Below are 284161 nucleotides of genomic sequence, written 5' to 3'. Positions count from 1 at the left end.
GAGCCCGAGCCCCGGCAGCGGCGCAGGGCTGGAAAAACTCCCCGCAGGTGAGGCGGGCGGCGGCGGCGGCCGCGCGCGGGCGGAGCGGCCTCGGGCGCAGCTGTTGGGGGCGTTTTGCCGGCGGGGCGCGGGGCCCGGAGGGTTTTTCCGGGCTCCCGAAGTTTGGATGCGGGAAAAAGGCGGCGAGGGAGGAGGAGGAGGAGGAGAAGAAGGAGAAGGAGAAGGGGGGGGGGAAGAGGCAGGCGGAGCGCGGCGGGGAGGCGGCGGCGGCGGCGCGGGGGGAGCGCGCCTTAGCCCGCGCCGAGGAGCGATGCGCGGGGCTGACCGGCCGCCGCCGCGCAACTGCCCGCGCGCAACTCTGCGCGCGCCCGCTAGGGGCCCGCGGCGCCCCGGCCCGCGGCGTCCCGCGGCGCGCTCGGGCCGAAGTTGCGCTCCCGGCCGGCCCCGCGCCCGCCGGGGGACGCGCCCGACCCGGCCCGCGCCGCCCGCCCGGCCCCCGCGGGAACTTTGTGCGCGCCGCGCCCCCGCCCCGGCACGGCCGGTCCTTGCCCACGCCCGCGGGGGGCCGAGCCCACCGAGCGCCTCTCGCTCGCCCCCCTCCCCCTCAAAATGGCGGTGGAAGGGGACCTTTAAACCCCGCTCCGCTCCGCACCCCCGCCGGGCGCGGCCGGGCTCCGCTCGGCGCGGCGCGCGTCCCGCCCGGGGCAGCGGCTGGCGTCGCTCCCCGTCAAGTGGCCCGTCAGCGGGCGGCTCTTCGCCTCCCGTTCTGGGTGGGTGGGTGTTGGGGGGGGGATGAGGGGCGGGCGCCGCCTCCGCGGCCGCGCCGCCGGCTCTCCCGCAGCGCCGCCACCCGCGCTGCGGGGCCTGCGCTGCCGCGGGGCCGGGCATTGTGTGCGCGCCGCGCCCGCCGCCGCCGCTCCGCACCCCCGGCGTCTCCGCGCCCGGCGGCGCTCCGGCGAGCGAGAGCCTTTGTCTCTCGGGTAGTCGGTCTGCGCTGCCCGCCGCTTCTGCACCTGAAGTCGTAAATCCGCCGCGGGTGACACTGCCGGGGCGGCCGCCGAGGTGTCGGGGATGCCCCGGGACACCAACTTCGGGCTGGGGATGAATCGGCGCCGGGGCAGCGGCTGCGGGCGGGCTCCCGCCCGGGCAGCGCCGGCTGGAAACGGGAGGGCGGAATGCCCGCATGGGGAGGACTCTGCAAGTTTTCCGCCTGTGGCTTTTGAAAACTTGTTACCAGGGCTCCCCCCCCCCCCGCCCCCCTCCACAGTGGAAATAATAAAAGGAAAAGAAAAACAGCGCGGGCACTTAATTGTGAATTTTTAACTACATTCGCCGCTGCCGTTCCACAAGGCCCTTATTTATTCAGAAATGGGCCAGTGGTGCCCGTTTCACAGTCACATGTGTGCTTTAGCAGAACAATTATATCTACTCTGGAGAAACTTGTTGCCGTTATAAAATGGTTTTGCATGGTAACCTTTATGTCTGACAGTTTTACCCACTCTGACATCAGAATTCTGGTGGGAAAGGTTTTACAGGAAAAGAAAAGGCCTACCTTGCTGTTTCTTTGATGCTCCTTCAAGGGAGCCGGCTGCTGTCAGTAGCCCGGGAGGTTACCATAGCGAACATTTCCATAAGGCAGAATATAAGGTGCACCGTGCAAAAGTCGTGCTGGAGAAAGTGATAACCCATCTTGCAACTTCAGAAATGCCACGGGTTTGCAACTTACCTGAGGTTTCCAATGTACGTGACCTGGACAGAAACATCTGATTTGTAAGAGAAAAAGTTGTTAATGAGAAATAGTAACTTGTAGCATCTAGAGTACCCGGCAGGATGGATTCCTGATCTGGCTGAGGTCTGTCATTGCTGTTTCCAAATAGCCAGCTTTCTGGGCAAAGTAAATCAATGTCAAGATGAAAATACGGGCTTCCTGCCTTCAATTCATCCATTTCCTCTTTTACTTTTGGTTTGTGAATTGTCGCTGTGATTGAAGGATGAGAATGAAACCTACTTCTTCCCAGACCCTGTGTTAGTGGAAGAAAGGGAAGATGCTTCTGGACAAGACATACAGCAAAATAAATCTGATAGATCTCACTGTACCTTTTTGGTTTTTACAACTCATGCCTAAGACTTAGCATGCAAGTGTTGAGAGAATGGCTTTGCTCATGTTTGGTGTATATCTCTGCCAGGCAGTTACACTGGAAGACTCAAGTACCCTGTTATGTTAAAGCTGGCACACACATTCTCCACAGGAGACAGCAGTGCAAGATAGATAGCTGAGAAACAGTGGCAGATCTCTACGGTTTTTCCAGTCCATCCCCTGTCTGTCTGTCCCTCTGTCTGTCCCCGTCCTCCCCTCCCGCTATTAATTTGCTGGTATTGAATTATCTTACCTGATTCTTAAACCTGGCAAATGTTCTAAGCAATTGCTGTGTGGAAAGGAAAGGTGGGTTAAGTGTAAGATGACATGTTAGTGACTGATCGAGTTTGCATGGTGTAATCTTTGTATTCTGGGAAGCCCTTCACTGTCTCATGGGGAAGATGGTAACGATTATTGCAAAAATATGCCTGTCATAGTATGTTTTGGTAACATGTTACAGGGGTTTTTTGTTGTCGTTTCATGGCAGACCAGTGACAGCTGTAGACCTTAGTTTTTCTGTCAGGCACGTTTTTGAATCCACTCTTTTTGTTGGAAATCGCTTTACCATCATTCCTGTGCTTCCATTTGAAGTTTGGCCATGCCATGATCATCATGTAGGGATGCAGGTATCAATACAGTCACTTTGTGCTGGCTTGACTTAAGTAATTGTCCTACAAGTGATGCACTTTAGACACATGGTAACTTAATTACATGAACACCTTGACAGTGAAATGGCTCATGTTAAATTCACTAAAGTGTCCTTTAAAGTGCAGGAGAAATTGAAACCTGGAAGGTATTTTGTAAGGGGAATTTTGGGGAGAGAGCTTTCCATACCTAAAAACACAGGGCTTGCATTACATCCATTGTTCCTGTATTAACATGGCAGTCTTAGTGTTACAAAATAGTCTTTGGATTTGGTTTCTTCACCTTTTAAGTGTGCGTTTCTATATCTTGACTTAAAACTGTGTAGCCTCTGTAAATTGCAAATGTTTTCTGGAACTACACTGTCTTTCTTTCATGCTGGCCATCTGACTCATCTTGCTTGATGATTAGCAGATTTTATGTGCCGTCTTTGTTTTGGTAGCTTTGAGCATCAGTGCTGCTGCTGGTAGTGCACTTGACTCTCTGCCCATTTCCTTCTGCCTTTGGGAAATGGCTATCAGTTTTTAGGTTATAGGTTTAAACTTGAGGTGGGCGTTTAAAGCTTTTAGGATTGTTTTTTATTTCCCTCTCCAGATTACTTTCTTACTTGAAAAGCCAGGGGATAAAGTAAGGGGGTTGGAGTTGATTTGTTTTCTTCTGTTTTGATTCAAAAGCTTGCTGAAATTGTCCTGAAGGCACATGTTGTGTTAGTATGCAAGATCCTGAAAAGGAGATTTAGCAGTTTATATTCTCCACGTTTAGTAACAGTTGAAAATTAGAGTAAATTTTTATATTAATTATATGTTAATTCCTTATTATTCTAAAAGCCATGTCATGAGAGTAATGGTGGGTTTTATGTAGTTATATAGTTTCTCTAACTTTAATCCATAATTCTTTCTACTGCTCAACTTTCTTTGTATTGATAAAGCCTGTGAAGGAAGCATTGAGATGTTGCTTATTGCTCATTTAATTTTAAAATTATTTTGGTTCTAAGGGTACAGAATATATTTTTTTAAAAAGGTAAAACTTGGTGTATCTAAGATACGTAAATGTTTTGTGTTCGCTGTTTATCCATGTTGACTTTTCTTCCCTTTTCCTGGACTTTGCTGACAGCCTTTGTGGATTGGAGGTGATCATGGCAGGAGAATTGTTACTATTGTTGTTATTATCATCATCATCATAATCATGCTTTTGTCTTATGGGTGAGATTGTATTTTTTTTTAAGTGTTCTTGGCAAAGGCTAGTCTGTAGAATTGGAGTATTACAACATGAATTCTACTCTGCATTCTTAATAGGGCATCTCTTAGGGGAGTCACGTGTTTGAATATTTTTAATGTTCCCCTATGAGAAAGGAAGGTGTGAGCTTAGGCTGGAACAAGATATTCTGCATATTAGTTGGGTGTCTCCAGGTAACCCTCTACATCTCTGGGAAATAAGTGTATTTTAACTAATGCAAAGCTGCATGGTAGTTACAGAGTTCTAGATGAATGCGTTAAAACCACTTTGAAGATGGAAAGTGCTAAGTCTTAGGTAGCTCTCTGCTTTGTTTATTTTAGTTGTACTGGATTGTCACCCACAGACACCACTGAGGAGCATTTCCCTAGGCACTGTGCAAATAAACAAGGCTTGGGAGCCACAGTACTAAGGAAGCCCTGGTCCCAAGATCGCTTTCTTCCTCCGTCTCCACCTCCTCTCTTTCCTTTCTTGCCTCTTCTGGATTCTCTGTGATATCTGCGTTAGTCTTTCTTTCAATGGAGACAGTGATATTTCGATTTATTTTCCTTGTGAAAATAAGCATCCTAGTACAACATTTGTAGGATCTTAGTATCATTGAGACCCCTGCCCCTCTCTCACATTTTGTTAACTGGGTTTGATGAAGAGTCATGAGAGGATAGACAGAAAAGTCTACATGCAGACATTTCAAATTGATCAAGTGAGCCTTGCCTCCTAAGAAAACCAGGTAAGCAATAATGTTAAGGCCTGAAGTGAGAGGACTTCATCAATGTTTGTAGTAGAATAGCCATCTCTTCTGTAGGTGCCTGACTAATACTAGGATTCTTCTCTTTCAAGATGTCTTTTCTTAATAACACTAGCTTCTTGCTGCACAGATTACTTCCTGTAAATAGTGCTCAAATAGATTTTTTTCCTTCATGTACAGTAGGCGGGAGCCATGCGTGTTTTGTTTTGGGTTTTTTCACCCATTCGAATTTGGTAGGTGGACTGATGGCAGATACTTAACTAGAGTTCACGTTTGTTGCTGGACACAGAAGTAATCTTAATTTGTTAAGATTATGTGGACATTTAAAATGTGATTATTGTCCCTAGAGTCACCCTGAGCAGCAGCTTGCTGGTTTTCAAGGTCATTGTTTATATTGCTGTGGCACTTCATTTACACTGGTTTATTTGCTGTTACACTTGAGGACACTCTTGTTCACTACAGAAATGATCTCTTTCTTCAAACAGATGAATTGGGAAGGAGACTAGTGGAATTTGATGTTATCTAAAAATGATGCAGCTATTAAACCAGCCTTGAGATTCTCTGAGAGTACTGATGAGGGGGAGAAGAGATGCATCTTGGATTTTTTTTTTCTCTAGGAGTAAACTATGCAGGGCTGAGTGACCTCCTCTCCCATTTTGGCTGATTGGAGTCGAGGGCTCTCAGCATATCTCAAGAGGTGCTCTGTCTTGCAGGATTGGGTCATTGGTTGAAAGTAATGGTGGTGAAGGGGAACCCTGCAAGGTTTTGCTGTTTGTCACTTAATCTTTTTCAAGGATGTAAGGGACTGGAGCAGTGATACTGAAGTAGATATCAAGTGGATTGGAGAAGATGAACTCCATCTTGATGTATTTAGAGGCTGTAGTCTCTATTTCTTCTGGGGATGGGTGAGAGAAAGCCATAAATAGCACCTTCAGATTTGTCATTGTTTCCAGAAGAAAGCGATCAAGTCAGGAAGTAAAGGCACTTCCCCTCTGATGCTGGGTGCACATTTATTACAAATGGCTCTGTAAGCTCTGTGGGTGTCTTGCCTCTCCATACTGGAATAAGTGACACCTTAACATTTTTTATCTCTTTCTTGGTCTCTTGACCTGTGAAAATACATATAAACTTAAGTTTTTCTTTTTGCTTTGGGATATTTTTTTTCTTGTCATAATCTTGATGGAAGTAAATACATTTAGGAATACCTTACTCCTCAGGAACTCTAGTAGTGTGCATGTTTGCAGCTCAAGCATGCTCTTTGCTCTGTTCATGGTGAGCCATGGCCTCTGGTTGAAAAAAAGTTACTGGTCTTGAAATCAGAAAACATAAAAATATTTTAAATCTAAGGACTGTGGAACTCCATGATACTGTACAGCCTTGTCTGAAACAAGTGTGAGGTTTTTTGTAAGTATCTTTCCCTCTTGTCAAAGCATCTTCTCTTGAAAGGAGACCACCATTGGCCTCAGTGCACATCAGCTTTGCTCTGAGAACGAGGATGTGGTGCTGAAAAAGCTGTGGTGTTTCTAAGCAGTACTGAGAACTGCTATCAAAGCCTGACAGGTGTCTGTGTTATATACACAGGCTTTCTCTCTCGTGTGTATATTAGTATTTGTATTATTATTAGTATTTGTATTATTATTTATTTTTTCCTACTGTCGAGTTCTGAATATGCCCCCATTCATGTGTTTTAATATAAATGACAAAACTCCTTGAAAGAAATGTCCGGGTAGGAAATGCCTAGCAGACAGGCCGCGTGAAAACACAGGATGCTTTCTTGCTGTTGGGCCAGCAGAGCTCACATAATATGCATCCTAAAAGAGAAATTATTGAAGAAGGCAGTGGTTCCTTCCAGGATTACTCTGCTCATTGCTCTTTAAAGTGTTACCATGAGGGTTAAACTAATGGCCCTAAGAAATAATGAAAGTGCAGGATCAGTCAGAAGTGTTACATATGTAGCATTAATTGACCAACTGAAAGGAATTAATCAACTCCTTTTAAAGGAATGTGACCATGGGCACAGACATAGGAAAATCTTTCCCTCTTTCAGGGAAGTTTTTTCTCCTTTATTTGCAAACCAGACTTGCAAATCAAGTTAGCAAGCGAGGCTTTTTAGTTCAGAGACGAGCAAAATTATGCTTTTTAAGGTGATTATTTTAAGTCTTGGGTTATTTCTTAATTTTTTTTTAGTAGATTTGGGGAAGGAACTGAATTTTGAATTCCCATTGCTGTTGTAGACAAATCTTACATTTTGAACTTACTCTCTAGCAAATTTAAGCATGTATTTTGTCACTCTCGTAATGAAAACAAGTGTATTTAGGGAAGTGGCTCAGCTAAGTACATGAATCCAGAGTTTATTGTGATGATAAGCCAGTTAAAGATAATTCTAGCCTTGCTGCAAGAGTAGGGGCAGTGTGTCCAACAGTCGATTTGTTTGGTTTTGATTTTCCAACCAGTTCAGCTTATGTAAGTAAGAGATAATGACTGGAAACTGAAAAATCAGGGAAGATTGCCTCTTTTTCCAATCTTGATACAGAAATAAGACAGGAGCATAACAGGTGGAAGGACAAAGTGACAAGAAAAAAAACCACTTTCTTAATTGCAGTTTCTTGGTTTAACTCTATGTACTTACTAAATTGAAAACCAAAATATTACTTTCTTTGTTTCTGCTTTCCCTGTATATGCTTTTAAGGTAAGAATATTACTTAGCTAAGGAAAATGAAAGTACAGTTTTTACTTCTAATTGGAGTCCAATTTCCCTTTAAAAGGAACTTGACAGAAATTATAATCCTTATGATTATCTAGTAAGAAATACAGAAATTATCTTTTTGTAGTAAAGCTAAGTTTTTTATTTAAATATTCAGGTTTAATCTTTTTCATTTATACTTTGTTTCCAAACAGTGGTTGAATGTTACTGGGAACTATTGTTATGTTATTAAGAAATTGCAGTATTATGTAGCTTAATATGCTTTTATTTGAAGCAAGTTATATAAATGCCTTCCTTTTGTGCTGTTACGTAGATAATGACATCAAAATATGCTTTGTCAGTCTTGATCATTCTTAAATGCAAATGTGAGTGATAGATGATATCAACAACTGCCTATCAACTAGTGGAGGCACCTTTATGGAAAAATAGCAGCATCGATGTTTCTGAAGAGTTATCTTTTCAGAAAGCTGGGTTATGGTGGTTGCAGTGGTCGGACTGGAAGAGTCTCTGAAACAAGCGGTGTATTTTGGATTTCAAAGACTGGTAGTATGTGATTTCTTTATTGTCTGCCCAAAAGGGAGAAGTCTGTCTTACCGCAATGCAAAAACTTCATTTCTGACAAACAATATGGCAAAATTCACTTCAGTATATAAAATTAACCCTTCTGAGATTATACTTTGGCGGTGAGATTGTAAAGAAAAATACCAGCGTGATAGTTGTTAGAGGTGGCTGAGAAGTTTCTCTGCATTGCTGGAAGAGCGACTTCAAGTTTAGCTTAATTTGTGATGAGCGTAAAAATTGCCATAATGTGCCAGATCAGTAGGACATCTAGTCCTGTGTCTCACCTCAAAAACCTTTGAAATGAGGATAAGAAACAGTGAAGTAGAGCACAGTCTTCTCACAGTCGGTGATGCAGCTGTGTAGGCTGCATAGGAACCAGTGATTTGACCTGTTCTCTGTCAGTTTGTCTAATCCTTTCAGAATCCACAACTTCCTGTGGTTATGAGTCTGCAGTTTAATTATGTGCAACGTGAAAAGGTGCTTCAGTTTGTGTTTTCTGGTTCTTGTGGTAGGAAAAATAGTGAATAACCTTTCCTTATTCTTCTTTTTCACACTAGTTTTGATTTTACACATCTCTATTGTACTCTTCCACAGTTGCACTGTTCAGGTAGAAAAAGGAACCAGTTTTATTGTGCAAAGGATGCTGGAAGCCTGTCCACAGCTTGTGTGTGTGTGCAGTGCTGGACTGGGCAGGACTGTTCTTGGCTACGGTCATTTCTTAACTTTACTGTAAAACTTAATTATACATTTGTCTCTGTCAGTATAGAAGAATTTCAAGCCTCTGATCTTCTTTGATACCATCTTTGTGCATCTTTTTAGTCTCGACATGGCAGTTTGACACCAGTACTACATGCTGTCTCAAGGTACTCTGGATTTCTAGAATTGTAGCACAGTGTTTTCTGTTTTCTTTTCCATTCCTTGGGGCTCTTAATGAGTATGGAATTGATGCTTCAAGAGAATTAGTCATAACAATCAAAATACTGAGTTGCAGTAGCTAATTTAGATCTCATTGCATAGGTGAGGTTATTTCTTTCCTCTATGTCTTATTATCCTGCCTTTAATTTCATCTTCTATTATCCTTCTGCAGTTCTTAGCAAACAACATTTATTTTTCGTCTCTTAAATAGTTCTGTATTGTCTTAAAACTTTGCACATTTCATGTTTGTGTGCTTCTCTTGAAAAGCAGGACTCAGTACAGACTCAGTATGCCTCCTCATATTGTGAAAAACTACGTTTTATTTCTATCATTACTTCTTGTCTTTATAATCAGCCTTTAAAGTATGAGATGATCTTCTGGAAAATACTCCAAAATTATTCAAGTCTCTGTGGACTGGAAGGTCCTGGAAGGATGGTACCGTGTCTGTGGACACTTAAGCTTACAAGATGTTTGCTTTCCTTAACTTGTGTTGAAGACACTGGAGGGAAATTAATGGTGCTTGGAGGTTCCCACAGTTGAAACCTGAACAGTGTGCAACTGTCTGATGGATTTTCTGTTTTAAGTAGGTATTTCTGTACTCAACTCACAGGCATTGGGCATGGGAAGCAGTATGCCTGGAGCTCAGGGAAAATGTGCATAAGGTGCTGGCCTTTGGGTTTATGTGGCCGCAGCTTCTGCCACTGCTTGCCTTTGGACATTCCTGCAGGTATTTTGCAGGGAAAAGGGAGAAGGAATTACATTGCATAAAACTAAATTGCATCCTTATAGCAACATCAATACTGAAATAATATTTCCATATGCAAGAGAGTCTTAAACTGGCACTTCTTAGCACTTACAATGCGTACTTCTTTTTTAATGTAAGGGAGTTTTCATTATGGTGGTGGAGGATGTATAAATCAAAAATGCTGATACTGCTTCTTATGTTTTCCTGTTAGTTTTTGACCACCCTTTCACCTGAGGTGACCACTAAATTTCGTTTTGGCCTTAATGCCCAGGTTGTGTCATATACTCAGTAAAACTCTTCTTGAATAAGTTACTTGATGAATTAACTTCACTAAATGATGAAACTTTATTAAACAAAATTATCTTTGACTGGATATGCTATGCAGCATGTGATATGGAATTTAACACTGGTATTTTCAACATTAAAAAAATCTTATTCTGAACAAACCAGGTTGTGAAGTTTTTCAAATGCTGTTAATTCAGATACGTATTCCAGGCTTCCACACAGCCACCAAGCCTACATGCTATGGTGTGACTGGATCACTGGTTACTTCAGTTGGGGAAAATGGCAAAACGAACACCCCCAGTCTAGATGAAAGAGATCAGATCAGTCCCCTTGTAGGGTGCCCTGTGGAGTTCCCTGGGTCTGACACCTGCGTGATGTGCACAGGAGAACATGGGTTTTGCATTTAATCCATATTATATGGGAATATACCACAATCCAACGGATTTATGTTCCACATGAATTACTTTGGTATAAAGTGGTAAGTACATTGGAGATTGTTGAATTGAGAAGCCAGAAAAGTGATTTCATTTTGCTGTTAATGAGTGTTTTTCTGTCAGCCCTTTTGAAAAATCCATTCATTATTTCTCTGTACCTCAGCGGTTTTCTGTTCATTTTGTGGACATTCACTTCTGGGTGTGCCCAGCCCTGGCACAGGAGAACAAGCTTTTAATCTTGTGTGTTTAGAAGACTGTTTTTGTAACCGTAAGGGCTAACAAAGTACCTTACAAGAATTAAAGTTAAGATACTGCAGAGGTGTTGACCTTAGCTTTGGAAAGCTTTTAGGGAGTATTTTTTTCTAGGCCAGTTCTTCACTCAATTTATGTGCTTGCTTTGCACAGAGATCTGATAATTCATTTTTTTACATTCCTGTTACTCCTGAAAGTGATCATGGCAATGCTTGTCTGTGCAATTTCCGGTTGCAGCTGAGGGCAGCACTTAAGTGTGAGATGGTATAATTTACATCCAACGCTGCACTTTCCGCTTAATGTTTTGCTAGCAACTCCATATCTATACGAGCAAATCAAAACAGACTTGGGCTGTCAGCAGAGATGTTTCTTAAACACAACCAGGCAAATGGTTTTCTTTTCCATTTAATCAAGAGTATATTTAAAATTGAATCTCACAGCGAAAGCACATGATTATAATACATACAGGTATTTCTAGTGGTTTTAGCTCTTAAGAACTTCCATGGGCCAACAGCTAGATGCAGGATATTGACATGGGGGAAGAAAATCTAGGAGACTTCATAAAAGAACTTTTTAAGGTAGTGTTTTCAGGACAAGGGTATCCTTTGATTTTTCTGAGGCACTGTTTTTATTACATCCTGCTCTAAAATTAAAATTCTGATTTAATAATCACAATTATTGATTCAAAGGTTGAAGTAGACATTGATTAGAAGAGTATTACCTCTCTTTTGCATTTGTATGTTAACAACAGAAATAAGGTTGCAAGTGCCAGCAGAGTGATGCCTCAAAAAATATGCGCTGAATTTTGCAGGCACAGGGCTGCAAAAATAATTTTAAGAAAAAAAGGTATGAATTTGAAAACACTTTCTATAACAGCATAAATGTTCCAGTGTTGTAAGGATCAAGCTTTGAAATTTTGCTCCTAAAAATAGAGGAATCTTTTTCAGTTGCACTCTGTCTTTTGAGCCCTTAGGCTCAAGTCTTGTTTTTCTCTCTGTATGAACAGAAGTGAAAAAAAATCTTAAAATGAGAACAGATTTTCATGTAATTTTACCATTCCCTGATGCTGGGGTAATAAGAACATCATCACTTACTGTGAGCTCTTCACTAAAACCCTGTGCTGTCACTATTCTTAGGCCTGTAGGCCTGTTAATGTTCTTTTGATTTGAAATTTGTATCGTTGAAAGCTGTTGTCTTTTTTTTTTTTTCAATTTTTTTTTCTCTTTTTTTAAGCTTTTGGTACTTTTTAAGGGGAGGAATGGGAAGGAAGCATGTCAGTTAATGAGCAATTACAAAAGGCAAGGCCATATATTTGTAGCATTGCCTGGAGAGAGAGAATTCTGTGATACAGCACAGCTCATAATACTGTAATTCCATTTAGGAGGAAAAGATACAGCGGAAGACTGTGTTTTGCCATCACAGTTTGTACATGCAGAGTGGTAGAGTCTTAGTAGTGACTTGGATCTTTAGCAAGTTACAGCAGCATTTCACTGGATAACACAGAAACAGTTCGTGAGCTACAGTGAAAATCGGTGGCTGTTTGGCTCCCTGTCAGAAGGTTTGAAGACCATGGTTGGTTGAAGATGTCCCAAGATCAAATGTGGGGACTTGTGAAGATTATTTGATACCTGAAATCTCTCAGTCTACTAAGACCTATACTGGCTTTAAAGCCAGCCCAGTGTGTATGTTTTTCTCAGGTCTCTAGAATTAAAATGCCACATTTAAAGCCTTGTTGCTCTGAAATGTTTTCTCAGCCTGTTAGGAAATTTAGGCACTTCACAGGAAAGGCTTGGGTGCTGCTTTAACACCTGAAGTGTATTAAGTAATCCAGTCTGTAAGGTGAGAAGTAACCATATTTCTGTGCTTTTAGCCTCTTATTATTGCTACTTGGACATAATGTTAAGAGATGTACTGGCAGTGGAACTGAAATGGTGGCCAAGTTCTGCACTGTAAGTAATGATAGCAGGAAAAGGGTTTTCTTTTCACAGTTAAGTGTCAGGGCATCAGAAGTGTATTAGTGACACAATGGCAGTGTATTGAAGCCAGCTTGTCTTTGTGAGATTTGTTGGCTCTTACAGGTAGAAAGAAGAACATGTTAGGGTACCCAAATCTGTAATTTCAAATAGACTGTACGTAAGCGTGTCCTGTAAATATCTACTGGTTGAATAGAATTTTTCTAAGCCCTTGTGATGCTGCTTGAGACATTGATATTTCCAGGATCCCTTCAGATACAAAAGGAATTTTTTTTTTCTTGGTTATCATTATAATGTCCCTCCTTTAGATATGCACTTATTTCCATTAAAAACATATTTGCTAATCTGAGCTGGAACCCTTTTAAAACAAAATGCGAATGAAATCTTGGAAAGCCAGTAGGAGACCTCAGGACTCTGCAGTGAAAGGATTGAACTCTGCCATCCACAGCCTCTTACGAATAAAGTTGGCCTTCTAAAGATAAAAGAAAATTCAATTACAAAGCAAGGAGAAGGGTGAAGGGGTGTAATTAAAACACATAATCCTAAAAACAACATGAACAGTGCTTTTTCATGTTATACTTAAAGCAGTCTGCTTTGTGTGTGCAGTTGCTATTGCTTAAGATTATTGATTTAGTTTCCTAGGGGAAACATTTTTTGAGAGGATGCATAAAGGACGACGTCTGCTGGTGTAACTGGCAGTGTGATTTCATGCAAGCATTGTACTTATGGGCAGCTCGGTGGAGAGTTTTTCTTTACAGCTTGGTAATCTTTCTGTTTTTTAAAAAACAGAAAATGAAGTGTTGCTTCTGCTTTTTTCTCATGCTAGTAGCATCTGTCCTATCAGACAGCAGTACAAACCAAACGCAGCATGGGGACAGCTCGTTCTCTCCTGTTAGATCTATACAAGTGGTTGCTTCCCAAAGTTTAGTAGTTTGTACCATGATTCTCAGAGTGTTTGGAGGCCAACTCCCATTGAAGTGATCAACATCAGTGCCTCAAACCTTTGATAGGATATATGGCCTGAGGTCCACGTTAATCTGGGAACTTGAAAAATCTCTTTAGAATTTAGCGATTAATGCTAATGCTGTGTTGTAGTGAATACACATCTGCTCTGCTAATTAGATGCTTAGTCTTATGCTAATGGCAGGAGTTGGGTTAGAGCACCTATCTTCTTGGTAGTGAAACATTCCATGGCTGGAGCTAGAAGCATTTCATTATCAGGGCTGGCTTTTATGGTAAAAATATTCTGATTCCATCTAGAGGTGTGAAGTTGTATGTACGTACTCACGCTGACCTGCTGACCACAGCTCTCTGTCAGAAACGAGTACCTGTAGGCATATGTGAGTAATTGAAGTTGATGGGCCGTCCCTCTTTTGGACCTCATTTCTTCAGCAACTGCAGCTGTTTTGATTTCACAAACATGGATGATGTCTAATTTGATGGAGATGGAGAAATGTGGGGAGGGAAAGGTGGGAGAGAGCTGCCAAAGAAAAATGAAGATGAGTATACAAATCAGGATTGAACATGGACTTCACAGACAAGAGGTTTCGGAATGGCTTTTGAATGCTTTTCTCTTATGCTCTTAATACCTTTCAAACCCCCATCTCTTTCCCAGTACTCTGGAATTGAGTATTACAATTGCCTTGGGTTATTTAATATTTTAGACTGATAGCTTGATAAAATATTAGTACCATTATTTCATGACTTATTTTGCCCCAAAAATTTCTCTGTGAAGGAAATATTTTGAATTATTGGAAAGAGTGCCAATTTCTTCTAGTAGTTAATGTGCATATTTTGTCCTTTGCTCAAATATTGAGTATAAGTTTATAGAAAAATTGCTGCTTATATTGAGTGAACTTAGTGAAAAAAAAAAAAAGTGGCAGTGCAAGCATTGTAAAGGGTTTTCTTAGTCAAAAAAGATTCATTTCTTGTTTAATCTTTTACCTGGTATACCTGATGCCCTGTTTGTCTGCTTTTGTAAAAATAGCTTGTGCTGCCAGTTTAGTTCCTTTGATTAATAATAAAAAATACGCAATTAGAAACTAAAAGCAGCTATGCTTTTCAGTAGGAGAAAGCAAGTGTGTAATCACACTGCTTGGATGAACAGGTTCCTGGAATCAGGTTGCAACCAGTGCATTTGCATTTTGAATCTATAAAAAAGGCACACTCCGTTCATAAAAAGTCACTGAAAAACCTGTTTCTGCAAGAGATGAGCATGCTTGTATTCTCCTGATCTGGTACGAAATACAAATGGAGGAACCTAGAGATGCTAATAGTATTTTTCATGATTTGAAATACTTGTGTGTGACTCCCTGAGGACATGTTTCCTGGCTGCTTGTGTGGGACAGAGAAGTCCTGGGCTTCAGTTTGAAACTGGCATTTCCCAAATATATGTCTTGCATTGAAAGTTTCATAGTAGATTTTAAATGACTTTAAGTGACTGTAGTCTTTTGAGGAACTTCATCTATGATGGGTTTGATAATTAGCTGTTGGCAGTGTGATGGTGTTGCTGGGAAATGGAGCTGGAGTTGGGGGAAGAAGGTCTTTGTGGTGGCTAAACCAACTTTTAGGATTGATTGAATTAATGATGGAACTGCAGTGCAAATATTTGGGTCTGGAAAACTTAAGAGTGACTTTCATGTATTTCATTAATTATCTTGGAGAAATTTGAGTAATAGAACAACAGCAAGGGGGGAAGGTAGAAACTTCTAAAGATAAAAATACAGAGCAAACCTGCCCTGAGTTTTTAGCAAGTCTCACGTGTGATCTAAATGTTGAAAATCTTCGTGGATCATCATAATAGCTTGGGACATTGCTATAGTCTACTATTGTTAGATGTTTCTGGTGCTTCCTCATACAAAAAATTACAGGGCTCAACAGTTTTCACATGGTGTAGGTGCCAAAGAAGTGTAGAGAACGACCTACAGAACAGATTAAATGCAAGACCGTTGTATATGCTTACAGTTCTCCCACAACAGAAATTTGCCTTTTTTACTATTGCTACTTTTATAAGAGTTGGTATTTTTATAAAAATACCTAAGACACCAACAATCTGTCTTACCTTTCATGCATGTTTGTATCTTTGCGCTTTTGACAGTGAGTTGTTAGCTCTGAAGCTTAATTATTGTTGCCACTGCAATTCTGGGGATGTACTTCTGCCAACAGTTTCGTTTTCTTAATCATTAGGGTTGTTCTGTAATGAGGCATGTATGTATGTGTTTGCAGGCTGTAGATGTACGTTTGAGATGGCTCCCTTAATTGACTTGGTCATAAGATATCTTCTCTGCCAACAGGCTGAATTATTTCATATACTACTAATATGAAATTACACATGGTCCCCAAATGTGCATGATATTTCTATTTGTTTATTGTCTAAAGTTTGCATTAGAGAAGCAAGTGGAAGTTATTTAATGGAAAGTGAGCCTAGTTTTAGTTCATTCACCAGAAAAACTTGACAAGGGATGAACTGTGATTTGGAATTTTTTTAAAAAAAATTCTAAACTGCAAAGGTATTGCCTTAACTCTGTTGCAGATGTGCTAATACAGAGTTGATACTTAGGACTTGTTATCCTGTTCTCTTAATAACAAGTCAACTGTAAACCAAAATCTTTTAGCAAGATTATTTTAACTTGAACTTTATTTAAACTTCTCTGTATTGTTATTCGCTCGCATCAGTCAGTAAGGCTTTATGTGTGATTGTTATTTAACCTGATTTTATCGAAATAATCCAGTTATATACCTTGTTTTAAGCCTAAAAAGATAGTTTTGACAGTCTTCTATAGGAAGCTGCAGTGTTAATTAACCTTATCTGATAATTTTTCCCTATATATTTGTTAACTTTTATTTAAAAAGCGGAGTGAGCTTAGGCTGAAACTCTTCCCATGGGCATAGACACTATAATCTTGCTAGACAGATAAAATTTAACACTGGAAAACCAAGCCTTTGCTGGGTTACCTTGTTATCCCCTCACCACCTTCTCTACTGCAAAATGACAAAGTCTTTGCAGACTTTATATCAATAAAAAAAAAGACTGAAACCATTTGTCCTGTCATGAAAAATAACACAGTTTGCAGTAACATTAGTTCAGAGTTGCAGCAGATAAGAGGTGTAATGTGCCTTCTGGGTTTTTGTGGGTTGCCTATCAGGCTTTAAAAACTGAAATGGAATATTGTGTTAGAATAGAAACAAGATTGTATCTACTTGAATACAAGAACCCCTTAAAAATTGTACAGAGTGACATAAGGAAAATTAGAGAGTCCATGTTTGCTCGTTCATGCTACCAGTATGCTTTTGAGCGAAAGATGAAGAGTGTTACAGTGAATGCAGTGGCTAGAAGAAAGATTTTGAATCTTGGTTAGAGGAAGGGAAGGTACTAGTGCATGGAAGGACCCTGGCTGTATCTCTGCTTGTCAGGGTTGTGTTGGGGACTCTTGTGTCCCAGAAATAACAGTATGCCAGAGTGAGAAGTCCTGAATGGAGTGGCCATGGTTTAATGTACATGTAAGACACAAAATGTAATGATCTATTTTTGTTACCTGCCAGCTCTTTGTTGCTTGAAGACCTTCCATAACAATCTTTTCCTTGTGAGGTCAGAAAAAGCGTTGAGAAGAATTATTATTTTCAGCTGTTGCAGCTTTTCAGTCTGTAATTGCAGTGAACATACTTGCCTCTTCTAGTTAAAGCAGAAAGGAAGCCTATCTAATTTTTATTCATGCCAGTTTAAACCTGATTTCTGGCCAATATGAAGAATGTATGGAGCATATGCATGCTGTTGTTAGTGCCTCATGGTACCTGCCTTACTTCATATTAGGCTGTTTTATAGATGTCATATCAACAGGTTTTGACCTTCCAGATGTAGCTGCTGTCACGCTGGCTGCCTGGAACTTCTTCACGTGCAATGATTTCTTTCTCTATCAAAGCAGGTTTAGTAACAGGTTTCCTCTTACACCTTATCTCTGCTCACCCTTGCTTACAGTGCAGTTCAGCCATAACAGCAGGGGATATTCTTAACCTGCATTAAGAGTACACGCAATATAACTTCAGCTGATCAAACTGTGGTCCAGTTACTAGGTGAGCTTTAGTGTCTTGCAAATCCCTCGAGCCATCCAGCTTTCTCAACATAAGCATGTCAGGTGGTCTTTTCAGCTACTTGACCATGACTGATTATTAGTGTGTGGGAACTTCTATGCTGTGCAAAATTTCTGTCTTCTCTTGATTACAGTTTCTCCCTAACCATAAGGTTTCCTATTCTGATGTGTCTCATTCTTCTCCAAAATTCATATAATCTATTTCTCTGATGTTGTTATTATATATATATATATATATATATATATATATATATATATATATATAAAAAACCCTGAAAGATATTACACTGAGCAGGTGAAAAGCTACATATTGGGTCATCTTTAATCTGGTATCTAAGGCAAAGCTGTTGATAAATATGTTTTAATAATTTAATAAACATTTTAAGGTTTATCACTTAATACATTCTAATAACTGAGATGGCAATTAGAACTTGCTGTTGGAGTAAGTGCTCCCTGGAGGTCATGTAGAAGAATTGGGTAGAAATTTTGAATAAGGAAGGTGTGATATGAATTACTGTAGTGGGATTTCTAAGAAGTGCTGACATGTGCCACATGCCTTAAGCTGCGCTGAAATCTGATTGTTTTGATCAACCCAAGATCTTCAGTCCCTCCAATTTCTGATTAAATTTTGATTTCCTGCATGACCTTACATCATCATGATGTCATGCTGCTGGGCTTCTCATTCACTCTGTGGTAGAAGTGGCCTGTATGGATTAGCTTTGGTCATGGGAGTCTGCACTGTAGATGGAGATGCTTTTAAAATGAATTTAATCTCTTTAAGCTTTCCCTTTTATAAAATGACCCTTATTATTGTCTCTTTGCAGGAATACCCTTTTTTAGTAAAAGGTTGGTACTGCACATTACAATACTGTGATATAGCATCACTTCAGGTATTATCACAGAAGTCCCACATGACCTTGCACACTGGAGCTGAATTCCCCATTTTCTCTCTGTGTTAGGAGAAGGCTGTTGCGAAGTACAAGTGCAATACAAACCAGGGGTAGGCACCTGTCCTCTCTTGGGACATCTGATACAGTTGTTCAACAATTTACAATAATAGTCTGAGTCTCTAGTAAGTAGAAATTGGATGTGAAAACTCTGATTGTACCTGGGGCATTACGCAGCTCCGCCACGAGCTGATTTGACTTCTTTCGCAGTTTGCCAGTGTGTGGTGTAAAGAGTCACTTCAAATGGGATGCTCGGAAAGCTGCCAGATGTTGTTTTGCTGTCTGCAGACAACACTCCCATATTAAGTCTTTAGCTTGGTGCATCAGAGGAAAAAAAGTACATGCTGTTAAAGTAGGAGGTTATTTTCAGCTTTACTGTTTAAAACAGAAGATCTGGAGTGGGAGCCTGGAATCCCATATTGCTAAAACAGTGAAGCTGCAGTGAAGAGTAAACCCAATTTCTCATTTCCTCTTAACAACTCCCCAAGAGCATTTGATTTCAGTACTTTTTCTTTAGATACTGATAGTGGATTAATTTAGTTATATTATAAATTAATAAGCTCTCATGGCATTTAACTTAACTCCTACTTTATTTATTCTATTGCATTTATTGTCTTTAACGTCAGTGCTGCTATAAATTGTGGAAACTAATTTTGTGTGTCCTCTGCCCACAATCTCTTGATAGCAAAGGACTACAGGCTGTGCTGTAGTGATGACTAAAAATCACTCTAACAGAATTGTTGTTTTTTTTTTTGGTAGGCATCTATTTAAGATCAAGAGGATTTTTCTAAAAGACACTGTCATTTATGTGCCTTTTGGGTAGTTATGAATTCTTGGTAATAGATGTTTATGTGATCTCTGTCTTAACTGACTGTAAATGCATCAGCTATGAAAAAATTAACTGGGGGTTTTGCATTATGAGAAAATGTACTGAGAGCAGAGGCAGTCAGCCAGTGTGTGGTTTACTCAAACTGGGAGCATGCCCAATATTGTGCAGTACTGCTAAGCTAATCTAAATTGTCTGTGTTCAGTGACAACTCAAACCAGAACTCATTACACTTTTAGTAGTTTGGATTAAAAGAATGAGAAGATTTTATGTCCGCTGAGCAGTTTTGTGGCAGTGCTGGTTGTAACCACCCAACTGCTCTTCATCATACTCTGTCTTGTGGATCAGTTAAATGAAAGCTGGTCATAGACACGCTGCTCAGGTGTCGATGGCATTAGACATGTGGCATTGCCACTGCTTGCTTAGTTTTATTTGTGTTTGTGGGAATGAACATGACGCTGGAGCAGGGAGGTCAGGCAACTTAAGAATTTTAACTTAAAGTCCTAAGTAGCATTTCCCTCTAACTTCTTTAATCCCCAGCTGCCTCCTAGAAATGTAGTGGCCTTTTGGGAAGGCTTTTCTGATCAGCCTTACCTACATATCCACAGGCAGTGGAACTACCTGGAAACAGCCAGCTTGAGAAAAAAAGCCAGCAGTAAATTGCAGATTTCCTCATTTTTTCTCACCATGTTGTCCCCCACTTGGAAGGGAGGACTGCATCCTGCTCTCTGTATTTAGATGCAGCACTTTCTGTTGCACCTTTCTAATTTGTATTATTCTTGTCTTTTCTCCTGGGTAAGAAGGAAGCCGAGACAAAATAGACAAACTGGCTGATACACTGTGTGGTTTCATTTCCTTGCTTTTAGAGGAGAATAGTGCTAGGAAAGCAGCACACTTCAGGGAAGATGGACTATTGCACTCCCATCTCTAGAGTTTGGCCGCAGCTAGCAGGCAGCCATCATCTTGCTGCTCTCCAGAGACAGCAGTCTGTCGTGATATGCTGGGCAATAGGAGACCTCTTAACTCATAATTTACTGCTCTTTAGGTCTGTTCTACCTGTATTACTCTTAAGATCAGGATAAGTTGTCTGTGTTTGTCACTCCAAACCAGATCTAGCACTGTAAACCAAAGGCAAACAGAGTAAGCCTCAATTAAAATAAAAGAGCAGTTGCCCAAGAAGAAAATTAAGTAAAGCCCACAAAACAACTTTATCTTGTATCCTGAGCAATGAGTGAAATGGCCAGGCAGAAGAATGGTCGACTTTCTCAGGTTGAACAACTGGTGCTGTTTGTGCCAGGAGCTGGGAGGCAGCCTGGCAGCAGATGCTGCATGGCTTCACAAATTCAGAGCACTGATTGCTGTGTCTGTGCCAGTGCTGTGGTTTACCAAATGGTTTTTGTGCTTAGCCAGAGCAGAAGGCTCACAGATGATGCTTAAAGGCTGATGGCATTCCCCACTTGGGGGCGTACTGCTGTGGTGGACCTGTCGTGATGGATCTGGCATCTTCAACATAACGTATACCATGGTTTTCAGGTAAAAGCAAGTGCATTTTTCCCTTTCTGAGTGATCAGTTCCACAGATGTGGTCCATCTGACTTCATCATGCAGAAAAGATGTCTGAGTCTTTTGATAGTTCTAGATAAAGCGTTATTTCCCATTCTGTTCAGTGAGTGCTAAGGAGGAGAAAGAAGATACCCACCAAGCCTAAATCAATACACAAGTAACACAGAATTATCTTGACAAGGGACATTTTTTTTTCATCTGAAGAAAACTTTAGAGGACAGGCACATTCTTCTTGACAGTGACTGATGCATGCAGCTCAGTCTAAACTGTAAATTGGCTCTCATATTGATTTAAATGTATTTGTGTACCTTGCTGGGGGAAGAGGAAGAAGTTTTATCTGGTGAGCACAGATGAATTTTCATATGACACTACTGTACGAATGAAACAACTGTTTTCAATATATTTTGGTTTCAGTTTGTATTTCTGGTCCATGGTAAATGAAGTTGTGGTACCTTTAAAAGCAGCTGAAGTAAAGATTTTCATTTAACACAAGAAGCTGAAGTATGTTTCTCCTCTTAACAGATTTTTTTTTTTTTTTTTTTTTTTTTTTCCCTTGGAACCAGCATAGTTACTGTCGGATATAAGTTCACTTGAGTTTCGGAGGTACCAGACTGTGCTATAGTGTAAACACAGCTGCTCTCGAGTAAAATAGCTTCAGTCTTCTCTAAAGTATACAAGTTCAGTGTTAGTGCAATAATAGATGCTTATTTTATTAACTGTTAGTCTGCCTGTTGGCTTTCTTGGCAAACTAAAATGATGAAGTACACCATATGCCTGGCCTTCCATTAACTGATAAAGGATGCACGTGGAGAGTACTGCTGTAGCTTAATTGAGAAAACCTACATCTTCTGGTCACCCAAAGGAAAGAATAGAGGGTTTCCTTCCTGAAATTGTAGTATGGAAAGAGTACATGTGATGTGCAAGCCACATTATTTATGCTGGTTAGGTTAGTTCGTATAATGTGCCTGAATGTTGGGTACAGTTGCATGTAATTTAAATTCCACCATAGATAAGGTCATCTTGTGTTCAACATGGAATGGGAAACTGGTCAGGAGCAATTAATCAAGTACTAGCGAATGCTGATAGACATAATGCCTCAAGTGCTTGTCAGTACTGCTGTTGTCAGGGAAGCAGAGGTAACCATCACCTATATAGAATTTCTAATTATTTTTTTTGTCACTGTATGAACGCTTGTATTTCCCATGGGTCTTTTCCTAATTGATATATTTTCTTTATTTTTATTCTTAAGCTTATCAAGGACAATTTACCTAATATAAAAGTTAAACTGCATAATGATACATTTTAGCTGATAAATGCAAACCCCTGCATGGCTGTGCTTATTTCACATAATCTGGACATTATGGTTCTCTCATCAGAACCAGCTTTTATGGAAACTCCTTCCATAAATAGATGTCTCTCAGTTCCACAAGTTCTTGAGTTAAAAAAGTGAAAGTGCACAGTGGCATTTTATCCTTATAATAAATATAATTTAACTAAAACAGCTTAACTTTGTGCATATGACCATACAACAATCAAATATGTAGAGCTTGTGAAATACCAATATCAATATTGAACATATTTAACAATACTAACTTCCCTTGTGCTGGTTGTGAATTGTTTTTTTTTGATTTTGAAGACTGTAGTGTCTAAATCTCCTAGAGCTGCCTGTAAGGGCACTGGTGTACTCTTCAGTCCACAGCATATAACATGCACACATAGAGCTAGTGGGTGGAAAGGAAGAGGGTGAAGATGGCTGCTAGGTGGTGGTGAGAAGTTGTTCAGTGTGCGCTGTGGCAGGTGGGAAGCACTGCCACTGAGAGCAAACAATTAGAAGGTGGGAAAAAGGGTTTCAGGGCTTCCTGAACATTCATTGTGACTGGTGCTTAAAGAAAATGGTTATTGATAAAAGTGCAGTTCGCCTGAAAGTATGATTTTGTTTTGCAGAATTTTCATGCTACTGTTTTGCACTTCAAAACTTAGTAAAAGCAGCTGTGTAGCTCATAAGTCAGATTGCGTTGATTGGCAAAGTCATCATCTGACAAAGCATATGCTGTCTTCCCGTGGCCTCTCTTGCCATGGTGCAGGGGGAGATTTACAAAATGTGGGTGCTACAGACACTTCTGTCAGTCTGCTGTAATGCTCAGCGGCAATCACCTGCCACTGTTCAGTGGCTGCAGGGCAAGCTGTGTTTAAGCCTCTGCGGCACATCCCTTCTTAGTGAAAACGGGGTCACTGAGCTACATGCCATGCTGCTTCAGGTGCTGGTGTTGGAAGTTAATTCCTGCCTGAGAAGCTTGGGGGGCTCATGTAAATGAGGAAAGTAAACATGTTTTACTCCGAGCTCTATAGTTTCTGGTCTGTGCTTAAACATTCCTTATGAGCATCAGAATGGAGCCTTTGCTCCATTGTACTGTACCATGCAAAACGGTTATTGCCCTAACAGATTGCAGAATCAATGCATGTTGTATGATAGCCAGGATGATGTGACACTAACAAATTTATAAATAACTGAAATTATGAAATCTCATTCATTTTTATGCTAGAATTGAGTGCTGTAACTGACTGGGAAGATGAAGGGGCAGTAGTTTCTTATAAATCTTATAAATAGGTGGAGTTTTAGCCTGGACACAGTCTCCTATTTGGTTTTGCTGTGTGAGTTTGCTCCAGTGGAAAGTTTAGTGTGGAGTAGGGATGAATGAGTGGGTGTGGAGCTGCCATTTTGGGACTAGTGCAGCCTCATTCTGGTTTAGTTATGTGTGGAAATATGGCCAAGTTGTAAAGAATGCTCACAAGTCTTTTAAAAACAGGTAAGGGGTACAGTCTAGAAGCAAACATCCTTGTTCCATGTGGAGGCTGAGCCCTGAGGAGCTGTCATTCTCAAGGAAAGCCTGAACCTTTCTTTTAGGTTCCTTCTCTTTCTGTAACATCAAAGGTTCTTAAAGCACATGTTGAGGCAAGAATTTATTTGGATATTAACTGTTAGCACTTTGATTTTTGCTTTCTTCATTGTTGCTCACTTGTTTGTGGAGGCATGGTGCAGGTGGAAGGTTTTTCGTAGTACAGACCCAGGGTCAGCATGATATTCACTGTTTCTTCGCTGAATTCAGGTGTGGAGGTGAACAAAGCAATTACACAAGTCTCCCTGTTTGTGTTGGGGCAGTCTGAATCGGAAGCATGAGACAGCTCTGTGTTTTCACTTCCCTTCGCACACTGAAAATCTAAACTCCCTGTTTCATCTTGGTCTGAAAGTGAGTGCTAGACTGAAATAAAATTTAGGAGGGGAAAAGGACAGTTCTGAAAAATTTACATTTATTCCAGTTTACTCCCTTATGCTGATTTCTAAGAGGCAAACTCCCTCTCGTGTTCTTTTCCCCTTTTCGACTCTTCAGAAGCTGTCCTTTTCGAGTTCTGGTGCTTGAGAGCTGAAAGCATGAATCACACTGAGCGTGTCCCCAGCCTCATGGATTGCCCTTAGCCAGCATAAAGCCACAATGCGTACAACCAATTTGGGTCAGAAACAGCCAGTATATTTTTTTTCTTCTTCTTCTTGGTAATTGAATTTTATCACAGTAACTGACATACTAGTGAACCAACTTGTAATTAACATCAATGAAAATTTAACTCAGTTGTTATTTAAATAATGTGATAACGTTGGTAACAGCACGTGTGGAGATTTGTACCATCATGTAGTGAATGTAGAGTGTGGAAATTTATAAGAGTAAAACTCATTGAAAGCTGACAATTTAGGAGGCTGTGAGAAATACAGTGTTTATTGTAGTAGTGAATGTTGTAGAGATCATGGATGCAGGAAATTAAAAAGCTCTTTGGGCTGTTGGTCTCGGAGCCTTTTCTCACATCACAGAGGTACAGTGCGATGGATTTGTTTGGCTGAAGTGAAGAAAAGCTGCTAGTCTTGAAAGAAACTGGGTATGTGGACCTGGGCTGGCTGTTGTGTGGGGAAGAGCAAGAGGGTTTTTTGCTCTTTGTTTTTGCAGGGATTGACAGAATAAGACCTGTACAGGCAACCTGATTTGATTTGATTTTTTCCCTACATTCTTTAGATCTAGGAAGTGCTCACTTTCACCCTGAAGTGCCAATAAGTGGGCCTTGTCAGGCAGGAATTTTAAATTTAGAAGAAATTTGCTACAACAGTGTGGTGTAGGTCAGTAAAAGAAATTAGCAAGTCTTTTGCTAAAGCATTTGATTTGCTTGGTCCCCAACTCCTTCTGGACCAACTAGTTAACATCTGTAAGAGAAAATTTTGTTTCTGAAGCAACTGAATATTTTTTAGGTACCTATTCTTTCACCTTTTATTTCTCTGATCATTAGGACAACATTGCAGTAATTGCTTTTACTGGCCCGGTTTTCCCTCTTCCTTATCTGGCTCCCCCTCAATTTTTTGTATACCAGGACAAAGAGCCTAACACCTTTCTTGAGGCTTTTCTTATCAAATTTAAGCTTTTAAGGCATGATACTTCTTTAAATATATATGATATAATGCTTCTGTGGTCAGGGAATTGAGTGGTGCTAAAAATTATCTTGTTGTCTGAGGAATATTCTGATGTTCCCGCTTTTGAATCCAAGCAGCTCTAAGGATGAAACAGTGCTATTGCCAAAGCAATCTCTACAATCAAAAATGTTGAAAAAGTAACTAGTACCATTAAATGAGCACATATAGAAGATAGCATTTAAAATCCCATGGTCTGGAAAGAAAAACTGCTCAGAATCTGCCTTGTTCAAGATTTCAGAGTAAAGTTTGAAGAAGAGCTCCTGATCTGCCTTACCCACTGTATTTGCAGCATATGAAGTCCAAACCCATGTTTTCGTATGTTCTGTCCTTCAGCACTGCATTGCTCTGAAAGGCTGCAAGAGCATTGCTTGTTTGTTTTTAACGAAAGTGCTTTCTTAGTAATACCAGGCCCAGAACTACCACAGGGACAGGCTCACAGGTGTTAATTTAGCCTTCTAGTTTGTGAATACATTTTTTTGACCTGCTTAGTACAAGCCTGTTCTTTGTGGGGTCCTCCACAAGTTGGTCCTCTATCTCCTTTGGAAATCCTTTCTCCAGTAAAGGCTGTTTTGCTGTGATGTCTGATCTCCCTTACCCTTGCAGCACTGTTTTCCTCTCCTTCCCGTTTTGATAGCTTGTATTTTAGAGATCTACAAGTTACAATCTAGTTTTGCTTGGGAGGTGAGGAGCCTTGATGCAGTTCACTGCCACCATAACCTTAGTGTGGCTCATCAGTGTGTTCACCTTTGCCTTCTTGCCTTGAGCACTTTTGCCTTGAAAAAAAACCCCCTGTCCTTCTATGGCAAAGCCTTCTTTACCTTCACTCCAAGAATTAAAATTATAATGACTCTGGGAATTGGTGAACACTTCTTAAAGTGCAAGATGCCATTTTTCTGTGGAAAAGAAATAGCTTGCACAGATCATCTACAGCACAAAGCTATGAAATAAGTTCTGCAAAATTAAAATTCAGGTGGGGGTTATGCAGATTGCCTTATTTGAATATTTAAATCTTCTGTAGCTTTTTGATGACTGCTTTATCATTGTTTTCCATATATATGCAATGATGCTCATTTACAGCCTTCCCCAATCAGTTATATAGCAAATACCACTGCTATAAATAAAATGTCATTTGCAGGAGACAGAGTTTTGTAAGTTAAATGAGGAAGAAATGTTCCCTTTGAAGAAATGTTAGCCGTGATCAGTTGGTCAGGATTTTCTCTACAGGATTATTAAAAGGAGTGGTTGAAATGTGCATTTTCTATTCCCCTTCTTCCCTGATACTGGCCAAGGAGTACTTTGGGGTTTGGGTAGTGTTTCAGAAAGATTGTCCAAAAGAGGAAAAAAGTCTCTAGATGTTGCCTCATGTTGCAGCTCAGTCACCACAGTGGTTGGCTCTCAAAAAGCAGCAGTGCTGCTTGTCACCCTCCTTGGCCGTGCAGTCACACCCTCCTCTCTGCCATGGCTGCTGTCTTAATCCTGCACTCAGCTGTTTCTTCTCTTCAACAGAAAACTAATAGCTGTTGTTTTGTTGTTGGTTTGGGTTTTTTTTACTTGTTCTTTTCTTGGTCAGATCATGTTTTGGCTTGTTTGGTGCTTCTGCACTGTCTACTAAATAATTCAGATATTTCTGTCTAGTTACTCAGTATCACTGGCTTTGCTGTTAGCATTTGAGCAGTGTCAGTAAACTCCTATTTGTCACCACTGGGGAAAATACACTTATATTTGCTGTTACAATCTGAAGCCCCAGTACTATCTGACAGATACACCACTTTAGCAGCTCAAGCAGCCACATATTGGACTGTTGAGCTGTTTCTGATCCTGGTTCCACCATGGGTTTTCCTGCACCCGCAGGGAAATCACATAACTTCATCTGCAGTTTTATCATTTCTCGTGTGGGAGTGATAGACTCTGCACTGGGCTGGTAGATCTTGTTGAATCAGTTTTAAAGTAGCTTAGATTAGATTAGTTCAAGGTGATACACTCAAGACTTCCTACTTCTGCAGGGTCTGTGACATTTCATCAGCGACACAATCTTTGGAATATATGGAGCAGCTCAGGTCAGAATTTGTCTCATGGTAACAGCACTGTAGTTTTTTAAGAGGAAACCTATGAAACAGGTTGGGATCAAAGTAAAAATCTGACTGCCAAACTCAAACTGCAGAGGGCTGTTTTTGAACAGTTGGTGGAAGTTAAGATGTAGGATAACCTGCCCTCAACACTCTTTTTGTTAAGGGATCTTTAAATATGCATTGTAGGAAGTTGAATTTTGCCTCATCTAGGATTTCTGACTTGAGGTGGCAATTTTTACTCAAACAGTTAAGATGGAAAGCGAATATATTTAATAAAAATGGAATTAGAAGTTCTTACATTCACATTTGGAAACTTGAGCAAAGGGATATAGCCTTTGCGATACATTCCCTGTTGGCTCTCATGCATGCTAGAAGTGTGGTTTTGTTTTTTTCTTCTCCTCTGTTTTGACAGTAATTGAGTCATGTTTTTGCTTTTAAATTAGGGAATGCTTGTGAGTAGGAAATCAGTGCAGTCCCGTCAAGGTCTAATGTTTGGATGGTATACAGGTAGCATGCTTTGAATTGATGCTTGAGCTGGTCTTCCAGGGGGAAGGAGAAGAGAACATGTCCTTAACCAGAGACGTGACACCTGCTACTGTTTATTTTTCTGTGCTACGGGTGTTCCTGTCTTTGTGAAGACTGGGTCAGTCACAGGTTGCAGGAGCTGCAAGGAGGAGGAAGGGGGGGGTGTCCTCACTGCTCCTTGGCCCCAAGCTGACGTAGTGCAGTGCACGGAGAGCTCTCTGTGTGGTGAACTGTTAGCAGGGGAAGATAATACCTGTGTGTTGAACTGCTTCAAATGTCTGTTCCACTCTGTGATGCTGACCCTCTCGCTCCTTGTGTAGTACCATCATGAAATTGGTGATGCTGCAGTGAGGCGGCGCATGTTTGCTGGGCCGCAGGGAGGAAGAGCAGCGGCTGGTGGGAGGAGTGGAGGGGCAGCCCCCGCTGGGAGCCTGTCCTGGGGAGCAGGAGGGGTACAGGCTCACTGCTGGCTCTGAGGAGTGGGCAGGGAGAGGGGAGAGCGGAACGAGGCTGTTGCAAATGCTGCGATAGTGCCAGCACCTGCCGTCTGCAGTGCTATTTGGTAGCGTTCCAGTACTTCTGTGGTAATGAGACATTGCCTTTCACAGTAATGAAACAGTGAGATTAAGCTATGAAAATAAAAACCGGAAGCATAGAAATCCTGAAGTGATGCTGTACTATGAAATGTGGTTTTGTGAAGAAAATGACCCAACAGGCCTGGGAGACTCTTGAAAGTTTGTAGTCCCGTTTACTCTTGGGTTTCATTGGAAATGGAGAACTGCTTGTTAGCATTTCTGAGAGCAACGCCTGAGCATTGATGGTCTTGATAATTCGGTGATTTTGTAGAGTGTGTTGAATGAGAGTTGGGTGTGGTTGTCACTTTTTAAAATTCTCTTTCCATTTATCACTTCCCAAGTGCATTAGCTCTAGCACTTGAATTCACTTGGTAGGTTCAGTCTTACTTCTTGATAGCGGGTAGCACAGAGTCCTTGCTAGAGAAAATGATACTTGGTTTCACTTGCCAAAACCAGCTGCTGCAGCCACAGGCTTTCCCTGTTTTATTTCCCTGGTCTGTGACCTGCTCTGGCTACCCAGGAGTAAGTTAATTTCTTCATAGGGAAAATTATGATTTCCATGGGTGTTTTGATCTAGCTCAGTGTGTTGAGATGAGTGCTTTTGATAAACCTGTGTCCTATTTGCTTCTGCAGCTTTTATTTGCAATCATGGTGGGGTTTTTTCAGTGCTGCTGTTTGTTAAAATAGGTTTTCTGTCTGTTGGACAGCAGTGTGATTCATGGTTGCATCTGTCTATATAAACTATATCTTCAAATATCATTAGCATAAAACCAAATACAGATTCTTTAAGGTTTTTTTTTAAATGGAAATTATTTAAACTTGAATTATTTAAATTTAAATTATATGGTACCAAAACTACAAACTTTGAAACCAGGTATTTTTAATCTTCATTTTCACTCTAGCCTGCCATTGAGAATTTGACTAACAGGGTTTACTTGTTTGCTCAGGGAATAAAGCCTCACACTCTGTGTCTGTAAAGAAGTATGAATGAGATGCCACTCCTTTTGTTGTCCCCTAATATCAGTGCCAATATTTTAAAAATAGGAACCTAAGCTATCTAGGAGATTGGCTATAATTTCACAAGTGATGTGCACTGAAGAGCACCAGTTGAACTGGAGAGGCGTTGGAGTTCCTCTAGGAAACTGGGATCTATAACTAGATGTCAATGTGTTGATAAATAGGTTTAACTCCTAACCTTTAAACTTCTGTATTGGTGAAGAGTGTCTGTTCGGAATAAATGTCGTTGGTGTTAAGCAGGGCTTTATTGTGGATCTCAGGTGTCTGGAGGTGGTGTGAGCCCTCACTGGCTGATGGGGTCTGAGTTTGTCCTGTGGTTGTGTTGGCATTTGAGGGACAGTTGCCCTTTCTATGTGTAGCTTGTGGTTTAGGAGCTCTTCTGAGGAATGGGTGTAATGTATTTTACTGTATCATGTACTAGTTCAGTGACATGGCAAAGGAAGAAGACAAGTAGAAGTATGCTTTTACATATTAAAAGCATTTTACATGATTGACTTTTTTTTAAATATCATCTTTCCAAAGTACCTTTCTTCCCCTTCCACATCTTCTCCTTTAATTGTTGTACTGTCTGCAGTGGTGACATCTATTAGGTGGTTCTCTGGAATAGGAGTTCCATTTCGAAAAAAAGATTTGGAAGATAGTGCAGGGTTTTTTCCCTTTACATGACTTGAGCGCCTGAGCCAAGTTGAGTGTCCCACTCAGATTTTTTTCAAAGACTTACCTACAATGTATGCACGGAATATGAGTCTGCAAAGATGACTTGTTTGAATAAATCCAGCCTCATAACAGTATTATGGAGCTATTTATTGTAACTTCATTAAGACTGAATTGACCTTCATACTTTATCTGCAGGACTGACATCCTTCATGCATTGAAATTAGTTTTCAAATCTGCTGTTCTAATGGATGAATTTTTGCAGTTTTCTCCAGTAATTTTCATGTTTCAGGCACTTAGAGATGAATTTGCATCTTTGTTACTTGCCTAAAATACATGCGCAACGAATGTACTTTTTGTTTTAAAACACTTTTCTCTCACGTAGTGAATAGCAGAGTATTGTATCCTTACTATGTTCATTCATTGGTGCTTTATCTTCTACCACTTAGTAATGGAAGTGCTCTTCCCTGAGACCATGGAAAGGGCGTGATTTCCTTTTTTTCTTTTGGAGCTAATAGTTGTTAAGTGCATATGTGGTCTGGTTTGCCACCTGTAGCTCTCCACAGGTTGCTCTCTAGGGCTCTGTACTGCAGATCTCAAATCTTCACGTTGGCTCAGAGTTGTCTCTTGAACAACATCCAAGCAAGTTCTGTGTATTTTTATTTCAAGCCAGAAGAGCGTGTCTGGTGGTGATTCTGACAAAAAGTTTAGTCATTTCACTTAAAAAGTCGAAACCAGGATACTGTACCCATTTATGTAATGTAGTTACTGTGGGTAAGCTGAGAAACCAGGTATTTCGTCGTGCTGTTTGTGGTGGTGTACATTTCACTTAAAGGCTGCTCAAACTAAGTTTTAACGGTCTCTTAATCTGATGGCTATTATATTGCTGCTGGCAGTTTAACTCTTGCGTATCACTTTCTGTGGGGCAGCCATCTGTATCACGTCATTATGTTGTGTGGGATTCAATACTTAAATGCACTAGCCTTCAGAAGTAGAGCTAGGAGTAATTTTCTTTCCATTTGAGCACTCTATTTTATCTCACCATGAATTATACTACATGTTACTGGCAGAGTATTTACTTGTTTGTGCTGCTTGTCTTTATAGAGAAGGTAAGAAGTTGATGAGCTGTTGTCTGGAATTTGGGAGCAACAGGAACTTCACATTCCTCATCTTCTTATCCAACTTGTAACTTTAGGCAATTGTATTTGTGCTATAGGATATGTAATAAGAATTTGACAGTGAAAACAGAGCAGTCTGTTCTGTCTGGTTTCTTTATTTGGTCAATAACTCCCAATATTCTTGTTGTTTGTATGCTCTAGAAAGTAGATGGAGAAAGCAGAATACACTGGAGATTCAGCATTTAAAAAACAAAACCAAATCTGAATGACTTGGCAAAAAAACACACTATCTTAAATGTTGAAGAATCAAACTAAGCAATTCATAATAGCTTCTATTTGCAACCAGTTATAAATACAAAGGAACGTTTTGGGTCACCCTATTGTGTGTTGTTCCCCTGTCAAGTGAATGCTCCAGCTCTCCAGTGGCATCTGAATTAGCTGGGAACAGAGCTGGGACTTCTACATTCTCACCTGGACTTAACGTGTAGTCTCATGGAAGTTGCTTTACCCAGCTGGGTAGCACAGCACAGGTTGTAAAGACAGCTCACGTAGTGTGTTGTGCTGGGCCTGAGTATTTCAATATTTATTAACAGGCTTTCCAGTTTCAGGTGTGTTATGTGTATAGTCAGGCATATCCAGCCGGTATGTGAAATTCTGGAAGCAACTGGACTTCAGACAGGTGTTGGGATTGGAAAACTGGCATAAATTGACATAACCTAAATGAAAGAAGATAAACATCACATATTGTGTCAGCAGAATTGTGTTAAAGAGATTATTGTTTCTTCATTTTTCTATGATGTACAAGTGGCTCTAATAAAAAGTTGAGTTAAGGTACGAGCATTGGTCCAGTTCTGTGACAAAACGGATTCTCCTTTTCTCTGTTAAATATTTTTATGCTAATAAAAATGCACATTCACAGACAACATTTTCACATATTCAAGGCAGAAAGTATTGCCAGGCTCTAACCTTTCAATCTGCTGTGAGGTTTTTGTTTATTTGTCTGTGTGATGCCAGCAACTTGCTGTGTTTAACCTGACGTGAGAGGCTCTGACATTAGTTTGCTAGTGAAGCAAGCAGTGTCTGCGCGGGCAGTGTGCTGGGCAGGGAGTGACGGGACCCTGCGCCCCTCCTGCCACTGGCTGTGTTGACCCAACCGCCTCTGCCCGTGGTGCAGGCTGGGGTGCTGCTGCTGCGTTTGCTTTGCTGTGGGCAGGGTAAGGGCTCTGCTGGAGGGACAAGCTGTGCAGCTGGGGTGCTGCCATGTACGTACGGATACCTGTCTGAGTCCTGAAGGTGTCTGTGCATGAAGATGCAATGAGTTAAAAGTCTGTAAATAACTTTGGTGTTTGCTGGTTCAGTGTGAACAGAGCAATGTGTGTTGGTATTCTGCCCGCTTTGTTTGTGGGCACTGGGTAGACCCCAGAAAACTGTCATAAGCAGAGGCTTTCTTTTAATAAACCCTTGCAATACAAACCCCATGGACTGCAGCGGTGCAGCTGGCTAACCTCCCCTGCAGAGGTGCTTGTCAACCTGTACTTACTTTCATTTTGAGGGTGTGACACAATGCTCCTGAGCCGTGCATCTTACGATAAGCCTGGGATGCTATTGATGGTTACCTTCTGGATTCTCCACAGCAGATCCTTTGGCCTTTTTATATTTTCTGAGAATTTATTTGGAAATGTAAGAACATAAGGGGTATTCTTTAAATGCAGTTCCCTTGAGGAGTCTCCGTGTTGCTCTTGCAATGGGAGGGATGAACAACTTGGGAGTTCTCTTCTGCTAAAATAGATTTAATGGAAGTAGCAAGGAAATGGAAGGTTGGAACTGTTATGAGTACTGTTCTGTGAGCAGAGATTGCGGTGCAGGTGTGATAGAGAAGTATAGTAAGTTTTAATAATTAATCTAACTCTGGTGATAGTAGTTCCTATTTGCATTTATATACATATATAATCTTCATGTTCAATGAGTTTTGTTCTCAGAGGCCATACAGAAGCTATTTAGATAAGAACACTCGAGCATGCTCTTGGCAGGCAAAAAGATGAAAGGGATTGCAGGAATTCTGTGCCATGTCTCCAGGAAAGCTTCCTTTGCAAAGAGCGGGAGTTGAGTGTTAAGATGAACGCAATTTTTGTCCTTACAAGGACAAAGCCCAAATAAATTAACGGGAGTAGACACTTGGTAAAGAGATTAGAGGGGTTGAAACTTCAGAAATTTTGATCATTTTTATGAAATAGCAATTTCTCATGAAGGATGGTTGGTTGTTGGCTACTACTGTGGTCCTTGGACAGAATGTAGCTATGTAAGGCGAAGTCTGCAGCCAGAGCTGCTGAAGAAGGGTTGGTCACTGGGGCAGTGCACCTATGATCTTTTACAAACAGAACAGAATTGTACAATTTGACTGTAAGAGGCAGGTTAGAGGGTGATGGTAGAAGACAATAAACTCAGACTAGATTTGTTTCCACTTGGTCTAGCAACTGCAAAAAATGTGGAAACGTAGCTGCCCTTGTTATTTATTTATTTTTTAAATGTAGGAATAATATAGGAAGGTTTTGCTTTTGTTTTGGAGCACCCAGTATACTATCAAGATGGCCTAAAGAGAATGCTGGTGATCATACGTACAATAAAGGGTGATTCAGTGATATGTTTATCTTTGATAGATCCTTACAGAAGCAAGCAAAGCAGCTTCTGTTTACAGACCAACTGTTCCGTATGTTTGTGTAAAAATGATGCTTCAAAGACCTGCAAGTCAGCCAAAGGTTTTTGTTCTCCACGTTGGACAGTAGAGACTCCTTCAGAAGCTGTGATTTTAATGAAATTCATAGTATTTTTTATTACTTTGTTACAGAAGTATCAAACTTTATTTTGCCTATCTGTAGTCTACTTTCTGGGTCTTGCTGGGCTGTCTTGGAAAGATTTGGAGTGCACTAACAGTGCTGAGCCAAGGCCTCTGTGGCAGGTAGTTCTCTTTCCTGCAGAAGAAACTGAAATTGATTTTTGCTTGTCACAGAACAGCAATTAAAATAGGTTGAAAAACTGGAATTACAGTGTAAATTGAAAATTGTGAGGTCTTACACTTTGTCTTTTGTTTGTGAAGGGTCAGATACTAGGAAGGCATATGCTTGTGAAATACTTACTTTGTTTATACAACTGAAGGTTAGAAAAGTGTTATCCAGGCTTCCAACTGTTAGTGACTAAATAAGACAAAATTACGAGAAAGGTCTTAAACCCTGTTTTGACTGTAAAAGTCTGAGAGAACTAGGAGCTTGCATGAAGTATGGGGCTCTGGAGACCCTTTCTTGGAGAAGTAGGACCTCTGCTGAGGGCTCCAGCGGGGAAAATGATAGGGACAGGCGGGAAAGGCATAAAAGTAGGTATGTATAATACTTTGCTTCCCGAGAAAGTAATTTAAATATCCTGTCAGACAGCTGAGTACTGTCCTTCTGGTGCTGTGAGTAGGAAGAACAGTTAATGGACGCTCAGGGAATGTGGTTGATGTGGTTGTTGAATCACAAAACATGGGGTGAGAATTGTACTCCATGTGGCAGATTAGACAGAGGCTGTTTTTGTGCCTACCCAGCTCTTGCATGGTGTGAATGGAGTTAAAAAAATGCTTGAGTGAGGGAGAGGAGAGCGAGCAAAGCATTGGCGACTTGCACACTCCTGCAGCAGTGCAGCTTTGTGGGATGAGTTTTGGTGAGTTGCTTATCCAAGTGTAGCAGAAGTGATCATGCAGACATTTGCTGATCTGTGAATTTTAAACAGTTCCTTACCATCACAGATATTAAAGATTTCTTATACTGAATGCCATTCTGAATATTTGCTTTTGCCTCTCTGTCCTGATTTCAAGGGTGAGATTTTTTCAAAGGAGGCAAATATCTGCCATTGCGCCCTGATGGAGATGATTGCTGATTTGCTGTGGCAGATAATCAGCTGTATCCATCCACTGAGTTGGAAGCAGTGTCTAGGAGTCTCTGACATTTTCCCCCAAAAGGATATGGCTGTTTTAAGGAAGTGTACTGACCCTAATATGGGGGGTTTGAGTGTTTCTGTACTGCAAGTGCATTGCTACAAAAGAGTAAATGAAACTTGCACTGAATAGCTTGAAAGTTAATTTTCTCCAGTGCTGTTGATTTGGGGGTTTGATTGAGAAATTTGCTTACTAGGTATCTTACTTTTTTTGTGTTGAAAATACTAAGTAAGGGTACTCCAAACTACTGTGATACGAAATTCGCCAGTATACCTCTAACAGATTTCATAAAAACATTTATGAGGAATCAAGTACTACACTTTGTAAGCAGACCTAAAATAAAGTTGGCTTCTACCTGAATATTTTTTTATTTTCGGTTCTGTTAGTACTATAGACTTTATTTTTTTAAAAAAATAAATTATACTGGAATTTAAAACACTTAAACTGGTCATCTGAGATGGTCCTTTCCCTTTTTTTATTTTCTTCTATGAGTGAGGGGTTGAAGAGACTCCGTCAGGTTGAGTGGAGTCTCTGCCCTTGGAGAGGGTGCAGGTGTTTTTTCCAAAGGCCTCATGTTCCAGAGGTTTATCTCCTAGGCTAAAGGACCCTGCAAAATTGCATTTTGGCTAGTTTGGATCTGCTTATAGGCTGATAAGGTGTGTGGCCTGCAAGTACCCAGTCACATACAAATCTTGATTTGCACATGCCCTCCTTCTCCCCTGGAGCCACTATCTCATCTTCTCGTAGCAGAAGGGACAGCTGATGCCTATATTCATGATTGATTGTAGTGCTGTTAGATTAGGAAAAAGGTTTAAAAAAAGCTGAAGTTGTCTTTCGCAGGCTGTGGAAATTGCTTATTTCTGCAGTAATAATAAAAGCAGAAGGCAAGTGAGCATCTAGAACTGACCGCAGGTTGTAACTGCAATTGCATGTGGCAGTGTCAGGAGTGAGGCTTGAGAGGGTCTGTGCCCCTGTGTGTCAGAGCTCCATCCCCTTCAGGTGCAGGATTGGGCCCACTGGTGTGTAGTGTTGGTGCAGGGTCTTCTCTCTGTAAGGAAAAGTCTCTCTTTCCAGCTAATTTTGCCATAAGAGTTCTAGATCTTAACTACAGAAGAGCTTTTAGGATGAACTTGTGCATTAGTAAGACAAATTGGGAGTATTCACGGAAAGGGTCACTGAGTTAAAATGTATGAGGAAGCACAGGAATGGCTCGTTGTTTCCTATTTATAACTGTGCACTGGGAAAGGGTTGCTGCTCCTTCTGGGCACTTGTCTGTACCTGTTTCGTACTTCACGTTGTTCTTTCTGAATGTTTTTCAGACAGAAGTTTGTAGCAGAGGGGTGATTTTGTCCTGAACACTTTTTCTTTCTGAAAATGCCAACAGGAATCTCCACTGCAAACACTGGATGTAATTAGCAGATGTGCTGAACAGGTCACTGCATATGCCATAGCTGTGAGTCCTACAATAAAGAATTTGTTACAAAAAGTCTTCAGATGAAATACATGTGCCATCTCCCCTCATAGAGAACACATAATTAGTATTTCCTTGAAGTGAAAAAGCACAGGTATATGTGTGAATGGGCATAGGGACCAGGAGGGCGTTTATGCCCTCTCCTCTCGCCTCCAGGGTATGGTTCAAAAATAAAAAAAAGGACCTTTGGCTTTCCTGGTTGTCTTAGCAGTAATTTATCTCCATGTTCAGTGGCAGAGCTATAGGTTTCAGGTGCTGAAGGACCCCTTCCCTCCTCTGACAGACCTCTGCAACAGGTTTTCTGCCTGCCTGTGTAGAGTGAAGCTCTATATTGTAGACAGAGGGTTTTGAAATAGATTTTACTGGATTCCTTTGCATGAAGGAATTTGCTGAAACCTGATCCTTTCTGTAGCTTCTCCCCTAGTCCATAGGGGTGTCTCCTGTCCCCATTGTCTCATGCGCCTTTGTTTTAAAATAATATTAAGCCTCAGACACCAGCTGATTTACTTTAATTCAACATCCAACTTATGTTTGATTTCTTTTCATATTCAAGTGAGCCATCTGGCTTTAATGAACTGTAACTGTTTTTAATGCTGCCTCCAGTTGCTAACATCTGAATATTTCATGTGCTGAAAGGAGGTTTGAAATGCAGAAGTGAGACTGAAGAGTCCAAAGTATTTCCAAATCAGCTCTATTCCAGCAGCACTTGTGCTCCCCTCCCCTCAAGATTTATCAAAAGGTAGTCTTTGGGGTGCTAGACTGTAAGCACCAGCCATGGCGGGTGCTAATTACAAGTACTCTCAATTTTGTGTACGTAAAACACCAGAGCTGCTTATGAAATCCTGAATAACTACCTGACTTGACTTGGGCAGAATATCAATCAACTTCAATAGGAACTGCCAGTATTTGGCATCTTTTAAATAAACAGCCGCTTTGGTGTTTGGTTTGGGGAGTGGGGGAGGGGTGTCTTAAATATTTCCATGTTGCAAAAAAAGATTAAATTAGTTTTAAATCACCTAGTTTAGTTATAGAAGTTAATTGAGAGCTGGATCATATAAACTGAAACTATCTTAATTGGAATTAAATTTTGAGGGTACCTTGCCAGGGCTACACTAGTAGAAACCAGTGGCATATCCCCAGATTTGTTGGACCACGTGCTTTGCTCAGCACTTTTCACAGCGTTGACTTTGTTTTGGCTTAAGAATGTGACAGCTGATAGATTTACGATAGGCCATTACCAAGAAATATTTTGATTAATGATCAAAAAGTATTTTGTTGGTTAGTTCTTCACTGGGTGCCAAGCAGTGTTGTGCAGGTTGCCAGTGACATCATCTTCCAGCATTACTTCATGAAGGATAGAACAAATGGAAGCTTAGACTGTCAGGCTGTCTACAGGAGGAAAGTTTTCAGAAAGGGTAAGCTAGGAACAAGCAGTTGTGGTAGCTTGCCCTGCCCTGCTTTGTCCTGAGAGCATGGAAGAGGTGCATAAAGAACCAGTGGAGATTGATAGGGCTTGGTACCTGTGCTTAATTTTTCGGTACCTTTCTCATAGAGACAGAGCTGAATTGGGAGATAGCTTGTGATCCTGTAGGTATATGCTGAGCACAGTCTGTCTGAGATGGAGCAGCATAGGTTAGAAGCAGTATAGCAGAAATTGGCAGCTGAGTTCCCTTCCAGATGCATTTCTGAAGCTATAATGAGTAAAACCGCGTTAATATCTTGTACACAGTAGACTTTTGTGGCATAAAGAAGCTCTTAATGATACCTCTTGCTACTCTTAAAAAATTTTATTCTCACATGTAATGAAAATTTTTAAAGTTGGCTGTATTTTTGATTGTACTTAAGAACTTCCTATACCACTGAGTGCTGTTGGTGGATATTTCTTTAATCCTGTTCAAGTTCGTTGTTTTATTTGTGTGTGAATGAAGCTACTAGTGTGGTGTACAGGAGATTTCGGACAGGCTTTTCACTGCTTTACGCTGCAGGTCCCTAAAATTCATGCCAAAAACTGTAGCTCAGTCTACACTACGACTTGCACATCTCAGTTGAAGTGTAACTGGAGCTTGGTTTGACTTGTGTGATATTGCCAGATAGCAATCCTGAATGCTTCACAGACATGCTCAGGACATTTGCAGCCTGCTACACAAAATTTTACAATTAATTAATGGAAATCCTCCACAAAATGAAATTATGGAACTTTGGGAAGGTTTGAGGTCTCTTTTTACTGTTTTTTTTTCTTCACAAGTTCTCTGTGTCTAAATGGTGGAGGCATGTCTTGATTAATCTACTTTGTGTGGGGACCATGGGAGCCTAAAGCTACCGCTATGGGCAGGGACAGGGACACTGCCCTTCCCAGTGACAGCCACGGGTGGCTGCCCAGTCCTCCTGCCTGGGATGACAGGAGCTGCCTCCTCATTTCGTTCTGAGACGCCACTGTAGAACTGAGCCGGCAGGCTGGCAGAAGCAGTCGCTCTCGCACTGAAACTTCCCTGTAATATAACTACTTCTTGAAAATAATTCAAATTTTAACAAATAGACAGATTTTCGAAGGCAGAAACATTTAATTAGAATTTTTCAGACTGGTTATAGTTCACAAGCTGCTTATTTGAATGACAATACATATGCAACTGCAGCCTGCATAAAGCTGCTTAAAGCCTGCTTGGAGTTTTGGTGGGATGGAAGATGCTTGCCAGAGAGAAGGGCTGGATAGTGTCTTAGTCATTTGTAGTTACCATGTGTCCAGTCCAGTTATACCTTCAGAAATGAAATCGTAGTTGTACCTTTAGAAGCGGTATCATATTGGGAAAGGGCTCATTTGTGATACTCATTTTGAAATAAGATTTTTGTGTTGCCATCTTCTAGGCAACTTGAATTTCTTAGGGGTTTGACCATGCTGTAGTAGAAAAAAAAAACACTTAAAATAGGTTGGTTTCTTTAACCTTTAAAACCTCCTGCAAAACCTCCGTAAGGATTATTGAGTAGTCTCCATAGAAACTATAGCTATACAAAACCCCCAAAATTTAAAACTTTCCAGATGCGTAGGACTTCCCTTTTTTAAACCATAGCTATTCAAAATGTGTTTAGGTGAGAAGTGCAGCCTTTGTTTTTTAAAACCTGATTTTTAGTCCTCTACATTATTTCTGCTATTTTACTTAAAAAAATTAAACAGATACTTCCAAATGTTCAACAAGGATGCAAAGGGTATCTGAAGATTATCTTCTTTTGGAATAATTTTTAAGCCAATAATCTTGTTTTCGGGCCCCCCTCATGCTCTGTTTAATTGATTTATATGAAGTTGTCAGTCAAAAGTGTGATATTAATAAAAAAACATGTAACATAGGCTTTTATTTACTATATAACTTTGCTTTAGTGGAGAATTTTGTGACAGAAAAATACTTGTGGTGTATTACCAGTGCAGTGAACTAGTGGGCTTGCTTTAAACCTGTCCTTGGTTTCTACTATCAACAATGAAATAATGATTTAATTGCTCATAGGAAAACGTTTGAAAGTTATGGGTTCTCATCACAGAATGTTTAGGAGTGTGTTTCTGCTCCCTTCTTTAACCTGGTAGGTTAAAAAAAAAAAAAAAAGGTATTTTCCCATGATACACATAGGGGCAAGACGATCTTCAGCTTGCACAATTGTAAAACACCGTGTGTGCACACATGTACGTAATAAAAAGAAGGTGTGGAAAAAAAGCCAATTTCAGAGCATTTTTTTTTACATGTGCCATTCTGCCATTCTCAGATGTTATGCAGGGCAATAGTTTCTGGTTTGAGGTAACAGAATACGACATTAGACAGTTCAGCCATCTACATTGGTACAGCCTCTGTAGGGTGGGTTTGGCAAAACAGACTGCAAAATTTTCTTGTCATGTTGTCTCTAAAACAATTTGGGCCTCTATTGGCAGAGATGAGTATTAAGAGAGTAAAGAGGGGCTGTGTTCCTTGGTGATGAAGGTGATGCTTAAGAAATTTGGTGAGTGGAAGGATTATCTGTTATAGGTAGCCTGGAGTTCTGTCACTTGTTTTTTCTCATACTACAGGATCGTAATTTTAATGTAATGTAGTTAGGAGCAGTCTTCTGCTGTGGTACAGGACTGCTTCTTGAGGAACCATTGGCATGGGTGAAGTCAGTACAGACATCTTTTAAGTAGACAGAATGACAGGTTGACTGTACCTGTATTGAATATCTTAAAATATGTTTTACCAGCTAATATACAGTAAAATGAACTGCCACAAAAACTAAAGATGACTAGTAAAATATAAAATGAAATTAAAATCAAGTACATATGTTGATTGTATCTTGGTATACAGAGTATTAATTGTTTTTTCCACTTATATGAGACAACGTTTTGATAATAAATGAGATACTGTGTCATAGCAGAACAGGTCACTGGTATCTTCAAGTCCTATTAATGTGATGAAGTGATGGCTCCTTGGTTGAACTATTAAGAGTCTAGCAAGTTTTAAATGTATACATATATTTAAATTTGTCTTATGGCCATTTAAGACCACAGTTTCAAATTTCCTGGAAGCTTGTGGAAAGCACATGGCTAAAGCATTGGAAACCCACAGCCTGAGCAGACATTTCGTAAGCCTGACTGTGGTCTTCCTTTGCCGGCATCAATTTGGCTTTCTTGACTTGTGGATATGTTGTAGTTGAGAACTGTCAGTGTTAGGTTAAGGGTTGGACTAGCTGATCTTCAAGGTCTTTTCCAACCTAGATGATTCTGTGACTTGAGACATTTTCGTTGGTTCAGGTGACAAAGGAGCTGGGTTCTTGCTTTGTCTTATTCCTAAGGCATGACTTGGTTAGTTGTTTCTTTAGCCTTGTGTAGGGTTGAAGGAGCTTTTGAGAGGGGTGAGTTTGTTGGGGGGGCTGAAGAGATGTTGAGTCAGCTTTATAATTGACTGATTTAGGAAATACTTGTTTTCTAGAATCAGTTTGGTCTGCAGATGAGGGGTATGGAATACCTAAACATAAATGCAGTGAGATGCCCTTGTTTGCTTTAAGGTTTTTAGTTTGTTGCTGGAGTAATGTTTTTAATGTATCTCAAAAGTAGTTTAAAACTGACAAAGATTTTCTTATCAATTGTTCCTTTCAGGTTTTCTTCAGGATCCCTTTTGAATGTTCTGGCTGCCCATAGAATCAGAGGCAGGAGGCAACTCATGACCACCAAACTGTGACAACCTCGGATTCCCCTGCTTTTGGCTGCTCGAAATAACCACTGAGCTACTGTGGAGATGAATGGAGAACAGCAGTATGATGGAGGTAATAGTCCAGCTGAGCTCCCTGGCTAATGATTCTCAAAAGACCTGGCAAGTGAGATGGAACAAAGATGAGCACAGTGAATGTTTCATAGTGCGTGTGTCTGATGATGTGTACTGTATACAGGGAGAAACTCAAATTTCAATGACTGTGGGTTAGATTCTGGCTGTGGGGCTTATGTTTGTTATTTCTCTATTTCAAAAGCAGGGTGTATCATTAGCTTGAAGTAGAACAAAATCTGACTCAGTAATTGCGTTTTTAAGAAGCTGTGTCTTTCCTCTTCATGGTACTACTGTGAGATGGGCTTACCAAATTCTCAGTGGCTTTAACACTATTTTAAGGCATTTGTCTGTCAGAGTGGTTAATACTATCTTCTTCTGTCCTTGTGTTTTTGTTCTTAATATTTTGATAAGATTGTGCTGCTGGTTTGAAAAATCAGGTAACTGAAGTTGTTTGCTGCCATTTTAATCTGTCCTGGTTTTCTGATATGCCTTGGTGTGCCTGCTTTGATAGGCATGGGATATCAACTTCTAACCTGCTGCAGAGTGGTATGGTATGATAAATTAGCTCCAGTTTTGGTTCACCTTAAAACACCAGGCTGGGAAGTGTCAGCCTGGGATGGCTGGTGATACTAACAGCTTTCTGGAACAGTTCTGTGATTTTACACTCTTATGGGGGTAGAGAACATCTGTTCTTCTGACTTGCTTGCCATGGTTTGTTCCTTTTTCTTGAGGAGGTCCCTACCTATAGTGTTGGTACAGTTAATATGAAGTAAATTTTAATTTGTAGTTACCAGTGTAAGCAATTGGATGAGGATTTTATTTGAGTGTTACTTTCCTTTGGTATTTGTCCAAGAAGCCACTTTTCTCATAGGACAATTCACTATTGGTAGTTTTGTACCTTTGCTTTATGCAAGTCAGTGTTACATGGTTTTAATCTACAGTGCTTTTAGCATAATGCTATCATCTGCTTTATGATGCTGAAATAAACTTTTTGATTATTAATTATAGCAAATCAGTCAAATGGTTGTCAATGATATATCCTCAAATAAGAAAGAAAAACTAGCATGTACAAGTACGCAGAATGTCTCCAAGCACATGCAAATAGTGGTTTCCTCTGCTAGTGGAAATGTCTAACTTCTGTCATACAGTTTAAGAAAGAGAAAAGGCTTCGAGCAGCTGAGAAGAACAGTAATAAGATGCATACATGGTCAGGGATGGGGTATTCATGGACTGGTGCTATGCACCTCACTCTGTACTAAAACCTTTATTTACATTTTTCCATCTTTCTCAAAAAGTATCAGAGGTCACACAAAATCCTCTCTATAGAGCACTCATTTGGAATAGCTAGGAAGGGATGATACTATATTGAAATTGCTCAACAACTATTTTCCTGACCACCCCTTTTGTACCTGGTTTGAGTAGACATGGCTGTGAAAAGCAAGTAACTGAGGAGAGCTTTACTTGCTGAGTTTGAAGATAGTTTCCAACAAATGCTATCCATGTAAACATAAGCACATTGGTTTTGTTGTGCCCTCTAATGTTGTTTCCTGAAGTGCTTTGAGTTAGACCAGTCCCAACCACTACTGGAACATTCCCTTCATATTCTTTGACTGGTGTTATTTTTTCCACTTGATGGTTTTTAGCAGTTTTTGGAGATTCCCCTCTGTCTTTTTGGTTTTTACATATATCTTGCAGGCTCTCTACTTACAAGAACCCGGACAGTGGTCAAGGTTGTTGGTTGTGATGCTCTCCTGCACTATGACAGGAAAAGTCAACTTTCATTCTTGTCACAGTCTTTCTCAGCTGCTGAAATTCCAATCTGTCTTTATTTATTCATGGCCTTGCAGCTGGTATAGATGGAAAAGATTAACTGTTATTAAAATCAGATTGAAATATATCTAAATTTCAGGGTGAGAAACCTTTAGGTTAGCCTTAATTGATGGTCTTGCAGACTTCAATGTGATGTACTTAAATGTCCGATATGACAGTGTTCAACTAGATCACATTAAAGATGCATGAAAATTACTTGCAGTGAGAATTTAACTCTAATCCAAAGATCAGAACAGTCTGGTGTAGACTATTTCCATTTCAGTATTTTTAAGGGCTAACATCCTTAATATTTCAATACCTTCTTGTGTCCAAAGGGTACAATTCAGTATTCTTTCTCTTCCTCTATGTGTCAAAGGGTAGCAGGACGTAATTCATGGTAAAATTCAGAAAGGAAGAGTTAGTTTTCACAATACTACTAGTAGAAATAGTGATAAATGGGAAGCGATATACCTACCTAGGAAACTTCTAATGTTCTTGGAGACAATTTTCTCACCTCCAGAGTGAATAATCATTCTCCACAGAACCTCTGTAGGATACTTCTCAGATTTTACTTGAGAAAAGGTTTGCTTGATTTGAAAGCTTTACTGACAAAAACTAGTTGTATGGCAAGGCCACAGAGATGAGAATCACATCAGGTTTCTTTCCCCGCCTTTGTCAAAGTTGTGCTTTGCCACTCACTGAGCTAATGTGTGCCTCAGACATCCTGTCCAACATAGAAGAATATGTCTCCATGTAGTAGAAAGCTGAATTCATTTAGGACTTGTAGCAATTAAGGATATGGGGAGAAAGAGAGAACATACATATATGTACACTCCTGCAATATTAGATTAATAAATTGTGCCTTAGGATTAAATGAATTAAATAAGGTTTTCCTTGTTGTCATCTGCCATAATAATTTGCATGTTTTCTCACAGTAGCAAGAATTTCTGGTATAAATATCTGAGGTTTTATTGAGTAGTTTGAACTCAGACTGATCAGGACATTTAATACAGACACATGGCCCCTCAGGAATGTACCTTCATTAAACTGATCCTCTGCATCCCGGGATCCGCTAACCTGCAAAGATGGTGCTGTGCAATAGGTCTTGCAAAAAGTACCAGCAGACTAGATCAAAGGCTTGATTTAAACAGGGCCTGCTCTGCGCAACTGTCCTGCCAATAAAACGAGAAAAGCAGTTGGATTCTGACTCTCAAAGATCTCCATTTAACGCGAGCCTTACCAGAGAGATGGTCCTTTGCCACACACTTGGTGTTTCTGCATTCGGATGTCAAAAAATAGATACTTGATTTCTGAGATTTTTCATGGTTTATGTAGTCCTACCACATGCCACAATTAAAAAACTAATTTACTGCTCTCACTATAAAACCTCCTACAGCATTTTTGCTCGGAGCTTTATTCAATGAGCTTTTCATGTTCCACATTGATTCAGTAAGTGCTGTGCTAAATAACCTGGAATGCTGTGGCAGGGCCGTGTATGAGAAGCAGCAGATAGATTTGTTAAATCCTATAGCTAAGCGCAGCCCTCAGCCGTCTCAGCCTCCTAAAGGAAAGAAAGCACCTGAACTGCAAGCTCAGAGGTTTGGAGTGTGAGGCTAATCACCTAGTCTCATTTAATTGTAAAACCATAGTAAAGTGTAAACGCAAGCCGAGTTGAACTTTCATGAATGAATGAAACAGCAAAAGTTCAGGGTGCTTTTTTAAAAAGTTTTTTTAAAAAATCCCTCTGACTCCGTAAGACTCTCTAAAATGAAGGAGAGAGAATATTAAATTTGCAGCAAGTGTTGGACAGGAATTTATAATTTTTTAATTTTTTTTTTTTCCCCCTATGAAAAATGAGTTGCGAGAGAGCTTCTGGGTGTGCTGGTGAGAAATATGCACTGTACAGTACAAAGCAATTTGAGCCCTTCCCACCACAGCACAGACCTGGAAGGAAACAGCTCTTTTGAATATGAAAACATACAGGCTGCAGAGACCGTGAATGAGTGGAGTGACAAAGGACCTGTGGTAGCTCTGATCCAGATGGGAACTGGTTTTAACTGTAGTTAGAGGCAAAAGGGTAGCTGGAGCAGCATGCAAACTGGCTTTCTCAGGAGCTCCTTGTAGCAATTAAGTGGCAACATAAGTTACTAATTGACCCTTTCAGTGTGTTAAGTGACCTGTGCCTCATTTAAGAAGCTTAACTGCCCCTTAGACAGTTATCTGATGATAACACGTTATTGAAGACTCAGTGCTGCAAGCAGCTTGGTAAAGAGCACGGCTGGAAAGCCTCAAGATCCGTGTAGTATTCCCAGGTCGAGCTACTTGGCTTTCAAACTTGTTAAAAAGCGCGGAGCAGTCACGTTGCTTTATGTTTCTCTTCAAACAGGAATGCATTAGACATTGCAAGCAGTGCTTTTTACATACAAAGTGCTTTTTGGAGTTGGATGAAAGTGGGATTGTTGCTACTGTTTAGCAGCTGGGTGCTTTTCGTTGGGAAAGGGTGAGCTGCCTTTCTCTAGGCGGGAGAAAAATCAAAGTTTGCTTTTGGTTTTGACTGATCATAGATGTTGTGTTCAACCTGATGTTTCTTCCCACTGGTTCTGCAGCTGTAGACTTCAGCATTTTTATGGCTATATTACAGTTAAATGCTGTTTTAATGAGTTAAGAAATCCTAATCTGTTTTAACAACATTTTGCAATGAAATTATATTTTTCTTAGAGCAGCTTGCAGTAAAGCTTTGATCAGCTCCACCCTAATTTGCAGACAGCCGTAGTCTGTGCCTTAACCTCTTTACTCCCTCAGAATTTTTTAAAATAGAATTACTTACTTCTCTCCTTCAGGTCTATTTTTTCAGTAAGCTAAAAATTAGCCCCTAAAAGTGACAGTGATACTCAAGCTCTGAGGTTTATGAAAGGCTAGTATAACCAACTGTGGTTGTTCAAAAATACCAAAATGAAATTGGGTTTGGGAGAGATAAGAGCAGCCTTTAAAACAGATACTGTCACCAGTAAACAAAAGCTAACTTGAATGTACGCTTTTAAATTTGGGGAAATGATAATTCCTAGAACTATGAAAAGTCAAAGATGAGTTTAACAATCGGTTTGAAGATAAAATGAACCTACTTTACAGTCGAGACTTTTAGGGGTTTTAGGTGATTTAACATATCTCAGACATTTGGGCAAATATTTGCCCCTTTCTATTCGAGGGCTGAGAACTGTTGTGGAGCACACTTAGCAGTTTGTCAGCATGTCCACAGGTCTGATAAGGGCATGTGAGTACTTCATTTTTTTGGACATGTAATGTTTTCAACACAAGCTACTACTCCTTGAAAGAACAGTTACTACCTGTCCTAAGACAGGCTGAGTCTGTAGATGTTGGTGTCCTGTAACCTTTGCTGAGTGCTTCCCCTGCTTGTGATACACAGATTTCTGTTTTCAAGTATAAACAAGGTATCAGGTTTCCTGGTACTGAGAAATTGAAATCTCTCCTGTTCATTCACAAAGACAACTATGGTGCAAATGGTAGAATCGGTCTAAAAGTGAAAATAAAAAGCTTTACTTTCATGTCATGTCATTGCCATCCCATTTTGCTGGTGAACCTGAAGCTGTTAGTTTGTGTGTTGGGGTTAAAAATGCTGCTTACATGAGGTGGGACCCTCCCTGGGCATCCCAGCTTTTCCTGCAGGAAAAATATAATGTGGTTGCATACTGGACTTAAACAGGAATCCTGAAATCCAACGTGTTGGTTGTGGCATCTTTTCAGCAAAGCAGGTTACACATTGGAGGGGAGCAAGGAAGTGAGCCAAGAACTGGAGATAGGGGCTGGGGGACAGGCTTGACAATAATAATAGAAAATCTGACTAATTTGTCATGTGGCTTACTACAGCTGCTAGCTTCCATAACAGCCTGAGTGAGTTTTGAATGGTAGCTTGAGTGGTTTTAGCACATTTTTACTTTAGATGTATCCAGAAATGAGATTTCTTGGTCTAAAGAAGCTGTTACACCTTATAAGCTGTTTTTTTTAAGTGACTAATTTGAGTATTCCTGATTTCAGTTGTCTTGAGCTGTTGGGTTTTTGGTTTTTTTTAGAACTACCCTGAATCTTTATCTGTGCTTTTGGTGTTTTACAGCATCTAAATAAATACTGTATAACTTAAAAAAGAAGAGAGACATATTTCAATTTTTTAGTCTTTCTTTTCAGACCTCTTCCTATTGGTATTGCTGTTTCCTGGATGGTTTTTAATTTAACTTAACATACTGACAGTCTCTTGTTTTATTTGTATTTGTTGTGATGCAAATACAGAACTATTCTGCCTATGTTCTCCTCCCAGGAGAACCAAAATCCTCAGAATCTAGCTATATTTCAGATCATATCCAACTTTAAATGCCCTTCACATGTGAAAAAAGGCTAAATAGTGTGGTTTGTATGTTGAAATGTGTAACTGAAGTTCACTGTGCACTTGTGTACTCAGTCATTCAGAACTGAAGTGGGTTTTGCTGTGGTTCGTAGTAGCCTAAAACTTAAGCCAACAGGTTGCTAAATAGGTTTTTGGCTTCTCTTCCAGATGCTGGTTCCAGTGTGGAAGAAATGGAATTCAATTGGGATGAATATCTAGAAGACACAGGAGCAACTGCAGCCCCCCATGGATCTTTTAAACATGTAAGGGAGTGTTTACTTACTATCTCCTACATTATTTTTTTGATACACTGAATGTTTAGGATCTCTTTGAATGAGTTTTTGTTCTCAAATCTAGAAGACTAACTAGAATAATGTTTATTAAAGAGACATGAGGAATTTCACCTTTTTATTACTGATTGTCATCTTCCTCTCTGTATGTAGCACAGGGTAGTCCCATCCACAAGTGCTGTTCAGTCTGTTGTCTTCTGGTGATTGCTATTGGACAACTGCTATGGAGGAGCTAGCTTCAGAAAGTTGGTGGCATAGTTCTTGAACAGCAGAATTCAAATGTGTTCTCAAAGACGGTTTTAATGGTGGCTCTCAAGGAAGCCAAGAAGAAAGTAATAGCTCTGCCAAACACTTGACTGTAGTAGTTAGAAAACTGATTAGGATAATTGTCGATCATAGGCTTAATGGATAGAATGGAGTCCTGGTAAGCCCTTGTCTTTGCCCTTGGATATCTTTAATCAAATGTTGGTTGGTAAAATCCTGGAGCATACTGTACTGTTGGGTGAGATCTGAATGTGAAGTCTGCCGCCTTGTACTGGGTCATCAGTGAAGGTGAGCTGTGTAAAGCTGGTTTCCCAACCTCTTGGATCTCTTCCAACAACTGTAACACCTTCCAGACTGCCAGGCTGTATCCTTATCCAACTCTTTATCAAAGGTACTATTTAATAATCTTTCAAAGACTGGCAGTGGGTCTTTTACCATGGCAGTGAGGGTAATGACTTGTGTGTGGCACATCGCTTGGAAAGCACTCTGTAGTGCTTAGGCTTTTGGGTTCAGTATCACCAGTACAGGAGACTTAAATCAGCAGGAAAACAAACTGCAGTCTGTTTGTGAAGGATCACAAAGCATTTTGAGTCCAAAGGCAACCTGCAGAAGTGCAAAACGTTAAAGAATCTATTAAAACATGGCAGCTGTGTTAGTAGTAAAGATGCACAGTAAATGTGGACTTTGCAGAGGTTCTTCCATACCCTGGGATGTGATTGTAAGCTTTTTGTTCAAAATAAACATTCACGTATCTCATTTCTGAAGGGGAGAGGCCTATGCTTGCTTTGTTTTTCCTCAGTGTACTAAGGCTCTAGCAAGATCTAGCTTACTCAGAGCAGTAGTGTCCATGCAGCCCACGCTGGGGGAGCAGTACGGAATCGGAGCAATGACGTTTTGCAGCAGTGCGAGGAGTGGTCTGTCTGCTTTTCTGGTGTGGTTTACCTTATGTGATCTCTGTTAAAGCAGCTTGCTATCATAGCTCGCACATTATACAAACTAATTATAATGCCAGCTTTACAGTGGCAGCCAACTGAATTAACATCGCAGCTATATTTTGTTAATCGGCAGGGGACACACTTTGAGTTACTTTGTTAGCCCTGCACTGCACACTTTGCCAACTCAGCTGTCGGACAAGAGGTCTGATTGGTGTGGCCACGGTCAGTAAAAATACAGTTAGGTTTAAAACAAATACCCACTGTTTGTATTGTTATTATTCCCTGCGTGTGTACAACAAGGCACAGTTTTGCTGGTGCGGGTAGCATTGTGGTGGAGAGTGCATTAGTGAGCAGGCAGGGGCAAAGCCAAGCCAGGTCACCCAGTCTTCTTCCCTGCACTGGATGCCCTCTGGTGTGCACTGCGTGCGGGAGCTGTGCGGGGTGAGCCTGCCTGGCCCTGGCCCGGGCAGCTGGCCCAGGGAGCTGGCCCCAGGGTGCCCAGTGAGTGTGGTAATAGGTGGCTGCATGGGCAGAAGGAGGGCCACCAGGTGTTTGCTAGCAGAGTTCCCTTAGAGTTTGTCTAGAGGACAATTTTGATATTCTCTGTAATAAGCTTGGTATAAAATTTTGGAAAGTTAATGCTGACACCAAATTAACAAGCAGGGAGAGGAGTGTATCAACAGCAGCATCACATCACCCTAGATCTGGCCATTAATAGAAATTCAATAGTGCAGGGTCACATGCTCAGGATTTTCTGCTCCATTAGAAGGCAACTGTTTGGAAAGGGTAGAGGAGGAGAACCTCAGTGCCTCCCAGTGGATAGTGACAGCCTCTCTATGTGATAAAGCCTTAAAAAAATGTCAGTGTGATTCCAGAGTACATCAGGTGAGAGATTTTCAGTGGAGAGCATACAGGCACTGATGTGCTAGAGACTGGTGATCCCTCCGCCTGGAATCTGTGCAGTGCTAGTTGCTTGCCTTGAAGAATGACATATTTTTACAACCTGTCATCAGGAGAGCTAAGAGGAAACTACTATTGTATTGTGGAAAAAACTAAGATGAAGAATAATATTGGCACAAGAGCAAATGGGCATGTATAAATTAATTAATATAAATACATTTTAGATGAAAGCTTAAGGTTTTTGTATGATTCTTTTTAAATATTGGAGTAGTGAGACTGTGACCAGCCTCCCATTATGACTAGTGGATGAGAAATACCTAACCTGCATTGTAGGAGAGTACATGATCAGGGTAAGAAAATGTAATTTTCTGTCAGCAAAGAATTAGACTTGCTAATGGGAGAGAGAACTTTTTTTTATTGGTGTGCTTCTATTAATTCTGAAAGTTTTGCTCTTACTATGAGCAAGATACTTTGGAAAATGTAAGCTACTTCCTCAAGTTAAGTGTGTTCTAATGTTTCATTTGTTTGCATTTTAAAAATTAAACAATATTTAGATCAAAGTGACTATTTTGCCTGTAGTCTAACAGGAAAAAGAGCTTACCAAAAACCTGGAGTTGCACTGGACACCAGCATTGTCATCTTCCCTCTAAGTCTAAGTATGCTTTCTCTAGAATTGTTGAATGCTCCTTTATAATTCCTTTCTGCAACTTATATGTGTGTAAACATATATTAAAAATAAGTCAGTGTTCAGCATCATCTGAACACATATTTGCTGTGTGTTCTTGCATGCTTTTAATACTTTTTGTCCATTCTTTTTCATTATCTGCTTCTGAGCTGAATCAGATCCCCAGGTCTGGCCTGTGACATGGCACGGAGTGGGGGGGTAGTGTTCCGTGGGAAGGAGGGGTCAGAGGGCCCAAGCAGGGCTGTCACTGACCACTCGTGGCCACCGCAGCTTGCCAGATGTGCAGCAGGAAGCTGCTGCTCTCAGCCCCACTGCTCCAAAGAAAATACGGAGCTTCCACAGCATCTCCTGCTAGCCAGTCTGCTCAGTGAGCCAGCCTAAAGAAACAAAACCACTTAGTGGTGTCGTCTTGCCCGGCTGCCAGGAGAGGGTGCTAACTTCTTGGTCTCTGCTGTGTCCACCGAGGAACATAAAAGCCAGCGTTAGGAAAATGCACCTGGCTTCAGGGAAAGCTCTGTCTGTTGCTGTTGGCTTCATTGAACGCATCTCTCTGCTGTGAGGCTTTGCTATAAGTTTGGGTACAGAGAGCTGCACAGATTTCCCGATTCCTCAGACTTTGTGTCGAGCTCGTGGCTTTTCTCTTGGCCATTAGAATATGAAATATTTAGTGCTATATCTTTAGCAAGACAACTACCTTTTTGAAGAGATGACCTCCGTAATACCACTTCAAAATGCCTGCAGGTATTGGGTCCTGCTGGTTTTGTTTTTAAGAAGGGGTTTCTCAAAGTGAAAAGTATTAACCTAGAGGATGTGAACAGTTAACAGAGGCATATGCTTTTTCTTCTGATGTGGTTCTGTTAGTTTTATTTTTAGCAAACCAGTATGTGCTGGCTGATGAGACTATAATAGCTATGGCAGTTACTGAACCGTCAGCGCAGAACTGGTAATAAATAACGCAGAAAATATCTACTGTGTCTGCATCATACTGAAAGCCTTTATTGCAGTTAATTCAAAGAGGAAATGGAGTTTGGGACCACTTAAAGAAAACACCAGTTACATTCGTCTGAGAACAAGGGATCGACATGTTTGATTTTTAATTAAGACTGAGGACATGGAATTAAGATCAGAAGCATACTAGAGTGAGAGCAGAACAGGGTCCTTCTGCTTTCTCAGGAGTGTTTGAGCTAGGAGAAGTTAGAGATATGAGAAACTTAATGTTTTGCCTTCTGTTTTTAAGTTCACATCTCAGTATCTGAATAGTGTGCAGTCGGATTCCTCACCTGCACGCAACACACACAAATACACACAGAGTAGACACAGTGTTTGGTGACTTACTGTTGTCAAAACATGAGTTCACTGAAGAACACATACTGTTTATGTTCCATGCAATTTATGTAACAATGCTACATACAGAATTACTCAGGTTCTTGGATAGAGACATAAAAAATCCTTATTCTGCAATTTGTGTGGATTTATGACTTCTTAAATGAACATGGCCAAAGACATGGTAGTATCCTTATCTAAAGCATGTGTATGTACTTTAAACAGGCTCTTTGTCCAAAGAGGTTGAAAGACATAGTTTAACACAAAAAGTCAAAGTGTTGCTGAGTTTGACCTTTAGTTTTGCCTACCTTGACAGTCCAGCTATGGAAAGCGTTTCAGTGATGGGTGAGGTATTGTCTGGGTCAGGAAGGTGCATTGCAAGGTATTGAGTTAAGGTTGAAAAGATACTCTCAAATGCAAAGGAGGTTTCATTAGTGAGGGTTCTGTGTGCATTCCAGTTTGGGTCAAATACTGTAATGAAGTTGTTTCTCTGAAGAGACTGGATGGCATTTGGCTTGAGGTTTTCTTGCTAATGAACATTTCTAAATTGTTCCCCCTGTTGTTCCACAAAGTTTCTGGGATGTGCTCAAATATAATGATCTTCCTTCTCTTCAGGTGGATACAAGCTTGCAAAATGGCTTTGCCCCTGGTATGAAGCTAGAAGTTGCTGTCAAGTCTGACCAAAACACCTACTGGGTAGCCACCATCATTACTACCTGTGGGCAGCTGCTCCTCTTGCGCTACGATGGTTACGGGGAAGACCGCAAGGCTGACTTTTGGTGTGATATCATGACAGCTGATTTACACCCCATTGGCTGGTGTGAGCAGAACAAGAAGATTCTCAAAGTGCCTGAAGGTATTGCCTCTATGTGCAGAAGCAGGGAGTACATACAAAAGTATGCTTTTGTCCTGTGTAAGCCTGGCAGGTAGTCTTCTTCATAACTGCTGTTATGTGCAGAGGTGGTGTTGCTGTGATGACAAGTTGAGATTGTCTCCATGTTTTTCTGAAATCCCGTGACTTACGGTAGGAGACTGCTCTTTCACCAGAGAAAGAGTTAGCTTCATTTCAGAACTGGACTTATTTTTACAGAAGCTTGTGGTTATCTTAATCATCACCCACCAAATTCTACTGCTCAGTCATTTCCTTTAGAGATTTTGTTGTTGTTTTGTTTCTTCTTTTAAGATGTTACTGGTGAGTTTGTGGCAGATTGTTGTGAATTAGGCAGTGCAAGAGTGTGGTAATGTCTTGTCTGAATAATTTTTAACTGGCAGGAATAATCACAGTCTTTCTTCTTGACTTTTCACTTAGGTATCAAGGACAAGATACCTGACCAGGAGGAATTCCTTCAGCGGGTGCTGAAAGGAGCATGCAGTGCTCCTGCTAATCTGCTGGAGGGGGTAAGTGCTGCGATGGGCTGCATCCTGTGTTTTGTCTTTCCCCTTCCTCATTAAAGGAACTGCTATTCAGATTGCTGGTTGAATTTCTTTAAGTGTAGGGAGCATTGTATTATGCTGCTGACCTTAAAGTTCCGATCTCTAGTGTTTCCTATTTACAGTATTTAATTTTGATAGTGTCGTCCTGAAGCATACCTGTCACTGCAGGTTTGGGTTGTTCATTAATCCTATTAAAAGAAAGACAATTTTTAAACTCCCTTAGGTTTCAGTCTTCCTCCTATTCTGCTCCTCTTTCATATAGCTCTAAGGAAATAATCCTTTATTTATATATAGCTTTCATGTTGTCCTCTTTCTCAGTTGGCTCCTTTTGCTTTTTTTTTTTTTTTTTACACTAATGGACAGGTTACTGTTTTACTTAAATCTTGCATCTTCTTTGCTAGTGAAGAACCAAATTTTTGTCCCCTCCTCTGCACTTAAAACAATGTTTGCACCTCATATCAGTGTCTGGTTGTAAAGTACAGAACATTATTTTTTTAGAAAATGCTGTTGATGTCGTCTTTACAACCAACATTTTTATCTTTGTATGTTTTCTGTCTAGTCATCTTTGTATGCTAGATGACTCAGTTTTAGAAAGAGATTATTTATGTTTCCTTCAAACCTTGAATATGTAAGTGATGATGCTTCTGAAAAGGATGAGGACTTAAGTGAATGTATGGCTGTATCTACAGGCAGTACAGAAGCTCTGATGCAAACACAGCAATTTTAACCACTGGTCATTTCTGTTGTCTTGTGTTAGTAAGGGGCTTCTATTTCTTCTGTATTCATACTTTATTTATGCAAAAAGAATGTGTATAAAGAAGTGGAAAAGATTTGTTTTGTTCTGTTGTACGGAATAATTTGTGTTCTTCTTGTAGCTTCACAGAGGGAAAAATCCATTGGATCTCATTGCACCAGGCTCCCGACTAGAACTGCAAAACATCCGGGATTCCCTGGAAGCCTGGATAGTCAACGTGGTAGAAAATGTTGGTGGGAGACTGAAATTACGCTATGAAGGGCTGGAGGATTCTGACAAATTTGACCAATGGCTATTCTACTTGGACCCTTTCCTTCATCAAGTGGGGTGGGCAGCTCAACATGGATATAGCCTGCAACCACCTTTAGGTACTTCAAAACATGTATCTTTTATATGGTGATCAGAGGCTAGAGAATACTGCTGCTGCTTTTGTGCTCTAAATCTGCCTCTGGATGCATGTGGTGTTCACATAAACAGCGTGTGATCTGACAGATATTGTGCCTAATAAAATGGAAGTGGAAACACTTAGTAAAAGTCCTACAAGAATTTTCACCCACTTATTCAAAAGCTGCTAAATGGTTTTGCCTGTCAAAACTGTCCACCTGTTTGTGGAGAAGGAGGAACTGAGGAAGGGATTGCTTTCATGGTTATTTTTGGTAGGTTTGTATTCCTGGTGAGAGAAGAGTCATCTGGTTTTGAAGTACTGCTCAACAGGAGCTTTTGCAGTCGTGACTCCAGGTTCATTTACCTAATTAAGACACTGTCTAAAGAGGTATTACGTGGATATGAAAATGGCCTTAAGAATGGGTGCCCAGGGAACAAATGCATGGAAGCAGAGGGTGGGACAAGTAACCATGTTTTTCAAGCATGTGCACATCAGGGTGGTTCATCAAAGAAGCAGGGCATAAAATGGCTGAACACAAGTGGAGTGTTGATGAGCTAAGCAGTGATGTATCATGTTTCCTGATGAGGGGAAGCCTTGGGATAAAACTGGAAAATGTTGAGCATTTACCCTAAAGGCTTTCTGCAAAGGCAGGTATACATCTAAGGTTCTGGCACACTCTGTGCTATGAGTTGGGGAAGTTCTGTTGTTTAGAGCAGTTGGTTTTGTTGCGGTTTTGGGGTTTTTTAAATGTTCTCCCCTTACAGCAAGAAGAAATCATGCTGAAGAAACCAAACCAATTTCTGTTGAAATGACTGAGCATACTGCCTTTTCTAGGGCTCCACCAGTCTTTGCAGATTGTGAACAGGGAGATGCCAAATTGCTGGCAGACACTAGATGTGTGAATCTCACAGTGTTATTTAAGTGAATAATGTCTTTAAAAAATATTAGTTAGCTACTGGATTTGTTTCCTTTTTATGTCTACCTAAGAGCTATGATATACTCACAGGTACAAGTAGTTCCTCTTCTACAGAGAGGTGTGTGGTCTGCAATTACGGATGCTGAAAGAGTAACTTACACAGCTGGGACAGACTTGTGGAACATTTCTTGAACTTTCTGCTTGCTTAAGCCTAAAACAAGCAAGCATTACCCATCTGGGAATTTGTTTTCTGGTCATACTTTTCTCCAGAAGTTTTCCTTAGTGTTGATGTGATCTCTGTTTTCTCGGAAAAACTAGACTGGGTAGCATATGGGTGATACAGTGTTGCTTGACTTCAGTCCCTTTTTATAACATATCAAAATGTCAAAGAAAACAGTAAGTTTTTAAGAAAGGAGGTATTTGCACAGATTCTGAACAAATACAAATTTAGCAGTTGGAGGAGCACAAATCAAACTTCTGGCTTCATTGCTATGTATTCTGAAGGAAAAGAAGGAGGAAGATGACTTCATTCCCTGTTTTCCTTTCTTTTTACTCAAGCCATTAGGTCCTTGAAGAGTGAAGCAGATTGGCAAGAGATCCTGAAGCAGGTTAAAGAGGAGGAAGAGGAGTCATCAGTTCCTACAGATCTCTTTAAGGTGAAGACACAATATGTGTAGTTTAATGCTGTGGATGATATAATGAAAATGCTGTATTCTCTCCCTCTAATATAAAAAAGTAAGAATAATAAAAAATAATCATACTATTGTACAATTCTTGTTAAGTTAGACAATGCACCCATCACAAGTATGTGAGCCATTAGTTGTCATACTGGGAAAAATCCCTGGTTCTGATCCTTTATAATGGTATCTCCAGTTGTTCACCACTTTGGTCTTGCAAATTGATTACTGTCCTTCTAGAGGAGTGCAGAGTGACTACAGTCACTCTAATTGTGTGAGTACATTGAAAAGTTTAACATGTGTAACATCTAATCTCTAACCTGATACAGCTACACGTGAGTGTAACTATAGTTACATACTGAGTGTTACCAAATGTTACTAATGAGTCTGAATTTAAATATATATCTATTGAAATTTAAAAAAAAATCAATCTTGACAAGTAGGAATGTAAATTTAGTCCTTCAATTCTTAGTCCATTTTTCTCAGCTTTGTTTGGACCCACATAAGAAGTGCTGTTGCTCTTGGATGTGTTGGGTCATATACAGAGCAGGGTATACATAATTCTGGAGCAGAAGCTCTGTTTTGCAGGTTTTTGTTAGGCTGAAAATGGAGACTTTTATAGTTCTCTTTTAGTGTAGCTCAAATGTTAGGGGGGGAAAAAACATTTCTATTGATTTACCAGGCAACTCTGTATTGTGAAACATTGCTTCTGTGTGGAATGTCAGAGGAGGAAGTCTTGGGGACTCAGTTTCCTAGAAATCATAGAAAATTGTCAGTCTCAGAGAGCATAGTTGGCTTTTTCATTTATAAAGAAGTTGCTGGTACTATGACATGTTGATTTCTTAGAATGAACTAAATAAATCTCAAGTTATCCCCTTCAGTTGAATTGTGTAAAGTGTGTCTTTTTTATGATGGAGAAGGGCTGGTAATCACACTGATACATCATTTTTCAGGATAAACCTGTGATTGGAGTGCATTCATTCTCTGAAGGCATGAAGTTAGAAGCTGTGGACCCAATGGCTCCTTTTGTAATTTCTCCTGCTACAGTTCTCAAGGTACCAGGGTTCTTTAAGTTGTCCTGCTAAGATTCAGTTCTACTACTACTTATGTTCTTAAATGCTCAGGAAATTCTCACTAACTGATCATATGAAAACTACTTCAAGATTTGAATATAAAGTATTTTGTATGTCTTCCTTAGAGGGCAGGTTGCTGTGAAAAAAAATCTTAACAGCTGGTGGTGAAGCCATTGGATTTGAATGGAGGGGAAAACTTCCATAAAGATTCAAGCTCAAAAGATCAAATGGCTAATATTGTAAAATCCAGATTTTTAAAATTACATGTTATCCCTCATAATCTGAGCATCCAGTTGAAGATAGATTTTGGGGGGGTTGTTTTTGCAAAAGTTATGTCGTTACTATATACAAGCTCTGATATTTAGGTGGCCTGATTTTCAAACAAGGGCCCACACATGGCTGTAAAAGTTGAAATGAAAACTTCCCAATGTAATCATGTTTTGAGCAACTTCTATCTTCCTGTGTTAGTGATCAGGTGAAAGGCTCTAAAGAGACCTGACTTGAGGTAGTAAACCAAAATGTTGCTATACAACATGAAACCAGAGCATTATTTTAAAATCTTTTTTAATGTATTTTCCAAAAACTGTTGCTTCTTCCTTAGAACAGATAGTCTCTCAATATACCTTACATTTTGGTGGTCTCTCCCTTCTAAACTCTAACATACAGTTTCTTCAAGTAAGATGCTCGCTTGTTACTAGAAGGTGCAACCAGTTCCAAGCAAAGCAAAATAATTTACTTTTCTTCATATTTGCTTGTCTTGTTCTCCTCGTTACTTCAAGAGTATAGTGTTTTAACTTGTGACAGTCTATCCTGGGACACAGTTCAGTGTTGTTGAAATAAGAAGTTTGTTATTACAGAATGGTAGTAAGACCACAAACTCTAATTTCCCTGCATTTTTCATAGGAAGATTTCGTACAGCACCTGATCACCTTATTTTTTAAGTGCTCGTACATTACCTTTTATTAGTAGTATTGTTTATTCTTGTTAAGTTTCCAGATAATACAGAGAAGTCTGCTGGGTTATGAATCCTGTAGATTATCTTTTAATTATTTTTTTTAACCCTCACAGTATTTCAAGGTAAAGGGTTTCCATTGTGCAGTGTTGCTGTTTAGTAACATTATCAAAATGGGGGAGAGGGAGCAGTGGATCAGAATCTGCTACTTACAAGACCACATGGTTCTCTTTTGGCTAACTACAGGTATTCAATGAAAACTACTTCATGATAGAAATTGATGACTTGAGACCAGACCGTACAACCAGCCAGTCTTACATCTGTCATGTCAACAGTGCTGGTATTTTCCCTGTGCAGTGGAGTCTGAAGAATGGCTTGCATCTCAGTCCCCCACCAGGTAAGTTTGTGCAAGCTTGTCATGCTCGCTCCTCCTTGAAGGAAGTAGATTGCCAGTCCCCAGAGTGCTGTGATCAGGACAGCACTTTTGCAAAAGAATTACATGTAGCAGCACAAGCAAAGAACAAGAAAGATCAAATTCTGCAAAACAGGAGCTTTGAGGGAGTGAAACTGAAGTTCCCTGGGTACGTGTCTGGATTTGAGAAGATGACAGTGGCTGGGGATGCTGGTCATGCATAAAAACCTGAACACTTGGACAAATGGAGTATGTGTTCCAGGGCTGAAGGCAATGTTGATTTCAGCATTAATTAACGTGATATCAGAAGCCTATAGACTTTGCATTGTATTTTAGCTTCTGGTCAAAATGGAGCGTTTTATCCAACATTTTAAAAATTTTTTTAATATCTTACCACTTAGAAGTTAATGAAGGTTTTTTTTCAAGGACCTATCAGGCAAGGTAGCAGATTGCTGAAATGTTGCTTCAGGATGTAAGGGAATAGGGGAGAGATCCTCAGCTACTGAAATATTTATTCATTTTCTCAAAATGGAAATGTCAATTGTATTGTAAAACCAGGGACTCAATACTCTTATTCATGACCACTCTATTTGGAATGTTTTGGTTTAGCGGCTTATGACACCAGAGGAACAAAGTCCATAGGGTGTTTGTCTTTTACCTTTCCTTGGCTGAGGTACAAAAAGTGGCTTTGCTTGAGGCAGCATTACCTAGAATTTTGCATGTGAAATATGAAATCTTACTTCCTAGGCATGTGACCAGAGCTGACAAAAATCTTAAACTTAACTTCTCCTAGTTCCCCTGGAAATAGTGGGCATTCTGAATTGTGGGAGGTCTCAAGAGCCCTACCAGTACTGATGAAACTGAAAAAAATAAATAGGTACTTCTGAGGTTAGGCCCTTTCTGAGGGATAGTTGAACTTCACAGTTTTTAGGTTGTCATGTTAATACTAAGTTACTATCATGGCAGCACATTTCTGCACTTAGTTCCCTTCAGTTATTTGCTTTTTATTAGATCACAGGGAAGCAAAGTATTCCTCCAAGAAGAATTTAATTCGTCTTTTTCTTGGAAAGATGCTCTGTCTCCTGATGGACACCATGTTAAGACTCTTCCCTTCAAACATGTATTGCAGATTTACAGCTGTTAGCAAACTTGATGAGCCTCTTAGGACATCTAAATGCTCTCTTTAATGGCTTTGCATTTAACACGTTTTTGAGAGAGTAATATGTTGGTATTGTGCACATTTTGAGTGCTCTATTTAAAAAAAAAAAAAAGGTTTCAGAGCTGACATGACATCAGTGAAGTAATCTTGCAGAAACTTTTCCCAAATTTCATCTGTACCCTGTGAAAATGGTGTAAACACTTCCCCATGTCTCAATTGCTGTCCTTGTCTGCTTAGCAGATGTACTTTATTTATGCTTTGGGTTGCTCTCTGTGAAGTCACATTTAGTTTCATGCCATTTCAAGTTAAAAGTGGGAATTGAGGTGGAGCAGGGCCCAAAGTCCCTCTGCAATGAAAATAAAGAGGTCATCCCAAATACAGGAGAACCCTGTTGTGGGCTGACCTCACATGGCTTGGTGAAGCCTTAGTCAGCTGGCAGACTGGAGTGACCCAAAAAGATTTTGGTGATCTGTACTTCATGTCAGTTTAAAATGAGTCTCATGCTGTTAAACGAACCCATTTGCTTTTTCTTCACCTAGGTTATCCTGGGCAGGACTTCGACTGGGCAGACTACCTCAAACAATGTGGTGCTGAGGCAGCTCCCCAGAGCTGCTTCCCTTCGGTAAGGTTCTCTTGCAGAAAAATCTCTCTTCTGTTATATGAATGACATTCTTGGTTCCAGAGAGAAGAACCTTTAGCATGTTTTTGACTTAAATTACTTTTCCAAGTAGAATAGAATAGTTCAGTTGGAAGGGACCTACAATGATCATCTGGTCCAGCTGCCTCACATCTTCAGGGCTGACCAGGTTAAAGCATGTTGTTAAGGGCCTTATCCAAATGCCTCTTATACTCTGATGGGCCTGTGGCATCAACCACCTCTCTAGGAAGCCTGTTGCAGTGTTTGCCCACCCTCTTGGTAAAGAAATGCTTTATAATGTCCAGTCTGAACCTCCCCTGGTGCAGCTTTGAACCATTCCCACGTGCCCTGTCTCTGGATACCAGGGAGAAGAGATCAGCCCCCTCCCTCTCCACTTCCCCTCCTCTGGAAGCGGTAAAGAGTGATGAGATCAGCCCTCAGCCTCCTTTTCTCCGAACTAGACTGACCCAGAGTCCTTAGACGCTCCTCACAGGAGCCCCTTCCAGCCCCTTCACCAGCTCTGTTGCCCCCCTCTGGATGTATTTGAGTACTCTTAACACCTTACCTGTGATAAGTGAGGAAACAGAAGAGTTAATAGAGTACAAATGCATGTGAACTGAAGTAGTTGCATGCCAGTTTCCTAGATAAGGAAGTGGTGGATCAAATGCTTCAGTTGTGAGAAAGAAGGTCAAAAATAAATGATTGTTTTGTGAAACTGAGATGTGCAAGAGTCTGTGGTATAGTCATAAACCAGCATCAATCCTTGGCACTCCTGCAATTCCTGCAAGGAAACAGGGCATGCTAATAGACCTTATTTTCATTTACTTAGTGTATTATTTCAATCTTCCTTCCTTTCAGCTTGAAAAATTCATTCAATTGTATTAATCAATACCAAGTCATCTTAAATTAGTAACAAAATAATCATTTTACATTAATCAGTCAGTGCCTGAAGTACTTGCTAGATTTTGGGCTTTTGTTGGTTCAGTGACAGTATTGCTGTCTTCCCAAACCACAATATGTTGTCAAGCAGAAAAGGGTACTATTAACACCTGCCTTCCAATTCCATTTACAATACTTGGGCTATTGCAGTGCTTGGGGAAGAAATTAAAATTAATAATTATAATTTTTTCAGGAGGGTGTTGCTGGCTATAAATTCTTGTTGCCCTCGTTCTGTCTTGTAAGCTGTACATCTTAGAACAGGTCATTGAATTTATTATCCTTTTTCTGAGAAGAGTTGATCACTGTAGGCTAGTTCCAGAATTTGTAATGTATCGATCCTGTAATTATGCTGTAGAGTGGCTCTGGGAGGAAGAGTCCTCTGTCTGGCTGTTACTTCTTATCTTTAATTCAGGAGCTTCAGAGCTGGATAAATATCCATGCTTATGTTTTAGGAATTTTTTTCTAAATGTGAACTAAATTGGTGAAGTAAAAATACAACTTATCCAAAAAATGTAAAATGAAAAGAAAGCTTCCTTTGCTGTCTTCCAGAACTCATTTGGATGAGGCAGGAATTTTATTTGCATACGTAAAGTGGATTTCTAAACTAGGATAATAGAATAGAGATCCTGGTCAGACTATTTGTCAGACTTACCACTTAGGCAGCAAGCAACAGAGAATTCCTGGTTGCTTAGAATGCACTCAGTCCTTTTAGTGAGTCTCAGCATCCTTATGTACTAACATGTTCTTTTCTAGGTCTGTCTATAGAGCTTTTTAAAACTTTGTCGTTTGTAATATATCTTACTTGTTTTCAATGTGCTAATTATCTGAAATCTTCTCTGATGGTGTGAGTATCTTTCTATGTTACTCAAACACTGAGGTTTTTATGTTTTTATTGCTCCTGTTCATGGCTATTCGTATCAGATACTGGATATACAGATGGTATTTTACTGAAGTCTTCTGTCTTTTTCCTAGTTAACTTCTGATCATGGATTTAAAGAGAATATGAAACTTGAGGCTGTGAACCCAGTTGATCCTGAAGAAGTTTGCATTGCTACAGTCACCAGGTTGAAAGATTCCTACCTCTGGCTTCAGCTGGAGGGTAAGCCTGATGTGGGAGAGGAGGATAGCACTTGCATCGATTCTTCTGTAGTACCATCATCAAACCTGAGGATTATCTGGAGCAAACTCATTGCATGCAGAGTATGAACAGCAAGTCACCATTTCCTCAGTGAAGACACAGCAAAAACCCATTTGCATTGTCTGTGTCCCATTTAGCCTTGGGTGGCAGTGCTTATTTAAGCCAGGCAGAAATGGCATTTGTGCACTGCAGTGTGTCAGTGCTAGGCTGTTGCACTCTGTGGTGATCAGTGTCTTGTAGAAAGCAAGGGCCTTGTAACAGTTTTACAAAGGGTAGTGACTTGCATTCTGAGCAAGCTTTGTCCAGACCTGGGAAGAAAACTTTGAGAGGTTCTTCATTAAGATAAAATAGGCCTATTTCAGCCATTCTCCACTATAATCCCATTCTTTGATTGGAAGTACATCAGCATGCACTTACTATGCACTGTGTATTTTTGCTAAACTATGGATGGCAAATTCCCATTTCCAGCCTTTAGAAACAATCAAATGAGGTCAGGAAAGAATCTGGTCAGTAAAAGGGGATGAGTAAACAATTGATGTTGTGTTCCAGATACACCATAAGTAAAAGTAGCTTCACTGGCAAACATATAGCAAGCATTAACCAAATGAGGTTTTTTATTTTTTTGTTTCAATTTTTGCTTCTCTAAACTGAACAGGCTCCATGAAGCCCGTCCCTGACTGTATAGTGAGCGTGGAATCAATGAATATATTTCCAGTGGGTTGGTGTGAAACGAATGGATATCAGCTCAGACCTCCTCGTAAAGCAATAGGTATCAGTTCTGTTCTATTTGCAGTGGTTAGATGGGTTGATAGAGATGGCAAGACCTTCAGGAGCAGGCTACTGCAGAATTATTGCTGGTATCACTGAATTTGGAAATGTTCACTATGTACAGAGAATCTATGCCTTGTGCAACTGTTACCCTGGCTGTTAGGCCCAGCTGGAATCCATACAACAACTCCAAAACAGGCAGTGTTGGCTTGAGACCCTTGCACACTGTATGAGTGTGTGGAAATGATCAATTAGTCACAATAAAGAGGTCATTCTGTGTGTATGCACACACCCCTGTGCTTGTGCTTATGCTTTTGTCTAAGCTGTTCTTGCCGTGTGTCTGACCCGGGTACTGATTTTACACTTGCACTTGTGCAAGTAAAATTAATGCCATAACAAAATGGTGTTGGGTGCATATACATTTTGGAGTTGAAATAGGGGGACTAGCTTTCTAAATGGGCCAGATGGTAATGATCCCTTAATGACAAAATGTTGAAAAGTAAATCCTACTGTTTTAACTACATGAATAATTAGCATAAGATAGTGTCTTCTCTCAACTAGTGAGCTCTGTTTATTAAAGTTTAATGGGAGTGAGAGAAACTGAAGAACTTCCTGAATTTTTATTAAGTAAGATAATAAAACTGTAAAATTGAATGAGCTGTCATTTACTGCAAGTTAAAGTAAGAGAAACTAATCTTGAGACATTTCTGCACTGCCAGGGACAGAGGAGGAAGTGGGCAGGGAGAACCTTCTGAGAGAAAAGATGCTTTAAAAAAAAAATCCAGAAGTTTATTGGGAACAAAGCCTGAAATTGCTGAAGGGGCACATGTTGCATTACCTTGTTTGATATTATTACCTGACTGTGAAAGCCAGAATTAGCAAGTGGACCTGTCACCTAGTTGACTTTCTTAGTTGCAGCAGTGTTTTCCTCCATAGCAATTGGCTTAAGTCTTGTATGTTCCTAACCAGCTAATTACATTCCATTTCAAAGTTAAACAGTGTTGAAGTTACTGCATCAGTAAAGTGGCGTTAGGTCTATGCACCTAACCTTTGGTTAGGTTTCTGCACCTTTAGGTGCTGAAAAGGAAATCATATCATTCCTTTTTGGCCGGTATTACAGGTAGTTTAGGAGCTATGATGCAAAGAAAGATGCACAAAAGGTGAGATTTCCTAGAAGACTAGGGTTATGCATGCCTGATTTAATGACTTTTTAGTGAAAGTTGAAGTAAACATTTTGGGTTACTTCAAATTACATGGGCCAGCATGTCTCTAGTGCACATGGGTCAGCTATGCTCTGCAGTGACTTTGAACATAGCTTCTTTTTGATGTATAACTTAGAGGAAATGAGTCTAGTATATATATTGTGCTAGAAGTTTCGTTTGCTTGCCTCCCATACTTTGCCATTTATATTTTCCTCTTACTCCTTTCAGTAAACAAGCAGAAAAAAATTGCAGTAGTTCAACCAGAGAAACAGTAAGTAACAGTATCTTTGCTTTTATATTTTGCTGAGTTTGGGTTTTATTTTCATCTTCTTCTAATTGGTAAATCCCGTTACGTTAGAGGCGATTTAGCTTTACAGAAATGCTATACTGAGAGTTCAGAGATACCACAATCCATTTATCTTAATGCTGGTAGTTCCCGTTGATGTTGAAAAAGACCTCTTGTGCTGCTTTAGCAGGAGATAGAAAGCATGGAGTTTATTTTTTAATAACGCTAGTGCAACTTGGCTGAATTATTGATTGGGTAAAGTCACTGAAGTTCTGGGCTTGAAATTGCTGAGCTTGCATTTTTAAAAGATTGCATAATCTGTGAGTATTGGAGTGCATTTAAGAAAAAACTAGCCTGGTCTTAAGACTGTGTTTGTAAGCTTGTGCTTGAGCCTTTTTCTTAATGGTGATTAATAGGAACAATTACTGGATTCCCTTTTGTCTGTATTCCCTTCCCAAATAATGCAGTTTCTGTAATGTAAACGTGCTTAGAAAATGTGGCTGTCTTAACATGTAGCTGTGATTTTTGCACAGCTGATCGGCATATTTGGCTTCAGTGTGAATCATTTAGTAGATGAACTTCTAATAGTTACTTCCCAGGATTAAATTTGGCCCAGACTAGCCAAAAAGGAGAGTTCTCCTAATATCTACAATTTGTCTATAAACTCTCTGTCATGCATATGAAACTCCTTCATGTGAGCCTGCTCAAAAATGCTCAGTAGAATGCCTGACAGTTGGTTTTATTGACTCTTGCAGCTTTACAAACACCAGAGCTGTCAGTAGTCCTGCCAATGTTTTCATTGCTCCTAAAATACTGAGCAGACTGTTCTTCCATGTTTTGTAATTGGAATTCTTACCAGAGTACTTGAGTCATTTTGGTTGTATTTTGTTTAAAATCCATCTTTTTCAAAATGCCTAAGGTAAGACTGTACACTGTCTTGTGCCATGAAATGTGAAATAAAGTTAAAAGGAGGCAGAAAATGTAAACTGTTGTCAGTATCATTGTGTGGTGTGTTTATCAGCATGGTAGTCTGTATACTTTAAGCAAGGAAGGATTGCTGCTAGCTGTAGGATTACAGTAGTCCTTTTGAAATTGAATTTGATAGTTGTTGCATGTTACTATTGTGAAACAGAGGAGGTATAAAAAGCAGATTAATAAGGCTGGAGATGGGGAAAAAAAAGAAATTTAATGGTTGGATTTTAGTAACTGAGAGGTGACTATCTTTACCATCTGTCCCTTTTCCCAATCTTCTTCTTTTCATTTCAGAATTTTGTCTTCAAGGACAGTTCATGATGGACTAAAGAACCAGGAACTGAACTCTTCTGACTCAGGTATTGATCAGAGTGGGCAGGCTAACAAAGACAAAATCCTGTAACAGTTCAGCTGCCTCACTGTTCAGCTGCTCAACCCTCTTCTGTTAGGAGAGGGAAGAGGAGGGGTTTGAAGATTTTTCTTACCTTGATCATTTGTTGAACTTCAGAAAAGAATGAAACAAAAACATACAATTACTTGTGTCCTTCAATTGATATGTGCATTAAACTTGAAAATTAGATTTTTACACCAGAACATCTCCCTCCAGCAGAAGATATGTGGAGCCAAATGTGTACTGTGACCTATGCAGATTATGTTTTTATTGTCACCTGTTACATTTAGTAATGTTGGGAGAACCATAACAGGCATGCTGCATCTGTGCTCTTGAGTTGTTAGATTCTAGCTTGGGGAAGCAGGTTTGTCTGTTTTTTATGACTTCATCATCATGATAAACAAAAGCAATTCAAACAGTAAATGTCTTTGTGTGCCAGATGGCGAAATCTAATAATTTTCTAAACTGTTGCAAGAATGAATATGATGAATAAGTACATCTGCTGGTGAAACAGTCATACAGATCGATCTGTTTGGCAACAAAATGCCTCTTCTGCTGTTTTCTGTACAGTGAAATGCACATCTGAAGCTGCACCAAATGCACGCTTTATAGAAATGATTCGTGCTTGTTTAGCATTTTAATTGGCATTTAATAGAGTCATAATGTAAATTTGGCTTCATTTATGTTTCTGCCAGTTATCAACTACTGAATTTAAGATCTTTAAGTGATAGTGTTGCTCAATCAAGAAAAACTACAATACTGCTAGGGTAAAGCAATTTTGTATTTATACATAAGCATATTGCAATACATATTATACATAACTTTAATTTTGAGCAGCGTTGAACCGTTTAATAGGTTTAGAAAACTTGATGTCACTTCATCAGAGGTCACTTCATCAGTTGCTACACCTTTTGTTTGATGATTGAGGGAAAAGAGTCTAAAAATGCAAAGCAATGTGATACTGCAGTTTAGGATGAACAGTGGGGAATAACTTTGCCAGCTTCTCTGGTAGCAGAAGTTCTGGAGAAGTTTTGGACTGGAAATTTATCTGAGATTGTTGTGTAGGAAGTGCTTCTGCTACCAAAAAGTTGGGATAGTTGTCTTCTTGCCTCTTCTCACTGGTGTAATACCATGAAGCATCAGACTAGCGAGGAAGAAATGTTTCTTTTCTGATAAATGTAGTTTGACAATTTGCAAGCATGCACATAAAGTGTGACATGTTTTGGCAACATCAAATACCTAATGTTGTCACTGTAAATGTGACACAGAAACTACCCCAAAATCATGTCATTCAAGACTTTTCCCCCTCCTTTTTTACAGCTGGTAAAATGTTATGTACTGCAAGAAGTCATTCTTTGCTGGAGAGTTTGTAGCATGTGATTTAAATCTTTGCTTTCTCATTTCTCAGTGGTAATTAATGGAAAGTACTGCTGCCCAAAGATCTACTTCAACCACCGGTGCTTCTCAGGGCCTTACCTTAACAAAGGCAGGATTGCAGAGCTTCCTCAGTCTGTGGGACCTGGGAACTGTGTTCTTGTTCTCAAAGAGGTGAGGTGGTTGTACATAGTGGACCTGCATATAGCAGTGTTATTATAAACGCTAGAGTCTTTCTCTAATTATAGATGGGTAATTAATAAATTTAAGATGATAATGAGTAAAGAGGGGTTTTTGCATAAAATCAAGCATAAATCATGGACTGTTTTATGAATGGCTGGAAAGAGTAAAAGCCTCTCATTTATCTGAGTTACAGTCAGCCTTCTGCTGCTAAACTTTTATTTTAGGTTAAAACGGAGTAACCTGTAATTACCACAAAGGAGTTAGTATCTTTTTATAGCTGTAATAAATGCTTCAATTTTAATTAACAGAATTTAACTTCAGATAATCCCAAAACTCCTTTACAGTTTGTACTGTTGATGTTAAAACAGGAAATACAGATTTTCGTAGCAGAAATGGCAAACTGTTTTCAGTAATTGGAAAATTAAAAGAATTCTCTGTGTTTTATAAGTTGGATATGATTTGCAAAGATCAAATGAAATTGTGTTTTTTCTTTCTAATGTAACTGAGGGAGGGGAAGAGGGAGGAAGAGGCTATTCTTTAGTACCAAAGAGCCTCTTCTCCTGAAGGTGTTTCACAGCAAATTTACAGATACTTTAAGGCAACAGTTATTTTTCTGAAATCTCCAAAAAGGTTATGGAGTGGTTATTATCTGACCAGAGAGGCTGAAACCCAAGGCATAACTATGTGTGCACACTTTGAGCTCTCATGAAATGACCACTTTAAATGCAGGATTCGTAACTCTGAGAGACCTTAAGAAAGACTTTCTGGCAGACATGCTGTCAAACAACAGTGGACAAGAGTCAAGATGATTATTGAAAAAGTTCCATTTTTGCATGCAGAAAATTACCTCATCCTTTCTGCAAGTTTCAGTACTCTGATGTAAGCACTCCAAAAGAACAAGTGTGAAATTCTGTGGCAGCTTCATTTAACCTTGAAGGTTAAATGCTGCTTCACTGCCTGAAAGCATAAAATATGCACAAATCCTGCTAATAAACAGATGCCGAGTGTTGCTAAAAGTTGAACCAATGTGCTTAGTTGTATTCATTTCAGTTATGACTCTTGCTCAATGTATGAGTCCTAGAGTGAGTTTGGTACTTGCATTATATTTAATACTCTTCTTCTGAATTGTAAACTTCTGGACTGCTGCATTAGAAGGAATGAAGCTGCAAGTTTGTTATGTCGAGGTTCTGATCCACCAATTTGGGAATGATTTGGAATAAGCATATACTGAAAATAAGAAATACAATTTGAATGCACATTTTGTACTGTCCCCTGCTAACTTCAGGTTATTCACAACTTTGAGTTACTTTACAGCACCAGAGAAATTCTTATTATAGCCTTATCATGGTTCATGAAAGCAAAACAGAGGAAAGCTTAAGATTCTGCAGTATGATTTTTGTAGCAAGTAGCAGGTTGGAAGGCAGCAAAATCCTGCAGCATTTTTTGGCACATCTTCACATGTCAAACAATCTCTAAGATAAGTGCTTAGATTTACCCAAGGTTATATAGTTTTGTAGTATTCAGCCCCAGAGTTTAATTTAGTGATGTGTAATTCAAGGGCAATGACTTGGAAATTGCTAGATGCACTCGAGACTGCAGACAAATTCTGAAGGTTTGGCAAGATCCAAAGTGTCAACTGCTCTTAGTTTTCATTTTGGCAGTATCAGGAGCTATCTGTAATCCTGCTGTGAATGAGTGCTTTGATGCTAGATAATTTGGATGAATAGAGGTAATTTCCTGTTCTACCCTGGCACTTTAAAACAGATTTATTGTACAAATAACTTAAATGTATTTTCTCCTCTTCCCTCCCTCATGTAGGTTCTCACTTTATTGATCAACGCAGCTTACAAACCTAGCCGTGTCCTACGAGAACTGCAGTTGGATGAGGAAGCTGCATGGCATGGGCATGGAGAGACCCTAAAAGCCAAGTAAATTCTTGTCCTGTTCCCTGCTTAGTTGATCCCAACGGCAATGTTCTCTGCAGTCTATGCTTTAAATTCTCACATTTCAGAGAAGGAAAAATTGCTTATAGCATATCAAGATGCTGACAGCCATTAAACTTCCAAATCTTTATAAATTTCTTCATGAGTATCTGGTGAAGTGCATCTGATTTTAATGCTCCTTAATATGCCAGGTGTGCTCTGCTGCTGGCATGTAAGCAGCTAGTGGCCAAGTAAGGATGGTGTGGTACTGGTACAACATAGCATATACACTGGCAGATACACTGCATGTGAGGTTTAAGATAATTTAATTCACTTGAAGATAATTGTCAGTATTTTAAAGCAGAAGCATACACTGCTCAGGAAGATTCTCAGACTTCCATGGCATTTCCACACAAATTTCTCAGTGGAGGAAGATTCCTCTGAAATTAAGTTATAGCAGTGCTCTGAAATGGCCTGACGTGGAAACCTACCCTAAAGCACTCCCTAGCTTTCCACTGAGCTTTTTGGGTTGGAGCTTCTTTGCAAGATTATTTTGTGCAGAGGAAAAAAGCAGTGATCATATCTGCATATATTTAAAAATTCCAGATATTCCTTTGTAGTCCGGTGATACTCTTGTAGTTATGTCACTGTGTTTGTGTACTAAAGATCAGGTTTTCAAAAGGTGCTGTAGCAGCTTTCCTACATAGTTTTGGACATGTCAGTAATTCTTCTGTTGGATCAGTTTCATGTGTAAAAAAAACCCCACCTTTCCATGTATTGAAGGGATTACTCTGGATTTGGACAACAGGAAGATCATATGAAAGGTCAATGTAAATAGATGTAGCTGAATAGTAGAGGGGAAAAAAAAAAATGGTTTCACTGAAGTTGCTGTGTGCTTTCTTTTATCACAGTAGTGACACCAGGGATATCTGGACTATGATGACATAGTTCTTCAGTGCGTTAACTGGATACTTGCAGGCCTGAGACACCCGTAGTAGATATCAGCATGTGCCAGTAGCTGTGCTGGGAGAACAAAGCAGAAATGAATGATGAATGACTGGCAGATATTTCAGTGTAGCTTTGTCAGTGTCATGGAAAGGATGATGGAAAAAAAAAGAAATATTTTCATAATTTAAATCAAACAGGAGCAGTATATGTAGTCATGGCAAGTGACTGTTCTGACAAATTGTTCTGCAGTTAGATGAAAGCTGATTGGAAATGTGACAGTAGTTCATTTGTTTGCCATAGTATGCGCATAGAATGGCTCACTAGAAGCTGTTTGCTGTTACCTTTATTAGCTGAATTGGTGCACTCCATCTTGGTTTTAGGAACCAGCTGTCTACATGACAGTGGACACTTCTGCAGTCTCATAAAAACAAGGAAAGCACAAGCCATTAGTGAACAAAGAAAACAAAACATCTAAACTCTGGGATAGTCCTCTCAGTATTTGTTTGGTACTACAGGCATCTCTCTGATGCTGGCTTTTTTTCTTTGCCTGAGGATCTGTCATAAGAGACAAGAATACCTGTTTCCTGGACTTGTCAGTCCATAAAGTTCATCAATGCTCAGATTTTCCCTCAGTTTGATCTCAAGACAATATTCTCATACACCTCCTCTCAATGAAGTACTTTTATCCTGGCAATTAGAGGATTCCTGAATTATGACCATATTTTCAATGCTAGGTACAAAGGGAAGAGCTACCGTGCAACTGTGGAGGTTGTGAGGACAGCAGACCGGGTGGCAGATTTCTGTAGAAAAACATGCATCAAGCTGGAATGTTGTCCAAACCTCTTTGGCCCACAGATGGTGCTGGATAAGTGTTCAGAGAACTGCTCTGTCCTGACAAAGACTAAATACAGTGAGTAGGTTGCTGAACTCAAACCAGGGTGGGACTTGGGATGTTATATTTTGGTTTGTTCTGGCTTTGCCTCCAGAAGGAATCCAAAATACATGGCTTTGTTTACACAAGTCGCAGCTCAAGCACTACATACACAGGCTTACAAAATATCCATGTGCTAGTGTATAGGGGAGGAAAAATTAATTCTGTAGTAAGTGTTAGAACCTTGGCTTCACTTTTTGGTGTGTGCTTAAAGCTTTATCTTCTTAAGACAACTTTTGGGACAAGAACTGACTCTAATATGATATAATTTAAGTGGCATTGTAATTGATTTTACCATTTTTTTGTGGAACAAAATAAAACATCTTCAAGCTCTTTTCCTTAGGTTTTTAGGTTTTTCTTTAACTTCAACCATTTTACACTGTGAGAACAAACAGCTCATTGAGGTCATGTTTAAAAACTACAAAACATCACAAAAAGCTCCATTAAGTTGGACCAAGTCTGTGGCTGATGATTTTTGTATAAAGTCTGATCATTTGGGCCCTCTCAGAGATAAAGTAAATCTTTTTAGGGCAAATAAAATTGGTTAGTAACTCTTTTTCCTTAAACCAAATTGAAGAGGAAAATATAGACATAATCATTGTGAAGTTTTGCAGAATTGGGATTTCAACTGGGAAATGTCTTTCTACTGATTTTCCAGTCCTGATGATGGACAAACCTAAGCAGTGACACTGAAGGTGCATTTCAACATGGTGCTCCTTTCTTCTGTTCTGGTAGCACACTATTATGGAAAGCGGAAAAACAAGCGGATAGGTAGGCCTCCGGGTGGCCACAGTAACCTGGAAGTAGCCATGAAGAAACCAAATAAAAGACGGAAGAGACGAAAACATTTTTTTGTTCATAAGAAAAAACGTTCTTCTGCTTCAGTGGATAACACTCCAGCTGGATCTCCCCAGGTATGAGACTGCCAACAACTTTAAGTGATGCGGTATGTGATTTTTGACCAGCTACATTTGAAACAACAAACTCTTAGTTCCTTGTAACCTCAGGTTACAGCTGACAAATGGGTGGCAATTGTAGCTTTTGTCCTAAACTTACCATTTTTTTTTTATTTTGTCACTTTTTTTTTTTTCCTACCTCTTCAGGGCAGTGGAGGAGAAGAGGATGATGACCAGGATGAGGTAGATGAAGAATCTCTGACTGAGGATAGTACCTCAGAGCACCAAGACGAATTGCTTGAGGAATCAGAGGTATCAGAGAAGAAATCTCTGTCATCTTCTCCTACACAGAGTGAACTGTCTCATTCCCTGGCTCAGGACCGAGACAAGCGGAAGAGGAAGCTCAGGACCTTTTCCTTTTCTGATGATGAAAATAAACCTCCTTCACCAAAGGTAACTTTGAATGTAGATTTCTGTTCTAGCTTGCTCACTGTTGGGCAAGCACAAATATCTTGGGAGTATTCACCATCATATATGTGTTTTCATAAAATGCTGTTGTTACCATTGTGAAGATACTACAGAATAATTAAAAATCATTATTTCTATTGCAGTCGTATTACAGGACTGTAATAAAAACTAAACAGAAAGCTGTAGCCAGAACGGTGAGCTTTCCATTAGCACTCCTCTTGGTTCAACCAGAGCAGTGATGTGGTGTTCACCAAATCCTGGTTTTAGTTCCCTTCTTACTGTCTCTAAAAATATTATAGCCTCCGCCCTCAGCACAATGCTGTTCTGCACATCTCTGCTAACCAAGAAACCTCTACAATTTGAGCTCTCATTAGAGCTTTATTTGGCAGCTGAATGTTTGAGTATAGGGGAGTAGAGGGGAGCATTAGTCCATTGCATATGTAATATTTTGGGAATTCTTTTTGTGCTGGGTGGCTTGTCTAGGACATAAAGATGGAAGCTGCTGAAAAGCTGCAGCTGGACAGTAACCCTCTGGAATGGAGTGTGGCTGACGTTGTACGATTCCTCAAATCCACTGACTGTGCACCACTGGCAAGAATTTTCCTTGATCAGGTATCATTTTCTGTCTTGAAATGTCAAGTCTGTCAATTTGCTCCTTGTCCTTGAATCACACAAAGAAGCTAGTTTAAATTTCATAATAGGGTTTTGAGGAAACAAACACATGCACAACCTGTAGTTTGGGAGAGGAGACTTAAGGGAACGACCAGAATTTTTCAGGTTTCTTAGTACTGGTGAAGTGTGTTTCGGTCTGTGAAGCATCCAAATCCCAAAACTATAGAGAAGGCCTGCAACTAAGCACCATGAAAGCAGGAGCCTGTTTTCTAGGAGATAGTTTTTCCACTTGTGTTGACTTTTCCAAATTATAAATATTTTCTATTTTGCAGACTAGCTGTAGGTGTTGTACAGCTGCACAGCAAGTGAATGTTTTTGTGTTACAAAGTACAACAACTAGAGTACCAGCATGAGTCAGGTTAACATTGTACTTGCATCTTGGTTAAAATTTGCCATAAAACCCCCCATAAAAATACCATCTACCAAAACTGTAGTACTAGAACTAATGATGAGTATGGTTTGTGGTAGATGTTCCAGAAGATGTACTTTTTCTTTTAGAACCTCTGTTTCTATAGAGGTTAGGTAAAACAACTTTCTGCATTAAATTCCCATGGTTTCTGTTGTTAGGTTGATTTTTTACAATAGCATCTCATGAGATTCTGTCCTTAGCCAGTGAATTTGAGCTGACATCTTAAGAAAGGAGTTACTTTGTTGTGAGAAAAAATTTTAAGCTTCCTGGAGTAGCATGAAATAAACATCTAATTCACAAATGGTCATGAATCTGAAATTACAGCAAAGCTGAAGGAGCAGGGAAAATAAAAATGCGAAGTCACTATGGAGTTTTTGTCTTCTGACAGGAAATCGATGGCCAGGCACTGCTGCTGCTGACCCTGCCCACCGTTCAGGAGTGTATGGACTTGAAGCTTGGGCCAGCGATTAAACTTTGCCATCACATTGAGAGGGTCAAACTTGCCTTTTACCAGCAGTTTGCTAACTGAGGAGCAGCCAAGTTGAAGTGGACCTTTGAAGCACAACTACAAAACCATGCTCCCTTCTCTCTAGCAAGGAAAGCCAAATGAAGTTAAACTGAGGTCCTGGTGACCTAAAAGCATCTGTCAGCCTCAGTTTTTCACTTTGACAAGGGGAATACAACATCTGGAGCAAAATGCCAATGCAAACACAGGGGCTACTCTACCAGCTGCCAGCTTGGGAACACAATAGTCTCTTGCTCTATGGTTCCCTTTTTTTTAATGTATTTTTTAATGATACAGAAAAGTCTCCTCTGGTGGGAAATGACATTTCAATAGTTCTGTTGGCACAGAACTTTAAAAGGAGAAACAGATCCTGTTTACGTTAGCATGTAGGCTGCCAGAAATAACCTTTCTCTGTTCCTGATGATTCACAGAATCCCCTTCCTTCCCTGTGGATGAACACTTGTTTTACCACAGCACTGGCTTTGGAATGTGCTCTTTGCACATTCGTGTGTCAATGTTAGGAGTTTTTTAATGAATTTGTTCATTGTTAGGACAACGAAGTGGCCACAGGGTTCTGAATGTACAGTATAGCAAGAGTGTGGTTCTTTTTGCGGTTTTTTGTTTGTTTTTTGGTCTTTTGTTTTGTTCTTGTTGGGTTCTTGTTTTGTTTTACTACCTCTGTAGCCTGAACAGTAGAAGTGATGAACTAAAAAGGGAGGGAACTACTTCTGCACAAATTGTCTGTAGCTGCACAGCAGTCTCTCTTCTGTAGGCATGTCAGGAGTACAAACCAGTATCAGCATACAGAGCTTCTGTTCCAAAGCTTTAGCTGAAACCTGTGTAGACTTAACCTGGATGTTACCTTTTTCTCAGATGTCAGAAAACGTAATTATTTTGCACTTCTCTTACAGATGGGCTGTAGGAAAAAAGGAAAGAGAAAGTGCCTCTGCATTTTCTGTATTTTGGTTGTCAGATAATTATTTTTTTTTTCCAATTGTGTGAAGTTATTTTCTTTTTTCTTATAGCAGACAGTTGGGCCATGTACACAGAGCCTGTCAGCAGACTTTTGCTTTGCTACCTGAACATCTTTTTAGAGAATACACTAAGGAAACTGCGATCAATAGAGGACTGCAACTTTAGCTCCACCAGTGTTTGCATACTGGAAACTATCTTATGAGCATGACTTTGTATTTTTAACTACTTAGAGCTGCTCAGGATCGGACTTGGTGAAAATGTGGGACGTTGGGAAGGAGTCTGTGTGCTTTTTTTAGAGAAAAGGACCAGAGGGACATCTAGTTCCATCCGTAGACCACAGTTAGGATGAACTGCTGATTTTAATTTTCCAGGGTAATAAAACCCAGTCAACTGCTTGCTGTAGACCTGTGCTTTACACTTTAAGTAACAGGGCTTACATTACTTTTCATTAAAGTTGTGGGGAAACTTGCATCAGACTCAAGATCTGCATCAAATAAGCATTAGGTTTCAGCTGGCTTGCATTCATTCACTCTGCCTGTTCTCAGAGTATTTGGAGGAGCACAGGCAGGAGCTTTATGGGTGCAGCCCTGGGCCTTTATCTCCTATGCAGATATATTTTTGTAGAAAGCCCCTGGTACACTAAGGTGTTTGAGGTAGGAAGGTTCTTACTGCAGGAATTCTTTTAGGAAAGACGCATTTGCTGGTTTCTGATACACTGGTTACTCTGGTCAAATGGATTGATTCAAGCATCTCTTCAGCCTAATGTGGTCCATTATTGTGATGCTATGAGCTGTAGGATTCAGCGAGGAGGTAGTCTGTAAGCTAAGAGCTGAGCTTGCACAGTTTGTGTCTGTATCTGCCACATAGGTGTTGAGGGGGAGTTCCCTCCAATGAAAAATTTTTAGAGTAAGCAAAACTAAATAACTGGTGTTTATTTCTTTTGCCCCTTAGAACAACTGCCTAGTCAAGGCAGAACTATTAGAAAAGTGCTAAAATCAGATAATTTTTTTTCCATTCCAAAATTGAAATGTAAATATCAGACAGACTGTTTACTAGCTGAGTATTCTTGATGGAGGGAGGGCAGAGTGTAGCTAGGACACTTTTTTTTCTCCCAAGTTGTTAGAAGAGCCTGAAACATAATTAAATTGAAATCAAAATGACTCTTCTTTCTCACAGCAGACATGTGGCCAATAAGTGGCCATTTTGTCTCTTCATATTGTGCTTAGGTCATCTGCCTGTACTCCATTCCCTTAGGACAAGCTCAGTGATAAACCATTAGGCCTGAGAAAAATTTTGAAAAAAACGCTGCCTTGCTATCAGCGTCTTGTCTTGAGAAATTTGACCAGCAGAGAACTTCTGGGCTGGAAGATGATGCTTTTGGATCATATTCGTCATTCTTCAGGGTTTCCAGAATTCTATTGCACTGATGTCCAGCAGAATTGACCTGCATAGCCAAGAGATGTTGCTTCCACCTTCCCCATGGACAGATAGATGTCTTTTTAAGTAGCTGTCAGGAAAGAACAGAGCTTAAAGGGTAATTTAGTGAACCTGTTAACATGGTGCCTAGGGTTTTAAATACAAATGTCATACTTCTTTTTCTCAGTAAATAAAGCAGTCAGCAGTTTCAGAGGTTAGTGGGATACTTACTGGTCACCTTTGGTATGTTTTATAGGCTGGATTTTTCTGCCTTGTTTTGGGAGGCACTGACAGTCTGGTCCCAATGGGATCTATTTTTGTTGAGATTTTCAAAAGGGATGTTTTCATTATTTGTGAAATATTTTTATGCTGCACACGGGTACTGTACACTCTGTTTCCTGGAAAAAATGCACTCTTTTATTGCTGGATTTAAAAGGGATAATTGGGGCTTTATCTTGATGGATGGTGTTTCTACTTGACTCTGTTCAAGTTCCTCTTTCTCTATGCGTGGCAGATGACACAACTGCACTTATATTTGTTCACCATATTCCAACATGACTTGAAATGCTCACGCGCTGCTTTAGTTGCTCTGTTTCTTCAAAACTGGATTTTGTGTAGCTGATGTCTGAATCCTGGCTTTGGGTGATACTGATGTTTCACCAGCAGGAGTTGCTGGGACTGCAGTAATTTAGGTTTCAGGGATTTGTGCTGTCCTCTACCATATCATTCACGATAAGATACAACAATGCTGGAGTCGAGGAGAAAGGCAGTGATGTCTTGCAGTTGTCTTCAGTACAAGAAAATAAGCCCTCCACTGGGCCTTGTGTACTGTGGATGTGGATGGTAAAAGGCAACTACCCTTGACTGACCCACTGAGGGTTTGTATTCTAGCTTGTTTTCATAGGCATTGTACAGTCGTGGTTTTGCACATCATAGCTTTAGAAACCTGGTGGTACTTCCATGTGGCACTTGTACTCTGTGCTAAGCTTAGCCGTGTTAGGCAGAAAGATTCTGTTGAGTCACCATATTGTGCTTTCTGCACCAACACAAGGATTCTGTAACAAAAGTATTTGACCTCCAAAAATGTCATGGAAGGTTAATGTGGTAGAATTATCCCCCACAAAGCATGAGCAGCTCGCAGTCCATCCTAAACAGAAAGCAATCCTTCCAGAAGAGAAAAGGTACAGCACTGATATTGGTGAATGAAGACTACTTTTTTCTAACGCTAAACATTTCTGAGAGTTGCTCTTTGAGGAATGAAATAAAAGGCAGATTCATTTGTGTGTTGTATAGAACTCCAGCAGTGTTTGCAGTCTCTTCTGGGATTAATGGAAACAGTACGTACAGAGTTCAGGAGTGGTTGAGATTACTTTCTCTTGTCACAACTTTCAGCAGTATTTTGTTGTTGCTTTAGGATTTGCTAGTGTTTGTTCTCAATTCCAATGATGCTTTAAAGAAGGGAAGGAGTATTTAGCTGCTAAGTCCACGGAAATGTAAATATAATTTACAGTTGATTGGACTGAGCACTCCATTCTTCTGTTAAAGTACGAAGACTTGGTACGTTGTTAGCAAAAAGCAAAGTGGCTTGCAAGATTTTTGAATGTAATGGAATATGCTTCAAAACTGTCAAGCTCAATTTGGAGACTGGATACCTTTGGACCAAATCTGTTGTTAGAGGAGAAGTTACTAGATGAAGTAGCCTTACCAGAAAGCCAAAAATACAATGATCCTATACAAACCTACTCCTTAACCAGTCCTGTCACATAGTGGCAGACTGGTTACTGCCTACTGTGAGCTCGAATTACCTAAAAGTAACTAAGCACAAAGACTCCTCTGTCAGGAGACTTCAAATGTTGGCTGAAGGCTCCATTTTAAAGGGATTGTGTGCTGAACCCCCATTTCAGAGTGCTGCCGACCTTCCCCAAACATGCATGTAGCCTTGTTTTCAAAGGCAGCCTTTTGGGTGAAGGATTAGAGTGGGACTTGGGAACACCAGATAAAACAAGCCTCTTTTATTGTTATGTGTTTTTTCTAAAAAAAAAAATAATAATAAAAAAAAAAAAATCTGTATGAAATATAGCAAAAATTAGTAGGTTAGTGACACTTTGTCTCCATGGTCATTTCTAGCTTCCTCAACGTCACATCTGTTGTTCTGAAATGCACCAGACATATAAATGGACTTTTTGATGAGAAGACAAAGTTACTCTGTTGGGTGCAAAGCCAGCAGTGTTTGGCTCAGCTTTAAGCCATGGAAGCGAGCAGGTCTTGCACTGACAAAATTCAAGAGGCAGTAGGTCTAACTGACTTAGCACAGACATGGGCACAGAGCCTGTGGAAGTCCTCTAGCCTTGCACAGTTCAAGAGGAACGGGCCTTCTGCTTGAAACACGGGGACAGCTCACTCAAGTTGCATGAATGAACAGTGAGGTCTGGGCACAAATGAATTCTTGCCCACTGAAAGCTCTTGAGCACCACTTTCCAAGAAACCTCATGGAAAAAAAAATTCTGGAGGTGTCATGTTTCTCCTCTACTCTTTCATTTATTTTTTTTTAATTTCTGTTTAAAATAAATTTTAAATAATCTTTGTAGACAATCAGAGGTCTTCTAGGAGACTCTACCCTAAAGGGTACCAGCCCTCCACCCGTGGGCCTCTTTCTTATACTAACTCATTGGAACTGATGCACTTTTCCTGTATTTTGCCTTTTTTAATTAGCTGCTTGTTCTTAAACAAAGATTTAAATGCTTATTGTGTTGTGTCCCTTCTGCTTGTTGTTTTACCTTTCTTTAACTTTTAAAAATATATATATATGCAGTGAGACTGAAGTACTACATGGAAGAGAAACATGCACAAGAAAATATGCCTATTAAGTCCCACCATTGTTTGAGCAGGTGTAACAATTTAATCAGAGGATTTTTTAAAAAATATTTTGGATGGATATTTTGCTTGTTTTGTCTGTAAATAGTGTACATAAGTTTGTGGTATATGACAGTTTTAAGTGGTTGTAAGAAAATTAAAAAATATACTTAAACTGTTACTGAAGACTTTAGTGTTAATATAACGGTAAATACTGCTGCTTACCATGAGCAATTTTACATCTTACAGAAGTGTGGGGAAAACTGTATATTATGTTCCATTACTTGCATAAAAGGTAAATGCAGACCATGAAAATACCACTTGCACAGGCTTCATTTTAAGAGCTTGACTAGGTTGTATACAGTTCCCTCAAATGCAGGAGTCCTATTTATCTAAGCCGCCTTCTAAGATAACAGATTTTGTTTCACAGGATGCTGAAGCTAATATACAGGCGCTGGGGACAGAAACTACCAGTCAGGGTCATCTAACTGTTTTCTTTGAACATAAGGACCTGCTTGGTATGATCCGAAGCAAACCTTGCAGATGATGCTGCTCCTTCTGAATGGTTTGTAAAGGTTTACACTATCCCAGTGAGTCGAAATTTTTGGAAAGAGCTGCTCTGCTTTCTTTATATAACATGAGGGTCCACAGGATGTTTCAGAAATGGGTCAGCCTTGTAAAGTTCTTGTTTCCTTACTTAACATTCCAACAGATTGTACTTGTGTGCTCCTCGGCACTTGTTTGTTGGCTGCATTTTGGCTGTCTTGAACTGATTTTATACTGGGTGCAGAAAATATATAGGAGTAGGATGAAACTGATTTGCTTAATGCTGTCTTTAAACATCTATAAATATATAGGATTTAATGTAAACCTTTTACTTGCCTTCACAGAGCACTATCTACCTGAAAGAAGTCTGAAGGCTTGTGAATAGCACATACCAGGCAGCAGTGTCTTGTTGTCTGCTACAGGTTTCAGAAGGGCTTATAGGAGCCACGAGGAGCTGAAAACCCTTGAAGAGCTGTTTTTGAGGAATGATGTATTTTAAAGCATGGAATATGGAGTAACACAAGGCATAAGCCCTTGAAGTTGTATTTCCAGATTCATGTCTGAAATGTAAATTTTGTGTGTAAAAAAGCGTTAGATCAATCATTAACCAGTCTTAAGTGTCCATGTCAGGTATGTGTGGGGAACATCTGATGCTCAGCATCAACTCTGAAAGCTTGAAAACTGCTCCTGAGGTAAATAGGGTCAGGTCCCTGTTTGAAGTGCAGTGCTTGATGGCTGTGATCCCTGTGTACAAGGGGGAGAACAAGCAACCTGCTTTGGTCCTTGCCCCCTTCTTTTAGGTAACTATTTGCATTCCTGAACTCTTGCTTTTGATGCAGCTCAAAGCAGAGGAGCATTGACACGGTGTGCAGAGGCACTGGATGGTGAATTTTGGCTGTGTGGTCTTCAAGTCAGAGAATTGAGAGCATTTCTTTTTCTAGCTGCAACTTCCAGACATTCATGGCACAGCTTAAATATCAGAGAATTCACTGCTGTGTGCCGATACTGTTTGGCATCGCTTGCCAGGAAAGACAGTCACGTAGGTGGATTTGTGAGATAGATGCAACAAATGCCATTAATTTGAACAACTCTTGCTTCATGTGCTCTGCTTAGTTTTCTGGTAGACTTAAACATTTTTGGGGTCGTACTTATAAGTTAATTCATATTTATACTTGGATTTTAATTATTTAAAGAAATTCAAGAAACAGCATAAGAAAAAACTACAGTGCAATACTTGAGCGCAGTTCTCTTGTGATTACGAGGGTATTGCGTGCGGGGGTCGGTCAGACTCACTGGTCACAGGCACATCATTTTCCAAACAAGTGCCAACATGTTGTGTTTCGTCCATTGTGGCGTTGGTTGCCCTTCTTAAATGAAAAAAAAAAATTGCTAAAGAATCCAGGTCGTAATTTTTCCTTGCCAGTTGGATGTCAAACTTCCCTGACCTGTGGGCCTGAGCTGTAGCGGCTGGGTAAGCAAAACCTCGCGTGGGTCCGGTTCCGACCCAGGGTTTCGTCTGCTGTTTAGCAACGCGTGTGGAGCCGGACAGTGTTTTGCGGCCGCTCAGACGCCGGTGAGCGGAGCCCCGGGGCGCTGGGACCTGCCTGGCGGGCGGCCGGCTCGGCCCGGCCCGGCCCGCTGCCGGGGGACCGTGGGGGCCGCCTGCGGGGCCGCGGGTGTTCGCGTGGGGCCCGCCCCGGCTCCGCGCTCCCGCCCCTCAGCGGTGGCGGGGATAGGGGCCCGCTGCGGACCCGGCCTGGGGTCTGTGTCGGCGTCCCCCGCCGGGGGGAGCCCTCCCGCCGGTCCGTCGGTCGCCGGCCCGGGGCGGGGGGCGGGCGGCGCGGGGCTGGGCCAATGGGAGAGCGGCGCGGCCGGTGACGCGGCGGGGCGGGCGGCTCGGCGCAGGAAGCTGGGCCGGGGGCGCGGCTTCGCCCGCCGGTCGCGACGTCGTCGTCGCTGCCGCCGCCATGCGCCGCTGAGGCGGGCGCTGGCCGGGCCTCGCCATGGGGGCGCCGCCGCCCAACGGCAGCCTCGGCCTCACCGACAGCCCCCCGCTGCCGGGCGGGGGAGCGGCGGCGGGGCCGGGAGACCGCGGCTGCGAGAACGGGGCCCTCATGGACAGCTTCGGCATCTTCCTGCAGGGGCTCCTGGGCGTCGTGGCCTTCAGCACCCTCATGTGTGAGTGGCGGGGGCGGGCCGCGGCCTCCGGGCCTCGCCGGCTCCGCGCGGCTTGGCAGTGCCGGCCCGCGGCCGGACGGGTCCCTCCCTCCGTCCTCGGGGGGGTCGGGCTTGGTTAAGGGTGCTGCGACCTCGCTGCTGTGTCCCGAGGCCGTCCCGGGGGGAGCGCCCTGCTGCCCCGGGCTCCCGGCCCAGCCGGGCCGCGGGAGGGCCGCGGGGACGTGCGGCCGCGGCCGGAGCTTTGTGGTGCCCGGTGAGGTGCGGCGGCGGGACACGGCCCGGCAGCCCGGGGGCGCGGTCCCTTGTGCCCCCGCGGGGCTGGAGCGGGGCCTTAGCACCAGCCGGGCCGCCGGAGCTGGCGAGTTCGGGAGGCGGGCGGCTGGGACGAGCAGCGTTGGTTCGGAGAGATGCTGCTTCGAGGACTTCAAGTGCGCTTTCTGAAATTTTCTTCCCTATTTTTTGCGCCCATGCTGGTAAGATTTATCACTTTGGGAGCGGGCTTTAAGTACGACCGGCAAGGTGTGGTAATGTGTACGGAGTCACTCGGGTTTAGAATATACAAAAGACTATATTAATTTTACCGGAGATGTACCTTGTCATGTCGTCAACAGCGAAGACAGACACACTTGTTTAAATTGCAACGTGCTGTGCTGTGCTTGCTGAGAGCCTCTGCTATCCCTCCGAGCAGCCGGTGAGCTCGCGTGGCCGTTTACCTCAGCTCGGCTGATGAGCGGTAACTTGTTCCGCTGCTCATTTGAGTTTGGTGCAAAGGCCGGAGGCTTTGGTGGCTCCAGCCCTGCTTGCTCTGAGGGTACAACCATGTGGAACAGTTCTGCTAGATTTTTCTCTCTATCCCATAATATAGTTAGTGTCTCTTCAGCTGAGGAGTGAAAAACAAGCCCAGTGCCGTTACTCAGCTGACCATGAAGTTGCTGTTAATAAAATGTGGGGAAGGGAAAAAGGGAACATCAGCTACAAGTATTCTACAGTTTGATCTAAAGACCGACCAAGATCCTGTTTACAGTAGACTTGAACTGATAACCGTTCATGGTAGCATCATACAATTATGGTTAAGTCAAAAATTTGGTAACACACTATATTTGCATTCTTTAGCGTTTCAGTCATGGTTAGCAATTGCATTGCTCTTATAAAAGCTATGCGTGTAACAGTCGTCATTGTGTTACTGAATGACAGCAGTAGTCACCGGTGTGACATTTGCTCAGCCAGAGCATCCTCGTAATTAGGAGTTTTATCAGTTTCCAAACATAAGTACCTCATAATGTTGCTCTTGGAATTAAGAGATACAAATAGGTAATTCTTATGGATCGTACATTAGAAGATTAAGGACTACACGTTATTTGTCAGGATAGTATCTTTTTTCTGGAAATGGTATTGCTTATGCATTTTACAGTAGTACTGGAATATTCAGTGAAAATAAGAAGCGAATACGGAAAGTACGTACTAGGAAAACTGAAAGCCTCATTGTTAGCTGCACTTCCCAACTTCAGCCTGGTTGGATGCTTTTAAACCATGAACTATTAGAAGGAGCTTGTTGATGAAGTGCTTACAGCTGTGGAAGAAGGGAGTGAAAGGAAGATGGCCTTGCAGCAGTACTGGTGAGAAAAGGAATCTGTTTCCAAAGGAGATCAGAGCAAAAACGTTGTAACTTGTCACACTTACAAGTGCTTACATTTGAAAAGAGAAGGATAGCTATGTTTGTCCTAGTTTTGACAGCCATGTTCTCTTCCACTTTACTGTGGGCCTCTCCCCTAGCAGGAGGAGAAGCTGGCCTCACCGTGGGGACCAGTTACACTGGTAAAGGAGCAGTTTTCTCTCAGCTGTGCTGTGAGGAAAGGATGGTTCTGTTCTGTCTGCTAGTTTTGCTGAATGTTTCTATCCTTTTTATATTATATGCAAAACATCTGGTATGTTGTTCCAAAACCTTTAAAAGTTGCCCTGATAAGCAGGACATTTTGTGATACAAGTGACAGATCTGGTGCAACAGAGAAGCAGGAACTTGTGGCTGAGAACAGGAGGGAGAGCGTGGCCTCTCCTCAGCAGTCGCTTCGGCACCTACATGATTGTTCCTGTCCCTGATCTGCTGTGGCAGAAGGGATGACAACTTCTGGAGCTGGATCGCAGAACTGATAGAGCAAGAAAAGTAAACAGGTAGAGGTGGTTATTTTTAAGCTGGAGTATTTCCGTGCTCTGGTCCCCTAAACTGTCCAGCACGACAGAGGGGGGGGGGGGAGTGCTGAGGGAGGAACAAGTGGCTGTAGGCAGGGGCTGCTTGAGAAGTGGCACCGCTGTCAGTCCAGAGGTGGGCCTCCCTTTTGAACAGCATTAATTCTCTGTCTGCGGCTATATTGCTGCTCCTCCGTAAACAGTCAGAGAACTGAAGACCCACAACTGTTAAATTTAACTTATAAAGGGCAAGTGACTTGCCTTTTTTTTTTTTTTTGAAAAGGGAACCCTAGAAGGAGATACTCTAATACTTTGGTTATGATTAATGATGCAGTACCCTCTGTTGAAAAAGAAATTAAAGTAATGGCAGCAGAGATAAACTGTACAATTGATCTTTATGCACAGAGGCTGGTTTTCCTTTGAAAAATATTTTATTTGATATGTAAAGAATAAGAATTTTTGGTAAGTGGCTAAATCAAAGGCTGACCCAGACTTGCCCTTGTCTAGATAAATCTTACCATGCTTGCATTCAGTGGAACAAAGAAAATTTTTTTAGTTTTTTTTCTGATTGTAGTAACTAGCTGTAAGAGAAGGAGGACCTTTTTTGTGGCTTATTAAATGTTCATTGTCAAATGACTGAAGGAGTATTGTTAAAGCAAAAGTGTTTAAGATCTGACACTGCAGTTTGCTGTCTTCTCATGTGTGCAGTTTATCCAGTTGCTGTACAGTTAGGCTATCAACTGACCTGCAAATGACAGCAGTTAAGCTTCTTCTTTTAAGGGCTAAAACATGGTTAAATGTCAGGTTTGTAATTTATTGACAATGTGGTGACTCTCTGTCAGAGAGTCACTGATTGCTGCAACTATTTTCTAATACTTCAAATATTTTCTAATCAAAGAAAGGTTTTTACCACAATCATATTTTCACCCTGTCTTGTGTGTCCCTTGACTACTAATCTTGCATGACCAAGAAGTGATAGAGACAGAATTTCTCATTTTGAGCTGATGAAATGATCATTTGAAATGAAACCTGAAGTGTCCTTTTCTTTGTAGCTATTGCCTCTTTGTTCGGTCGCACAGGGAATGAAGAACGCTTTAATGTACTGACTTACCACACAGCAGTGTTTTAAAGGATTGGCTTTGTTTTATTATCTTCAGATTCAAATATAAAACCTGTTGTAAGCCCCTGATCTTTTCCTCGTGGAAGATAATTTAGCTAGTTATCATCTATCCTGGGCTTATACAGGAGACTCCCTGACCCCTTAACCAAAGAGTAGAAGTCTGCGTTTGTTTTTATTGTTGCAAGTCATTCAAGGCCCCTGAAATCCTATCCTCCTGCTCTCCATGTAAAGTGTTGTCCACAGACTAGAGAAGTGAGGTACTCTTCTGTTGTCTGAATCACCGGTGAATATGCTTAATACTATCATAGGAGCCCATCAGTGTGTTGTCTTAATCACTGTGAATTAATCTTTACTGCTCTGAGTTCAGCTCTGTGCTGCAAGAGGCACATTGAAACAATTCCACCCAGACACTACAGATGTTCCAGTACATCGAAAGCTGCGCTGAAGTCAGGCGACTGACAGTCCTTTGGAATCTGACTGCTAATTCTCAAGTCCATTAGCCTTCTCTTCCTGAAGTTTGTTGCTTAATTTTGTTCTTGTCCCTCCTGCTTATGTATGCATTTTCCACCCTGGTTTATTTAAGCTAAGGCACTTCATAACAGGAAGTCTTAATGGGTTTCCCCTCATGGAAGAGATGTGTGTTTATGTGTCAGGTCAGTAAGCCAAAGATAATATTTCTTCGAAGTTTGCCATTATAATGCTTGTATTTTATTTCATGAGGATATTGATTTAAAATTACAGATTTGCTTCTTAGGTGTTTGGGTTTTTTGGTGCAATAATTATGGCTTTTCATTATGGACACCACAAAAACTGTTTTGAAATATTTTTGTGTAATATGATGTGTTTTGTCAGTAATCCCAAGCACCTTCTGAGCATTGTCTGATTAGGCTTTCATGGTAATGAATGATTAGAGGGTAGTGTTAGCACAGAATTGCCACATGTGTGCAATGTAGGCATAGTTGTAAATAATACAGTTTTTATTAGCCATACTAGAAAGGTATAGAGGGAGAAACCCATTGCCAGTCCCTTTACCCTGTCTGACACAAATTTGCAAGTACTTCAGCTTGAATATGTATTTTATTTACTAAGCTCATCTGTCAGAAGATTGATACCTTGTCAGAGTGTGGCTGTTTGTTTTGGGAGACTTGGGAACAGCTAAAAAATTAGATATGAACTGTATTGATGATATTATTTCAATAGAAGAGTCATTTGATCCTCTGCAGGTAGAAGGTTCATGTCTGTGGAGAATGTACGTATATATATATATATATGTGCTGTAAAGGAGATCAAAGTATGTGACACTTTTTTATGGCTTTATTGCAGTTTGTGTTTCTACTCACACAGAGAAGGGTAAAAGCTTCTCTGTTAACTCTGGACAGGTGCAGAGGATAAGTGAGTAGGTAGGCTTGCCATTGAGGGTCACAGCTGAAAAAAATATCTTTTATAAGAACTGTTTCTATTTTTTAAGGTCCTATTTGCTTACAGTGTCATAAAGGAAGTACCTTAAAAACTGCATACTTAAAGTCCATTAGCTTTACAGTTTTACAGCACATTTTCCCACTTGATAAGCCATGCAAGGAAAATTTAATGTTTATTTGTACAATAAGCTATCGTAGCAAGTAGTTTAGTAGAACTCAGAATGCTTTAGCAAAAATACACTTTTCAGAGGAATGATTTAGTATTTTTGTCACGGTAAGGAGGTATTATTATGGGGAATAATGTTCTAGGGATCAGGGACCTGAGAATAAATTAAGTCATTTCAGTGGCCTTTCAAAAAGAAAAAAGCCTAAAGAAAACTATTAGATACAAAAGAACTAAAGCATATGATTTTCAGTTGTTTTCTATAGCACTTTTCTTTCTGCTTGAGCAGATTTTAAAAATGAGAAAATGGCAGGGAGTTGGCTTTGATATCCCAACATCAGGAGTGAAATACAGGCTTCTGAGTAACAGTAACAAAGTTATTTGCCCTAGACCTTAAGAAACATGGCAGTCTCCCAAGGTGTAGGGCAGTGGCCTGCTAGCAAGGTGGTGTTTTATTAATAAAGTCATTACTTTAAAAGACTTATTATCCTGACTTGATAATATCCCATTATTCTATGTACATATTCAGTCAGAGTGACGCAGTAATGTTGATGTGAATTGCTGCGGACCACCTTGGAAATGTGCTTTGGGCAACTGATTTTAAAACTTGTCTCATACAAAAGTATCAGATCTCAAATAGAATATTTCATATTCTTACAGAGTGGATCACGCTTTGTAAAATGCACTTTATTATTTTTCCAGGAACTCTTCACAAGTGCAGGTTCCTGGAGAATTGCCAGATGTGTGCAGAACTTGCATTGCAGTGTGTATTTGGGGTTACCTAGTATTAGGCGGTCTGAAACAACTTCAAGGACCGCTGTCAGGTGTCAGCAATGGGGATGAATCCCCCATAGGATAATGGCAGACTGGTAAGGTGTGCTATTGAGCTACGCTGAAGAGCAAGATTGGGGGCGGGGGGGGCGAGCAAAGGGAGAATACATTTTTTAAAAAGGAGGAAGTAGGGAAAGAAATCCAGAACATGGAAGCAGCAGGACTTTTCTGTGGGGAAAGAAGCGGGTGGCCCTGGGATGCAGGCGAGCCCCTGGGGGGGGACAGCTCCGCCAGGGCTCGGCCTGCCTGGGCTTGAGCTCGGCCTTGGGTTTGTAGTGAAGGGCTGCCTCTGTAAAGTAAATCCTGCCCTTCCCTGCCGGTCAGTCTGCGGGTTTGGCTGTGCAGTCCCCTCCCATCTAGCCAGAGGGCAAGAAGGAAACAGGATGGGGTGATGGTAGTAGAAAGAAGGTGTCTTAGCCTCTTGCTCATTTGGGCCCAATCCATGGTGATTAGTAAGGACCAGTTATCCGAGTGGGCTATAACAGCTGTTATCCTGCAGGTTAAGCATCTGCTTGTGGCTGCAGGACTCTGAAAGCCCCGTGAGGTCACTTCGGTCACAGCCAAGTAAATTATACCTTACAATGATGAAGTATGGTGTATCTCCAAATGATGAGGTATCGCTTGCATCTATGTTACATGGCAACTTCCTTTTGGTTTTAAATAAATCATTAGTCCTTTCAGTGTCTCTGACATCCTTATCCATGTTTTGAGACAAAAATAAGAGATGCGTTACAAGCCGTAGCAGAAAAAAAAATGCAACCATGTGGGTAAATTAGCCAATTAAATTGCTTTCTTTTACCATGCTAGTATTGTAGTACTCAGTATATGAAATATCTAGTTGGGATAAGTTCTGTCCATTACAAGCTCTCCAGAAAGACAACTCCTGCTGACAAATTTCATGTTGTACAAATAGTGTTGGAAACTGTTCAGCTGATTCTTCTTTAAATGAAGCAAATAACCTGAAAAGAATAAGAATTTTGGAATTGGTTTCTATTTTGAAAACAGAAGATCAATCTTGTTTTGTAATGTAGCTATGTGTCTTTTCATTTACTGACAATGGGAGAAATAGGCTTTCATAATACTTAGTCCTGCTTAAACTACATTTCCTTGGTGTTTTGATTAAAACTGCTTGCAAGATGTCTGATTCTTTGTTGGGTATAGATTGTAATAGCACTTTATTAGGTGGCTTAATGTCCTGGTTGTGTCAGGTCATTAATATTTTAATGCCACTAAATGCAGCAACTATTCTTGAAATGCCATGCTAGTAAAAGTTAAGGAAAAAAAAAAAGTCACCAATTTAGACAAATAATCTGCAAGTTGCACTTTCCATTAAGTTGTCTGATGCCCTTCTTCATCTTGTTCGGCTTGGAACATATTACATTTTTCTTATTACTCAGCTGATTGCTGGATATAATTGTACTCCAGATAAGATTGTTCAGATTATAATTACGCATGTCGTTCACATTATGAAATGTTTAGGAAAAAGGATACGTTATGTTGACGTTTGTAAACTATTAAAATGATAAATTACCCAGAAATTCTGAAGCTGTGTTTAATTAGAACTAACTTCTGGACTGTTAGCTAGACTGTTGTTTAACTGCATAATGTGTTCTTGAGTAGCGTTTTGTAATTAAATTTGTAAGGAGATGATTTGTACAAAAACACAGTGTGCATTTTTGCGTTCTGCAGTGATATTAATTTAATGGTTAATGAAGTTTGCGTTCTTAAACTGGTATTTAACAAGGTCTTATCTGTGTGGATTTTGTTGATGAAATGAAAAATCAGGTCTGCTTTCTCATGCCTGTTGGTAGGAAATGGTTTGCATTCTCAAATATTTCTTGATCACAGCCAAATGTATTCCATATGAAACTTAGTATGTTAAATCTCACTGGCAGGCTGAATATAAGCTTGGAGCTTGCATGAGACTGCAGGTGGTGTGGTATAGGGATGAGGGTTTAGGATTTAATCAGGAATAATTGAATTTGTTCACACTATTGCTCAAGATACTGAAGACCTGTTTTTCTACCACTGACCCTGAATCACACAGTTTATATATATATTGTTTTCATAACCTTGTACATATGTTGTCATATGTAATGAATGTTGACAATGAAAATAGGCTAAAATGAATTCACAGTTTGAATTCCTCATAGCTCACATTCATGGTTTGGATTCATAGTTCCAGGTGTAAGTTAGTTTTGAGCTAGAGTAGGGAAAAGGCATCCCAAGGAAGGTGTTAAACTTGTTTTTTCTATTGCTCGTTAGGTTTTTTTTCTCTAGATGCTGCTTTCTTTTTTTAATCAAAAGTTTTTATAATTTGAATTATTTTGACCTTGGTCATCTTCTGTCACGTTTCTCTTCTTGTAGTGATTAATATGTATTGGCTCACCTGAGAGAAGAGGAACGCAGTACTACATTTCCTTGTTTTACCTGGTCGTAGAGCATTAAATAGAGCTCAGGACGACTAGGGAAGCAGCTGGCCTGTAAGCTGCAAGGTGCTTGGGACATGAAGATTTGTGACAAGAAGTGTATTTGTATACTACTTCTTTTTGAGAGGTCTCTCCATTGCTTTGCTCCACTGACACTGTTGAAAGAGATGGGCCGGTGGAAGTAACTAGAAATTGTTAGTGAGAGATGAACTAGAGAGGAGTTCCTGAATTTTTAAGGGTGTCAAATATAGGACTGACATAAGCTTTACCAGTTACCAAAATTAAGAAATCATTGTCCTGGGCTCAAATGCTCAGAACTTGGCCAAATACTCTTTTACAGAGTTCATCTTAGGAATTTTGGAGAGGCTTGAATGAGTACTTACAGAAACAGCCTTTGCTTGCTTTTTGTTGTTCCAATCTAGGTTTGGTTTTTTTTTTCTGTTTGCCTAAAATACAGATTTTTTTTTTTTCCATGGAAGAAAAATGACTTTAAAATTGCAAACAACTATCCAACAAGCTAACAACGTGTCCTCTGTCTCTAATAGTTTTTGAAGAGATTTTGCTCAAAATTTTAATTTAATGCAACATCTTCCAGTACAACTTTCTTGTTTTGGGCGGGTAGTGTGACTAGCAGTGTGATACATAGGGTTTTAATGCTTTCTTTGCAAGGTAATTGTAATGTTAGAAAATGAAATAGTCTGAGCTTTGAAATGGGGGTGGGGGGAAACACACCCACCTCTCTCTGGTCTTAAAAACTTGTTATTTCTTATGGCAGTATGTTTTTAGTGCTTCCATTAGGTTTTGGTGGTGTGAAGCTTTTATGAGACTTAAATGTTAAGCATTAACCTTTTGTCATTAAAAAGAACGATTCTGCATGTGGAAGTTATTACATGTTCTCATCTTGATTTCAGAAACTTAATTTCTGCTGTGAATACCTAATTATTAGATACGTTGTATCAAAAAAGTCTGCATAATTGGCCACTGACTCTCATGATATTTGATCAGGAGTGAAGAGAACGTATGGAAGTAGGTTGTGTATCCTTTGTTCTTTTTAAAACAGTGTTACAGAAAGTGTGTCTTGCAATTCAATGTTTTAATAGTTTCAGCAGCCTAGGAAGAATGAGCCTGGTAAGCAGAGACTTTAAATGAACTCTAAACATAGAGTGTACTTATACCTTTGGCCTCCTTGATTTAATATATTTGTGGTTTATTACTTTCTACAAAGGGAAACACAGTTTTCTTTTAGATTCTTCTTGCATAGATCTGAACTTAGGGTTTGGGTTTGCTTTCTGCTTTTAAAACTGCTGCAGTTACTGGCTTAATATTTTAATGAATGAGTGAGTTTGTAGCTGTGATTTGGCAGTTCTGACAGTTCCCAAGAGCTGGTTTAAAACAGCTGGCTTGAATGACTCCAAGTTCATTGATATCTGTTGTCATACTAATAACGTTCAGAAAGCTTCATGTATTATTGAGTAATTTTGTGAATGCTGTATGTGAAAATGGTGTTGTGAATTGTAAATTGCTGCTTAGTGCACGTTAATATGGATTGATTCTGTTTTGTACTAAATAATTCATGTTTCCCAAATGGTTCTTATCTTTAATAGAAAAAAAAAATCCACTTGAACACAACAGGCTGTATTTTTCATCTCTCACTAGGTGTATGTATTGGATGATAGGAATAGGTTGTCTGTTTCTCTAATAACCTCCCTTTTTCCTGGTTCAGAGTATAAAAGCAGTTGCAAGAAGGCTGTGTATTAAACTTCTAAAGCCAGTCTTACAGGCGCTTTTAGTAGTGGAGGCTTAGATTTGCTTTGCTTTAACTATCTCTTACCTGTTGAAGAAACAGAGTGGCATATGCTTCTGTCTCTGAAAGTGATGGGAAACTGTGATTTATTGTGACCTTTCAAATAGAGCACACCTTGACCCAACAGTGCTACGTATGCTAAAGGCAAATACAACAAATGCCGGTCTCTGAGATCAAATCTTGTCTTATAATTTTCATACCTAGATAAATATTTCCTAAACTACTTGTGCTGTTTACATTAGACTTCTTAAGGCAGTTACTCACAACCTTTATTTTTAGTGTTGTTAAAGCATTGACATGTCTTTCAGGAAGTAAAGGGCTGAATATTTTTGTTTACATAACGTGTATTTCATTCATTTTCTGACTTGTGAAGTGTTGCTCTCGCTGAGGAGATAGCAAATAGGTTAGCAATTGACAGCAAAGACTTTTGTCTAATTCTTTGTTAGTTTAGCTATTTTAAAAGTAAGCTTTACATTTAGAAAAGGAAAAAAAGCTCAATTCCAATGGCTGTTGATGTGGTATGTCTGGGCTACATGCTCTACTAAGACACATTTGTTTCCTTTATTGACAGCCAAGTTAATGCTTCTGTCAGAACCACGCTGTCATGTGCTACCAGGATGCATGAGATCAGCCTTGGTGAAATTGTCTTAGACTGAGTTGTGTGCAACAGGTAATACCACTTCTTTGTGTCTCCCCCAGCCAATCTTTACAAGCTAAGCATTTGGAAAAATTTTTTGAGCTTAAAAGACGTATGTGTTAAGAATAAAAGGCTCACCAACCTCATGTAATGCATTTGGCTGCTCTTCCTGAATAAGCAACATTGTTTTATTTCAAAACTCAGGTAGCTGAGGTTTGTTTGTTTTCCGATAATACTTTGTTCTCTCTTCCCCTGCACAGTGAAGAGGAGCCTCACTTTGTGATAGCCATTCCTTAGCCATCACAAAACCTTTGTAGGGACAAAATTTACAGGTAGGTTTTTAGCTGGGTGTGGAAGCAGGTAGGAAGTAAATGTTTTTAGAAGTAACTCTTGTAACTTGACCTTTCCTGTGCTTATCCAGCAAGCATTGCTATCCATTTGATAGCATCTGTGAAATCCAGTGTTAGCACATCATTTTTCTGTTGTCTTATGTCATCTGTGTTGAAACAAAAGAGCCCTGGTCATGAGATAGCTGGGCTTGGCTGATGCTCAGCACTAGCATGTTTAACTTTGCAGTACAACAAAGTCCCTTGTTCTCTGCTCTAACAAGAGTGCCAGTCAGACCCGTTTAACTGTCACAAAGTTTTTCCTGCCTAAAAACTGTAGCCACGACATTATTCAAATTTGCCATTGGAACAAAAAGACTTGGATAAGGTCTGCAGTTTTGCAGGTACCACATGGCTGTCCAGACTCTGAATCATTAGTTTTATGATGTCCCTGAATAACTAACTAGCTGAGTCGTTAACCTTTGTGTCCAGCGTTTCTATAAAGTTTCTCCCTGGGTGACCATCTTTAATGGACAAGTTCTTAATTACACACGTATCTCTACAGAACCAGTGAGGCCAAGGACACAGTGGTATTAAGAGGTTGGGTACTTGCATGGCTAATACTGTTCTTTGTCTTACAGAAGTTTTAAAAATCCATTTTGCAGGAGAGCAAAGCAGGTGAGCTCATGCACTTCATAGTATGTCAGTCTTTAACATTGACTCGAACAAAATTTTCCTTTGAGTGACTTATTCCATAATTGTCTTCATCGTGAAGAAACCATGGTTCCTGGTATCCTTCTCCAATACAGCTGTACCACTGGATGTAGCTGAAAATCAGTTCCAATCCATTATAATTTCTGCTTTAGTATAATTAGTGTCCAAGAGTGTTGGCAAGTCTAGGTCATTAAGAAAAAACACAGTGAAGGATTTGGGGGTTCTTATGTAGGGAAATAAGCAGCAGACTTTCAAAGTCCGCTGTATTTGCGTATCTCAGTAGTTGTTAATGGGGCATAGGAAAATGAGGAATTGCAGTTGGGCAAAAATTGAATTACTGAGAACACAGTGCATTTTCTTTTTTGCATGGAAGAATGAGCTGCAAGCTGGTTCTTCTGGCCTTTTTTGTAGTCATATTTATTACCTCTCTTTAAACACACCCTCCCTCCATGTTTCTGTTTTCTTAAACTATGAATATAGGGAAATGCTGAGCTCTTAGGTGTCACAGAAGCTTTTGGCAGTCAAGTGATACGTGGTTTGCACACTGGTATACCTTCTTGTAAGGCATTGGTTTAGCCCATCCTCATTAGGCATATTGTTTCTTGCAAAGTTAATTTAAAAAAGGAAAATTCTATCTCGAGGAAATCTGTAATTTTTCATTCCCTCTTTGCTGCTACCATGAAAATAATGGGGGGGATAAAGTAAAACTGCAAGCCTCTTAAAAGCTTTGCTTTAGTGGGAAAGGGAGGTAAGTTCAAATGTATGGGTAATACAAAATTCACGTATAGTTGTTGTTCCATGGTGGTGTGAATTTTCAGGAATTATTAGTGTGCATGTGCTTATTCAAAAGAGTCATGGTTCCCACTGTTGTGGGAAAAGTGTTGATATTAACAAGCAGAACAGTGTTTTTGACAGTCTTCCTAAATAAAACTTTAAAAAAATGAAATCTGGCCTGCATATGTAGTTGATTTGACAAGATTTTTACAGGGTTATAACTTGCAGGATCAAATTATGATGCATATGTTCTCTTGATAACCAAATGTTCTGAAAATAGTTCAGTTGCCTGAGAATAGCCATATGAAATTCTGCATCTGACTCTGAGTTTGGATGCTAGTTCTTGGTTTAACTCTTCAGATGTTGCTCCATACATTATTAACAAAATAGTGTTCTACTGGAAACTTTAATACTTGTCTTAAATGTTGGAAATTATGTGAATTAATATCAAAGTAATCCCACAGATCACACAAGTCTTGCACTATGAGGGCTGTGTTGGAGGGTCTGTCTGGTTGCAACACCTTATTCAGAAAGCCCAGTAAAACCAACGGGCTGGAGGAGATTCAACACTCTTGTGATATAACACTGTATGGAAGCTCAGATTGCAGCAGACTTCTCAGTATTAGATTCTGTGCATACATATATACACATCTGTGTGACTTTTAGTTAGCCAGACTTTGGTCATTGGCTCAAATCTTGTCATATCCTAGCAAGACGATTTTTAGGCTTACAGATCAGTTTTTGTTGAAAGGAACTCCAAATGTCACCTGCTCCCACCTCCTGCTCAGAGCAGAGCCAGTCTATGTTCCCTTGCTCAGAGCATTGTCCAGGTGAATTTTTAAGATCTGTGAGACTGAAAGTCACTGCACCCTTTCTAGGAAACATGTTCCAGAGTTTAATTGCTCTCATTAGAATTTTTTTACTTCTGTCATGCTGGAATTTCCATGGTTGCAACTTGTGGCTGTTTCCTCGTGCCCGTTGCCTGTGCACCTGTGAGAAGGGTCAGATTCTGTCCTTGCTGAAACTGCCCCTGTGCATGAGCAGGTTTGCATGTGGGGTGTGCAAATGTGATCTTATCCTTGCTAACCTTTCCTCCTCTTGGTTTTCTTCTTCTGTCTGGCTAGCTCAGCTGTTGCTTTGCTAGGGTCTGATGGCAGAAATGTGTAGGAAGCTTACACAGAAACACAGAATTATCAAGGTTGGAAAAAGCCTTGAAGATCATCCAGTCCAACCATTAGCCTCACACTGACAGTTCCCAACTACACCAGATCCCTCAGTGCTGAGTCAACCCGACTCTTAAACAGCTCCAGGGATGGGGACTCCACCACCTCCCTGGGCAGCCCATTCCAGAAACAAAACATGCTTTGTCTGTGACCTATTTTTGAAAAAGTTTTGAGAAGCACTAGAAATACAGTGAAATTCCCAATTCTGTCATCAGAAGAGCAGTGTTATTATAGTACAGCTGCAGAGGACATCAAACATGTTTAATATTCTTTAGTTTATTTTCCTTTTTTTTTTTGAATTTCAAATTGATGAGCTAGAGAAATTTCCTTAGATCTTTACTGGAATCAGAAAGATTCTTACTGTGAACTGCCAGAACATGTCTGAGAAATGCAATAATACATGATACTTAGAAACATTTCAAACGCTTGAGTTGGGCCAGTTTTGTGCCGCTACAAGAGCAGCCATCTGGAAACTTTGAGTTCTTGAATCCATATTGAAGTTACTTCACATCAGCAAAATACCTCCCATGGGACTTTTTGGGGAGGTGAAGAAGGGAGAGGAGGAAAGGCTGAATTCCAAGTACAGATTCAAGTGTTGCTTTTCATATTGACACTTTGGAGAGGTTTTACTTTATTTCTTCTATCTGTTCTTATATATGTGTCTGTTCTTATATATGGCCTTTATTCTTCCCTATGAGTCCTCAGTTTTGTGGAATAGATTGTGAAACTCCTATGTTAAAGTAACTGTTAGAAACCCTTCCACAGTACTCTGGCATTAATTATTCCTAGAATTTCAATGAAATGAGAAGACAATTTAATGAACTTGAATTTTGCATTAGCAATACTCTGCCTTATATGCTTATCTATTATCTGTCCATCTGGCAGTGCACATGCTTGTTGGCAGAAGTGCTTTTATTTCCTTTCCTGAAAAATTCTGGCATTGAATGTATAAACAAGCAGCACTTCTTTCTTCATTTATAATTCAGCATGAAATTCTGAACATTATTAGTTAATTAATATTAAATGTGGTGAATTCTTGCTAGTGCGAGAATAACGCTCCGAATTGAAGCATATGGAGTGGTACCACCTCCTCACAGTGAGAAGTTGGCAGATTGAGATCCATCTGTCAGCAGACACATGTACCAGTGCATGTCTCTGAGTTTACGGTGAGGCAACGCAGACTGCCAAGAGAAACTGTGAGTGGGGCTGAGAGCATCTATAATCGTGACATATTTTGAGGGAGGGCAAATGGAAGATACTGTTTTCCCCTCCCCAATTTGATATATGCTTTAAAAATTTACAGAATCTTTATTTGAAAAAAATGTGTTGGCTTTTTGGTTGCAAAATTAATTTACTAATAGCAAACATGCTATGGACCCTGAGCTTACCAGTGTGGTTTTCTACAGGCTGTTGCTTTTTTGCTCAGTTTACTTACTGAGAAGGCCCCAGCTGTCAACAGCCATACAGAAAACGCACTCCCTTCTGGGGGAGAAGTTAAATTGCTCTCAACTTCAGCCACTCTGATGTGATAGTATGTTGTGCTGGGTAGGCAGCATAACCTGGATACTGCATCAGGGGTATTCAGGAAAATACCTGACGGTATATGTGTGTGTTAGAAATACCTGATGCTCACAGACAGAGAGCTGCCAGAAACTAGGCTGTTTCATATGGATCTGCTGGGCTTTCGAGTGGACAGGTACATATTCATCAGGTAGCAATACTAAAGTATTTAAACAGATTGTCTCTCTTCATTTGAGGGGGTAGAAGTTTATGGTGTGATCAGCCATTTAATACATTCCTGAAAGAAATCTGTAGAGGGTTTCAAAGTTAACTCTCCTGTTTAATGTTAACTCAAATGAAATGTTATGTTTTCAGAACTGACCAGAGAAACATGGACCATCTGAAGTCTTTCTCAGTATGGATAGAATTTGAAATGGTGTTAGTTGAATTAGTTTTGAATATGTTCTTTGAAATGGTGTTAGTTGAATTAGTTTTGAATATGTTCTTTGAAAATTATTTTTTTGGTGAAAATGATTTTTTTGGTGAATGCTTTAGAGGAAGAAATTAATCCACAGGCTTATACAACTTCCTCATAATAATAGACAAAAGCCTGAGCTTAGAATTCCCCCTCATCCCTCAAAGTATGCAGATCTTACCAGTTTAATTTCTGTTTTGTCTGCAGAAAAGCATCTTGCACAAACTCCATAGTAAGTTGATACCTCTGTTCCTTGCATTTATTTAGTGATGCTTTGTGGCTTTCCATTGTGTAAAAGTGACACTAAGTAAAGTATTCCATAGTGTGATTGTGGAGGACTTGTCATAAAGAGCAAACTGGTTAATTTAGCTGCATGTTGCTCATTTTTAACAGAAGTTTTATATTTATGGCATGCTGTTCACAGAGAAAACTGCTGGCAAATGTTGCTATTACAACTTTATCTTTGGTGTAAATGTACAGTCTTTTCCTCTTCTCACTTTTTAATTTCTAATGGTTGTATTATATGGGGTCAAAATACAGTTTCTGTCTCTCCTGTGAGAAGCACTGACAGACAGTAAAATGGCAAGTTATTAGCTTGGTGCTCCCTGCAAATGTTTCCCCTCTGCCTTGGAGGTGGGTTTTATTTTATTTCTATATTTACATTAAGGTGTTTGGGGAATTAATGCTGTATTGTACGAGTATGATTGGCTTTGAAGAAAATTGCCTTACTTGTGAAAAGATTGTGACTGGTTTATAAACCGAAAGGTGTTTTAATGCCTTGTAAGTGAGGTAAGCGTAAGTTATATACAGTATTCTATTCAAAACTTAAATCATCACTAATACCTGGAGAAGCAAGTTAAAATACCTACTGATGTTCTGCCTGACTCATACCTGCTATGGTTTGTGACTTTTAAGACAGAATCTCTGCAAGCTGAAGGGGGGGAGGGGAATTGGGGCTTAAAGATTTTTTTTTTTTTTTTAAGATCTGAAATAAGAACCTAAATAATTATTTTTCAAGACTTATGTTGAAGGAACTGATGAGTGACACTGAATCTTGGATAGAAGAAGGAAGTAAAACCCATATATTACACTCATTCTTAGGTTGATTTTCCATTACCATTAGGTTGGTTTTCCATTACCCTGTTATCTTTGTTCTGACTTTGGGATATATAAGGAATTAGTATCTTGCAGCTGTAACGGAAAATAAATCTGTTTTACAGTCTCAGGCCAGATCTGGTATAGGTGAGGCTGCTGCAGCTCCCTGCCCCAGGTCTGACCCGTGGCAGAGCTGAACATGTGTTCCCAGTAGGGAAAAAGGTTTTCTTGCCCAGAAAGAGTTAGAAATGGAATTTCCCAAGAAGATATGATAAACTGCATATCAGACAGTACAAGTGTATGGACAATCCACTGTTTACATGTAAGCATCTATTTTTAATCCCTTTATCCCTCTATTTTCTCACACTTGTTACTCCATGAGTCAGCTAGGTCCTTCATCCTTCCCTTTCTTTGCCTTTGGTTCCTCCCCTAAACAACCTATAGTAAGTCTTGTGCGATCCCAAAACACTTCCCCTGCATCCCATACCTGTCCCATACCCTGATGCACTGACCACCTCCCTCCCAAAGGTGCTCCAGTGCTGGCTCCCCAGGGTGGGTGTCACCCCTGACTGGTGGGGCTGAGGCTCTTCTGGGACAGCCACCCCTTCTTCCATGTCTGTCATCTGTGTTGCCCCATCTGCCTTTGGGCTTCTGCTCCTTCTGGGTTTGTAGGGATGGACCAGGGAGCAGCCGGGCAAGGTGTGATGTGGGCTCCTCCTCCTTTGTGGATGTGCAGAGTTGTTTTCTATCATATCTGAACAATTTGTATTGATAAACTGTATCAAGATTAAACTAGTCAAATATATCTGTTTTTTTTGCCTTTGGATAGTTGGCATTAATTTTAATACTGGATTTTATTTTTTTTTTTAGTATGTTAAAAACTATCAACCTTTTTATGAAAGGATTATCTGACTCAAAAAATCTGTCATGCTTTCCTTTTGCAATTCAGTTTGCCCACAGAAGTCTTATTTGTCATCCATATAATAAATATACTTTGTCAGAGAATGTATTTGCCCTATTACTAATTCATTTGATCTATTTCTGGTATTACAGATTGGCCCTAATATTGTGAGAATACTTTGCAGTTTGACTTTTGGTCTCCAATGAGCAAAAGAAATGGCTTTTTCTAATACCTGCTTTCCTTTTGGAAATTAAATTTTCTGGATAGGCAGTCGTAAAAGCTAAGGCCAATGAAATGGTGGTCAGTACGAGTTCATTTTTTCATGTGAGGTATATTGGCAGTCAGACGATAGATCTGTAGGAACTTGAAGGTGGTAGAAGCAAGCTAGTTTCTTTAAAAATGTGTCCCTAGAGATTGATAAAGTGAAATACAGTTGTGTAGGATCTAATTTATCAAAGAATGTAAAGTTTCTGGAAGATTATTTGCTTTTACTTGTAGCTTTGGGATTTGCTGATTGTCTTCAACTACTTCTTTTTTTTTTTTTCATTCTTAGTAAAACGCTTCAGAGAACCAAAGCATGAAAGACGTCCCTGGAGGATATGGTATGTTTCTGCATGCTTTATTCTTATTTTTTCTTGTGTTTTTAGAAATTGAAGGAATGATTGTTTGCATATGATTATCAAAAAAAAGGAAAAAAGTGATGACAAGAAGTTGGTGACTAACAGCGAGGGACAAGAAAAGCCAAAATGCATGAGTCAACAAAAAGTTAACTTCTTTGTGTCTCGCTGCTAGTTCTTTCTTACTGAACACTTCCAGGAATCTGTACAAAGATGTGCATTTAGACATAAAACTTCAGGTTGTACTTCTTCCTGCTGATGGAAACTTAGTTGCCCTAAGATGCATCTGCACATCTACAAACTTACATAGGCTTGCAAGAAGCTCTTGGCTGGGCTTAAACAAAATTCCATTTTCTGTAACTATCCTCCTATGTATAAGATAAAAACCAGTATGGTAAAAGATATAAATACATAAGCCATGAAAGAATACAAGGTATTAAAAAGTATATTTGTTTTTATTACTTTTGAGAAGTTGTTGGACTGTAGTTATGTAAACATAACCTGTACTGGCTTTGAGACTGGTGTAAATGTTAAACTGTCATTCCAGTTGTTGAAGACTTCAGTGGTTTAAATTAATCTCTCACAGTGCTGCTTTTCAAAACTAATCCTGACCTTTATTTTGTTGAAAAAATAAATACAAAATCTTTGTGTACTTACAGTCTACCTTAGCCTGAACCTTTGAGAAGTGCGGTAATAGCCCTTGTTCTGGGACTTGAGGATTGTTATTTATAGTATGGTTACTGATTAGATAAGTAACTCACTGGCTTCCTGCCTCATCTCCAACACTCTGCTTTGTATGTCGTGCAATGAATGCATGAGAATAAAGTTTAAGACAAAGTTGTCAGGGAGAGGAAATGAATTTGGGCATAAGAAGTTGTTTGCATCTTTTACACATGGAAACAACAGGCAAAATGGGTGTTGGTCTGTACAAAGAACACACTCTTGCCCACAAAGTACTTCCAACACGATTCCTATATTTAACATTTAATAAAGAGTCCACTGGAAGTCTTGGGTCTGTGCAAAGGATGGTAAAGCTGGTAAGGGCTGAAGTCAATACTGAATCAGTACCTAAGTGGTTTTTTTTATGTTTTCCTTGTAAGTAGCAAGCTATTTTCTGTCTAACTCTGTCATCTGCTTTGGAGATAATGCTTTCAAGGTTTCTAATTCTTTTACATTGTGGTCTAAGCTGTTGTACTACAGATAAAATTTAGTGAGACCACTTCATGCTTTCAGGTGAAAAATACGTTGGCTTTTTAGCAAAATACTATAGATAAGGGACTCATTAGCCAGCTATTAAATTGTTCACCAGCAAGCACATGATGAGGATTTTCTTTTTGTCAGTGCTATATACTTGCTAAAAATGCATAAACACAAAAGAACTGAAGTATCTAGCGAGGCTGGGATACTCATTGTTTACAGTAGGTTATTAAAGACTTAGCTAGGTTTAGTGAGGATTAGCTCTTGGATAATGCATACGATACAAGAGGTTATCCCTAGACTTTAAATTTACAGTGGTAAGGTTTCAAGTTAGTACAACTTGGTTTGTTGTTAGCGATATTCCAGAAAAAATAAGGGGCAGAGTTTAAAATGGAACTTGTTAAATAAGCTAAATACCATGACACTTTATCATTCTGGTGTTCTCATTTGAAGAGAAATTGAGTAACTGAGATGGAATTTCAATTAAAATTAATTTGCCGTGTCTGGCTGTGATCTAAACAGTTTTGTGTGTCTTAAAAACTGTTTTTACTCTATACAGGTTTTTAGATACTTCCAAGCAAGCCATAGGGATGTTGTTCATCCACTTCGCAAATGTCTATTTATCAGACCTTACAGAAGAAGACCCTTGTTCACTGTGAGTGTTTAATTTCAGAATAATTGAAATTTCTGCAGTCGAGTTTGATGGTGTACGTGAATGATAATGCAAAATAGAGCTGAGAAACCAATTTTCATGGTACAAGTCAGTCACTTTCAAAAACCGCCGATTAAGCTTAGTTAATCAAGTTGGGAGTTCTGCTCAAAAGTTCATGGCTGGCAGGACCTGGGAAGGCTTTTTCTGGGCTGCATATAGGTATTTTAGATCAAGTCTTGCTACTGCTTTTCCAGTTGAGGAATTAGGATGCACGTTGTAATATGAGACTGTTTACTGAAGGAGGTGCTAGGGACCAAAAGAAATTAATATAAAGTTGTGTACACTGACCTCCAACTGCATTGTTCACCACAGCAGGGCTTTAATATAAAGTCAGGTTGCTTTCAGGGATATTTAGCAAAAATCATTGATGCTTGTATTTTCTTCTAAAACCTACATTAGCTACCGCATTATTATTTTCATTTCGTTAAAAGCAGGAAATCTTGCTCAGTACCCAGGCAGTTAGTACAAAAATTAATTTTGCAATGTCACGCTTGGAGCAGTGTGACTAAGTAGATAAGCATTTCACTGTAGTATATTAAACCTGAAGATTTTATGACTAAGACCCCCTCAGGCTCTTTACAGGAGCTCCTGAAGCAAATGGTAATTGCTTGGGTTTGTTCTTGATAGGGCTCATGCTCAAAGAAGCTTACATATTCCTGGTAATAGAAGCTGTGAAATTACTTTTAAAAGCCTAATAATTTGCCATTTAAAACCAATCCAGTTCCTTCAATGGCATCTGCTCACTGTTGTCCTTCGGTAAACAAAGGACCTTCGCAGCTCAAGGAATATGCTTGTGTTGCTTCACAAGCCTGTTTTATTTCCCTTATTCCTCCTCAGTTTTGTGTTCCTGCATGCTATAAATGTGCAAGTAAAACACTGTTTTTCTCTTGCCACCACTAAGAATTTTGGTAAGGAAGATGCATTTATTTTAACACACTAACTGTAAATTTTAAATTAGAATTATGACAACTTCAAGAATACCAGGCATCACTGTAGGATCTTCCTTGCTTACTGGTTTAAGAATTTCCTGATAGATCCAAAAACTGGCAGGTGCAAATTGCTTTCATTCCATTTTATATATTAAACTATATATTCAAATAAGCTAACCAAAGCGTGTCTAAAATTCAGTTTTTAAAGCTTGGGAGTTTATTACAGTATTTTAAAATTAAAAATAACTTTGTACTGTGTGCTGAGTTTTCAAAATTAAAAGTTTACTAATGTGTGTTCTTTTCTACATGGAATAGTATTACCTACGTAACTATATTTTCAAATTCCACTTCTCGTGTAAGTGTAACATGACACAAAACAAGGAAGAGGGTGATGTAGAGAACTGTTATTCACTGTTCTCGGGATTACAAAAATTGTAATGTGGAGTAGTATAATTTCTCAGACAAGGGTGCAGGTCCTGCTTGTTAGCAGAAAAAGTAGCGTGTAGTATTAAGCAAAGCCGCTTGTCCTTTCTTGTGAATATTAAGTGTGGAAGTGGGTCAAAATTAGTGAGTAAAAGCAATGTTTCTGTCTGATTCTAAGTAAGAATAATTTTACTTGGCATATTCAAATGTAGATAGTTTTCTCTTCTTTCCTGCCTTGTAGTTAGTGGGTTATTTTCAGAACAAAACCAGAAAATGTAGTTTTAGAAAACATTATTGTCCAAAGCTTGGAAAGAACTACAGTTGGAAGTTCCATTTATTCGTTTGGGAATGTAGTGCTGTAATTCAGGCAGGTGTGTGATAATATCAAAGCTGATAAAACATCTGTTAAAACATCATGACAGATGGGTCGTTGTTTGAAGAATTTTAAACAGCAAAAACAAACAGCACTTTTCTTCTGTAGTGCAGGGTACTCAGCCGGCTGTATGCCATACACCAGGAAGTTTATATGAACGCAGCCATTAACTCGCTGAATTCTCGGCCAAATGCATTTATCTGATAGTGGCAGCAACTTGTTTTGTTGTTTGTGCACAGGTTATATGTGAGCAGGGTTAATGCAGTGCATCGCTGAATGAGCATGTTGCCTGCATGTAGTGAGCCTGACGGGTTTGGGAGTATCAGGCATACTTGGCCTGTGCTGCGAGCTGTCATTGGATGTGAAGTAGGTGTTGGCACATCTCTTCTCCCTGCTCCTGATGGCTGCCTTCCTGCTGTAGACTTACAGCAGCCCCTTGTGGCCTTAAGATGACTTGTGTGGACTTGTAATTGCTGAGTTTCCTCTGCCAAACACTAAACCTGGTTTTTTAATGTTTGTCAATAGGAAGCACATTAAAACTCTGCTTTGAGACACAACTATTAGAAAAGTATTTTGTTAGAAAGTTTATGAGTAATTCTTAGCTGAAGCAAGGCATGTCTGCTTTGTTTTTATTTTTGGGATGCTCTTGAATGGGGTTTTGAAGGTCAGAACAGCTCCTTGTTACTGCTTGAATGCATGTATTCTGTCTTCACTTGCCACATTGCTACTATCTTGTCCACATGGATTTGGCTACACAGCCAGCAGAAGTCCACAGGCCTCTGATTTGCTATTTTTATCCCTGCAGTTCCTACAGACTATAGAGTTTGCCTTCAATATTTGGAATTACCAAATAAGAATCTCAGTAACAGGGATTTACTCTGCATCTTATATCTGGCTCTTTCTCAACTGCTGTTTTCTTCAGCTGAAACTAGTGATAGTAAATAAACCAAGCTGACTTAACAAAATGATCTGAATTTCAGCTGCACCATTTAGTGAACCTAAGAATTAATTTGAAACACACAGTAATTCCAGGTTTCTTGAATTATAGGTAACATCCAGCAGCTTCTCTTGAAACTATAAAATTAGTAGTGCAACAGTTGTGTGTCCGTTGAGGGGTGGTTTGGGTTCTTTCCTGGGAAGGCTTGTTCCTGATTATTTCAAATGTTTATTAGGCAAGAACTGAAGTGCAGGAAAGTAAATCTAAACAACAACACTTTCCTGAAGTGCAGGAAAGTAAATCTAAACAACAACACTTTCCTGAAGTGCAGGAAAGTAAATCTAAACAACAACACTTTCCTGAAGTGCAGGAAAGTAAATCTAAAGAACACTAAATAAGTTGAAATTTGGCCTAGATGGTGACTGTACTCTGTAGGCATGGTATTTCACTGCACATTCATCCTTGTTGAGGCTAGGAGGGGGTTCCCTTGAGCAAGAAAAACTGTCTAGTTGTGGTGTCTTTCCCCCTCAGAATGAAAGTGGTTTTGGTTGGGTTTTTACCTTAAAATTCCTTGAGGTGCATTTAAGATAACTTCTCTTTTTATTTCTTTTCCATTTATTCCTTTGGTTTTATTCAAATACAGGTTTTCCATATAGAATAAAATGCACAATGGTAAAAAGGAAAACTGGTTTTAATTTAAAGGAGTAAAATGAATATTGGAGTTTAATATAGAGTATGCACATGCACGCACCAGAGTTCACAAAAACAGTAGTTGGAGCTTAACTTTAAGGACAGAAACAAAATACTGAGACTCTTCTAAAACTATTTCAATTTTAGGCTAAGTAATTACGGAACTGCATAAATGATGATTCTCGATACTGTGGCTGCTCAACATATATACACATCCCTTACCAATTGTGGTGTTAAAATACACTGAACTTGTAGAAAACGGACCCTTGCTCCTTGTTTTAATTTACATTTTTCCTTTCAGGTACCTTATCAACTTCTTGTTAGATGCTACATTAGGAATGCTGTTGATCTACATTGGTATACGTGCAGTCAGTAGCATTGTGGAATGGCAGCAGTGGGAGTCCCTTCGCTTTGGTGAATATGGTAAATGTTTCTGTTCTTGCACTGAAATGATTTTCAGGATAGAATCTCGAAGTATTTCAGCTACTGATTAACTCATCTTAAAATCATTATATAATTATTATAGTAGTAATTTTAACATTTCACTTGTCATGGGGGTTCTTTAAGTTTTGTATCTCAGCATGCACCTTCTGTTTTAGCTCAGCAAGTCTCTAAGCATTTAGTGAGTTTGGGACAATTGCTTGAATGTTTATTTTTTTAGAATTGTTTGAAGAAGTTATAATATTTGCTAATTCATGGTAAAAATAATGGTATGATAAACTTACTCTGAAACACTTTTAAATAAATGATAGCTGGTAGGTCATTTCCTGTTAAAGCTTTCACTGAACTACTACATGCTGTTGTGTGAAGATACAGGCTGAGTTCTGCCAGCCCTCTCTAAAGTAAACAACCACATACCTTCAGTGAAGAGAATGGCGAGATGGCCTGTGTTTGTCCTCAAGTAATGATCACTCAAGCCCTGCATGTAGGGCTTGTGTCACTGATGAAAAATGCATACATCTTTAGTACAGGCTAAGGGATAGACTAGTGAAATCACTTTCCCGTGAAGTTGTGGGGTTTATCTTCCATTATGTTAGCCAAAGAAGTTCACTGATCTGCAGCAATTGTAGATTTGCAGGCGCAGTTGAGTATCATGCATACTCAACATTGACAATTAATTCCGATCAACCTGTTATTTTCAGATTGCTTAGTCTGACTGGTTGGGGATGGAAGTCCTGTATAGGTGCTAAAACTTACATTGGAAGCTTCTTGATAGGAATGGGGGGAGAGGTTGCCTTAAGAGAGCTATGGCTCTTCATCACAGAGGAAAACAAACAAACAAACAAAAAAAGCCCATGGTTTGGGGAAAAAAAGTTTAAATAACATTTGCCTAACAAAGTAAAAGCTTTCACAGCAATTTCGTAATTATCATTGGTAGGTTTCTTTGGTTTTGATGATTTTAAGTGGCTGACAGAATTAAGAAGAAAATTAAAGGTCTTGCCAAGTTCAAGTACTTTAAAAGCTTGGGAAATTTACAATTAAATCAAATAACAGTAATTGCTACTTGCTTTAATGTCAGAGGTTTAAAATAGAGATGACAACGAGCTTCTATCTCAAGAGAAATATCTGCCTGTACCATTAGGGCACTTCTTGTTAGATTTGTGTAGATTTAAAGTGTGTCTTTTAGGGTACAGTTTATGACCATTTAAGCTGTTTAAATCAGCACTGCCACAACCCTGTTTATCTGCTTTTTCCCACATGTCACAGTCCAGTATTTCCACTCTTTTCCTTGGTGGAAACACATCTGACTCTTCAGGGAACTGATTCAGAGAGCTAAACCATCAGAAAATTCACCATATGTAGAAAAGTAAATAATTCCTCCAGATCAGTGCCCAGACTTGGTTCTCTAAGGGATTAGGTAAGCATCAATGCCCAGGGAAGGGAAAAGGGTGAGGATAGAACTGAGACATTGCTGAGCTGCCCCTTCTGACTGAGCTTTGAGACCTATTGCCCTAAGTCCCTTTTTCTGATCGTTCATTTGGCTTGAAGCCATTTAAAGATGTTTGAACAGCTTTCAGCCCATATAAAATTGGCTTTCCACTCAGAGCAAAAAAACTTGGTGTATGTATTACAATTATAGATAGATACTTGTAGTCATGTCAAATGCTAGATTTTATTTCTTCCTAGTAGCGTTCTGTTTTTTGCTTGTATAATTTTAAAGGACATTTTAATTTTCTTTTAGCAATAAGCAGTCTGTGTGGATGGGAGGATGTGGGGAATATATTCACTGTCCTGAAATTTCTCTCTATCTCTTATTGGCTTCCAAAATGAATCTGTTTTTAGTTATGAGGCATCCGTGACTGCAGTCGCTAAGCTCTTAAAACCAACAAATGAACTTGTTACATGTTTTCTGCTGTGGAGGTGGTCTGCGACTCATCCATTATTGTCATTTTGAGTTAGGAAATCTGAAATGCCTAAACTTGTTTATCGAGTATTTCTTCTATGTGTGTATAAGCGATGTATGAAATTATATAAATCTTCCTTATTTGTTCTTTCCAGTATCTGATCATTTTATTAGTGACTTTCTTCTCTAGATCTTCATTAATATGCTGTTCTGACCTTAGTGTGTTGGTTTTTTAATCAAGCTATCATAAGGACTGTTAAAAAGCATATTGTAAATCAGTATTTCTATTAATTATGTGGGAGAGGCTTCTGGTATAAAGAGAACTGGATAACAGATGGAAAATTATTAGTAATGGCTTTGCAGCCAGGTTAGACCCTATGTAAGAAATCTGTCTAAAAAGGACAGGTTACACTGGATTGTTCACTGCCCTCTTCTGTTAAGTACTACTATTTCTGAAGTGAAAACCCTCATAACACCATTTTATTGAAAATTTTGCACTATGGCCCCAAGAAAACTTGTCTTTTCGTAAGATTATTTAAAATAATTAAATTAAGAAGGGTAGAAGAGGGGACTGAAATGCAGTCCTGTGGGGTCATAAGTGTGTTTAGACTTAGTATTTTGAAGTTGAATATGGATGTTTAGCATATGTGGGTGGTGAGGTGTCTGCTCATTAAAAGTATCAGAGGCTCATGGCATTTTATGTGAAGTAGTAAAGTCATGCCCTCAGCTTGGAGATCAGTGTGATTTCAGATTGTCTTCAAATGTAGGAAAGGAAACAAGAGGTTCCCCCCCCCCCCCCCCCCCCCCAAAAAAAAAAAGCCAAGTCTCTTCTTGTGATTGAGCGATGTTGTTTGTGTTTCTAGAGCCTAAATAATCATTTGTCTCAAGTTAATTCACACTGTGAGCTCATTTCCCTTCTTAGCTCTATTACTTGATCCCTTGTGATTCATTACTTGAAGCTGTCACAAAAATAGCAATGTCCTGCTGGTTTTAAAAGCCTTTTCTTTATATGGCGGATAGTTTTTAAGCATAAATGCCTCAAGGAAAGAATAGAATACCAAAATATCAGCATTTGTAAATGGTTGCTGTTTGTACAGCAAAACAGCACTGCATGCTGATTTACAAACAAAGTAGCATGACACTCCCTCAAGGGTTTTTTTGTGTCAGAATTTTTAAGTTTATTAGACTTGTCTTCCTATTTCCAGTTTTGCATTTTCAGATTCATTACGTCAGTGGCTGGATTTCAATAGAAGTACAAAATCACTTAATAAATTTGAGTATGTAAAGAGTAGAAAAGCAGTCGTGATCTGTACTGAAAAGAATGTTCCCTCCGTTTTCCTTCCCTTGTCTTAGGCTGCTTTAGCTGCTTCAGTAAAAAACAGGTGACTAAATCCCTCTTGGTGACAAGGAACTCATCAGCAACTAAATTGTGCTGTGGTCTCTTTGCTTGTCTTTGCTTCTCAGATGGCAAAGCTTAGAAATTGTATTTGATGCATCTTTTCCCTCTAGCTCTTAGTTGCTCTGAAAGTTGCAAACACACTTATAGCCATATAGGGTAGATAGCACTTCAAAACTTTTTAAAATTTATTTTGGAGTAGAAATTTCTCAGGATTTGAAGAACAAAGAAGTTACAGAATAAAAGAATTTTATTTTTACAGGTATTTTGTTCGAACTGTTTATGAATGTGCGTTTACAAAGTGTCTGATGAAAGTAGAGTACACTATAGACTAGTTTTTCATTGCCCAGCATTTTCAAAAAATGCTGCTACAGTTGTCAGTGCTGAGGATTCAGACATTTTCAGTTTCAGTCTTGAATGCACTTTTCTTGCAGTAACAAGATTTCTACCAACTTGGTAGTTTATTCAAGACATGTAATTTATACATGACAGGTGTAAAACCAGAATTCAAGAGAGACTGTCAGAAATTAATTTAGAGCTTTATGGCTTCAACATTAAAGTTCTAATTTGAGTTTGTGTATTGAGTTTTTTAACATACAGGTGTCCCAGATAGTCGTGGGAGCACCTCCTGGATACGGTGAAGTTATTAACACCTTCTTTTTTCCTTGAATGGAGTAGTTTATAAAATTGTTGTAAAAATCTTGTTGGAAAGGATCTCCAGAGGTCATATAATTCAACCCCTTGCTCAAAGAAGGGTTAACTTCAAAGTTCAAGCGGGTTGTTCAGGGCATAATCGAGTCCAATTTTTAATTTATCCACGGTCTGAGATCTAAGAACCCCACTGAGAAACCTACTCCAGTGCCTAACCACTCTCATTGTGAAAGCTTTCTTCCTTTGTTAGAATTGTATGTTTACCCATCCAGTCCATATCTCCACAACTTTTCTATAAGGATGCTATTGGGACACTGTCAAAAGACTTGATAAATTGAAAGTAGAGAACATCCCTGTTCTCCCCACTTGTAATTAGAGCTGAGAGATAATTTTGTAGATGCAGTAGGGCACACAAAAATCCTCAAGTAGAATTTAATATACACAACTTGTCATTTCAGTCATATACCAAAAAAACCATGCCCCTCCCTGCAAAAAGATCATGGAACAAAACATTCACTGGTGATAGCGCACACCACTCTTAATACAGAGTTTCACAATTTTTGAACATGCAAAATCTCATGTGACAGGGTTGGAGGAGATGCAAAACTGCTATGGCTGTCTTTGCTTTTAGGAATTAAATACAGATTGGAAAAAATCTTAGAATAAACTGGTAAAGTTTCAATGGTAAGTCTGTAGCTAAAGCTAGATTATATTTTTTTATATTTGCTAGTTAATGAAAAAACCTAGAAAATGCTAATAAAAATGTGGAGTAAAATTAATTGCTAAAATTTAATTCTCTAATTCAGGCCTTGTATCTTCAGAAGAATCATGGTTGCTTAACTTTGAATTACTACTGTTTCCCCTTTCCAATTTTCTAACTTTTTTTTTTAACAACGGAAGCCATACACTGCAGTATATAACTGTAACACTTGAGCATTTTAACTGTTTTACCCTAGGACTGTTGAGTGTTGATCACTAGCTTTTACTGTGAAAGTTGTTTAGGAAGTTTTCTTTGTTTCGAACTCCAGTCTGATTTATCAGTTTCTCTTCATAGCATTTAAGCAGCAAATGGTAAGTCTCAAGACTATTGCCAAGTATTAATACTGAAAGCCTTTCAGAAATGTTCCAGAAAAGGAAGTAGCAAACTATCCATTGTGTTACAGCTACATAAAGGCATCTGAATTTCCACTGCCCATTATTTATCCCCAGGCTAAAAGTTTTAAGTTGCCTTTGAAGATGTTGCAGAAGACTATTGTGAAGGCTAAACAGCGAACACCCCCTCCAGAGCTTCCTTTTAGTTTCCAGTGAAGTGCTGCTTTGAGCTCATGTGCAAAGCTTGTTAGGCATACCAGTCCTATTCCTTTTTTCTTTTTCTTCCTCTCCTTGCTTTAATAGAGCATAATAGTCTACATAAGTTTTTGTTTGAGGTAGCCTAGAGAGAACAGCAGAAAATCATCACGTTTCTACTTAAACTGAAGGGAAATATGTTTTTCCCCTTAATTTTTCCCTTTTAAGAAACTTAATACTTCCTCATAGTGGGTCAAAAATAACAATTTGATGAGAAACAAATGTAATGCAACTGTATCTTGCTTTCATCAGATTATGTAAACCAGTGAGCGTATAACCAGGTACTACTGAATTGGATAAAGTCTAACTGATACTTTTGGAATGTTGGGATGAGGCTGAGGGAGGAGAAGGAGCCGCACTACAGAAATCAGAGAAAGCACTTTAAGAGGTTATAGCTGCCTGCCTCTTCTAATACTGCTTTGCTAAAATGCTTACTGTGAAATGAAATCAACCCTATGCATATATTGAACCTTTTTTCTTTCTTGCAGGTGACCCAGTGCAGTGCAGTGCATGGGTGGGCCAGTGTGGTCTGTACATAATGATTATGATATTTGAGAAAACCATCATCATTATTGTGCTTCTTATACCTCAGTGGAAAGAGGTTTGTATTTTTACAGCATTTTACAGGCAAACTAATTTCAGGTGGAAGTTGTAAAGCAGTAGACTTCTAATAGTGTGCATTGGTTTGGCTCAAGCATCATAACTGTCTACAGTCAATGTCATTTAGCTCTGGTAGTACTATGTTCTTTTAGTTTGATGAGGATACTGCTAATTAGGCTTTCTGGCATCCATTGCCAGAAATATCCTGTCATATTTTGGAGGGGTTTTATATACTGCAATATATAAAATTTTATTCTATCTCCTTATCTGAGTGCTCTTGAAGCTACTAAGTGGTTATTCCTTTTCTTAATCCTTTAACCCTTACTTACAGCTATTTTGTATTGCTTCTTGTAGTATTTTAAAGAATTTTCTTTGCCTGACCTTGTTAATAGATCTAAACTGTAGAATTTTAGAAATTTGCAGTGGATTAGTGAAGCCATTGCTGATGACTGAATAAATATTTACTTTGATAGAATCTGTGCAATGTTATACTCAGTGATGGTGTGTGGTGTTACAGTCCATTAAAACCAGTTAGTCACTGTTGTATGCTCTGGACTACCTTAAGAACTGTCTTCTTGCTGTATTTTGTAAAACTCTGCTCTGTTTAAGTTTTCCTAAAGATGGAACTTAAATAAGTTCCTGGGAAGCGCGCAGGTCTAAAATGTTCAAGATGGTTCTAACACAGCTCTTCAGACTTCTGTAAACAAAAATGACAGAGATACTGTTCTTGCCAGCCCCACTTACTTATCTGTGGTAGTTTATAAGCTGTCCTAAGTACTTTCCTTTTCTACAAAGCTGTCCTTTTTTGGTTCATATGAATTATTTCTGTAGCATTAGCTAGTACATGAACAATCACACTTACTAATCCAGTTATGTGCACATGCTGCCATGATCTGAACTTAATCCTTTTCTTTTCACAGGTAGCTTTATTGAATCCTATAGAGAACCCCCAGCTGGAGCTGGCTATCGTCATGCTGATAGTTCCCTTCTTTGTTAATGTTAGTACACCTTGCACGCTTCTGTGAGATGTTTACTTGGATATCTTTCTGCCATGTGTTAATTAACATTATTCCTTAAAGCACAGTGTACCTTGGTGCTTAAGTTAATTTTTAAAGAGGAAGGGTGTTAAAGAATGGATAAAATGTCTGGACGTGTAGATTTTACAAAGCTGAAATCCATATTGAGCTAAGTAACCAGGTTCAGGAGAGGTACAGAAATGCCTCATAGACCTCTTTGGCCTGATGACTTCAGTAGATTGAGTGTAATACTGAAATACTGACATAGATTATAAAATTACAATGAAATTTGCTTTAGGAAACAGTTGGTCTAAGGATAGCTGTACTGTGAAGTATCCTGTATCTGACCATAGCTAATAGTAGCTGGCCTATGATGGAGCAGAGGAAAAGGGCAAGTGTGCAATCATCCTTCCCAAAGTATACTCTTCCAGTAATCCAGGATTTAGGGACTAGAGCCAGAGATCATGGGTGTCCTTGCATTCAATAACTGCTGGTGATTTTTTTTTTTCTTTCATTAATTTGCTCAAGCATGGATTTTATCCTTTGAGAACCAAAAGTCTGTTGCACAAAGATGTCTGCCTAAACCGTTCACATTTCTACATGAGTTAATATATGATCACTCTGAATAGTAGCTGCTTTTCTTATTTTCTTCTCTTCTACAAAGCGATAAAGTAGCAGTTCTAGAGCATTCATGCAGCATGTAATAAGCAATGTGACTGTATGCCTATACAAGATTTTATCTGTTTGGTCGATTCAGAATTATTGTCAAGTGTTCCTAATTCTGTCCAAATACTGACCAAATGAACATAGCTACTCTGAGGAAAACTCAACTGTCACTTCACCCTTCTCTTAAACAGGCATTGATGTTCTGGGTAGTAGATAATTTTCTAATGAAGAAAGGGAAAACAAAAGCTAAACTTGAAGAAAAGGAAGCAGGACAAGATTCAAGAAATGGAAGTAAAGTCCGATACAGGAGAGCAGCATCACATGAAGAGTCAGAGTCAGAAGTATGTAGAGTTAATTATTGCAATTAATGCAATATTAATCCAGTTAATCCCTCATGCTATTGATTTGATTGTAACACTGTCAACTTAGTTTTGATTTTGTTTGCATGTACCTCTAACACCTAGCTCCTAGCATTTGCGTTGAGAAAAAGAGATGTGTTGCACTGCTCATGGTGGTTCCGGGTGGGAAGGAAGGCATAATAATATATTTAAATATATCAGCAATGAGCTGTTACAAATGCCTCTAAAAAAACCCCGTGGAATACAAAACTAATGGACAATTCTAATACAAAAGAGGTTAATATTTTAGAGAGAGAGGAATCTGGTGGAGGCTATAGCTATAAGCTATCTATTAAGCTCTTTCTTGAGCAAATGATAAGGTGTTTTGCAAGCATGAAAAAAAGTAGGTTAGAAATAGAATGAAGAAAGAGTGTGACTTTGATCCCTGTTACTCAGAAGCTGTAATTTCTTTTTAGATCCTTATCTCAGCAGATGATGAGATGGAGGAATCAGATGCTGAAGAGGACCTGCGTAGACTGACCAACTTAAAGCCCATTAAGAAAAAGAAGCATCGTTTTGGTCTGCCTGTATGACACATTCCCTGACCTGTGCGTTTGCAGGTTTCATGGCAAAAACTTCAGTCAGTGGGTTTTAATGTTGCAATTGCATCTCCCTTTTCATACAAACTGACTTAAGTAAGGTCAACCAACAGAACGCAGATGGTTGGAAGACTTCCAGTTCAGTTGCACTACAGACACACTGACCAATTATGCAAGAATGTCTTTTCATCATGTGTGAAAAACACAGCGTTGTTAAGGACTGGTCACTAAGTGGATTTGTATCTGACATTTCAGAGAAGATCACAGAAAACAGATACAGCAATCGTTCACTTATGGTTACTGATGATACAGTTAAAGATGTTCTCAAAAAGTCATCCGAATCAACTAAGTTAAAGAAGTGTGTTTTATTACTAAAACTGGCTTTTGCAGCATAATTCCTAGAGCAGAATAGTTTATGGTTACAAGCTGTAACTTAACGTTATTTTTTTAAGTACAAATGTTTACTTGCTACCGGGTACCTATGGAACTAATAGGTGGAACAAAGATTTTTTTCCAAGTCTCCTCGAATCTATCTGACTATTTTATATTTAAGTTATATTTTCATACAGTTGTATTTAAAGATTCTCTTTGTCAGAGAAAAGGGTGCAGTTCCCTTTTTTTGTGCAGAACAGGTCAAAAGATTTGTAGTGAAAATCTTATTTATCCTTGTGTCCTGGTTTAAAACAAAGGGATTGCGAAGGGAAAAGCTCTCTGTCACTGCTGAAGTCACCAAATATCACTAAAAATGCAGTCCTAAGTGTGCTTTTGACCACAATTTGAAAATAGCTTTTTTAATAGGAGGTGGTGTTTGCATTTTTGACAAACGTGCACTTTAGTGTATAACAAAAATCTGTTGTGATAGGTTACTTATTTGTGAAATTAGTATCTATGGATGACTAATTATTTCTGTTTCTGCAAGTCTCTTGTGCATACCTCTCAAATGACCCAGAAGAGATGGAACATTTCTTATACTTTTCCTTATAGAGGGCCTGCCATACAGGACCCTGATCTGACTGACGCAGTTGTACTACAATATTGCAAATAATTCTGTCCGCCGATTTTTTTGTTGGAAAAGCAATCTTCGATTTAATGTGCTTTAAAAAAAGAGATTTCTCCTGTTTAATTTCCATACAGTCTGATTAGCCTTTAGTATTTAAAAAACAAAAAAACAAAACAAGCAAAAAACAAACCCAAGAGGTATAATACAGTTGTTACTACAGAATTTTTGTGATTTTTTTTTTTTTTTTTAGTGTCTGTCTTCTGCTAATTGACAAAACGCTCTGATCTGAAACCTAGCAGACATGTTTTCAGTGATGTCTTTTTTGCTTTACTTATTTTCTAAATGATTGTTTCTGATGGTTTTCCTTGCTTTTAGTTAAACCTTGTGTAGGACAAGGCGATGTGTCAAAGAAGTGACAACAGACCTTAATTGCAAATCTGTTGTAGTATCTGGACATCAGAAATGTTCCAAGCCTTAAACCAAACAGTTTCATCGGAAAACTGCTCAGAACTTTTTAAGATTTTTTACATTTTTATAGATTTACTAGGTCTTAATGTGATTTATTATCCAGACCACTTAAATGAGGTTCTTGGGCCTTAGTAAATACTGAACTGTGCGCTCCCGTACTTACTTTCACTGTTCCAGCATTCCTGGTCACTGCTTGGCTGCCGAGGTGAACACAATGTTCTAAGACTTCAGGTACACCTCAGCGTGTCCAGCAGCTAGAAGGGACATTTTACCAAACCTAATATTTTCGAGTTTAGTTGAGCCACTGACCTCTGTTACTGTGCACTGAAATGTAATAACTGCAATAAGTTTAAGTACTAGTGTTTCTTTTAGACTAAACCTAGATACTAATGACAATGGAAGCTTAATTGAGTCATTCTGAAATGGGGGAGCGGGGGGATGGGGAAATGTCCCTAATCAGTGTTGCCTCTGTTTCAGGTTTTTTGGTCTTTTTCATTGGTTGTGTGACTTGCATCTTCTCCTGTCTGTTTACCCTGGGGTGGGCGCATATCTTCAAAAGCACAGTACTTCAAGGAATTCATTTTCATCAAAAGAATAGTCTCATACAGCTCACTTTTCCAAAGGGATTTAAGAGCTAGGACTGGCTCTTGCTGCAAATGTCAGCATTTATTTTTTTAGCGTAGGATTTGTTCTATTTCAGATAGTGAAATAAAGCTATTCGACACGTGCTACATAACCACTGCACAGCCATCGCCATCCTTGTCAACCATCAGAGATAACCGAGCAGCGCACACAAATTTAACTGTACGAGCTTTCATTTTATCTTCCTTTTCCCTCCTTTTCTCCAGTTTTATTTAAGTTATCAAAATTATTTCTGTTTCTGTTCTCGTGTTTAGTCTGTGAAGTGTCAGTATAAAATTATGGCCTTAATTATGTAAAACATTTGTTTTGAGCAGACCTCAAACTTACTGACCCAGTACAAAACAGCATAAAGCACTATGGAGCAGTTTCTTGAAGATGGTTATAGCAAAGGTATATGAATGCCTAATTTTTCCTGTCTTAAGTGCTTAAATGTCACTTGGTTTGAGATTTTGATAATGCCTAGCAAGGTGATGTAGTAAAGCACTATGAGCCAAAGAGACAGAAGTATTTTAAACACCACAGTAGTAACAGGAGGAGCGTATCTTCAGAGGGGAAAAAACAGCTCTAACTTTCTCTACTAAAATAAAACTTACCCACACCCTTAACCAAATAACAAAAACTGGATTTTTTTTTTTCAATTCATTCCTTGTTATCATGTGGAAGAGATGGAAAATATAAAATTGGAACTTTTCCTCTTTGTAAGATAAAAATTGAAATTCTTGCAGTAGGTACAAGTAGGACAAGTGCTCTTGTCTGAAGAGCTTGTATGTGTGAGAAGGAAATGTGTGCCTAGTGCTTCACTATGTCTTACTGTTTGTTGAAATGTATTGGCAGTACAGTCTGAAATAATAAATTTTTCGTAAAGAGTTGATCCAGTAATAATATTACAACACGATGACCTTTGCATTATCCTCAGACTGACACTCTAAATTTATGCCTGGTAAAGGGTCATTTGGGACAACTCATAGCAAAGGTTTAACTCAGGCTGTGCTTAAAAATGTGATTCTGTTTAATGAAAATAAGCTATGTAGTATATGCCAAAGTAAGAGAAAGGGATTGTAACTTATAGAAGAGACACAGAAGTATTAATGGAGATCAAATTTACCACGAATGGTTAATCTAAATGTATTAACTGTTTCTAGTATCTGACCTGTGACACATCTGCATAAATTTAAAACACTGGTGTTGTCTGATACGTGGTTTTCAAGTTCTGGCTTTAATATGTTCAGGTCCCCTTGTCTTACTTTAAGTAGGTAAATGCTGTATGTTATTGTTGCTAACTAAAATGTACTATAGCTTTTCTTCAGGGAAAACTCAGAAATTGAGTTGAAAATTAGAGCAATGCAAAGTGATCCTCTCCCAGGTGTCTGCTCCGATTCCAGCCGTGCCTGGGAAGGGAGGCGTGGGCTCTCCCCTCTGCTGAGAGCTGAGCATCACAAGGAATTTCCGCCACTGTGCTTGACTAACCCATGTTTGCAACTTTGCTGTGCTTTTTACAGGAGAAAACAGTAATGAAAGCAAATAAATTCAGCCACATCAAGTCAGAGTAGATCTACAGCATAGGCGTGCAAACTTTTTTAGGTAAAGTTTCCAGTTCAATTACTGAAAATGACTACTATGGTTTTACAAAGTAAAACTGCAGTATCTTTAAAAAAGGGACTCTTTTGTAGGTGTTTTTGTCTTGCGTGGGTATCTGTCTCAAATTGAATGTTGGGTTTGTTTGTAAGTAAATTCAGAGTATAGCCTATGTGAGCAAAACCAACAGCTGTATTCTGCTGCCCTCTGTTTGAACCGTATTGTTTAATCAGTGGTGTTAACTTAAACTTCTAAGGGTATCTGATGTAATTACATTGTATAATGGTTTACAATAAAGTTTGACTTATTACAAATTTGTACACTTGTTTTATACTTGTTCTGTTTAAAAGTGCACGTTTCAGTGTTTATAATGTGCTGTTGTGGGAAGCAGGTTTTGTTCCTGGAGTTTAACTTCAGAACTGCAGTTCTAATTTTTTGCAGCCTCAGGTTGGTGTTTATTTCAATATATTCATTTACCTTCATAGCAAGTCCCAATTTAGTTGGAGGGACTACTGTTCTTTTGTTTACAACTGTAAGAATCCTTGCAAGCTCTTCTCAGATCTGTTCCCTGAGGAGGGAGAATATGCACACATGGAGAATAACCATCTGTATTTTCATACTGAAAATAAAACCTTCCATGTGCAACCTGAGGGAGCTCCTGAGATTGATGAACATTGACCTGAGACTTTCTGGAGTGTAGGATCTTGTTAAAATGCTGTAACCACACAGCTGATTATCACAGCCTGCTGTCAGCTTTCTGAGCAAAGCCAGACCTTTTGGTTGTTGGCATCAAGAACATGTAAACTTAGAATTTCTGAATTTACCTCCCATGTCCTGTCCCTTGGCAGAGGCATGGCCTAATTCAGTGATTTGATAACATCTTTTATGTTCCGTTTCCCTTCCAATTTGTTTGCAGTGGGTAGTAGAAATGCATGTGGCGGAAAGATGTCTGAGGATCCGGTTGAGAAGTTTGCTGGTGCGGTGCCATGTATCACCAGACTCATGTAGTGCCTCCTCGGGGGCAGAAAAGGGCCACGTGGGGATGTCTAGTTTAGGACCAAATAGTCTCTCTGTGCCCTTTCTCCAGAGAGCAACGTTCTGGAGATGACCAATGTCTTCTTTGCTTACTTTAGTCTTTGCTACTTCCCAAAGCCATGCAAAAGGGAAAGAGGGAAGTAGTGCTGATTCTTTTCTGTGTGACAAAGACATCGCTGCTACATGCTCTCTATGTAGTGCAGAGTTGTCTCTTAAGCTCCAGGAAATTGATTACCAAAGTGCTTGCAGCAAGCACTTGGTCTTCCCTTATTCTACCTGACAAAATGAGTGTAGCCTAGCTTGGGTTTTTTCTGTTGTGTTGGGCAGAAAGATGCCATCTTACTCTCCAGCTTTCCTGGAGGTATGGCAAGGTATCTGCCATAGATTTTGCAGTGTTGGAGGAATGAGGAGGGGACTCTGTAGCATGAGAGCTGGCTTGCTATGAAGCGGTAACGTGACCATGTGCAGGTGATCGATTTATTTTTTGGGGTGGGGCGCTGCAAATGGTGTGAGGTTGTTACCTCTATGCCAGAATAGAGCAGAAATCCTGTTCTTAGTGTGCTGCTGTTGCTGTCACCCCTTCCTGTCTTGGGAGCAGTTTAGTGTGTTCTGCTGGGCTGGACCTGCACAGTATCGATCCACTACTACCTCTGTCACCCCTCTATAATCTTTGCCTGTTACTTCCCACCTACTACACACAAACAGCCCCATACCCACCGCATCCTTAAAGGAATTTGGAGAATAATCTTCAACCTGCCAAGCCTGTTAGTCCACTAAGGGATGTTAGCAGTTTCCTGGAGAAGTCAAATCTTCTGTAAGATCTGTGTCTCCTGGAGATCACAGTGGGCAGATATTCACTAAATTCTCCATGGTCATCACCATGTTTTAGTTGCAGCTGTTTCTCAGCAAAGGACTTTTTCACACTGCATGTTGCAGTGGAAGATGAAAGAGGGTTCACTTGTTTAATAGCTATTATTAAATAAATGAGCTTATCTTGTTTCATTGTCTTTCATGTCCCGTTTAACAGATCTCAGGACCTCAACCAGGTGAACAGGATTTCTGCTCTGAAATGTAAGTAACTGTAGATTTAAGTTGGTTTTTGTAAGAAAAAACTAGCCCATGATCTGCAAGAGAAAATGGTTGTACTGCTTATTCAGCGTTGGTTTAGGAAATGTGTAATTGGAGAACAGAATTGTCCAGGCTGTGGATGGTATCTTAGAAACTTCAGGGTATGATGCCTACCTCTTTGGGCACCTTATCTACCCCTGAACAGTGTGCAAGCTGAAGGTGTCTTAATCTGTATAAATTAAATTGCCATGAAAGCATAACTCTTGCTTTAGAGTGAGGAATATGGAGTACCAATTAAATGAATCATTTTTCAAAACAGAAGGGAAAAAAAAGTTCATTGTCTTGAATTCTAAATATTTGCTTTAAACATGCAGAATTTTATTTTCCTGTTGTAATAGATAATGTCAGAATAGTGACACAGGACTGAATAGAAACATCTTAGTGGAGAAGGAGAGGTGTTACTTTGTACAATAGAAAAAAAAAAATCTGTTTGTCCTAAAGTCAGTGCTTTTTTCTTCTGCTTTGTTAGCCTAGTAAAAGGTACTACAGTTCTTCAGAAACAATTCCTCTAGTCTGCTAAGCTGTGGGTTTGAAATAGAAATTCAACATAAAAAATGGCTAAGTAGGTAATATCCAAAGTGCTTCTTAACTTACAAATAATTCCCCCAATAGTCACATAAAACAAAGCATCTTCTCAGGCCTGAAAAGAATTCAGCTTAAAGGCAAGATGGGCACCCAGAGGCCCGGGGGATGGTTCACAACAAGTCCCATAGTCCTGATCGTACGGCACTAGTGTGATGGTGTTGATGTAATGTTTTTGTAATGAAAAATACTAATTTGACTTTACCTTCTGTGCTTCTCTCTGTAGCCTAAACAAAAAACAGGTAGAGCTCGAGAAAAGGCCAGAACATATTTCTATCACTACAATGGTCAGTCTTTCAAGTGGAAGATGTTTGGAGGTCTGCTGCGTCTGCCTTTCTCATATTAACATACCTGGCTGGAGTCTTGGATTCTTTTTAGGTGTTGAGCGCAGTCACAGAAACTGATTTGTGTGCGTGTGTGTGTGTGTTGTGAAGAATTAATGTAAAAAAATATAAAAATAAAAGGGAAACAACCCTCCACCCAACCCTCTTCTGGCAATAAAAATCTAGGATTCATGCTTAGAGGGTTTTTTTTTTCTATCTAAGTAAGAAATTGTTTAGAGAACAAATGTGAAGTTCTGGAAAAGGTTTTACTACTGTCATCATGTACAGTGGGGAACACTGAATTTATTCATGTCTGAGTAAGTCCTATACAGGTGACAGGTGAAATGATTGAACTTACTAATACTGTTGTAAGTAGAAAGTGATCTTACTCTCAGTTGTGCAAGAGCTGCCATCAGAGCAAGCTCAGCAATAGAGCTGTAAGGATAAAACTATATTCTACGTTATTAGCTCTCCAAAACACACAACATACTCTTCTGTTAAAGATTCCTGTGGAGAAGCGATAGGCAGAATGTTATGTCTTGAATGTTAGGTTTATATAATCTTTAGAGAATGCCTGTTTTGCTATGCTGGGAAAAAAACGCAGTCTCTTCCCCCCCCCAAGAGGATTCAGAGTCAGTTTTGGGTCCATAACAAAGTTTTGCCTTTTAAAGTTATAAATAGAGGCCCAGCAGACTCCCTGGGAAGTCGTTTTTGTTGTGGATTGGGCTTCCCCGCTGCCGCAGCTGTCTGCCCTCGTCAGTCCCAGCTCATCCCTCCCCGGGCACAAGGCGCAGTAAATGCTGCCAACCCCAGTCATCGCTAAGAATAAACCTTTCAACAACAGCAGCCTCTGTTAACCTGAATCATCCTGGGTTCTGGTTTGGGAAGATGACCCAGCGAGTGACTTCATGTTAGATGCTCTATATAAGTCAAGGAAAAAAACAGGCATTTGCAGAGTGCACAGGCTGGATTTAATCAAAGCCGGGAAACGACCTCGGAAGGGATTACGGTTGAGTGAGCACTGCAGTTATGTCACAGGTACGGGGAGATTTGGGAGGCTGGCTCTGGCTAGAGCAGGGTGCCTGACAAAGGTGTTGCTGATTTAGATGGTTTGCTTGGAATAGCTTATTAACAAGTTACTCTCATTAACTAGTGAATTTGGCTTTTCTGCTCTATGTGACTTGTTCGATTATGTCAAAGTGCTCCTTTTGTAGATTGTAACAAGTTGCTAGAAGGGATTATTTGATGGAGAGCACCTGCCCTCTACATGGCTAATTAATTCTGTTTTAAAATGTTTTGTTTTACCATAAATATTTTTATTTATGTAGGAAGGGAAAAAACATTTCCTCTGGTTTAGGATGTTTCAGAAGGAGTGATTTCTGCTATTCCAACACAATTTCTCAGACTATGATTTGAAATTTTGAGAGTATTAAGAGGACACGGCTATACTGAAGTGTGCTGCTGTGTAAAGCTTAATATATTGACATGCAGGAAAAGAGTGGGACTGAAAATTATAGCCGTTAGTATGTGGTATCTGAGACTGAAATTTTGTATTACACACTTCTGTGTTCATTTTGTAACCAATGGTTTGTCTTTACTGTGCTCCCCAGTAATCAGTCTTTCAAAGCAATCTTAAAATTAGCTTACAAACAATGTATTTCACATAAGCGTTGTTTTCAACACAAGCTACCCATGCCTGGCAGCATCCTCCCCAGCATGAGAGCTTTATGTGGTGGGTTGGATGGAGAGTAAGAACACAGGAAGGGTGGAAGAGCACAATCCCTCCACCATATAGAGTAACTCAGTTTGGCTTATCTTCTTAACTCCAGAGAAAAGAGAGACTTACAAAACCAGTTGTATGTCTTGTAAAGCAACACTTTTTGACTTGTGACAGGAGGAGATAAAGCTCAGGCTGCACTGCTGTGCCAGCTGGGAATGGCTCCTGGCAAACCCAGCTTACAAACACACTTGCCTTGGGAGCAATTGGCAGTGGTGCGGCTGCTGGCACAGGCAGGTCCAGGGCTTGCCTCTGTGGCTCATGTAACTTTTCTGTGCAGCAGTTCTGCTTTTTAGCTGGGTGCCAACTAATCCATGGTAGCTGTCCTGCTGGAAAACCCACCTGTAATCAAAGCATGAGAGCCTTTATTTTAAAATAACTGGATGAAATTTAACAGTTCTGCTCAGCCTTGCTGCGTCTCTGTGCATTTCAAGTGCCTCCTTTCCTTACCCTGTTCGCAAGAAATCCCTTGTTCCAGGGAAAGAAGCCTTGCAGTTACTGACTGTTGCCGATAATGGGTAAAGGTCCTGAGCAGGTTTCGTATTCCTCTTAATAAAACAAGGGTGGGGGTTCCCTTTCTGTGTTGGACCCAACACAGGTATGTTCTGGCTGCCCATGGACCACTCCGTGGGCATGGGGGACTGTTCCCATCACATACCAGTTCTCATTACAGGTGGACAAACAAAACCTTGGCTGTAGGGATGTTTGGTTAACCAGCTAACCCACCAAAAGTTGTTATGAATTTTGAAGGCTTTGCTACCACCCTTTCCCCTTGCTTGCTTTGGCTACTTGTAGAGTGTTTTCCCCAGAGGTCTTGTGAATGTTTTGTTTCCCACAGCACATGCAAAGGGGATTGACAGTGAGCTATTCTGAGCGTTCCCGGGAATTTACAGCCAGCGGGAAACATGCCGAAGGCTCCAGTGCAGCCAGCCCACCCCTGCCCGGAGCCAGAGCCACTGTCTCGGCAAGCTCCCTGGGACTCGCTGCTCCAGCCATTCGCAGGCCGTGAGGGATTTGTTTCCCTCCGCAACTGTTTTTAGCGTTACAGGCGGTGCCTAGAAATGTACAAGTGGGCTCCACCGCTGCCAGAACCCAAATATCTGAGGCCCCATGTATGTAGCATGGTCGGAGAAGTTTCTTGTTGATGTTTCAGTGTGTGGGTCTTTTGTTCTTTTTAATTGTATCTCCTGTGGCCCTCCACCCTGCCACAGGGTCTGTCTTGGTGGGACCTTGGCAACCTGTCCTTGAAACTGTAAACCGAAGAGGGAATGTTAATGGTGCCCACTGCTACTGTGACATTGTGTCTGACTTTGTAGTGCTAATTTAAACGTAGGGGTAGACTGATATGAACCAATGTTATCCTGATTTTCTTCTCGCAGGATAAACTGTAAACAGATTAGTACTTGGACGTTGCACCACCTGATGATGCATTTGTTTCCATATTAGATTTCCTTCTCCTTCTTTGGGTTTTGAGTTCAGTGTTTCAGATGTGTTCAGTACATGCTTGTAGACGACCCTGTTGATTTCTCAGATACTTTTGGTCCCTAAATTTAAGATCAATAACTATGGGTCAAGTGTTTATTCTGATTAAATCAAGCCAGACTTTAGCATTTCTCTGACTGATTTCCCAAAGTAGTAGTGAGTAGACTGAGGCACAAGCATGATTTAGTAATGATACTGTTTTTCTTCCCAAATATTGGACAGATTCTTGAATTAACAATCAGTACTTGCAGAATGACCAAGCAGGGCTGAACAGAGAAACTTTTAAAAATAAATTAAAAGATATAATTAAGCAATCCACTGTCTCTTTTAAAAGCTGTACAATCAAGAATACACTTTCAGAACAGAACAATAATAATGGCAACAGATTTTGGGAAGGGCAGTGAAATCATGGTTGTGCAAAGATGGTGAGTAGCTCAGTGTGCAGTCTCAGAAATGAAATAGGTGGAGTATTGTATTAGCATCTCTGTATGTTGTAGCCTTTGGGTTAAGAGAGCTTTGTTTCCTATGCTTCCAAACACAAAATACTGATGTGTGGGCAACATGTCTGCTTCTTAGCCAGCCCCTGTGAAAAAGAAGCGTCCTCCAGTGAAGGAAGAGGACCTTAAAGGAGCCAGAGGAAACCTTTCCAAAAACCAGGAAATCAAATCCAAAACCTACCAAGTGATGAAGCAGTGTGGTAAGTCTCCTTGATGGAAACAACTAAGCAGTCTTCCCAAGTAAAACATCAACTTAATTGCTCTTTTCAAGTGAAAGGGCACCTCTGAAACAGCAGCCAGCAGTGTGCTCGCCAACCCTGGCCTGGCTCTGCAGGGACTTCTCATCCATCATCTTCATGGTGCCAAGAGGGGTCTGCTTGGAGTCATTGTTCTCCCTGTCAGGACAGAGTGGGAGGGAGAGCCCTGACCTTGCCTTCTGAACAAGGGTTCAAACCAAGCCCTGGGACCATCATCAATATCAACAACAGCCCAAGTTGAAGATTGGAGGCTTGGTCATAGATTAGGGGATTTCTGGCCTCTCGGATGAATTTGATGTGTTTGAGATGAAGCAGAGATTTGTGAGGGATAAAGGGCAGATGGTGAGAGAGAAGAGAGTTGCTGCTTGCACTGAATGGCCCTGGTACTCTGGTTTTGTGTTGCTTTTCCTCCACCAGTGGGAGAGTGTAAGGAAAAATTATGAATTTTAACCCCTTTTCAGTATAATAGCCTGGACCTCAGTAGTTTCCAAGTTTCTAAAGCACTTGCAGGTATTTGGGGCCAGTCCATGGTAGTGACCACCTATAGGTGCTGTCGTCTGCCCCGTGCTTGGAATGGGAGCAGTGCTTTAAGGTTTGGGAAGTTGATGGATGGATTAAATATTTATCAGATGTGGATATATGTATTTCAGTAGCACTAGTTTTACTCCATGAATTTGGTGTGCTGCTTCACTGATTACCTCTCCTGGTTTTCTTTTCCAAGAACAAATGGGCTCTGTAGCACCCTCCATATTCAGCCGGGATCGGACAGGGGGTGAAACAGTCTTCGAGAAACCGAAAGGAGAGCCGGCCAAGAGCGTCTTTGGCTGACGGTGGAGCTGGATTTGTCTCACCCAGATGATCGTTGTAATGTTTTCCCAAATCTCTGCCCCTTACACTAAAGTCACTGTAGACCTAAGTAGGTAATTTCTACCATAAGTCATTAAGTAGAGAATAGAATCATGTTGAAGGGTACAAATTCCATGTTAATTTTTATTATGTGCTCTCTTTCTATCTGTTGAATGGTGTTTGCTGTAATGGTTTAATAAAAAAAAGCTTGTTGGACACAGCTTGGCACACTGTGGTGACTAATTTCAATTTAGGCTTAGATTAATTCTGTGGACACTTCGGCATTACAAGCTAGAATCTAGTCTGTCAAAAGCAAACAATAAACATCCAGATGACACAGTTTTAGTGTCAGTGCAATTTCTTCACACTGTGCCTTCACCAGGAGGGACCTGAGGAGGAGCTGGTTGAAACAACATCACAGAATCCTGGAGACTTCACCAAAGTCTGTGCTGACCCCGGTGGTGCCCTGGCAAGGTCATCAGGTCTGGGTCATGCCACAGGGCAGTGGCCCCCCTCAGGGCTTGCCCCTCACAGGTCCCTCACAGCCCCTCAGGGCAGCAGGGCCGTGATTTCCCCAGGAGCACTCTGCCGGCAGGTAAGATGCTGGGCTGTCGGTGTGCCCCAGCGCCAGGGGAGGGCTTTCAGCCCATTCCCCAGTGGCCTTTTCCTCGTGTCCCTTTGGATCAAGTGAGAAGTGAGTTGATAGACCAGCAGCACGGGCACCATGTCCTGCCTGACTGAGGAGCTGAGCAACCTTCTGAGTGTCTCTGTAGAACAGCAAACCATCTCTGGAAGTTGGATTTTTGCAACTCTGTTTATCTCTTGATTTGCTTCATTAAACATCAAACCTGTTTTCCCCTGAGGTTATAAATTGGAGCATTTCCTCTCAGCTCGATCTTTGTGCTCAAACACGGCTGATCCTCTGCTTCGTTGGCAGCTGCTGTGCTTCTCTCACAGCCCAAGTCCCTGGCTGCACATCTGGGGACGGTAAGGTAGGTGTCACCTTTACTTAAAGAATTACTTTCAGCACAGGCTAGACCTGATTAAGATATTGAAGGTGTCTGTGCACCATGAAGATATCATCTTTGCTTTCTGTAACCCAAACAACAAATAAAATAGGCCAATGTCCATGAAACTCCCAGAGAGGCTGCAGAGTGAAATGTGCATAAGGCAGCAGCAAATCCTTTGGGTTTAAGGGGGAGGTTTCCTTAAAAAAAATAAAGGTATCACTGGTGTGTTGCCCTGCCCCATTTTTTTCACTTTCATAGCTTATTATTTGCCACCAAAACCGTTCTTCCTCTTTCTGCTGGACACTATTTCTCCATGGGCCCCAGTCTCCTCACAGGTAACTCAGCACATCCCTTTCCTCTGAGAAAGACCCCCTCCAGAGCTTCGAAGATAAAAATAAGACAAAACACAGTGGGGGAAAAAAAGTTCCCACCCTCGTAACATTGGAACTGTCCCTGCATCAGATTTAACAAACCCTCCTTATTTAATTTGTGATAGGAAGTTGGCAGGAGGTTGTTTAATAATTAAGAAAATGATGGAGAGGGACAAGTGTGGAAAAATGTTATCACTTTCTTTTGTAGGATACAAGTGACAGAATACTGCAAATCTGCTAGACTGGCTAGTCTAGACTGCTAGACTAGCAGGAGGCGGGGGGTGGTGGGGTGTGTGTGTGTGTGCTGTATTTCAGATACAGCTTCGGGTATGTTGGTGCTGATATAGCAAAGCACAGAAATGTCTGTGTCCTACAGACTTGCAGTGCAGATGCATCAGGGAAGCAAAGTTAGTTATCTACTAGAAACTTGGGATTTTGCTAACAGCTTTATTCCAGGATGTCCTCAGGTTCAATTGTTTGTGATGCTCACTAGGGTGACAGTAAGTGTTCAGAATCAGGGATCTTTTTTTCTTTTTCTGTCTTTTAAGATGGACCTCATCTGAAAAATATGCATTGGAGGTAAAAGTGTATCCCTGGAACAAAGTTGCTCCCCGTTTGTGACAGCAAGGTCTGTGCTCTCCTGTATGAATTGCAGGAATCCTCCCCTGACCCCAGTCTTGCTGCGGCGTTAGAAAAGTTACTGGCTGCTGCTGCAGGACAGGGGATACTTGTATGAGAGGAACAAATATGAAGCTGCCTGGAGAACTTTTTGTCATCTTTATCTTCATCCTTGTGAATCTAATAAGTCAAATCATGGGAAATGTGTTTTCTTCCCTTTTTCTCCTCATTTTCATAATGAGAAATAGTGACAGAAAAGTGTCTGAAGAAAGCACCAGGTCTTGATGTTTTAGGCCATTTTGCACTCAAAAGTATCTCCTGTTGTCATAGTGGGTTTCAATCCTCCCTCCGGGGTGATCTGAAGTCCTTTCACACATGTTCATTCCTCAGAGTGAGAAGCCCTGGGTGCTGCAGGACTGGTGCCCAGTGCACCAGCAGCAGCGGGCCCTGGACATCAGCGCTCTCTGGGGGTTGCACAGAAACGGAGCCAGGTGCTCAAGGCAAGGCTGAGCATGAGGTTTTCCTGTAGTCGCTTCAGCAAGACACAAAGGGATGCGGGAGGGATTTCACAGCTTCTCCAGGTGCTAGTCGGCTCTGTGCTCCCAGGAGCGGGGCAGAGCCCATCATGCAGCCTAATCTGTGCAGTTAAAGCAGCTCTTTAATGTCCATGGGATTTTACATGTGGGTATTAGAAAACTGATGACAGATCCACTTAAAGCTAAAGCTTTGGCTCTTGGGGATCTTAGGCCACTAAGTGTATAATCCTGTGTATTTTAAGGAATTAAAGCATTACACAAGTTGTAGAAGTTAATAAGATATAGAGCAGTTTTTCTCTGTTAAAACATACATATTTATGTATTCTGCTATAAACAACGTAGTATTTGCAAGTAGTATAAACAGTCTGTCTGGAAGAAGTGATTTTTAAAAAAAGCTGCTGAAAGCATAAGCCGTTTAAGACAACACTGTGCTCAACAGAATCTTTATGGTGAACTTGTAAATGTCTGCCAAAGTGACAAATTACTGAGCCCTGCATTAGTGTCTCCTCACAAATCCAAGGCCACTGGAATAATGCCCTCCACCTGGACGCTTTGTTAAATAGTAATGAAGAGATGCAAGTATTTCCACAGGATCTTTGTGCTAATTTTGGACAGTTAATGGCCTTACCTACCGTGGAGTTATAAGGGGGAAAATGCTGGCAAAAAGCAATATGAAAAAGTGGTTTGTGTGGACAGACTGCAGGTTTAGCTGGGGAAGGGCTGTCTGCTCTCTGGAGCTGCCAGAACAGACAGGCAGGGAAATCACGGTGGGAGGGCAGGATTCAGCCTTTACTTGCTCAGGGCTGAGGGGAGAGGGCATCTCCCCAGATCACATCTTTCCACAGCACTGGCTGGTGGCACCTGAACATACCTGTACATATATGTTCAGATAAAGCCATACAGGAACCAGGGGCTGATGCAACAGCTGCATATGCCTAAGAAATTCTCTGAACTACAACCCCAGGGGATGTTATTTTTCCTGTCCTGTCGATATTTTCAAGATTTCAAACATTTTATTTTCTTGCACAAGAAATGAATGAGCCAATGAAGCCGTCTGAAAGCTTTCCAATAAACCAAGCAAACCCTGGAGACGCGCCCCAGGCATGTGGCACAGCAACAGCTTGTGACAGTTTGCTCCCCAACCCGCTTCTCACCTTGATTTCCCCAGATGTAGATCTCAGAAGACAAACTTCTGAAATGGGTTCTGCCCAGGGTCTGTTTACCCCAATGGATAAACCACCAATTATTTCTGTACAAAGCGTTTAAAATGCTTTGTAGAAGAGGCAGACTTTACAACTACTCGGATGGAGAAATATCTTTTAAACAGTTGTGCCAGCTGTCTTGCATTAGGAGGCTACCTAAACACCAGATGAGTGAGGATGTGTTTTAGGAATTATCTTAGTATAACACTGTCCGTAATTATTTGTGTATAACACTCTGGACTTGTAAGATAATTTCTTTTCCCAGGGCTACAAGCCAACCCTTGATAAACAAAAACTTCACAAGAACTGCTCAAAGTCTCTGTTGGGTGAAGACTTTATGATAAGCTAGGAAGTGAAAAGAGTCATCCCACTCAGTGTCCAGGTAAATTCAGGTGCAGAGCTGTGCCAGCCTTTTGTGCAAACAGCGCCGCTGAGCGTGCGGGTTAAGGGCAGCTTTGCAGAATCCCCAGCTGTGTCAGGGCCAGATAAGGCCAGATGTGCTCCTGTGCACAGCTGTTGTTGCGCTGGTTTTTGGGTGGCCTGTGTCTTCTTTGTACACTTACATACGTGTACATATAGGCACTGACTTAGCACCTCCCTCCCTAGGGAGACCAGGCAAGGTCTTATTACTTTGTTTTTACTGTTTAGCTGAAGACAAGCCATAACCGACTTTGCAATTTGACAAAAAAAGGATTATGGTTTGTCAGAGGAGGCAAAAACGGATGTTTCAAGAGGCCCACTCCACACCTCTCATGGGCCAGCTGGGGAGGGAGGCAGAAGGTTTGAAGAAGTCACCAGCTGTAAAATCTCACGTGAATGTTGCATGTCTCGGCAACCTCTAAATCTCTGAAGTGCTTGAGATAACATTAATGATGTGCCTTTTCAAATTATTACTGTTGGATATGGTAGAGATTCAGGCATCCAAAAATGACGCTTTTTGCGCAGACCAGTTCATCTGCCCATAGGATTTCATGTGCCACAGTGAGATCTAAGTTTAAAAAGAAAACCTAAAGATTTCTTAACTTTATGCTTTATGGAACATTACCATTCTATTGTTTAACAGCAAAGATCTGTTGGAAAAATAAACTTTAACCAAATCCAAGTTTTACCTATGTTTAACATGTAAATATTAAGTTTCTGGGTCTCTTCAAAGTCTACATAATATCCCCAAGTACAGGTTACTTATTAACTGATTACGATAAACTGAGGTTTCATTTGAAAATCTGGTCTTTCCAAAATGGAGAAGAGAATGTTGCTCACTTTGATGGTCTTTTCCTCACTTGCAGTATTAGCAGAAACTATTGCTCAAAAGGTATTTGCTCTATTTTTATTTTAACAATATCTTGGTTGCTCATTTGGTGATCATGTGATATCATGGTAGCTGGCCAGGAAGTGCAGGTAACTCCTCCACTAACCACCACCTGTGGAGCCGTGGGTGTATTGTGTCATGATTTCAGAGCTTTGGGTTCTTTAAAGGCCTTTTTGGTTGTTTGGGCTGTTACAGTGTAAATGTGGTAGGAGAGCATTTGCAGATGTGTCTGCTCATGCTCTTCCCCAGGGATGTAAAATATCTAATTTGAGGGATCAATGTGTCTCCCTCGGCCACTGGATGAGGTTTGGATCTTGACACAACGCCATTACAGCAGGACCAAGTGGGGACGTAGCAGTGCCAGGAGGTTTCTGACAGGCATTTAATAATTTACATGGAACAGAAAAGAGGGGAGCATACAGTTATGTGTACCATCTGGAGGAGAAAACTGTGTTTTGTATCATCTCAGGGTGCATGGAACTGGTCTTATTTTAAAAGTAACAATATTAGAGAAACAGACGAAGCCTTATGTTGGAAGGTTTTTATTTCCATCATGCCTATTCAGAAAAGTGTGAAATGCAACCAAATTGCAGGTGGGTTTCTGGGATGCAGGGTCAGGTCTGGTGGCTGCTGTAGGGGCATCTGAGGGCTCTGCAAGAAGCCGTGGATGTGGTGTATGTGCCTGCAGCGCCTTGGGGAGCAGTCACAAGTTGCTCCCCATTGCTTTCGGATGCACACCTGGGGCTCCCACCTCCTTCACTAAGGACACGGCGACACCCCTCACCATGCTGCACTCCACTGCGTGCTCATTTGTCACAGCCTAAAATGCTGCTGGGGCTGGGCAAGCTCAGGGGATGCAGGTCCCTGTCCCCTCGTCCCTGCAGCATCCCCTCAGCACACAGCAGTGGGGTGGATTTTGCACGGGGCAAGCTCTGCCTGCGCTGAAGGATGCTCCATGGCCAGCGATGGCCACCAAGTGCCTGTGCTGCCCCAGTGAGCCATGGCTCGGGGCTCCTCAGTCATGGCAAAACCTCTCATCCAAACGTTTCACAGGCAGGTTTGAGCATGGCAGGGAAGCAAACACGAGCAGAGGTGCTTGGGGATACTTGGAAAGCCTTTGGGAAGAGACAGTCCTGGGAGAGACAGCCCCAGCCTGGACAGGGAGGGCTCCAGCTCAGGGTGAGCAGCAGGCACGGGCACCCAAATTGCCAGGATCAGGAAATTGTTCTCTTAATGAGTATTTTTGGCTTTTAACCCATTGTCCTGGATTGTCAGTAGGCATCAGGAGATGGAGCACGCTCTGGCAACGTGTAATGAAAAAAAACCAGCTATCCATTACTCACATGGTGTTGACTGTGGCACCTCCTGCCCCGATGCCCGAGCACAAAGCTGTGGTCACAACTTTGTATTGAATGGTCATATTTAGCTTGATTAAACTTTTGAATTTCAGCCAGTGCCCTACTAAGAAGAGGCCAGTGGATGCTGTTAATTGTTGAGCAAAGTACAGGAGATTAATTACTGAAGTAACTGAAGATCAATTAGCCCTTCAAAAGATTTGTGAGTCTGAAAAAGTAAAAATGATCTGCTTTGGTGCTGAGCTTTTTTATTTTTATAAACTATTGGACTATTGTGAGGCTGGTGATGTCCAGATCAACTCTTCTTAGTGTCACTGCTGAAACACAGGTAGGAGCTTTAAACCAGACGTCCCAAATGCAAAAGGAGGGTGTTTACAGAGGCCGGTGCTCCAGGCAGGTTCCAGCCCAGCCACACTGTGGGGTGTTGTTCCCGGGCAGCTCCAGGACAGTGCCCTCCTCCCTCGAGCGTTGGCAGCCCTGGAAGGACCAGAACAGGAGAAACACAAGTGCTCAAAGGGCAGCCCTACTTGTGCAACCAGCGAGGGGTTGAAGGCCCATGCGGGGTTTCAAACCTGCTAAACTTTGTATGTGACACAAGGCACTGAGCTGAAAAACATGCAGCAAAGTCAACAGCTGGGAGAGCAAATAAACAGTCACAAAAAAACCTAGCAGGTCTCTTTTCATGGGTTGAGTACTTAAAGAGACATCTGATTTTTCTGAGAGTAATGTTAGGCGACATATTGGGGTGACACAACAGCTGCTTCAGAGTACCCAGAAGAGAGAAGACCACAGAAAAAGGCCCAACAGAAGCCTTCTGTGGAACAACAACATATAGGTGGAGCTGCAGATTTTGCATGGGGCAGCTGCAGAGATGGGAATAAGCAGATGGCCAGCCTGGTCTTGGCCAATTCCCCCTCCCCACTGCCAGCTGGACCTTCTAACAGCTCATTCCTTCATTTTCCAATAACATCACCCGGGTAAGGTCTGCTTAAGAGCAAAACTGAGTGTTTCTGTTTCAGCCTGTTTATTTTTTTCCAGCATGCTATCGAAATCTACAGCCTCCACGTGGACTGCAAGGTGTCATCACGATTTGCTCACACCGTCATCACCAGCAAAATTGTCAACCGAGCGAATGAGTCCAGAGAGGCGACCTTTGAAGTGGAGTTACCCAAGACAGCCTTCATCACCAACTTCTCCATGTAGGACCAGTTCTTACCTGTGGTGTGAAGGAGGCAGCTCTGGGGGCTGGGGGCAGGGTTCATCTTTCATCTCAGGAGATCTGAGTAAAAAGCACAAAGAGTTGAGCTCACTAAATGCTCTGTGGGGCAAAGTAGTAAGCAGCCAAATAGAAAGAAAGTGCCCAGGGCCAGGTTGAGGCTGCCTGCTGCACAGGGTGGGTGACAAACATGCTCAGTGGTGGTGTGTCCTGGGCTCCAACCTCCCTGAGACCCTGAACAGAGGAGGGTTGTATTGTGGTGGTGGCTCCTGGCATCCTCCTGGATGGGGAGGGACATGGGACCCAAACAGTATCCCCCCACCCCAAGGGCCACAAAGTGCAGGGTTCCTCTTGTTTCCTTCCCCAGCACTTTCCTTCTAATATTGATTAAATTTTATGGAAACCAAACAGGTCCATCGATGGCAAAGTATACCCAGGAATAATAAAGGAGAAAGCTTCTGCTCAAAAGGAATATGACACTGCGGTCTCACGTGGGCAGAGCGCCGGCCTTGTCAAGTACGTTGCCATCCGGAGTAAGGCTCCAACCCTCTGCCTCGGCTTGTTTTTTGGCAGTGGGTGGGTTAAACTCTGGAACCAGCCACCTCTCAGCAGGGATAAATATGAAGAGCAGCCTTGGATTCTTAGTGGGAGGGATGAGGTGTATATAGATATATGTACATATCTGTGATTTATATCTGGTCCCACAATGGGCTTCAGTGAGAGGTGTCGCCATTTAGGTGTTGCCCTGGAACTCGCTGTCATGTGGGAGCACCTTGCTGGGCTGGGATGATGCTCAGTTGCTGAGTCTGCTTCCCCACAAGCACAGAAGACCATGGCACTTGAGCAGCCATCATGCTTTTGGGATATATTTAACCTGTGCTTCCTATGTATTCAGTCCCAGTTCTACTTGATCCCAGTCTGAGGCATGCAGAGGTTTCTGCTCCATTTCTCAGCTTGCATACGCAGCACCCATGGCACGCTGATGTAACATATGTGATGTATAAATACTGCCTACAGTGTGAAAGATCTGTGTGATGAACAAGATTTACTGCTACTCTTTTTCTATCTATTCCATGCAGCCCCTTGGTCATTATTTAGCACAATTCATGAACTTTGGCCACCACAAACCAAACCTTCCCTGCAGGAGGTAAATCTCTGTTCTCTCACCCCTCCAGAATCACAGGCAGAAAACTGGAGCAGTTTCATGTGTCCGTCAGCATCGCGGCCGCCAGCAAAGTCACTTTTGAACTGACATACGAGGAGCTGTTGAAGCGGCAGCTGGGGAAGTTCGAGGTGCTGATCAAGGTCCGACCGAAGCAGCTTGTTAAGCACTTCCAGGTGAGCTGCCCCGGCGAGGGCTGGGCAGGGAGCAGCGCGGTGGTTCTTGGGCACGGCTGCGCTCCCTTGAGATGCTGATGCCAACTTCTTCACTGTCAGATTGATGTGCACATCTTCGAGCCCCAGGGTATACGCTTCTTGGAGACAGACAGCACGTTCATGACAAATGAGTTAACTAAGGCGCTCACGAAAGTGCAGAATGAAACCAAGGTAAAGCAGCAGCTGCCAGATCTTACTGCCAGGGGCAGCTTTAAGTTAAGTTGCTTTAGATCTTTTCTTCTGATTGCTTTGCAGGCTCATATTTTATTTAAGCCAACTGTAGATCAACAGAAAATAAATCCTGAACTCGACGAAACCCTCCTCAATGGTGATTTTGTCGTGCGGTACGATGTTAAGAGAGGTGCCGCTGCGGGTGATATACAGGTAAAAAAGAAATAAAAATGCTTTCAGATCATAGATACATCTGAATGTGAAGTGTAATCAGCAAAACAGCAACATTTACTCTGAAACACCAGGAATGACAGGAAAAGCTATTTCCATTAATCCAGGGTCAGCAGGAACTGATGGCAATGTTCAGTAAAACCCCAGAGACAGCAGGCACACTGCAAGATTGGATCACCCATGAAAAAACTCAATCTTTCAAATTTTGTTTCAATACCAAATCTATATTGCCACTTTATAGATGTCTCTCTACATTCTTTTTTTTTTTTTTTTTTTTTTTTCTGATCTAAGAGGTATTTGTGGCTTCTCATAAAGGACGTTTAGAGTAATGTGATTTATATAACTATCAAAATGACTGATTGGTTTTCTTTTATTTTTTGTGGCAACTGAAGCATAACTAAAGAGAGCAGGAACTTAAAAATATTTATGGACAAATGCACGTACTAGAGAATAAAGTACATTCTTTTCCATACCATTTCACTGATGAAGCATACATGGATGTGCTAAAAGATGGCAGTCACAGTCCATGAGCAGAGATGTGCTCATAGGTGATAATAAAGAGCTAATGTAATATATAGTGATAATACAGATATATCATACATATGGCACCGAGGCGTATAATGTGTATATTTTATATATATAGATATGCTGTTCTCTTGTAATTTGCCCTCTACAGATAGTCTTGCTTCCAGCTAGGAAATACATTGTAATAGCTCTTTGATTTGGGCCTATGTAGAAGAACAGAATGCACCCTCCTTCTTGCTATGCCAGAACATTAATGTGCAGTATTTATTTAGTTGTAATCTTATACATGAATTCACATTCTGTATTTCAGATTGTCAATGGATATTTTGTGCATTATTTTGCACCCCATGAAATGCCAGTGTTTCCCAAAAATGTCTTCTTTGTTATAGATCGAAGTGGTTCCATGGCAGGCAGAAAAATTGAACAGGTAAGTTGCCTCAAAGTGGTAACCTCTGCTTGCATCAGTCACACACACCAGCCTTTCAAGGAAGTGACTGTGAATTTCATTTCGAAACACATGCTGGTTTTGTACACAGCAAAATTTTCAGACATACAGAAATTCTTGAAAAAACATATGCACAAATTTAAGCTACTAAACAGCAACACTTTTCTGATACAGTCATTCTCACAGGTATTGAACATGGAGGCGGAGAGCACTTTTTCTGTATCTTTGCAGAATATTTTGCTTCTAATTTTTTTCTTTAATGAAGTTTAAAGAACTAGTCTTTTTACCTTTACTGACGACTGTGTATGTAGCTTTGTTGGAGAGCAAACAAGCCCACTACAGCCCTCATAGGAGGTTTTTGTGTCTCTGAGTCAGTGAATCTGCCATTTGTGATGGTCCTAACCTGAAAAACACCACTAGGACTAAATAAGGGCATTGGGCTGCATCTTGAGTAGTGCTGTAGAGAAACGCCCTTATCACACTGCAGTTCCAATCCCAGTTCTGACAGAGAAATAGAAATATTCAAAGTGATTGTTTTCTCCTTGGAACAGACGAGGGATGCCCTGTTGAAGATTTTGCAAGATCTCCGCCCAGAAGATCATTTCAGCTTTATCACCTTTAACAGCAAAGTGGCGGAGTGGAAGAGCTCTTTGCTGCAAGCCAGCACAGAGAACGTGGCGAGTGCTGCAGGATTCGTGCAAACTCTTTCTGCTAGTGGAGGTACAAGGCACCACCTAGATGCTTGTAACCACAAACATGCACCCAATATCATATACTGCTTAGAGAAGTATAATTTTTATTAATCATATACTGCCACAGAACTACCATCAGTGCTCACAATACAAGGAAGTTTTTAATGCTTATGAGTGGTAAGTGGGATAGAAAGGCTGGTTATGGGTGTGGACAGCTTGGTGACTGAATTCTGATAGGGATATATGGAGAGATGGTTACATTTATGAACCACGAAAGCCACAAAGTTTTGTTTCAGGTTTTTATAACAGAGATGGCTGGAAGATTTCCCAATAGTACCTTTTTTTTTTCTACAGAAAAATGGCAATTCACTCAACATTTTTGCTGGGTTGTTTTTTTTTTTTAATATCAAGGGTCCCCTTGTAAAATAAAAAAAAATATACAAAGTTACACTCCTGTGTGACACTACAGAAACAAAATAGTCAAAATAGGCATGAAGGACTTCAACTGCAGCATCACTCAGTGTGCTTTATTATTTAGTTTTAAGCACATCTAAAAGCCTCTATCTCCTGTTAATGCTACACGGTTAATATATATTTTCTTGTCCCAGGTGCTAACACCAATAAGCCCACCTGTGCCCAGCTCTTTAATTTCTCAAATAAGACTAGGATTCATTCCTTAAATGCAGGTTAACAGATGACAGTGTGTTTATTTAAGCACTTTTTAATGGCTCTAGAGCTGTTTGTATTTCCCATCACATAAGTGTGGAAAATGCTCCCAAAAGAATACTCCAGCCATCACCATTGTGATGTTATACACCGTAATCAAGCCATGTAGGCTAAAGCCCTAAATCTTCATCTCTCTAAAGGATTACTTCCTGCAGAAAACTTTAAACAACTCTGTGGGGCCTCTGCAGATGAAGTGCACTGATTTCTTCAGATGATTATCCTTTTTAGTGAGTGATGCCTGCCTTCTCATTACAGGCACAGATATCAATCGTGCCCTGCTGGCTGCCGTGAGCGTCCTGGATAAAGCCGAGGGGCTGCCAGAACGGAGCGTCTCCATGATTATTTTGCTGACAGATGGCCAGCCCACTTCTGGTGAGCAAATACTAGCCTCAGTCCTCTCTCTCCTTGACTTTTTTATCTTTTACACTTGCATCCCAGATGTTGATAGACACAGTCTGTGTTTCAGAAGAGCTTTGGTACAAACAGGCTGGGCTATCACTGGATCTGTGTCAGAGAGGATGATTATGAGAGGGCTCTGGCAAGGGCTGCAAGAAGTGATGGCAGAGCCTGTCTGCCCTTAACTACATGTCCTTTAGCTGGGAACTGTTTTGCTAAATACCATTGGCTTCCCACTTCATAAACTTGAGGGAATTGCTGGGGCTACTCCAGGCATAGCTGAAATGTGAAATACTAAGAGCTGAAACATGGACATTTTGCATATATTATGTACAGTCCCATTTGAGAGGTATTGTTTACATTTCTTCACCCTCCTTGCCCCAAACTTGAAATATTTTCAAGGGGCCTCTGGTTTTGTGTTATTTTCCACATCTAGCTCTTAACTAGTGATCATCTGTGGTAGCACAAACCAGAGGGTTGAGATACTGGGTTAAATAAACAGTAACTCCCAATGCAATGGTACAAACATCACTTGTTCTGAACAGGAGTTTGTCTAAGTTTCACGTGGCACCAGCATCTCTCAGAGGCCAGCAATATTAATTCAACTGTAAGCCCTCTAATAAAATCAGTTTGCCTTTCAGATCTTGTGATCTGTACTGCTTTGGGGTTGGTTTATTTGTTTGGGTTTTTTAATAAAATTCAGCTCACGGTGCTGTCTGCTCAGCACAGCCAGAGCGAGTCTCAAATATCCCCAAGCACACTGCACATCCACAAGTTGGCTAGAAATCAGGCCAGCGTAGGGTGCCAGGCAAATACATGCAGCGTTACTGCATATGCTGCCTTCCTTGTCAAAGCAGGCTGAAAGGAAAAATCTGAGTTGCTCCCATGATATTGCTACAGGCAGTGACAGTTCCTGCCTGGAAATACTGATACAGAAGCTCTCCATATGGGGCCATCAGCAGGTCTTCAAATGGGATAAGATGATGGTGTGAAAGCCTTTTTCCCTTTGTCACGCAAAGGTTCTGGGAGGGAAGCATGGCCAGTTGATTTGCAGTTTGTCTGAATTACACCACTATCCAATCCATTCTCTGAATTCACACATATAATTTTTATGCCATGGTACTTGTCTTCCCAGAGGTTGTGTTTCCATCTCCTGTGCTGTTAACTTGTAGTGAGTGTCCCTTTTGTCCCAAAAACTCTGGCCCCTGTGATCTTGTAAAATATTTTGCATTTAGCCATGGTGACATGAGTATAAGTTAGTAAAAGTCATTAAGGGGGAGCATCAGGTTCTGGCACTCCAAGTGCAGAGTGGTGCTTTCATTTCCAATTCAGTTAACAGAGTTCTGTCCCATATATTTGTAATATTTTATTCTGAATAATTTTTAAAAGACTTTAGGCAGAATTTTCCATTAAACCTGCTGCTGTCATTTTGTACTTTAAAAAAAACACAAACAAGGGTATGGTTTTGTTTCAATTACAGGTGAGAGTAATGTGGAAGTAATTCAAGAAAACATTCAGAATGCAGTCAATGGGAAATATGCTCTTTTTTGCCTTGGCTTTGGGTTTGATGTCAGTTATAAGTTCCTGGAGAAAATGGCCCTAAGCAACGGGGGAATAGCACGTCGTATATATGAAAACGCTGATGCAGCCTTGCAGCTCCAGGTCAGGACTAAGGAATATGTCAGAAAAACCATCTATCAGCTACAGCTTATGTCTAGTCTTAGCAGCAAATCCATGGATTTTCTGAGATGAAGAGTTGGGTTTGAGTTTATCTGTTAATTTTGGGGAGGGAGGAAGGCAATTTTGGGGTATCTTAAGGCTTGTGCCCTAACCATGACTGAAAGTTGATGTCCTCCTCAAATCATATGCATTTGGACAAACTTGGAAACTCACATTTCTGTACCTCTGCAAAAAGACAAATTGCCCAGGAGGTGCGACGGTGGAAAAACTTCTGCTCTTGAGTCTGATTTCAAACTGCTTGAAAACCATTGGAAGCTGTGTGTATGGTTTCCCTAAAAATCAGTGAGTAGTTTGAGGCACCTACAGGCAAACTGGCTCTGCAGTACCAACAGCCTGGGTCTTTCCTGCCCATCTGGAGGGGGGTAAAACTCCTGTGACGTTCTCTTTTTTAGGAAGCTGTTTCTACCTGTTTTGGCTGGATGTGCAGAGACTGAATTTGCTTAACGTTGGCCCCAGTCCAGAAAAAGAAAGATTAATCCCCAGGATTAGTCAAGCTTAAAAAATCAGATGTGGAAAGTGGCTAAAGCAAAGCACCTAACTGGGTGGGATGGCAATAATGGGGATGCTGCTTGTGTTCTTGAATTACCATGGGAAATACAGATTATATGGCATTGCCAACCTGGCTGGAGGTGTGCTGAACCCTGGGAAGAAACATTTTTTTTCTAGGTTTGCAGCAGCTGAATAAAAAGCTTTGCTCCCTTCTTTTTAAGGGGGTTTTAGACTTTCAACGTATTGCTTTGCATAATTTTGCAGTCATTTGTGCCTGTTCTCTCTCTCTTTCTCTCTCTGCTTCTCTTCAGGGCTTTTATCAAGAGGTGGCTACCCCAATATTAATGAAAATTGAAATGCAGTATCCAGAAAATGCCGTTGAGCGATTAACCAAGAACAATTTCAAGCTGTTTTTTGAAGGATCTGAAATTGTAGTATCTGGAAAAATTATCAATGAGCTTGATCTTTTGCCAGTAGAAATTAAGGCTCAGTCAGTAAGTGTTTAATAGTTTACTAACTGTGAAAATCATATCTCCCTTCTGTCTTTTATGATGCAATAGGAGACTTCAGGAAGACTTTTGTGTACAATATATGTTCTCTACATTTGGGCATTTAGCTGTTTTCTCATTTTAGGAAAACATTTGAGAATTCAAACAATTTTCCACTCCTGAATTTGCTGCAAAAGAAAAACTTTGAAGTATATCCACAAATAAGCAAACAACAATTTTAATCCTTTCAAAACCATAATATTTGGCCTTTCAAGCATTTTTAGGAAAATGTTTTTTATTTTTAGAATGAAGAAGGAAATCTGAATATTCATCACAAAAATGTTGAAACAGAACAATTTCATTTCCTCCTTTTTTCAACATTGTTTTGAGTCCAGAAATATATATCCAAAATACATGCTGCTTCGGCAGTTTGGAGTTGCATTTTCCAACAGGAAAGGACAAAACTGGAGGACAAAAAAGGCACTTTGGTACTGAAAGATGATCTTTTAAGTCTAATAATGTGACTATAAAAGAAGTCTGGAACTGTTCTTTTGATGGTCAGTTTTCTCCCATTTCAGCATGCGAGTGACTTGACTCTTAAAGAAGAAGCAAATGTCAAAGAGAAGGAGCAAGTGTTTCAAAATCAAATTTACATATTTGGAAATTTCATAGAGAGACTGTGGGCTTACTTAACCATTCAACAGCTTCTGGAAAAATCGTAAGCAACTTTAATGTTTTGTATTACAAATTTCTAACTTCTTAAAACACAAATTCCCTATTCACAAACTACAAGACTGGATAAACACAAAGAAGCAGAAATATTTCTGCAGATAATATTGAAAACATAGTATACTGGAAGAATACTACATTACTTACTGTATGAGGAACATGAGGTGCCTTTCAGTTTACGATAGCGCTGTATCATTAAATGTGTGTGTATATATGTATATACACATATGAAAACATAATATAAAGTATTCTTCATGACATTACTATGAAATACTTGCATGGATTGTGTTGAGCTGTTGTTACACATACAGAAATATTGTCTGTAAATAAGTGAATGGCATTAGATAGTAAAGTGAACAGTAAGTATGTCTTTAAGACATTTCATAGATCATGTATCTATTATTTTTATGTATTTGAACATGTCCATAATTTCAAGCATGTGAACAACTGAGTTATCCCAATAAGACTACTCACCGTTCGATAATAAAAGATATCTGTTAAGACACAGCTAATATAAAAAGAATCTGAAGATGGCCTGCTCATAGTCTCTATAGGTTATTTCTTCATCATTAACACAGACTTTAGTATTTCAGCACAAGAAGAGGACCAAAAAACCCTGGAGGCACAAGCCTTGGAGCTGTCTCTGCGATACAGCTTTGTTACACCCCTCACCTCCATGGTGGTCACCAAACCCGCTGACCAGCAGCAGACAGAGCTGGCGAACAAACCCACCGAAGCTGGTAAATGGGGCATCGAACCACCCCCTGAAATATGCTGCTGTTATTGCTAATTTGTTGTTGACCTATGCTGGAGGCCATTTTATAGCGATGTGACATGGTAATAAACCACATCAGCAGCAGGATTTCAGGGATTAGCTTCCTTTCAAAATAAAATGTACAGGATTTTTTTAAAAGGTGAAGTGGTGAAAGGGACACTATTATCAAAATGGAAAATAGTTTGTTTAAATATGAACTAAAAGTAATTTAACAGTTGTTACTCAGCATTCCTGCCTCTGCAAAGGGATTCTGTGTTTTTCTCTGTATCATTACATTGGAAAAATGAATGCAGGGGAGAAAGCATGGCATCGCTAGGAGTCTTGCATGCGCTCTATCTACCTATCCTTTAACACAAAAAATACTCATCACCTGAAGCAAAACACCCGCTTGCCCTGGTTTTCTGGTTTGCATATGGGTAAAGTCATTTAGTGTTGATGATATAACACTAATCTGTCCCTCTTCCTTGTACTAGATAATGAGAAGCCCAGGATTTTTCCAGTAGGAGGTAAATGTTTTCTTCTTTTCCGGTAGCATATTTCCATAATGATCTCTAATGAAGAAAAAAAAAACACCAAAACAACACCAAACCAAGAGTCCATGGTGGTTGCTCTATAGAGGGCAGTATTTAAGATTTGGAAAAATATGTGAAGCAAAATGTGACTGCCAAGGTCTGGGCAGGGTTTGGGTAGATAACATGGTCAAATGTTCCATTCAGAAAGTCTCGAAGGCCACTATTTTCTTTACTCATGAGGAAAAGTAGTTCTTCAAGTGAATGGTGCTAATGATGTTTTCTGCTTCTTCCTACCATGTGCGAAGCATCTGTCAAAAAATTAAGACATTTTGGAAGTACTTCTGAGGATGATTTAGGTATTTTTTTTTCCCTCTCTTTCCGGAAATGATAGAACCGTTTGAATATTAATTTTAAAATTCCAGCATTATTAATCTGATAATCTCAGCTATGATAAGACATTATAACAGCAATGCTTTAGGTGAAAAGCCCTGGTTTTGTTCTAGTTCTTTCACAGAAACGTACTGAGGGAATTACAAAGCTGCCCCACTCTCTTTCAAAGTGGCGCTGGGAGCTGAACAGCAGAAGGCTCCCTGCCCAGAAGCACGGCCCAGCGGCTGCCCTGCCCTGCTCGGGGGCACACGCAGGCCTTGGCGCTGCCCTTCCCGCAAAGCTCCCTTGGCTGCAGGAGGGGAGGAGGTTGGGGCCACCCCTGCAGCAGGACCTGTGTCCGCAGCAGGGGCCGAGCCCTACGCGGGTGTGTCGGCTGCTCGAGGGCACAGGGATGTCCCCACCGGGTCTGAGGCTGGTGCCCGCCCGAGCGTCACTGAGCACCGCTGCTCCCGTCATGACGGACCAGCAGAGCTGGAGTGGCCAGGGGGGAGAAGGGGCAAACGGGATGCTGGGATCCTGGGACCCAGGAAGGTTTTGATGCGTTCTTTTGGGTGTTGCTTCAATTTCTCCTGTTGAGCTCATCCGACTTTTAACTGCCAGTAACAGTTCTTGTCTGGGGCTGCAGCGCTCCAGAGGGAGCACGCTGTGATCCTGTGCTGGTGCTGTAGCTCCCTGTGGCGCTGGTCCCTTTGCAGAGCCCCCTGTGCCCCCTTCCACCAGAAGCACCCACCCTCGCACCAGGGACAGGCATCACCACCCCTCGCTTCCCCGGCCCCACGCTCACAGCAGATGCAGTCCCCACATCTAGCAGACACTCAATCCCTTCCTCACAGAGTTCAGAGTAGTTTTTGTCCATTTCCACCCTTTGGCTGAAAATATTTTCCAAGGATCAGTGCTTGTGTTCTGTAGGCTTCATTACTGCAGATAGTTCACTTTGGGAAGGGAAGACGTAGCTGGAGAATTACAGATTTGATGTTTGAAACGCTCCTGTAAAATATGTAATACAATCATGAATAGAATACAGATACTCTCTTTTCTTTCTTCAGATGCTTATAGACTGAGGAGTGGATCACCTTCTGGTAAGTGCTCCTCCTTTGTTTTATTCAGAATAACTATAAATTTCATTTCATATGTAGGTTCATAGCAACATTAATAAATACATTTTGCTTGTGGATGCCCACTTGATATATAATTTAAGTTTTATTACATGTATTTTGGTTCACAGACATTTTATAATGAACTATAAAATTTTGAAAACAATCTTGGTCCCTTTTCAGAAATAAAAAACTCTTATACCTTCTGAAAATAAATGTGAAAGATATGGAAAAGCCTATAGTAGTAAGCTGAAGGAAATGAATGTAAAAAAAAGTAATTTACCAGTCCTGGGGATTGCTGTGTGAAGCCGATGTGGAATACAGCTGTCCGCATGGTGACAGTGCCTGTCCTGCAAGGAGGGAACCCCAGGGCCCTGCAGAGACAGAGCCTGACATCGCTGGGAGCTCCCACAGCGCTGAGCAGGGAAGGCGCTGGCTGCTGCCTGCATGGGATCCACACACATGCACCCGGGACTGTACCCAAAAGAGTCAGTGGGCAACAAGCAGGAGGGATTCCCTGTTTTACAAGGTGTGGAGTAAGATGCAAGGCATGACCCCAAACCAATGAAACATTGGAAAAACCTTTTATTTCAGGTCGCTGGCGCTCTGAGCCCCAATCTGGCAGCAACAAGAAGCTGTTGTCAGTAGGTAGTTATTCACAGGCGCGTGCGAGAGGAGCTGGGGTGGGCGTGCTGAGTTCAGTGCTACATTGCAGCTGTGGAAAATGCAGCTCTAAACCTTCCCGCAGCTCAGGCTGAGCATGCCCCAGTGGCACAGCCATTCCTAAGAGAAATAGGCACTGGACATTGTTCTTTTTTCCCCAGTTGGGACATCTCGTTTTAAGCAAAGCTCTCTATAGAAGTCAGTGAAGAGCTCTGCTAAAAAGGCATCTGTCAGTATTCATAGAATCACAGAATGGTTTGGGTTGGAAGGGACCTTAAAGCCCATCCAGTCCCACCCCCTGCCCTGGGCAGGGACACCTTCCACCAGCCCAGGTTGCCCAAAGCCCCGTCCAACCTGTCCCTGAACCCTTCCAGGGAGGGGGCAGCCACAGCTGCTCTGGGCAACCGGTGCCAGGGCCTCACCACCCTCACAGGGGAGAATTTCTTCCTTATATCTAAATTTAAATCTCCCCTCTTTCATTTTAAAACCATTACCCCTCATCCTATCCCTACACCCCTGATAAAGAGTCCCTCCCCCCTTTCCTGTAGCCCCTTTAAGTTCTGGAAGGCCACTATAAGGTCTCCCCGAAGCCTTCTCTTCTCCAGGCTGAACACCCCCAACTCTCTCAGCCTGTTCTCATCAGGGAGGTGCTCCAGCCCCGTGAGCATCTTTGTGGCCTCCTCTGGACCTGCTTGAGCAGGTCCATGTTTTTCTTGTTCTGGGGACCCCAGAGCTGGACACAGCACTGCAGGGAGGGTCTCTCAAGAGGAGAGTAGAAGGGGACAATCACGTCCCTCGCCCTGCTGGCCACACTTCTCTTGATGCAGCCCAGGACATGGTTGATTTTCCGGGCTGCAGATGCACATTGATGGGTCATATTGAGATTCTTGCCAACCAACACCCCCAAGTCCTTCTTGGGGCTGCTCTCCATCCACTCCTCGCCCAGCCTGGATTTGTGCTTGGGATTGTCCTGGCCCATGGGCAGGACCTTGCACTTGGCCTTGTTGAACTCCATGAGGTCCACATGGTCCCACCTCTCCAGCCTGTCCAGGTGCCTCTGGATGGCACATCCCTGCCCTCCAGCTTGTCACCCACACCACACATCTTGGTGTCAATGTTAACCTTGCTATTCTTCCTGGTTAATTAGCTGACTTAAAGAAAAACATTTCCTTAAACTCTTCTTGCTAATTTTAAGTATTTCAGTTGCCAGGCTAAGAGGAAAAATGAGAGTACAACCTCTTGGTAAGTAATACATATACCAGTCTCATTTTAATCATTACTATAACTGTAATGTACAGATTTTCTTTCAATAATGCTTTTTCTGACAGCATCAGCTCCATGAAAACCTTTTACCTCTCCTTGGCTGGTTCTTTCCACATAAGTGAAAAACATCTCAGTATGTCATGAGAAAGCCTCTCTGCCTCCAGGATATAACCACCAACAAAATATAGTACAACAGATCTTCAGCCTCAGCTTTTTTAAGAGCTCATTCTCTAAGTTTAAAAATCTGTTGTCTTCATTCATATCAGGATGCTGTGTCTGGGTGTGCTTTTGAATAATTATTACTGTGTTGATTTTAATCATTCTATTCTATAAAAGCTATAAGCAATATTTTAGGTATAAATTAATTAAGAATTTTGCTGGGCTTATCCAAAGGGCACAGTCTAGATTTTCTTTGTGTGCTAACATTGTTTTTCTGGCTTTTCAGCCAATGAATATCCACAACTTCTCTTGCAATTACCCAAACAAAATGAAACAATCTGTTTAAATACTGATGGAAAAGCATATCCCTCTGTCCACCTGCTGTCAGATCCGGAGCAAGGTGAGTGAGCCATATTATTCCTGATACTAAGGACAAGGGGAGTCACTTCAGTCTATAAGAGCAGTTGGTGTCTTTGGGAATAACCCCCTTTTGTGAAGGGCCATATCATACCTGCTGCCTTGCAGGGACCGGAGAGGCTGTGGTTAATGTTTCCTTTCTATTAGGCAATATTAACTTTCACTGTGCAATGGCTGAGGGCGCTTCTCACTGGTCTGTTTGTAGGTCACCTCCGTGGCCTTCAGGCTTTTCTCCTGCCCAGCCCTTCGGAGCTTCTGAGGACCTTAAACCCCATGGTCCTTACGTGCTAACAGAAAGATGCATGCTTTTAAAGCACTGCACTTTTTCTGTTGTCCTGCACCCAGAGGATTCATGGCCCCAAGTACCAGATATCACCTGCTCTGATTATGGAGCAGAGCCACCTCCGTGGGAGGAGATGGCAATGTGGGGTTAAACAGACTCTGGTGACTCCACTGCTGCCTTGGGAGCACATGGATCTGAAATCCGGACTACTATGTCTCCCAAAATTAGATTTTAAACCCTTAAGTTGCCTTAGCAACAAAGCTGAAGGAGTTTTATTAAGATCAGTCATACTTTATAAACAGGGTCACTTGACAGATTTGTGTCACTGTTATTAAAGGACTCACTGTGATGGGGAAACTTGGGGACAGAACAAATCACTTTGTGCAGTTTGAAATTAACTATGTGAATCCCCCTGCGCAAATCCATGTCTCCACGGATGAGATCGTCCTAAGGCACAATAACAAGAGCACTTGGCTGCCATGGACGGAGTCATCCACCTCCACTGTCCAGGGGTAAGAAACATTGCCCTGTCCTTTCCCAAACTTGAGAACGTGACAGATCTTTTTTCATCCAGGCCTCCACTTTCACATTTGCTTCAATTAAGTGCTTCCAAATGTCCTTATCTGGTGAGTAACTCTGTGTGAGCAGAGGCAGGGTAGCTTCACAATCCCCCATTTTAAATACAGAGAACAAAAAAGGTTTGATTTTAATTCTCCATGACTGTGTAAGAGAATCAAAACTAGCGTACCACCACCTGCCTTTCTGCTTCAACATCAGAGACAGAACATTTATCTGCAAAGAAGAGGACCTGCTGCAGCACACGGCAGCCCCTGTGCCACCACCGTGCCGGCTGCCACCAGGCACTGTGTGTTCCTCCAGCCGCAGAGCCAGTACTGCAAAGTCATGGCTTTGACATTTATTGTCTCTTTTATACATCAGTTGGCTCCACACAGACTGAAGTTTTCTTTCTCCTCGGTTTTAGCAATAACCCACATCTGGGCAGCTGGCATTTTTTATGGGAAGGCATGAAGTGTTTGAATAGCTGTCTGTAACTAAATGCCCACTGTTGGAGAAAGGGTACTTTTGTAGACTTCATTTGTCAGGCTAATTCGAGCAGGATCCTTCACTACCACAAGAAAGAGTGGAATGTAGCTAGTTCCATCAGCTTTTTTGCATTGCCGGAATAAACCTCTGGGAGGATCTGCTGTTGGTCTGGGGCAGACAGGACACACAGCACTGCCTCCCTTATATGCAGTTCTAGACAATAACAGAAGTCCTGAAACAACTGCTTTCAATTATTTTTGTAATCCAAATGGAGCCAAGTACATGCTGGATTTATGCCCCTCTATAATTTGTTTTCTGCCAAGCAGAATGATCCTCCTGCTTCAAACCAGCACCCGAGCCCTTGCAACCACAGTGCAGGTGGCTGTGGTTTGTCTGATCTGCAAGGGAGAAAAATAACAGTGGATGCTTGTGTTCTGCAAGCCCACCTTGGGTCAAAATAAAATTAATGGGGTAGAAGAAAGGCAGGGTCTGAAAAACCTGTGAAACATCCAAGAAAAAAAAAAAAAAGTGACTTGTTCATAAAATAGATTGAATTATTTTATCTAGTTTACATTTTTTCTCATTAAAATGATGAAAAAATATTCTCTTTTTTTTTTTCTATCCAAGCATTTCTTGTCATTATGAATAATAAGGTGTTCTCATCAGCAAAAAGTTATTTTCCATTGGTTTATTTGCATGTAACTTGATACAGGAAAGATCTGTTGTGCAGCATAGAGAGAAAAGATATGCTACTTAATATTTTCTGTCTTAAAAATAACCACCAACAGATCATGAAAAATACAATTGCAAAGAGACAAATAGCAAAAATTAAATTGTTTTCATTAATTAATTTCAGCTAGTTAAAGTAATTCTTTCTTCATATTCTTCTTGGAAATAATGTCATAATTTACTTCCTAGGCTGAGAGTCTCAGTTGAAAAGGGAAGGAGTATTACAGCATCATTGTCTGATACAGTCACAGTAAAAATTTCCTTTGTAAAGTTTCCAGATGATTTCCTTGGGCTGTATTTCTTGAACACCAACCGTTTTTCTGACAAAGTCAGTGGAGTTCTGGGTATGTATCATTACAGATGTATGCAGCAAAGAAGGATGAACTTGTAACTAAGCTCCTGAAATGAGAATATAGTGGGGTTTTTTTCAGCCACATCGTAAGCCTTTATTCAGGTTTTATTTCCCTGGGTCCTGACAAGCTCTCATGAAGAGCAGTCGGCAGGAAAGGCAGCAGCAATGCTGTATTTCAGGGGGTTCTAGAAAAACTTCACATTTAATTTATTCTTTTCAGACGTCTAACATCACCTTTTACTGCACAGCAATCCAGACCGTACTCTGTAAAGAGGGGAGGTCTTACCCTGGAAATGTAACACAATGCTTCGCTGCTCACCAGTGGCACAACCCTAAATAGACTGTTATGAGTTTAGAAAACATTAAAATAAGACTAAAATAATAGTTGGGCTTAACCTCAGTAGTGCTGTGGAATGACATAATTTATGCAGCAAATTCATTTGATGTCCAGTAATGATTATTTAAAAAATGGACATAAAATTGAAAACAATCAAGGTTACAAAATGAAAGCCAGCTGGTCCTCAACTCCAGAAAGTCTGATGGGACTAAAGTTGAAGTTGTTTCAAAAACTCTGCATGTTCTAAAAAGAAAAAAAAAAAAAAAAGTGGCATCCCCTCAGAGTGAGGCTGAATCTCTCTGTGGAGGAGTGTTAGGGATAGCAGGAGATCACAGCAGAAACAGAGGAATTTTCCTAACTTACCAAGGGAGCTTTCAAATCTGGTCTTTTTTTGTTTGTTTTCTGAGGCAGATGGCTGCTTTCCTAGTGTTATAGCTACCATTTGGGGTAAATGAACAACAAACTCACATGTTTTGTATTTTTAAATAATTTGTGTGTCTGTTGCTTAGGTCAATTTTATTCAAAAGCACAATTTGAGAGTAATTCCAACATCAATCAGAGAGCTGACGAAAGACTCTTAAGTGTGTCTGGATCCAAGCACAGAGTTACCAGGTAACAGATAAGGGATAAGGGTGAGTGATGCAGGTGCTCTGAGATGTATTTTATCAGCTGATACCAGAGATCAAAAGAAATGAAACTAAGGGACTATCTGTGAGAATACACCTCTTCGGTGTAAATAACAGGAACTTGTTCTTGAATTTTTCTCTAACAGTCTGAATTGGTTGTTTAAGTGATGCCACAGGACTCAAGGCTCGTATTTCATAGCAGGGAAAATCATATCTGTGGGTATGGTTTGCATAAAAAATGCCAACTCCAGCAAAGTTCTGTTGCTTCATTTACATGGATGGGGTGTGTGTGTGTGTCCTCAGTTGGAATTATTTTTACACTTCACTTGCTTTTAGTAAGTGTCTGTGATGTGGAAGCAGTGCTGCGAGCGTGCAGCTTCTGTTCACTGTCCCTGCGTGTCCCTCAGTGCTGCCTCCGCCTCGGGGAGCGAGAGGTGCCAGCTCTGCCCTCGCACAGCCCCTCTGGCTCTGCAAACATCAGGTCCATTCTGGGCTTTGCTTATTTTATCACAAATTTTTCTTGTTTTGATTTTGTTTCAGGCAATACAAGAAAGATTACAGGCTTGAGTCAAACACTGATCCTGTTTCCTGCTGGTCAGTAGATGTAACTCCCTAGAAAAGAGTATTCTAGGGAAGAGAACTATGCAAATGACGCTCTTCCAAGTATTTTTGACACCTTCATCAAGAAAGCCACACAGTTAAAGCCTTACCTGTTACTATACATAAATGTCACAAATCTTTTAACTCAAAATAATTATACTTCCAAGATGAGAATGTGCTTGCTTGTTGTTTGTTATTTTAAAATGGTTTCTAACATTCAGAGGGTTATGTTGTCAAAGATTTATGTGAATGAACAAAATAAATTGACATTATCATCACACAGTTTGATATGGACACACAGACTTAGGTCTACAAATAAAAATAAGTACTGGCATCACCCAATCCAGCACATATGAAAACAGCAATAGATTTCTAACGGTTTATACCCTCTATCCAGTTACAAGTGACAGTGTTACTGAATTATGTGTTTTGTACAAAGAGTATGAAATTTAAAGCAGTGTTACTTTACTGTTTCTCTCATGTTTTACTTTATGGAGGAAAAAGGCCTCAGCCTTGCTGTATTAGGGTTCTTTTGAAGATTGTTCTGTAACAACATTCAAAGCTGATTAAATCAGCACTAAGAGCATGAGTGGGTTGGCAGCTCATGCTGGCTGTAGTCCTCTTCATTGTTGCAAAGTTTCTGAGCCTCCGTTTTAAAAACATCTGCAAAACAGACACTGACTTGTTGTGAAACAGACCTCTCTGACTTGTTGCAAAAGGCAGCATTTCAACCCTGAAATTTAGCAGCTTTTTTTGGCACTGTTTCATACAACATTTTGCAAACACTGGAAGATGTTTTACAAATAACGAGCAACTCAAAACAACATGTGGTGCATGGAGGTTAACATTTCAGAGGAAATGTACACATAGAAGCTTCTGCCTATGGAATGCATGTTGCAGTTCTAGTCTTTGGGGTTTTTTCATAAATTTTAATTCCAAAAATTATTTTGTGTTTTGGAATTTCGGTTCCTTGAACAATGTATCTTCTATGCCAGCGTTGTAGAAGGTTTAACAAAGGTTGCTTTCTATCCTGCCAATAATATATTAACTGGAAAACCCTTATTATTTTAAAGCAATGTACTAAAAGAGAAGCAATTTCTTGCCAAAGTCAGAAAGATAAAGCAAACTATGTAATTAGAAGCCTGGTTTTTAGAAGAACTGTGTAGACACAATGCCAAGATAGGTTTGTGTGAATTGCTTGTACTTCCAAGATGCAGATTTGGCTGGACAAATTATACGACAGACAATGTGGAACTTGCAAACTGGAAACAGCAGATTGCTTGCTTCACCACATCATTAACAGGCTTACCAGTTTGAAAAGCAGATTGTTTCCATTATAAATGAACTTGATATTTGAATTACATGCTGTTGATGCTGGGTTTTACCAGTGGACTTACTGTGATTTTTAAAACTCCCTGGTTCCAGGCGCAGGGTGCCTGCGCCCGCCTGCTAACGGCGGGGCCAGCAAACAGCGCTGAGCCGGGGAGCAGTGAGGCGCGGCTGGAGGGTCCCCTCTGCTGTAGGCAAGGCTCAGGTGTGCACAGGCCGTCCTTGGGGGCTGCTCTCCTAACCCATCTGCTAAAACCTGCAAGGCCTGAGGTTCCCCAGCCGCCCCGGCAGGCTCCTGTCAGTGCAGTTCTCCCTTGCTGCAGAGCGGCAGACTCTGCTAACCCTGACAGATGGGAACACATCCAGACGCCAGCCTTCCTCACAGCAACTTTTACAGAGTTGGTTCGGGGTTTTTTAGCCCCCTTCTTTCACAACTTCTCCGCAAAGCTGTTCCCACCGGCGGGCCTGCATCCAGTCGGTCTGTGCTGCGTTGAGGCGCCGTGCCCGGAGCTGCCCAGGGGCCGCCCAGGGGCTGCCCCCGCTGACGGAGCCTCCCGGCCCCAGGAGAGGGGCTGCCCGGCTGTACCCGGGAACGCCCGCCCTCTGCAGCCCCTGTCGCCCCCGGGGCTGGGCACGGCAGCTCCCCAATCCTTTCCGCAGTGCTTCTTCCCCCGTGCACACGTGCTTTCCACTCCATGAGTATGTTCCAGTTCACTCTTTTCCACTTGAGTTATGTCTTAATTTGTTGTTTAGTCACTCTCGTCCTGCCCTTTCCAAGCCCCAAAGTGAGTTCTGATGGGCTTCCGATTTCCTACGCTCCCTTCCCTTGCTCAAGAAGCTGAAGGCAGACACAGTAATGAATATTTCACATTCTATAATTCCGAGGCAGAATACACAGTGTATCTCACACTCTTCTCTTTTAACCAGCATTGTACCAGTCGACAGTAGTAAAATTTTTATCCAACTGTGAGCATCAGTCTGCTACTTCTCTCTCTCCTTATTGTCACCTTCAGCTACATTTGCAGTTAAACCACTCGTTGCAGGAATCTTGGAAGAACTACATATTAAAAAGGGGATTCTTTTGTCTCCACCAGTCTAAGTGGGAGTTTCTCAGGCTGTCACAGAAGCCAGGCCAAAGCAGACTTAGAGCCCTTGAGGTCAACTTCTGTCTGACAATTCAGTCACAGCCAAGACTCCCGCCACCTCCAGAGACTTGCCCTGTCCCCACAAATTAATTAGGAAAGCTCTGCGCCCAGTATTGCCTCGTGCCTAATGTTTCCAGCCAGGTAGGTGAGGATCTGCTGTCCACTGCTGTGGTTGTTTTAATGGAGCAAGAGAGTACGGGACCAGCTGTGATGGGCAGTCCCACAGCTCCTATCTTGGGACCCAAAATGGGCCATTGCTTTATTTCATTCCATCTATTTCATTATCTTAGAATAAAAACTCAGAACCATGTAAACTTAGCCTTACTATTTTTCTGGTCTTCTCTCAGCCCTTCCTGTTTCTCTCCCCACCTCCCTCATTTTTCAGTAACTTATTACCTTCTGTAGAAACTACTGGGTTCTTCTATCATTTTTGTCTGAATTTAGCAGGCAGAGATATCTACCCACAGTGACACACCCCCACCCTGCAAGAACAGATTTTTTTTTCTTCCCCTACAAACCTCTGCTTTTAGTAAAGGATTTTGTTCCTGGAGAAGGCCTGTTTGTCCTATAAATTTAACAGTAAGTATATTTGTCCTCTTTTTTTTTTCCTCTTCGATTCTTCTGTTGCATTTTTGTTCACCTCTACCTCACTGTTCTCTCAGTTTAACCCACTGCATCTTACCTCATCTCTGTTTTTCCCACTACACTCCTCTTTCCTCATGTGTGTCTGCATTCTAGTTTCCCACACCCTGACTTTCTCTCCTTGTCACGTAACAGTAGGGAAGTTTTTGACTTTGCCATATAAGACCACAATTGCCTTGCTATGGCTGATTTGATTAAAAGAAAACTTGAAGTAAACAAGAAATCTGCTTATTTTTGCTTTAGAACTAATAGCTTACAATTTCTTCCAGTAAAAAATTAATATATAAATAAATGTGACATTTCTTGCCCTGAAATACATACATAAACTCTGTTATGGGAAAGAGGGAGGAACTTTACTGGAAGACAGTAATGGCATTTCTGTAAAGGGTCTTACACTAAAAAAAGATGCTGTCCGAAAGACAGCTACTATTACTTAAATCTGAGTGCTGTTTGGAACTGTGGTGTCCCATTCATTTATAAAGACTGGGGCATTCAAAAGTTAGGTTCCAATTAAAATACTAACACATGGAAGTCCTGGATGCTATCATTCATCTGGTGTGATGGTGCTGCACCAGCCCTCAGCACTGCGCAGTCAAGTGGTCAGATGGTTTTTAAGTACTGCTGAATTATCCTGAAATATGTGTGGGTCTGTCAGCCATTCTCTTTGTGGAATTTCAAAATGTACCTGGTATTCTGGGCTTTGTGAAACCGCGATGAAAACATTGATAGCTGTGGGAATAACAGAGCAAGGCATTAAGTACTGATGCTTTTATTTAAATCACTCCTGACAGTTACCGATTAAAAATGGATAGAATGTTTCTGTTATGTTGTAGAAAGACCATTTCAAGTCAGAATTTTAGAACTAGTAAATTAATTCAGTAAATTGAGGATATTTCAGGGGATGAGTAATATCTGTGCCCATGAGCAGAAGAGTTGTTTAGCACTTAAGGTTTGATCAAATATGCGGTAAAACCCTCTGTGAGAATCCATCGTATCTTGGCATTGCCAAACATGGTAAGTATTTTTAATACTTGTTCAACTTTGAAAAAACCTGTTCTTTCAGGCAAATACTCTGTATAGCCAGGAATTTGGAGGAAGTTGTAGCTGTTTTAAAACAGACTGGAAACAATATAGTCCGTATGAACACCATCTATGAGCCCAGCTCCATTGTTATGAACAAACCAGCAAGGAATATCAACACCGTGCTTAGGATCTCTTCTGTAATCCTTCTGCCAGCCCCTGCAAGGGAACATACAGTCATGGGAGTATCAAAGCAGAAACCACACTTTGCCAAGGTAATCTTTCCTAAGTCTTTGCTAAGGACTTAATTATTTTTTACCTTGTTACTGTCAGTTCATTGTTTTTAACAATCATTGTGGCATCTGGTTTCTTGGGATCAGACCCAGGATGAATTTCAAGTATGGTGAAGTCAATGGGGTGGAAAAACTGTCCTAAAAATAGAAGCCAAAATTACCATTTCAGGCATATTGCACACACTAAACCAGAAACAAACCATACAGAAGCCCCAGAACTTCTACATTCCCATGTTGTTTTCCATGTCCCCTCAGGGTTTTCAATGGATAAGCAAACATCAAGTTCTGTGTAAGGCTGAACATATGCCTATGGTATTATTTACTTTTTATAAACCAGAATTCTATGCATATCATTTGGATGTAAGTTTCCACTCCTGAGTGCACAGTAAAATCAGCCTTTTCTAGATGTGCATCTTGTCTATTCAGTTGTACTTATTACATACTCTCCAAGTCTTTAGTTTGTGGGGTTTTTTTAATCAAATAATGCATGTGTTGATCTGTGGAAGTTTTGGATGTGGTTGTGCTCAGCACAAGGCTGACATCTAAGGCATTGTCAGGCTCCTGCTGTGATTCACTTTCGCACACTTTTGCCCTGTCTGGGCTGGTGCAAGATGCTGCTGGTGCTCCGAGTGTTATAATGAGCACAGATTTTAGATTATGTAGTGAAGCACAGAGGCAAAGTCAAAGATGGTGAAAATAGCAATGATGTCTGTAAGTCAGTGAACTGCAACATGGTGTACCCATGTTGCATGGGCTTTTGCAAATTTCTTGCTCCTTGCAATTCATACCATAGCAGAATAACTTCTGTGCGGAGAAGTCCTTTAGCCTGAGGAGACCAGAGCAGGAAAGCATAAATAACATTCCATCCTTATTCCGCTCTTTTTCTGTTTTGTTACAGCACTTCTTATGATGTGTGGACCTGACATGTACTACCAGTACCCTGGCTCACTCTCCCCAGGCCTCAAAGTACATACCAAGACTGAGAAGAGTAAGTTCACAGCAGTTCATTACTTTCCACAATGAGTAAATGCATTGACCTAAAATGAATGTTTGCTGCTCTTACCTGATTTTATAAGTGAAAATTGGAAGGCAAGAAAGAATGGCTGCTATCTGTGTATTTTCCAACAGGGAATGTACACCACCAAACCCACTACACTGGCAGAAAACAGGATTCAATAGGGTCAGAATTTGGATCCCTGAATTATCAACTTTGCCTTCGACTAGAAGAAAGAATGTTAGCTAACGTGGGGAAAATTTTAGATGATACAAGGCATTCTGTGATTTTAATACATGCTAGTAAATCCAGATACACCTTAACAATTTAGTTTCTTACAAGTATGCCCTAACTGAGGTTTGGCAAATTTTGACCAAGCTAACACATGTATTTTTGCAGAGTGCTTGTACTTAGGAGAAAGGTGATAAAGATGAAAGGATCCAAGAGGATGGAAGAACAGTGTAGTAAGAAAAAGAAATCTGTAGGTGGAATTTAGCAGGATAAGGTTTAAAGATGCCAGTGAGGAAAATGGATGCTACTGGCTAGCTATTTCAGCAGCAGCAGAGGAATTTAAGAAAAGATAATGCATAAAGTCTGAGCCCAGAAAATTTTGTCAGAAATCTTAATAAGGCAAATCAACATCATCTCAGTTTCCTCCACTATCCAGTTCAGAAAGGCTAAGTACAACATTGTGTCTACAAATTATGCAGCTTCATAACGAAAGACAAGCATGAAAACAGTAAATGAAATCATACCTAATAATCCATGGGTCTGTTCAGACAGTTTTTCTCTTTCCAATGCATATAGTCCTAGGAAATCTTGGTGAAGAGGATGTTTCTTCCATACTTGGTGCAAAACAATAACAAATGAAGCACCACTGCCCATTTTGAGCACCAGACTTTTTTCCTTGTTAATTATCAACGTTAAACTGAGGAAAAAAAGAAAAACATAACTTAGGACATTGTGCTTCCCAGAGTTAGCAGCAATGAGAAGAAACATGTTCAACAACCAAACATGGCTTTATAAATTGCTCAGTGTTTTTTAAAATAGAGGTTTTGCTGCATAGTTCAGTCCATGTGAATCTGTGTGTTCACAGAGAGTACAAGACTCAGACTAAATTACAGTGTAGAAGGCTACCTAGGCTTTAAACTTTTCAGTAAGATGTTTCTGCCAAAACTTGTCCTCTAATAGCACAACTAATCACAGATAGGTTAGTGATATGTAGATACAGCACCTCATGCTCAGTAATAAAAATGTTATTGACAAAACCATCACTTCCTTGCTTGGACGCTACCTGGCACCTTTTCCTTCTGTTTTTCAAAAAAGACAACTCCTGAAATTTCTAGGTTAGTGCTAGGATGAAGAAAATTTGCTTCTGCTGGTGTTAGTGATATCACTAATGTGGCTGTCAAAAAATATAGTACGCTGTATGAATAACAGTTTTGCTCCAGTGCTCTCTCTGTTGCAGTGCCATGCTTTGAGAAGGTAGGAATTTTGTTCCAGATACAAAATGAACATGTAAAGGAGGAGGAGAGGCTGCCCATTCCTTTTCTGAAGTTCCTTTTGCACAGGTATAAATGATTCTATAATAGATGGGTCCCATGAAAAATATACCTGACAGTGCAAAATGTTCCACAAATAGCACAATTTCCACTTCTTAAAATGGAGATCGCTCACAGCACGTTATTAGGACTTAGAGTAACTTTAGACATAGTGTGTAAGCTTTCAAAGTATTTGCAAGACCCTGTTGCATTAAGCACAACACCAAATCTAGTTTCTCCTTAGTCACACTAATAGAAAATCAGGGAAAATTCTTCATTTACTTGTTCAAAGCAGAAGAATTTATGAATAATCATTCAGCAGTTATATAACAAAGTAGAGACCAGAATCCAGCAGGAGTTGAATCAGTTTCTTCTGTATATTCAGACAACAAATCTAAAATTATTGAGCAACACTAAAAAATGTGGAGAAAGTAAACCAGGAGCCTGATATTCTTTCTGTAAGTCTTACCCTTCTTGTTGCAAGGTGACTGAGTCAAGCCAGGTGAAACCTGTTTTTTCATTGCCATTTTGAATTGTGATCTTCTCAGGAGTTACTGTCAGTCTCAAATCCAGGTGCTTATTTGCAATGCCAAGTTTTCCAAAATATGTGTTTTGGATCTTTGCATCACTATTTACTCTCTTATCACCAATGAGTTCTCCATTGACTGTGATGCCTAATATAAAAAGGAAACATCAAGTATTGTTTTAGAGATAGAACCCGATCAACTGATGTCAAGGAGTCTCATGGAAATTTAAGAACAACTCAAGTAAACAAGTATGAGTTGAAAAATGAATCAGAATTACTTGTGCATCTTTGTGTCAAAGTAGAATTAAGCTTTCGGGGCCATTCTGTGGATTTACACAAAGACAACAAGCACTTTATTGAGAAAAGTTTAATATTTCCTAAAGTACAAAGAGTCTGGGATGGACAGAAATAGCCTGTGTGACATTGGTCTGTCTTTACCAGGTATTCCATGAAATGGAAACCTAAGGATTATTTTATTGCTTGTACTACACTCACTGAGACAAACTATCTGAAATCTCACAGTAGTTTTCAAACAAAGTTTAAAAGTTCATTCCACTCCAAGCGAAAACACATTCATGGTAATTGTACCCTATCACAGCTACAGGAACTCCTACTAACCTTGCTATGAAAAAAGCTTACACAGTATAAAAGAGAGAAATAGCCTTTAAAAATAAGAGGTTTTTTGTAAGTATCCTGCCTTACTGTATTTAAAAAAATTTAACACTCACCTGTAACTGGATCATTTATTAAATTTAACACAGCACCTGGGTTTTCATTGATATTGAAACAAATGGCATCTTTTTTTTGCGGCACTGATATAATGAAGTGTGGATCTCCATCAACTGTAAAGGCAAATCACTGGTATTTGTATAGTGATACACAGGTTCAACGTTCTGCATGAATATTTAATGTTGTGGCAATGGAACTGCTGATGCTGGGGACCAGCAGGGACTGCTCTCTGCACAAGCTGTATGCCCAGTTTAGTCCAGCTCATCCTTCAGAGGAGTGGTGGGGTCCCAAGGAAGCTGATACCATCTCCTCAAGGTGAGCTATGTCCTTTTTCCCCTCATCTTTCCTGGGTACATGGCATATATTCTGTGTCTCTTGACCACAGCAAAATTTGGCACATGGATTGTAGGTTCAGGATGGCTACCTCTTAGTGCTCATCTCTGAGAGCCATGAAAGTATTCAGGAAGTTCACTTGAATAGAGAATAGGCAGTTACCAACACAAAGCCTAGCAATGGGAAGGAGGACTAAGAAAATGACCATATACAATCTCAGCTACCTGATCTTTAAAAAACATTTAGAGGTGTTTAAAGTAAATTAAAATACTAGCCCCTTGTAAATAAAATATGGCTGTCTTTGTGGAAGGGAATTATCTAAAAGACTCGTAAGAATTGTTCAATTTAGTCTTAAATAACCTCTTCTGTTCTTCTTCTAAGCAGACGCTACTTAAACTACTCACCACTGGTATACCATGTGGGGTGTGAATTATATAGGTAAGATAGTTGTGGAGCTGCAGAGAGTAAAAAAAAAAAAAAAAAGTGTTAGAAAACCTCACATCAAAATGGAATATTTACACACTGCACAGTACATGTAAAATGTCAGGAAGTTAATATGCTAGGAAAATTGCTAATTCCATCCTAGTATTTAAAGCATACATAGTCCATGGAATGACAGTTTGTGATCCTTTTGAATCAAGCAAAGCTTCAGGGTAGAGATAGATTTCACCTGTAGTCTAAATTGCTTTGAGTGTTTCCACAAGGCCCAAGTAATGTATCTGTAGAACACAAATATTTCAGACTTAAGGATTAAGCTGTCTACCAGCAAGGACATGCAACACCATCCACTGAAAACTTTTGAGGTTTTGGCATTTGTTTTTTTTCCTGAATGAATTTAAGTCTTTTCAATGCAGATTTGAGAAAACTAGACAGAGGGAGAGACTGAGAGAGACACTGAGACTAAAATCTAACTCTCCCATTTCCAGGACTGCGCAACCAGCAACCTGAAGGTTCAGTTGCTGTCCCTCTCTCTTGAATTAAAACAGTTTATTTTCCTATGAGTGACTGAACATATTAATTTAGCCAGAGATGCTGACATCATAGTCCCTTGCTTTATGTAATTCCAAAGGAGATGCAAATTCAAGTCCATCCCCTGTTCCTGGGAAACAGCTATCAGAAAAAAATGGTGGTTTTATGAACTAGCATTTATTCCTTAAAAGCTATTTAGCTGAAATGTTTTCATCTGATATTGTTTAAACTTTAAGTGTGTTTTTAGCAGTGAGAAGAATTTGGTAGTATCTCTTAAAATACAGTTGTAAAGCCAGATAAGGCAGTTTCTGTCTCTCCAGTAATTTCAGATGTCTGAATCAATCGCCTTTGACAGATGCTGCTTCATTCAGAGACTTAAACTAATGACTTACCCAGCGCAACAGGTGGGAGAGCCTGTGCTGTGAATGAAACACAATGTTATTTTAGAGGCTAGAAAGAATAAAAAACAATCTCTCTCACTTCCTTCCACCAAAACCAACTCAAAAATCTTTTAATTATGTATAAATTTCTAAATATTTAAAAAAGAAAAACTTAGTCAAAACAGTTTAGGACTGCAACAAAGCAAATGTCATGAACAGGCAGAAAGCACACACTAGTTTTCAGCAAAAATGTTACTTCTCCAAAGACAGGAGGTTTGCTCTGTAAAGGGCTGGGACAACCTGCTCTTCTCTGATTCCTCTGGGTCATGTTGCTCTGAACTGTACTGCTGGGAAGTCAGTAAGATTTGAACGCCTGTTTCCACATTTTTCTAGTCTTCTGCTCTTCTTACACCTGAAGCTATGGAGTGTAGCTGAAGACAGGGCTTTGTGCTGAAGAAGTAGCAGTCACAGCATCAATGAGGACACCTCTGCAGGAGAGACTGCTACACACAGCCATCTGGGAGTCAACAGTGTGACCCCTGGAAAGCAACTTGGTTGTATTGGGCCTGAATTTTGTGATGGTGGGATGCTTCAAATGTCAGGGATAGGAGGAATCACACTGAAAGTAGTATTTACAAACTTTACCAGCAGTTTTTAATCTGTTTATAACACAGACTTGATTTATTCACCAAGAATTTTATAAAAATATTGTGTCCTCTATCAAGTAAGTGATGCGGGAAATCCACCTCTAAGTTAAAAATACTAAATAAATTTAATCTGAAATGTACATACCTTCCGCTGTTACCATGGGCAGGTAAGAAGTAAAAGGAAGAAAAAGAGAAATTTACAGTTTCAGTTGCATGATTAAACAGGAAGGATTCTGACCCTGTTAAAACATATTCTAAGAAAAAAAATTAAATAGTGTTTGATAATTCTACCAGGTATCTCCAGTACTTTACAATTCCACTTCTTCCCAGTGATACAACTAAATATTTGTACATCAAACAGAAACACACTGAAAGTAAAAAGCTGATTGTGGGGCAGGAAAACTAATTAATTATACATATGACAAAAGCACTGTTAGTAATTGTTCTATTCTTATGTCATTTCCACATTGCAAAATGTTCCTTATTTGTTTTACTCTTTTGCATTTGCATCATTCTGTTAATACTGACTGGATGATTGAGTAATCCTGTTTGTGAATATAGGCTCTAGAGTGTGTAAAAATTATTTTGTTTCTTATACAGTAGAAGTGTTTTGAGTATTTTCTCCTATTAATGCTCTATACATAAAAAAGGATTTACTTGGAAAGAGGTTCAGAAAAGGGCCTTTGTACTACAAGTACCTGAAAAGGGAAAGAAAAGAGCTGAAGATCATTATGAGTGGATTTCAATTCTGTCAGATGTTTGGGTAAGTTTTTCCATTTTATGGAGTCCAGCTGTAAGCTTTAAAGTCATTATGCTTCATAGTGACTTGAATGTTAAATTAAACGTCAAATGTTTTTATGTCAGTACCCCACTATGATAGCTATGAAAAATAATGCAAAACTTTTATCAGCAGAATGCCTGAAGAATTATTCAGAATTGAAGGGCACTTAGCAATTAACTGGTTTCAGGATTTACCCCAGCTGAAAGAAAAACCCACTAACCTCCAGTAAGCATCTCTGTTATGATAAAATGCCTTAAGTAACCATGCCAAACTCAGGAGAAAAGAAAGTTTTTCATCTAGAAGCTGGCTCCACACAGAGCCCAGGAATAACTTTTAGGGTCAATAAGCAAAAGTGTGGGGAAAAGATAATTGTCAGACCTGTTGAATGAGGGACAGATGAGGATGGCCCAACCAACACATAGAAATGAGGGTAGGGTGGCTTTGGGGTGCACTGAGAGAGTAGCATTTGTCTTAATTTGCTGAAGAGGAATAGCCATTTTGTTTCACAAAGAGGCTGAACTGTATGAAAGCAGAGTGTTTTACTGAGCAAGGAGTTAATAATTAGCCAAAGTATCAGAGGACTTGAGAACAAATTCTGCACTTTCAATATAATTGCTTCTCTTTCTGCAACATATATGAATACTGTGTTTTACAGATATAATCTCCATCTTTTTACAACCTGATATATCTGCACAAGGAAGATCTCATGCAAATTTTCCTCTCTCATGAAGAAAGATGTTACTGCATCTATCCCTAAGATGAAGTATTTAGAAAAATAAAGGAGAATGTGCTGTGAACTAAACTGAATATAGCTGGATTATTAGATTAGAAATGCTACTTGGTTTGGGGGGGGCTTTATGTAATACTTTAATATTTAGCTTAAAATACACTTCTTTTGAATTTACAGTATTTTGCCTGTATGATTTAGTAATGAAGGATGGTTTGATAGAAATGAGCTTTACAATGAAAAGTAATTTTGCATAAACCATACACATGCGAGGCTTGGAAAGTAGATTTTTCAGATACATGTTTAAAACTGCCCACACAAAAGCCTTTCTTTAGGGAACATCAAAGGAACACTTGGCTTCTCAAGTAAAGTAAAACTGGGAAAACATCTCTACCTTCAATGGGTTTATCAGCAATCCCATCCTGATTGTCATAGGTTTCTGGCTTTGTTACCACCATGGATGTCAGTGGCGTTACAAACTTGTATTTTAGTGAGAGATCCAGGGCTTCGGCTGTAAGATTCTCCTTTTCTTCTCCTGTAGCTGCAATACTGAATACAGGTAGAGACTCCTAGCATCAATAATTGCTAAATTACTCATTGAACTCTGGATTAAATATTTTTCTTTAAAGTGAAGTAATTTCTCTGCAGCTAATTTATCAATAAGGAATATTTGTTACCATCTAAGAGCACTTCTGATTCCATTGGCTATCCAAGAAAAAGGTAAAACTGTGCTTCACATTTGCAATAATTTAAAATTGTTTAATTTGCAACCTGAAACGGGTTGGGGAGGAGAATAAGTTGGGAGATGTTCCTTATAGTTTTTTATGCTTCCCCATCAGCACCTCAGCGTGATGTGAATTTCAGTTTCACATCCTAGAAGTTGCACCAGTCAGGTGGGTTAACGGGTTCACAGCAAGATAGAATTACCGTTCTTCCAGGAGTTGTTCAATGGTGAGATAAGCCCAGAGCCTTTCAATGTACTCTCCAAATATGTACTGTTGTTCTTGGAAAGCTTTAGCTGTTTCCTCTGCGTCTTGTTGTGTAGTGTATGACAGGGCATCATTAGCCTGTTGGGAAGAAGGAAACTTCTCTGTATCTTGAGTAGCCAAGGACTTCCAGAACTCCCCAAAATCAAGACCTTCACATCTGAAAATCATATTAAATTGAAAAACAGCCTGGTCCTATACAGCACTTGCCCAGGAAATCATCAGTGTTGTATCAGGATCTTTGTACCGTCACTTCTGTGAAGGTTAGTAGTGTATGCTATATAGAACACAATGCGGTTTCCAAATTGATAGGTAATTTTTTTCATTAGAATTTGGCTACTCAAGATTTAAAGAACTTTGATTATGATGCCAATTTCATACAGGAACTCATTCAAGGAGATATGCTAACTTACTAATAATACATTATTTGTACTTGAAATATACCTAATTTCATAGAATGTATTTATTACACCACAGTGCACAGGGCATATACTCAGTTATGATAACATGATTTATAATATGTGTGTGGTGTGTTTCTTGGACATCAGGGGCAAATATTTTTACAGAATCCAGCTCTGGAGAGGTATTCAGATCACTTGGTTCATATCAGAAGTAGAGTTCTATTTTAAGAGGAAGGCATTTCAAATATTCAGCTGGCTTATCCATCAGTTTTCTTCACCCACTGCAGACTAGTGTCTGTGAACACTGAACATTTGGCTCCTGAAAGAACCAGGTAGGGTATTTAGAGACTAAACAAACAAACAAACAAATCTGTTAGCAAAATTTATCCAGTCACAATGCACAAAGTTGTTCCAAACTAACCCTAGCATACATGAAGGACCTAAGCAAGTAACTTGCAGTTTTAAAAGCAAAGACTTTGGTGCATTTAGTTTCTCACATATGCAGTAACACATCCTGTCACTGAGGTAAAGAAATACCAGTAAATATTTTAAACATTGCCAGCTTTGAACATTCAGACACTTTGTATACCGTACTTAAGTCAAAGAAATCTATACTTACACCTTCACCTCTCACATCTACCGTCAGGCTGTTTTGGTTGCTGTCTATAAAGCGCCCGGCCACCACAATCTCAGACCCATCATAGAAATGCTTAAAACTGTTTTTAGTTAGATCTGATATCTCATTTTCTGGGTAGTTTAACTCCACATCTGTGAGCATGGGATTTGACACCTCATCATAAAACCCCTACAGGATAAAAAGGAAAAAAGGGAAACATTTAACTACCATTGTTTCTTTAATTCATAGGTAGATCTGTACCCAGAAACATCCAGCTATTTTAGCAATGAAAACTAAAACAGTATTTTGGAAGAAATATTTAAATAATCAGTTAAATCTCAAGAGTACAAGGCCTAAAAAACTACAAATAATGGAAATCAAAAAGGACATACAATCTCTTCATTCTCACTAACATAGTGGAAAAATATCTGAGAACAATATGCTGTGGATGATGAGTTACATCAGTGTTAATCAAGAGGGATCCCAAGCTTCCCCCTATTCGATAGAAATAATTTTCTAGATCTACTCCCTGCAGAGACTGAAATGACAACATAAGCCAAATGAGACTAGGTATTTGATTTTGGGCAGAGCTTGCAGTGAAATCCAGTATCTAAATTCTTTGGTGAATTTTTTGAATGACTGCTACTGGAATTTGAGAAGTTAAAAAGGTCAACTCTGTACTGCCTATACCTGTTCTCACAACTTATACAACTATAAACTGCTTCAGAAGTATGGTAGGACACACCTGATTGCAGTAATTCCTAAAGACAGAATATCTAGATCCTTTATGCTCTGTCATCCTTCTCTTCCCTTGACACATAAACTACGTGATCTGTGAGGTATGGAAGATAGAATGACTGCAGCAATTTTGCTGCACACCGAAGTATTCTTCAGAACCATGATTTGTGTCACCCTATGCCAAGTTTTGAACCCTCTTCTACAGCTCACAGTATCTCCCTTTTACTGTCTTTCCACTTTCTGCTTATATAAGGGAAAGGGAAAATTATATGCAACTAATATTCTGATTACAGCAGACTCTTGAGTATCTCAGTACCAGATTACACTTAGAGATTTTGATTATTTCAAAATAAGAATGTCTGTATATTTATCTGAATTACTGTATGTTTCATCTAATTTAAGTGGTGATTGCTGTACCTGAAGCTGTAAAGATGCATCAGAGTCAGGATAAATCCGACGGGCCAATCCTTTATTCTCCAGAGCCATCTTCTCCAAGAAGTTATAGTCAACACCATAGCCAAAACCAAGATTGTATAAGGGATATTTGCCTTCAATGGCTTTTTTTACATGGGTCTGAATGTCCTGAGGATTTGATATGCCTGCATCAAACCAGAAAAAGTGAGTTTTCTTCACAAATAGATAAAATTATCACAAAATAAAATGTGGCTAGTCATGATTGGATTTCTTAGGAGGCATTATAAAAAACTTGGTTTACTAGTATAATGATGGTATAATAGCATTTAAATAATGAAAACATCCAGAAGCCAAAGATTGAGGCCAATTTTATCTGAGCATTTTTTTGTTAGTTAATTCACTCTCTATTATTCCATCCAACACAAACTTACCTACGTTTGGTTGGCCATCTGTTAACATGATAATTATAGAAGCACTTCTCTTGGGCACAAGGTTTCCTTCATGAGCAGCATTCAGCATATCAATTCCTCTCATTATACCACCATGTAAATTTGTCACTGCAAGGTAGACATAGAATTTTGGTTGCAGCACAGACAGTCAAAATAAAGGCCCATTTTTCACTGGAATCTGACGAGATCTCATTACAGTATGAAAATGAAAGATTTGGGTTTGCAAGCGGGGGTATGTTTAGATAGAAAAGTATCTGGACTTTGGAAACATAAGAAATAGATGTCATGTTCCGAGTAAATTTCAGCTTTAGGAGTATCTCACCGGTAATAAAAAAAAAAGCTGTAGCATTGTGTTCACCAGCTGAACTGATAAATTATCTTACATAGTGACCTACTGGCAAGTCCAGTAAAGTACTTACAGCCTTCAGTGTCAATGCCCCGAACAAACTTCCTTGCTTCATCCAAATTCTCAGGAGTGGCCTTGATTAATGTTTCTTTCCAGGTGTGTACTTCACTACCAAACAGTATGAAATTGAAGAAGTCATCTCCCTTAATGTCATCTAAGATTTTTAGAAGTGCTTCTCTTGTCTATAAGACAAAGAGATTTAAACGTATGGTTCAATATTTAACAAAATAGTTGCTTACAGATTTTAAATGACTAATCTCTCAGCATTTGGATATTGTTAACTTTTACACAGTATGTCATGCAAAACTTCTGAGCTTGTTCTGTCCTTGCCAGTCCCTGTGTCTATTTCAGAGTAACTCCAGTGAAGTCAGCCAGTTGCAATTACATCTGGTAAAACTTTGTAGCTGGGAGGAAAATCAGGTCTCATGTCATAGATTGTTATTTGCACTGAGGTGAGCTAGCATGGAAAATTGAAAGTGATGGGAATTGGGTAGATACAGGTTGGTGGAGAAGCTCATATGCAAGCAGGTGTGGATATTTTGATGCAGCATCAAAACCTGAAAATTCTGGGCATTATTTTAGAATGAGGAGTCCTAGCTATGCAAAGAGCTGCCACTTCCCAGTGGAGACAGAATGAACAACACAGATAATGCACATAATACTGTATGCACATTTTAATTTTGGAACTGTCCAGTACATGTGGCAGAGCTCTCTGGAAATGATGATATTGAGAGTACAAGTAAATATAGCCTAAATGTATAGAATTTTGTTCTACGGTAATGTTTCAAACCAGTACATACAGTACAGAGCATTAGAGAGGTCAGAGCATAACCACTTGGTATAGCTTAAGGAGCACATATGCAATATAAGCCATGTCCCTTCCATTACAGTAGAGGCTCTTTCACTGGGACCCTATAGTAATGTAATAACTTACCTGTTCTATTTCTCTTCCAGACATTGAACCACTAATATCTATTACAAAAATAACATTTTTGGGCAAATTTGGAAGATTCGTTGGTGCAAAGAAGTGTACAAAGTAGCCATTGACAATCTGAAAAATAAAATGTAAAGAAAATTAAGAAAAATACTTTTGTATATTATAAAGATAAAATGGATAAAGAAGAAATTACTTTCATTTAGTGTCTATTCCTTGAGTGGACTAATAGGCTTTAATGACCCTGACCAGTCCCACCTCTGTCCAGGGCGCAGGAGCTTCATTTAAGTGTAAGCCTGGGCCTTTAGTCCCTGCCTGAGCTACACTCTAAAAATGCCTGTCTCCAGCTGTGTCACAGCCACACGTGTTCCTGTCCATGGACTCCACTGATTTGGATCCCACCTTGCAGACTCTCTTCCCACCTTGACCTTGGGCTGCCTCATCACCACAAACTTGCCTGGTGACCCAGACTCTCAGTTAAATTTGACTACCATCTCTGGGTCTGTCTTGTTCAGGTACTGGAGGAGTGGATTTGTGGCTGGCAAAGCCCCTGTGCTGTCAGCTGTGCTGTCATGTTCAGCTCCCTGTCCTTTAGGGAACAGCTGGCCCTTGCTACTCCCTGACCTTTACAATGCAAGCTAAGCTGTTCAACAGTTCAAAATCTCCAGCTGTCAGATTTACCTGCAGATTATCTGGAGTTGTTCTCTTCACATCATATTTTACAGTAAAATCCCCATCCAAGACAGACTGTGAGCAATTTGCACAGGTTCGCTGCTGATCAAGAGTTGGCTTGAAAGAGATATGCCCCTGAAAAGAAAAGCTTTTATTAGATCTTTATCTTAATAGCTGAAAATTTTCTACAGGACACAAAGAAGTTTGCGTTTTTGTAATACTGGTGTATTTATATTCACGGACATGAGAATAACCTGTTTTACCAGGTTAGGTATGAGTTATATGTATTTATATACTTATTGATGGATAACTGATAAATGAAGGCTGCTATCTAGAACTTTCTTCATAGGTTCACTTCCCCACCTTCTTTGGATCAGCCCTCCACTCTGAATGACACCTTTGATAAGGCTGTTGGGCAGTCTATGTCTTAGGAAAACCACCACCTCTATACATAAGAAAACTACTTGTTACTGACTCAGTTCTTCTGTAAGAAATAGTCTTACTGGTATCCAGGTTTCCAACTACTGCTATGGAACAAGGCCTACTAGTTAGGGTACAGTACCAAGCTAACAGCTACGTGGCTTCTGAGCTGCATGGAGATGGCCTTCAACTTGTTAGCTTGGAATTCAGAGCTCATTTGCACAGACAAGCCTTCACTGCATTTTCTCTAGTTTTTTTTTTCTTTCACTTCCATTGGCAGCATTGACATTATTATTTCAGAATTGTAACTGTAATAAATAAATTATGGAATGCAGTAGTCATTGTACCTTTTTCTCTGAAAAAGTTTTTTTAATAATATTTTGTAGATCGTTGGTGATGAATGTTCCTTCTGCTTCCAGCGCAGTGATACCCTGAGGCTCAAAGATATTTACTTCAATCTGAAATATTAATTGAAAATTCATTGTCATTGATTACTCCACAATATACCAACTTAGCCATTTACAGGAGGATCAGCAAGCAACTACAGATGTGAAAGAGGGATCTTTGTAAAAGCAAAATGAATTTACTTTTGTAATTCATAATGGCAGTCCAAATCCAAACAGGCCTTTTTATACATAAAAGTTAAAAACAAAGCTAGTAAGAAATAAATTAAATAGAAATATAATTTATTTGAAAACTAGGTACTGGAATTTTGTAAAATGTCAGTACTCAAGTCCTTCAAATATATAACCCAGACATTAGCTGCACCCAATATTTCAGTATGCCTTCTATCAAGGTGTGTTTAAAATAATGCTGCATATACTCTTATAGATTCTGAGTTTTGGTGCTGATTTTTACACAGTATGTTCTGGGCATACAAAGGAAAAACATTCTGTCGTAGAGTTAGGTTTTAGCAAGGCATATAGGAGTGATCAAAGACCAGTTTTGGCCACAAAAGCCACAGTATTCTAGAATGCAATATATATATCACTGTAATTTAAGATTATGTAGTTTCATGGCGGTGTGAGAAAGATGTAGTTTGTGTTATAAACACACTTATAAAAAATATTAGTCTTCTATTTTATCCCAAGTTGTCGTAATGGCTTTGTCAGGTTTCCGTACATCATTTCTTTTGGAGGCTTAGTAGCTAAGGCCAATTTGTCAGGCTTACAAATAAAAACCTGCACTAAAGCATAGTAATGTGGACTCCCCACATGATTCATTAGAACTATTATCATGGGCCTTTAGCTCACCTGTGAACCAACAGGAATGACCATGGTACTCCACTTTCAACAGATGTACGGAATTTCATCATCCCTACAGTTCAATTTAATAGAGTTTGCCATTTACCTCAAAATCTTTGACAAGCTGCTTCGGTTTTACTTTGATGAACATCTCATATTTCCCAAACTGTCGCTTCAGCAGTTCTTCATATGTGAGTTCAAAAGTGACTTTGCTGGCTGCTTCAATGTTGACTGAGACAGTGAATTTTTCTGTTTTTCGTCCTGAAGCTCTGTATTTAAGTGGGTAAGAAAAAGAATATCTTTATCCTCTTTCACAATATTTTTTTTTGGGTTGGTGGAGTATGATTTTCAAAAAAGAAGTAAAGCAAAGATAGGAATTTTGATCTATTGCTAAAATCATACTCTAACTGTAGAATTTATTTAAGTTTCCCAGTAAACTTAATCCCAGGAACAGATCGTACAATGTCAGTGAAAGTTGCAGAAACAGCCTTTCCATAATTGCGGATACTGGCTGCGTAGTCCTAAATTGCATTTCCTTTTTATAATTTAATCTACAATAACTTTAACTCAATGATTGTCCTTTGGTCCCATAAAAAACAAACTTCAGAAATATGCCAGAACGAAGTATTTCCAACCTCACAATTTGTTATGGGATGATGGTGCAGAAGCCACACAACATATCACTCTTACTTGACAAGACCAGCAGTCTGTCCCTTTGAAACAGCCTTCTCATACTGCTTTTTTGCAACTTCTTTTTCCTTTATGGTTCCAGGATAAGTGACACCATCAATTGTCCTGCAGATAAAAAAGTCCTGGTTTAGCTGAATGAAAAGTTACTATGGGTAATTCTCTGTTTATTGATTGGTTTGCTAAAAGCACTTTCAGGAATCTGCTATTGCCAAGATTTGAGCACTTTCACTGAAGCTAATCTTCTCAGTGAATTTAGATGGAATGAAGAGCTCTGTGCTCAGTAGCTTAAGAGAATCTAAACCAATTTTTACTTTGAAAATGAATTAGATCAAAACTGGGCTGATAGCAACACTACTTATACCTGCCATATTCCTACACTTCAGCAGCTTGATTGTCTCATCTAATGGCAAGTCAACTCTCTGGATGAGACTCATCTGTCCAAATGTAGCTGTGTACACCTGAACATTTAATCCTTACACTCCTTACACCATTAAACAGGGATTTCTCACAGGGAATTAATCTCATCCTATAATGAAAGTTCCAGCGTGCATTTAGAGTAGTTGTACCCTAAAAGCTACTGTTTCTTTTCTCGGAAGATAAAACAGGCCTAGTGTGATTAGCAGAGATGGATGTGTTTAAGCTGAATTAAAGCTCATAATTGTGTCAGAATTACACATTATTGTAACTAAAGGTACAAATGTAAAGGAATAATTCTATTTCCTCCCTTTCATTCAAATATTATTTTAAAATTAAGAGATAAATTAAGCTATAATGCCATCAGGGAAATTAAATAATGGAACTTTTCTGGTTTGATAACATCAGAGTAAGTAAGTTGTATTTCTGAAAAGATGAATGGATCTCCAGAGAAGATCCCCATTCCCTAAGGTCCATGATGATGAATAGAAATAATTTAAAATTAGTCATCTTTATTATAGATGTACCAGTCTTTGACTTTCTCCAAGTATATTCCATGTTAATAGTACCAGAAGATCACCCAGGAGGCATTCAGAAAATGGCAAAATAAAAATGAACATTTGAGTTCAGTTTCTACCAGCTGCATTTGCACAGATTTTTAGTCTTCTCTAACAACATTTTAAAGAATACACACATGCTGAAGTTGGTAATGAAGGCTGTCTTAGGGAGTTCAACATCAAAGACAACTTCTTTGTGCACATTTCCACGATTAACAGCTCGACTGGTGATGACGTTGTGGGCAAATCGGGAAGTTACTTTACTATCAATTTTCATGCTATAGATTTCTATCCCATTGACAACCTGTAGATTGAAAAATGAAAAAAGTAGAAAAGACCTAGCTGTTACATTGATGTCTGTGTTAATCAGCCATAATTATATTTTTAAAAAGAAATCTCAGCCAGACATTCTATCACTCTAAAGCAAAACAGGAAAGACTTAATCATAAGAACTGGAACACAGCTGTATTTCCTTGGATATCCATCACACTGCCATCATGGTGCTGTTCCACGAGTTATAACTACAGCCTCTTTAACAAAACTACCACCACAGCAAAGATACTGCCATTATAAGAACAGGTTTTTTGTCTCTACTGAGACTGTGACTTTTGTTTATAGTCAAAGAGCACAATAACTTACTGCCACCTCACTGTATTAGTGACTTCCAACAACTTCGCTATTTATTCAACTACAGCAAGGTTAAAAATGGTCCAGGAGTTTCCATCAGATCTTGGAAAGGAACCGTCTAGTTAGTCCTACTGCCTAAACCAAGCAATTCTGGGCTACTCCCCTTGTCACACACTCAGAAATACTCTTTTACTCAGACTGGACTCAGAGAAACATGTTGTGAATACAGTAAGTATATTCTTGCACTATAAATCTTTCTCAGTAGCCCGGACAAAACCAAACTTTACTCACCAAGTCATTATCAGCATTTCGCTTCTGTAAAGAGAAAAAACAGGAAAAAAAAATAATGACTAAAGTAGTAAAGCTGCATTTACAAATAAATCACTGGGCACCTATGTAGTTGTCTTTTGCTTCCAAGTCAAAAGAAGCTGTCCAGGAGAAGGAAGGCTTGAGAAAGTTCCTCATTAGTAAACTGAAGTAAATTTAAGGGAAGAGTAAGTAAGGCATCTAAGACAGATATAACTATTTTCCTTATAGCATTCCCATACATCACTCATAAATTGGTGAATATTTTGGTTTTCATTTGAGTTAGTGCACCTTAAATACTGTGAAGTTTGAAAGATGTTAAACTTTGAAGTTGCTGTGATCTTGTATCTTGCTCAAGCGACAGAAGAAGTTACCTTCTTTCAGCTGAAAAACAACAATGGACTGCCAGAGGGTTGAGGGAAGAGTGAGAGGAAAAGAGGCTTGAATGCTCAGTGCCATTCATATTTAAATGTTGAGACTAAAGAACATTCTAAAATCTGCTTAATATTGCTTCCTTGATTATAGGATGGCTGTGTGGTGACTGACATCAAAGTAAAAACAGAATATCTTGTACTGAGGGTGGCATCTTTTTCTTGGCAGTTCCTGGTTCTGGGTCCTGTGGCATATATTTTGTCTTTTCAAACAAATTCTCCTTTGGAAGAAAAAAAGCCCAGTTTACACATATTTCTCCTTAAACTCTGTCAGACTTACTCCTAAATTTTTCCTGTTTCACCCCAGCAGCCTCTCATTCTAACATGAGTTGGTAAAATGGCAATTCAGCAGGCTTACAGAGAGGAGAGGCGGTCACTATGAAAGGCTGAATGGAAGAGAAGAAAAGCTGTTAGAATTTTTTTTGGCATATTTGCTCCCAGACCAGGTGCAAATACTAGCTCTACAAAAATGCTATGTGCTCTCTTTTCTGAGAGAAAAGGCTTCAAATATACTTACTGAATCACGTTAAAATAACAGCTTGTGTAATTCCATTCCCGTAAACTCAGCTGCAAATACCTTATCTCTGTTGGTTCTAAGAGCCTCATAGGTCACATTTTGTGCAAGCATGTTTACCTGCTCCACCAAAGAGAGGGTTAAAGATACAATAAAGTATCCGAGACCTTCACAGTACAAAGCAGTCTCCTCCATTTCCATCAATGCATAAAGTATATCCACATTTGCATAAAGTATATGACAAAACTGAGCAAATCAACTGACTTTTCTGCAGTGTTCTACATATATGGACAGAGCACTGCACAAAGCTTTGGCCATTTTCCATTTAGAAAAGTTTTAGCATTGCAAGACACACAGAGAACAACAGGCAGTATGGTAATCGAGAGGAAAAAGCTACATTATATCTGGGCTACATAATGGTTAAATAGTAAGAAGCCATAGCATCTCCAATTTGCAGCAATAAATCTCAAGCTGATTTTTAAAAGTTAGATATGTTATTATCCTGATTTTCAAAGAAAAAGTCTTGGCAAAGACCATAACCTAATCAACAGAAATTGACTGTAAATTGCTTTGTCCTGTTCTACCCACTAATCTACAATGCTCCCTAAAGAGATATGCCCTCTGCAGCTTTTCATAGTACGTAACTACTGAGAGAGAGGAAAATCATTTATTGAGGTGAGAAATAGTGGCTGGAAACTTAACTGAAGAAAATTAGGCAGAACATCAGGAAGCACTGCCTTACTCAGAGATCCAGACAAAACCAGAATGGTCCCTTTGAGGGACAGAGATGTATTTCATGTTATGCTGAAGTGCAAGTCATTTCAGAAAAATCCTACCATGTCATTTGGATAGTGGACATATTTATCTAGATGCCATGTTGCATCTCTGTTTTCTGCTTCCTGGAGGCATCTTTTCACTGGTATTTTGCATTGCTTTACAGGTGCTAAAGTCAGTTCCCTGGCAGCACTGATTGTTTTACACGTTTAAATATAAGACCACTAAAACATTTTACCACTACATGGTGATGACAGGAGAATAGAGGATAGTGATGCTTTTAAAAAGAGATAGGAGAGCTGCTTCAGAGCTGCTTCAAAACTGAGGCTGGTTAGAGGTAAAGCAGTCCGAGTCCCAAGTCTGGTCTTGTGTTCACTGCTAACAGGGAACACAAAGCTTCTGGTGGCAGCACTGCATGAACTCTCTGGTAAATGTTGATAAATGGCAGGAAGTTAATCTATGAAGAATGGGAGACCCACACATGGCTGATTACTTACCTTGATGTTTCGGACATGTGTTACCAAAAAGTCTGATGATGCAAAGGCAGGAATCAATAATAAAATACAAAGCAATAGATGGTTTTCCATTTTGGAGAAAAAGTAAGGTTCCAATTTGAACGATACCCATAAATATATAATGCTTGTTTACCGAGTGTTAATAAATAACCTACTGTGAAAAGTGGGATTAAACATTAGGCATTTGGGAAAAATCAAATACTGAATTTTGAATTTGCATCATCTGCAGAATACTGTTACAGAATTTATAGAATATTTCAGCATTTCAGCAATGTCTCTTCTATGTAGGATCTCCAAACATAAATTCAACAGCCATTTCTGTACTGGCAACTGAGACTGATCTCTGGTCTCAGACTCACTTTTCCAAATGAAAACTGTCATTTCTCTGACACCTTCTTAAAGGCTGTCCCTGGCTCAAATTTACTGCAGTCGTAACAGAGCTTGCAGTCGCTTGAACTCATTTATGTTCCTCTTCAAAAACTGCCTCCTGTAATCCTGCATATCACTCAGGTACCCGATTTAGGTATAATTATTTGACACGTCCCGACGAAGTCCCCAGACTTCATATTACATGCTTTCCTATTTATCTTCATGGCTGAAACCCAGGTCCAAGCTCCCAGGGTCTTGCATCTCACAGAATCAGTATCTATTCAGCCTGTTGCTGCAAGGCCCATTTTGTTATCTTGAGAGCATTAATTCTTCTTAATCTTTTCAACTGGTTTCATCACCTCCCCTGCATGAAACACAGACTTTTAAGGACTGGGAGTTAAATGCTCAGTGATAATAAAACATATAAGTTTACAGAATTTGGGGTATTTTCTGGTTTTCCTGCAGTCAGCTTTCTGAGTATGCAGCCATGTGAGGGACACAGGGTAGGTCCAGAGGTTCCTTTTAAACCAGTCCGGAGCTTTTAAAACCAATTCTCTGTCCCATCCAAAGGCGACAGGATGGCTCTGTAGAGCAGCTGTGCTCTGCCAGGCGTCCCGGCCACCTCCCGGCAGGGTGCTGGGGCTGCTGTGGGGCGCTGTGGCACCGCTGCCCACAGGGCTCTCACCGTGTCCCTGACACCCTTCCCCGGCGCTCAGCACACGGGTCTCATGGAACAGCATGCCAAAGACCCTCGTTGGACAGTTTCTGAGGAAACGGCTTTATTTCTCGAGCAAGAGGGAAAACTAGCCTCAGGACGGCTGGTGGCCGCCTGCCTCACACCCCCTCCGTCTCCCTGCCCATCCTTCACATGGCCGCCTCACCCGCTTCCAAAATGACCGCCGCGTCGCCGCGAAGCGCTCGCACCATAGAGACGTGCGGCCGGCCGCTCTGCGCGCTGCGGCGGCGTACTCTATGGCAGCGGGGAACCGCGAGGATCTCTATGGCAGCGGCGGCCGCGCTGCCGGGCGGGCGGGCCCGGGCCGCCAGGCACTGACCGGGCCCGGGCGGCGGGAGGATGCCCCTGGCTGCCTACTGCTTCCTCCGCGCCGTGGGGAAGGGCAGCTACGGGGAGGTCAGCCTGGTGCGGCACCAGCAGGACAGCAAGCAGGTAGCGAGGGGCTGGTCGCAGCGGGGCGTGACAGCGGCCCTGGCCTGCTGTGAGGGCAACGGCCGTGGCCGGGTCTGGGGGTGCTGCTGGGGCCGTGGCCTGGTTGGGGGGTGCGGCCCGTGGCGCCCGACCTTGGCATGTGGCCCTGACGGCAGCCCCGGGCGCGACCAGCGCTGTGGCCTGGTGCCGGGGTGCAGCAGTGACCACGGCCTGGCGTGACTGCAGCCACACGAGCTGGGCTTGCCCGTCCAGGTGTTCCTGTTTCCCTCCCTTGTCTATGAATGTTTTTATTAAAGGTGCGGAGAAGACTTCCCCCCCCCCCAACAAACCCCAACCCCCCTAAATCCTCACATTTTTTCATTTAATTAAAACTGCCCCCCCCCAGCATAATGCCTTGTTTTGGGGATAAAAACCTAGCTTTGGTAGTCTGTTGGGTGACAGGAAAATACAGCCTGCTCTTTTTAGCGTGAAGCAAAAGCAGTTGCTCTTAGCTTGTTACTGCTTGCGTTAGTGTCTTTAAGACATGCACCTGTGGTGGAGCTAAAAATCATAGCAAGGATGGAAAAAACAGCTTCTGGTGTTGGCTTTTGCTGGCATCAGCTCTGCTGGAGGAAGACAAGTTTTGTGTTTGCTGTATCAACTGTGGCAGAACCTGACAAAGTTTTGGTTATGTTGGAGTTGAAGTGCAAGCATTTTTTAATTTGCCTTGTTGAGAATTTGAAATAATCTGTCTTGCCTGGCCGAAGCAGATATGTTTGATATAAGATGCAAGAGGATGAAGAAATGGGGCTGGAGAACATCCACAGAGCAGTACTGCAGAAACCTTGGGTGTGAGCCTTATGCCAGGCTTTGAGTAGAGATCGATGGGAGATGTGTTCGTGCCCAGCGGTGATCAGTGGGTGTGTCCTTTCCCGGATGAAGGCAGGGGAGAGGCTGGAATCTAAAGGCAAATTCCTATGACCTGTGGGTTGGGTGGCAGCGGTGGCAGCACTTGTTCCCTCCAGGCCAGTCACCACAGTGCATAGTCCAATGTCCACAAAGACTTGCTAACCTCGTTGTCCTAAAAGTAAACAGTACATTGGGGTGACTTTCAACCATATACAGGTCCTCAGATTTCACCTCTTTGCCATGCTTGCTGATCATTAACATTGGCAAGAGCTTTGCTTCCTTATCGTTGTTATTTTATCTTAAATATTTGATGCGTTTTACTGTGTCTTATCTTTTGCCAACATTTATAAACTCTTCTGTAGCAGGATGATTGAGATTTTTTTTTTGTTGTTGCTTTGGTGTAGTGCTACATGTTCTGTGAATGAAATTATATTTTATTTAAGCATATTTGCTGTTAACTGAATGATGGGGTTTTTTTGTGGAGAAGGTCGAGTGTCTCCAAACGTTTAAACCAAAAAAAATTCTGATTTTTACACAATTTGATATCAAATAAGGTGGAATAGCATTGCAACAGACTTCATGGGAATCTTGCCAGGACAGCATGGTCATTAAGCCAAATAGAACCAATGCCAGGTTTGAAATTAGGCTATATGCATGCTTTTTGCATTTTGGTAGTATATCGTTTAAAGGCAGAAGCTGATACAGAGCTAAAAGCTTTTGGTTTCCGTGCCCAAAGATACAGCTGTAGTTGACTTGTCACAACAGTAGCTACAGAATTTCTGTTTTATTTTAAACTTAGATGATGCTGTATACCGTTTTGTTATATTCCTCTTGGGGAGCTGTGCATCATCACAAGTTATAAGAATTGAGGAGCTTGTCTAATATCCAGCAGACTTTTGAAACAGAAAATCATGAGGTACTATTGATTTCTGCATAATTGGTTGAGTTGGTGTATCAGGGGCGATCTCTCTCAATACTAATCAGATGTGCTGGACTAAATTAATAGGGCCAGCCCGAGAAGTAGACACCCTAAGCAATTGCCAAGGACACTGAAATTGAGTAAGTAAAAATTTTTTTAGATGTTTCAGTTTAAAAGCTCTCAGTTAAAAGTGTGGTCAGGTGTATACCATGACATGCTTGTTCCGTGGAAGGCTGGCAACCTAAAAACAATTACCAAAATATTTACATCAGGAAGGGGGCCAGATTAGACCTAAATATTGATGCCGTGTATGATGAACGTGTGTTATTGATTTTATTGTTTCATCTCCGGCTTCTATTGTATTTTTGTTAAATCCTGAAATTCCTTAGAAATACATTTGACATAGTCCATACTGGGGAAGTAAATAACAGCTTTCATACGTAGTTTTCAAAAATTCTAAACCCATCTTCGCACAGGATAAAAGAAATTTAGGAATGAGTGTAAGACCTTTTGAATCTTTCAGTGTGACCAAGAGCCTCTACTTCCCTGTAATAGTTCATTTCTTTTGAATAAGTCTGCATCTGCAGAAACTCATAAATGCAACAGATAGTTTTTTTAAAAAAATAAATTATGTCTGCTTTGAGGTTTTTGAGAGTGATTTTTCAATGTGCTCCTAACATGCCCTCCGGCTGCATCTCTACTTGCTACATTTCTTTTCCTGATAGAAGCTTTTTCTTATTCTCCTGTGCTACACTATATTGTAGACTTTTTGTACAAAGCAGTTGATCCTAAGTCAGCTCTGCTTTGGGGGTCTTCTGCCAGGTACAGGTTTTTTAAGAAAAGGATGAATGGGCCTGAAAAATCTCAGCAGCATTATTTTGTGCATTCGAGAAATTAATCTCTATTGGTTATTGCAAATATGACAATGGGGAGTTTGTAACCTAAGCCTTGAAACTGAGATTTTAACAACTGTCTTGGTCTTCAAATGTATGATCTATACATAGTTTCTCTGTTTTGGGTTGGTTGGTTTTTTTTTTTCAAAGAACATATGTTTCATTTCTGAAGTGAAAGGAGAAGTCCACTTTTTTTTTTTTTAAATAAAATGAAAGGAGTTGGATTTGGTTTTTCTTGCAGAGAAAAGCAAAATAAGTCTAGCCAGATGACTTTTATCCTAGACATCCATTGTAATTTTTTGCATATGAATGCATACTTTCCTTAATGTTTTTAAAGTTAACTGTTGAAATGGCCTATTTTTAGAGTAACTGTGATACACAAACATGTATTTCAGGCTTAAGAGATGAATGATAGACACACATTGGAAATGAGAATGGAGGTAAAAAAAGATAAATGTGAACATTAGTCAAAAGAATGCAAAACACCACAAAACTCCTGTGTAGAGTTTTATTTAGGTAGATGAATAGAATAGCCACACCTTCCATTTTTACAGCATAATGGTAGAAATGAGGTATAACTGCTAGGCAAATTGCAGGCTCCATATAGAATAATGTGTAGAGATTTCAGATACTGTACTTCCTTTAGATTTGGGGAATTCCTTAGGGCTTCTGCATAGTTACTTTCATTTCTCATGATATACCTTGCGATTTCTTTTACAGTATGTCATCAAAAAGTTAAACCTTAAAAATGCTTCCAACCGAGAGAGGAAAGCAGCAGAACAGGAGGCACAGTTGTTATCTCAGTTGAAACACCCCAACATAGTCACCTACAGAGAATCCTGGCAGGGGGAAGATGGCCTGTTATATATTGTTATGGGCTTCTGCGAGGGAGGAGATCTGTACCACAAACTGAAAGAGCAGAAGGGCAAACTTTTGCCAGAGAATCAGGTGGTGGAGTGGTTTGTCCAGATTGCCATGGCACTGCAGGTAAAATAAAGTATAACTTTGTGACCTTTAGATATAAATTTAATATAGTTCTTTCTGCATTTAAAAATTACACAGTTAGGCTGCAGACTTTGAATTCCAGTTTGGCTGGGTTAGCATCTACACACAGTGGTTATGAGTACATTAAAAATGTTCACAGGTCATTTCAGTCTTTTAGGCAAGAAATTGCTATTATATTTCATGTCTATACCTTTGTATCCAAGTAGGCAGTGATAACCTCTAGGGTGTTTGCAATTCTAGTCTGAAACACTTTTCTGGTTTGAAAGTTTAGATTAAATTTACAAAACGTAGCTTAAAAAACAAAAGGGAGATCATTTCAGAAGCATTTTATGTTCTGTGGTTTTGCCGATGTTTTTTAATGGTAAATTTAGACTACTTATTAATTATTTCTATTAAGTCTTATCTCTGTTGAAATATAGTAATTGAAGGTTATTAAACTCTAAATTAGACAATTTTTATAGTAATAAAGACCAGATATAAATGTTAACACTAAGAAACAAGAAATCAGAGAGAAAATTCTACCTTGAAGTTGCCTGTTATAATCAGACATACACAAGTCTACAGTAGTGCCTGTTCTTGTTTATTATACGACAATTTTTCTCCCCTGTTTATACAAAGCTCATGTTGTATTTCCCACTGAAATTTTATACTTAAAACTAAGAAATGACTCTCAAGAAACGAAGGCAGCAGGAAGTGAATGAAAGTCTGAGTCTTAACTTTGCATTTTTATTTTCCTCTTTTCTGATGGTTTCTTAGAGCCACACAGAGAGATATTGCTAAAGCAGTGTGAAGTTTTGGGTCCATGCCTGTATCAGTCATTCTTAATGTTAAGTCACTAATACTGTCTTCAGCAGGGGCACTGCTGACTTTGATAGTGATGTGTGTGTTCTTTCTATGTTTGTATTTTCCCTCTTTGACTTGTGTACAGTGATTTTACATTTAAGTGTAGAAGAACAAATTAGGAGTGAGCTAACTTTATGTGATTTTCCCCCCCCCCCCCTCCAGTATTTACATGAAAAGCACATTCTGCACAGAGATCTTAAAACTCAAAATGTTTTTCTGACACGAACAAATATAATCAAAGTGGGTGACCTGGGAATAGCCAGAGTGTTGGAAAACCAGTATGACATGGCCAGCACCCTCATAGGCACACCATACTACATGAGCCCTGAAGTCTTTTCTAACAAACCCTACAACTACAAGGTAGAGTATGTTAATGCAAACATCCTTTCTGTTTTGTTTGGCAATTAATTTTGTTGTTGGAGAACATTACAGTCTTATCTATTGTTTCTAATTTTGTATTGCTTCCAAATCTTCTTAATGTCCCCAAAAACCAAATAAAAAATGGGAGAGATTGCAGAAACCTTTATTTCTGGAACTGTGTTTGCTGCAGTAAGTGGGAATTCATAGCATGTGATAGTTATCACAGCCAAGGTGTTCAGGAGGTGGCCTGTACCTATCGCAATATGCCAATGTAAACAAAAATATCAGTCTGTTAGTCAGTTTAGAAAATGCAGCTATATAACAGACAGGAAGCTTTATTCTCAAAAGTATGTATTAGACATAACAGCAGCATTAAAAAAAAAAAGTCTAGAAATAAGCAGTGTTGCTGCAAATTTAAATATAACAAAATAAAGAAAACATGCTCTTGTATGCCTTCTCAGCTCTTGCTGCAAACCGCAGGCACCATAAATATGAGTGTCTGCAGTGAGCAAGAGCTGAGGTGAAGCTGTTCTTCCAATGAAAAATCAAGAGGTTTTCATTTGCCAGTTAGAACCAATATTGTACTTAAAAACAAAACCCCCTACAAACAGCAACTTTCTACACTTCTTTTCGGAAAAATCTGGTGATGTTTAGTAGTAATTAATTCATTTGATCAAAATTAAAAGAGTGAGACTAAAGCCAAAAGTTTGCAATAGAATTTGGTCTTAATTAGTTTACTGTCATTAAAGGCCTCTTTGAAGGCAGGTTACTAGTTCTGGAGATAAAACTTCTACAGTTAATAAAAAGTTCCCAAACCTTTTTTTTTTTCCCCCCCTTTTTCAGTCTGATGTTTGGGCTTTAGGCTGCTGCGTTTATGAAATGGCTACACTGAAACATGCCTTTAATGCTAAAGACATGAACTCTTTGGTTTATCGAATTATTGAGGGAAAGGTAAAAGCTTCTAAATTTTTTTTTATCTGTGCTTGGATTTTCTGTCTAGAATTTGAGATTATGTTTTCCAATTAGAAATACTGCATGGAGTTAAAAATATTTTGCATGTTACATGCATCATCATACATGTTGTATGGTGGTATATGATGTAATTATCAGACCCAGGGAGTTATTAATTTGTAGGTATTGCTAGAATTTTGTGTCTCCCTTTTGTGTAACTACTGTATTGATTAATTTTCACAGTTCTGAGATGATTTACTTTCTTAATTTGCTTCTGGTTCAAACATTGTGCAAAAAATTAAATCACTGTTCACGTGATGCCATTTTCCTGCTAGGGAAGGCTAGTTTATTTGAGTATGTCTTGTTTGGCATACAATGAAGTTAATATGGATTTATTTTATATACATTTTTAAGCCTATTCACAGAACTTTAACTGTTGATATTATTAATATAAAATTATGAACAGTTCTTAGACAAAACACTTAGAATTTCTATATTCTGTTTAATGTTAAGCATTTGAGTAAACTTCAGCATATGAACAATGGGACTACTTTTTATGCAAAGTATGCAACTGAATATAACTGTCATGCATAAATAATCTAGCAGTAGCCCCTACTGACAAATATGTTAAATCATATCAGACTATCCTTTCCTTTTACAGTTGCCACCCATGCCAAAGGATTACAGCCCACAGTTGGTAGAAATAATACGAACTATGCTCAGTAAAAAACCTGAGGAAAGACCTAGTGTGAAAAGCATACTACGACAGCCATATATCAAGCATCAGATTTCTTTGTTTTTGGAAGCCACAAAGGCGTAAGATATTGTCATTTGAGTGATTCTGTGCAAAATATTCATGTTACTGTGATCTTGTTTTACAACTTTTCCTGTTTTTGTAGCAGGATAAAATTAGTTCTGTTATGTGCTGTTATAAACCATATGAACATGTGAGTTTCTTCAGATCCGTTGAGAAATAGGAGGGAATTAGAATTAAAACTATTTTTTTCTGCAAATTCAGAATAAGACTCTGCAATGGTTAGGACTGCACAGCTTATTCAGAGAGTTAATAAAAAAAAAAAAAAGTAGCACCAGTATTTTCAAGGAAGTGATAGGAAATATACATGTTTCCAGCTGAGAGTTGTTCCTTTTGATATTCACGGATATAATTATTTTTCTTTGTCAGGTTTAGTCAGTTATTTTACTGCTTCCAGGTAAGACTGATCTTGGTGCTATGCAGAACAAGTGTACATTGCTGGAGGACTCTGAATGGTGGTTTTAGGCTCCTTTTATAGAGATAAAAGTGGATGTGTTGTGCACAGTCTGTCGAAAAAGCCCAGTATCTTAAACTCTCTGTATGTAAGCTGTTCAGTGGAGTGGATCTTTTTAATTAGTATAATCTAAAGAAATATCTTATGGTCTTGTTGATGGTGATTAAGTGAACAACTTTTATTTTCTTTACAGGAAAGCAGCCAGAAGTCATAAGAAAATGGTGAATTCTAAACCTAAAGATCCTTGTTCTGTGGTCTCAGTAAAGAATGAATCTCATAGCAGGAATGTTACACACCAAAACCACTCATTTGAACAAGCCAGGAAACACAAAGTTGTGAGATACATATTTTTTTCTTTAAAAAACAAAACAAAACCCACTTGCTTTTTCTAGAGAAACAAACTCAGTTTTATAAGAAGTGCCTTGAGCATTTGTGAGGACATAGATCTGATTCCTAGCAATGTATAAAATCCATATTAAGGAAGGAATTGTGGTTAGACAAGAGTGGAAGTAAATAAACAGCTGTGGATCAGTAAAACTAATTGCAGTGTCTTAACTATAAGATGTTAGTTAAACAACATCTGATTTCTTATTTGTGGGTCCCTTTGTAAATTACTCGTGTAGTATTTGAGTTCAGATATTTTTTTCAAATATTTGGTAATCAACTTTAAATATATGGTTTTAACTGGAAAAATATAATTGTAGTTACAACCAAAAATTGTTTATTATTGGGATTCTTTTTTGTAATGGTTCATCTTGTGCATGTTTTTTATTTTCTGTAATGAATCTGCTATTCTGGGTTTAAGCTTTCAGTGCTGAAATACTGAATATATGTGATGTAGTACATCTTTAAGCTGTTGGTACTTTGCTCTTCCGTTATGGAAGAGCCAAGGGAGTACAACTTTTCTTTCATGGTCCAGGTGAAAAGTAGGTGTACTGCCTATGTATAAACCAATGCCTGAAATAGGTCATTTGCAAAAACAGTCTGTATCTCTTTAAAAATGTGAGTTGCAACTTTTTCGAGGCTTTTAATCCGTAATCAATCATAATTTCATTGCACTTTATGTGCTCTGATATGTTAATGACTTTCCTTAGGTGCTTAGAGTATTCTTTCATATATGCTTAATACCCAAAAGTTAATTAATTTTTTGTTTTCCTTTAATTCTAGAATGAAGAAGATTACATCCTCAAATATAAAGCCACCAAATTTTGTCCCTTAGAGAAACCAGCTGTTGAGTTGGAAAGAAAACCAAGCAATAATGATTTGAACAACCTGGGAGGCTCCATAGCTACAGTTAGTGAAGTGAATGTTGGTATTTTACCATCTGAAAGCATGAAGTATGGGAGTGAGAAGTGTGGCAGTGAGCATATTCCAGAGAATAATAAAGCAAAGTATTTAAATGTTCCAGGGAATTCTAAAATAACATCCAGTAGCCCAGCAATTAAGGAAGGTGGACTATGGGAAAGAGCAAAACAAGCTTTTAAAGCTGAAAATGTTGAGTCTAAGCAGTCTTCTGCTGATGCTATAGAAGAAGATGGTGACACTTTGAAACTCCTGCAGCCTCTATCAAAAGACCAAAAGCAAACTGGCATGGTAATGCATTTATACTTACTTAAAATAGACTTTGAAATAGATTTAACTAATGGCCAAGTCTTAAAATTTGGAGAGCTGCTGCATGTGCTTTTCTGTCAACGTAGGATGCTGCTGATGCAATTATTGATATGCTTAGTTAGGAGCCTTGGCTTCAGATTTGCAAGGGCAACGTGGTGAGGTGGTTTTAGGCTTGCATCTAGACGATGGAAATCCTATATAGTTTTGTAACTTTTGTTCTATGTTCTAAATAGGCCTGGCTAATCTTGAGTTGGTCCTGATTTGGATGGGGGGCTAATAGGTGGTGATTGTCTTTTCATTGCATTTTGGTCTACAGTGAGATTTTCGTACACACTTTTCTGATAAGAATTCATAATCTATTGTAGATCTTGGATTCTACTGAAAAGCTGCTAGCACCGTTTGTTCCTGTTGTCTTTCAAGTAAGTGTCCTTCTTTGAAGGTTTAGTAGCTTAAAAATGCTGGTACAGCAGGTATTTTTTCTAACTGTTAATCAAGGAAGAGTTTATTGTGTTTAACTGTGATGTTGATGTCGTCCAAATAGTAAAGTGGATGGTGTTGATTTTTTTTAAAAAAATGTGTGTATGTGTAAATGGCATGTCTACATTTTTTAAAAATACTTTTATTTATTAGAATGATGTCTGTCATGGAGCTTCGGGAGCTGCTCAGGAAAAAATTACTTCCCACTTGCAGCCTCTCAGTTCTGTCAGTGAACCCTCTCTCTCACGGCAGCGACGGCAGAAGAAAAGAGAGCTAGCTGAAGTCTGTTCAGAGAAGGGGCAGGTACTCAAAAAATAATTCTCCTTTTTTACTTTGACTTCTGCATTTTTTACTCTTTAAAAATGGGACCTTTTTTTTTTATTAAGGGTGGGTTTTTTTTATGCTGTTCATTTTTCATGTGTATCCATATAACTTCATCGGTAACAAAATGCAGAACTTTCAAGATGTCCTTTCGAAGCAGTGTGTAAGTCTTTGAAAATCTCAGTAACCCTCACAGGTGTGAGGTGGGTGTGCCAGATGGGCACAAGAAAACACAGAGAACTGTGGGCTTTGCCTTTGCTGTGCTACAGTCTTTCCTAGCAACATCCATCAGGGCTTCTCACTGTGACTACAGAATATATAGCGGTACTTTTCCTGACTGTTGTGGATCAGGCTACTTGTAGTAGGTAGTAGATTACTAGTTCTTTATAACAGACACGTGTAATGACTGCCCTGAGCTTAGGAGTGGAAAGTCTAGGAAGACAATCTTGGCATGCCCATAAGATAGAGCTTCTGTCAGTGCTTCCATGCTGAGCAGAGAGATTTCTTTGGGGAAAGGCACCAGCTATACAAGGATAGAGAAGAAGGTGATTGGTGATTGATACCCAGCTTTTCTCTTGGGTTTTGCATTTTGAGGGTGGGGACAGTTGTTGCAAAGGCACTGACTGCAAAATAGTCTGGGAAGAAAGGGACAAGAGGTTGGGATGGAGAGAAGGGAGTTGGATGCAAGCAGAGCTGTGAAGAGGGAGGGATGAAGTTGAGAAATGTAAAGAGGTTACAGTAGGATCCAAAACCTCTGGCATTAAGCCTTACCATGCAAGAATGTCTTCTAGATTGCAGAGTACTTTAACTTTTAATAAAAAAGGTATAAATTCTTGCTCACTTTTTTTTCAAGTTCAGAACAGTTGCTCCTCGGCCTTTACCTTTTCCTTCTGATGTGAACACAAAGACAGCACAGAGGTGTGCAGAGCAGCATGGTGCTGAAGCCTGTGAATCTGTAAATAGCACCAAAACCAGTCAAGTTGCCTTTTCAAAGGTTAGTGCTGAATATTATGTCAGCTTATTTTTGTCTGTTGTTCCTTCTGAGCAGTTTGTTCTCTGAGTGTATGCACAGTGAGTAAGGAAACATATAGTAGCTTCCTACCTAATGGAAGCCATGTCAAGCACCTGGTCAGTGCAGGATGAGAGAAGCTGCCTTGCTGAACCATGGAGGTCAGAAGCTCTGTTTCTAGATTGCGTGTTAGTCTCATTGACCATGACCATTTTGCAATATTTAATTAAGCATTTGCTAGATGATCAGGACTACTCTAAAAGCTCTCTCTTGTCCATGTCAGTTGAAAAGGATTTTTTGCTTTATAGGTGATTTAATAACAAAAGCCATTATGACGATTGCTAACTAATATAAAATAAACTTCTTTTGAAGGAGCGGCCCTTGACAGCACGGGAACGAAGGAGACTAAAACAGTCTCAGGAGGAGATGTTTCCCTCTGGTAATTTTTATGTTTGTATGTTAACATTTTATGTATCAGTAGGCTAATAACTTCTTTGTGAAGAAATTATAACTTTTTGTCTGTTCTTCGCTACCATCTTCAGAAAGATGCAGTAAGGGTCTAGTTCTGTGTTAAATAAAAATTTCTGTTAATGTGCCTGTGTTTTTCTGCTTCTTAGCTATGTTCAATTGTTTATAGTGGTGACAACTTGTCTTTGAAATGTATGTGAAGTGCAGAATATACACCTTTTAGATAGAAGCTTCAGTGTTTTCTCTTAGCAGAATACCTACCTTCCTGTCTTCTGCTAGGTCATAGACTTTTTTTTGCATGAGCATGAAACTAATTCAAAATACATGCAGCTAAGTTGTAAATATTGTAAAAATGTCATCCTTCCAGTGATTCCAGCAAGACGAACTTCAAATAGTGCAGTAGTTGAAGCAAAATCACATATGGAAAATCATGTTAAAGTTGCTCAGTCCTCATCAGATCCCAGTATTTCTCAGGTAAACTGGGGTCATCTGCTTTTGAAATATTTAAATGCAGACACAATTTGGGAATAAAGTAATATTAAAAAAAAATTTTTGTGTGGAAGAAACTCTCAGTCAATAGGAGTGCACAGTTCTCTGTCAATACTGCTTTATAAGGCCTGGGGTAGAGTATGGATCTCTAATGCACTAGTTTTGTTTGGCTAGATCAGTTTAACATTCCAGGCTCACTGTGCATTTTCACTCCACTTGTCAGAGATGAAAACGAGGGATCTGTTACTGATTGTTACGGGCCTTAAATTGCAGTGTTTAGTTTATTTTGGAAAGGAAAAAGTTTATCCTGAACTATACTTTATTTACAGATCAACAGTCTGCTTTAAATTTCTATTAACAACACATTACCTTTAGCCTGGTACATCTAATTTTGCTTCAGTAGTGGTGTTTGAACATTTTTATTTTTTTATCTGTACTCATGTTAAGTGCATATTTATGTGCTGGCAATAAGGAATAGTTGCTAGATGAAAAGTGAATAGTTTCTGTTAAAGTTCCCCTCCTTGTCTGATTAGTCTTTTTTAAGGTCTTAAACATATTTGTCAATCTTCTGCAACATCGGGGGAACATTATTAATACCAATAAATGCAGAAGAGTAACAGTGAAGAAATTTTAGTCTGAAATTCAAAGTGTATGCTCTATTTACCTCAGTCCAGCACTTGCATGGAAAGTGTTTTGCATGTTTTACCTCCATGTGTATGCTTATAACTGGTATGTAAATGTAAAAACTTCACCTGCATTCATGAACTGACATAACGTGAGGTTCTTACGCCCTAGTTGTGTGTGCATAAGCTGGTGATGGTTTTGCATGTTATGCTATGCACTGACACAGGACTGTACAGACATAAGTGTTTAAAATCTCTGTATATTTTCGGGAATGCTGGGAACTTACACAGATTTATTTAAATATTATTTTTAAATGTGTATTAAAGACCAATAGACACACTAAGAATAATGGCTTTATAATATAGTTGGCAAAGAACTGACACAGATATGTGATTTAATCAATTTTAATAGAGGCACTTGGTGAAGCGTTTATGGTGCTTAAAACTGCATGACTGGTGTAATGATAGTCACATAACCATTCCATGAAGTATGTTGATGATGTCCTGCATATTACTTGTTTTTAAAACCAAAGGTTACATCTTTTAAATATTATCAAGCTGAGACTGTAAAAATATGCTTGTTGAAAGTCTTTCTTTCATGTAAGAACAGTAGGTCATGCCATATTGATAAATTACTTTCAGCTATTAGAATTTTTGTCTTATATCCCTTTTCACTTAGAGAAAGACAGAAGCCCATTCCCTGTCTGATGATGAGTTAAGCTCTTCCACAAGCTCTACAGATAAGTCTGACGGTGATTCCAAGGAGAGTTAAGTATTTTGTTCAAAACTGTGCAGGAGTTTTCACTGCTATATTGGACCTTGACTTGGAGTGGGAAAAAAAATGGCAGGAATTGCTTTCACACTTTATGCATCACATAGTTCTTCAATCACTCACCATGTAGAGATAAAGAAAACACGCTCCCATTTAATCGTTGCCCCTCTGTGGCTGTAAACATCCCATGCTGAACTTTCTGGGACATTGACCAGTCTTCCAGCATCAAAAGACATACTCTGTCAGCATACATTAAAAGCCTGAGTTAAAAGGTGCCAACATGCTTCCTCTCCACTGTGAATGAGGAGGAATTTATTTCTGATTTTGTTTGTGTAAGCAATTTTTCAAAAAATATTATTTTTTGCATTACCACAGGTGCAGCTACACAGGTAGCAGTAGCCGATAGGATTGTGAATTGTTGCTAGGCAAATGGAGCTTGAGCCTGTGTTAGATGAAGTACTGCTTGTGGTGCCGTTTTATCAATAGCAACATTAGAAGTAATTTAACATGGAATACTTAGCAGGACCTTGCTAAACTTTTATTGTAAGTCCTCTGAATTCAAGGTGGAAGTTAGATCATGAAAGGTGACTGAATTACATCTTATTTCTGCTCTACCAGAAAAAGCAATGTGAATGAAATGAATGACTTGGTGCAGCTAATGACCTGGACACTGAAAATGGACTCCAAGGAGAACTCTGAATACTGTGTAACCTCGACTCCAGCCCCAGAGTTTAAACTTCATAGAAAATATCGAGACACTTTGATTTTGCATGGAAAATCACCTGATCAGTCAGAGGAATTAAAATTTGAAGACATTTCTTCAGGTCTGTTGCTCAGTTACTGCTTTAAATGAATGCTTGTCAACGCTAATAACCAAAGAAAGCCTGCTCGTGGGCAACAGAAGATAATCCACTATTATTCCTTCTCAAGGCTCAACAAAGCTTACAGAAGTAAACATCTTTCTAAATAATTTTGTGTGCAGAACTGCTCTAATTGTTATTTACCTGCCAAGGAAAGGAATATGTGATCGATCTGTGTAATTATTAATGAAGAGAGAAAGCTGGCCTGCAGCATGATTTTTTTCTCCATTTTACTTACATTTAGAAGCTTCCAAAATGAACAGTTGGAGTTGAGTATTTTGAAATACGACTTTGAAGGCATTCAAACAATTTGATAGCTGTAAAGCTTTGTGAATTATGGATGAAGGTGAAATTGTACACAAAGCATTAAACTCAGTGGAGGTTTGTACAAGAGTAGTTCACCCTTATTGCAAAATTTGGGCAAGCTTATTTTTCCTACAGATGCAAGTGCAAGGAATTAATCACTTTTCATACTTAAGGTCTCGTTTAGACTTAATATGAATTTACTACACAACAAGTGAAAAAGCTGAGGGTAGATTTTTGAAGTCTCAGACCTTCTTGTGCTTATTGTTTTAAATGATAAAGATTCTACTTGTAACTAGCCTGGTGACAGGCAAAACAGTAGCACAGTGCTGGATTTTACTCTGGTAAATTAATTCTGCATATCTGAAGTAAAATACATTGAAAAAGTTTGTCTCTAAACAGATATGACAATGTTGAAGGTACAAATTTCAGTGGGGTGGGGTTTTTGTCCATTTTTTTCACTCTTTAAGTATTATATAGTGAGATCCTCCAGCTGTTTACTTACTGCCACTTGGGATGACAGCGCTACTGCATTTCTAAGCTGAAACTAATTAGATCGGCTATTTTATTTTCGGGTGATATATCCTATGAAAGGAGTGTTGATGATTTCTTGAAAGAGCAAGCTAATGTTCTCGGTTCACTTCCTAATGGAGGCCTCCCCTTCTAAAAGGAGTATCTCCTGTTGGCAGCTTCAGCTGAGGAGCAAAAGATTCAAAGGCTGTTGGGACAAACAGACAGGTGGTAGAAATGATGCTATTAGTGTTTTACAGTAATTAAACTTTTTTTACATTTGCTGTAAGTACAAATGATTAAAATACTTGGGTGGTGGTGTAGTATTAGAGAATAGTCCTTTTCATTCAAATAATATTTGTAATGTTGAATACAGGGACCAACTGAAACAAAGTTACAGGGATCTAATTGCGTAAACTGTGTCTACACTGACTTTGTACTGTCCGGTGTCTTAAGATCAGCATCCGAGAGCTTCTGATTCACTGTGTTGATTCTAGCTAGCCAGTTCAAACAAACAGCTACTGCGTGGTCAGCTAGAATCCTGTGGTAGCCATCCCATACTATTCTTCTACTTAGAGCATGAAAATGGACTGTACTGAAAGTAATTATTACTTCATTGACAATTTTTTTTTTAAATTTATATTTTAATAGATATCTTACCAGTTCCTGACAAGATTAGGAGAATGATTGAAATCCTGAGATCTGATGTGGTGCAAGGATTGGGAATGAGACTTCTTGAGAAGGCGTACAGCATTATGGAAGAAGATGACGAAGTGAAAAGAGAGGTGAATGTCTTTTGTTTATTTTCTTTATAAACCTAGATAAAAGGGCAGGATCTTTACTGCCCCCTCCCTCCTTTTTAGATACTGATATAGTAATGCAAAGCTTCACTCCCAAAAGTATTCATGTAGTCATTGTCAGGCAAGGGCCTAAGTATATTGTCATTTTCATTCTTAGTTTGATTCTGAATGTTGTCTATCTTCAACCACAAATTCTTCAGAAAGCATAGGAGCTTAGAATTGTACCATGGTCCCTGTGTTTGTGGAGGATGCAAGGGATGCAAATAGCTTTATTCTGTGGTGTTTCTCCAATAGTATTTTCTTTTGACCCATAATTTTTCACATTACTTGCCTCATGCCCCTTATGTCCAAAGTGAGAAAGAGCTTTATGTCTATTCCTAATAGAGGTGAGTGAGCAATACCTCCAGCTCATTTGATTCAAAACTTGGGTTACAGTTTTACTGCATGGGTAGATGTAACCTGTGAAAATCTGATTTATATTTTAAATTCTCAGGTGGAATCTGGAACTCTTTTGCCTTTAGACAGCAAAGACTCTTCTGTTTTTCTTCCCTTCCATCTGTGTTGTCAAACATCACATGCTGCTTTCAGTTGAGTGCTTTGGTATGGGTTTTTCTTAAGATTTTGGTACTTCCTGCTTTTTTCAATGTCAGTAAATTTTGTGGGGTGTGGTGTTTTTTTTGTGTTCTCAATAGCTGCAGTTGCGGGAGCATTTGGGAGACAAGTATGCAAGTTACAGTGCGAAGGCACGCCATCTGAAATTTCTTGAAGAAAATGTGAAGTTCTGACCGGAACCTTTTTCTTAGAGGACTGTTTTATAGCTCATTTGATAGATTGGACCAGCTTACAAGGCACGTTTATCCACTGACCTCCTCTGCTGGAGTAAGGAGAACTTGCAAAAAACATTATAGTTTGTAGTATTTTTCATGTTAAAATGTGAATCAGGCTTATCACTTTCTCAGAAGAGAAACTGTTTAGTTTTTATTCTCTTGAAACTTGAAAAAGTTGCTTTTTATAGATGTAGAGGGATGGATACCAAGTTTTGTATAAAAAACACGGTTTGAATTTGTCATACCAAAAGGTTTTTGGTATGATCACATACAAAATACGGTAACAAAATCTATGCCAAGGCTCGGGTGTAAAAGCTGTTGTATCAAATAGTTGTGAAAATATAGCTGGGAGAAACAGTTACTAATTTTTGTAGCACCAAAAGCCGAGTTGAAGTACTAAAGGGGGGTGGCTGTACTACTTTTAAGCAGAGCCTTTGCTTTCGTGTCTCATTGCTAAGGCAATCACCAAGGCGGTAGGAAGTATTTGGTAACTGGATAAAGTAAGCCTGAAAATGTTTGAAAGGAAGACAGACATGGTTACCATGGCCCCAGCTGGAGAAATCCCTTTGCCTTACAAATACTAATTCCTTTTAGGAACTAAAGTGCCTAAGACCAGGGTCACTTAGAGAAATAGGTGTTTTAACTCTTCCCTTTCTTTGCACTTAGATTCTGTTGCTACACATGCCCAGGCATTGTCATGTACCATCACTATGGAAAAAGTGTGTGTTCTTTATAAAGGATAAAGAAATCAAAGGGAATTAAGTTTGTAAAATAAAATTTTAATTGCACAACCTGTTTCTTTCCCTTCCTCTAGCTTAAATATTGTAATCTCTATCACCTGTGAGGGAAACTTAACATGACAGTCAGTAGTAAAAAAGTGTAATACCTATGGGTCCTGCTACTTCTCACATACTAGATGCACAAGTTACAAGGTTTCAGGAGCTGCTGTGTTATGTAGTCAAGACGTTACTTTCTCTACCCAGGAAAATTTATTTTAAACAAAAAATGCCCCTCTGCAATCTCCTGTCCTAGAACAGTTTCCAGTTCTTATGGGTTTTTTTCAGAACTGTGGGGTATTCACTGTTCTACAATCCTTGTTACAAACTACACTACTGACAGCTTGTTTTACACACAGTTGGAAATATTTCAGAAGTCCGGCTGTATATTATCTTTTAGGCTATGGCAACAGCTTAACTATACTTGGTTCGATTCACTGCGTTTCTTTTTATGAAAATACTTGAGTGAGGTGTGACCACCAGTAGCCTTCTAAAGTTAATCCCCCACCCCTGTCTTCCCCATGCCTTCACTGAATAAGAGGCCTTCATGCTCTCTGCCAATCTTGGTGTCCTAATGGTAGATAGAAAATAGTAAGAAAAGACCCAAACACTAAGCCAAGACGCATCTCCCAGTGAAAATGCATTTAACAAAGTAACAGCATGAAGAACTACATTTTTTTTTTTTTTTTAGATTTTAGTATGTCTCTTTGGCTTTCTGTCTGCTGGCTTCTTTTCTTCTGTTCCCGACTCTTGGACAGGTAGCCACTTCAGAGGATTGCGGCGGTACATAGGCCACGGAGGGAGTGTTAGCTTAGGGAAGAAAGAATTAAATCAGAACATGTAAATCAAGATGCTAGGTAAGTGTTTTGTACAGCTTGTTAACAAAATATAATTCCCTAACTATTCTATCAATTAGTCTTAATAAAGTTCATACAATTTCATACCATAAAGACAGATCTATACACAGTTTACACTGCGTAGTCATGCTTAAGTAAGCATGACTAAAGGACCCCAGCTCATTACAAGAATGACAGCACCCATCCTGAAGAGGATCCCCTAGACCACCGAGGTAATGCCAGCATCCAGTCCTTCTAACACCTCTGTGAAACCCTCCCATTATATAGCATCACAGATAACAAACTGTAGCAAGACTGATGACTCCAGGGACGTTTAGATCAAGAAAGAAGCAGATGGATGATGATGCCACAAAATTACAGTGGCTTTTCCAAACAGTAGTATGTGTGTGTTAAGTAGTGATTTGTCAAATCATGTTGGATCTGAACACCTGAAAGGCGTGAACCACATTCGGTGTGCCCCAACTGGAACAGGACACCTTGTGCATGAATAAGGAATTCCTCTTTTAATTCCGTAATTCTTGTCCTAGCCTCTCTCCACACTTTGCATGGGCCAGCTGCAAAATTTTCATGACAAGCTACTACTCCACAGAAGGCCTCACTATCCGTTGTTACTTTTAAGTCAAGCTGATAGCACTGATAACATTTAATTGAAATGGAAAACTAATTTAAAAGCAGTATTAAATTGCAGAGTTCTCTAAAATCTTACTAGCATTTGAGAAAAAAAACCTTAATGGCTTGTAAAGCATTTTCTACAGATCAAAGAAAGTACAAATATGTATTAACAATCTGAATTAGATCATAAACATTTGTCTGTGCTGACAGTCCCTTAATTTAATAATGCATTTTATTTTATTTAATAATAGTGCATGTATTTTCTGGTTTGGGAAAAAAAAAAATTTACCAAACACGATAAAGCAAATCCAGCCATAACAATGTAGACAGTACATCCAAACTGTTCAGTGATGTATCCATAGATGAAACCAATTATCTAGAAAAAAAAAAAAGTTAAAAAAAAATCAAACTTTAAACAAACAAAACCATTTCCCATACCATAATTAAGTTGGGGGTGAGAATTTATGTAGAAAAATACAGATTTTTCAAAAGCACAGCTCATACCTCTTTCTAACCTTGTTTTCAAAACTGTAGGCCAATAATGAAATGTTTTCTAAAGCTTTTAGTGACCCAGTTAAGCCAGTCAGAAAAAACCCTTGTTTGTAAGATCAGAAAACAAAATAAAGTCCTGTATGTTATCACCCATAGTTCTAGTATACTTACTGCAGAGACAAGAATGATTCCTTGAAAAATATGTTCTGCTAATTTTTGGCCCTTGTAGTCCTGTGGAAAGAGATATTTCTTTGTCAGTTACCCAAAAGACAAACCTACCAGATAAACTCTTCCAGGTTAGAGTCTAGAGTCAGGCTGAGCACAGGTCCTCAGCCTTCTTGTTCAACTTGAAAACCAGACTGGAATTCTTTTTCTCACAGTGTCTGGATTTCAAGTGTAAAAAATTTAAGGTCTTAATTCACATACCACCTCCCCTGCAGTCTTGACCACATAATCTAAAGATAAAAGCAAGCACTGTCTGTTCAGGATAAGTAATGCAACGTCAAAATACCATTGTGGTTAATACCACTTTGCAAAAGCTGTAACACCACAAAAGAGCGTATGTTTGAGAGGGTAAGATATGTCACCTGTCTGCATGACTTTAGAAAACATGGCTCTTGATAAAAATACTTTGCCTCCTGGCTGTATACACACAGTCAGAAAAGTATAGAGGGCTGTCCCCTGCACAGCTGTAGGTTACCTTCATTTACCGCACATCAAAGCTCCAATGTTCAGACCAAAAAATCGAAATTCGATACGGAGTAGCAGCTCTCAGCCCCAACAACAGTTGCTCACACGCGGGTGCCAACACCGCACAGTGGAAGGGGAACGCTAAGACCCGCACGCAGCCATGGGGCAAAGGGACGAGGGGCCGGGCCTCCCGCGGCGGCTGCCCTACCATCTGCGTGGGGATGGAGCGGAAGATGTTCAACATGGCGGCGGAGAGCGGCGCCTCACGGTCCTCCTCCTGCTCCTCGTCGTCTCCGACTTCCTCGGCGAGGCCCTGCGGCGGCTGCCGGCTGTCCGCGTCGCCCTGCAAGACGGAAACGGCGGCGCAGCTCAGCGAGGACCGGCGCGCGGCTCCGCGCCCACGGCGGTGCAGCGGAACCGGAAGTGGGCCGCTGAGCTGGCCGGAAGCGCCCATTTCGCTCCGCCTCGTCTTCCACCAGCCCGGGGCGGCAGCGTCCCGCTTCAGCCGTCGGCTCCGCGCCGCCACCGCCGCTGTCCCGGGCCTCAGCCTGGGCCTCACCTGCGCTGTTACCGCCCTGCGCCGGCAACGGCCGGTGCAACGCGGCGCGGGACGCTGTCTCCCCGGCAACGGCGGCTTCGCGCCTCGGGACCCCTGCCTGAGGGGCCTTCAGCCGGCAGGTGCGAGGCGGCCGCGGAGTTGCCTGTCCAGAATCGACGCTGACTCGGCAGCCTGCGGGCGGCCCGTCCCGCCCGAGGCTCGAGCTCTCCCCGCGAAGTCCCCGGCAGCTGCCGCAGCCCCGCTAGTGCAGCAGAGCGGGCGCGGCGTGGCCCCCGCGCCTCGCGGCCACCAGGCATCGCGGCGGGCGGCTGCGGCGCGCGGGGCGGCTGGCGGGGGCGGAGCGCTGCCGCGGTGGCAGTTGGCGGCGCGGACGGACGGTGAGGGGGGGTTGGTGAAGGGGGCCTGGGTCCGGGCCTGGCGCCCTCGGAGCGGGGCGTGTGGGATCCCCGCCTGGGCTGCGCGGGAGCCCCGCTGAGGCGGCGGCCCGAGGGAGTGCGGTGTGTGCTGCTGGGCGGCGCAGCTCGCGGCGGGGGGGGGCGGTGAAACCGGGGGCGACCGTCGTCTGCTCAACTTCGTGTGTGTAAACCGCGCCGCCGGAGTAACTGAAACTGGGGCGGAGTAGCGATGAGCAGGTGTTTGAGCATTTCAGCGTGGGGTTGTGTTTGCGCTGACAGTAATTTCTGGAGGAGTCGCTCTGTAAAGGCTTCGAGCGCAGGGGCTGCAGTGTCACTGACGGGCCGGAGTTGTATGTGCGTGCACCCTCGGCATCGCGGCCGCAGGGGCTCGGGAGCGTTGCCACATACCTCTTTTTAAAGAGAGACGTTGCGTTGTATTCCTATAAACTAAGGCTACGTGTCCTGACCCATTTCAGGAGCTGTAGACGTGGCCTACGGCAGTCATTTGTTGTGCTCAATAAACGGGAGAAATGCAACAGCAGAAAGAAGATGGTTATGTCTGACACACAATAGTCACAACAGTGTGCGGTATTTTAACTTGAAGATTTTGCAAGTTTTTTAATATAAAATTGTCACTGTTTCTCGAATTTTGCATGTTGGTATGGTGTGAGTGCTTTATGTGTGTTACTTAAGAGCTGCTTCACACTCCAGGATGTGTAGTTCTTGTTCTGATTTCACAGCCACATTTGCTGCTAAATAATGAATAAATGTGTTTGAATTGCATACTGAAATTGAAGCATTGCATTGTGGTTTTAGCCCCTTCTATCACATTGATAAACCTTCTTTCACACTTTTGTGATTTTTTTTTTTTTTTTTTGTGTGATGACACTTCAGGTAATGTTCTGTTCTATTTTACACAGAGAATTTAATGGTTTTGAAAGTGTATAATGCTACTTGTTAAAATCTTATAAACGCTGTGTCCTGCCAAATCTTACAGTTAGTGAAGTATGGAAAGAAATGTATAATCATTTGCTTTATTGCTGGGATGCTTCCCTTTGAGATAGTTAAATAAATTGGTTCAACAGTAAAGAAACCATACATAATTTTCCAGATTCTTTTCAGATCACTTTTGACTGGCAGAAGGAGTTTGGGTTGTTTTGTTGTTTGTTTTTTTTCTGTCAGTGAAGTGGCAAGATCTGTATGTCTCCCTTTTTATCTATGAGTTCTTCTGTAGACACGTCATTGTAGCTATGTACTTAATGAGATACCGTACTCCATTATTAAGATGTGACATACAGTGTTATCTTTTTAAGAGACGGAAACATTCACTGCATTTGGAAACTTCTGACACTTCTGGTGATAGCGTGCTATGCCTTGTGTAGGTATGCACTGGAAGTAGGAAGTGACTGCTGTATTTTTTTCTCTTGCAGGTTTGCAGGAACTTTATGCTAATAAATAAAATAAAATAAGAAAAAAATGACATTAAGGAAAGGTATGTGTGTATGTGTGTGTCTCCTTTTTTAAAAATCTCCTTGTACTTTTCTGAGTTTCCCAATCGTTCTCTGGTTATATTGATAAAATTTTTTCTTCTGAATTTTCAGTGAACATTTCTATCCTTATAGTGGCTGTTGTCATATTTTTGCTAGTTCTTCATCATAACTTCCTAGGCCTCAGTGACTTCTTGAAACGGGAATTATCAGGTATGTTGGCTTTTATTTATTTTTAAATTAATTTTTTTTATGTTTGCTGGGAAAGCCCATGCTCTGGCCAGACAGAAGCCACCATGTTGCTGAAATAATATGTATGATAGTGATCAATTGTTTGCATAACAAGATACATTTTTTGTACTCTTCTATGGGTAGATCTTTTCCTGTTCTCATACCCAAGGAATTTCAGCTTGGTGGGCTTGTCTGTTCTTGCTGTCCTATGACTTCTCGGTCAGGAAGCCAGGTGAGATAGCAGTAAGGGTTCCTTTTGGCTTTAGAAGTCATTAATATACAGTTCAGTTTACTTAGCAGAGCTTCAGAGCTTCCCACAGAGCTTCTCCATGTCCCCGTTAACTGTCAAGTCCCAGTTTGCCACTCCTGGGAGCTGCTGCTTCTGGGTAGCAGTTCTACAGGTGCTTCCCAACAGCAGTTGAATAGGAGCCTGACAGGCCTTAACGAGGAATTGGTTGAAGTCAAAGCTGTTGAGCTCTGTCGTCAGGAAATGGCAAACAGAAGCAGAAGCCCAGCTTTGTGAACAGCAGACTACTGCCCACAAACTGCCAAGTCCCTGTTTGCTATGTTCCTCAAATTACCTAAAATTTTTTAGTGTGTAGTCTAGATCCTCTGGAAGATGCCAGTGGTGTTACAAAAAAGTATGAGTAGTGGGCAATTTGCCAGCCTTGTCAGGTAATGTGGTCTAGTAATAAATTTCAACACTGATCTCCCATTTTCCTACCTGCACACTATGAGTATAAATTGCGGTTTCAGCTTAGATAACGTAGTGTGATCTGTGATCCCTGGAATAAACACGGGCTGTAGTTAATGCATTGGTCTTTGGCGGGAAAAAATTCACAACAGTGACTTTAATTTATAATTTCTGATTTCTTCATTGGTTCCTACCTAAGAGGAAAAGAAAGTATAAGAAAAAGAGGGAAGGGTGATGTGGAGAAGGCTAGAAAGTGGGTAGGGTCAGCGGGAGGGGGAAGTCAGTGAGGTTGTAGACATGGCAGAGGAGACCAAAGGTAAGTGCAGAGTACTGTGGTTTAAGCCTCATTTTAGCACTTTGTGCTGTGTGTGAATATGTACAGTTAAATGTATGTAGTCTATTTGTAAGTGTGAAGTTTTCCTATTAACACCTCGGATTCTCAAGAGCAGGTATGTCTTAAGTGTTTGATACTGGCACACTGTAATCCACACCTCAGCTGAGACATCCAAGTGCTTGCATAGTAGAAATAATTGAAAGTGTTGGGAATTTTAGTGTGGTGATAATGTCTGTGTTTCTGTTGCATAAAATAAATATGTGATGTCCTTTGTACTTGACAGATTCAAACCCGTTAGGACTTCAGCCTATAGATTTCATACCTGCAGTTCCTCAGAGGCTGGCAGATGAAAGGAATGATAAGGAGATTTCTGTGGTCATTGCAGCATCAGATGAGAGGCTTGGGGGTGCAATTGCAGCCATGAACAGTATTTACCGTCACACCAGATCCAACGTGGTTTTCCATATTGTTACTCTGAATGACACCGTGGATCACTTGAGGTAATTATTTCATTAGATTCCTGCAATACTGTAAAACTTAAGTATCTCTGGGAAGAGGAAGAGCTGACTTTCCCTGGAACGGCACTCTAAATTGCAGTTGCATCTGCTGCTGCTTATTGCAGCTTTTTGACAAGGCTGCTGTGGGGACTCCTACAGTCATTCCTTCTGGTAGTGTTTCAGGGATGGAAAACAGCTATCTCTTCCAGTGGAGTTATATCCAGCCAGTGGGGCTGGAGTTCATTGGTGAAGGGATTGTAAAAGTTACTTCCTACGTTTCATCTAAGAAATTCAAATGCTGGCAGTGAAGTTTCTCCATTTTTCTAGGTTGTTCTTTGATTCTTTTATTTTTACCCACCTTCATTCACACTGACATTTTTTGTGAAGGACCTGTGATAGCAGGACCATATGTCTCTAATAAAATAAGGAGCAACCTCATCCCTTTCTGTGTTGCTGTTAATCAGATGTCTTGCTTTTCATTTGATTTTGTCTCATTGAACAAGATCTTTGCCTTTCTCCTGTTTACAGGCTGTGGCTAAGTAACACTGCTCTGAAAAATTTGAGATACCGAATTTTGGATTTTGACCCTCGTGTCTTAGAAGGGAAAGTACAAGTGGATCCTCAAAAGGCAGACACCTTAAAACCAGTGAGGATGATGTTGATTACTTTTTGCAATTAATAGTTAGTAACAATATATTTTTGATCTTGGATTTTGAACACAACTAGAGATCAAAATCAAATCTCTTAGCATAGAAGCAATCTTTTGTAATCAATTTCCTAAATTTCAGTAAGTATAAATTTCCACATAGAGAGATGAATTTTGAATATCTACATATGCATGCCTAGTATCATTTTTTTGCTGCTAGCTACAGTGAAACACAGCAGCTTGCATGTCAAGCATGCTAACACCTCAGAAATACTACAGATACGTGGAGAAGTAAGAAATTCTGATACAGACCAGTTCTAAAGTTAGCTTATCAATGTGTAAATTCATAGGAAACTAAGAATTGATGGAACCTCTTTATTTTAAGTAACTTCTAGGATATTGCTGCCTATTTTACTTCCTTAATAGAAGTTGTCTTAGACATTAGTGCCATAGATAAGTGCCAGAAGCATCAGTCAATTTCACATTTATTTGGACAGTTTTTCATTAATTCTTCACTTTTCTTGCTTTTGTGTTTTCACAGTTAACCTTTGCAAGATTCTACTTGCCCAATTTGGTACCTCATGCAGAGAAGGCCATCTATGTGGATGATGATATTATAGTGCAAGGTATGATGAGACCTTTTCTTAGCTTTTTGCCAGTGGCCTTATGCTCAGGTCAGTATGCCATCTCTTACAGTAACCAATCACTTCTACTTCAAGAAAAGATGTAAAACCTTTGTAAATATGAATGAGTTGGATTAAACTGAGTGGTTTTATCTGCTGTAGCAATGGACTGAACAAAAAGTCACTTGGCTTAATCAGGATTGCTTTTCATTTTTTCTGTGCTTACTTCCATTTTCTAGATGATATTCTTGAACTTTACAACACTCCATTGAAACCTGGACATGCAGCAGCATTTTCAGATGATTGTGACTCAACCACTAATAAAGTTGCTGTCCGTGTAGCGGGCAATCAGGTTAGTTTTATCCCGATTCAGTGGTAACAATACAATAGATCCCAGGCTTTGAAAACAGGCACTCAGTTTAAAAGTTCTTGCAGCTTGTCTTTCAAATGCAGTGAACCTAAATGTGTGACTGTTCCTACCCAAAACAATTTACTCTGATGTTTGTGTTACAAATGACATCTACAGTTTCTGTTTAGTCACAGTAAAAGCACTTTGAATTTTTGCTGTGCTTTACAATGAGAGCAATTCCTAGTGTGGAACAGCAGGAGGTCTTGAAACTTCCGAGGGAGAGTTTTTGATTTATGAGTGTCTAAAAAGTGGTTTTCTGGGAGTGGTACCACATTCATAATACGGTATTTTTAAGACGATGCAGCATTCCTTAAAATATGTAGTTTATATAATGTATTTAAAATGTTAGACCTCTCAAGCTTTCTTTCTCTCGTTTTAAAGGAAGGGTATTTGCTTTAACAACTTCAAGCTATGCTTGTCTGTTGGAGCTGTGCAAAATTTTTATTTACACAGTAATTTGACCATATTTTAAGCTAGTTTCTACTCTTTTTTTTTTTTTTCCCAGTATAATTATATTGGGTTTCTAGATTACAAAAAAGAAACCATCCGAAAGCTTGCCATGAAAGCCAACACCTGCTCTTTCAATCCAGGAGTTTTTGTTGCCAATTTAACAGAATGGAAATTACAGAACATCACTAAGCAATTGGAGAAGTGGATGGCGCTTAATGTAGCGTAAGTACCCCCAAGCTGGGGGTGACAGCGGGTCAGGGATTGGGTTATGGTGATAGCATCTAACTGCTAAATGGAAGGCTGTGATGTCTCTGTGGATTCCTGTCATGCAGCTGCAAGTGAAAAGTCAACTGATTTAGGGCCATGCAAGCATCCTTTCCCAACTCCTTCTCATCTTCTCTTCCAGAGAGGAACTTTACAGTAGGACTCTGTCTGGCAGCATCACGACACCTCCACTGCTAATTGTATTTTACAAGCAACATTCCAGTATTGATCCCATGTGGAATGTCCGGCATCTCGGTATGTATGAAACACTTATGACGCTGCTCCCTCAGTGTGTTTTTCTAGGTCTGTAGCTGGACAACTAGTTGATGATGCAGCAAATGGATCTTTTCTTCCCTTATTTTATACATTGTTCTTGAAAAACTGCTGCTTTGCAATACTATCTTGGGGCTTGTGGGCCTGATCCTTTATGTTCTTTTTTGAACTGCTAGGGGGATAGTTCCTGAATTGACTTACTCCCAAATTACTTCTCATTTTCCTTTTTCCACATACATACTGTATCTGAAGTTGGTCCTAGGTGTTTCTTCCAAGACTGTTGATAGGAACAGATGTTCCTGTCTGTTCTGCTACCAGTGAAACTCCAACGCTGGGAAGGCTTTATTAGTTTTGTTTCCAGTGAATACAGGCTGCTAAATACATCTGGGTATTAAGGGGGTTTTAAAGAACTTGGAAGTTAAGGCAGTACATTAAAATAGATACTGAGACAGATCAAAGTGGCATTGAGTTGCACCTGATTATATTCTTAACTTTGCCCTAATTTCTGCCTCCCCTATCACTTTTCTCCATAAATGGCAAGATCTCCTTTGTTAAAAGCCTTTGTTTTGAAGTTAAAATATTGCATGTTGGTGTTTCTGCTGCCTTTATTTCAGGCATTACCATTTCTTTTTCAATAAAAGGGTCCAGTGCTGGAAAAAGGTACTCTCCTCAGTTTGTGAAGGCGGCCAAGCTGCTCCATTGGAATGGACATTTCAAACCGTGGGGAAGAACAGCTTCATACGCTGAAGTCTGGGAGAAGTGGTATGTCCCTGACCCTACAGGCAAGTTCAGCCTGATCCGCAGACACTCAGAAGCCTATGAAGCAAAGTAAGAGTCAATTTTAACAACTGATGGCATTTTCTCAGGAAACTTCTGGAGCCAAGCAGAACTTTTTTTTAGCCAGCTTGTATCACAGAGCAGTCATTGCCTTCTGGAGCACACAGTGATGCACTTATTAGGTGCAGTTCTGAAATGCACAGGTCCAAAGGAGACTCATTTCACCTGTGTGACAAGATACTCCTCCAGCAGCACTATAGAAAGCAAGGGAGGATCTCCACAAAACTAGCACTTTTGTTAGTTCATTTGTCTGTTGTGCATTCTTCTGCTCTTTACTACAAGTCTTCTAGAGAAGGATCATTTTGTCAGCTACAGAAACAGTTTCTAAGAATGAGATACAACTTCAGCTGGTGCTTGCACCATGCAAATCTTGCACAGCAACGTACTGTAATCGAGAGCTGCTTGGGTTTTGTTCTGTGTTGGTTTTTTTTTGTTTTCTTATCCTGTGAAATGTTTCCTCAACAATCCTTTCTTGCATGAAATCTCCTCCCAACTATTTTTGTGTCCTTCTTGCAGAATTCTGCAAAATTGAATCTTGGTTTTTGAAAGATGAATTTTTCAAGTATTATTTCACTATGCAAAGTGGGTTTTAACTGCCAGTGAACACTAAAACATTTTTTGTAAAGTGGCGGAGAAAACTGTTCAAAAATAAAAGCTAATTTTAACATGTTGACTCAAACTTCAGGTAAATGGCAATCTGATTGCATGAAGTGCGTTTCCTTTATATTAAATACAGTAGCATGTGATTGAAACTAAAGTCAATTGATCTCATCTTTGCAAAAGCAATCTTACTCTAAAATTGTGCAAAATGTTTCATTTGAGGATCAGGCTCTGCTACAGATTAATTTTTTTATTGCTAAGTTCCTCATAATTTTCTGAAGTGAGCATGGCTCTGCTATATAAGTTTTTTCCCACTGTGTTGTTCCTAGTCTGGCCCTTTAAACTCATGAAGTGAGATTCCTCTGGCCTTTTGCAGTTGGCTGCCCATTGCCTTTTCTCTTTTTTAGCTTGTAGTGTTTGAGTAGTGGTTATTATTAGCTGATATATCCCAGCAGCAATTGTGCCAAGTATTCCTTTCCATACAGGTTTGAACTCAAGTTTTCATTTTCATTCCACAATACTGCTTGCGCAGAGTCCTCAGTATGTTTAGATAAAAAGCTTTGTGTGATGGGCTGTGCATTGCGTGGTCTGACATACAGGGCAAGCAGAGCACTAAAGGGCTCCTCCATGTGTATGAACACACTTTACAACTTAAAAAGACTCCCAATGGCTTGACTCACTGCAGTCACTGCCATTAGTTCCATTTCTGTCATGGATGCTGTTCTGTAGTTTATTGCCTATCGTTTCTTCTCCAGGGTTTTGATGAACAAGAACCATTCTTATCCTTGAAGGGGTTAAGAGTAATGAAGTAAATTCACTTACCAGACTTTTAAAGATTGTTCTAGATCAGTTGACACCAACTTAATTCTGATGACCAGGCTGTTTTAGCAGGCTTAAATAAACTGCGTCTGTCTGCACTTGATCCTTTTTTAAGCTGCTTAGAAGGACTGTGCCTCAACATACGTGTAGGGATAATAAAAGTATTGCACAAAAGAACACAGAAATTGGATCTTTAATAGGAGGAAGATGCTTGCTGTCAGGCATTTATTCTAAACGCTCGATTTGTTGAGCAGCTGCAGACCCTCTTGGTAGTTTTCTTCCGCTACAGGCTGAGCACAATAATGTGGCCTTACTGCACAGGGCAATGTTTTGCTTTACAGGTACCAGTTGTGGCCATCTATATGTGTCATCAGGAGGTATGTCTTTTGTTCAAGAGCACTGCAAGAACAAGCTTGCTCCCCAGTGAAGACAGATTACAAATATCATTATCTCGGTTACCTTTCCCAGTGAAGGTTCTGAACATGTAAAGCAGTGCTTAAATACAATACCTTATGCTAACTGGAATAAGCAGCATTTTCTTAGCCAGCCTTTCCCTATGAAAGTTCTGTAAGTTTTGCAGAAGTATACCGAAAATTTACTGACACTAGGGCTAGTGTCTGTAATCCTTTAGGAAAAACATTTAAATTTTATGACATGAGGGTGAAAACTTACCTTGAAATTTAATTGTTTGTACAGGACTAGAATGAAACATGTACCATTGTTTCTCAAAGAAAAAAGACAACAAAGGGTTTATCCTTTTGAAACATCTCTTTATAAGGCAAAGTGAATGGACTAATAGTGAACAAACTAACAGTCTGTTAGGGAATTTTTAAAATAGGTTTAATACAGGAAATAAAGTTTAGGACTTAAATCTGAATACAGTTGGTTTGCTAGACTTGAACAAAATCTGGAACGATCAAGGGAGATGATACACTATTATATATATTGACACTGCAATAGTAGTGAATCTTTGCAGCAGCTCTGGTATGTAGCATTCCTCCAACTTCTGCTGAAATACAAGCCTTCATGACTGTTCTAAAAGCCAGTAATGTCTCCAAATGGTGTCTTCATATATAATTTGTTACACATAGTCTGTATTAAAATCGTAGGCATCATCTTCATCTGCTGTCTTATCCAAACTGAATGATACTGAATTGGAATGTTCACTTTCTGAGATAAGAAAATAATGTGTTAGTGAAACCAATGCCAGTACTAGAGACTCCCCTTCAAGCCATGGTTTTTAATACAGACCTGCTATCTGCTTTTCTGGATTTGTAGGACTTGTTTGTTGTTTTCCAAGCTTTGCTTTCCTGGTGACCTGAACTTTGCTTTCCTACAAGTCAGAAAGGTCATACAGATGTGTTTATTCAGACATCACTAATGAAGTCTCCCATACAAATGAAACCTAACAGACCAATCAAGGTGTGGATGTGCCCTTGTATAGTTGGTCAGGAACGCACTGACTTAGAACAATGTTGTTTCCTTAATTAAGCAAAAAGCCCAACCCTTACCTCCAGAAGGGCTTTTTGATTACTGCTGGTAGCTCCACAGTACCTACACATTCTCATTTTACAGCAGGACACTGACTGGGTACTCGGGTGTCAGGATCTAAACAGGTAGAAGAAGCCTAATAAACCTTGATTTACCTCGCTGATATCCTTTTCTTCTTCCACATCATCCTCATCATCGCTTTCTGTGAAATCCTCCTCTTCCTCCTTGCTAGTTTCCATGTTTTCCCACCCTGATGCTTCCTCTATGATTTTATTTTCCTCTATTGTCCCATTTGCCATACCAGCTGACTGGAAAGCAATGCTGCTTGCTGGACTGGGGTATTTTAAAGCTGGGAAGAACAGAGTATGTGTCTGTTAAGTCACTGTTAGACAGCACCAGTTGTAATACCTACCCACTGAGAGGACAGCTGTTTTAGGTCAGGGCTAGAAAAAGACAGTCCTGCCACCCCCCACCCCCCCAAGATGGCACTCCCATGTATAAGCAGGTAGAACAAAGGACAATTCTCCAAGAATAGCTTTCCCCTAGGAATCTACAGAAGACTGCTAGGAGCTGAAAGATTTGGATTTGAGTATAGATTGTACTGAGTAAAATATATTTTGATGGCCTAATTAGCCAGTGTTTATGTGCTCTTCAACATTCTTTTACCCTATTTCCTGCTTAGGGGGGTTAGGGCAGATAAGTAGAAACTAAGGACTAGCAGGGGTAATTTATGTTAAGCCAGCACACTGATGCACTATTCTGTTGCATCAGAATCTATTTCTTTCTTAAAAGTTTCGTATTCACTGCATATTGGCAAAGCTGTTATATAAACCCCAGGAGGATTTCCATTCAAAATCTCCTATTAAAACTACTACTGCCACTCTTAGTAGTAGCAGTTACAGTAACAGTTCTACCTTGAATGGTGGTGGTGTTTTCTTCTTCTAGGATTTTTAAATTAAAGCACTCCTGTATTTCAGCTATTTTGCCTTCTGTAAGATATGGTGGCAGTCTCTGAGATCCTGGAGGTTGTGAGTGGTAGCTTATTTTAGCTCTGAGAAAATAAAGTATTGGTATTAAAAAACAATCAAAGATAACATACTTAAATCAATATATTTAAAAATCCAGAGCACAAGTCTCTCAACTCCTCAACCTAACTACTCATTTATTATCATCTGTTTAATAGCAGTTAAATAGCTACAGCACTATTAAATTTGACTCTGAAGTTGTCAATAACAGTATCAAGCGGATAGCCCACTCCTGAGAGGAGAATGAAATGGCATACTTTGTCACCACAAATCATCTGCCTGTAAAATCATGAGCTGTAAAAGCAGCTGAATCACTTGAGCAAGGGTAACAGTAACACTGAGCTACATTTATTCCCACCCTCAGAATATAGGAACCACTATAAATTTCCATAGGAAATTTCCCTTATCCGTTCCTGTCTGTAGAAGAGGACTACATGGACTCAATATTTGAGAGGAAGGCAAATTCCCCTAACAGATTTATAGCAGAAGTCATCAAACTGGCTACGGAGTAATGTGCAACATGTGTTGACTCTTTCCATGTATCCTTCACTACCTTAGAAAATTATCCATGGATGGCATTCTCTAAATCTATTAACCAATCCAGCTCTCTTTACCAGAGTAAAATGTGAGAAAGGCAGGGGAAAAAAAAAAAAAAGAAAAAGCTGCCTCTCCTTTCTAAGTACTTCACAGGACTCAGAACTTCTGCTGTGCTGGATTAACAATGTAAAAAAGGTAAGCATCATAAAGCAAAACTTATAGCATACGTACCCTGTCCAGTCACAAAGTAGTAATTTAGCTACACCCTCTATGTCAGGAATACCTCCCTTTTTCAGCATACCCCTTTTCCGACCAAGTAAAGTTAAAAACTCTTCAGTGTTCCTGAAATCCGGGATACTATAGTGCATTATTACCTAGTGCAAAAGAAAATGGTGCATTCAGAAAAAGATACCCATTTTTAGTTTTAGGAATAAAAGAGCAAATCAAATTGGGTTACAATGAGGACAGACAAGTATGCAAAGAGCCATTTTTCTCTTGCATGTGGGAGTAAACATTGCCAAGCAAAATGCCTACTTCATCAACAAATTCATCTGCCATTCAGCCATACTAGTGGGTGTATAGAGACAGCACAGTGGTTTGTGAAAAAAGTTATCACAGAACTGAATGGGAATTAGGCTTAGGTTAGTCTACTTGAAACCAGAGTGAAATCAGAGTTGGATCTGAGGTCTTCACTGTAATAATAGGAAGCAGTTAGAAGTATCTTCATTTTTCACTCTGTGATGAGATCTTAAAAGCAGCAGTTTTTAAAAATCAGAAAAGTTATTGGAAAATGGCCTCTGGCTGACAGGACTGTGGCATGCGGTTTCTGCCTTCTGTTTATAAGGATAAAAGATTACACTTTCCCTTGGATACACTAGCCAAGGTTTGCCATTCTGTATGGTTAGGGGAAAGTGCAAAAGTTACCACAATTAGCTGAAGTGAAATAAACTTTTGTTTTTGGCCCAAGAATCCTACAGAGAAATCAAATGCAGTGAGAGATGTAGAAAAAGATGAAGCTCACCTGCTGTTTACTGCAGTGATTTAGAATGGCATCTGCTCCTTCAAGCACATCTGCTGGGTCTGATTCTTCAGTGCCTATGATACTTCTCAAGGCCAGAGCCAAGGCACTGTTGGAAGGATCTGCAATTATACTTGGACTGTCTACTATCTTTGTCTGTTTATCAATGTGCACAATTTGCATGGACCTATTCGGAGAGAAGTGCACTGTGAGCAGATAATCAACTAGAAAGGGCTGGTAATGGTGAGAAATGCAAGACACAAAGCTCAGTGCTGGACTGAACACACTTCATACAGTCAGTTTCAGTGCTTTCTCATATGCTTTGCATAGGATAGAAAACAATGTACAAGAAGAGCAGGTTTATACACTGTATTGTCTTGTGATAGGCAGCATCACACAGATCAATGTCTTTCATCCTGGCAAACTGAAATGTGCACTTGAAATGCACACAGCAGCATACTTCACCCCTAATGGATGGAAACTGTGCACAAACAAATGAGGTCATCAGCACACAACAGGAAAATGAACAGTTTTTATCAGACTCGGCTTACTTGGTAACACCTCTTGATAGGCCAACATTGCAAGCACGAACTCCTTTAAGACTGTTGATTATGCTGCTCTTTCCCACATTAGGGAAACCTGAAGAAAACCACATAAATCCTTGTAAGTTAAATAGGAAACCTCACCTACGTAACACTGATCAAAACTGTTTCTTCCAGCTGTCTGGTAAAGTACACCTCCAGCGTGAGATCAGAGTTGGATCTGAAGTCTTCACTACAGAAGTTAAGATAAATTCTGTATCCTCATTTCTCACACTGATAATAAAAACATCAGGTAGGAGGAAGGCAGTGCAAGCTGCATGGTATGTAACCTGCTTGTTTCCCTAAGCTAAGGCCTTGCACAATGTGCCTTTCACAGAGCACACAGGCTGCATGCGTATCAGTGCAACACAGACTGCTATCGACTGAAGCACTGCAATAGTGAGTCCTGGATGAAAGTGAGAACAATGACTAGAAAGCCCATAAGCAAGTCGTGTTAGCTGTCTTACCCAAGTTATAACACAGGATACCAATGCTTTATGGGAGAAGGAAACTACTCCTGCCTCTCCAAACGCTTACCTACTACCCCAACCTGAATGGCTTTGTTTTGAGTCTTGCCATGCTCTTGAAGAAGTTTCAAAAGGCATTTGCTTCCAAAACATTCAGTGGTTCTTGATAAATCAACACGTGCACGTCTTCTTGAGACCTGTTCCTGCTAAAGGATTCAAAGGCAAAAAAACCCCATGGTCAGGAGCTATTTAGGAAAATAAATATGTATGCTTATAATTATTTATCTACTGTAATGTTTCCAACTCCTATCCTCTATTAGATATTACTGTGTTCTTCTAAACAGAAGGAATTAGTTTAGTAAGAAATGGGCTCATCAGTTAATTGACAGTAAAAAAAGGTAGCCATCAACTACTAAGAGAAAAAGGAATGTGAACTGACTTAAAGGGCTTGTGATTTCAGTTCAGGCTGTACTGCAGATTTGTTGTGCAACCATAAAATAACCATTTATGTTCTGATGGTAGAATCCTTAAATCTGCAAATTCACTCAAGAGACTTCAGTTTTTTAAAGGACTTCAAAACCTGCTTTCTGCATTGCAGTTTCTGCACCATTTCACAGAAGGGTCTGTTTCATGCTGCTGTTATCAGGGTTAAGACGTGAAGCATTTTGTATTAATACACATACAACTCAAACGAGCATCTTCAAACAGTTGAGACTAGGATACAGGGAGGTAACCCCTTTGTACTCTTCATGAAATAATGTCAAGTGCTACCTGTATTGATGGCCAAAGTCAGGATGAATGCTGTAGTATGGCCTGCACCACTTTACCTACAAACCAATTCAGATGTAACTGTTGCAAGCACCCTATGCAGAAGATGAAAAATTCCTCATCTTCCTCCCATCACTGTCTTACAGTAAGAAAAAAAAAAAACCAACAGACTTGCTGTTGCTCTAGTCCAGCAGCCAGGGCACAAATAACAAGATGTATTGCAGAAGCAGTAATTTCCCCACTGTACACAAAGCTTAGTCAAAGTGCAAAAGCGTATCTGTCAGCCACAGCATTATAATCAAACAAGGGGAAAAGGAATGCTAGGGAACAAGAGTTCCCATTTCTCCACATGTATGACTGCAAACACATACAACTTAGTCATGATACAGCCTGCAGTGCTCTTACCATAGTCCTGTCCTTCATCAGCGTTGCTGATTTAAAAGCAACCGTTGGAAACTCCTTCTTCAAATAATTCAACCATTTCTCTAAGTTCTCCTTTGGCACTAAATCTGGAAAAAAGAGCACAGCCTTTTCACTCCTGTGAATCTTATATGTCACTGTGTGGAGGAAATCTAATGTGCAATCAGGAACCAGACTGTATTTTGTCCATTTTATGACAAATAATGTTTGGCTGAAAAGTCCAGTAAAGTACTGGGTACTTTCCTCAAAGGCACCAAAGTATTGCAAGTTTGTCTTTATTTTCTATCTCAAGCAAAACATACCACAATTACATTTTTGGCCCCTGTATGAAGTTTTTAATGCTGGGGTCTTCCTAGGAGACTTTGTATGGTACAGAGTGATGTCCTCTGAGGGATCATCCCATCATCCCTGCAAAGGCTACTCTAATGCAAAGTTCCCTTTGCTCTTGCTGTCACTCTTGGTATTTTCTTTTATTTGACTCAGTAATTTCCAGCCTTATTAGCTCATTTCAACAGCTTTGGTGTGGATTCTTTCAGGCAGCAACGGAAGAAAGTACTTCCCAAAGACAAATTTCAAATCCAACTATTGCATTGATCTGCTGATCCTTAACTCACCTTTCCCTCAGTGGGGACCAGCATCATGACCTCTGCCCACACACCTATGTTCACAAAAATATTAAAAATGGTATGATCTTCAAATTCTGTCAAATTTGGCTGAGACTGGCCCATGCCTTCAGAAGTTATTGCAAAAGAAAGAGGTGAATGCCCATTAAGCTGCCTGTGGTGTTTTCTTAGCAAACTAGACTTAAAAGGTGGAGGAAATGTGACCCCTTCAGTAGGGCAGTGAGCTCAGAGTTGGATCTTATGTCTTCAATAGAATCTCAGATTCCTTTAAAATCTTCTTCATAGCTCATCTACCACAGAACCACAGTGACCAAGTAACACTTCAAGAAAACCCGTGCTTCTTACCAATTTTGTTCAGAACCAACAGCAGCTTTTTGTCTCCTCCAGAGCAAGTCACAGCTTGCTCCAGTTGAGGACACCGGCAACCCATTGGATCTCTTGCATCTAAAACCTCTAGAACCACATCTGAGGCCTCAATCACCTAGGTTAGAAAAAAGAGAGAAGACTCTCAAATAAGACATGATAGACCATCTGACAGATGACAACTCTGGAACAGCTGTGGCTTACAACAGTTCCTACTGAATTTCACTGAATGACTGGTGAGGTTGCATACGACTGTTCTTGTCTGAGCTCCTTTCTTCTGAACTACAAACTATAAAGCTGAAGCAATTTTCATCTTTCTCCTCCAAAGGCAAGAAATCCTTAGACACCAGTACTTCATTTCTGTAAGAGCTCTTAATTACTCAGTATGTACTGATGTTGGCCCAAGTAGTCTGATGCCTCAAAATGCTGGGTGTCTCAGTAGCTCACACCAGACAAGACTGAAACCCTCACAGTTTCTGTAATAAAATCCCTTACTTCAGTGCTGGTTTGTAATAAAATCCTTTACTTCAGTGCTGGTTTGTCACAAGCAACCTCACACTCTCTAGCAGCTGCACAGTAATGCAAAAAAGGAAAATAACAAGTATTCTCATTGCTGACTCTCATCAAATGATGTAAAAATAGTTGAAGGGCCTCACCTTTCTGAGCTCCCTGCAGAATGATTTCTTTGAATTTTTATCCAGTAGTTTGTTAGTCTTTGCTTTAGATTTGCTAGAGGATTCCTGAATGCAAATAAAAATTAAAGGAATGATTTAACGGAGAATTGGTATCTTATACTTGTGTGCATACACAGCATGAAATCGTAACACGTAACATACTGCTTAAGAAGATGTAGTTTCAGGGTAACTGTTATTGCTTCTATAAGCTTCAAAGAACCAAAATCATACCAGAAACTTACCTTTTCCTCTACATTTTCCTTGATTTTGGCTGCATTCTTTTTAGCTTCAAGCTTCCTCTTCTTTTCATGTTCTTTCTGTCTGTTGAGCTTCTGCTTTTGTTTTAGTTCTTCAAGCTGATTACAGACAAAAACCCAAGCCAGATAAAACATATTGGAAGGTGGTAAGGAATGTTATTTGTCCCCATTTACTGATTTCTGACCAAAGTTCCTGAGACAGCTTAGTTAGAAGTCACAGCTGTCCAAATGACACTGGGAATGTTTTTTGCATCCTATGCTGATCAATACTGTTGCCTTCAATTGCCTCAAAGCCAGAGGCAATACATCCATTAGCTAGACCCCAAGATAACAGCCATGCAGCAACCACATTACAAACGATAAGGGTGCTGCTCTGTCCCATTATGTTGCAGACAGCAGATCCTTATTTTCTGTATGATTGCATAATGCCAAGACTAGGCTTACAGCATTCTGATGGGACATCTATGCATCTCAGCATCACAGCCAATCTGGATTACATTAGAAATGACTCTTCCAGCATGTTTATACACACAGTGATGAAATTAAGGTTAAAAATAAAAGAGCAAATTGTTACCCACTGTATAATGCTGGAAATAAATATATTATTTTTCCAAAGTACATGTCTACTAGGACCATTTACAATCTACTATGATGGCACCTCTGGGTGCACACACATGCACACAAAGCTTCCCTGAAGAAAAAAATGGTCTCAGTCCCCTTGAGTTGTCTCTCTCTTGTCCACTTTACCACAAACTGTATTTTACCCTCTTCTTTCTTTGCTCTGCTTCCCGCAGAAGCTCTTCTTTAAATGGTGCAGCACTGGGAACACCAGGATCTTTCTTGGGCTTTTTGCGTCCACGTTTTTTGGCCTCCTTCCTGACTTTTCGGTGGTGTTCTCTGATCTGAAGACAGGTACAAAAATATTTTCTCAATCTAAGGCAAAAAAAAAAAGGTATGTATCCCCCCTATTTACAGATACAGAGTCAAAAACGGTACGTTTCTGATTTTAGATTGAAGCGTTTCGATTGCACAATGTCTCGTGTTAAAGCTACACTTGAACGTACCAGCCCGAGATAATGCAAGACGCAACGATGTAAAAAAACCTACACTCATCATCCTTCGGCCAGTGGTGACTGGAAAGCAAATTCCTCACTACAGTCCAGGCTCCTTAATATTCAGTACAACAACCTTATTGGGTACATGTATAAGTACATGTTTCTGTAACCATATGTAACAAATGCTTTTAGCGTTAAACTAGCTAGCATGTAACTGTAGTCAGAGACAGACCACCCCGCCCCCCATCTTCCCCCGCTCCGGGGGGCCGGGGCAGCGTGCCGGGACTCACCTTCTTCTGGATCTTGTAGCGCTTGTGGCAGGTCAGCCTCTTGCTGGCTTTCCTCAGCTCTGCAACGAACCGCGCTCTCAGCGCCGGTTCCCCGCGGCGCACCCGCCCCCCCGGGCACAGCCCCGCCGCTCACCGGCGCCCGGGGAAGCGGCCGAGCTCCCACCGCCGCTGTTCCCTCGAGCCCCGCTGTCCGATTCCCCCGCCCCGGGCCGCCGCCGTTCGTTCGGCCACGAGCGGCTGCTCCTCCCCCCCCCCCCCCCCGCCGCCGCCATTCTCCCGGTCCCAGCCCGCCGTCATTCCCTCGCCTCGAGCTCCCGCCGGCCATACCGCCCGAGGCCCGCCCCCGCCCCCGCGGCCGCCCATGCTCCCCCTCCCGCCGCCCCGGCCCGCCGCTCACTGGGCCGCTTCATGGCGCCGCCGGACGGCGCTGGGCCGCGGCCCCACGTGAAAGGCCGCGCTCCTTCCTCCTCCCGCCGGCGGGCGCTGCCGTAAAGCGAAGCGGCCCTTCCTCGCCGGAGGTGTCGCGCGGGCTCGGCGCGGTTGGCGGCCGGGCGGGCTTTGCGGCAGCGGCGGGCTCGGCGGTACGGAGCGGCGGCGGGCGGCGGCGGCACCGGCGGCAGCGGTGGCGGGGCGGGCGGCGGAGGGCGAGTGCGGCCGCGGCTGTCGGAGGCGGAGCGGAGCCGGCTGGGTGAGCGGCGCGCCGCGCCGGGGGCGCGCAGGCGGGGCGGCGGGCCAGAGCCAGGAGGCCGCTGCCTCCCTTTGTGTGGCCGCCGCGGGGAGGCAGCGCCGCCCGGCCGCGCAGCAGCTCCGCCACGGCGGGCCCCGCGCCGGGCCCGGGGGTGCCGAGCCCCTCTGCCTTTTCCTGTCACCTCCCCCGTCACCGCCTCCCGCGGCGACCCTGACCCTGGGCGCGGGCCGCCCTGCCGCGGCCCCCCCGGTGTCACTGTCCCCCACCGGCGTCCCGACGCCGCTGGCCGCGGTGTCCTCCCCGCGGCGCCGTCCTCACCCACCGCCCCCAGCGCCCCGTCCCGTCCCCGGACGGAGCTCGCAGCGGTGACAGCGGCGGGCGGGTGGCCGAGGGCCGGCGGCGGCAGCGCGGCCGCTCGCTCCCTCCGGAGCGGGGCCCGGGGGACGGGAGCGTGCCCTGCCCGGTACGGGTGGCAGCGCGGGCCGGGGAGGGGACGTCGTCCTGTCAGGCCGTGAGGGCACAGGCTGGCCCGGTGCCGGGAAAGGTGTTTTTCTTTGTCTCCTTCTTCTCCTGCCAACAATAACACCACATAACCCGGGCAGGGTGCAGGCGGGGGCCCCCCTGCGGGACGGTTTGGGCGAGTTATGTGCTTTGCCTCTGTGCTTGTCCCAGTGTTGATAAAACGACCGATGTGTTGTGTCTCTCGCTTCTTCGCCAACTTTGTCCTTCTGTAGTGTCTGGTTGCTGCCGTCCCCCTTTCCCTATGTTGTAGCTGGTTTCACTGTGATCGATAATCGGGTGAAATTTTGGCTGTGCTTCCCTCCCCTGTTCCGTTTGCTAAATTTGCCATGATTTAGTATTTCAGTTGAAACGTGGGAGATCCTGATAATGATAAAATACTTTGTGGTATCTGTTGGCTTTTAGCTTTTTTCTGCTTGGAGGCAGAAAAGGAAATGTGTGCTAGAACCTCATTGGCTTGTTTTAAGTGTGTTGTCCAAATGCATGTAAAAACTGTTCACTTAATGAGGTCAGACTGGGTGACACTTGTGGTGATCAGTCTAGTACAGCTTTCAGGAGGGGCAGTCTTCCACCCGTTGTATATGTATTTGTATACGTGTGTATTGGTAATGGCCAAACCATTTCTTATAGAGATGTCTATGGCTATGCAACATTTTTATGGGCAATGTGATGAGCAATTATTAAGAAGACGCTCAAACTCGTGTTGCACAGGAGGTGGCCTGTTTGTAGTGGTGGAGATTCTTGGTGTGACTGTTGAGAGACTTGTGAGCTAGCAGTTATGTTACAGAAGAAAGTCTAGGAGACATGTTCTTAAGTAAAGCAGAATACATTTCTGTGCACAGTAGGATTATCTGCGTTTATGAGCATGTAGTTCTAGAGAGAAATTTACATTTTGGAGCCTGGCATTCGGTAGGAGTTTTACGTAAGCAGTTCTCTCACTGAGTATTCATGATGTTCTTCAGACTGATACAAGTTTTCCACCTTCCTTGGTTATTAGAGGAGAAAAATGTTTCTGGAGGCTGTGTACAGAATGGCCAGATGTCTTGATCATACAAGTGTACAGCAGCATCTGCCTATGCCTGAGAGACGGAGTGTATGTGCCTCAGATAACAGATGTGGAGAAGCCTATATGCAGTTTGCAGGCAGGTGCTCGTTGGGAGGTCCCCAAATCTTTATTCGAGGACGAGATTGGACTGAATGTACTTTTGGGTTCCTGGGTGGACCAGAATTACTGATTGCAGTAGTCCCTCCTGCCTGCCTTTCACAACCAAGAACTTGTGTTTTCTAGTGGCCTCCGCATCAGCACGTGCCTGGTGTTAGCTCTCAGATAAAAGTCGGAGGTGGTGCCAAAAGCAACAGGCTGGTTGTCCGTTCCTGAGATGAACTGCCTGCTAATAAAGCACAGAGTTTCTCTGTACATGTGTGTTATGAGAATATCCAGAATACAAGCCATGAAAACAATCTCTCTGGGGTTTGATTGAAGACAGTAGTTGCATTATCTAAGTAGAAGCAATCATTTTGCCATAAAATGGTTCTGTACATTTCACATGGAATTTCTGAAAAAAAAATCAGACTTGGAGACTGCTTAGAAATTGAAACTGGTATATCTTTAGTGAACCTGTGTAGCTGGATGCTTAATGTGGCTTACTTATAAGGATAAAAATCCACTCTGAAGACTTGATGGAGATGCATCATCACTAGAGATACTATTAAATGTTTCTTGACCTTAAAAATTATTTTGTTATTGTTCTAACCACTGTACTACTTCAGATTCTGTAACTTTTACTGCTTTTTTTACTTTAACTTTTAGTAAAAACTCTTAGGTCAGATATCGCTTATGTTTACTCCCTGCTCGGCTTGATGAATCATTCTCTAGCAAGTGGCTGTGAAATCTGTAATATGTATTCAGGAACATTAGAGAAAAGTGTTTTTACTGTAAAATGACAGAAATGTCTAGCATTCTGTGTACAAAAATACTTTGTAGAGTTTCTGCTAGGCTAAAAAAAGTCACCTTCTGTTTCTTGCTTTTTTTCTCTGTCACTGTAATTATTAAATTTATTCTTTGGTTTTATTCTTTATCTATCTACTCTAGTTTTTTCTCTCCTTCCTTTTTCTTGTCTTCCAGTTTTGGCTGTACTAACACCATTGCTGGTTTGCTACTCTTAGAGTGTTACCTTCTCCCAGTATCTGTACTTGGCCATCAGACACTATGAGGAGACTGGCTTTTCGAGGTGCTGGTTGTACTCTGGTAAATCTGGTAAATTATTGATTGTATGTGCACCATTCCCTCCATTCCTCTGCCTTAGGCTTTTGCTTTTATTTATCCTGTTAATTATTCCTGCCTTATTCATCTCACTTGTGTGCTTTAAATGAATTCTGTCTCTAACATAAATGCTCTAATGTGGTTATGGTGTGCTGCCATACCTTATAAATCAACTGAGTGCTTCCTAGAAGAAATTCCTTGGTTTGGTTGGAAAACAGGTATAGGCTGGGATAGATGGATCTATTCTGTCTTCAGCCTTTCAGACAGCTACAAATAAAGCTATTTTTCTGATGCTGTCACTGGAAGTTGGGAAAGAGCCAACAACTTGTTCTGTAAATCACCATAATTGTTGGATGGTGGTTGTTCATTTGTCACTGTGTTGGCAAATGGAAAACTATAGCCAAAAAAGGACGTGGTTTTTTCTACCTGTTGATTGAGCCATTCATCCTACGCATAAAGTGGGAGTGGTAGGTCACACGATGGTCCAGACCTTTTTTGGGCTTGAATCTAAGATGAGGTATTCAGTAGCTGTTTGAATTTTTGTTTGTGATTTGTTTTCTTCATGTTTTGTTTGTTGTTTTTTTGTTGTTGTTGTTGTTGTTTGGTTGTTTTTTTGTTTTAATTTGACATGGAATTGCATGCTTTTTCACTAGAATTGAGCACATGTTTGCACAGCTTTTTCCTTTAAAACAGTGGTTCTCGGTTATCATGCATGGGATGAGATAGCAAAACGTAGATAGTTTCAGAACATATCCTAGTAAGAGCTGCTAAATTCATCTTCATCACTGTGAGCCCTGGGCTTTCTGACTTTGCTGTCATCAGTGATTATAAAGCATTTTGATTTCCCTTTACTCTTGCCAATTTTTTGAAAAAGCTGGTATTTAGATATGTGGCGTAACTGAACTGTAGTATACAACAAGAGTGACATCCTAAACGTTTCTATCTTTATAGTTAGCTCTCACCAGAGAGTTTGGATGCAATGCCATGAGTTTAAGAACATATCTCTTCATTATAGAAGAAGTTGGATTCCATGGGTTCCAAGAGGCGAAGAGCTACCTCGCCTTCCAGCAGCGTCAGCGGAGGAGACTTTGATGATGGACACCACTCCACCAATATACCAGGCCCAAGCAGAAAGAGGAGGAGACTTTCCAATCTCCCAACTGTAGATCCTGTTAGTACCGCCTTAATATGCAGAACTTTTTTTCTTGGGCATACTGTATCCCTGTCTGGGAAATGCTGGATTGTAAAATGGATGATCATATGTAGCATGGGCTCTGAATCTGTTGCTGCCTTGGCTAAGCTTTGTTAGGATCTTGTTCAGCTTTGGCTTGTTCTTGTCTCCCCAGTTTCATCTTTTTCTTTCCCATTTTCCTTTTGCTGCTTTTTTTTTTCTGATGATTTTAGCAGATGGAAGGATGTTGGAGAAGGAGCTGAAATTATAACATGCAGAAGTTGAGAGGTGTGTCTGAATAGCAGATACAGAAAGATAAGTGGGGAACGGCACAGGCAGTGATTGCTGAAGTGTACGATGTCTGTTACGCAGAGTTAGCAGTCTAATTTTAATTAATTGCAGGGCAGAAGAACCCCTGTCATTGTTTTAGATGTCTATAACTTGGAGAGAATTGTACTGAATTAATTTACATTTTGGGTGTTTTACTTAGAATTAGCATTGAAAGAAAGCTCCCTGTGTTCAAAAAAATAAGTTAAAATTCTGCAGTACCTGGCAAACTTGTCAGGTATCATACTAATGTATGAGATGCACCAATTTCTTCACACTTCTGCTTTAGAGCACCTTGTGAATTGGCAGCTTGTCTTTCCCATTGTAAGCAGGTTTCATTTGTTATATCCTTAAAATGGTCTTATTTTTTATTACTTTATTGTTCTTGCATTTTAGATTGCTGTATGCCATGAACTTTACAACACCATCAGAGATTACAAAGATGAACAGGGCAGGCTCCTTTGTGAGCTTTTCATTAGGGCACCGAAGCGAAGGTAAGACCATGGTTCTGATTAAGCCTTGAACCTGAGGTTTAATCAGAGAGTAAGTGGATCTTGAGGAATACTTCAGCATTAGTAGCTGTGAAAACAATAAGCTAAATTTCTCATGGTTTCACACCAGTGTTTGATCTGAGTATTTGCTGTAATTATTCAATGGAACATGCTAACAATGGTGCCCTTTCTCAGTCAAAAAAGGACACACTGAATTAAAAATATTTCTTGTGACACCTGCCTGAAACATCTATCTATGCTTGTGACTATAAAGTATTCCACCTAAGTGGTGGAATGTAATAGTAAGGGCATACCTTGGGAAGATTAATAGAAATGAACCTTTAAAATGCAAAGGATAAAGTAAGAGACTGAATTTTCTCTTAAACTCAGAAAACTGAGGATAATAGCAGAGCATGTAATAAAGTAAGCCTACTAATAGACCAGATCTAACAGTCCAGATCTTTTAGCTGTAACAAAAATGTATCGGAACTTTCTTTGTATGTGTCTATGACTAAATAAACCAAACTTTTAATGCTGTAGTTTTGGTTTTGCTGCTTGGAATATAATGCCTGTTTTTGTCATTGCAACAGAAATCAGCCAGATTATTATGAAGTGGTTTCCCAGCCAATTGATTTAATGAAAATCCAACAAAAGCTAAAGATGGAGGAATATGATGATGTGAATGTGCTAACTGCTGATTTTCAGCTTCTCTTTAACAACGCAAAGGCTTACTATAAGGTGAGGAAAATACATATAAAGGCTCAAATTAGTTGTAAAAGTGGTAGAGAGAGATTAAAATTCTTCCTTCGTTTGGCAAAAAAACTTTTCAGTTTATCCCTTATTCTTGGTAAGGTAACAGCACACATTGCAGTTATTTTCATGTTTTTCCATAAGGTTGACCACCTCTTTGTAAGATGTCCTACTATAGCAATTTTTCTGTGGAAAACTATAAAATAGTGTGAAGAGAATCTTCATGTAGTTTTCCAAACGTGATCCAAAGCAGAAATAGAGAGATAAACTCAGAAAAATATATTTTTTTATCAAAGCCTTCCCATTTTACAACACACTGTAACCTTTTGAAATAGGAAAAAAAAGACTATTTTTTTTCCCAAAAGGAGGAGTTTATAAATAACTGCAAGCATACAGTAGGAGTGTTGAATCTTTCTCTTCCATTGGCCACTTAATAATATGAAAAAAAAGGCACACTGATTATTATGGTCAATGATGATAGATTGTGGGTGTATGTGACCATGTATTTCATCAAGGATGTCACCCTCAAGTCCATTTCCACAAACTAGGTATGTGTTTTATTTTAGATGGTAATGGTTTTCATTGCAGTTGCCATAAGGAAGTGGGAAAAAAATTAGATCAGTCTTGTTTAATGGAAGGCTATGTTAAATACATAAACCAGTGAAATTTTATGTTGTGACTGAGGTGATACAGCAGATCTAAAACTGCTAATATTACCTTTCACATATCTTTGACTTTGGAGATTGTCCAAGTGACTGCTTGCTGAGTAACCTGACCGGCGTAACCTGGTGGCATTCAGAAAAGCAGAACATGCTTTTAGTTCTTCCAGAAAATATATCTAGATGTGTGCCCGGGTGGTACCATGTTGTCAAGTTCTTTGGGTTTTCACAGACAATGCTGAGTAAATCATTGCAGTGCTTTCAAAGATATTGGCACATTTATTGGCATTCTTCTTCTGTAGAAAGTAAAAGTGCCACACAATGGCAACAGCATTGGCTTAAATCACATTTCTGGCATACTGATATTTAGTCTGTTTTAAATATTGGTGGTGTTACGCTTCAGCAAAACCTAATGATTTCTCCACATTCATCTAATAGGCTTGTCCAAGCCTCAACCCAAGTAATTTTGTGCTGAGTTTTCTGAAAGACTTAGATGCTTTGGAGTAATAGAGGTTATATTTTCTAGTGCTTATTGTGATTCTTAACATCTCTGTTGAAGAGCAACTGAACCAGGAATTTCCCGGGTTTTCTATTGTTTATTTAATGCATTTAATACCTTTCAACTAATAATTTTTTATTTTCCTTCAGGTAAGAATGATCTGAATTTTGAGCAGAATGTTTGATTTGTTTTTGCAGCCTGATTCTCCTGAATATAAAGCTGCCTGCAAATTATGGGAGTTGTATTTGCGTACAAAAAATGAATTTGTTCAAAAAGGTGATGCTGAGGAGGAAGACGATGATGAGGAAGGACATGACAATCAAGGAGCAAATTCTGAATTAGTAAGTGTGGGCATGACAGCTGCAGTTGGAGGAAGCCATGACTGTGTATGTCAGCTGACTCTGAGAGGGAGATTGGCTTCCATACGTGAAAAAGCATTAAATCTTTTCATAGTTAAATTATGCCTCAAAAGTTATTTCTTATACAAGTTTATTAGTTAATGATTTCACAGCATTGTTTGTGTGTTTCACTTCTGCCTAGCAAAAAAAAAGTTACGAGGTTTTCTGATATGGATGAAACGTGGTTCTGGTTTAGTCAAAACTAATATGATGTGTGCTTGATACCATGCCAACACTGAGGTTTGGTGCAAGGAAGCTTCATGTCTAATGACATAATTTTCCAGCATGTGTCCCATTCAGTTAGTGCAGCTGTTCTGTAGTGTTTTATGAGCAAGATACAATGATAGGAAGTTTGGGCTTGCCTGGTTTTTGTGATGTTGGGACGCACGGTTTCATTAACGTTGACAACCATGTCTATTCTAACAATATGTAATGTATGTCTGACAGTCTGCAGTGTAAATGTGAAGTTAAAGTTTTCTCACGTGCTTTACCTAAATGCTTAAACAATGTTGTTTTCAAAAGTTGCATCTGTGTTTTATAGCTGACTTTTTCTGTCTTTGAAGAGTAAATTTGGATATTTCAGTGCAACTTGAAGCACTCCACTATGGCTGCTATTAAAACTTACTGTGATTTTATTTCTCATATTAGTCATCTCCAGGTTACCTGAAGGAAATTCTTGAACAGCTTCTTGAAGCTGTAGCTGTTGCCACAAACCCATCAGGACGCCTTATAAGTGAACTCTTTCAGAAACTTCCTTCTAAAGTGGTGAGTATTTTAATAATAATGGTTGTGTTCTGAGGTAGAAGTCTGGACATTTATATAGCTGATGTTATACACTATGATGGGCACACTCAAGATGCAGTTCTTTTTTACTGTCTTGTTGGTGGCAAACTGTTTGGAGCTTCCCTCCCTTCTTTGCTCCTACCGACTCGTTCCCAGCCCTTCATTGCAGACTGAGACTTGTGCTGTTCTGCCAGTTTAGGTAACTGAGGTTTTTTCATGCAGAGTTTTTAATCTTTTAAAATATGTCTGATATCACTGTTCTGCTTCAGTGTGTGACACAACACGTTTAACCAGCAAAATAAATTCTCTGAAGACTATCGCCATGTATTTGGCTTTTAGACATAACTGTTCCTTTATGTCACTTTATTGATGAATTACAATTCCCTGTATCTGCTGTATGATCTGGCTCGCTGAAATTGAAACCTAGTGCTATGTTTATGAAGCTTACACTGTTCTTATCTGCAATTCATCTAATAGCTCATTCTTTAAGCTATTAGAACAATAGGTTTATGACTGTTTATAGTAATATATGAATGATTTTTGTTTTCCAGCAATACCCAGATTATTATGCAATAATAAAGGAGCCCATAGATCTTAAAACTATTGCCCAAAGGATACAGGTATAGTATGAACATATTAATGTGTCAGAGTATAGATTTAAGAGTAAGCATTCTAAAATTGTTAGAAGACAAAATTTCTGGTGGTAGCAAAGGCCACGTGTTTTTCCCCTGCTATTTAAAAATCTGAATGCTATGTTGATTTAATGTTCTGTCCTGGGTTGATGCTACAGAAGTAGCTGTGTTGAAGACCAAGCATTGTGAACTGTAGTGTGCTGGCATTGAGCCTGAATATCTTGGGTTCCTTGATGTTTAATGGTTTAAAGTAGTTCCTTGGCAAGTACTGCTAATGTAAAACATTGAAGTGTTGAAGCTTAGTTATGCATTATCATCATCTACTTTTGTTCTAGTGCTATAAATAGATGTTTTGTAGTGATGCATTCTTCATCTTGCTTCTTCAGTAATTTGAAATACTGTTCTGTAATTCTAGCATTTTGTATAATAGTGAGGGATAGCATATAGACTGAACTAGAGAATAAGCATAAAATAACAGTTTGTCCAAACTCTTCAAAATTAAAATAATCGAATGTATTATGTATTTTTTTCAATCTTTTACTTAGCATTTGCAAGCTCTGTAAGGACTTAGGACTAATGTTTGTTACTTTCTTTTTTGATTACTTTTTTCCAGATAGTTCTGTCCTTTTTATAAATATGTTGTTTTTCTATAAATGTTCCCTTTATTCTATATGAATTCCCTTTGCTTTTCACTACTTAACTCTCATGCTGTTTGAAGGCTGCCACTTCAACCAGTTCTGTTTTTTGCTGTATAGAATGGAACTTATAAAAGCATTCATGCAATGGCCAAGGATATAGATCTCCTGGCAAAGAATGCCAAAACCTACAATGAGCCTGGATCACAAGTATTCAAGGTTAGTTTCAGTTGTTCATAGTTTGATTTGAGTTCAGATTTTCTCTACTGCTTTCTATGCTGATTGATCCTTAAATGAATCTTTAGCATAAGACCCTAAAGAATCTGTTTGCATTTTTTTAAAAAAATAGCTACTATTAGTGCCTTTTCCTTTTTTAAAATTGCTTTTAGCATAATTGGGATGTATGTAACCTTTTTTTTCTTGAGGTACGTGACTTTTTTCCAGTAAAATTTTATCTCTGGATATGAGTTACATGACTTCTTCGGCTGAACAGAGGATCCCTGTATTTGTGTTTGAAGTTGAAATGGCCAAAACTACAGGTTCAAGTGACAGCAGTAATATTTGACTGTTATCTCCTTCCCGATGGCAGGAACTGTTTATGTTTATCATAAGCTTCAAAACCAGAGTCATCCCTTCTTTTCATAGTTTTTGAAGATCCTCTTTCTTTTAGCCATTTTTTTGTGACCAGATTGCACTTCCTAACTTTTTCATACTTGGTTCACCAGCATTTTGTGTACAAATTATCACATTGCTGTTTCCATGTACTCTGGAAGTAAGAGAATTTCAGTGGTAAATTTATTCTTTTGTGTGATCAGTTTTTAAGGGCTTTGTAGTGAGACACCTTGTATACGTATAACACTGTTATGTAAGTGTTTCTTGGACTTTTACAATTGCACTTTTGTTTGGATTGTAGTTTCAGTTCCTAGCAACATTACTCATACTTGCAACCCCACTCAAAACTTGTAATCTCGATTTTGTGAACTGTTAACTCTGAGTATTGAGTCCACGGGTGTATAGTGAGAGCAAGCATTGTAAAGCTCGGTAATACTAGTAACTTTTTGATTACGAAGGCATAGAAACTCATTTGCCTGTTTAGTTCAAAGCAGTATTCAGGTATATTTACAAATTGTAGATTTTAAAAATTATTTAAAGGATGTGACAAAAAATGAGCTTGAAGCTACTCAGCTGTTCTATTCAGTTTTTACAGTCTAGTGTGGGTGTATTTCAGGCAGGCTCTGTTCTGTGCTTAATTTCTCATGCAAAGTTGTTTTATACCTGAATGTAAAAACCCCTTCATTTTTGTTTTAGATTTTTAGATAGACGGATATACCTGATATAACAGTCTTCCCTTTCAACATTAAACAAAATACTCTTTTAATTGACAGGATGCAAATGCGATTAAAAAAATATTTAATATGAAAAAGGCTGAAATTGAACACAGTGAGTTGGCCAAGTCAAGTCTCCGAATCAGGTACTGCAAATAGAGTTCTTCTTATCTCATATAAAAATGTCTATAGACATTCCCTTAATTTTGCTGTGGAGAATACAATGGGAAATAATGGGTTGAAAACTTAGTTTGTTGTTGTTTTAAAAGTTATAAATCATAAAATAGTTTTTGGAAGAAAACTTTTTATTGAAGTACTTCTGTGGTGAAATATTTTTGTGATGTACTTGATTATGAAAAACGGTGTCAGTCAATCTTTTCTAGCTTAAACTGTGGCCAACTTCCACCATGTGTTAATAAGTTAATAAAAGGAATAGTGAGGAACATGGTGGTTTGTTGTGCTTTGCTTTATGAAAAATGCTGGGTATTCTTAAACCTTGTTAGGAGCTGAAACATAAGAGCTCAACGTTAGGTAGTGGCAGAAACATAGGAACAAGAGCTCAGGCAAATATATTTATAAGGAAGTCCACATTATATAAACTTTTGTTTGAAAACAAATTTCTGGCTATGAAAAGAGATCAGTGAAGATCTAGACTTACTAATCAGTGAAGCACAGGTCTTAAATAGGCAGGTATAAAACACTGTTGATAGCTCTGTTTGTTAGGTGGAGTGGTTTTATTTAGGAAACAGCATTTTCTTCCTGTGAAAATCCATAGTGTACAGAGCAGTGAAGCAGTCATTTTGGATGTTTCTTTTTGTATGTTTCTTATCTGAAATGCAATTAGATTTCTTCTTGTATAAACTTTTTATTTAAGTAAAAAATTTATATGAGAAGAGTACTTATGAGTACTTACAAGGTTTAGATATAAAAAAAAAATATTATTATTAATATTTTTAGATTTAAAAAAATAAAGCAATGTTTTGCAAGTCATCCAAGGAGTTAGCAGACTTTTTACAAGTTGGACTCTCTTTTTGTATTTGATGCTGGAAAATAAGGGCTGTCATTTCCTGCAATGGTTTGTATGGTACAACTGAAAACACTAGCATTCCCTTACTTTATTGAAAGGCAATTTAAATTTTTTTGTTGTCTGAAAAATGTGTAGATGGTGTCAGTATTCAAAGTATTGATTAGGATTATTATGTGTGAAAGAAGTGGAAGTTACCTGATTGATTTTTACTATTTGGTGCTTTGAGGCATTCAACCTGTGTAGTGTTTTTTCTGGTTCATTTATTCAGTGTTAGCATACTTCCCGTCTTTGGGTGAATCACTGTTGGAGCATGTAAAAATATAACAGCAGAAGTACTGCTAGGGAGTAATTCTCGACACATTTTAATAATTTTCCTTCTTAAAAGTATGTGTAGTGCCAGAAGACCTTGATTCTGCAGACACTGAGCATACTTATGTTTGCTTTGCAGTAACTAGAATTACATATAAGCGTGGAATTTTTCTAATTAAATTATGATTTTATTTTATTTTTCTCACTGTATTGGCCTTTGGTGAAGTTCAGGATGTCACGTGTGTGTGTGTGTGTATCATGTTTAATTTTGAGGCTTAACCCTTTTTCTTCAAAATAAAGCTGTTTGCATAAGAAGGGATGACAGATAAATCACACTGATATTTGTTAGTTGAATTCCTCTCTTGCACTGCCAACCCATTTCCACTTCTCAGCTACCTTATTCTAGATGTTCTCTTATGTACTGTGTTTTCAATAGACCTACAAATCCTGAAGTAATCTGAATGTCAGAATAATTGACAGCTCCCTTCTTTGTTTCTCTAACTTGGCAAACAAAAATTACAATGCCTGAAGCAGGCTGAATGCCAAAAAACTGGGGGTGAGAGAAAGGTATCATAAAAAGCAAACCTTTCACCAGTTGTTCTGCATTTCACTGGTTGCTTCTTTTATTGAACCATTAATCTTTTTTCATTTCTTTCTGCGTAATCTGCATCACAGAAACATTATATTGTATTTAAATTCATAATTCCTAACAGCTTAATTGTCTCAAATGGGGGTATCCTTTACCTATTGCTGATTTAGGTAAAATACTCCCCATAAATTCATTTAAAGTCTACTTACTATATTTTTCTTCAGAATTTGTATCTGGTTTTCTTTGTCATTGATAGATCAGGCTCAAATTCATCATAATGCTACTAACCTGAGTTCTACAGACATGTTGTCTCTGTGTCTGAAATCATGCTTTTCTATTGCGGAGTACATTGTATCCTTTGCCATACTAAATTGCTCTTTGTTGGTGCATTTAACTGTCCTCCCTTAAATAAAGTGGCAAAATAAAGTTGCTTGACATTATGCACTCTCAAGCAACTTGACAGTGATTTTGTTATGTATTGATGAAACATGATTGGATCTGTATGATTAGCTTCATCTGGATGCCAAGGAATATTTGTTGACTGCTTTCACTGCTATTGTAAGCTGCGCTGTGTGTATAGCTTTTAATCCTTAATCTAAATGTGACCTTCCTCTGACTTTATAAACAAAATCAATATTAATGCTGGGTCACTACATGTATCTTAGTATTACTTTACATTTTATATCTGTCTCTGAACCTTTTGGCTGATCTATCAAAGTAATTCTGTAAAAAGCTTTATCCTTGCTGCATCTTTTCTTGGGTCTAAGGTGGGCCTCTTTTTTTCCCATTTCCTTGGCTTGTCTCTTCTGCCTTAAGGACTCCATCAAATTTGACTGCTTCCAAGCTGACAGGTCCTTCCTCACAGGGTAAAGGCAGTGTTGGTGATGAGAGAAATTCTTCTAACAAATATTACCGGTAAGTAAATTATGGACTTGGAGGAAAAGCTGGGTTGTCATAATAAGGAAATACTAAAATACGGGTGGGTTTTGGATTTGGGTTGGTTTTTTTTTTTTTTGAGTTGAGAGTGCTCTTCAATATTGACGCAAATGCTTTTGAGATTCAAATATATTTCAGTCAAATATCTATTATGTATGATTTAATAAGTTATTTTGCCGTAATTACTCTTCCATGTTTGATTTTGTTTTTAACATTTCAAAACACCTGTCATGAAATACTCTATGCAATTATTTCCTTAGAAATGTTCTGAAGAACAGTATATTAAGCTTCGTTACAAAATAGAGCAGGTGAAAAAAAAACATGGAAATATACTGTAGACCTGAAAAATTATATTTGGAGACTAAAAAGCAGTAAGTAGAACTAAGTAATTAAGAGATGGATGGCGGAAAACAATGAAGCCTCTAAAAAGGAAGTATTACATTTAGGATGGATTTATGGCAAACTTGCTGAGTAGACTGGTTCACTGGAGTCTTTCCCATTTGTTCTTTCAGTCAGCAGTTGAGACTTTTGGTATCTAGCAAAAGTCTCGTGTCTACAGTCTCTGGGTTACCATCTTGAAACAGTACTACTCTTGGCTAATTCCCTGCGTGTGGAGTCTGAACATCAGCTGTGAGGGTCTTCAAGGGATTGAGCATTTGTAGTACAGAGTTGGTGTCGTTTTAACCAACCCATTCTGCTTTTTTGCAGTCTGCTCCCACAGGGCAAGGCTGAGCCCATTGCTGGGGGTGCCTAAGAGCTGACCTAGTAAAAAAGCAGAGATTGCCAGGCATAGCCTACAGTGTAGGTATGAAACACTGTGCCCCAGGTTTGGGACAAAAGGGAGGAAGTGAGGGACGCTGAAGTCAGTGGCAACGTAGCTAGCGTGGATGCTGGTTTACTCCACCTAGAAAGCAGAGGAAGCTACTTCACACACAGGCACTCTGTGTGCTGAAAATGCCTAAGGCGGGGTTGGAGGTATGGAGGAGACAGCATGTACATCTTACAGCTGAATTCATGTAGACAAATCCCTATAAAACAGGATCAAATAACAAAGTTATTAATTGGGAGGGACTTGATATCATCCCCCTTCTCCCCCAGTAAATCAAATAAGTATTGAAAATATGACAGAAGATAGCTAGCTTGAGCTCTAGCTTTCTGATTGTGGGTCCAGTTTTTTAGTTTGATGGACCATCTCTTAAAGTAGAGGCAGACTCGTGGGTCTCTTGTTAAGGGCTCCAGTCTTTTCTTGCATAGTCATGTCTGTATTCCTGATAGTGTAGGCAGCCATCGTCAGCTTCACTTGTTTACTGACACACTCTGGGTGACTGTCAGTGGTTAACATGATAACCATTTTATCTTTTTTTTAATTTATCATATTTATTTTCACTTTTTTACAGTAACAAAAGATCAGCCCAAGGGGATCGTTTATCAGCAATAACGATGGCTTTGCAATACGGGTCAGAAAGTGATGAGGATGCGGCTTTGGCTGGTAGGAACTGAAATACAGTTTCTTTATTTATTTTCTTTAATTAAAATGTTTGGAATAAGCAAAACTGTAGAGCTCCTGATACAGTCAAATATCTTTATTTCAAAAATACTTTGCACTGTTTCCAAACCCAGCATGTAATTCTGTTAAATGCAATCTCTGTTTCCTCTAAGTACGAATTTATAAATGTACAGCTGATAAGATAGGGTTTTATATTTAGTGTTTGTGTTTCCAAGTATGCATATCCAAGCTTTAGGAAACTGTGGCTTGTTTTTATTACTTCTAAAATGAAACAGAAGAGGAGATGCTGCAGAAGACATTGGGTACTCCTTTCAGTAAAAGAGATTTACAGTGCTGCAGTTGTTTGAGGGAAATCTCCTTCACACGGGCTTGTTCTCTCTTGCTCTCTTGTGCTATTGGGTCTTCTAAGTGCCTGTCAGTTTTGTGGTTTTTTTTGTAAATTGAAGATAATCTTACAAGGTGTAAGGACAGATAAATGTTAGAACTTAATTTAGAAATATCTGATCTAGTCTAGCAGTCATGAAGTCTTGTATGAAGTTTTATGTTAACACAAAAACACATAAAAAAGCATGTGTTCATACAACATCCTCAGTTTCATAATAAGCATGCTTTAGCATTATGCTACAAGCATCTATGCTGTAATACATGGATTATATCAGATATTTCAGTATTGTCATAAATTGTTATAGGTTGTCTTATATAAATTAGCCTGTCTTGATAGTTACATTCTCAGTAACTTCCCTGCATTCATCTCAGAGCAGGTTTCTGAAGTGCTTTTGTACATATACTGTTGTTTCATGTTTTGTTTACAGTATTTCTGCGTAATTGAGTTGTACTCACTGCTGTTTTCCAGTGGATGGATATGCTGTAGAATTTTTTGGATCATTTTAGATCTTGCAGCAAGCAAAAGCATTTTTATTCCTGGTTAGCCGAGTTCAGTTATTGCTTCAGAGCAGCTACTTTCTGGGAGGTGTGAGGAGTGTTTATTAGCTTGGTTCAGTGTGAATGTTAGATGCTATTTTTGCAAATTGTAATTCTGTAAAGATGCATAGTTTTTTATGTCTGTATGTGATTTAAATTCTAGAAGTGATTCTCATAGGGCCTTTCGTGTGCATCTGAGATTTTTGCCTTGCTGCTGTCAAACCTCTTCTATCTTTATCGCATCCACTTAACAGGCAATGTCAATATTTTTGTCAGACCTCTGTCACCCTTAAGATTTTCTGATCCTCCATCATACTGCTTGGACATTCCTATGCTTTCAGGTTCCAGATGAAAAGGATTTTTATTTAAACCAACTGATCTTTTCATTAGTTGCTTTGGTTTTTTCCTTCCTCTAACATTTGTTTATGAGAACTAGGCTGCATGACTGGGACATTAAAAGAACTTTCTCCTTCTCGATACAGAGAACTAAATCTTTATGAGCTTCTTTGATTGTAGCAGTTGCCTAAGCAGTGAATATTGGTTTCCAACTTGGGAGTTTATCCTCACAGTTTCAGAGAGTGTTATGGTGTGATGGAGCTTGTAGATTTCCAGCTCACATGTACTAGGACATGAGCAGCTTCTACAGCTCCCTTGCTCCTCACTATAAATCTGTAAAGGCAGGCATTGATGGTATTTATGATTTTTTTATTATTATTTCATTTAGAAATGATTTAATACTGGATGCTCCTTTTGGTTTGGTTTATTTTCGGTTAGACTTTGTGCATTCATTGTTGTGTAGGTGCTTTGGAACCACAAAGGAGACAATATTGAAAGCAAATCTGAGTAAAGACTAATTTTCTTTCATATACATTCAAATACTTTCTCTTAGCTCTTCTGTGTCACCATTGAGTAAGAGTACATGTGTATGTTATAAGTGTTTATATCTGATAATAAAACTCAGTTCCAGTTGTAAATGAGATAGCTTCCTCGTTTTTGCAGTGAAATCAATTTAACATCACTGCATTACGAAGCTGTTCCTTCATTAGGAAACAGTCACTGCGGTATGGAATGAACGTCAGGAAATACATTTTGTTTGGGACTGTTGAAGGGCATGTATTTTGTGGTTATGGTTTACTGTGTTGGGGTTTCTTTTTTGTATCTGCTAACTGTTGTTGTGGTAACAGCTGTGTGAAAGGGGAATAACTGACTGTTACTCTCCACTGCCAGCATGTGCTTGGTGGGGATATGGGACCTGGTGCTACTGCATATTAAACAATCTACAGTCTTGCATTACATAGTTTGTTCCATAGCAAGATAGGGATTTTTCTGTCTTCTGATTTGAATAATACATTATTCTTCAGTTCTTAAGATAACAGGTTTCATGGTAGGAGAACACTATCCTTTTCTCAATCTGTAAGAATATATAATGTTCGACACATCACTTTTAAAGAACATACACATCATAATGCAAACGTTTATAGCTGTATTATGCTATTATGTAAACACTTCTAGTGCCTGTTTAATTTACTTAGATTTTTATTTTAGGGAATGCTTTGTGTTCTGCTTTTAATACAAAGGAAGTACACTTCTTATTTAAGGTATTGAGCTGCTTTATTGCTGGCTGCCACAGGTCAGAGAACAGCAATATGCTTGACTAGTTTCTTATTTTTTCTCTTTCATAAAAACAAGTTGTTCTGCTTTTTATATTCTATTTCTTACTTTCTGATGGAGCACTCAGAACAGAACTGTTTGAGTAAACAAAACTGAAGACCACATTTTGCTGAATAATTATTTTGGAAACTTACTTTACCTGATAGCATTGTCTTAGCTGTTAGCATTTGTCTTTTGTGTTTTGAGTTGATATGTTAGGTACAGGAAAACTTAGTGCTACCTCCAGACTCTTGTTTCTACCTGAGTCATTCTGTTCAGCTCCTGCTTTGCTGGCTACTGTGTAGTAGATGATAGGCCATTAATTGATGCTGATTGGCATACAGATAAATAATTAGGATAATTCTGAGTGACTTCTGTGAATCAGTAATGAACACCTTCATTCTGTGTTTGGACATCTACTGAGGTCTGCTTGTGTTTTAACTTGCATCTAACTGGTCTGGCAGGTCCCATACACTCACATAGATCCAGAATGTCAGACAGCAGAGGAAAAAAGATAGTACTATGTTGTTATGCAGTCAGTGTCCCCTGGCTTTGTCATCATTTCAATATGTCTTTACTGAACTTGGATAGAAAGTTTGAAACACTGCCAGCCCTCTGAGCAATAATGAAAATGCCAGCTGGAAACTTGGCGTTAAGTGTTAGAGAACTGTCTTTTGTGTAACTGAATTACCCAGTGTGTCATCTGCCAAGCTTTCCTTCAAACTTTAACTCATAAGAGGAAAAAAGGGTGAATAATTTAACTCTAGTACACGCAGAACCACATAGATTTTGTGTTATGCCTAAATGCAGGGTACAGATTACATCATTTGTGTTACTGAGAGGTGTGGAAGGATTGTCCATTTATTCCTTTCCATCCTCTATTTCCACTACCAGCTTTTTTTTTTTTTCATTCCTGTTGTATTTCTGTTGCTCATGTAATGTTTCTCCTAACTTTGTCTGCAGTAAATATTAGTTCTTCATAGCATTTCTTTCATTCATCCTAATCCTGAAACATAATGTATGCTTCGTATAGATAACTAGAGTTTACTATAAAATTTGTAAATACTTTATTATGAAACATTTATGCTAATTATATAATAATTCTAAAATTTTTTTTTCTCCTTCATTTTGCTGCATATATTAGAGGTGCAGGGTTTAGTGTCAGTTTTTTCTGCTAAACTTCACCGTTTTTTACCTGAGCTGTGATTAATATGGTCTAAAGGATTATAGAAATTTTGAAGTCACCTTTTTGATATTTATGCAAAAATTCATTTTTAGTTTGCCATTTTGCTTAACTGGCTAGACAGCTTTGAGAATTCTAGACATGGTTTTTCAATTTGTATTCTGTTTGTGAGCTCTTGTCAGATAGCAGAATGGCAGTAGTTCAATATACAAATGTGTTTGGCACAAATACTGGTATTAATGGTTTGATGGGTAAATAAGGACATAGCTGTTGTATAGGTAGCGTGTGGTTGAATTGTCCTGTTACATAGTCTCATACATGAACACTTCTCAGCCCTTGTAGGTGGCAAGGATGTATCACCAGTGACAGAACTGAAATCTCATCTGATAAGAGAGATTGCAATACCTAGATAAAAGCGCTATTTTTGTCAGCTTGAGACTCATAAGTTATATTTGTGATGTCCTTTTCTGAGGTATGAATCTGACTGCCAGAGAGTGAGTGAACACCCTCGATTGAGGGCTGCCTTTTCTTCTGGTTTAGATCTTTATCCATTTGAAAAGTCAACCAAAAAAATACCCACTCTAAGTTGTCCTGCTGAGTTTCACATTTTTCCTTTCTGTGCAGCTGCTGCTCGTTATGAAGAGGGAGAATCTGAAGCCGAGAGCATTACTTCCTTCATGGACACTTCTAATCCTCTTTATCAGCTTTATGACACAGTTAGAAGTTGCCGGAATAATCAAGGCCAGCTCATATCTGAACCCTTTTTCCACTTGCCCTCCAAGAAAAAGTATCCTGATTATTATCAGCAAATTAAAACACCTATTTCATTGCAGCAGATCAGGTAAGAAAACAGCATGCAAACTACATCTGGTGGGAGACTATTCAAGGATTTCTTTTATTTCCAGAATCCTATCCTGTGGTTGGGTTGTCGATACCTAATGCAGTGTATACCATCTTTTCTCTAGGTTTGATTGTTTCTTGTTTCAACTCAGTTCTGCATCAGTCTTTTGATCATCTTTTATAGATGGATGCTGTTTGGTTTATTTTCCATGGAGTTTCATTTGTAATGTGCCTGAAAGGTGACCATATTGATAATTCTGAAGGCTAGGTGGGCTGCAGAGATGAAAGCTTCTGCAGAACCCCTTGCTATTCTCTTTCCTTGACCCTGATGGCTTGGTTACCTCTTACTGCCATGTTTCTTAAATTGGTAGTCTTCAGCAATGTGAATGATAGAAAGACACTTGCAATTACAACTAGTAATTGCTAGATAGTTTCTTTTGTCTAGGTCACAACTCCACAACTAGGTGGAGAATAATTATTTTCATTCATGACGTAGCTGGTCTGGGCTGAAGTAAGCAGTGCACCATTTATAAATCTGTGAGCTGTGAAAGGTTCATGAAGTGCCAGAGTGCAGTTGTCAGATTAAAAACCCGAGTGAAAAGAAGTGAGCAGTATCTTTCTTTAGTGGTCCAAGATAATATAATACGATGGATATGTGTCAGGGTCCTGAGTGCATTAATAGACCTTAATGGCACTGACCAGCCTCGGGTGGCCCTGGTCTTGTGCCCAGTGGCCACTGGGGCTCCAGTCCCTGCCTGGGCTACACTGCAGGAGCACTGGTTCTCCAGCTTCAGTGAGTGAGGGCTGGACCCCAACATTGTTCATGTGTTTGTAATCCATTCTAGTACATAGGTCTGTAAATTTTAGTTGTACCATAATCTGATCTGCTAGATGTCGTATAATTGTTGAAAATTAATTCAGAAAGTAACAAAGCTGCTTTTTTTTTTTTTTTTTTTTTTAACCTGTCAAAGGGTGTTTTGCATGTGCTGGGTACAAGTATGGAGCTGCCACACTGTCTATTCATCAGGGACTTTAAAGCATTTTTTCTTATGTCTTAAGACACTTACTTTGCCAAGCCAACAGCTGTACTGTCTTGAATGAAGCACAAAATGTACTTGATGGCAAAAAAAAAAGGTGAAATTGAGAAAAATCATTGACAGTTGTCAGGAAGCTTTTTGTCTGAATGTACCAAAGAGTATCAGCTCAAATGATGTATAAATGGCTTTACTTGGGAGAAACCTTCCATTAAAAATATCCTTGATATCAATTATAGGACAAATAATTTGCCATAGGGAGACAGCTCTGTTTCTGCATTCCTTACATTGTAGGCAGGTTGCATCTGGCTATGTGAGCAGTACAGAAATTTCATGCAAATGTATGAAGAACTGTAGAAAAAAATTACTTATTGTCTGAGAGCTTAGAAAATAAAAAGAGACAATCTTTTTAGAAACAGTGTTTGTAGCTCACAAGTTAAAGTACAGTATTTATAATAGTCCAACTTCTTTTAGCAAATTCTGAAATTCAACTGTTCTTTAAATTACCACATAATCTTCACTTCTTACTACACCTAAAAAGCCTTGACGTCATGCATATGTGTACTTAATTGAAGTGCTTTAAGGGGCAACTGAAGCTAGCTTGATTTCACTGGTATTTCAAATGTCTTTAGTTATTCAAAACTGCCACTCATCAGGGGTGGATTTTTTTGGTGGGGTTTTTTTTTGGTGTTGAGGACGTTTTCTGTGTTTTGTGCTTCTTGGGTTTTTTTGAGATGTACATACAACAAGCATATCTTCTGTTCACATATGGGGACAGAAAAAGTTAATTGTCCTAGTGAGAGGTAGAAGGTGTTGGAATAAAGCCTGGCATTCCTGTCTCATATCTGTTTTCACTTTGGCATCTGGCTACCGAGGTTATCCTGCCAGAGTGACCTGTGAAATGTGTAGCCATTGCAAATTTTACAGCTAGTCATATATTTCAGGAGTTTGTGTGTTAAATGCAGGAAAAGCCTTGAAAAAATACATGATTTCTGGAGGGAGAGTATGGGCATGTTTTGTTTTAATGCCGTGTACATTATAATTGTCATGAACATTTGAGCTGAGTGCTGGTCCCAAGCTGTTCCTGGATGTGGGAGGTAATCCTGCTGATGGCTTTAATTTTCTGTTACTTCCTTCGTGACTTGCTCTTTACAGAATCACAGGATAACTGAGATCAGAAGCGAGACCATCCAGTCCAACCCCTGGCTATAGCAGGGTCACCTGGAGCCAGTTACCCAGACCTGTATCAGTCCAGTTTTGAATACCTCCACATGTGGAGAATCCACAAGCTCTCTGGGCAACCAGTGCCAGTGTTTGACCTCTCTCACCGTTTAAAAATAAAAAAATAAATAAATAATTGGGATGTTTTTCTTGTGTTCAGGTGAAATTTCATGTGTTTCAGTTTGTTCTGGTTACCTCTTGCCCTGTCAGCAGGCACGGCTAATAGGAATCGGACTTCCTCTTCATTCCCTCCTGCCAGATGTTCATACACACACTGATGAGACTCCCCTGCCTCAAACAGGACAAAACACTAAGCTGTAGAACAAGAATACCCTATTTAAAAAGAAAGGCATGACACTGTGAGGGCTGTGACTTTCGGGTGTCATAAAAGTGCATGGTGTGGAGGTTATTATGCAAACTTAACATTGCTGGTGAAAAGTCATTCTGTAATTATAAATGACAGGAGGAATAGTCAGGAAATAATGCAGGAGAATGTGTTCAGTTACCCAGTACATAAGTGCTAGATTCTGGCATGCTTACAAGAACTGTGCTTCTCATTAAATTTTACAGTGTTACTGTGATCCCTAAGGCAAGTGGGTCAGGCTTTTCTACACCAGAGGAGGGAAGTGCTCCAGGGAATTCCCTGGCAGCAGTTCTCTCCTAAAACATGTGTGGGTGCACGGGCACTGAAATTGGTATCTTCATTGGCACACCCCGGTGTCTTGCACTCCAGGAAGCTGCGGTTGTAGTTGAATTTTTAAAAAATGCATGGATCTAGTGTATAACGTGCTTAGTTTTGTGTGATGTCTACTATTTGAGGATTTGAAATGTATTTTTCTTATGAATGTGCATTCTTTTGGACAGTGGTCTCTGACACTAATCTAAACGTTACATTTTACTGCGCTGGCATGTGTTGAGGTTTTTCTGAAACTGTGAGATTTGTGGTGGCTCTTGTTGCATTTGGATTAATTATTACTTATTTGAGTTGCACCTATACTAAATGTGGTCATCTGGTCATGCATATTTAACCACTTCTAGTAACACGGCAAACAAAGGAGTGGAACTTACCTTGAAATAAGGGAGAATGCTGTCTGGGTTAAAGCCTAAACGGTCTATGGAGAATTTTTTTTTTCTTTTTTTAATTAGCAGAGCTTAAGCCCATTACAAATTAAGTTCTTAATTTAAAAAAAACCCAACAAAACAAAAACATTACGATTTTATTGTTACATTTACTTTGGAAAAATAATATATCACTGTTTCTGTTTGCTTAATTTATGAATGAGCCAACTGGGAAAATATTCCCTATAGAGAATATTATTACTCTGTAATATTTAGAATACCTTGTAAATTTTCACTTAGTCTGAGATTTAGCAGATCTTTCATTCCTTTTTTCACTTAATATTATTTAATTGTTTGACTATCGTACATTTTTAAAATCATCTGTCTGTATAACCAGTTTTCCTACCTTAGCAAGTACTTTCTGTGCATATTGTATGTAAGACCTTTATAAAATCACAGGTTCAAGTAAACAAGGTTCCCAACGTCCCTTATAAGACTACCATCATTCCTCAATAGGATATTTGTCAAATGCCTTTCTTGATTGCATGAATTCTTTGTTACTGGGCTTTTTCCCAAAGAGGCAGGACTAGTACTTCACCATTTCTGAATAAAAGGAAATGTTACATGAAAACTGTTTTTAACCATGTTAAAAGTTTGTTGTGAAACTGCATTTCATATTCTAAATTCAGAAAAGTCACGATACTTTCGTTCTGCTGAGTTTGAGTATGATGAAGTCTGTTCAAAGTACTTTTGTGAATAAACTTCATAATTAATGATGTTATTGTTTACTGACATCAAGTGCATTGAAGAGGATGGTAAGGTAGGAAGTTATTTGCAGACTAGAACAGTATTACTTTTATGCCTGTGCATTTTTCATTCTTCATATGTGTTTTTGGAGGTTGTCTATCTTTCCAAACCGTATGGGCCAAGTCTTGATTTTTACTTTTGTTGTCTGGCCTTTCATGAATACAGCTGTGAATGTAGGTTGCTAGCTTAAAATCAGGTGGCCTGCACATTGATTATTTGGTTGTGGATAAGCAAGTGCTGATAGAAGCAAGATTTTATTTCCTGATAAGATAATTCGAATGATAGCTCATCCTTCCTTTTTTCAGACAGTGTTTCCTCTTCCTCTTGTCTTCTGCCTCTAGGTTAAGATTTAAAGGAGTAAGATATAATTAGGCTGCTTTTCTTCACTTGTGAGATATTGTCAGGGTCCTCGCCTACTCCCATCAGCCTAAAGATTCTGTTTCTACAGGGTCACAAGAGAGCAGAGAACCAGCGCACATAGAATGGTATATTTAAGACTAATGGCAACTTAGTATGTTTTTCCTGCTTTTTGGTGCTTCAGTGTTCATCTGCTGCATTATAATGTTCATAGGTCGCTGCCTAAATACACACAGATGGGAGTTAGTGTGGGATGACAAGGCTATGTGGAGTCAGTGATATATTTTTAGGTGAAGCTTTTGATAGTAGAGTTCTGAGGTCTGCGTGAGCTACATCTCTGTCTCTGGGAGAAGAGGTAAAGCAAATCCCAGATTTGTTAGTGTCACATGGCTTGGGTTCTGCTGATATGAAGAGTCACCAATTTCTTTTACCATATCATGAAATCGTACAGGATGGATTTAGCATTCTCTTTGTAAAAAGAAAATTGTTGCAGGCAGGATGTATTCCGTAGGAAACACTATTGCCTTGCTTGTTCTGGCAATAGGCAGAAGGATATGGCAAATTCCCCCTTTCCTCAGTTCAATAAAACTGTCTCCTAAACATACAAAATTTGATTGATCAGGATCTTTTACTAAAAAGTAAATCTGATTTATAGTATCATGCTGACAGTGTAACTTCATAGATTCTGAATTTACAGGTGATAAGGATACAGAGTTTTCTATGGCTATGGTGTATCAGCGATATGGTCATTCATCTTGAGTATTTTTAGTCAGTGTAATCCTAGACCTTCTGTGATTCTTTCAGCTTTAAGTTGAATACAGAACAACTCCAAGTAAAGACAAGTAGTACCAAGTGATACAGGGAGAAACAATTTGCATTGAAGAAGTAGTACTTCAATTAAGATGTCCTTTAGGTTACTCTTTCAGAAAGCTGCATCCAGACCTCAGCAATCAAAATGTGAATTTACAATTCTGTAATTCTAATTTGGTAATTAATTGGAAGACTAGATACTTTTACAGTTTTTATTCTTCCTGCTGCCCAGTCTCCTGAAACTTGTTTAAGTTCTCTGGCAGAGGACAAACATTCCAGAGTTGCACAAGGTTGTTTATAAACTACATGCTACTAATATTTAAGCAAAATTTGAGCCAGGAGCTGAAAAGCAGGAACACTGCATGCAGACTGGCTTACTTTCAAGATCTATGCAGTTTATCCTCTTCTGAGGACTTTATCCCAGCTTGGTTGTTAAGAATTCTGATTTTCTTGCCCTCCAGCAAATGTCTTTATCAGTAAAAAACATGGAGACATATTACACATTTGTCTTAAGCATTTAATATTCTAATCTAAAGCAGTTATGGTAGTTTTCACTTTATTAGATCCTTAGTTAGAGCCTAATTCTGCAAATTTGTCAGTATGAGTTGTCACTTGGAAACAAATTATGCTGATGGGGTCTACATCCAAGGGGAGAAAAAAGTCTGTTGGTGAGCATTTCTCTCCAGTGCTGCTCCTTAATTGATTTCTACACAGGACTTGCTTCTTGATTTATTTTTTTTATGTGCTGATTATTTTTTTTTAATGTTCTTAATCTCTAAAGTAGTTTAGCTGACTTGAGTACCTTTCTCTAAGATGTAGAATTGCCTTTAGACATTATTTTTGTTTTCCATTAGTCTTTTGAAAGTTTGAATCTATTTTATAAACATCTGTAATAACATCAGTAAACAAGGAAATTATTGCTTGTTTACACACTTAATTACCCTATGTGCCTTGACAAATTAGAATGTTCTTAAATCTGTTTTGAAAAAATTAAAGCTATCTTTTGCTGGTTTTGATAAATATGAACTTATTAGTTAGGGTTTTTGATGCAAGTTTTATAAGCCTTTCTATTCCATGTTTGCTTGAGTATTCCCTTAATGATGTATTAGCTTTTGTAACACCAACAGGTGTTTGTGTGCTGAAGTCCTGTAATTGTTTGTCAACAGGAATTAATTTTAGTCTATAGATTTTGCTTTCTGTACCAGAGAGTGTTCAGGTTAGCTGGAGGTGATGTAAGGTGGCCTGTAGTGTTTGTTACCAGATGGTGGCAAGAGCATGAAATAGAATCAGTGTTTATGTTCTCAGGAGTTGTAAGCCTGTGCATCACATGCTAGTGGTTTAGGGCAAAATAATCCTGAATTTAATGGGCTTTTTATTTTGGTTTTGACTTTTTTTAATACCAGTCACATATTCCTTAACCTATGCAAATAATTGTTGCTGGAGTTTTCACAAGGTAGAAATGGAGGCTGACTTTGCATTTTCTTCATGGGAATATAAGTGGTATCCAAACTCTTTTGCTTTTGAGGGTGGGTGGGTGTGTTTTGTGTAGTAGTATTATTATTATATTTGTATTTTTTACTAATCTAATGAAAATTATATTGGTAACTCTCCTTTGGAATTGCAGAGTGAGTGAAGCTAACAGGAAAACTTTTCAATTATCTGTTGTTTCTGTTGGAAACATTGAAAATAATCTAAAAAATATGCATAAAGGTTTGCAAGATACTGATGTCTTAAAGTGTTAAAAAAGATACATGAACCTAAAATGGTTTGGTTTAAATGAGAACAGCAACAAGTAATTTTCTCCATGTCTTACATTTAGGATATTTGTCCAAAATTGTCTTTTGCTTTTCTCATAGTCTTTGAGGACACACTAGTTCTTCAGATCTGAAAGAAATGAAAAAATCCACTACATTTCAGTAAGACATATGTAGCTGCCATCCTGGCAACATGTAGTCAGTTGGATGTCTCCTGCAAAATGTATTTCCATCGTGACAGCTTTATGGACAGGTGTGCACTTCTCAGTAGTTTTTAGAGCAGTTTCAGCTCTGTGCCACATTTAATCCAACTGTGACTTCCTCATCCTTGGCTGACTAGTGAAGAGTCCTGTTTAACAACAAGTTGAACACTGTTACTCTTTGTTCGCTGGTTCAGCTGTAAGGTCACACTTGCAGGTAAGGTTTGGCCTAAAAGCTACTACATTAAATTTAGTTTGTGGTGGTGCTTATGCCCCATCAGGCAGGCTCATGTTCAGCTAGATGCTGTAGAAAGCAGACCAGGTTTAAAGGCAGTGTGTAACCGGTGGATGTGACAGGCAGGCAGGTGAGGAAGAAGATATGAAGGAGGATGACTGCATTTTGCAGTTGTGATAGGGTTTGGTTTTTGTGTTGTTGCAGATTACTGTTTTCTGTTGTGTTTAATGAGGTGTTGGAAGGTTTAAGAGTGGACTAGAACATCCACCACTTTTGTGCAGGGAAATACGAGAAAACACATTGTTATTGGCAAACTTAGTGCACTGATTCATCCACTTAGCATATGAAAAATGACTTTTTCTTTGTCGTTAGTTTTTTTCTAACTGTTTTCATATGACATGCGCTTTGCTGATAACAGCAGTCAGCAACTAAGCGGCTTTAAGAGAAGGCAAAAGTTGAAGGGGGATAGCATGAGTGTTGGGCAATTTTGTTTCTTACTGAAGATGAGTGGAATTGATGTGTAGGGAAGGCAGCGTTCGTGGCTGTGTGGAGCTAAACCCATCAGATTGACATAATACCCAGGCCCTACAGGTCACAGCTGAGGTGTACTGGATTCATCTAAGCAGGCTGTGCTTCTGCCTCATCTGTACCACATCCTGTGTGGTGGTACAGATGAGGCTGTAGATCTGCTCAACTTTAAACTTTTTTCAACTTTAAAGAGACTGCGATCTGCTCAACTTTAAAGAAGGCAGCTTTCAGAATTATTAAAGTCATTCTTTAAGAGGAGATATGTTTCCCTAACATAGTTATAATTGAAAGATGTTACTGCAGCATCAGAAAAAGAAAACACATTCCTGTAATTAGAGCTCTTTGGATATTGATTTATTGTGAAAATGAAAATGTTAAGGAACTGTTTTGCATGTGTAACTTGTGAAATACCTGTTTGGTATTTCTCTTTTGTAGAACCAAGCTGAAGAACCATGAATATGAAACTTTAGATCAGTTGGAGGCTGATCTGAACTTGATGTTTGAAAATGCCAAGCGCTACAATGTTCCCAATTCTGCCATCTATAAAAGAGTGCTGAAAATGCAGCAGGTTATGCAGGTATGTGGAGTACAACAATAAAAAGGATATAACTTCACACGTTAGTTTATTTTCTCAATGAATATTTTTCCAAAATAATTTTTAACTAGACCTGTATTTGCAGTAGAATTTTCTTGCTTGGGGGAAGTATGGGAATGAAGAGCATCATAGGGTGATTTTTCTTCAGCACACCTGCTGCCTTATATGATTTCTTTTGGTCACTTTTATTCCTTACTATGACTCTTAACCAAATTAAATTGTGAGAAAATCAATGATCTGGGAGGTTTTTTAGGACTTGCAGGTAATTGGAGGATGCTAAGATACTTCATATTTCATGAAGTGTTCCAGCTAAGTGCTGCTGTTTGAAATGGCTTTGTTTTCAAATTTGTTCCTCAAAATTTTTTCTGACAGTTAAAAAGAATTATACTGCTGTTTTATATTGGTCATCTTACATTAAATATATCACTGGAAATATTTTGATAATGGTTTAGTCTCAAAACCTGTAGTTGCATCTTTCATTGTGCATCTGTTCTGTTCTGATATTTAATACTGTTCTGGAGACGTCCAACAGTGAGTTTGGCTTCAGGTATTTGTTATTTTTTCAGGCAAAGAAGAAGGAGCTTGCTAGGAGAGATGACATTGAGGATGGGGACAGTATGATTTCTTCAGCTACATCTGATACTGGAAGCTCAAAAAGGAAAAGGTATGCACTTCTGTCGTTCCTGCAGACCATGACATTGCTAAATCTTTTATTTGTTAAAGAGAATATTAAGCCATGGTTCTTAGCATGTGTGTAAGGATTTGTAATTTTGAAACTTAACCTCAGTAAGCGTTGGTTCTAATTGATTCAGTACTATTTGCTGACTTTTATTTTCCTTTATTGGCCTATTAGTCGGCAGTTATCAACGTAACTGGTTCAGTAAATGACACAGACAATACAGTTGCAAGAATTAAGTGATCTTGTCAGTGGATTTCAGGATTTTTATCTGTGGTTTGGTTTTGGTTTTGGTTTTTAGCCTGGTGTGTGAACTGTCTTCACAAGTTGTTAGCAATTATTATTTCTTTATTACTACTTCTCCAGTATATGACTGTTTATGTAGTTTGAGTAGCAATGTCAGAATATAATTAAAGTTAACAGTATGTTTGAATAAATTTATTGAAAGTTTATAGTATTGGTCTATGAATATCTTTATTTGGCAAAATGTTTTAATTTTTCATGACCTGAACTCTGCTTGACGAGTTTTCATCATTCATGTTAGAGGACTGCTTCTCTCTCCCTTCTGAATTTGCACTCTTTGGTTACTTACCTGTCAACAGCTGGGCCAAAGAGGGTATTTGACAGATAGATAAACTGAATATAATAGGTTGATTATTTACTGTAATGTAAACAAAATTCACAGTGATTTAAAATATACTCTTTTAGTGAGCAGTAGTGATGGTTTATGGAAAGTATTCTGTAAGAGGGTAGCTGTTGTGTAATTAATACTGGTGATGCATCTCACTCCACCAAGGGATGGTTTCTCTAGTCTGCCTCATAGTATCATTTGAAACAGGTTCCAACTTCTGGTAATATTATTGCAATAGTAGCAACTGCCAGTGTAAAAGTGTAATTCAGTATCTTCCTTTGGTGTTGATCGTGACTTTCAGCTTCCTGTATCTTTAGTTCTTTGTTTTGTCAAAGTAAAAAGCAGTTGTGGAGGGAGGAAGGGAGTCGAATAGAGCATCAGCAAAGATTCGCTTATGAGCAGTCAAGTATTGCAGCAATGTACACTCATAAAAAATCTGCAGAGATAAAATGTTAGCGTGGATTTAGGAGGTGGTACAGTCTAGGGATGGCAGGAAGAAGAAAGGTAGTGGAACAGTAGGACAGACCTGTGAAGTGAAGGTCAGGAAGGAACAAATCATGAAAATGGCTAGTTTTGTGAACTTCAGATTCAAAGAGAAATACTAACCTAATCAAGCAAGTCATACTATCATCAGTGTCTTTTTAACCCCATGTTGCTTTTGATCACCTTGTGCAAGAGACTACTGAAATACTTAAAAAAAAAATCTGTCAGGCCTTGTCATCTAAGAACAGCAAAGGAGGAAAGGTTGTCTTCCTATGTAAGGGAAATAAAAATTATTTTATTTTCTTCATGCCTGAAGAGAACCTGAAAATGCTTTTGAGGTTGACAGTTCAATACTTGTTATCAGTCTCACTTGCTGGATGATAGGAAGTAAAAGAAGATTGTAAATGCTGCTGACAATAGAAGTGAAGCACTGAGGAATTCCAAAATGTGGATGAAAAAGGAAACTAATAACCCAGGCAAAATTCATAGAAAGTTGTTAGAATGTCCCCTTTTATGTATCAGATGCATGACCTGAATCTTGAGTATTGGCAGGCTTTTTACTATTTCTGCTTTGGTTTTGCTTTATCTACTTTCATTGAACTAAATGTTAGAACTGGAAACATGTTAAAATGTGGAATTTGGTAGCATATCTCTGTTCTGGCATTGCTCATCTGCTTGTGTGAACCACTAAGAGTTTCCAGCAGTGAAGATAATGTAGAAAAAAAGGTTTTAACCTATAGAAGATACATTTTGAATTTTCTCACATGTTGTGACATATATTTTCATTAGTTATTTTGCTGACCTCACCAAGGAGCAAGAGATATCTGAGGCATGATGCTGTGCTGCATTAGGCATATTTTAAATGGAGGGAAAGATGGAAATGATGGAATATTATGGAAATGATGGGAAATCTGAGAAGCAGTTTGGTTTCTAGCAAGTTGTACAGTGATGTTTTGCACATTTTGCAAATGAAGATGGTTTTTGTTCTCATCTTTACGGCTAATCTAGTTAAAGTTAGAACTACTTGAGTAAGTCTTACAGAGATTGCAATTTGGAAGCTGTGTTAAAGGTGCATTGTAGAGAGTGCAGTTCTAAGTGCCACGGTATCTGATCTGAGATTATACATCATTAACATAAGCTTTCCTCTCCCTTACCTGATTTGCTTATAGGTCATGTAGATTTCTTGAGACAACCATAGTAGCTACACACAGGATAACTATAAAGTTTGTGGTGTTAGCATGTACGTGGCCATTTTCTACCTGTGTTTGTAGTTTTGGTGAGCATTAATGACTTATAACTTCATTTGACTGTGTTTGACAGATATTTAAGCAATTCAGAACCTTCTTTTTACTACATTCTTGATGTCCTTATTTTCTTGTATCTGGTACTGAAGAAGATACAGAATTACTCTGAGATAAGTAGCTCAGGTCTTTGATACTCTGTGTTCGGCAGAGGTAGTCATGAAGATACTGCCTGGGGGGTTTTTCCCTGTTGGCACTAGGTCCTGAGGTCTTGGATTCAGATGCGTAGTCGTAACTGATTTGTTTTCAGCTGGAAGTGGTTAGAGCTCTTTTTGACCTTTGCACTTTTGAAAACTAGTTATTTGCTTTACTCTGTAGAACACTTGAACTCAAGGTGAATGAGAGAAAAATCCTATCTTAAAGTTGGTTTCCTGTTTAGTTAGCAGACCTGGTTATGATGATGTCATTGTTTGCAAGTGGACCTATGTCTTAAATGTTGAACTTCTTGCGTGTGTGTTGGGGTGGTTGTATTTTCATGGTAGAGGATAATGAATATCATTTTGATATTGGTGTTGGAAATGGGGAAAAGAGCCGCTGACATTTATTCTTTTCTTTTTTTATTCTTCTCCTTAATCTAACAGTAAAAAGAATATACGAAAACAACGTATGAAGATCTTGTACAATGCAGTTCTGGAAGCTCGAGAACCCGGCACAGGCAGACGGCTCTGTGATCTGTTTATGGTTAAGCCATCCAAAAAGGACTATCCAGACTATTATAAAATCATCTTGGAGCCAATGGATTTGAAAATGATAGAACACAACATCCGCAATGATAAGTATGCAGGGGAAGAAGCCATGATTGAAGACATGAAGCTCATGTTCCGAAATGCAAGGCATTATAATGAGGAAGGCTCCCAGGTACTGTTTTCATTCTGCGGTCATGCTTACCTCTCTGCTTCTTTGCAGATATATAAATTACGTTAGGGTGGGTTAGCTTTGACTGTTACTCACATTATTTGTGATAATTTTTATTTAACTAAAATAGAAATACGACTTTCTGCTGATGTTTTAAATTCCGTCTTTGTCTGTAGTTATATAAACATGAAGTGCAACACGCTCCTTTGCAAAGGTTAGACTTACTGCCTGTTAGCTAAACTTCGTCCTCCACTACAAAAAATGTCAGCTGAATGTTTCCTAGTATGTTTTAAAAAAATAAGCTGGTTACTAAATTCTCATTATTCATCCTCAGTTAATTACCTAAAGGTATTTGCACAGTGAACAGTTATCACCATCTGATTTGGAGCTTAGAACCTCTGAGAAGGGATGTGTTGTCAAGAAACCAGCTTTGTTTTCATGGAAATGGAGAATGTGGGAGATCAGACTAGAAGATCTGACTTGTTCAGCCTAACAAAAGGAGTCTGAAAGGAAAATGCTTTTCATTTACAAATATATTATAGTGTGTTTCTATATTATGATGTTTCTCAGCCAGCAAGCGTGATGTTGTGGAACAGAGTGGTGGTAAGAAACCTCCAGCTATTTCTAATGAGGATCTTGATCAGCTACTGTACAGGACTTTATGATGAGGTGATGTTCACCGGAGTTTGATTTGAAGACCCATGAGGACTGTTCTAGTCCTTTGTACCTTGATGGAATCACAATTAGTTCAGGAGATCTTTCATTTCTCAGCAGAATGGTTTGATGAGAAAGTTGATAAGACAAGTGCACCTTGCTGTTTTGTAGACTTTGGAATTAAAGTGCAGCTTAATTGGATAATTTATTCAGGATTTATATCTCCCTGATTTAGATGGTGTTCATCAGTTCTGCTTACCTGTATAACTCTTTTAAAGGTGTAAATTTTTAAATGTTTCCTGGAGGCTAGTTCTGAACTAAACACAGTAAACCTTGTTTTGATTTTGATTACTGATTAATAGGTATACAATGATGCCCATATGCTGGAAAAGATCCTTAAAGAAAAAAGGAAAGAACTGGGACCCTTGGCTGAAGATGATGATATTGCATCCCCAAAACTAAAGCTAAGTAAGACAACCTTGTACATTGCTATGTCTCATTTCAACACTTCTGTTAATCTGTCTTGCTGGGTTTTCAGATCTTCCCTTTAGAAGAGAAGATGTGATCTGCAAAGTTTCATTGACATGTGAAGTAGCATTATATTTTCAAAATCAAGATAGCGGTGGGGTGTTTATATGTGCATACAATAGAGTTTAGTTGTTGCATATAGCATTTTCTGAGAAAAGTAGCTTAGAATGAAGAAAGAAAATTTAGGAATAGGTTGGAATAACTGGCATGTAATCATGTGGGGTTATCTAAATGTTACATGCTGCATTATGTGCTCAGTAACAGTTCACTAGCACACTTAATGTGTGCTGCTGGGATTGCTTACAAGTAAGGTGCTTCTCAAACGGAGTAAAGCTCTTAATTTCCCTGGTGAAATGTCTGGGATATCCACAGAATGATAAAAGAAATGTGAGCTTTATTTAGAAAATCATTGAAAGCCATGAAAAACACAGACGTGAAATTTCCAACAGTGTCACAGATTTGCTACTAGTATTTACTACTTATATTAAGTGTTCAGAATTTAGTAAACTGAGAAGCATAAAATTGCACAGAAAGGCTTAAAGAAAATAGCAGCACACAGCCCTCTTGCAAATAGAAATGTGTAACTCTTAGGTAAGGTACAGGCAGTAGAGAATTTACAGGCAGAGACAGAGTAACAGACATCCTGAATTAATCAAAAAGCTAATCTGATTGATAATCCCATGGGAGGCTTTATTTTACATTTTACCTGCAATAATCCTCTCTAATTTGGCATAAATGTGTCATAAAGGAATCTGATAACATTTAGAATATTAAATTTTAGTGGTAGAAAAAGCCCTGTGATGACTGGATTTTTAACAGCTGTAGAGAGCAATTGATGTAGAGCTAGTAAGACTAAATTGAATTTAGAGGAGTTATCATTAACATTAGGTAGGAAAAGATGTTTTCCATGCTTAAGTCTGAAGAGACCTGTGCCAGGTGTACTGCATAGTAACATATGATTCTGTGCTTGCCAAAAAATAACATTTAAAAAAAATATATTCATACAGCTATGAAGAATAAAGGAAGCTGCAACTTGGAACGGTCTCCATGTTGTGAGTCTTCTGCTCATACCATAAAGTGGTTCCTCTGTAAGCAGTTCTCAAGTGGAAGGGAGATGGTTAAGGAAGTGTGCAAGCTCTGGTTTTGTAAAGATTTTTTTCTTTTTTTTTCTTTTGTCTGCTTAGGTAGAAAAAGTGGCATTTCTCCTAAAAAGTCGAAATACATGACTCCAATGCAACAGAAATTGAATGAGGTGTATGAAGCAGTTAAGAATTACACAGATAAACGAGGCAGGCGACTGAGCGCCATCTTCTTGAGGCTGCCATCTCGGTCTGAACTTCCTGACTATTATGTAACTATTAAAAAGCCTGTTGACATGGAAAAGATCAGAAGTCATATGATGGCAAATAAATACCAGGATATTGATTCTATGGTAGAGGACTTTGTAATGATGTTCAATAACGCTTGCACATATAACGAGCCAGAATCTTTGATTTATAAAGATGCCCTGGTCCTGCATAAAGTTTTGCTTGAAACTCGTCGAGAAATAGAAGGAGATGAGGATTCACATGTACCCAATGTCACTTTGCTAATTCAGGAACTTATCCATAACCTTTTTGTATCTGTTATGAGCCACCAGGATGATGAGGGCAGATGCTACAGTGACTCCTTAGCTGAGATACCTGCTGTTGATCCCAACTTCCCAAATAAACCTCCTCTGACTTTTGATATTATCCGAAAAAATGTTGAAAATAATAGGTATAGAAGATTGGACTTGTTCCAGGAGAATATGTTTGAGGTACTGGAGAGGGCAAGGAGAATGAACAGGTGAGTGAAGCCTTATTTTTCAGGTATCCTTTGTCTTATCACGTGGGTTTAGCATGTTAATGTTGGACAAAGGCTGAAGTTTTTTAAGGTGTTTTCAAGCTTTCCTTGATATGGGTGTTTAAGAAACTAAATCTCAAAAGCTTTATCAGGTCTACAGTGGAATGTGTGCTTTCATTTAAAACTAAGGAAAACATTAGGTTTCTGCCTGAGATGATATTTACGTTAATCCTGCAAAGGCACACCTCGTGAAAAGCAGGTTTGTGCTAACTTTCAAATTGAAAAAATGAAGAGGAGGAGCTGTTCACTAACTGCTTGACTAGCGGGTCACTCTTTTGAAGCCATCAGAGTTGTATGAGTTATGGTAATACTGTGCAAAACCTATGAACACTTGCAACTTCTTGCAGTGCTTTACTTGAATAGGTAGGGTACTTCAGGATATGCGGCTGAAATCTTGACTCTGAAGGAAAGAACATTAAAACATCTACTAACAGGAGTATGGGTCATTCAAATAAGTCAGTTTTGTTAATAATACTGTTACTACTTAAGTTTTTGGAAGTTAACAGATTGCAGAGGTCCAGTCGCAGCTAGTTACCTTTGATTTTTCTGGTGTTTCAGGACTGGTGTATACAGAAATATTGGTTATGGGGAAACTATAATAGAAACTGGCAGCAGAGTAGAGTAGCAGGTGGAGCATAACTTGCCAGTGTCTGCTGCTGCTTACTATGAGTAAGCACAGAAATCTATTGGTAGAGTGAAGCTTTAGTTTTATCACTAAGTGTGGTGATTGATGGGTATGTGTTTAGGATCCTGTTTGACTCTCCACAAACTATGTTTCTACCCTGTTGTACGTATTTTTGTGCAGGACTGATTCAGAGATTTACGAGGATGCGGTCGAACTTCAACAGTTCTTCATTAAAATTCGAGATGAACTTTGTAAGAACGGAGAGATTCTTCTGTCACCTGCTCTCAGCTATACCACCAAGCATCTTCACAACGATGTAGAAAAGGAAAAGAAGGAAAAGCTGCCCAAAGAAATAGAGGAAGATAAGCTCAAAAGAGAGGAGGAGAAGAGAGGTAGCTACTTTCTTATCATTAATTTTAAATGTGTTAATTGAAAAATGTATGTATGCATATGATTTATGCTCTGCTGTTGCTGCAGCTTTGCCTACTGAAGGGACCTTAGTAGTCTTGTTGTCCACTAAGGGTCTTGTATTTTAAAGTTATGAGAGATTTATTTTATTTTGATCCTTATCAGCCAGGCCAGATGGCTTTTAAGAAAGAGTTGTAGGTAGATACTAACCTTATGTATACTCTTTAAACAGAACACACTAGGATACCAGTAGTCTTATTTCAAGGATATTATAAAAGAAAACAATAGGTTTTTACTATAGCTTTCTGCTGATAATAAACTTAGCCATGACTGTTCCAACTGACCTTTTGGTCATTTCCTTTTTAACAAATACTGGTTTCTTCATGTGCTGATGGTGTTGTCTATGATCATGCTTTTAACACTGTTAAAGGAATTATATTGAAGTAAGCCTTTTGCATTTCTTACTTGCCTACTGTGAGCACGAAAAGGAATGGGCAAGAAATCTACTGTGATGGTTCACTGTGTTTCACAGTTCTGGGCTGATTCTGTCCATATAATCATTGTGGAGCATGCCTAGGGGTACGAATAAATCTCTCTAATTGCTCCTTTCCATGGATGGGAGCAGAGCTGTTAGCTCTTTGTTCTTGAATTCTAACATGGGTCATCTTCCCACATAGCACTGATGTCAGCAGCAGTAAAGTCTGGTTGCTGCAACCAGGCTCAGTATTATAAGGGGACAACAGCTGTGATGCCCTTTTTCTGTCTTCCTCTGAGAGCTAAAAACCCCAAAGAAAGCAAAACGTGCCTTTCTGAAGGCGTTTGAGTTCAGTGCTGTTGTTGAGTTCCTCCTCACTCACTGGGAGGGCTCAGTAAAAATCGGCTGAAGAAGGGAAACCCAACCTTCAGCAGCAGCAGTAGCAGAAAGGCTGGCAGCACAAAACATGCTTAAACCCTTCCTTCATGCTGTAAGTCAGTGTCAGAGGGACGCATCAGGTATCATGTGGCACTTGCATTCAGCATGCATATCAGTAGTCTTGACTAATGTGAAAATGTGACATTCCTAACATCTATTTTTCCCTTCTTGAAATAAGAAGCTGAAAAGAGTGAAGATTCTTCTGGATCAGCTGGGCTGTCAAGCTTGCATCGGACCTACAGCCAGGATTGCAGCTTCAAGAACAGCATGTACCATGTAGGAGATTATGTGTATGTGGAGCCTGCTGAAGCCAACTTGCAACCTCACATAGTCTGTATTGAGCGGCTGTGGGAAGATTCAGCTGGTAAGGATGTCTTTGCTATAGGAAAACAATATGGTGAAACTTCTTATCACTATTTAAAACTTCCAGTTTGAGCTTTTTCTGTGAGATGTTATTTTATTTGCAGAAGGATGTGTGGACTGGTGAATATTTTGCTTGTTTCCGAGTTGCCTTATTACAAAGAATATTACCAAGTTCTTGGATCAGCACAGTTTTTTGTTGTTCATCTCTACCTATTCTCAGATCATAGGCGTCCCAGAGAGTAAGTGGGATGGGCTTCTTGTAGTTTAGGCACAGAAGAACACATGGGGTTTTTCTGTGCTGAGAAATCTGATCCAAAAGGCATGTTTAACTGGAAATGTTTGACGGAACAGCTCAGTTTCAGAGCTGGCCTTTATTAAATTTCAGAATTGAGTTAAATCTTGCATTTCCTAGAGCAAATCAAGCCATGACAGTACTATTTTGTTTTTTCTCATCAGCGATACCTTCTGTTTGCAGGAGGTACTTCTCTTAAGTATAAGGAAGAGTAGAGATAGGAGTATCAGATAAGCGTGGTGCACTCTCAGCAATCTTGGAAAATACAGTTGCTGAGAACTGCAGTGGGGTATAGTGGAGTTAACCATTTTGGTTGTACTTTTTTCTAAAGGGATGAAATGGATGTGTTACAAGGACAGATTAAAAAGACTGTGACTCTTCGATTTGGAGAGGAGAAATGTAAGGCAGGATATAATTACGGTTTGCAGAATCATGAAGTGAGTAGATAAGGTGAATGCAAAACTACTATTCAACAAATCCAGCAATACTGGAGTTAGAGGGCACTCGCTGACACTAACAAATCAGATTAAAACACATGAAAGTGTTTGACTTTTTAATGCAGTGGGTAGTGAGTCTCCAGGAGCTTGTGGATTATAATCAGCAGGTTCAAAAATGTGTGAGACAAGTCCATGTACAACAGATCTAAACAAGATAATAAAGGGAATAACCAACAAATAATAGCCTGATAAAGAGAATAGCTTTCTAACACCCTTAGTGCAATGACTGTAGGAGTGGAACGAGTTATGGAGAGTGTCCAAGATCAAATGTGTTCTCCTGATAGGCTGTCCTGCTCACTCAGTTGGATGCAGCATATTGGGGCAGATGGACCACCGGCCAGTCGGACATTTCTTATGTTCGATTGTTATGGAGAAAGTGAATAGCACTTTGCAGTCTATGGGTTACAGATTTTCTTATTAATTAGAAAAATAGTATATATTTGTAACTTCTTTACAAATCATTGTTAACAATTTGAATTTCTCACAGTGTAACATGGAAGAAAGAGTTCCTAAAAAACCTGAAACCAGTTCCCCAAGGTTCTTCAAATAATCAGGTGATTGTTGTGTGGACTTTGAAGCCATTTCAAGGCCTGAAAGTCAAGATTTATAAATAAGAACTGATTTCTCCTTTATTTTTCTGAGTCAGTTTTTACTGGGGAAAAAAAAATTGGCAGGCTTTTTATGCAACCTGGTTTTCCTTACATGAAACTGTTAAGGAATCTTTTCCTGTTTTAAAACAATTTACTCTCAGGATAAATGACTATATGACTGTTTGGTTAGTCAGTCAATCTACAGCTGTTTTTTCTTGCTCATGCACTAAAGAATATGTCATTTTACATTATTTTGTCTTTCTTTCTCCCTTCTCTTATTTTAAAGGAGAGAAATGGCTCTATGGCTGTTGGTTTTATCGACCAAATGAAACATTTCATCTTGCAACACGAAAATTCTTGGAGAAAGAAGTTTTTAAAAGTGACTATTACAATAAAGTTCCTGTTAGCAAAATTTTAGGCAAATGTGTGGTCATGTTTGTCAAGGTGAGAGACTGTTCAGACTAATTTGTTAAACAATTAGTATGTTCTCTGCTCTTTTCTTGAAGAGTGTAGACATCGTAACATAGAGATGTTCTACTAATACTTAAATAAAATAGGACTTGCTCCTGTGTACTGTTTGTATTCTTCATTTGCTTCATGAGATACATAGTTCACCCAAGTGATGGTGTTTCTTGGTGCTGGTTGGTTTGTAGAATCCTATGCTTACTTGATAATTAATTAACTGATTTTTCAGAGCATGTAGTAGAGAAATTGCAGGTAGATTCTTAAAGGTCCCATAAAAGCATGTAGATGTAGGTTTGGTAGTGAGGGAGGTTTGAATGGCTTGGTAAAAGGATGAAGTCTTTTAACTCTGTCTGAGGTTTGATTCCACATCATCCTTGTGCTGAGGATTTTTGGCTTGTTTGCAATGTACCTATCTCAGCCAGTTTTTTGTAGGTGGTGTGTTTCTATGAACAAAGTTCTACAGCTGCTGGGTATGTGAACGGGTATCACAGTCACGTATCAATGACATGGAGCTTACTCCCCTCTGCCCCACACCAAACTTGGTGATCATGTCCTCTTTCCAAGTCAAAGCTCAGAAATCTTGTAAACATGGGTTTAGGCTGCAGATCTTGTTAATATACTGTTTTGGTAAACAAAACCCCCTAACTTTTCTCACATGATAACCTGTACTGGATTCAGCTTCTTCTCTAAGGGTGGGATTTCTGCTTGTTTGCTTTTAATTTTAAATATAACTTGGTTGTCAAACGAGAGGAAAAGAACTCAGCTGAAAGGCTTTATTAGTTTAAAACTGTTTCTGATAGAAACATAGAAGAAAACCAGGAAGCATGAGAGGGAGTTCACTGTGTGTCTGTGGGGTATGTGTATGTTGCTGAAATACTTTATATTTTTTCTTCAATCTGCAGGAATATTTTAAATTGTGTCCTGAGAGCTTCAGAGATGAGGATGTCTATGTCTGCGAGTCACGTTATTCTGCAAAGACAAAATCTTTTAAAAAAATTAAACTGTGGACTATGCCTGTCAGCTCTGTAAGATTTGTCCCACGAGATGTGCCCCTGCCTGTAGTCCGTGTTGCTTCTGTGTTTGCTAATACAGACAAAGTAGATGAGGAGAAACACGGTGAAACATTGGAGGACAGTAAGGTGGGAGAAAGTATCCTTCACCTTGAAAAGGTATGTGAGATGGCAAATGGAACATCGATTATGCTTGACAGATAATTACAAAATATGAGTCCTCATGACATCTGTTTCACAGCATCTAGACAATAAAATCTAAATAAATATGTTTCTGTTGTAAATTGTTATACACATTTGTAAATAAATACAAACAAAGTATAAATAGTCTAAACAGAAAATAAACTGTGTACATATTTGCTAGATTCTACAAATGCTTTCTTGTGATCATGTGAAGAGGTGGTGTGAGTTTTTTTTACCACTCGGGAAAAGAAAATCACATTTTTACTCTAAAGCTTGTCTTAAGCCTAAAGAATCAGTAGAACTAAAAGTCTAATTTTAGTTCATGACAATGCTGAAGTGCTCTGTTATGTAGTATTTCAGTAAAATAATCAGTAGCTATACAGCAGTAAGCAATATGTAATATTCTGTTGTTTATGACCTATTTATGGTTGATAACTGAGTGGTTTATTGTCAGAATGCTTAAGAATATTTATGCCCAACATACTAAGTAAAATGCTTTATTTTGTTGTATTTAGGGTCATAAAAGAAATAAATGTATGAAATTCAATTAAATTGAATTAAATTTTTCTAAAATCAGAGCCATAAAAAAGAAATGTAGAGTCATAAAATAAATCCACTTTTCACTGAGTTCTCTAACAGAACCTCAGAACAGAATACCCAGCATACTCATTGTCAACTTTAATCAGACGCTTAGTATATATTATTGTATTTATTCACATCATGACAAAAGAAGGAATTATTTCTACTGAGAGAATGAAGACTTGTAGCGTCTTTTCCTTCCATATCCTGGGGAAATAGCCTGTGTTTTCATTGGCTTTCTGAAATCCTAGACTAAAAAGTCAAATGAGGCACTCTGTGAGTTTTGACTAAAAAGTAAGGAATTAAATATGGTAAATGGTATGAATTTGCAATCAGTACATGGCGTGTTCATATTATTGTATATGAGAGTTGAGGCATTACATTTCTAAGTATGTTAACTTGGCTGTATGCTCAATTCTTGCCTCTTAAGCATGTTATTGTGCTTTAAAACAAACCATCAAAATAAGCTGACAAGGCTTGGCTTGGCCTGTTAACTTAGAAGCAGTAGAACAAAAAAGGGACCTGTAAAATACTGTTCTGGCACAATTACAGCTTTGTGAAATAGGAAAGCTTGTGACATACATGGAGGGTATCTTTGGCTTTGCTATTTCATTTTCAGATTTCAAGGCCCCTCACTTTTGCATGTGCAGCCTTATTCAGTGTTTAGCTATTACTGGTAATGTAAAGATGGAGCCAAGTCTTTTATTTGCACCTGGCGTCTTTTTATTTGTGTGCTTGGTTTTCCTTCTTCCACAAGTTTCTAAATGCATATTCTCCTGCAGGACAAAGAAGATGTTCCAGTAGAAATGTCCAATGGAGAACCTGGTTGCCATTACTTTGAACAGCTTTGCTACAATGATATGTGGCTTAAGGTTGGGGACTGTGTCTTCATAAAATCACATGGGTTAGTGCGACCTCGAGTAGGAAGGTAGGTGCAACTTTATTTGCAGTTTGTTTCTATAAAATTAATTCTGACAAAAGACAGACTTCTTGCAAAAAGTATCAAAGAGAATGGTAAATAAAAAATCTTCCGAATGAAGCTAAAGGTTACAAGCTCTTAATAGATTGAGGTGGAAGTTTAGCTGCCTAAAAAAAAAGGTGATACAGTTGTACAGTTGGAATAGGCGGTTCTTCTGTACTCGTTTTTTACAGTCTCCCTGAACAACCTAGTGCATCCAGCTGTCTCATTGAGGAGGGATGGCCTTTCTTTTATGTCAGTGGTTTGGTTTTATTTCCAGAATTGAAAAGATGTGGGTGCGAGATGGAGCTGCATATTTTTTTGGTCCAATCTTTATACATCCTGAAGAAACTGAACATGAACCAACTAAAATGTTCTACAAGAAGGAAGTGTTTTTGAGTAACTTGGAGGAGACCTGTCCAATGACTTGCATTTTGGGTAATTATTAATAACTTTAAATTCAATGGACTCTTTCTTTTCGTATACAGTCTGAAGTGATTTATAACTATGTGTAGGCTTGTTTCCAAGTATGTTTTTTTCATATTGCTTGCAGGAGGAGAGATTATTCAGTCCATTTCTAATATGCATTTCTGTCTTTGGGACCTGTAGTGAGAATTTTCCCTATAAGGAAGCTTTCTTACAGTAAGGGAATTACATGTGAACGTTGTCTGCAGCCAGAGAACAGAAAAGTCCATTATTCTCACTTATTAATGTAATTATTCCAGTATATGTTATCTAGAAAGTCAGTCCAGATGGCGGTTGAAATTTGATTTGTTGCATAAGATGATGACTGTGTACTTTGTTTTGTAGTTACGATGCTGTGCTAGATATAGTTAACTGACTAGTGATCATGGGGTTTTGTTATTTTGCAGATTTTCTTGTGCTTTAAAAAAATCCAAAAACTGCATTAAGTTTGTGTAGGTTTCTCCTCAGTGGCATTATTTAAGAGAGATATCAATTGTTGTACTTTCCTTGGTTGCGTCAAATACCAGGAATCCTTCAGACTTAAAAGATGGCAAAAACTTGAGTTTCCATGCTTTTTGTAAAATGTCCGCATGTGTGGCTGCCTTCTTACTCAGCTCTTTCATTTCTGCAGGAAAGTGTGTGGTTCTATCATTCAAAGACTTCCTCTCCTGCAGACCAACAGAAATCTCTGAAAATGATGTTTTCCTTTGTGAGAGCCGTTACAATGAAAGTGACAAACAAATGAAGAAATTTAAGGGGCTGAAGAGGTTTTCACTCTCTGCAAAAGTTGTAGATGATGAAATATACTATTTTAGGTAAAAATGTGTTGGGAATGAGGGGGTCCTCTGAGCACTCCTCTGTATTGTGGTGCACTGACAGGTTGGCAGCTAAGCCCCCACCCAGCCACTTGCTCTCTTCCCCGCAGCAGGATGGAGGAGATGGAGAAAGGCAAAAGGAAGAACAACTGGGTCAAGATAAAGACAGTTTAATACGTGAAGCAAAGCTGCGTAAGCAAACAAAGCAAAATAAGGAGTTAATTCACTACTTTCCATTGGCAGGCAGATATTTAGCCATTTCTTGGAAAGCAGGGCCTCAGCATGCATAATGATTACTTTGAAAGAAAAACATTCAGTCCCCCTTCCTCCTCCTTTCCCCCAGCTTCTCTTGCTGGGCACAATGTTGTATGGCTTAGCTGTCCTTGTTGTCTCCTCTCCCAACTTATTGCCCAACCCCAGCCTGCCTGCTGCGGGGCAGAGAGGGAAAAAGAAAAAGCCGTGATGATGTGCCAACACTGCATGGATATGTTATCAACACTGTTGTGGTCACAAATCCAAAGCACAGCACCATCTGCTATGCAGAAAATGAACTCCATCCCAGCCACACCCAGTACATACTTAAAAGTCATAGTTGTAGCAGAACGTGAATTTTGACTAATTACACTTTTGGGAGGAAGTCCAGATAACATGAGTCTTTCCACAGTATTAATACCAGTGGATGTTTTCTTTTTCTTCTACTTGAGAAAAAGTTGTTACATTATTAGATTGGTAAATTCTCTTGGATATTGTTAAAATACCTAGATCCTCATTATGAATAACAAACAGCTTTCCAGTTGGTGAACATTGATATTAGTGAAAATATTAAGTTCTAACTTAAGTAAAATGTAAAATATAAGGAAGATATGCTGTTAACTGCCTTCTATTGCAGAAACGAAGTATTTGCTGCATTGAAATCCCCTTCTAACTCAGTATCTTCAGACAAGTGACTGAAATTAAACACTGGCCATAAACACTGAATGATTTCTGCTCAGTGTTGTGAAAGGAAGAACAGGCACATCCTGAGTAACCATTATTTCCATGTTATTCAGTGATAAAGAAAAGTTGGTTTTCTCTTCAAAAATATGTGCTATCTCCTGTGAAGTATGAGTGCATTCTCATCTGCTTTTTGTCTTCCTCCTCCACCTTTCAGAAAACCCATAGTTCCTCAGAAGGAACCATCTCCACTACTGGAAAAGAAGATTCAGCAGCTGGAAGCAAAATTTGCTGAGCTGGAAGGAGGTGATGAGGACATGGAAGAGATGGGAGAAGAGGAAGGCGATATGACTGAAACACCATCTATGCCTCAGCTTCAGACCCCGTTAGCTAGTGAATTGGATATAATGCCTTATACTCCACCACAGGTAAGGGTCTTCCTTGAGAAACCTTTAAATTTTACATTCTGCATTTTTTCCCCAACCCAAATAAATAAAAGAAACCATAACATTTTATCATATACACAGAGGAGTTTTGTAGTTCAGTTTATGAATCTGTGGAATAAATTACACAGAACCGTTCTGGCATAACTAATATGATACCCAGGTGATATGTAAGTCCATGAAAATATTTTTCAAGGAAATCATTCAATTCAGGAAAATCTGGGGTACATTTTTGTATGATATATGAATGTTATTTTTAATTTGTAGGATTTCAGTGACACTTGTTCAGAAGTATCAGGTCCTTATATTAAATATAAGGTTGGGATGTAAGGGTCTAATTGAAATTCTCAATTTACCTAATGCCCATTTTTAAGCTTTTGCTTAAATTTTGAAAAAAAAAATAGCATTTTGGGTGTTACAATTTAGCTACATTTTTAGAAAATGCTGAGCATCATCCTCAAACAAAAAAAAAATGGTTTTGGTATTGAGTTACCATTCTTACTTGGAAATAAGAACTTGTTTAAAAAGTTAGAACTGGATGTCCTAGAAGCTTTAGTATTAATTTACTGATAAATGGGTAGGAAGTAAAAGAGGAATCATGTGTGGTTATATGCTGCTTGAATGCAGAATGAGTCGTTGCTGCTGCTTAAATGGGGGACTTTTGAACCCCTTTCCTCTCTTGCTGTGTTTCTTACATAAGCCCTGGTATTTTTATGTAGCTGAGTATTGAAGCAGGGTGAGGAACTGCTTTAACTGGACGTTAACCTAAGCAAAAAAGCTTGTTTGCAACTGGATTAAACCCTTTTATCTGTCTTATCACATTGCCACATCTAAGCTAATGCTGGCATTAAAGAGGCAATGGGAGCGACCAGATGGGGACAGGACAGAGTTTCAGACACTTTTGTAACCAGCAATATGGATTTCTGCCACATTACATTGACTGTGAAGTGACAATCTTACTGGTCGTTGAAGAAAGGATGTGACCACTGGATAGAAATAACTGCCTTTGGATGTCGTGAAAAAGAGTTGAAGAAATTGAAAGCTTTATCTTGGTTGATTGTGATTTTTGCCATGCAGGCAGACCACCAAAAGGACTTTCCTGTGCAAGGTTGTCTCACTGCTCTTGTTTTAACGTGCTGAATTTCATAAGTAGTGTGAGAACTCTCGCAGAGTATTGCAAAGACAAAGCATGTTTCCAGCATTAACCAATTAATCTAACACTTTAGGAAGGGGAAAGTAACTTTTTTATAAATCAAAATATTCCCATTGTTAAGCATGGAAGTGCCTAAAGCATTTTAAATAAGGATCATTGGACATTAAAGATGCTCTCAAACTGCCTTCTGCAGCATTCACTGTCTTGATCTCTTTTGCTTTCTGTCTTTCTATATAGCTGTGTTTTGCTCAGATTCCCTTGAGAAGTTTTATTTAAATACTAATATATAATATCTCTTTAAAAATCCAGATTGATACTTGCATTATTTTATTTTTTTAAACTGCTCGTAATGGGACAGTCTTGCAGAGCTTTCAGGATGACTGGTGAGACGTTGGGCTCAATTGATATATCCAACATACCTGTGTATATATATACCGTTAGACAGATATGAACTCTGAAGTCTAGAACTTTCAAGTAAAATTAAAAAAAAAACACAACAAAAAAACCCTAGCAAATAAGGAAAGCTGAAAAGGATCAGTAGTGATGCATACTAAGAAGTGAAGGATGATATGTGCCCTGGCAGGTTACTCACACTGCTGGGTTGGAAAGAAAAGGCATGCTTGTGTTTGAGCTAGCATTCAGAGCACAATTTAACTCCAGTGAAAAGACAACTACATATAGCACAGAAATAAACTTTCTTCTTCAGATAATATGTTCTATCTATGTCCCAAGTGAAAAGTGTCTTTTTGAACAGAGCTCCTAGATCAAAGGCATGTATTTGCTTCATGTTCTCTTAAACATACAGAATTTTAACAACTATTAAACCCCAGAACTTATAAATGTTTTTTTTTCTCCTGATAACAAAGAAGCTCTTACTACATCTAAGGATAAAAGGAGTCAAGACAAATGAATATATGGTACTGTGGGGCTTGACAAATAGGTGGATGATGCTCTCCTGCAGTTTGCTGTGAATCAAGTCAAACCTAAAGAAGAAAAAGATGAGCAGCTTCATGTTTTGCTTTAGCAGTCAGTATGTCTGAGAAAAGGCATACAAGGGAGTCCTGGTTTATTTCTTCTCTTAGCACATCTAAAACTAAATATGCAGTTATCTGACTAAAATGGAAAAGATTCTGTTCATTTTAAAATGGTTGTATTGGGGATGTAAAAAAATGGAGAATACAAGAACCTAATTCAGAATTCTTAGTTTCTCAAAGTCCTGTTTGCCCTTCCAGACTGATGGGTAGGCTTTTATGTTAGATTACTGTTATCAAAACTGTTGCAAGCACTGTGAAGCTAAAACGAGATTATAAACTTGTAGCTATCTAAGTGCAGATGTATAAAAGGCCAAATATATCATTAGATTTTCCTGTTTCTGAACTGAGAATTCTCCATCTGCGGACGTGGGCTTGCCTGAGAAGCCAGGATGAATTGTACATGCTGTGTGTGTCGTCCCAGAAATTGCATGGAGTTTTCTTCACTTCCTCCATCTTACAGAAAAACCTAGAAGACTACCTCCCAAAAAGAGAAGGGTTGTCTTCAGGTTCATAATGAAATCATTAAGGGTGGATTACCATTTGAAAATTAATACAGTGAAGTTTGGAATAACATGCAAGTATGCTTCAGTTTATCCACTGCCTGGCTTAAATAGATGAACAACACTTTTTAAGCATCTTGGTATTGCTGAAGCTTTGTTTTTACCTGAGAGAATGTTGAACTGTGGGGTCAAAGTGTCAAGTAGAAGGAGTTAGGAACAAGGCCAGAATTTCAGGATAGGAAGAAAACAGTTGCATGTATTTTTCTTTCATTTTTTCCCCAACAGGTATTTGGAATCAATTACACTTTTCAAGATGTAAGAAATTTATAATGTTTGGGATATGAAAAAGGCCTTTTGAGGGTTTAGGTATGATAATACATTTGTGGTCCTTATTGATCAGAATATGGGTGTATTATGGTCTTCTGTAACAAATATAGATGTAAGGAACCTTAAAAAGGGGGCTTCCAGCTCTGGTATCTCAGTGATTGTCAGAATAGGTTAAACTTTTTATTGTGTGGAAACATCAAGGAGCTCTCAACAGGAGCATCCATGGTAGGAAAAGCAAAGGAGCAGAGTTTTTGTTACTCATCAGCATAAGAATGTGATGTGAACCTGTTGTGCAGGTAAGCAGTGATAGCAAAACTGGGCTTTGGTTCTTTCAGGGAGAAATGGCTATGTTAGGAAAGGTTAACACTGGAGGAAAGGAAAGTATGGCAGGCAGAACAGACAGCATTTAGGGATAAGAATGGAAGATGGAGCCACGGAGGGTAGGGGTTACAAAGACCGAGGAGGAAAGGGGGAAGCATTTTCCTAAAAGGTGCAATGACAAACAAAAAGTTTTACTCAACTTCTGTTGGCAATATTTCTGAACAGCATAATGGATGAAATCTGTGACATAACACATTTATTCTCTTCTGGTCTTCCAAATACTCACTTACTTGCTACTCAGTCTTTGTCCTCTTGTTCTGTTTGGAGTGATTTTTAGCTAATAGTAAACATTCTGTGTTATCTTACTAAGAATTTTTTGAAGACTCAGTTATAAAGGTGGCATTATGTGTACAAAGGTTGAAAAGCATCAAAACATTGTAATTTGGTTTTTTCCTTCTCCTGTGTGCTTTTCATAACTGTGTTTATGCTCCTGTCATGCATCAATAGATGCCATGTCTCTTTAGGGGCTGTAAGGTTGGATGTGCAAATATATTCAAGAGAAATGCAGAAATATTTTAAAATAGTTTCTTACAGATTTGAATCTTGTATGTCAAGAAGCTTCTCTTTTGTATACTTGTGGTCATAACTGCTTTTTCTCACAGTCCACTCCCAAGTCTGTTAAGGGCAGCACCAAGAAGGAGGGATCAAAAAGGAAGATCAACATGAGTGGGTACATCTTATTTAGCAGCGAGATGAGAGCTGTGATTAAAGCTCAGCACCCAGACTACTCCTTTGGAGAGCTCAGCAGGCTTGTAGGAACTGAGTGGAGAAACTTGGAAGCAACAAAGAAAGCAGAATATGAAGGTAAATAAAAACTAAGATGCTAAACTCTTTTCTGCTTTTTTGTCTTTCTCAGTGTGTTCATTAGTGTTACTCAGATGACGGGTTTAATAAAAGAAGATAGTTTTGCTTGTGTTCTGGATGTACTTTAAAGAGAAGTTCATATTGAGAAATGAGTGAAGAGGAACAGAGAGTATGTTTAAGTTATGTAGCGCACAACTGATAATTTAAATGTCTTTGCCACAAATAACTGAATAAACAAAGACCAAGAAAATGGGGACAAATTAGAAGTAAAGGGGCATGAAGCCCCTGTGCTGGAAGTCAGTTGGAAGAATGGTGTGTGAAAGTTTCCTTAACGGAGCACTGAGGGTTATTTTGGACAAGAAGCTCTTCAGAGCTGTAGCAGCAGGTAAGAAGGCTTCCAGCGGAGCGGGCAAAAGTTCTTTGATTAACAGTATTTAGAGTCCTAAAAAGCTTTGGTAGAATAAAATCAAGGATACAGAATCTGTTATGATACTGTAAATTGATCTTTTGCTTCAATTTCAGTATTAATCAACTGTTGTAACTGATTTTGTTGAGAGATTTCATATCCTGAAGTAAGCCTAGGAATATTTCATAGGTATGAGGTACTTTAGACCTTCCTTTCTTTCTTTCCTTCTTTCTTTCTCTTGCTCTCTCCTCCCTGCCCCCTCCTCCCTCCCCCCCCCCCTTTTCTCTCTTTCTCTCTCTCTCTTTCCCTCTCCACTTTCCTCCTGGTGAATGTGTTTCAACTTTATTTGGTTAAATAAAACACAATTGATCCTTAACAGTGGGCCTGTACTGAAGCCAAATACATTGGCTTAACATCCATAGTTATTATTCTACTTAATGATGTGTCAGCACTTCCAATATAAAAGTCCATTTTTTTAAGCAACTGTTAAATTTTATTGGAATAAAATGCTACTTTGGATAGGAAAGTTTCAACACCCTGTAAAGTTATTGCCCAATTAAGTTATAACTTTGCTTTTGTAAAAATGAGATTTGATAGGTTTTCTGCATACTCATAACTTAAAAGCAGCTTTGATCTTCCAACTAGAAGTTTGCATGCTATCACTTTCCCCTCTCAGCTGCCTCAGTCCTTTCTGAATTTGCAGTAGTACCTCTTTGCAGTACTGGAGAGTAATACAGCACCACTCAGCTATGTGCAGGTTTTCTTTGCAGATGCTGTGAAGGGAAATGGTAATGCTCTTTGTGAAAGTATTATGGCCTTACTTTTTTCCTGTTGTAGTTTTCTTTTACACCCTTCTAGATGCATGTGGTATCTTTTTATTGACAGATCCCTCCTCACAGCCTAATTCTTAAGAAGTAGGATGTCATCGCTTCCTAGCTTAGAGCAGCTTGATGTCTTGCAGTTCTGCAGGAAAACATAGATGTAATGTGATGGTAGCGACAGTATCTGTCCACTGTGTTAATGATTGCCTATATGCTTCCATTTTAATCCTCTCTCTCAATTAAAATTTGACAAAGCTTTTGGGTTTTGGGCTGCAGTTTCTCTGGCTTGGTTTCTGCCCAGAACTACACAATTTTATTTGTTTTTGAGGGGTTGGGATGGGGTTACAAAGCGTCCAAACTGTGTTTGCTTGCGACCTGTGAGAGAAACTCCTTCCACTGTGACAAGTCAAAAATCACGTGCTCTCTAGTGTGGATATGCACCAGGGAGCAGGGAACGGGCATGGTTTGACATGTCAGTGAAAAAATGCTTTTCCATGTTCTGGTGAAAAGTAGTTTGCATTTTAGATCCATTTTGACCCACTGAAAATTTCATTTGGTATATGTGCAGGGTAATAGTTGTTTTTTTTAGCAATGTTTGAGCAAAGAACAGGTTGCATTGGAGATGCCTGCAAGGCAAACTGCACTGTGAAAACTCCTCAAAATAAAATAAAATAATGCATGGGATTGAAGTAAAGGCCTGTTTTAACGAAAAGCTCTGTTCAAAGTGGAAGGTCTCTTTCCTGTCTCTTGAGATGTGTTAGAAATGTTTGAATGATCTCAAGTGCTGGCCTAAACAATTTGGGTTTAGTATTGAGTATTACGGTGAATGCTCAAGGCTGCACTTTTAGACACCTCCTACAGTTCCCTTCTGGCAGTGTTGTTTCATCTGTTAGTTCCACGGCAGTCATGGCTTTGATAGAGGCTAGGTAAAACTCAAGTACTGTCCTACATCAGGTCCTTCTTCAAAGCTCAGCACTCTGAGGTCTGATAAAGCTGACACTTAATAGTAATTTCTCATTCATCAGAGTGTCTCCAGGACTTTCGCTTTTGTCTGACCATTTTTTTTTAGCTGACCAAAAGTAGGTGAGAGTCAGAACAGCTGCTTCATCTTTCCCCCAAATGCTTGCTCTGCTCTGAAGAGGATTTTTCTACTTCAGGATCTACCTTTAAATGTCTTGTGTATTTTGTGCTCAATCATGTATAAGTTGCCTGTAGTAAATTTAGGAGTTTCTGTGCGTCGTCATCTCTTCCTGAAATGACAGAAGTGAAAAGAAGGAAGGAAATTACTTTGGAAATTAAACTGGTCTTTCAGTGCATGGAGGTAGCGCTAGAAGCTGCACAAACAGATTCTACAGGAGACAAACGTGTGATAGATGTTCAAAGTCATATGCTAGAGAAAATGAATAACATTGGCAGGATGCATAACTTAATCTCCTTGATGAACTTCTTCTTAGCCTTTGTTTGACAGAGGACCTTGATTGCCGTTTTAGTGGCAGTTTTCATCTTTCACCAACTGCAAGAGAACTTCTAGCCCTGCGTTCATTGTTATTAAAATTTGCTGGAGATGTATGCTGCATTCATTTATTCTTTGTTGTTCCGCATCGCGTCAGTCAGATACAACGTTCAGAGTAAACAAATCAGCAACTTGCATGCCCCCAAAGCACCTTGAGTGGGCATTCAGTATATCCTTTTTTGTTTGCTTGGGTTTTGTTTTTTTTCTTTCTTCTTCCCATGACCTTTTGCCCTTCCCTTAATATAAAATTATCCTCTGGTCAGATCCCCCTGCAGTAGATCTTTTGTTCTTGCAGTCACAGTGAGAAACTTGATTGAGATAATGACCACATTCATCGTACAAAGGACACACATGGCCTCCAGTGAGCAGCACAATGTGAGTTAGACATCTTCAGAAAAAAAAAAAAAAAAAAAAAGGAAAAAAAAAAAAATTAGTAGCTCAAAGGGGACCAAATGGGGAAAATGACAGAAAGAGGCAGAGAAAAATATTTTTGGTTCATCAAACTGCTGCTTGTTATGTTCCAAACACTAAGGACCTATCTACACTAGGGAGACTTTGCAAATGCTTCCCAACTTTGCCACCATTTTTCAGCTGCATCAGTAGTAAAATATATGGGGAGCCCAAGAACAAGCAGGCCGCTGGCTGGCACTACTGTCTGCTATTTGCATCTTATTTTAGGGCATGTCTGATAGACATGGTGCTTAAAATTCCTGCAGCAGCTGGTAGCGGATCTGAGAGCTGCTGGCCTTGGCTGCAGCTGGTTTAGCTGGGCCAGTGGTGTCAAAGGAGGGAACGTTTTGCCATGTTTTCCTAGTGCGGACTGAGCCTAGTGCTGGACTGCTGCTTCATGTTGGTAACACTGGTGTTATTATCAAATTTGTTCTTTGATTTTTAAATTTTTATTTTATTATTTATTTATTTATTTTTTAGAAAGAGATAAAACTTTGTGGAATATTTTTCATGAAAGGTTCTCTAAAAGTCTTAGCTGCAGCCACATGAAATCAAATCATATGCTGTATAAAAAGATTCATCTGTTCTACTTTATATTTGACTAAACTATGCCAGTGTTTGACTAGTCCTTTTTAATGAACAGATAATATTTTGAAATTCTGGGTTACAAAACAGAACTGAAAATCTAAAATACTTTTACAGAGCGGGCAGCTAAAGTTGCTGAGCAGCAGGAGAGAGAGCGAGCAGCACAGCAGCAGAATTCCTCCCCCCGGGCAGGCACTCCTGTCGGGGCTCTTATGGGGGTGGTGCCGCCACCAACACCAATGGGAATGCTCAATCAGCAGTTGACACCCGTTGCAGGTAAAACGTAGGAGCTATGACCATTTTTTCCTCATCCACTATATCAACCCCCTTCATAACTCTGAACACTCTCTTGGGTCACTTTGTTCTTACAGAAGAAAAAGCTCAACCTCTTCAGTCTTTCTTCATAATGAATATACATAACCGCAGTGGTAGCCTGGTAGTCCCACATTACTTGCTTCAGTAGTGAGTAGCGTGTTGAAAATGTAGGGAAAAGGGGTCCTCCTTGTGCGGTAGTCCTGTTCTGTTTGTGTGCAGTCGTGTTTATTCATTCTACTTTGCAGAGTCCATGTTTAGCCCTGCTATGGCAGGAGGGGAGCAAGCTAAATAGTCTTCTAGTGCACGCAGCATCAGCGGAAGTGGTGAAGTAGGAGGCAAATTATTACTTTTTTTAATTGTCAGGAAGGTGAGAGGCAAACAGAATCCAAACCAGATTTTAAATCCAAGCAAAAGCTTTTACAGAATTGCCAATTAGACACCAGTAACTAGAGCAGGTTAGGATCTAGAGCCATTGCAGAAACAAATATGAAATGCCAACATTGCTGGTTTATCAGGTGATTTTTCAGAAAAGAACTGAGCTTGGAGAACTCTTCCACGAGGTCCCTGTTGCTGGGTGTTGTGCTCGTTAGCACTTGAGTTCATAGAGGGTATGTTCGGATTAAGTATTTTCAGGATCAGGTCTGAAGACAGTGTAGTCCACTGGAGATTCTTGTATGGAAATCAGCCATACATCAGTGAGAAAGTGAATTGGTTATGACCTGATAGGCTGTTTTCCTTCTCCCCTTTCTAATTAAAATAATTAGATTACTTCAGTCAAGATCAAAATAGCGCCAAGTAGGTAAAAATGAGTATTTGGAGAGGGGTTGTTTGTTGTTTTTTTTTTTTTAACCTTCCTTTAGGCATTCCAATTATTCCTTTTTTTTTTTTTTGTCATTTTTCTTTTTGTTTCCTGTCTCATAGGCTGTGGCCATATTTAGAGCTGACAGCCTGAAGTGTTTTTCATCACAGTCTCTAAATCCCTTTTCAGTCAATAGGCTACATGGATGTTTAAACTGAAGGCACATTCCTTATTTGGTTCATGGTCTCCAGATTACAAAGCATTTGTTTATACTGAGTTGCATTTTTCTTTTGTTTTTTTTCACTTTGTTCTTGATAATTTTCCTCTCAACTGTTTGCAGTTGGTGTGTGTTTGTGTGGGTGTGTACACATCTGTACTTATATTAAGAAAAAGAAAAAAGGAGTTCTCCAGTGCTGATCTCTTTTGTGAGTAACCTATATCAATCTAGAATATGTAGAAATATCATCCTCTTGTGGTTATGGTTTCTTGGTTTGGTTCTTGGGTTTTTGGCATTGAGTCACTTGTCCAATTTTTTGGAGGTAGGTGTCAATGGGCAGTAATACTTACTATTGAAACTTCCTTAATACTTTTCCAAAAACATGCATACTGCAAACTACACATGATAACTTCCTGTGGCAGCCTCTTCAAAAGCAAACCTGTATTTAAGACCATCATCTTATTCAAGCAGTTAGACGTTCAAGCTTCTTCCCTTTGGCATTCTGAAATACTTCCTTAAAGTAGATGATCAAGTGGATCTTTTTAAACTCATTTTAATTTTGTGGCTCATTTGAAAAATAGCGTCTTTCATCTCTTGGTTTCCACAAGTCTAACTTAGAAGTATCTTACGCTGTTGAGACCTCTTTCACATCCTTCTCCATCATTTGATTGGTTTTCTCTAGTTCAGGTAACTTCTCCATCTCAGAAGTTCGTAGAACTTCTTCATGGCTCACGGGTCCAAGAAATCTGGATGCCTTCTGATATGCATTTCTCTTAGCGCTCAGCGCTCTAGTTTCTTGTAAATTTAGGCATTACAAAAGTTTATTTAATCTTACATTGTTATAGTAAAAAATGGGAGAACAAGTAATTTGAAAGACATCATAAATCACAGCTGTGGGAGCTGGAAATATTTTGCCCATGTTTACTAGTTTAAAATCAAAGTGGTAACTCATACATGGGGTATGAAAGTGGCTGCTCTTACAACCTTGTGATGAGCTACACAAACTGGTTTCTCACAGAGATTTGATGACAACTTTATTAATGCAGCCAGTTGTTCAGTGAGTGTTTTATTTTGAAATGTAGAAATGAGCTTTGATGATTGATAAATATGGGTTTGTTTCATTGGAGGTGTTTTGTTTTGTTTGTCTTAAAGCTTCAGATGTGTATGTGAATGCATTGAAGATGTGATTGCAGCTTGGGATGCACTGGAAGTACCAGGCAGTAGCTACAGTAAAAGCTCTTTATTCTAGGGATGCTTTTGCTGATTTTCTTCTTTTACTTTTTCCATTAGAAATACTGATTTCAGTTATGTTAAAGAGGTACAGATGAGCTTCCTGGTATTTGAAATAGGTACTGAAGACCTATTTAATAAGTATCAATCTAGATGTCCTGTGGAAAGTGAAGGTTTGAGAGAGAGATACCAGGTTTTTTGTTTTCTTGTTTGCTCCAAGCAAGCTTTTGGAATTTTAGGTTCCTCAGTCTTCCTGAGGAAGTGACAAATTCAGCTTGGATTTTGAAGCTGCTTGATCTGTTTCAATCCTGAGCTTGTGACAGCTTTGTTTTCAGTCAAAGCGGGGGTGAGTTTTTGGCCAGTCTTATTCCAGAAATCCCTTTTCTGAAAGTTTCTTTTATGAGTTACCGGAAGTGTGGCAAAGACTCAGTAGGTGCTTTCTTGGAACAGACTATAGAAGCCCCAGCAATTTTGCATTTCTGAACTTACCTCATCTCTCTAGACCTGCTTCTGTCCTCTGTCATCTTTTCATTGTCTTTCCAACCCCTTTCTTTGGTTACCTGGCAATGCATCCATTTAAATTAAAATGCCTAGAAAACAGGCAAGGGACAAGCAAGTTACATTGCAGAACTTAATAAACATAGTGCAGTTAAATATTGGGTAGGTTCACTCATGGATAGCAGCAAACCTGAGCCAAAATCAGAATAAGCCCTAAATAGTCTTCCCTCACATGCAGACAACTAAATTTATGAGTAGTAGCACAATACTGTCTTCATTGTATCATTGATTTTCCTATAAAGACACCTTGAAGACATTGACAGTGAAATTCTGTGAGGGGCTGCAGGTGGTCCTTGTAAGTCCTTTACTTTAATCTAGTGCTGTGAGTGTAAGTTACTGCAGCCCAGCACATCCAGTGCTATCAGGTTTAAAATTTTAGTTACTTCCTTAGTTCATACTGGAGATGGTTTAATAAAAATCACCTGTCACTGCCATTAGGTTTAAGTATGTGAATGTTGTAGGGCTTTTGTATTTTGCATATGCACTGCAGAAAAATATATAGGTTTTTATTTTTGTTCCAGTTGGGTTTGGTCTCTGAGCTAGCCCACATAGCAGGGCTGTACATGAAGCTTGTATACTTAGTGTTGCTCAGTGTAAGCTGAATGCAGATGGCAGAGCTTTAAGCTGTATTAAAATTGCTTGCGTTAGTAACATTTAATTGTGGCTGAATTTATTCCTTGTGTTAACATATCTGAATATTCAGCATTTATTGCCCCATGAGAAACATACAAATACACTAAATACTAATTCATCAGAAGTATAGTGTTTCATATTTATAACTTTATTTTTAATTTTTGTTCATTTTTGCAAGATACTAATTGTAGTATCCTAGTATCGTCTTGCTGTACTAAAGGTGCTTTTTTTTTTTTTTGTGGATAGTGCATGTCTTACTGTGTAGATCATATTGCATGTTATTGATGCATGTTTGAAATTTGTTGTGTCCTTCAAGGCATGATAAGTGGCTATCCACCGGTGCTGCCACCTTTGCAGGGCCCAGTTGATGGCATTGTTAGCATGGGCAGCATGCAGCCACTTCACCCAGGGGTGCCCCCACCCCACCAACTTCCGCCAGGTATGCCAGGCATCCCAGGCATCCCACCACCCGGTAAGAATGTCATCCTCATTCGCTCAGTATTTCATTTTCATGTACTTGCCATTTAACCAGTTGTTACAGAAATTATCTGCAGCTTGTTTTCATCATAGCTTTTGTTTCTGAACATTGCAGGTTTGTTTAGCTGCAGCACACACAATGCACTGCTGAATATATGAGGAATATGCAAAATGTTGACAGAATGGCATGTCCGGTAAACTGACAGGGAAAGGTTACTGGAGAACGTGATGCTGCTCCAGCAGTAGTTTTGCTCCAGCCAAAAAACTTTACAGTTGTGCTTGATTTTATAAGAGGTCTGAAAAGCTGAAATCGGTCTATTCATATCTGTATGTCATTTGAACATCATCCTTCCACTCCTCCTTTTCTCATTTAAAGTGGGATTTTAAATGAAATTTTTTGCTCTCATTCCTTACTGAACTCTTTTTCAGTATGTTAATGTTTATCAGTAGTCAGACTGCACTTAAATGAACTTGGTCATTTAAGACCCCTTGGCCACTAGAGCACTGATATGTTATTATAAAACAGTGTTCAGATTAAACCTTGTTGACAGAACAGTAACTGGAAACATTTGGGGATAAGGTAAACAATAAATAAGGCATACTATTGTGGCCAAACTTTGAATTGATTTTTGAGAGCATATCTACTACATGTTTGCCACTTTTTTGCCACACTTTTGATGAAAAGTGAGGCTGAATAAAACATAAACATTTTTCCAGTGTTAATGCCATTAACATGTCCCCATTATGGGGAAAAATGTTGATCTGCCCTCTGATCCTGTTTTCTGCTGATTCTTTCAGTTCTTACCTCTGATAACTCATGTGCTTATTTAAAAGATGTGTTTCCCATATGTTCAGCAGTTAAACAAGCTGTGGGCAAAAGTGCTCTTGTTGGCCTCCTCCTACCCCACTTGCAACTGTGTTTATCAGAAGCTCTGTTAAAGAGATTTTATCTGTGTGTAAATTTTTTGGGGTTGGTTTGCCGTTTTTTTCTTTTTTTTTTTTTTTTTTTTAAATTTATCAGTATTAGGTGTGCACCTTGTATCTTCGCTGGTGTGTAAGATTCACCATAATGTCACATAGAGGGAGTAGGAAAACGGCTTTGTGTCTGTGAGCCTGTCTCCGACTCACCAAGGCAGTGACAAGTAGCACACATCAGCCAATACAAATGGTTGAGAGGTGAATCCAGGACAATGCATTTCTTTGAAGAGTTTTTCCCGCTGGAGAGGTGGGCTGTATGTATGGTGTTTAAAACTGAGAAGATATGGATTAGGGAAAAAATAATGCCTAGCAATGGAGGACCACGTGTGAAGTGGTGCTAAATCGGGTGGGGTGGGCTAAGGGTGAAGCCATGCTCTAATGCTGGAAAAGTGAGGGTGCCCTCCTCCAGACTTCTGGTTTGTACCAAAAAAAATCCATGCCATATTCCACAACCTGTATTATCAATGTTTTTTAACTTCTGACTTGCTGTTAGTACAGATGTGTTTAAAGGGGCCTAGATCAAATGGAAAATGCATTTGAAATGTGCTTTAGTGTGCACAAAGCAGTGGCACATCTTTTGATCACTGACACAGAAATCTGCATGCAAATTAAACCCTCAGGCAGAGCATAGTTAGCTTGCAGCTTTTCCAATGAATGAATATGAGAAGTGGCATAAACAGAAAGAAAAGCAGCAGCATGTGTAATTTTCATTTTTTCAGAAGAAAGCATCTGTATGTAAAATATCGGGAAGTGCATGACTCGTTTAGAAGAGAAAAAAATTATGTAAATTTTTCTATGTAAGATTGACAGGAGTGTTTTCTGCTGCACTCTGCATTAGGGAAAAGCCTTGATATGTTTGAGAAAAACTAACAGGTTTTTTTTTTTTTAATTTATTTTAAATGTTCATTGGTCTCATATATAAGGCTATTTAAGCTTAACTTGCTAACTGTGTTTTATATTAGTGAGATCTAACAGAATTTGTGCAATGGCTTGGATTTCTTCCTGCTGTGAATTTATTTTATAAAACTGAACACAAGGAAATGTTGAATGTTACTAAGGCAAACCATCATTTCCTTAAAAGATTCCGGGAAGAACCTGTCAAGCCAAAGGCATATATTATAAATTAAAAGATATAGCCTGGCAATCACTAAGTAATGTGAAAAAACCCTGAAAACTGAAAATTATTCACTTTGCATTTCTTTAATTGAATTAATTCAACAGGCCACATACCAGTGTTTGGTAGTTGTCATGTTGGGTTTTTTTGTTTTCCATTCAGAAACTTCTAAAGTGTTTTTTTTTTTTTTTATTGGGGGAAGAAGGGGATATTTGAATGTCGTACTCTTGCTTAAAATAACTGTGAGCAATGATATCAAAGCGTAAATTCTTACTGTAGAAGACCAAAGAGGTATTTTTCACTGCTCTTAAATTTGACTAATTTTATGTTTTGAAATATAGGTGTTATAGGCCAAAATGTGTCCCCCATGGTAGGGACCCCAGCGCCTGGAGCAAGTCCTTTTGGACAGCAGGTGAGTCGTTTTTGCATTATTTATGAGGCTCTAAGGCTCTGAATTAGCATTTGAACTTCTTAGTTAAGACAAGTAGGGATTCAGTAGCCTTTCCCAGGGAGAATATAAATCAAATACATCGACGTATTTAGAACCAGTTACTATCTTACACTCAAGAGGGTATGTCTGTATTTATTGGCTGGATTGTTGTTAGACTGATCAGGTTCTGCCCAGTGGGATAACTTCTGCAGTATAGGCAAGACTTTGTTTTGTTTTCCTTCTACTGAACTAAGATGAGTCATTTCAACACACTGTTAAGCTGCTGATAATTTAGGGTTTCCATGCTTTGGTGATGCAGAGATGATGCTGTCCACTTTCTCAGCCGTTGATGAGTAGGTAAAAACTGTTTTGTTTGCTCCCATATTTTACAAACTCACGAAGCAGATGTTCGTTGGCAGGTCAGAATTTGTGAGTTTGGGTAACACATGATGATCAGATGTTCCTTCTCAGTGATTAATACAGATGAAGTGTTCAGCACACTTCCACTTTATGGACTATATTTTTGTGTCATAAAGAGAAATGTGGTTTTGGTTAGAGGGTGTGAAAAAAAAAAAAGAAGTTGAGTGAGAAAGTAGTAAAGTGTGTATGTCATGACATTGAGTTATTCCAGACCACAGGATATCTGTGCTAAGAGTTCTCAGTACTGCTTCTTAATCACAATGGTGGGAATTCTTCTGTGTGACTATGATTTATTTGTGTGCCTGCAGTTGTTGCCCGACAGTGATTAGCATTTATTCTGTGGAAGTATCCCAGTTGTCCAAGGATCAGGATCAATTTGGATTAGATGTTTTAGAGATAAACCCCGCACTTCACAGACCACATGGTTTATGATCTAATTAGAGAAAACATGAAATAAAAAGGAGGCAAAAGGAGTAATTAAGGGTAATAGGAGGGAGGATAAATGGTGATAGTAATGAGAATATTTTTACATAGATTAGACATACGAGCAATGTTCTCTGTTAGATATGAATATGGTTTGTTTGCACTTCCTCTGTCTCTGCATCTTGGTGACCCCGAGTCCTGGATGACGTGGGTGTCTTCCAGAGAAATTATGCCTTTGCTTGTAACCTGCTTTGAAGCTCCAGTGTATGAGGATGACCTGATGCACAGATGCAAAGCGGCTTCCCTGCAGTTCCTCAAAAGTGATCTCTCCGTCACTTTGTCATTGCAGATAGGAATCCTTGGCCCACCGGGACAGCAGGCACCCCCTCCATATCCCGGGCAGAGCCCAGTGAGTCAGCCAGTTATGCAGCAGCCCACAACTCCCATGTTCGTCTCCCCTCCACCAAAGACACAGAGGCTTCTTCATTCTGAAGCCTATCTGAAATATATTGAGGGGCTTAGTGCTGAATCAAATAGTATTAGCAAGTGGGACCAGACCCTTGCAGGTAAGGCTTTTGATAGAGTGGGATGTTTCCAGGCAGAACACACTTGTTTGTAACAATATTTTTTGCTTGTATGGAAAATGCTAAATAAATCTGCTACTTAATAAAATGTACACATGCAAGTAATTGTTAAAAACAAATCAGCAGACTGGGCATATATATGTTACCAGTAGGCTAATTCCATTGATGTTGTATAAATCTAAGAATCAATTGAATGGGTTTTAAATACTAGGGGTAAAATTTATACCATTGAATTATATTCACCTTTTTCTAGAAAAAAGATGGTGAATAGATGTTGGAATGGGCTACCCAGGGCAGTGGTGGAGTCCCCATCCCTGGAGGTGTTTAAGAGTCAGGTTGATATAACACATAGGAATATGGTATAGCTGAGAATGGTCAGTGTGAGGTTAATGGTTGGACTGGATGATTTTCAAGGTCTTTTCCAACCAAGATGATTCTGTGATTCTGTGACTATCAAAGCCAGTAGATAATCGGACCATTTCTTGACCTTCCAGCACGAAGACGAGATGTCCACTTATCAAAAGAACAAGAGAGCCGACTCCCTTCACACTGGTTGAAAAGTAAAGGGGCTCATACCACAATGGCCGATGCGTTATGGCGTCTGCGAGACTTGATGCTACGAGACACCCTTAATATCCGTCAGGCGTACAACATAGAAAATGTTTAGTCGCATAATTGCTTCTTTCTTTGATACTGGCATATAAGGAGTAAGGAGTTTTGTGGAACAATAGCTGTTTTAGTTACTGGGTGGGAAGAGATAACCAACAATAATTTGTATTGCATTTTACTGTACATTGCAAGACCATTTTTATATAAGGACACTTTTAATAAGCATATTTCACTTTTTGTTATATTAAGTTGACTTTATCAAATACACGGATTTTTGCATATGTTTCCTTTGTTTGAAAGGCGATTTCATAATTGGTTAAGTGTAGTCAAGGATTCATCTTTCTTATACTTTATTGCTGAGAATATGATGCCATTGTTTTTATATAAAAGAAGAAAAATGAAAACAAAAGTATTTACAGATTGATACAGTGGAATGTGAAAATTAGTCATAGTTTACATCTTAGAAGAATGTGTGTACATGTGCTTGTGTGTGCTAGCCACTTCCAGCAGAAATCTCACTTGGATGTGAACAGGGAGGATCTCTTAAAAGAAGTTAAAGGTAAGATGTGCATTGACACTAGGGAAAAACGACATTTCAAGTCAATACCAAGGCAGCTGACTGGGCCACAGCAATCATGGAAGTGCTAGTGTGGACGGGTCAAGGGTGTCTTGACTGCTAATGTTGTCCAATCCTGTCCAGTTATTTAATTGTGTAGCCAAGGCCATTGTGATCCTAAATCAGTAACAAAATACAAGTGCTGGCATGCCCTTAGAAGGTGAAATGTTTCATCTACCATGACCTGCTATGGGGGTTCTGTGATGTCCCTACCACCGAGCAGTGGGAAAGGGACACTTTCTCCCTAAGCAGTTCTGTCTGCCTGTAGGAGAGACATGCAGAACTTCAAACCAGTTCAGGTCTTGGAAGGTAAGTTAGAGGAGAAAGAAATTTGTTAGTGAAGTAACGTGATGTTTTTTAATTCACACATGTTCTGTTCATGATTGGGCTTTGTAAGACATTTTTGTATGCTTCTTTAAGTGTATTGTTTCACCTTAATGAAAGTTTTGCAATGCAAAATTTGGGAGAAATTTGACACTTTGAAGTAAAATACTACTGTATGGTATGTGTAAGTTCAGCATACCTAGTACGCTGGAGAAAGAGTACTTTCATTGCAGCCTTCAGAGGGTTTGGGGTTTATTTCTTTCCTTTTTTTTTTTTTTGCTAAGTAAGGTAGGTATAGACTCTTCTTGCCAAATTTAAAGAGTTGTGACTGCCTTCTGCTAAAGGCTTACCTGTCCTCATAACTAATCAACCTTTTGGACTGGAAGGTTATTTGTTTAAAGGTAAATAATTTCATATATTTAATTTTAGAAAAGTAATTAATACTTTTGGATTGCATTAAGTAACTGGGAAAGTTATATTAATTTGAAAAAATTGTTGGCAGGAATGTGGTTGCTGCAACACAGTCTAAAAGAACTGATTTACTGATACACTTCATCTTACTGCTAGAGATGTTCATCATGTGAAATTTTTTTTTCAAGTCTAATAGTACAGAACATTTTTATTTGAGTACATTTGGCAGAAGGCTAAATTATTTTTCTTCAAATACTGGATATCTTGGGTTCTGTTTTGCTGATGTAATTAATACTGATGAGGGAAGTGACATGTGCAAGTACAAACTGTTATTTAATTTTACTGGCTAATTCCTCTCCCTCTCCTATTGCAATCCTCCAGTCATTGCACAGAGAACCATGTAATTACAGATAGGCACTTAAGGACAGTTTAAGTCAGATGTGCAATGATGTGAAGAAAATGGAGCTAAGCAACATATAGGGAAATTACAGTTTTGAACTCTACAAGTAACACACCTGTGGTACAGAAATTCTTTACTGACCTTTGTAAATGACCAAGTTTATTTAATAAAGTAGAAACTAAATAGTCTTAGATCACCCCCATATATACAGTATCATCTTAAAATGTGTTTAAATTACCATAGGCTTTGCAATTTTTAGCCACAAAGACAGGATGTTGAAGCGAATCAGGCAGCAAATCCTAGTTTTTGAGTATTTGGAACTACCATGACTTGTACTAATACACCACCAGATTCTCCTACTTCTCAGCATTAACAAAAAGGACACCAAAGAACCTGGGATGGATTTTAGTTAAGTTATTGTTTTATTTATTTTCTTTTGAGGACTGGATGGGACTCCCTTTGGAGCCTGTATTACTCAGATGTTTAATTTATCTGAAGGTCAGTGATGAGCAGACTTGCAGCACTGGCTCTCTCCTGCCTGAGCAGCTGAAGCCCTCCTTTCACTGCTCTTTCCGGCCCAGGAGCAAGAGATTGGAAGTGCAAATGAAACCTGGGTCCTCCCGCAAGGCAGTGCAGAGCACTACCACTAAGCCACTGGGCTGGCCCTAATCAATTATTTTAAGCTTTATTTATTTCAAAATCATGTCTCTATATATTGGAGGCATTTCAGTCAATTGCAGTAAAAATTAGGATATAATGGCTACAGTCTAGAATTCAAAACCAGCAAAAGAAACTGTTTTCTGACTCTGGTTTAAAAAAAAAAAAAAAAAAAGACATGTCTGTCTGTCTCTCTTTCTCTCTCTGGGTGTTTGAACCCCTCATTTGTTTTTCACTGCCGTTCATTGTACTGGCATAAACAAAACTTTCATATTAAAATAAAAGTATGTATGGGAAATGGTTGGCTTCTGAGAGAGTGGAAAATAGATTAATCTAGGACCGGTATTTTCATAAACCAGTTGGAGACAACTAATAATTATTGTTCTCTTCCTTCAGTCCTTCCCTTCCATGAGAATATTTACTGTTTGTGTAAAAAATCAAAACGTTGATGTTGGTGACTTTTTTTTTTTTCAGCGTATGTTTTTGGACCTGGTTAATCCATGCTTGGCTTTTCATTAGATCTTGTACTCCTGAAGGTTAAGCTGCTAACCAGGTTTATAACATGTATGTACCATCACTTTGTTTACCTGAGTCTTTTTAATTTGAATAAAAATAGTTTGCAAAGTGTTTTGGATTAACCAGGTTTGAGTGTCCCATCAAGACTTTTGGTAGGATTTTATTTCAAGTAATTTTGGCTGTTGCTGATCCAGTTTTTATCAAGTCCTTGGTACATGTGTGCTTGTGTGTGGCTAAAGAATCCTTTTTATATTGTCTTGTGTATTGAAAGATGTGCCTGGTAGGTGCTAAGAACAGTGATTCTGAAAAACGTGGTTGAAGATTGAGCCATAAGGACCACAAACAGTAAACCGTAAAAAGTATGTGACACATTGGGAACAAGCTGAGTAGAGATTATAAGATTCAGTCAGTCCCAGTTGCCTCCACATTAATTGCTTTGAATATAAACAGACAGCCTTAATTTCATAGCGGAAGCTAACCTGGTTCAGGGCTCTGTTTTATGTAGCTGTATAATAAAGGAAATGAGAACAGTAATATGCAAAAAAGCATCTTTTACACAGTAAAATTAAAAACCAGAATGGGAATTCTCTTTAATACCATAATTGGCCAGAATAATTACGTGGTATCAATCTCTTGAGTCTCAAGGTGCCTCCTGCATATGATTTATGAAGAGCTATTTAAACAACCAGAACAGATAGCATTATATTTAATTAACATGCATTCATGTCTTGGACCTGGGGGATAAACCCTGCCTGTCATGCAGTCTGCCACCTTTACAGAACTTCCACCTGTCTAAAATTTGATGGTGGATGATGCAGTTGCAGAGAGGAGACTAATTCTAATCATCTTCCACATGTTGTTTGCTCAGTCTGAGATAGTGAAGATCATCCGTTGAGGTACATATTCCCCTCTTGACTGCAAATGCATCGGAGTGGTGTTTGCTGAGTGCTTTGAACATCAAGCAAGGAATGGGATCTGATTCACTGATATATGTGAAATTTTCTGATTAATAAAATAAACTCCATATTCCTTTTGCTTGCTGCATTTTCCAGCAAGTCTAATTTTGACCATCATACAAAAAATATCCCAAGAGGACAGCTGCTGCAGTGCAGTAGGATCTGGTGATCTTGGATAAAGAGATTCTCAGTGTCTGTCAGGCCTCAGAGATAGGGTGGTCTCCTACAGTCAGTCCTTCCTGTGCCAAGAGGGATCGGAAGTCCAGAGCAGAAGTCTAGCTATGCAGATTGTCACCTGTTAAGGAGGCAGCAGGAGTGACATGAAAACAGAGAGGAATACCCTGAATTGCACAGCAGAAGTAGCAAGCAGTGCAGCTCAGCCCAGGTTAAGCTAAGCATGGACAAAAATGGTGAAGGATGGTTCATCATGAAGTCTGTGCAACTCTCTACAGGGAGTGCCCAAATTCAGTTTCCACTGGATGATTTTTGGGAGGACTGTAATTAATTCCCATGCAAAGCACCAACATCCAGTAACAATTACAAGGAAATTCCTTTGGACCAGTTATCCCACCAGTGCCTGTTGCAGATTTTTGCATCTTTCTTGGAAGGAGCTGGGGCTGGCCATAACCAGAGCACAGGGACTGTTTTGTATCTCTGTTATGAAGTCCAAAGTAAAAGCTTCCCTCCACTGTAGATGGTAAAAGTTTTGCTCCAGAGAAGAATTCACTAATACATAACACATGACTATTTTTTTTCCTTTTTCTACCCTTTAAAAGCTGGAACAAGACTGTTGCACCCCTGTGCCAGAGAGAAGTACAGGCTGGGGACACACACACTTGATTTACCAGAACTTCTTTTCAGTACTTCTCTGTCTGGTCACAGGTCTTTCAGCCGGCAGCATCCTTGGGTGCACAACAGCAGGGAAATGATTAACGAACAGATGCATTCTTTTCACAAAGTCAAAGTCATTCTGAATCGGCAGTGAAATTGTCTCTAATGCTGGAGTGATGAGCAGTGTTGCTCATGCATAAGTATTCCTGTTTATTTGCAGATGACTATTTATTGCTGCTGCTTTACGGAGTTGAAATTTTCCATGCTCGGTATCGATACAGGCCTGACTTCCACACTTTGGAAAGCTTTCAGTAGCGGTGCTTTGCTAATTCTCAGAATCGCCTGCTGCAGCCACTGCAAAGTGAACACATGAGATGGCTTTGTAGATGCTGAGCTGCGTTCTGGATTGACACCAGCTGAGCTCCCTGAAGAAGGAATGGACGTGCTCAACCCCAGAACTGGCAGGGGCTCAGCAGTACTTAAAATGAAAGCTGTGTTCCTGGCTTGCTCCCGCAGTGCCTAAGAGCAGCAGCGGTGTGTTCCCAGCACAGGCCTGAGCTCCAAGCAGAAGGAGGGTTCTTGCTTCCTCCCCTTGCCCACCACCACAGGAGACAGAGCTGGGGGCGGGGGGGAAGCTGGAGGATGGGAGGGAAATGGGGAGGTGAGACCCAGAAAGAAGATGGGAAAGAGATTGCTGGGGAAGGCAAAGAGCACAGAACTTGGAGTCAACAGGAATAAAACGGAAACCAAATGCAGACCTTGGTTGTTGAAGATTGGGTATAAATTAATACTAAATTAATGTTGCACCAGGGAAGGTTTATACTAGATATTAGGAAGTATTTCTTTACAGAAGGGGTTTTTAGGCGTTGGAATGGGCTGCGCAGGGCAGTGGAGGTGTTTAAGAGTCAGGCTGACGTAGTGCTTATGGATATGGTGGAGTTGGGAACTGTCAGTGTTAGGTTAATGGTTGGACTGGGTGATCTTCAAGGTCTTTTCCAACCTTGATGATCTGTGATTCTGTAAATCCCCAAGGGTGCTCGATACTGCAACAGGATGGCACTGGGGCCTTCCAGCAGCTCTTATTCCCAGCGTTAGTGAGACTGGCAAAATTGAAGAATGCAGAAGGATCAGTACGAGCATCTTCATTGTGGAATGAAGACTACAGTTCAGATTTCTGAATGTCAAGCTTCGTCTTCTGTCATAACAGATCTGTGTTGCATAAAATTGTACAATGCCAGCTCGGAGAAGGATTTTATTCCTGCACTGGTCACAAAGACCACTCTCTGACACCACACTTCTGATGAGCGACTGCA

At 39.7% G+C, this 284161-nt stretch overlaps 10 protein-coding genes and 4 non-coding genes across 38 annotated transcripts in view; 7 read left to right on the top strand and 7 right to left on the bottom strand.

Moving 5' to 3' along the window:
* The window catches only part of SFMBT1 (Scm like with four mbt domains 1), a 79687-nt gene extending 64 nt beyond the window's left edge, over nucleotides 1-79623 (top strand). The window contains exons 1-22 of one of the 3 annotated variants that reach the window (XM_074914366.1): nucleotides 1-47; nucleotides 42062-42228; nucleotides 48601-48695; nucleotides 53445-53685; nucleotides 54139-54227; nucleotides 55139-55385; nucleotides 56877-56974; nucleotides 57949-58050; nucleotides 59267-59417; nucleotides 61131-61213; nucleotides 63140-63266; nucleotides 63961-64074; nucleotides 65504-65546; nucleotides 66828-66892; nucleotides 68333-68472; nucleotides 70300-70409; nucleotides 72086-72261; nucleotides 73018-73196; nucleotides 73386-73421; nucleotides 73530-73631; nucleotides 74130-74258; nucleotides 75116-79623. The exon at nucleotides 1-47 is cut by the window's left edge and continues 64 nt beyond it. In XM_074914366.1, the coding sequence (XP_074770467.1) occupies nucleotides 42201-42228; nucleotides 48601-48695; nucleotides 53445-53685; nucleotides 54139-54227; nucleotides 55139-55385; nucleotides 56877-56974; nucleotides 57949-58050; nucleotides 59267-59417; nucleotides 61131-61213; nucleotides 63140-63266; nucleotides 63961-64074; nucleotides 65504-65546; nucleotides 66828-66892; nucleotides 68333-68472; nucleotides 70300-70409; nucleotides 72086-72261; nucleotides 73018-73196; nucleotides 73386-73421; nucleotides 73530-73631; nucleotides 74130-74258; nucleotides 75116-75256 (2496 nt within the window). In that variant the 5' untranslated portion in view covers nucleotides 1-47; nucleotides 42062-42200 and the 3' untranslated portion in view covers nucleotides 75257-79623. Of the gene's footprint in view, nucleotides 48-42061; nucleotides 42229-48600; nucleotides 48696-53444; nucleotides 53686-54138; nucleotides 54228-55138; nucleotides 55386-56876; nucleotides 56975-57948; nucleotides 58051-59266; nucleotides 59418-61130; nucleotides 61214-63139; nucleotides 63267-63960; nucleotides 64075-65503; nucleotides 65547-66827; nucleotides 66893-68332; nucleotides 68473-70299; nucleotides 70410-72085; nucleotides 72262-73017; nucleotides 73197-73385; nucleotides 73632-74129; nucleotides 74259-75115 lie in introns of all 3 variants that reach the window. The other 2 variants (XM_074914367.1, XM_074914365.1) reach the window with 2 other exon arrangements.
* Nucleotides 79624-82974: 3351 nt separating this feature from the next.
* STIMATE (STIM activating enhancer) lies at nucleotides 82975-119634 on the top strand. Of its 2 annotated transcripts, XM_074914216.1 has the most exons (8): nucleotides 82975-83200; nucleotides 101348-101396; nucleotides 103168-103263; nucleotides 106974-107095; nucleotides 112899-113011; nucleotides 113931-114008; nucleotides 114884-115033; nucleotides 115507-119634. In XM_074914216.1, exons 1-8 carry the CDS (start codon nucleotides 83026-83028, stop codon nucleotides 115621-115623), a joined length of 900 nt encoding a protein of 299 aa, XP_074770317.1. In that variant the 5' UTR covers nucleotides 82975-83025; the 3' UTR covers nucleotides 115624-119634. The 2 variants fall into 2 exon arrangements, with proteins under 2 accessions (XP_074770317.1, XP_074770318.1); XM_074914217.1 differs by lacking the exon at nucleotides 113931-114008.
* Nucleotides 119635-123162: 3528 nt separating this feature from the next.
* On the top strand, nucleotides 123163-127461 carry MUSTN1 (musculoskeletal, embryonic nuclear protein 1). The gene is made up of 3 exons (XM_074914218.1): nucleotides 123163-123420; nucleotides 126218-126338; nucleotides 127117-127461. The coding sequence occupies exons 1-3, from the start codon at nucleotides 123412-123414 to the stop codon at nucleotides 127221-127223; spliced, it is 237 nt and encodes a 78-aa protein (XP_074770319.1). The 5' UTR covers nucleotides 123163-123411; the 3' UTR covers nucleotides 127224-127461.
* Nucleotides 127462-132215: 4754 nt separating this feature from the next.
* On the top strand, nucleotides 132216-152233 carry ITIH4 (inter-alpha-trypsin inhibitor heavy chain 4). The gene is made up of 22 exons (XM_074914033.1): nucleotides 132216-132290; nucleotides 134681-134841; nucleotides 135270-135374; nucleotides 136034-136196; nucleotides 136296-136406; nucleotides 136491-136619; nucleotides 137473-137589; nucleotides 138159-138327; nucleotides 139281-139397; nucleotides 140902-141083; nucleotides 141962-142144; nucleotides 142717-142856; nucleotides 143453-143607; nucleotides 144116-144148; nucleotides 145591-145623; nucleotides 146233-146286; nucleotides 147505-147543; nucleotides 148010-148123; nucleotides 148761-148935; nucleotides 150386-150540; nucleotides 151395-151497; nucleotides 152052-152233. Exons 1-22 carry the CDS (start codon nucleotides 132216-132218, stop codon nucleotides 152125-152127), a joined length of 2589 nt encoding a protein of 862 aa, XP_074770134.1. The 3' UTR covers nucleotides 152128-152233.
* Nucleotides 152234-155986: 3753 nt separating this feature from the next.
* On the bottom strand, nucleotides 155987-176347 carry LOC141964269 (inter-alpha-trypsin inhibitor heavy chain H3-like). The gene is made up of 21 exons (XM_074914441.1): nucleotides 176258-176347; nucleotides 174027-174050; nucleotides 173246-173412; nucleotides 172138-172242; nucleotides 171554-171716; nucleotides 170551-170661; nucleotides 169793-169918; nucleotides 169112-169228; nucleotides 168191-168359; nucleotides 167754-167879; nucleotides 167326-167507; nucleotides 166174-166359; nucleotides 165095-165234; nucleotides 164519-164716; nucleotides 164276-164293; nucleotides 163532-163539; nucleotides 160330-160443; nucleotides 159545-159749; nucleotides 158290-158462; nucleotides 156567-156678; nucleotides 155987-156466 (listed from the first exon to the last, which is right to left on the bottom strand). Exons 1-21 carry the CDS (start codon nucleotides 176345-176347, stop codon nucleotides 156337-156339), a joined length of 2664 nt encoding a protein of 887 aa, XP_074770542.1. The 3' UTR covers nucleotides 155987-156336.
* A 1225-nt stretch (nucleotides 176348-177572) lies between these two features.
* Nucleotides 177573-195264, top strand: NEK4 (NIMA related kinase 4). Of its 7 annotated transcripts, XM_074914447.1 has the most exons (19): nucleotides 177606-177812; nucleotides 179500-179616; nucleotides 179707-179759; nucleotides 181233-181499; nucleotides 182523-182720; nucleotides 183564-183671; nucleotides 184333-184487; nucleotides 185133-185274; nucleotides 186107-186532; nucleotides 186916-186969; nucleotides 187181-187330; nucleotides 188202-188342; nucleotides 188730-188796; nucleotides 189193-189299; nucleotides 190617-190705; nucleotides 191328-191533; nucleotides 193034-193167; nucleotides 193676-193769; nucleotides 193875-195264. In XM_074914447.1, the coding sequence occupies exons 4-19, from the start codon at nucleotides 181386-181388 to the stop codon at nucleotides 193946-193948; spliced, it is 2259 nt and encodes a 752-aa protein (XP_074770548.1). In that variant the 5' UTR covers nucleotides 177606-177812; nucleotides 179500-179616; nucleotides 179707-179759; nucleotides 181233-181385; the 3' UTR covers nucleotides 193949-195264. The 7 variants fall into 7 exon arrangements, with proteins under 7 accessions (XP_074770549.1, XP_074770550.1, XP_074770543.1 ...); XM_074914446.1 differs by lacking the exon at nucleotides 179707-179759; XM_074914449.1 differs by lacking the exons at nucleotides 179500-179616; nucleotides 179707-179759; nucleotides 193676-193769 and having other exon boundaries at nucleotides 177590-177812; nucleotides 186107-186330; nucleotides 186373-186532.
* Nucleotides 195265-195404: 140 nt separating this feature from the next.
* SPCS1 (signal peptidase complex subunit 1) lies at nucleotides 195405-198096 on the bottom strand. Of its 2 annotated transcripts, XM_074914460.1 has the most exons (5): nucleotides 197996-198096; nucleotides 197645-197779; nucleotides 196918-196977; nucleotides 196544-196630; nucleotides 195405-195595 (listed from the first exon to the last, which is right to left on the bottom strand). In XM_074914460.1, the coding sequence occupies exons 2-5, from the start codon at nucleotides 197678-197680 to the stop codon at nucleotides 195473-195475; spliced, it is 306 nt and encodes a 101-aa protein (XP_074770561.1). In that variant the 5' UTR covers nucleotides 197681-197779; nucleotides 197996-198096; the 3' UTR covers nucleotides 195405-195472. The 2 variants fall into 2 exon arrangements, with proteins under 2 accessions (XP_074770561.1, XP_074770560.1); XM_074914459.1 differs by lacking the exon at nucleotides 197996-198096 and having other exon boundaries at nucleotides 197645-197879.
* On the top strand, nucleotides 198001-207154 carry GLT8D1 (glycosyltransferase 8 domain containing 1). Of its 8 annotated transcripts, none has more exons than XM_074914454.1 (11): nucleotides 198044-198114; nucleotides 198867-198978; nucleotides 199821-199882; nucleotides 199992-200090; nucleotides 201420-201636; nucleotides 202162-202279; nucleotides 202821-202905; nucleotides 203142-203254; nucleotides 203817-203983; nucleotides 204168-204280; nucleotides 204940-207154. In XM_074914454.1, the coding sequence occupies exons 3-11, from the start codon at nucleotides 199867-199869 to the stop codon at nucleotides 205128-205130; spliced, it is 1119 nt and encodes a 372-aa protein (XP_074770555.1). In that variant the 5' UTR covers nucleotides 198044-198114; nucleotides 198867-198978; nucleotides 199821-199866; the 3' UTR covers nucleotides 205131-207154. The 8 variants fall into 8 exon arrangements, with proteins under 8 accessions (XP_074770557.1, XP_074770555.1, XP_074770552.1 ...); XM_074914452.1 differs by lacking the exon at nucleotides 198044-198114 and adding an exon at nucleotides 198351-198372; XM_074914456.1 differs by lacking the exon at nucleotides 198867-198978 and having other exon boundaries at nucleotides 198001-198114.
* A 159-nt stretch (nucleotides 207155-207313) lies between these two features.
* On the bottom strand, nucleotides 207314-216606 carry GNL3 (G protein nucleolar 3). Its single transcript, XM_074914450.1, has 15 exons — nucleotides 216521-216606; nucleotides 216124-216182; nucleotides 215543-215680; nucleotides 214764-214877; nucleotides 214504-214587; nucleotides 213830-213965; nucleotides 212847-212950; nucleotides 211744-211879; nucleotides 211177-211264; nucleotides 210629-210812; nucleotides 209839-209981; nucleotides 208960-209096; nucleotides 208201-208394; nucleotides 207806-207887; nucleotides 207314-207724 (listed from the first exon to the last, which is right to left on the bottom strand). The coding sequence occupies exons 1-15, from the start codon at nucleotides 216531-216533 to the stop codon at nucleotides 207636-207638; spliced, it is 1701 nt and encodes a 566-aa protein (XP_074770551.1). The 5' UTR covers nucleotides 216534-216606; the 3' UTR covers nucleotides 207314-207635.
* LOC141964407 (small nucleolar RNA SNORD19) lies at nucleotides 210263-210339 on the bottom strand. The gene has a single exon (XR_012634328.1). It is a non-coding gene; the product is annotated as a small nucleolar RNA SNORD19 (small nucleolar RNA).
* LOC141964409 (small nucleolar RNA SNORD69) lies at nucleotides 210882-210954 on the bottom strand. Its single transcript, XR_012634330.1, has one exon. It is a non-coding gene; the product is annotated as a small nucleolar RNA SNORD69 (small nucleolar RNA).
* Nucleotides 211363-211437, bottom strand: LOC141964408 (small nucleolar RNA SNORD19). Its single transcript, XR_012634329.1, has one exon. It is a non-coding gene; the product is annotated as a small nucleolar RNA SNORD19 (small nucleolar RNA).
* LOC141964406 (small nucleolar RNA SNORD19) lies at nucleotides 213700-213772 on the bottom strand. Its single transcript, XR_012634327.1, has one exon. It is a non-coding gene; the product is annotated as a small nucleolar RNA SNORD19 (small nucleolar RNA).
* A 94-nt stretch (nucleotides 216607-216700) lies between the features above and the next one.
* Nucleotides 216701-281174, top strand: PBRM1 (polybromo 1). 8 transcript variants are annotated; one of them, XM_074914432.1, is made up of 32 exons: nucleotides 216701-216811; nucleotides 219456-219587; nucleotides 220609-220764; nucleotides 221488-221585; nucleotides 222173-222320; nucleotides 223688-223831; nucleotides 224537-224653; nucleotides 225223-225291; nucleotides 226059-226157; nucleotides 227324-227409; nucleotides 230005-230103; nucleotides 231522-231613; nucleotides 236010-236226; nucleotides 244666-244807; nucleotides 245392-245489; nucleotides 248498-248774; nucleotides 249788-249893; nucleotides 251138-251780; nucleotides 252643-252854; nucleotides 253962-254147; nucleotides 255812-255969; nucleotides 256893-257159; nucleotides 258545-258690; nucleotides 259001-259158; nucleotides 259817-260000; nucleotides 261151-261361; nucleotides 265374-265575; nucleotides 269468-269626; nucleotides 273419-273574; nucleotides 276013-276083; nucleotides 277294-277510; nucleotides 278023-281174. In XM_074914432.1, the coding sequence occupies exons 2-32, from the start codon at nucleotides 219540-219542 to the stop codon at nucleotides 278193-278195; spliced, it is 5139 nt and encodes a 1712-aa protein (XP_074770533.1). In that variant the 5' UTR covers nucleotides 216701-216811; nucleotides 219456-219539; the 3' UTR covers nucleotides 278196-281174. The 8 variants fall into 8 exon arrangements, with proteins under 8 accessions (XP_074770533.1, XP_074770536.1, XP_074770535.1 ...); XM_074914435.1 differs by lacking the exon at nucleotides 269468-269626 and having other exon boundaries at nucleotides 219456-219578; XM_074914434.1 differs by lacking the exon at nucleotides 269468-269626.
* The last annotated feature ends 2987 nt before the right edge of the window (nucleotides 281175-284161 follow it).

This window comes from Athene noctua, chromosome 10, assembly GCF_965140245.1.
Source record: "Athene noctua chromosome 10, bAthNoc1.hap1.1, whole genome shotgun sequence".
Classification (NCBI taxonomy): Eukaryota; Metazoa; Chordata; class Aves; order Strigiformes; family Strigidae; genus Athene; species Athene noctua.
This window is presented reverse-complemented; position numbering and strand designations above follow the sequence as displayed.

What these genes read in the sequence shown, in the direction of transcription:
- NEK4 (XM_074914442.1), top strand. Translation starts at nt 177,720, where the DNA reads ATGCCCCTGGCTGCCTACTGCTTCCTCCGCGCCGTGGGGAAGGGCAGC. An exon ending in TTGTTCCTGTTGTCTTTCAA is followed by an intron (nt 186,970 to 187,180) that starts GTAAGTGTCCTT and finishes TTTATTTATTAG; the next exon opens with AATGATGTCTGTCATGGAGC. An exon ending in TCTGTTCAGAGAAGGGGCAG is followed by an intron (nt 187,331 to 188,201) that starts GTACTCAAAAAA and finishes TTTTTTTTCAAG; the next exon opens with TTCAGAACAGTTGCTCCTCG.
- PBRM1 (XM_074914432.1), top strand. Translation starts at nt 219,540, where the DNA reads ATGAGGAGACTGGCTTTTCGAGGTGCTGGTTGTACTCTGGTAAATCTG. An exon ending in ATTAGGGCACCGAAGCGAAG is followed by an intron (nt 221,586 to 222,172) that starts GTAAGACCATGG and finishes TCATTGCAACAG; the next exon opens with AAATCAGCCAGATTATTATG. An exon ending in AAGTCAAGTCTCCGAATCAG is followed by an intron (nt 227,410 to 230,004) that starts GTACTGCAAATA and finishes TTCTGCCTTAAG; the next exon opens with GACTCCATCAAATTTGACTG.
- STIMATE (XM_074914216.1), top strand. Translation starts at nt 83,026, where the DNA reads ATGGGGGCGCCGCCGCCCAACGGCAGCCTCGGCCTCACCGACAGCCCC. An exon ending in GGCCTTCAGCACCCTCATGT is followed by an intron (nt 83,201 to 101,347) that starts GTGAGTGGCGGG and finishes TTTCATTCTTAG; the next exon opens with TAAAACGCTTCAGAGAACCA. An exon ending in TAGTTCCCTTCTTTGTTAAT is followed by an intron (nt 114,009 to 114,883) that starts GTTAGTACACCT and finishes TCTCTTAAACAG; the next exon opens with GCATTGATGTTCTGGGTAGT.
- GNL3 (XM_074914450.1), bottom strand. An exon ending in GTTGGTTCTGAACAAAATTG is followed by an intron (nt 212,951 to 213,829) that starts GTAAGAAGCACG and finishes TCTTTTTTCCAG; the next exon opens with ATTTAGTGCCAAAGGAGAAC. An exon ending in TCCAGAAAAGCAGATAGCAG is followed by an intron (nt 207,725 to 207,805) that starts GTCTGTATTAAA and finishes TTCTTATCTCAG; the next exon opens with AAAGTGAACATTCCAATTCA.
- LOC141964269 (XM_074914441.1), bottom strand. Translation starts at nt 176,347, where the DNA reads ATGGAAAACCATCTATTGCTTTGTATTTTATTATTGATTCCTGCCTTT. An exon ending in AGATGGCCAACCAAACGTAG is followed by an intron (nt 167,508 to 167,753) that starts GTAAGTTTGTGT and finishes GGTTTGATGCAG; the next exon opens with GCATATCAAATCCTCAGGAC. An exon ending in TAGATGTGAGAGGTGAAGGT is followed by an intron (nt 165,235 to 166,173) that starts GTAAGTATAGAT and finishes TCTTCCCAACAG; the next exon opens with GCTAATGATGCCCTGTCATA.
- ITIH4 (XM_074914033.1), top strand. Translation starts at nt 132,216, where the DNA reads ATGGAGAAGAGAATGTTGCTCACTTTGATGGTCTTTTCCTCACTTGCA. An exon ending in AACTCTTTCTGCTAGTGGAG is followed by an intron (nt 138,328 to 139,280) that starts GTACAAGGCACC and finishes TTCTCATTACAG; the next exon opens with GCACAGATATCAATCGTGCC. An exon ending in ATGCAGCCTTGCAGCTCCAG is followed by an intron (nt 141,084 to 141,961) that starts GTCAGGACTAAG and finishes GCTTCTCTTCAG; the next exon opens with GGCTTTTATCAAGAGGTGGC.
- SPCS1 (XM_074914460.1), bottom strand. Translation starts at nt 197,680, where the DNA reads ATGTTGAACATCTTCCGCTCCATCCCCACGCAGATG. An exon ending in GAATCATTCTTGTCTCTGCA is followed by an intron (nt 196,631 to 196,917) that starts GTAAGTATACTA and finishes TTTTTTTTCTAG; the next exon opens with ATAATTGGTTTCATCTATGG. An exon ending in GATTTGCTTTATCGTGTTTG is followed by an intron (nt 195,596 to 196,543) that starts GTAAATTTTTTT and finishes TTCTTCCCTAAG; the next exon opens with CTAACACTCCCTCCGTGGCC.
- MUSTN1 (XM_074914218.1), top strand. An exon ending in CCAAGTGATGAAGCAGTGTG is followed by an intron (nt 126,339 to 127,116) that starts GTAAGTCTCCTT and finishes TTCTTTTCCAAG; the next exon opens with AACAAATGGGCTCTGTAGCA.
- GLT8D1 (XM_074914456.1), top strand. An exon ending in TGATGATATTATAGTGCAAG is followed by an intron (nt 202,906 to 203,141) that starts GTATGATGAGAC and finishes TCCATTTTCTAG; the next exon opens with ATGATATTCTTGAACTTTAC. An exon ending in GTGGAATGTCCGGCATCTCG is followed by an intron (nt 204,281 to 204,939) that starts GTATGTATGAAA and finishes TTTCAATAAAAG; the next exon opens with GGTCCAGTGCTGGAAAAAGG.